The following is a 288,358-nucleotide window of genomic DNA, read 5'->3' on the forward strand; positions in this document are numbered from 1 at the left end:
TATGTGTGCCTATCTACTGTAGAAATTGAATTTATTTAAAGTGCTTGTTCACCTTTTCTCTTCATATTTATACTATTCTTGTTTTCTAGTCCTCACAACAGTGAATGTGATGTAAGGAACTAAGGTTTGTTGTTCAATGGCCTTATGATTATACAAATTGACATATCATTGTTTTACTTATTACTATATTTATAGAATTACAGGTAATGTTTTGGTACTCAGAATTTGGCCATACTGGATTTCTGCCCCCCTTGGCAGGCCTAACTTTTCCTTTGTTAATTTCCCTTGAGAGAAATCGCAACCATCGGTTAATACCTCCTATTTCCCAAGGAGTAAGAGCATATCCTACGCCCTTTGCTCATATCTCCTTTAACCATCACAATAACCTTGCAGGAATGAATTTCCATTTTTGTTGATAGTTGGGAGACTGAGGCTCAGAGGTTATACAGGTCTCCCCTGCTATTTGAAAGTAGGGCATTCCTAAGTCAAAATGACGTAAAAGCCAAGAAGCAATTACCATCGGACACATCTTGCTAACGAACCCACAAAATAAATGGAGATAAAACACAGATGCTCACCACACAGTTCAAAGCTATGGCAGCCTGATGCCCAGATGCTGACTGTAGCTCCCCGGGAAGGAGCTGGGCGGGTCACTTTCTGCTCAGGATGTGCACTGACTTGATAACAGGTCAGCTTTTTCTTTTGTTTTTAATCAAAGCAAAATTTCTCTTTGTATTTCTCCCAGTTAGTGAAAACAGCTACTAGTAGAAATCTTTTGTGAAAGCGAAACTTTCAAAAGCAGGGGATACCTGAGTATCTTGCTGAAGGTTAATACATGACAGACACAACCCAAAGTAGTCAGCTTCAGCTTAGCTGTGTTTCTACCAGCTCCAAAAATTCCTAGAACCATAAATTTGGGGGGAATAAATAAAAGTATTCCTAGAAAGATGCAAAAAAAATTATGTTTGAAATTATTGGTATTGAAAGCGTGAGAGGAAAAGTATTCTACTCGTCAAACTTCTAACCCACAAACAATTAAGAATATGCAAAATCTGATCATTGATGAAAAAATACATGTTACTTGCTATACATGGAAATGAATAGTAGAAGTAAAAGTAAGTACACCGTGTTCAAACCATCAATACAGCTTTGCCCTGACATATGGTTTTATTTATGGTTTGGGAAGATACTAAAAATAACAAGAAAGGACACAAGACTTGTTAAAGCACCATCTTTTAAAAATGTGTAGTGTATAAGGAGGAACATAAGACCAAGTCTTATTTAATGTGGCAAGAATTTTTTCAGACATCCTTTTTTTGCAAATTTCTCATCAAATTCCAATTACATAATTTTTTGCTTGACATAGAATTTCACCACATAGCACATGTGCATTGATTATCCAAATTTTCTGAACACTTTTCAAGAGGCAACAGAGTTTCTGTTCAACAAATATTGGAAATTCCCCAGAAGTCCTGGGATTTTTTGGAAAATCTTAAGACATTCATGTTTCTAATTCTTGAAAACATTCGCAGCTTTAGTGTAATGTGGCTTTTAAAAACAGTGCCTGGTTTTTAAAGGTCATCCTGCATTTAGCCACAAATTGAGCTGTTAAAAAATATTTTTTCAAATAAAAAGGAAAATCCTGTCTAAATATCTGAACCAATGATCAGGTTATCTTTGTTACCATCAACTCTGGGCTTAGCCCTGTGTTAGACCGATCCATGGCAAATTTAAAAAGTGGATTATTTTTGTTGTTGTTGTTTTAATAATTTATTTCCAAAGCTATGGTGCTGCCAATACACAAACAGAAACCTGTAAATTCCTTTGTTAACCAGGTAATTACACTTTTTCCTATCATGACTACTCTTTTTTTTCCTTACAAGTTTAGAGTACTTTTACATGAACAGATCCCCACACTGAAAATTTTCTCTTACTTAATGTAACCTGTAATACATTAGTGCTTCTTTGGCTTTTTCTTTTTTTCTGTCACACATAATACAGTGGGGCCTTGACTTACAAGGGCATTTGCCTGGGTTTCAGGCTCAATCCCCAGTAGGGGGTGTGCAGGAGGCAGACAATTAATGATGTTTCTCTCAGTGTTTCTATGTCTCTATCCCTCTTTCTCTCTCTCTAAAAATCAATAAAAGCATATATATATATATATATATATATATATATATATATATCTACACTAATAAAAGAGAAAAATGGTAATTGGCGTACGGCGATACCTTTTTCATTGGCTAATCAGGGCTATATGCAAATTAACTAACTAAGATTGGCAGTTAACTGCCAACTAAGATTGGCAGTTAACTGCCAACAAGATGGCGGCTAATTTGCATATGTAGGCACAATGCAGGGAGTCGAAAGGGAAAGCAGGAAGAAGCCCCCTGCCACTGACAGTGATCGGAAACCCAGGGGGGAGCTAAGAGCTGGGGGGCAGGGCAAAGGCGGCCCTGGGGCCATCTTTGCCCTGCCCCCCGGCCATGATCGGAGAATCAGGCGCCTTTGCTGCCCTGGCCAGTGATAGCAGGAAGTAGGGGTGGAGCCAGCGATGGGAGCTGGGCACGGTCGAAGCTGGCAGTCCCAGGAGCTAGGGGTCCCTTGCCTGGGCCTAAAGCGAAGCCCACGATCGTGGCGCCCCCCGCTGCCACTGCGGGTCCCCGCTGCCTGGGCCAGATGCCTAGGCCAGAGGCGTTAGGCCTGGGCAGGGGCGGAGCCTGCAACCGCGGGGAGCTGGGGGTCCCCTGCCCAGGCCTGACACCTCTGCCGGAGGCCTCAGGCCTGGTCAAGGGGCCGATCCGGTGATTGGTGATCGGAGGGTGATGAGGGTCAACTCCTCTGGCCGAGGCATCAGGCCTGGGTGGGGGGCAGAGCCGGGGATTGGGGGGATATGATGGTCCCCTTGCCCAGGCCTGAAGCCTGGGTCAGAGGCGTCAGGCTTGGGCGGGGGGTGGAGCAAGCGATCAGAGGGAGATGGGGGTCCCCTGCCCAGGCATGATTCCTGGGCCAGAGGCCTCAGGCCTGGGCGGGGGCCAGAGCCAGTGATCGGGGGGAGATGGGGGTCCCCTGTCCAAGCCTGACACCTCTGGCGGAGGCGTCAGGTCTGGGCAAGGGGCCGATCAGGCGATCGGAGGGTGATGGGGGTCAACGCCTGAGGGCTCCCAGTATGTGAGAGGGGGCAGGCTGGGCTGAGGGACACTCTCCCCCCGCACACACACCCAGTGCACGAATTTCGTGCACCGGGCCCCTAGTATATATATATTTGCATATACACATACACATATGCAGAAAATGTAGCAGACAAATCTCTATTATAATTCTAACTTACATTGAATTATAGATGATAAGAAGCTGGATGTAGTTACATTTAATTCCCAAATTACTTCAGTCTCACTGAAATTTGAATGTAAAGAGGCTCCTCCAAATATTTAAAAATTACCTGCCCACAAAAAGGCAGTCATTAACAAGCTTGGCCAAAATATGTAAAGTTGTCTCAGAATTAATATTTTCTTCAACTAGTTCTCCACTTGTGTCTGTCTTTGAATATACTGAGTAGCTTGGATGATTAGAAATTAATATGCTAGAAAATTATAAAGGTCAATTCAATTCCACTTGCTTCAGCCACATTCACATTAAGTCTTCAAAGGCAATAGCCAACTCACACTCTGGGATTCGGCCAGCAGTTGAGGTTTGCCACCGTTTTAACCAATCTCAGCATTTTACCGTTTATCCTTTAGAATTATTTGCATTCAGTTCAATTGTGTCATTTCTCAGAGCTTCATCTTAAGGTTAGTTTCAATTTTCAGAGGGAGGGGTTTCTAAATTAGGCAGCTGTGTTCAGAATTAATAAATGTACCTGCACATATGAAACATCTAACTCTGAATCAAGTTTTTTGAAGCAGAAAGCAATTCTACACTTCTGTTTGCTGTTCAAATAAATTCACTCATGGTTTCTGCTAACAAAGCAACTAAAAACTATCTTTCTATCTATACTAATTCTTTTTTTAAAATACATGTTTTATTGTTGATAGTATTACAGACATCTCCCATTGCCCCCCCCCCCCCCCCCCCCAGTGTCTGTACGAATTCTGATGCATGGCTTTGTAAAGAGCAACTGACTGCCAAGAGATTCTAGCACAAATGCCAGGCTCCATTTCATTCCATATTGCACAGGGGCAGATGGCTCATTGCAGCAACTAAGGCTTGGGCCCCGGGTTTGCTTTCTAAAGTAGGTGCCTCTCGAGACAGTTTTTATAATTAACAGGAAAGTGTGTGGGCACTGAAATTACTCTACGCGTCATAGCCAAAATAAGCAGTTGGTTGTCTGAAAGAAACATCCGGAGCCCAGAAGAAATAATCTGACTTAAAATTTCAACATTTTTGAAGACGAAGAAACAAATGTAAATTCCCCCCCCCCCCCCCCCCCGTCCAAATTGGCTTTCTTCCTCACAGGATACCCTTCTTATTCTATTCTTCTTGAAGCATTGTTTCTATGGTGTTGTTCCACGTCTGCTCTTGAGTTCTGAAAATTGCCAGCTGCAAATTCTGACACGCCAAGGGCTCGGCTATATTTGCCCAACCAAGAAAAGGTAAAAACAGAATCCTGGAGCCAGTAGATTATAAACATGTTTCTACCCCGTTGGTGTGCTGTTTATAAAAAGAACTCACTTTAAGACTTTAATAAGCCCCCAAAGTTCATTATTTTGCTCTCCCTCCAAGTAGAAAGCACACAGATGTTTTGGCATGTTGGTATTTGAAGTTTGGAATTTTTAGGAGAGGCCATGTGTGGGCAGGGAACTAGCACCCTGGGCACGCCGAGGTTCAGCAGTTTTCTCAAAATAAGGTAAAAGAACAGCCTATGGCGTGAGAGCTTAACGAAGACCCACAGGGGCTGGGATGTTAGTACACTGAACCAAGTACAGGCACTGGACTTCTTCCCAATATTTGAAGACATTAGACAATCCTGCCACTTTTTTTTTTTTTTTCTGGACAAGAGGCTTTATTTGGAAAAAAATCATGCTACACCAACTTAAATTCTTTAAAATGAGATTTCAATATGATGTTGTGTATCAGGGCACTTTGCAACTTTCTGAGTAATATTAAAACACAAAGAAGAAGGGATGCTTTCTGTAACAAGGTGGGTAGGGGGTAATTTTAAAAGAGCACACCTATTAAGAAGAAATCCTAATCGCCAGAATACACGGCCTTGTTTTTACAGTACCAATATGAAAACGTTTAAAGTTGTCAAGGTATGTCAGAAGCTTGCAGACAATCCTGCCACTTTCAAAAATAGGCAGCATACGTTGGTGTATAAAACTCTGAAGTAAAACAACGGCAATATAAAACAGGTAATTAACAAAAGACTAGGGGATTTCATATTAAAGCAGAAGCTTTACGTAAAGTAAGAGTCTGCTACTGTTTAGAGAGTAAGAAATACTGTTATGATTATAAAAAGGACGTTTATCTTCCCTATTCCCATTTCTAACATACTATCCTCTCTTCAATTTCCATCCAATATTAAACACCCCCCTCCCCCCCCCCACACACACACACACTCCAACAGGCTCTAGAACTTCACTGCCCAATACCATAGCCACTAGCCACATGTGGCTATTTAAATAAAAGGAAATTCTTTTTTTATTTTTTTATTTTCCCTTTACTGATATTACAAATGTGTCCTTATCCCAATGTCCTCTTATCCCGCCAATCCTGCGCTCACCCTCACCCCGTTGTCCACATCTATCGCTTATGCTTATCTGCATGCATACAAGTCCTTTGGTTGATCTCTCCCCCTCACCCCCACCCTCCCCTACCTTCCTTCTGAGTTGAGCATCTGATCGATGCTTCTGTCTCTACATCTGTTTTTGTTCATCGGTTTATGTTGCTCATTATAATCCACAAATGAGTGAGAGCATGTGATAATTATTATCTTTCTCTGACTGACTTATTTCACTTAGCATAATGCTCTCCAGCTCCATCCATGCTGTTGCAAATGGTAGGAGTTCCTTCCTTTTTACAGCAGCATAGTATTCCATTGTGTAGATGTGCCAAAGTTTTTTAATCCATTCATCTGCTGAAGGGCACTTAGGCTTATTCCAAATCTTAGCTATTGTAAATTGTGCTGCTATGAACATAGGGATGCATATATCCTAAAAGGAAATTCATTTTTTTCACTCATTGGTCACATTTCAAGTGCTCAAAGCTGTGTGCGACTAGTGGCTACCATAGTGTACAGAATAAAACATGTCCACCATCACAAAGTTCTACTAGTTCTAGAAGATTCAAAATTTTCTGATTTTCAAACATAAAATTTTATGCAAAAAAAACCCAAAACAAACCCAAAACTAGTTTTAGAATGAGACTGCATCATTTTCTCATCATTTTCAATTGTGGAAAGCAGGTGGCCAATTGAGATGAGCAAGATGAGTGAAGCAGCATTTTTTAAAAACTTATGGAAGTCTTGACATCCTAAGCTTCGTGGGGCAGGGACTGTGAGGTCATTCTAAGAACCACCACTACTTAGGGTGGAGTCTGCAACTTTTAACAGGAATTCCTTTTGGAAATTAAAACTTCTCTGATGTGTATGGTGGAGAATGCGGAGAGGTGAGAGGTTTCATTTCCTATTTCATATACTTTTGTAGTTTTTAAGACTGTGTATTTATCATGTTTAAATGCTTTTTTGCAGTGAAAAGCATTCAAGTTGGGAAATGTTTAGGATGTACTATGACTACTTCTCAAAGATGTAGCTTGCCCTCCCACCTCATCCCACCAGAGCCCCATTTTTAATTCCACCTTACTACACGAACATTCAGTAGTATGAACCACTTGTAGGATAGACAAACACATACATTCAAATCTTCAGTTTCTTTATTCCCCATATTAAGTGGAAACACTCCAGGCAGAGAAAACCTGCCTCTCCCATTGAATTCTCAGCCAGCCAAATGATACCTGAATTGCTGCCACTACTAATTATGTGAATTGACTGGGAAGCTGTTTATTAAATAATCCTTTGACTTTAAGAAAATCTCATAACATTTGTTAATCAAAATAGAAAAAAAAAAGCAACTGAAACGGACTAAATTATTTCAAAATTAGTATTTTTATGTTCCAGTAATCTAAGTTAGCGTTGTGCTAATACTTATATAAACAATTCTAATAGGTTAAAAATCTTTCTGGAAATGTGACTAAAAATGTTAATATACTTATTATCAATTGCCCAGAATTGTTCTAATTCCTCTAAATAATTTGGTTTTCTTTGGGCATTAAGATTTTTAGCATGCATAGACCTGGAGAGTATTATGCTAAGTGAAATAAACTAGTCAGAGATAAGTATCACATGATCTCACTCATATGTGTAATCTAATGAACAAAATAAACTGGTAACAAAATAGATCCAGAGACATAGAAGCATGAAACAGACTGATGAATTTTCAGAGGGAAGGTGGGGGTTAAGGAGTGGGTGGGGACCGGGGAACTTATATGGATAGCCCATGGACACAGATAATAGAGTGGTGAAGGCCTGGGAGGGGTAGAGGGGTCATTGGGAAAACAAACAGGACATCAGCAATATTTTCAACAAGAAAGATAAATTTTAAAAAATATTTTTCAAAATCTTATTTTCTGTATTTTCAGTATGTTGAAATAATAAAATCATAGATACATTTCATTTTTTTGTCACAGCAATCTCAGCACTTGGACATATTCCAAATTTAACTTCTATACTTTTTTCTTCTCAGTTGAATATCCAAAAATGTTAACACTGTTGCACTAAACCCAGCCAATGATAAGTATTGTCCTTTCAAAGATTTCTGAATCTTGTGATCCTTATTTGCCCAAATCCTCATAACCAATGGAAATGTCTTTGATGATTGTGAATAGATGCAATAAGTTTTAGAAATCACACAGGATGTAGAGGCTATTATTACACTAAATTAAAACTTTATTGAATAAAGAACACTCTCCAGAACACATGATCCGATGGACTAGGCCTACGTTACATGCAATGAAGTTGAACTTGACAGTAGTTGAACATGGAATGTCAAACAAATTAGTATTTCTCATTGTACAAAACTGTTTCATGTAGATGGCATGCAAGAAGAAAGGTATAATACTCTGCATTTTCACTAATCATCGGTGATGAGTTTCAAAAAGGCATCTGAAGAAACTGGAAGGTTTCTTTAACATATATTTCAAATAAATTAGTGACAGGTGTACTACTGAACTGCCTTCAGTCTCTCGTGCATACCAAATAAAATCTTAGTGCAAACATCAAAGTTGCTGGTCACCCCAAAAGACTGTCAAACTCATTAACAGAATACAAGTTCTGAATTAATGTGCATTAAGTAGGACAAAACCAAAAATACCAGTTCCTGCAAAATTCATTTAGGCACACTTAACAGTCCATTCTAAGCACTTCTTCTAAGCCTCTCACATTAATTACTAAAGCCTGTTTACAGTACTAAAATTCTATCATTCAAGCATCAATGATTACATTTCAGGAAAAAAAAATCATTCATTTCAGCAATAGCATTATTGCTATATTCTAAAAAAAAAAAAAGAAAAAAATAAGGAAAAATAAAAAAGAATCATAGTTAACAAAACCAGTATCCACAATAGGATACATAGGGAAAAACATTTTAGGAAAAAAGTGTGCTTTACTTGCACAGCAGGAATTATAATGTAAACACCATTATTGGCCCACATCACAAAATCCATGAGAAAGGTTCAAATTTGAACACTGTGGGTACATTATTTTCAATTCTGTTTGTGAGTTTCTTCTGTATCTGTTTGTACCAATACATGACAAATAAAACACACTCTTTCACACACATACACGTATACAAGTGATTGTTAAATATTGAGCATGGCTTGCTTCCCTGACTCAATTCAAAAAATGTTAAGTGACATACCAACTGTTTTTAAAAAAATGTTTACAGAACTCATCAAATGAATGTGAATAGTAGTTGAGGAATGATGAAAAAGTGACGGCAATACAATGTGAGTGGATGTAAGAAAGAATGCACATGGAACTTGGCTGAGATTGGCAAATGCATGGGAAGTCTTTTCCTGTGGGCCTTGTCTGAACTTAACGAATACCAATAAAACACATAGCAACACAAGTCCCCTGACACCTGGAGGGTCACGCCTAGAAAGCTTACCTTCAAAGTGCAAATTTTAACAATGGAATGTTTTAGCAGGGATATAAGGACAATCCTCTGTCTTTTTCTTGATAAAAAAAAAAAAAAAAAGAAAGAAGATGTTCAGAAAGTATTTTTTTCCTGGACACAGCTATTTCAGTTTCTTGGTAAAACAAAATGTATTTAGCCAAAATATCACCCACTCTTTCACATACACAGAACTACCCTTAGGGGTCTGGGGGAGAGAAAAAGCCCTTACCTATGTATCACCTAATGCGACTTGTATTAGAACGGAAGTCCTCTGAATCAACTACATTAAATACCAACAACATGTACCTCCCTTACCCCGCCCTCTCCACCCACCTATCCCAAGCACCCCCAATGAACCCAGGTATTCTAACATCTTTGTGTTTCCTAAGCCTCATGACGAAGGCTGTTGAGTACCACCTTCACTGGAACAAAATGAACACCTAAGGTGCACTTTCTACAGCACCTTTTTCTTCTCCACAACTGAGTGGAATCTTGATGCTCGCAAGCCCGGATCTAGATCTCCAGGTCATCGGGCCGAGGTCGGCTGCTAGCGCGGCTGCTGGCTCTGCTGGCAGGCCGCTGGTCCACAATGGCTAGTGGCTGTAGTTCGTGTCCAGCAGCCAGCTTTTTAGAATTCTGGTTGTCATCGGGGAAGTCAAAAGGCTGTGCGTGGGAGTTGGAGATGGTGCTTCCTGCCTGCCCCATCCGATTTTGTTCTGCGCTGTAATTAGCCCAGTTTTGCTCGCTTGCTTGCTTGTTGTAATTGCGACAGGAAGAATTGTTTCTGTCTCCAGTAACCAGCTTGTACCCGGGAGGAGACATGGGCGAGAGGGGAGCAGTTGGCGAGGAGCAACCATTGAAATAAGTGTATTTTGGAGACCCACACTCTTTGGAGGGGCTCAGTGGGCCGGTGTTGGCGTGGTAAGGGTCGCTCTTCCCCTTCACACGATCCTTCACACCCTTGAAGAAGACATAGAAGAGTTCGATGATGTTCAAGGCAAGAGACACCAAGGACACGACCAGCATGAAGATGATGAAGATGGTTTTCTCCGTGGGACGCGAGAGGAAGCAGTCCACCTGATGTGGGCAGGGATCTCTTTTGCAAGTGTAGACGGCGCTCAGGGTGAATCCATAGATGTACCACTGGATCAGCAAGAAGGCCACCTCGAAGACGGACTTGAAGAGGATGCTGATGATGTAGGTGCGCAGCAAGCCCCCCCGCATTTTCACCTTGCCGTGCTCCTCAATGCCGTACTTGAACTTCTTTATTTCGATCTGCTTCAGGTGCATCTCCACATTCATACCATCGGTTTGGGCAACTTTGAGTTCCTCCTCCCTCTTGTTCAGCTTCTCTTCCTTGCGCATCACGTAGAACACGTGAGCCAGGTACAAGAGTGTGGGAACGGACACAAAGATGATCTGCAGGACCCAGAAGCGCACATGAGAGATGGGGAAGGACTTGTCATAGCAGACGTTCTCACAACCAGGCTGCTGGGTGTTACAACGAAAGGCAGACTGCTCGTCACCCCAGGCTGACTCAACCGCTGTTCCCAGCAGCAGGATTCGGAAGATGAACAGCACCGACAGCCACACCTTCCCTCCGGCAGTGGAATAGGCTTGCACCTTGTCAAGGAGTTTGCCTAAGGCACTCCAGTCACCCATGTTGCCTGGGCGCCCTCTGAAAGGAAACAAAAATACAACTGAGTGATCATAGTTTAATATAGTTTCTTTTAGCAAAGTATTGCAAAAGGTCTCAGATCTTTTTAGCAATCTTACAAAAAAAACCCAAAACACCAAAAGTAAAATCTTCCTGCCCCATTTCCCTTGCCACTGCCCCCACCCCTGTAAAAAGGTGTTACCAGTTTCTTGATACAGTAAGACACAGAAGCAACAGAGCCTATGTGCCAATGAAACAGCAATCTTAACCTGGGAAGCTGTAGTAGTTGCTCTTGCTCAACCACTGCCTCTGCACGTGGCTTCTGGAGCTGTCTGTCTGCTAAGTGCCTCTTATTTTATCCCTCGGATAAATGACAGTTCTGGCCTGGTAGGCCTGTATCTGGATGCCTGCCTAAGCAAAATGCTGATGTGTGTTATTCAGAAAGCCTGGAATCGCCTAGCTGGTGTGGCTCAGTGATTGAGCGTTGACCTATAAACCAGGAGATCACAGTCCGATTCCAGGTCAGGACATATATGCCCAGCTTGCAGGCTCAGATCCCCAGTGTGGGGCATGTAGGAAACAGCCATCAATCATTCTCTCATCATGGATGTTTCTATCTCTCTCTCCCTCTCCTTTCCTCTCTGAAATCAATATATATATATATATATATATATATATATATATATATATATAATTTTTTTTTTAAAGCCTGTATCTAAGAATTGAGGTGAGGACACCCATGAACACACATACACATGCAGATACTGACATATGTAACCTGTTTCCAAACCTCAATCTTGTTATATAGCACTTTATTCCTAATTGTATTATGAAATGTTTCTCTTTGGTATTTCAAGTGCAATCTGTGCATTCTATATAGTATGGTCATTTATATTTCTGTTTCATCCTAATCAGTGACTTAATGTGGTTCAGAATTCTTTCTTCTGCCCAAATAAAATATGTTGTACTGAAATACACCATTTTGACACAATGTGTCATTATATGCAGGAACCTACTTTCAAAAACAAAAACTAAATGCCCATTACATTTCAAGTAAAAGTTCAACTTGTCTCCTTTCTAATTGTACCCTGGAAAATAAGAGACCACTTTCAAGTTTACCTCTAGCAAAAACAATTGGTTTTCATTTTTTTATTGCTCTATACTTACTTCAAGTTTCCTTACTGGGTTTTGGGCCACTAAGCCTAAAATTGTCTCCATTATTGGAGATGAGAAAAAGGCCCAAGTCTGTAGACATGGCAGATATCCCAAAAGTTGTTTATTTCACTTTATATGTCTAATTACCAATAACTCATTTAACTGATGAAAAATTGAGGTCTTAAGGGTACAGGAAATATTTAGCTATCAGTAGAGGCAGAAAAAGAGTTATGATCCCATGTTCAAGGCTTTCCAATGCATCACACTGGTTATAAAATTATAGTAAAGCTGGCTTACGGCTAGAAATGTTTCCATGCTTTGATATATACAATCTTGTTGAGGGCCAAAACTTGGGAAGAAATAAGTAACATCACATGTGGCACGCAGAGAGTATATAGTCTAATTTTCAGCAGAGAATAGTAATGGGAGGATTTAGAAAAGGATGAAGTAGTCAAAAGATTATTTAATAATTAAAAACAAGTGAAGCAAAGACTTTCCAGGAGCTTAGTAATAAATTTTAAATAGTGTAACTAAAAGTAGGATTATACAGGCTTTTTAGAATTATGCTCGTTATTTGAATATAGAGTTTTCTCATCTGGTATTGAACCACGAGCCATTTCTCCTTGGAGGAAGTAAATGAAATCCTTCTTCCCCACCATTCAACATTACGTTCCTATTAATGCTTGCACTTCCTGGCTATGGAGCCAGAAAAAAAATGAAATGGAAATCTTTCCCGTAATTTCCTGAATGAAGCGAAGAGATGGCTGTTCCATGAAGTGAAACTAAGCACCAGCCATCTAAATTAACAGATGATGGGTATCTTCGAGGACAGCCTCGAGACTGGTGCCAAAGAATGCTGGGGTAGGCGTGGGAGGTGACTGGGCAGGTCACAGGAATAATGCTCTCCCAGTGGTCATAAAACAGGGAGCATCCCTTCTACTTTTAGGAAGGACCATTTTAGATTCAGTGGTCACAAGTTGGACAGTAAAACTGATGTGTGAAAAGAACAGTCAAACAAGAACAAAGGATTGTAGGGTTGACAAAGAGGGTTAAATCACCTAGGGAAGGCTTGAAGTGTGAGAGAGTAATTTAGCTTTGATGGACAGTTTGAAGGTGAGAGAATGTAAAAGGAAAAAAACGAAAATCCTACAACGTAGCAGAAAATACTACATGGAGAATGAAGAAGAACAGCCCACGAGAGTCAAACAAACAACAGAATTTTTGGAGCTATATCAATAGACAGTTTCTATGTGATGATGTGTAAATTGGCCCTAATTCTGTTTGTAGAGAATTACAATATTTTGCCAGTGTCATCTGCTTTTGCTCAGATATCCCAATTGTGGTGAGGGGTGGAAGTAGGGAACTACAGAAACAGATAGAATGGTAAATTGTTTGCATACATATCACATTTACACAATGATCGTGTCCATGACAAACTTAACATATTTAGACATGTGACCAGGCACATCGAGAAGTTGTCATTTCGGTCAATGTTTGATCATTATTCAAAGTAAAATAGGATTGTATAGATGCTTGTGGCAATTAACTACTACACTTTTTTTTACCGTCTATTCAAAATAAAACTTGACTTTCGTGTGATTTTGAGATGCCACAGCAACACCCCATCCTCCCACAGTACGTGCATTAGGTCATTGGGCAAATCTCTAGGGGGTAGTCCTTCATTAATACACCAACAACTTAATTGCAAAGTTGTCTTTCCTTTAAGCACCCACGCAGTTTTCATTTGCATTAATGAGGTATATACTCTTTCATCTGAATAAGAGGAATTATCCAATCGGACACCTAGGATCCTGTAACATGTAGATGCCTGTCATTACCACTATCACAGAGATCATCAGATTATGTTTAATGTGATGGCTTTATGTCAGTGATTCTCAAGGAGAGGTAACAAAAATAGTAGGAACCTGTTTTGGTAGTTGTTCACTTTGTTGTGAACCAAAAGTTCTGTCAAAGGATTGCCTCCCCCCATTAATATTTTCATTTTTTTTCAAGTTTTAGTTGAAAAATTAATGTACTTTTATGAGGGCACAATTACGTGTCTAGAATCCCTGGCATTGATTTATAGACTATATGCCTCATTCATATTCACCAAGATACAGCTATATTCCTTGTTTGACATGTGGGAACACCTCGGCAGCTAAACGAATACGATGTGAGTTTACGCCTTCTCCTCCAGGTTCCAAAGTTGGAACTTCTTATGTAGATGAAGGTCTAGGTTAAGGAGTTGTGCAAAGTTCTCATTGGGAGTCAGTGCTTGCCAGCAGCTGGACCGGCCTTCCCTTCATGTGCCTTCTTTGTACCATATTAGAGCACACTCCCTGTGTGATCCAGACTACAGGCCAAAAGTCACAGGCACCCAGGGGCGAACTGCCCAAGGACCCGCTGGTCCCTTTACAGTGTGGTGTTTGTACTACATTACAATCACTTGGCAGCATTTGTTAAAAGCATACAGTCCTGGCACTCACCAGTCTGAATGAATCTGATTTTGGGGAGGTGCGAGGGACTGGGAAATCAGTTTTTTGTTTCTTTTCTTTTCTTTTTAATATATACTTATTGATTTCAGAGAGGAAGGGAGAGATAGAAACATCAATGGGGGCGAGAGAGAATCATTGATTGCCTGCCTCCTGCACGCCCTGCACTGGAGGATTGAGCCTGCAACCCGGGCATGTGCCCTGACCAGGAATCGAACCGTGACCTCCTGGCCCATTGGTCGATGCTCAACCACTAAGCCACGCTGGCTGGACTTTTTGTTTCTTTTCTTAAAAAAAATAAACAAATAAACACACTAGGTGATTCTGAAGTAAGGTTTGAGGCTAGGAAACAAATAATGGTTCAAAATATCCAGGAGAGCAGAGGGATAGACAGTGTCTAAGAAGGTTGGGGGGTGGGGTAGGGGCACAGCAGAGGAGCAGGGCCTCTCTGGACACCTGGGAACTGAGCTCACGCACCCTTTCCTGCCCCCACCTCCGAGTCAGTGTCATCACCAACACCTGCTGCTCCCCAAGAGCACAAAGACTCAAATACTTTATTAAAAATGAAATTAAAGCTTCCATTTAAATTACTTTCGACTATCTTGTTTGCCAGAACCTTAAGAACAAATCACTGTGCCAAGGCTGCAGTCCAGTCGCTTCGCCTCACTAATGTCCTAATAATTACTAGAATTAGAAAATATCTTCCTTTCAATTTTAAAGACTTTCCCAAGAAGAGCCAACTGTAGTGAACTGAGAGTGGGGACTTAAACACTTAGGGAGATGAAGGCCATTAATATTTGAAAGAATAAAATCATGAAATCTAAAAATGCATAAGGAAATGTCTATGGAAGTTCCTGGCAAAATCATTTCATGGATTTCTTGGGCGGGGAGGGGGGTGGGGGGGACCCAAAACCAAAAAGTTTTTAATGCACCCAAAACCAAAAAGTTTCAAGCCCCAAAGCTAAAATGCAAACCCCGGTACTTTGCAGTCAATGTCTGAGTGGGCTGGCTCAGTTTTGACCATTCCTCCACAGTTACAACATCCAGATGTTCTTTTGGTAATATTCATACCCACACATAATCACCATTGCCCATTTTCAACCCATCAGCAAATACTACAGATTTATCTTCCCCACCAAAACCCAGACTAGGGCTGTCACCACCACTCCTGCTCTTAGCCTGGTCAACTTGCCAACCTGTTCTCCTCAAACAGTCAATCTTGAAAAAATAAACAAAGGCACGGATCTGCCTCCATCAGCTCTGCCCCATCTGCATGGCTCACTTGAGGTCTCGGCTCTGGTTACACCTCAGCAGCCATCAATCCAGCCCTGTCACTTCCTATTCCCCTTGCCCAGCTTTTTTTTTTCTTAATGGCCTTTAGCTCTACTTGACATGTTACGTATTTACCTGTTCCTTGTTTGTCTCCCTCCATTACTATCTGCTTTTCTCCACTACAATATGAGCTCCATGAGGGAGTTTGTTTCGTCTAGCATATCCAGTGCTTAAAAGAGTAAGAGTAATAGATAAATATCTATTGAATGAGTTAAATGGGGCCTGTATCCAAAACACAACGAAAAAAACCACCAAAACCCCCCAAAAAACAGGTATCACCAGGTTTGTTTGTTTTTATATCCTTGGGATTTTCTTAATTGTATGTGTCCCAAATTTCTTAAGTTTCAAAAAGGGAACTTTCACAGTAAAAAAAAAAAAAAAGTATTGTAAGCATCTCATATTAGGCAGACTATTAAATTTCCAAGTGCCAATTGCTGAAACAGGACTGTCTGTTGAAACGTGTTTCCAATACTTCGTGAGCAGGCAATAGGACTGAGCCAGGGTCCTTGTGACCTGGGATGCCTGCAGAACTGCAACATGTATCCCAGATGTTTATTCAGTTTCGCTGTTGGTTGTTGCAGGTTAAGATCTAAAAATAACAACAAAACCATGTTGTTGTCCCCCACTTCCGTAGTATTCTAAGTCTGGTTGTACCACATGAATTTATTGTCACTGAGAACGCAACTGCAAGAAGAAATAGCCTGTTTATACCTGTGTTGATTTCAAGATGACAAATCTTGGGCAAAGGTTGGGGTCGGAAGAGGAACAAGACCTGATGTCCACCCTTGTGAATAGAATAACATCACTACAGAGTCTCAGTCTATGCAGGAGGCTGCCTAATGTGTCAGGTGCCATGGAACATATTCCCCGTTTGTCAGAAAATACACAACCTTTGCTTCCTTCTATCTGGACAGTGAGCCTAACTTTGCAGTGTATCAAACTCCATGTACTAGTAAACATCTATTCAATGAAAAATCCTGCCTCTGGCTCCCTGATTCTCCTTAAATTTTCTTTGTAACATTTCCACAGGTATTTGTGCATGGCTTTGAACTGCGTAACATTTTTTGTGGGGGGTGAAAAACATACCAACAAGAGCTTCTTTCCTTGGCTCCCACCCCTCTTCACCGCATAGTCGACCTACATGGGCCTCCACAGAACAATGAGGTGGGGGTTCAGGGGTGAGGAACTCCATCCAAAGGGCGGGTGATGGCTGCCAAACAGGGACAATTCAGAACCCTGCAACAGCTCTCACCCAGCTCCCCCATGAACACAAGTTTCTCTCCCACTTCAGGGGTGCTGGACAGGTTAAAGGCCGCGTTCTTCTATTATAGCGTCAGATTTAAAAACACTTTTCTCAGCCCTTGATGTTTTCTCCCGACCCTCACCTCCAAATTTTTACTGAAAAGCCTGATTATTTTATCTTCATATAAACGTACCCCACCAAGACCCTTACAGTGTTTTAAGACCAATCTATTTTCTTCAATGAACACTGAATGAGCTACCTCATGCAAATGAAGCTCTAAATAAGATCTCAGTAGAGTTAAGCTATTACTCTTTAGATGTAAATACAGCTCATTTGTTTTCTAATTTGGCATCTTTTCTTTAACAAAATAACAACTAAGAAATGATTAACATTTTCCTAATGGTAATCAAAATTAACTAGTTTTCAAGGTGCTCTTGCAGTGAGTAGAATGTTGCTATTTTAGCAATCCCTTTATGAGAATTTGCTCTTTATCAATTGATAGGGAGAAAGGCCATGAAGAGTATCTGCCTTCCTTGTGGTTTTGTTTTTTTTTAAATATATTTTTATTGCCTTCAGAAAGGAAGGGAGAAGGAGAGATAGAAACATCAATGAAGAGAATCATTGATCGGCTGCCTCTTGCACACCCCCTACTGGGGATCAAGCCTGCAACAGGGGCCATGTGCCCTTGATCGGAATCAAACCCAGGACCCTTCAGTCCACAGGCCAATGCTCTATCCACTAAGCAAAACCGGCTAGGGCCCTTGTGTTTCTACTTGGGGACATCTCCCCCAAAATCATAAAAAAAGTCCTACCTTACAGAATGTATCTGGCCCACAGAAGCTGGTAAAAAGAACACTATTTTTTATATTATTGTAAATATTTAAGTACTCCATAAAACATATATCTTTTAGAAATTACTTAGAAAGGTAGGGAAGTTCCAATGAAGTGTATGGAACTTCTTTAAAGCTGAAGTCATTTAGCTTAACCTCCCTGGAGGAGAAGCTCTAAAGAATTGTTTCTAACATGACTTATCTATACTGAGTATTGACATAATAACACAAGATAACTGCTGTTCTTTCCAGAGCTGATTGGTAAGTGTGGACAAGCTCCCACAATCTGCTCTAACAGCTGAGAATCTTGAGGGGAAGTCGGAACAACAGGAAAGGTGGAGTAGAAGGTATTAATCACTGGTCACTTTCCTATTATTTCCTCCCCCGCGCCCGCCCGCCTCCCAACACATGTAACATATATAAAGTCCCTGAGGCTCACACCCAGGGACACCTCTGGATAATACAAGTGAAACCGAGGAATGCACTGTTATCCTGAGTTTTCTTTCCATCCTTCTCTATGCAGGAATTGGAAACATTTAAGTAACAAGGCAACTCACTGTCGGTCTCTGAAAACACACCCTTTTAGATCTTTGCGGCTGAGTATCTCTGGAACCCGGTTTCCCAGGGAGAGCCTGGCACGCAGCCAGCACATGGGCAAGGGCGAGGGGCCGAGTGCGTGGAGGTCTGAGCTGATCACCCTTAAACCCCCCTTCCCAACCTCCCGCACACGTAAGGGCATTAGGGAAACCTGGAGTGTTTACACCGGGGGGACAAGAGCAAAGCACTGCCGCTGCATTTTCCAGGTGAGAAATACACCCCGACTTTGGGAACTACACGGCATCTCATGTTGGGGGAACATGCTTCCGAGGTCCAGGATTCAGCACATGCCCGGACAGAAGATGCTTCCTGCCGCTGGAGTCACTTCCCCTCACTTGGGCCTACCACCCAGAGGACTCATTCCTCGTCCCTGAGGTGTTTCCGGTCTTACCCGGCGTCTGTCCCTGGGGATGGAGTTAATTTAATGAGATCTCCGCGTGAGGGCAGGGTTTTATCCTCAATAGTCCTTATACAAAAGATGAGGCTTCCCTAAAAATATACACATTTTTTAAATAATCTCTTTTTTTCACTTGCCCGAGGGGCCACTTTTGACCGGGTTCAAGTTTGCCCCCTTTTCCAGAAGGTGAAATTAAGCATCTCCTCATGACTAACCTGGTGTGGGAGGCAAAGGGAATTGAACCCACCTCCAAATAAAGCCATGCCTGCATTGCCCAGCGTATGGCTCCCTCTCCCCACCCCTTGTCTGCCGGCCAGGGGAGCACAGGGGCGCCTTACGTGAGGGGGGAGGGGGTTGGGAAGGGGAGTTTAAGGATAACTTTGTCAGAGATGCTCCGTGAACGCGTGGACGGCTAACGAGGGCCACAGTGTGGGCGCCCCGCTGCTCGGAACTCGAGGGTTGATTTCCGAAGCCTGTACCCATCAGTGTTTGGACACGTCATTAGCTCTTACCTAATTTAATTATTCCCCCCCCCCGCCCCCCCTCGCTTCCGTGCCCTACCCGACATTCTTGGGAAGCTGAGGACTTCCAGGAGAGTTACAAGTGCAATTTCAGCACGGCCATCCCCAAGGCACTCCGATTTCCTGACCCACGCGTAGACGGTAGGAATTCACAGGAGGAAAAACAAAAACCCAAACCCACGGCGGATGCGGGACAGAGGTTAGCTGGACTCGCTTCGTGACACTGATCACTTGCTCTTCCTTTACAACTTGGCCCGCAGTCCCAGCCCCGATCCCCCCCTCCCCCCCCCCCCCCCCGGCCCGCCACCCTTCCTCTTCGGTGGCGGAACTCGGACCCGCGCTGGGTTTGACGTGTAAGGCAGGATCCGAGGGCGATGGCTCACCCAGCCGCTCCCCATCCCGGGGCTGCGGCCTCCGCTCAGCTTCCATGTCTACGGCTTTTCAGCCTTCTCGGTGCAAGCGGTTCACACGGCGAGGTCACACCGAACCATTTTGGATTGTGGCGTTAGACAACATCCTCGGCGAGCAGGCCAACAGAGTGTGCTGCCCACCAGAGCTTTTAAGAGATCGAACCCCCTTTCATGACACACCAGCACATTCATCTTGGCCGCCCGGCAGCTCCCACTCCAAACTGTTCCCAGGTCTCTGAGGTCTGCCACAGGTTCGCACAGGCGGCGGGCGGGGGGTGGGGTGGGGTGGGGGCTGCTAGCTCCCTCTAAGGCGCTGTTTAAGAAATTTCGATTCATCTTCTTTCTAGGAGAATCTGGTTTTAGGAGACGGTTTTGGAAAAGCACCCTGGAATACACTCTTTTCTGAACATCTGCCCCATCCCTGCACCCCCCCCCCCCCTCGCTTTGTAAGTAACCACCCACCACCCATTCAAAGGATTTCATCTCCTGAACTGCCAACCTGGTTAGGTCCAAAGTGGCTCTCCTGAGGGTCTCAAAGTTTTCCACGGTGGTTGCGAAAACAAAAAGTAACTGTTGCTTTAAAAACCTCAATATTTCAACACTGACTCTGATACCTTTTTGTTTACCGGGGGAAATTCTAGGGAGGGACCACGTGGAAGTCCAGGAACCGCAAGGTCCTAACAAAGCACTTTGTTAAGAAGCTTACTCTGCAAGGCTATAGGAACAGCACTCAAGGTTTCCGTCTGAAAAAGGCAAGGCGTGTAGAATTCCCCAGCGGGCGCGCCGAGCAATTTGCACTTTGATTCCTGCGACATTGTCAGTCAAATCCCCACCCCAGGCCCCCAGCGAATCCCCCCACCTCCACCCCCGTGACAAAGCAGCGAGACTGTTACAGATTGCAGAAAAAGTAAAAGTCTATTCTAAAATGAAGAACCAGTGACCCCGTGAAGCAGTGCTGTCTTCTCATCAGAAAGATCTGAACCTCATTTTACCTGTTGCATTGTTAATAAAGACTTTTTTTCTTTAAACCGCCCAAAAAATAAACACCCAGCGTTCCGTTTAAACTTTCAAACTCCAGAAACACTTTCAAGTTCATCACTGCAATTAGTCTCATGGCAAAGGTACATTTATACAAAGACACTTAAAAACTAGAGAGGAGTTTTACTTGTAGAAAAAGAAACGAGTAGGTAGGAATTTCAAAAAAAAAAACCCACACAAAACAACAAACTTACTCTTTCTCTTAAAAGAAGTGAAGCAGGCACGCCAACTGATGGAACTCCTGAGAGGGCGAAGCGAAATGAAAAGGCAGGTCCAGGCACTCAGACCTGCCTGTGCTTAAAAGTTTTCGAAGTCTGCTGCTGCTGTTCGGCCCTTTCCTCACTCCTTCCCCCTAATGAAAGAAAAGTGCTGCTACCTCGTAAAAGCTTTTTTCTAACTCGGAGCGCAGAGCTTTTAAAAGTTTCAAGCCACTGACTCAAGAGAGGAGGGGCTCGCAGGGAGGAGCGGGGAAGAGGAAGGCGGGGAGAAGGGAGGGAGGGGAGCAGGCCCGGGGGCGGGGGAGGGGGGGGACGGGGGGCGGGGGGAGTAGCCAGGTCCAGTTGATCAAGTTGTAGTTTAAACTTGCTGATGAGAGGTACGAAAGCGTGAGCGACGTGAGTGCTGCTACTTGTTGTTACTCTTTACAGACAGCAATTACTGGTTTTAGTTAGTGCTGGTTTTACCAAAAGTCCGGGGATCATAAAAACTTGTATATTTTATAAGACCACAAGCTTTTCTAAAGTAAAAAAATATATATACATATATGCGTATATGTATATTAAGTAAATAAAAATGATGGAAAAGAATATAGCAGTACAAATTTGTTTCACACTGGCCAAGGTGTGTGACGTTAAAGGTAGGTGTGAGTTATTTGATCATCTAAGTCCTTTTCTCTTATTTTAACTAGGGACGATGAGCAAAGGAAATGGAGGGGTTGGGAGAGAGAAAGGAGAGAGAAAGTGGACAAAGGCGGTGGTGTTCCCACCCCAAAGCCACCTTCCAACCCCTGGACTGCTGTGAATTTTTACTCTTTCCTTGTATGTATAACTTTATACATAATATATTTTGATCTGATATACCTCTATCGGATCTCCAGGGAACTGAAAGTTTAAACTATCTCAGTCCCACTCATGCCAATGCACTAGACACTGAATCTGCTTTGTAGTGAAATGTCAGATCGTTTTGATGAAATCCTGAGGTGATAAGTTGGCATTAAGTGGGTCTCAGAGCCATCAAACTTTGAGACCCTCTCCTCTAGCGCCTGCTGGAGACGGCTCCGCCCAGTGACAGTGGAGCTGAGCAGATCATTTTTAGTCCCTTTCCACCGTTTCCATGTCTCTTCCTGTGTTAGGGTGTCCTGAGTCATGTGGCCTATTTCTTAGAGTGGGCAGCCCCTCTGAGGACTCCCCAGACACCACATCCGAGGGCAGTCTTAGGACAACTCCCCATAAACAGGCTTCGGTGATGCTCCCCAGGATGGGCAGGGAAATCTCTTGGCTATTATTCTTGGAAAGAAAGCAAATTCACCCAGGCTGACTATTCCTTATCCTTTTCTCGCTGATACAAATATCAGAAAAAAGGAGCAGGGCAAATATTTTCTGGGAGATACCTTTCTCTAGATATAATTTCACTGAAATGATTAATAAAACACCTTTAGGAATGTTACAGTTTTACTACATGAGTTTGCTCTCCCCTGTGTTGGCTATACTGTTTTCAAGATTATTTTCTCTTTAAGTTAGGGGAGAAAAAAAGAAGTAGAAATTGTAACCTGACTTTCAAGTTCAGTAACCCATAAGTATCATTTTGGTCTTGTATTTATATAGTTTACTTTCAAATGTTTTGTCCTAACTAAAAATTATTTCATTTGATTCAGAATACAGTTCATGAAAATATGATTTATTCTTTTTATTATAAGAAAACTTGCTTCTCCCTTTCTTTTTTAAAAAAGAACTCTATGCTTCATTTAATTTACATAATTACTTGGTATATTGTTGTAAAATTATTCAAGTACAATTATTACTGAAATTACCAATTTTATTAAAAGGATCTCCTAAAATATGAATTCAGAATTAGTTGCATGAAAGAAAAGTTGCAATTGACTATTATATAGCAGGGTTATTAAAGCAAAAAATTGTGTTTATTTCCAGTTATGTTTCGTTAGGTCTATAAGAGGACTTTGATATCTAAGGATTTCTTTTTAGTCTATTGCTTGTGTGACAAATTGGAAATAAAACCTAAGAACTTCTTTATACCAAATTAAGTTACTCATGGATATCACCTGAAGCATCTCCTCAGCTAAGTCATAGCACGAGCCACTAATTGCATAGTTCTCTTCGCATGTACGGTGTACTTACTGTATCTTACATTTCTAAAATGATTTCCCCACGATCTTTCGTAAAAGATGAAGACATTCAAGTGATTTTCTCTCCTTTTGTAAAAATGGCACCCAAATGTGGCCCAATGAGTAAAAATGCTCAAGAGAAACAGGGTTACTGTGAATGGCTTCCCTGCTGGAACATTAACAGCACAGTTTTCTCTCGTGGATGCTTAGCAGCTTCTCCAAATGCCGAGTAGTAACTCCGATTAGACCTCCTACGCTGGCATCAATGCCATTTCATTACCATCAACACTGACTTCCCCACACTGTATCATCTCCGGTTGGCAAGCCTGTCTGTGCAGAAGAAAGGGATGCAGCCTGATTTGCTAGTCAGGCAGCCCTGCTCCAGGGGGATGAGAGACAGTCACTTACAGTTCGTCATCTGCAGGGTTTCATTATCATGACGCTGGCCAGGCCTTGGACTCTTATTCATGTCGCTGTGTGTCTTGCGGAGTGCGCATTGTTGGCACAGCGGAGCGTACGCTCTATTTCAGAATTGTGAAAAGTATTTCTTAATCTGAGAACCAGCTGCATTTTTGAAGTTTTACCTGTGTTTTCGAATATCAGTTTCTGGAATTATAAGAGATGGATGGATTAAATTTTAAAGACTTTCAATGCCTATCTCACACAAATTCTGGTGAATCACTCTCACTTTGATGAGTAGCATAAATATTCAAAAATATTTGGGGGCTATAGATTGGAGATTATTAAGAAGAATATGGTAATGACTGTGGGCAAAAAAGGGGTGCTATAATAAATCATGAATTTCTAACCGGGCAGGCATATAACTTTAGTAAAAGGTTTATCTTTTCCTTAAGCCCTGTCCATTGTTTCTTGTATCTAGATTAATACACCTCTTTAATCACCCTATCAGACTCCTTCTTCTAAGATGTAATTACCCTCAAAGAGCAAATCATCTGAACTACACTGTAATCCAATCCCCACCTTCCGATCTCCCACCTCCTTGTAATCTTTCTTATGTCTCTTCCTTAATTTCAAATTCGTAAAAGCAACTATAAACTGTTAGGGTGGTTAAGGGACTGGGTGAAAAGGTGAAGGGATTAAGAAGTACAACTTAGTAGTTGGGAAATAGTCACGGGGTTATAAATTACAGCACAGGAAATACCGTCAATAATATTGTAATTAAAAAAAATAAAAGAAATAATTATGCTGTAATACTATGTATGGTGTCAGGTGGGTACTGGAATATCAGGGGAAGCACTTTGTTAAGAATATGATCATCTGACCACTATGCTACACAACTGAAACTAATACGAAACAATATTGAATGTAAATTGTAATTAAAAAAAGAAAAACCTACAAAGAAAACTTTAAAAAAACAAAAACTATTATTCTCTGGAGCATTTGAGATCTTGCTCCCGGGATATGTCATCAATTTGGCTTAGATAAACTTTTGTTAAAATTCTGTATAGATTTGGATGTTTCCTACACCGACATGGTAGAGGAGTGAGTTATAAGAACCTGAACTGGGGTACGAGGAGTAAAAAAGGAGAGGAAGGTAGAATTATCAGAAACTGATGGCAGATTGAGTGAGGAGGACACGGGCGAGAGGTGTGGAAGCTGATTTTGGAGTTTTGATTAGGAAAAAGTTACTAACACCAAAAAGGAAGTCCAGAGGAAGAACTGATTGGCTGAGATTTAACGATTTCAATTTGGAATATTTTGGTCGGAAGAACTGAAATAGCTAGGTAAAGATATCTGACTGGCAACGTAAAAAAAGGACTGTGGGGTTTAGATTAAAATTGTTATAAGATTTCGGATTATGCTCATAGAATTGATATTTGAAACCACAGGTACAGATGAGATTCCTAAGAGAGGCTGAAGCAGTATGCAAAAAACAAAACAAAACAAAAAAAACACCCACAAAACACAAAAAACATACACACACACACACAAAACAGTGCACAGATCGGTGGATTCCCTCATTTAATGCAAGTGAAAAAAAAAGTGAAAAAAAGAGGCAAAGTAGACTCTGGAAAAGGGAAGGGCATTTAAAATGGCTACAGGTGGGCTTGCTGTTTGGACAATATCCACTGGGGACTGTGAGGAGTTTCAACTTTGAAAAAGAGGACAGTTATTCCTTTGAAACAAGAGAGAATGCAGACTACAAAGGAAAACAATTGTTTTGAGGTGGAGAGTATGGACATGGGGAAGCTAGGATTAAAGGCGGCCTCTCAAAGAAGGTGGGGTTATCAGCTGACTGAGATAAGAGCAAACTGAGCAGAGTTGAAAAGTTTGCAGTAGCTCTGGGGGAATCCAAAGGCAATGTAGAACAAATGGATTATCCAAGACTGGGAGGGTCTGACTTTATTGTAATGGAATAAGACTGCATTGTCTTTTGGAGTGCCTTCATTAGCATCAGTATATTCCTTTCTAGGCACCAGATTTCCATTTTCTCTAATATTACACAGTGAGGAAGGAGGAAAAGGTCATTGGGACCTCAATAGTATGCAGGTTTAGAAATACTCCACCCACTCTGGTAAAACCAGACAGAAATGGGTTCTTAACATGACAGCTGATTAACCATATTTCCCTTAGAGCAGTGAAGGTTTCCCATCATATTACTGACTTGTGCTGGAATCCTTTTTCAGTAGGCATATTTCTGGGATCTGACTATTTATTTTATAACTCCAAAGTATTCCTTTAACTCAGCGGTTCTCAACCTGGGGGTCGAACAACCCTTTCACAGGGGTCGCCTAAGACCTTTCGGAAAACACATATATAATTACATATTGTTTTTGTGATTAATCACTATGCTTTAATTATGTTCAATTTGTAGCAATGAAAATACATCCTGCATATCAGATATTTACATTAGGATTCATAACAGTAGCAAAATTACAGTTATGAAGTAGCAACGAAAATAATTTTATGGTTGGGGGTCACCACAACATGAGGAACTGTATTAAAGGGTGGCGGCATTAGGAAGGTTGAGAACCACTGCCTTAACTGAAACTTCTTTCCCATTTATTTAGCATTCTGTCATCCTTGAGAGAGATTTAAGGATCAAAGTTTGTCTCAGCCTAAGTAATATCTGTAGCCCACATCTATTTCCAATTAATCTTACTGTAAGCCTACACACAAAAGAAGTTTTTTTGTCGAGGGAAGAGTTTTTGTTTTGTTTAATGGGAAAGGATTCCAGTCAGTGGATACATATGTCTTTGGCACCACCTTCTGTACAGAGTGAAAATTAACATCATAAGGAAGTAACTGGTAATCCATTTAATACTTTCTCTTAAAAATGTCACCTTTTTATTAAATTTGATTGATTTTTATGATCATCTGTGAATATTTACATTTATTAATTCAGCAAATATTTATTACATCTCAGGAGCCATGCTACTGAGAATTTTTTAGTTGTCCTTTGAAGACAAAATAGTATCAAGTTGTACTTCATTTAGCTTTGGGCTTTGAGTTTTTTAAACTGAATTTTGAAAACGTAAGCCAATAATGGTAAGAAAAATAATGCTAGCTTTTTTTTTTTTTTTTTTTTAAGGAACATGTGCTCTATAATTCCACAGGTGATTTCTATTTTTAAACATCCTATTAATGGTGTGCCCACTTAAAAAAAAATTATCAGGCCCTAACCAGCTTGGCTCAATGGATAGATATTCGGTCTGCGGACTGAAGGGTCCCAGGTTTGATCCAGTCAAGGGCATGTACCTTGGTAGCAGGCACATCCCCAGTAGGGGGTGTGCAGGAGGCAGCTGATTGGTGTTTCTCTCTCATGGATGTTTCTAACTCTCTATCCCTCTCTCTTCCTCTCTGTCAAAATCAATAAAATATATTTTTAAAAAATTATCAGAAGCAAGTATAGAAATTTTTCAGTCAAATGCTCTACCCCTGAGCTATACCCCCAAAGCTAAACATTTTGGATTTGAAACTCTTTATTTTGCACATATAAGGGGAGAGAATAAGGCATTTGTACGAATTGACAGCTGTTGTTTTAACAATTTAAGTCAGCTGAACATCAGCTAAGAAATGAGAAAATATAATATTTTAGGACAAAACAATGAAAATTACTTAAAAATTATTCAGCAAAGTAGTTATCTTGTCAGTATAGTATTTACCATCATTTTGTGTTTGGCAGCGGAAATTTGGAGAACATAGAAAACATTTCATAAGTACATTGATTCCTTTATGTGCAAAAATGTTTGCAAACAATTAAGAACATGAACAAACATAGTTATAAGAACAAATACATAAACACAATTATTTACATGTTTGTTGGATTGATGCCAAAGGAAAAGAAAAGACTTAGCATTGCTTCAGAAGTCAGTAGAGATAAAAATTCCCAAATGAAATATTTATATGCTTGGTTATAGTACCACTAACTAAAGTCGTTAAAATGCCTTTCTGTTGTATGTCTAAGTCTGCTTTGGTGCACAGGGCCGGGTACCTATGGACAGCTATATACAGTACATGTCATTTATGGACACCCCTAAATTTAATAGAGCTTTCATTTAGGATTGCATGAAAACAATTATCTCTATGAAATCATGCATCCTAGTAACTTTATATTCTATATGTATTAAAAATATTACAACTTTCACGGTTGTATGAATGACAAAATTAAAAACCCCATTAGACTTTTAAGAGAGCCTCCAGTTTTCTTACTATTCATTTACTACTGGAAATGAATAGTGCTTTAGTGTCAGGTTGTTGGGATATAAAAACTATGTCTAAAACTGTTGTAGCAGATTTAATATCTTTGGAAGATTTAGTTGTGTTTTAAACCATTGGAAATTCATGTGGTCACCTATATATAACAAAACACTAGAGTCCATGGCCAGCCACGTATAAAGTTAGAACACTATCACCCAATGAAAGGTAGCTTTAAGGACATCCAAAGCCTTTTCAATCCAAAACCATCTCACTATTTGTTCTCTATGGAAGCGAGATTTTCCACCACAGACGTTCCACCTTTGGGTTAAGACAGTGGCTGGCAAACTCATTAGTCAACAGAGCCAAATATCAACAGTACAACGATTGAAATTTCTTTTGAGAGCCAACATTTTTTAAACTTAAACTATATAGGTAAGTACATTGTTATTAACTTAATTAGGGTACTCCTAAGGCTTAGGAAGTGCCACACTCAAGGGACCAAAGAGCCACATGTGGCTCGCGAGCCGCAGTTTGCCGACCACGGGTTAAGACATTGGGGTCTTTAAGAAGGCAAAAATGGAAATGAAAGTATATTCTTGGTAAATGTAAAACAATATTAACAAAATGAGTTTACCATTGTGACTTACAAAAAGAGCTTTAAAAGACTGGAGATATAAATACTTATGGAAATAAACAAAAATAATTCAAGGGGTTTGTGAACTGACCAAAGTTAATTTGGTTGTGCACAATTTTTAGGTGTTTTTTCCCCTGCCTCTATTAATGACCATCACAAAAGACTGAGGTGTATTAAGGCTCTTTCCCCATTACATTAGTACCAGTTTAGAGTAAAACAAGCCTTAGAACCAAGTTTGACTTCACATTTAGATACCGATTCAATAAGCACTTATTAGAAAACAGGCACTAGCCAAGCTGGTGTGGCTTAGTGGTTGAGTGGTGACCCAGGAACCAGGAGGTCATGGTTCAATTCCCGGTCAGGCATGTGCTTGGGTTGCAGGCTCCATCCCCAGTGGGTGGCATGCATGAGGCAGCCGATCGATAATATGTTTCTATCCCTCTACCTTCTCCCTTCTTCTCTCTCTAAAAATCAATAAAAACATATCTAAAAAAAGAGAGAGAGAGAGAAAGCAGGCACTAAACATTTCATACCACATGTTTTGTATTCTCTGTGAAGCCCCAACTCTCTGTTCTCTTTCTGCGCAGAGATTACCATCTTGCATGACAAGTTCTTTTAAAGCAGAAGTGACGATATTCCAGAAACACCATCATATTGTAATAGAAAGACTCAGCCACCAGGTCTCCTCCAAACCAATGATGGGAGACAGGACCATTTTTGGGTCAAGTCACTGGTATTTGAATCTACATATGTTGAGTACCACTAATTTCACCAAGGAGAGCCTTTTCTAACATTCATTCTGCTAATCAGCAAAGCAGTAACCTAACCAGTGAAAATCCATATGGGACATGCAGGATGCTAATTAGCAAATGTCTGGTGTGTTTCAAAGACTTGGATACAGAAGTACTTGTAGTCATCTTTGTGGTGGCCTTTCTGATGTATATTTGCCACCCATCCCTAGACCATGAATTCTTAAGTATTTAGACTCTTTGTGTGACTTCTGCAAACCAACACGCACATTTACAGTATGGTATCTTTGTTAAAATTTTAAAAAGTAAATTATAGACATCATAAAACAAGGTAATTATGCACTGCTTTATATAGCACAATTTAGTGCATAAGAAGCTGAATTAGCTTCTGGATTCCTGGGGTAAGGGTGAAAGTGAAAGTCATGAGTTGAAAGGAGATATCAGAAGACTGGGAGGATAGTAAGAACACATCGGAATTTTTGAACTATTTTACATGTGAATGACCCCCATCTTAGGAAGTTATGTATTTGCCCCTAAAATAAAGCATGAATACTGTAAATGCTTTTAGTTTAAAATTAATGTGCTCTTAATACTTCATAATACTTAATTTACTTCACACATGATTTACTTAATAGCTTGAATCCTACATCATGTGAAGTTCAGATTTCATCATATTCAACGGGCTTTCTGTTATGTTTCACTTTGACCTCCTCCAGCCCACCCTCCACCTCACACTCCTGCGATTTTCCTGGCCTGGATCACTCATGTTGACATAGTGGTAGAAAGGTTGTCAGTACTTGACTTCTGATCTTGCAAACAGCAGAGAGAACTGGTATTTGATATTTTCCTGACAATTCTGTTTTATGAAATCACCAGTCAAAATAGCAGACTTGATATATTTGGAAAGTTCAGTTGACTTTTAAATCTACTAGAGATTCATGTGGTATTGAGTGGGATTCATTCTAGTTACCCATTCTCCCATCAGCGATATTAGTAGTTATTTACATCCTATCTAATAATAGACAAACATGGTAATTGACCGTACCTTCGCTACGCCTCCCATGGGCTAATCAGCATGATATGCAAATTAACTGCCAACAAAGATGGCGGCTAATTTGCATACTGCAGGCAGGGCTGGTCAGCGCCATCCCACCTGCCCTGCCAACATCCGGGCCTGCTCTCTGCGACCCAGGGCGGCGGGCGTCCCGTGTGCGACCCAGCCCGGGGCGGCGGGATGGGACAGCGTGGCTCCTCTGTCACCCCAGCTTCCTCATCACAGCTCCCTTGGGGGCCTAAGCCTTTAGTCGGACATCCCTCGAGGGCTCCCTGGCTGCCAGAAGGATGTCTGACTGCAAGCTCAGGCCTGATCCCCTGGGGAGTAGGCCTAAGTCGACAGGTGGACATCCCCCAAGGGGTCCTGGACTGCAAATGGGCACAAATTTTTGTGCACTGAGCCTCTAGTTCTTACATAAAATACTAATGAATTTTAAATATTAAAATATTATGATCATTATAGGTAATACAGTATTTAAAAAATTTTAAAGCGTTAATAGAGTCAGTGATATAATTCTTGTTTCATGGGTTTCTATGTAAAGAGTTTTAGTAACTTGTGTGGCTTTTTACTAGTATAAAGCAGCTTATTTACCCAGTGGGGAAAAAACTACAGAATTGTGAATCAGACCTCTTCATTACACCCCTCCATAAACAGACAGCATATTGTGTGCTTAGATTAAATTCTAAAATATAGCCAACTTAACAGACATTTAAAATGAATTGACCAGTAAACCAGATAGGACATAAAATCAATCTTTATTTTAGACCTTAATGAGGCAATGAAAACTGCAATTTTGGATTCAGATGCAAGCAACAGTTATAGAAAGCCTATTATTTCTTTAGTATTTCTGTGGTTTTTATGTGCAGGCAATTTTGATGTCAGATTCATTTGCAGGAGATTCCAATATCCTTAAAAATGAAGACATGGCAAAGCCCGATTATAAAATGTGTGGTATACTTTAATAGCTAAATTAACTAATTAACTATTTTAATGGAAACCCCCAGAAAGCTATATAAGTTTGCTATTCATATATCATATGTTACAAGACTTATTACATAAAATTGCCTAATAATTCATCATGAGGCAGAATGAGGCCCATACTGTTTAAAGGTTTTTAATGAACATATTCTTCTTTTCAAGTTGTTAGTTGATCTCCTAATTATATATGTAATCTTATTTGGAAATTATATCAAACCTCCACATTTGAGGCCCTTCATGAATAGAAGGCCCAGGCCAAATGGTTCTTCTGATAAGTGGCCTTTCTATGAACAGATCTGCATTCCAGGCTACAATTGCAGCTCTGCCTTAACCAATGACTGGCTAGTAGTCACCTTTGCTTTGGATAATTCCCTCTCTGTTCCTTGTTTCTCTTATACCAACTTTTGAAGAGTAACACATCTGCAGAGAGAGAACATTTTATAAATGCGTAGTTTGAAGAAAATTTTTGCAAATCAAGTACACCTTTTTAATTCATAGCTTATCAAGAAATGGGAAGTCACATCAACGGCATCCTGTAGCTTTCCTTGAAGACCCTTCCTTCCATTACTTCTCCCACAGTGATTATCCCTATTTAGTCTTTCCTGCTTTTCCCCTCTTTTTAATTAAATGGAATCTTCAAAAATGTACTTTTTTTGTATCTGGCTGTTTTCACTTTCATCCATATTATTGGTTGCAGGCAGTCACAGATCATTCATTATATTACCGGTGTGTAATATATCCTTGTATAAATATACTACACTTTATGTTTCCTGCTATTAACGGACTTTTGGGTAATTTCCATTTTGGGGATTTTACAATTAAAAATTCTCTGAACATTCTAGTACAGACCTTTTGAGTTTTCTGACACTTACTTGTTGATTTGTAGGAGTTCTTTATTCTATGACTCCTTTGTCTGATGAGTATATTGTGAATATTGTTTTTCCCCTCTGGGTTGATTTTCACTTTCTTAATCATTCCTTTTGATAAAGAAATTGGTAGATTTAATACAATCTAAATTATCATTTTAAAATAATTGGCACTTTTTATAATCTTTTAAAGAAATATTTGCCTAATTTAATCAAAATCAAGAAGATATTCTCCCATGCTTCCTTCTAAAAGTTGTATTGTTTCACATTTATAACTGCAATATCCATGAAATTGATTTTGTGTATGGTATAAAGTAGAGGTCAAAAGAAAACCAAATAGAAATTCCAGAACCAAAAAAATATATAATTTAAAAAAAAAAAATCAGTGGGTGCTGAGGTGCAGGGGAGTAAGTAGGTGATGATAAAGGGAGGATAAATGGTGATGGAAGGAAATTTGACATGAGAATGTCAAATTTTGTCAATATAAAAATTCAATTGATTCAGTATCATTTATTAAAAAAACTATCCTTTCCCCATTATACCACAGTGTTATCTTTGTTGTTAATCATGTGACCACATATGTCATGGCCTATTTCTGAACTCTCCCTTCTGTTCTTTTGGTCAGTTTGTTTATCTTTGCACCAATAACATATTCTCTTAATTATGATACTTTTCTGATCCATCTTAATATAGGATAGTATAAGTACTCCAGCTTTGTTTTTCTTCAGATTGCGTTGGCTGTACTTGGACATCCATTTCTATATAATTTTAAAAAAATTATCTTCTCAATTTTCACACACATACAAAGTAGAAAATAAATAAGAAAAAAAAAAAAACCCGTTTGGCTTTTATTATGATGGCATTAGGATGACTCTATAGATTTTGATTATTTTGCTTTGTTTTGAAGAATTTGTTAATTATTATTCTCTGATATGTTAGGTGTTATTTTCTGTTGCTGCTCTCATGATTTGCTTTTTATCTTTGGTTTTTAATATTGTAACTAAAATTTTCATCTTTCATCAAATATGGGAAATTTTGGTCATTATATCTTCAATTAAAAACATGTATTTTTCTATTACATTCTCATTCTCATTGTGTATTGTCAATGACTGCTTTTGTGCTACAATAGCAAAGGTGAGTAGTTGTAGCCAATACAATATGACCCCCAAACTTAATGTTCACTTTCTAACTTTTTATAGAAAAAAAACTGCCAACCCTTACTCTTAAAATATCCTTGAGAGTCTCTAATTTTTTTCTGTCCCACTCTTCACATCCAGATAGGCCTAGTAAATATATCTATGACTAGAGCCCAGATCTCTTCTCAATTTAGCACTTAGAAGTAAGTCTTTATTTTTAAATATATTTTATTGATTTTTTACAGAGAGGAAGGGAGAGGGAGAGAGAATTAGAAACATCGTTGAGAGAGAAACATTGATCAGCTGCCTCTTGCACACCTCCTACTGGGGGTGTGCCTGTAACCAAGGTACATGCCCTTGCCTGGAATCGAACCTGGGACCCTTCAGTCCATAGGCCAAGGCTCTATCCACTGAGCCAAACCGGTCAGGGCAGAAGTAAGTTTTTTTTTTTAAAAGGCTCATGTTTATAGAAAGACATAGGTCTCTAGTGGATTTTGTTCGTCTTTCTCTAAATCACCTCCCACATGATGAATTAGGTGTATAAGCTAGAAAATTATTTCCTTTAAGTTCACAAACATGAAATCAAATTGCAGAACAACCTGTGTTAAAAGGCTACATTTTTACCCAGATACACATAATTTGGCAGGCTATCATTTAGCAAACCAATGTCAGTGGGTGGAAATAGTTTGTTCACTTTACACCTGCTTTCCCTAAATTACCTAACTTTTATATTTACTGAAATTTTCAGGTGCGTAACTGGTTATCATTCTAGTTTTCAAAGCTTTAAGATTGATAGTAAAACATTGCAGAAAGTTAACAGTCATGTATATAAGAAGAAAAATACTGCCACAGCAGGTGCCATTCTAACGTATTATGTGTATAAATTTGCCTGTTATGTTTCTAAGGTGTAAAGTCTAATTCTTAACATTGATTCTTTCTAAAAATCAAAATCTGGATATGTGCAGAAGACTTCAAGCCTAGCTTTATTTGTGCATATATGCTAAGCCCTCCACCCATAGGCACAGATGATGATGGGATGGCAGACTGTGCGGCACAATGAAAAGCATTTTTACCATTAGAATGTTGTTAAGCCCAGCCGGTGTGGCTCAGTGCTTGAGCGTTGACCTATGAACCAGGAGGTCATGGTTCGATACCCAGTCAGGGCACAATCCTGGGTTGCAGACTCAATCTCCAGGGTGGGACGTGCAGGAGGTAGGCAATCAATGATTCTCTATCATCATTGATGTTTCTATCTCTCTCTCCCTCTCCCTTCCTCTCTGAAATCAATGAAAATATATTTAAAAATAAATAAATAAAATATTGTCCAAACAGTATTCACAAAGGCTTTTCCTTAAATCATTGGAACCCCTCTAATGTTTTAGTAGGCTGTGGAATAGTGATGCCAAATTTGCAGAATATGATATTTAATTGGTGAACTTATTTTAAATCTGGATGGCTGGGATCCACCAGAGGCATACTAAATCTGATTCTTGGGGTGGGAACAGTTAGGGACCTTTATTTTTAAAAAGATCCCCTAGCTGTTTCTGAAACACACTGAAGTCCCTCTGGCAATAAGGAAATTGTTTTCATCTGACAATCTGGAAAACTGCGTTCTCATACTGGCTTTCTTGTTACATTGCAGTGTGGCCCTGGGCAAGTCACTTAAGCAAAATAAAACAAACAATATTTCAAAAGTTAAAACAGGGAGGAAGGGCTCCTTATTGAAAGTGTCTGCTTTTCTCTATTTCTTTAGGTTTCTCATCTGTAAAATGAGAATAATAGTATCTACCTCAGAATTAGTGTAAGAATTAAGATCATGCAGATAAAGTGTTTAATATGGTGCCTAGCACATAAGAAAAACTCTGTAAAGGTTGTTAATTGATTATATTTTATCATAATGTTTATTAGTACTGATACCAACATGACATAGAACTGCAATTCAGTATAATATACATACTATTTCCCCGTACAAAATCAAGAAAGAGCTGGCCTTATTTATTTGCTCATTTATCCCTCCATTTATTATAACAGGGTAACCATTGTGTCCTGCCGGGTTCTAGGCACTGCGCTGCACTGAGGATTCAGTGCTGAGTGCTGTGGGTCTCTGAGCTCAAGAAACGTACTCCCCAGTGGAAGATAAGGACAAAACAAACAAATAAACAAAAAACCCAACTGAATATCCCTACAGTTTTCCCTTTGAAGTACAATCACTTCAGTAAGAAAGTAAACTGACGGTGCTATGAGGCACTTCTGGGATCTTGTTCGTCTGTAATGAAACACACAGGGCATTGCTCACAATCAAATACTCAGCAAGGGAGAGAAATAATGGCTCCCTTCCATAATTTGCAGTATCATATTTGCATCATCATAGAATTTATATCCTCCTTTCAAAAGACATTATAGTTGAGCATCAAGCTGCTGTTTTTCTAAAGAAGGCCATGAGCGTGTGGTGAAAAGCCATTTCATCTACTTCCACAAACACGATAATAATTTCCATTCGATAGCTTTATCTCTCTTTTTGAGTCATGTGACATACACATATTAGACAAATTTGCATTTTTGGAAAACTTGTTGCTGTAAGAATATTTTAGATAAAATGAGCTAAAAGAATCCAATTAAGCTCCCCACAGTCTGATGGCATTTGCTAACTTTGACTTTTAGAAGAGGTTTTATAATCTTAGTTGCTATAATTTAAAGACTTAATAAAATTGGTGTTAATAGCCTTTTCAGCATTTAAACTATCCTTCTTTGAGACTTCCAGAATTGCTTCTGATAAATATATCATGAAAGAGTATGGGGAATTGGGCAGCAGGATGGGAAATGGTGAGATGCTCAGAACATGCATAATACCGAAGTTTACTTTATTAGAAATAGCACTAAGGCTGATTTTTAAAAAGTCAGTCAAGAGATAGCATGAGACCGATCATCAGGAGAAAATGATCACATTAATAGATATCCATATGGAGTTCCTTAAGACTATGGGGTCCCAAGGACAGAGCAACAGATCAGTTAGTGAAGGCTTATATGCATGCCAACTTCCGGTCAGGAGAAGGTGTGTGTGTGTGTGTGTGTGTGTGGTTTGGGACTTCAAAGGGGAGGAAGGTAATTCACAGGGAGTTAAAGGAGCAAATGTTTTTGTAAATAAATGTTTGCTGGGCCATCGTTAACAACAGGATACAGAGAGGACTTGGATCAAAGGGACTTGCTAGGTTCTTCCCTGTCTATCACACCGAGTTCATATTAAAGAACACTTATCCATGATGATAGCTCCCTTCCTGGAGCTAGGCCTCTATCTAAATTCTTTTACGCAGGGAAAAGGCCAAAGGCTCTCTCGGAACCTTTTGGTTCTTAAAAAAAAAAAAACGGCTGAAAATAATCAATATCCCTAAAGTCATATTTGGGCAAGGCAAACTCTGCTTCCACTCAACTTGCTTAGGTCAAAAAGGAAATTATTATATCCTAGTTTCAGGATGGAATCTGCTACTAAAATTATGTTATTAGGAATCTGCCTTTAAAAAAAAAATTCTAGCTTCTTTCTTCCCTCTGTGTTAGCTTCATAGGAAGGCCGGCTTTCTGTAGTGGCCACTAGAAAATTGGGCTTATATCATAGCAGGTTAGCAATCCCTAATGAAAGGGAATGACTTTTCCACTGTAATTCTCGGAAAAAACCCAGGACTTAATCTAATTGCCTGAGTTGTCTCTCACTTTCAGGCCCGAAAGGGTCATAGCAGCCAGGAGGGGCCAATGTCCTCCATCCCCACACATGCCCCTTGGAGGCAGGGATGGAGTCGGCTTTACCCAAACCTCCTGAGGTACAGGGCGAGCCTCCAAAGTGATGTGCTGTCACCAAAAGAAGGGGAAATGAAGGACAGTCAGACATAATTAATCAATATTTACTATACAATTTCACCCTTAACAGGCCTGTGAATCAATGTTAAGCAATAATAGATGCAGCCCTGGCCGGTTTGGCTCAGTGGATAGAGCGTCGGCCTTCAGACCAAAGGGTCCCAGGTTCGATTCCAGTCAAGGGCGCATGCCCAGGGTTGCAGGCTTGATCCCCAGTGGGGGGTGTGCAGGAGGCTGCCAGTCAATGGTTCTCTCTCATTATTGATGTTTCTATCTCTCTCTTCCTTCCTCTCTGAAATCAATAAAAAAATATATTTTTTTGAAAAATAATAGATGCAGATATATATTAATGTTTATAATAGCTTTAGTTACAATGCTAAAAAACAGAAAACAAAAAATCTTGACCCATGCTATTGCCCAACAACAGGAGAATTGTGAATTAAGGAATATAAAATGCTTTAGGGATGCATTAAAATTATATATTTGAATGGTTTTTAGTGCTTATGAGGAAAGAACACTTCATAATATAAAGCCATAAAGACAGAATATATAAGGTAATGTATACAGTGTGACCTCACCCCTATAAAAAAAGCACTCAGAAAGAAACAGGAAAATCTATTAAAATAATAATTAGCTCCAAGAACTGTTGGAATGAATTTATTCATAAAACAAATATTTTTGGAATGCTTATTTTTGGGAAGATTTTTTTCTTCTGAATATTATTGTCTCTATAATTTTCATATTTTTGCATGCGTTACAATAAGCAACTGAGAAGTGCACTGCATTTAGGTTGAGATCTTAGTAACCTTACTTAAATCCTTATCATGTTCCAAACTTCATTCTAAGGTGTTTTCAGTTACACTGTCTCATTCAATGTGTCTCTTATGAAATCAGTTATCAGTTCTATTTGCTCCTTGAGAGTATTGTTTCTCTATAGGAGCCATAAGTAAAATCTGTTGAGTGACAGAGTGATTCATTTGTTCATTCATCCAAACATCTATGAATTGTTGAAGGGTTAAAAAATTAACCTTTAAGGGAATTTTCTGAAATTGGAAAGGTAAGAAAGATTTTAAATTACCATGGGACAGTAAATAGGTTTTTGTAGTAATTAGAATATGTTAATTATTCTTTGCTTTAAGTAAATACAGAGCTAAATGAATGTTAGCAATTTTGTCAAAGCCATTGTGTATTAAGAGGTTCTGCTCATGTACAGTAGAATTCAGTTGCAATCATTAAAATAATTTACATAAATGGTCTTTTTGTGAAATTTTGGAATTATTGTATCCTATTATTAATGTTTAAATATTATGAATGTTAAATATACGATCTAAACATTAAATATATTCAGAGTTAGTTTATTTTCTACATTTTCATGTATAGTAATTTTCATTCCATCTGCTGATCAGATGGAGTGAAAGATTATACAATTTTCAGGCCAAAGGATCTTCAGGCAAGTCTGTGGCCCCCTGCAACCTCAGCTCACCCAGAGAACATTCTTTGGGAAAGTCGTGCCTCCAAGTCTCAGATGTGGACAACTTCCACAAGAAAAAGATATAGGCAGAGATTTCCAGGTCAAATTCTGCTAGTAGAGAAGGAAAAACGGCCTTCAGGGCCAGCAGGGGACAGTAATTTTTTAAAAGTGTATTTTTATTGATTTCAGAGAGGAAGGGAAAGGGAGAGAGAGATAGACACACCACTGTTGAGAATCCTTGATCAGCTGCCTCCTGCACGCCCCCTACTGGGGATCGAGCCAGCAATCCAAGCATGTGCCCTTGACTACATCGAACCTGGGACCCTTCAGTCTGCAAGCCCATGCTCTTTCCACAGAGCCAAACCAGCTAGGGTGAGACAATAATTTTTTTAAAAAATATATTTTTATTGATTTCAGAGAGGAAGGGAGAGGGAGAGAGATAGACACATCAATGTTGAGAATCCTTGATCAGCTGCCTCCTGCACACCCCCTACTGGGGATCAAGACCGCAATCCGGGCATGTGCCCTTGACTACATCGAACCTGGGACCCTTCAGTCTGCAAGCCCATGCTCTTTCCACAGAGCCAAACCAGCCAGGGTGAGACAATAATTTTTTTTTAAATATATTTTTATTGATTTCAGAGAGGAAGGGAGAGGGAGAGAAAGATAGAAACATCAATGATGAGAGAGAATCATTGATTGACTGCTTCCTGCATGCCCCCTACTGGGGATTGAGTCCACAACCTGGGCATGTGTCCTCTTGGGAATCAGACTGTGAGCTCATGGTTCATTGGTTGACACTCAACCACTGAGCCACGCCAGCTGGGCTGTCATTTTTTTAAAATATACTTTTATTAATTTCAGAGAGGAAGGGAGAGAGAGAGAGATAGAAACATTATTGCTGAGAATCATTGATCGGCTACCCCCGCCCCCACCTGGGATGGAGCCTGCAACCCAGGTATGCACCTTGACCTGGAATTGGACTGGTGACCTCCTGGTTCATAGGTTAATGCTCAACTACTGAACCATGCCAGCCAGGGTGGAGTCAGTAGTCTTGACTATATAAGGCTGACTGAGCCCGTATACACAGGTATTGATTGGGCGATGGTAAAAAGCCAACAGACACTTGAGAAATTTTCTTTCATTTTTATTATAATTCTCCCCCCTTTTTTTTATTATGACTTAGAATTTTTGTTTTAGATTCATTGAAATAATTGTTTTAGATTTTGTATCATATATCACTCTCACAATTCTCTATGTTAAGAGAATATAATGAGCTCCCCAGAAGCCCATCATGCCCTCTCCTTTTTTCCTTACAGCAACCACAATCTGTTTTTATGATACTAATTTCCTTGCTTTTCTGTATAGTTTTACCAAGTACATTTGCATCTACAAACAGAGAAACACACCTTCCCACCCACTTTTGTATCACAGTGGTCTCTGAATTAGACAAAAGTGCCTGGACCCCATCCCTTTGAGCGATAAGGGAAGAGGAGGGACAGTCACAGGTAGATTGTTTTGTGTATGGTCGCAGTGAAATCAAGCACCTTTGGAGTTGCTGGGGCATTTATAGTTCCTTCCAGGTCATGGATTTATGGTATGAGCTCTTCCTAGACTTGAGATAAAGAGCTGGCCAGTCAACTCCCGGTTGGAAGCCAGAACTACACAGTGGAATAGGCCACTAATTTGGCTTCTGATGGGGTGGCCAATAGTAACTGTGGAAGACTGTTTCTATGGAGGGTCACAAGGCAGGCAGCTTCGTGCTGCCATGCCCTGTGGTAGTTTTGAAAAGGCCAGAGGGGAAGCACTGTACACTTCTTACTCTCCCCACCTAACGCAAAGCAAGATGACAGGTGTTGCCTGTCTAAACCCAGAACTTATTGTGCCCAGAAAACTTAAAAATTATTATATCTGCCATTTAATGAATGCCAAACACCATTAAAATTCTGTTATGTTTCAAAAATATGTTTGCTATTAGAAGTTGAGAGGATAGGGGATCGATAGTCTGTTAGTTCTGCGATTCTCAATATCACCCTCCTATTGATGCCAGGGAACTGGGAATTCTGTTCTCCCGGCTGCATTTGCAATGCTTACCACTAGAGGGCGAGAGCAGACCATGGAGAGCAGCAGCAGGTCGGCTAAGGAACTCCTTAGCCACTTCAGCTCTTCATTGGCAGCTGGAAATAGACTGAGCCTGAAACTGGAGAGCCCAGCTATAATAATAAAAGCATAATATGTTCATTAGACCGGAAGTCCTTCCGAAGCTGGGGCTGCAAGGGAAGCCTGGGGCCCGGTGCCGGCAGCTGGGGGAAGGAAGGCCCACTCTTGCACAAATATCGTGCATCAGGCCTCTAATTGTTAATAAAAACAGATGTCTTGTCACCTAGGAGAGATTATTTCACAATCTCAGTAAAGAGCAGGGTCAAGTTGTGGAAGGTTGAAGTGAGAAAGGCTCACATTTTTATAGTAATTCTAGATTTGAATTTCACCTCCATTGACATTTTAGACCATATGATTCGTTGTTCCTGGTTATGGTGCTGTGCATTGTAAGATATTTAGCAGCATGCCTGGCCTAGAGGAATGACCTACTAGATACCAGTAGCCCTTTTCAGAAAAAATAGTGTATGGAGCCATCCCACCCAGGGATGAACTTTGGCCTTGAGGGTTTTTATCTGGAGTTCTCAGGTGTTGATCTCAATAGAATATTCATCAGCTACCCAGGTATGTTCCCTCTAATGATTGGTGGGCCCCAGAGCAAGGGGGTCATTAGTTATCACAGCTGATCCTGACGTCAGCCATGGGGTCACTCTCTCCTGCGCTGCTGCTTTTCTGGACCTGGAGCTGAAATACAACTGAGGCCTGGATATTATCTCTAGGGCTTAATGCAAGGGTGAGTATGGGGCTTGTACAAGGCTATTGTTCGCCCCCCTTTTTTCCTCCTCTACTGCATGGCTGGGGGGACATACCTGGGGAGGAAAGGTCACGGAAGGGTCCAAACCACATGAAAGGTCAGGGGTTTAAACTGCATGACCAGCGATATGCTCGGGGAAGAGGGTCACCCTGAGGGCGAGGTCCCACCCTACAATTGTCTGCTAGGCACCCAGGGCTTTCTGCGCTGCCCACCTTCAGTACCTGGCCCATTGTTCCTCCTCTGCTCAAACCTAGCTGCCTACTATAGCAGCACCATGCCAAAGGCTTCATAACAGACTCTGAAATTAGAGAAGGGAAAGAGGAGGAAAAACCTGCAGTTTTTATCTTTATCTCCTTTCTTGGACACCAATGAAGAGAAGTAAGACACAAAATTGGGAGATAAACCTGTAGCTTCAGCCCCGCCGGCCTGGCTCAGTGGTTGAGTGGCAACCTTGTTAGGTACATTCCTGCACTCCTTTATGCCCTGCTGGGGGCTCTTGCTCCCCCCAGCCCCCCAGCGATTTTCCTATTATTCTCATTGTAGGTGTCATGATTAACGGCCTTTGGCTTCCAGTGAACCGCCTACACCTGGCCCCGACCTGCACCTGGTCGCCCTGGTTACTCTGACCTTTACAAGAGACCTAAATATCTCACTTTCCCGACTCTGCCCTGATGGTGCCATTTTGGCCTTAGCTTTTCTGCTAGCATATGTAACAATCTATAATAATAAAAGCATAATATGCTAATTAGACTGGACGCCCTTCCGGACAACCTTCTGGACGAAGCCAAGCCTGCAAGGGAAGCCCAGGTCCCAGGCACCGGAGGGAAGCCAGTGCCGGCAGCCAGAGGAAGGAAGGCCTACTCTTACACAAATTGCATGCATCAGGTTTCTAGTAAACTTATAATTCTTTTTTTTTTTTAATATATTTTATTGATTTTTTACAGAGAGGAAGGGAGAGAGATAGAGAGTTAGAAACATCGATGAGAGAGAAACATCGATCAGCTGCCTTCTGCACACCTCCTATTGGGGATGTGCCCGCAACCCAGGTACATGCCCTTGACCGGAATCGAACCCGGGACCTTTCAGTCCGCAGGCCGACGCTCTATCCACTGAGCCAAACCGGTTTTGGCAAATTCTTTATCCCTTTTGGCCTCATGCGTTCCTCCTTCGGCGATCCTAACAGACCTATGAACCAGGAGATCACAGTTCAATTCCTGGTCAGGACACATGCCTGGGTTGCAGGCTTGATCCCCAGTGTGGTGCATGCAGGAGTCAGCTGATCAATTATTCTCACTCAACATTAATGTTTCTCTCTCCCTCTCCCTTCCTCTCTGAAATCAATAAAAATATATTAAAAAAAAACAAAACAAAAAACTGTAGCTTCAACCAAAAGATTAAACTGTCAATCCTAAATGAATGAAGAAAAGAAACTAATATATTTTGAGCATCTCCATGAGTATATAGTCATAATTATATCAAGTATAAAGATAAGAAGCCTTAGGCACAAGAATTCAGTCACGTGGCCAAGGTCACAGCTACCTGTCGAGACAGTTCTGTGTGTGCAACAGGCTTCGCAGGAAACGCTCACTGTGAACACGGGGCTAGACAGGGGTACAGCATCTGAAAATAACAGGGGGGAAAAAAGGAAGAGAGGCAGGCATGATTGAGAACTAGAGATAAGAGAGAACATGAGAACGGAGCAAAAAAGATATGCTGTAAAAGCACTGGGTTGATTATAAATTATTCTCTCCACTGAGATACTTAAATGTACAAGTGTTATATCTCTCAATATATAATGGGAAAAAACTCCCAGGAAAACATTCGTAGTTTAAAATTGTATGCATACACACTGTTAACCTAAACATAAAAAAGCCAAAGTGAGAGGCAACAGCTTTTTTTTTTTTTTGATTAAAAAAAAAAAGCAGCTATTAGCAAGCACTGTTTTAGGCAGAGACCAAAATAGTGTCCAGATTAGGAGGTCAAGGCAAGAGGTATTTCTGAGAAAGGGACGGGAATAATGACGTGACCAGAAGGAAGGACAGTCTATGGGTGTTAATAAGCCAAGAAAGGACTTTCTATAGGTGCCGATAAGCTAACGCAGTGATGCTAATTCTAAAGAATGTCTTACATTTTCAGTCAGGTAGTCATAATGTCTGCTTTCCCGGGAGCTTTGCAAACAGTTTTTGAGATGCAGTGCTGCGTGAGGCCCAGTCTAATGGTATTTTGCCCGGTTTTACTATTACGAAGGTTTGAGGAGTAAATCTTGCAAGGCAGTTCCTCTGGGATGGCAGCTCCAACTCCATTTCAAAGTGGCTCCATTGATTATTGTTTTTATAACACATATGTGGAGATATATATATATATATATATATATATATATATATATATATATATATATCTTTGTTTTACATAGGGCTTACATTATGAAGTAAAATTCAACCAAAAGAAGACCTTGAAAAGAATAGTCATAACACTTCATAACAATGTAAATGCCTTTTAAAAATTTAGCATCTAAAATGCTTTAAGAATGTTCCCAATGAAATATTTACATTTCAAGTCTAATAAAATCCTTTATTTTTCTTAACATAATACATGTTTTTGAATTATTTTGAAATGCTCTCATCCATATGTATAATAATGATAAATAATTGATTTCCTAAAACACATTTTCCCACTGTGGGTTAGCATTGCTAAATTAGACTTGGCTCTGAAATGCAATGGGAGCTATTGCATTTCAGACACTCAGAGGAAATTTTCTGCCCATGCGTGGTGGATAAACATACATTATGCTATTTGCACATATTGTATTTCTTCTCTCTCCCCCTGGGGAAAACAAGGCCTATAAATTATATTTATGCTGTTAGCAATGGAGTCTTTGTGTAGTGAACCTTATAGAGCATCAGGTGTTTTTCTTCTTGGGTTCTTAAACCAAAACTTAATTGTCCCATGTCACATCTGTTCACATCAATCACGTTACATTATTTTCTTTACAATGTGTTCTTTGAGGTGACATGATTGATGTGACTAAATGTGATGGATCAAAAAGTTCTGTCAGGCACTACAGAAATTTCAAAGTCCTGGGCCTACAGGCCAAGGAATCTCTATCTATGTGTAATTTGGCATGGAGTTGAATTGAGAAGGGCAATACAGTTCACCAGATTAAGAATATTTGACAGTGATTTTTGACATACTGCGTTTCGATGATAAAGAAAAACTGTGAGTAATTTGCTAGGGCAGGCTTAAGGTTAGGGAGTCATTGCCCTGTTGTAAATCAGAAGGAATCCATGTGGAAAGGGATTTGCAATTGGAAAACTTGGTTTTGAATACCAGCTCCTCATGTTCCAGTTGCAGGACCTTGGAGAATCACTTTAATTCTCTGAACCACAGTTTCTCATCCTGTATCATCTATCACACAGAGTATTGTGAGAATGACAGGAAAAAATATATCTGACAGAGGGTTATAAATTGCAAAGTATTATAGCAAGACCCCACAGTCTTGTTGAGGGCCTGCACTGAATATGAATCAAATTATTTTAAAAGACACAGAAAGAGTAATGGTTAAATAATTTGTTCTTTATTTTAAAAAAATATATTTCTATTGATTTCAGAGGGGAAGGGAGAGGGAGAGAGAAACATCAATGATGAGAGAGAACCATTGATCAGCTGCCTCCTGCGTGCCCCACACTGGGGATTGAGTCTGCAACCTGAGCATGTGCCCTGACTGGAAATCAAACTGTGACCTCCTAGTTGATAGGTCAACACTCAAACCCTGAGCCATGCTGGCGGGGCAAACAGGAAACATCGATATTGTTAAAGAAGCTGCTCAAGATAGGGAAGGAAGAAAATAAATAATCTGATTTCCCTTCCCTTTCTCTCCTCTAAATTGTTAGCAGTGGCGATAATCATAATTTGCTGCTATAGTCCAAATGTTTCTGTTTCCCCATCAATCCTACGTTGAAATCCAAATGCCCCATGTGGTGGGATTAGGAGGTATGGGGACTCTGAGAGGTTATTAGGTCGGAAGAGTGAAGCCCTTATGAATGAGATGAATGCCTTTATAAAAGAGGTCAGAGAGAGCACCCTTGTCCCTGCTGCTACGTGAGGATGGCAGGAAGTCTGTTACCAGAAGAGGACCCTCATCCCGACCAGGCTGGCACTCTGATCTCCGACTTTCAGCCTCTAGAACTCTGAGGCATAAATTTCTTTTTGTTTATAAGCCACCCAGGGTGTGGTATCTTGCGATAGCAGCCTGAACCGACTAAGACACATGCTAACTAGAAGCCTGGGAAAGGCAGTTTTCAGGGGCCATCCTTCCTGAAACAGAGGAGACTGGCAGAGAAGAGCAAGCAGGGCCAGGGCTGACACAAAACATTTTTCTAAAATTCCTCTCGGGATTTTCAGGTGCACCAGGAGCTCCCCTGGAGAGTTCTTAGGCCTCTGGTTGGCTCTACCGAGATTAAATACCCACTGGCTCTCGGACCCTGGCATCACACTTCACCTGAGGATTCCCCTTCTCTCTCTCTCCTGGGCTGGATTTTCTATTTCCCATGACCTGCATATTTGACTTTCCAGTGTTATTGTTGAAATATACTGTTCAGTAGTTTCCTGAGAAATGGTCCCTATATTTTGAAGCCTTTTATGGTAGAAATATCTAAATATCTTTATTCTATTCTTATGTCTCCTTGATAGTTTTACTATGCATAGAATGCTAGGTAATAATTCTATATCTGCCATGTTACGTGATAAGTAATAGTTTTTCTTAATTGTGAAGGCATTATTCCAATGCCTCTATCTTCCACTGACTATCAAGAAGTTTAAAGCCATTCTTTTTCTCAAGTCTCTCTCTCTCTTTCTGTGTTTTTTTTTATTATTATTTTTTATTTTTTTATTTTGGTCTTTGAAATAGGTAATACATATGTGGTAAAAAATTTAGAAGCAATCAAATGCTGAAAAAATCTTCCTCACATTCATCTCCTTCCACCCCCCAATGGTTTTCCATCCTCAGAGTTGCAAGCACTATTACTAGTTTCTTAGAATGAGACAGCCCAGGGACCTGGGTCTAGGACCCCACTGGATAAGAAAAACCAGAGTTGGTGCCACCCATCTATTCCTGTTTATTTCTTCAGAGAATATATCCCCAGTTACCCCCACAGTGTACCTGGGATCATTTCTATTTCTGAGTATTTAGGCAATTCTGTTAGTTAAATCAGGTTCCCCCACTTGGCTCTTAGCTTCCCCCTTTGCTACTTTAAGATTAATTTTACTCAGGTCTGCTGAGTCATTTCCAGCTTATCTATTTGTTTTCTAGCCTATAAAATTTTATAGCTGTTATCTTTGCATCTAATCTCCCTTTTGTGAGTTCATGTTCTTAAAAATCCTTTATTATCAACTTAGTGTGGTTTCAAGAGGGAACTAAAATAGATGCATGTGTGCAATGTGTCATCTATGACAGGGAGTCCACACAAATTTATCTATTTGAGAATAAAAGTAATTAGACTGAAAAATTCACATGGTCCATGGTGGGAGTATTCAAATAGAAAGTGGCTTGAGCACATACCCTGGATTTTTTCTTACTCCCTACTTTGCCTACAGAATAAAAAGAAAAAGAAGATGGATACTATGATGAAAAATACAAGATGTTAAGAAGATATAGGAATGGGTTTTGCTACTTTACATGAATGGAGAAGGCCTCTCTGGGAGGTCATATTTGATCAGAAACCTGAGAAATGTAGGAGAAGTGGGAAGAGAGTTCCAGATAGACAGATCAGGGCTATAGGACAAGAGGCGGTTAAATGAGTCCATTCAGGTAAATGACATTGTGAGGTTGGGATGGGACTATTGGTGGATTTGAGTGGGGAGGTTTCTTTTTTTAATATATTTTTATTGATTTCAGAGAGGAAGGAAGAGGGAGAAAGAGATAGAAACATCAATGATGAGAGAGAATCATTGGTTAGCTGCCTCCTGCACACCCCCTACTGGGGATCTAGCCCACGACCTGGGCATCCACCTGGAACCCTTCAGTCCTCAGGTCGAAGCTCTATCCATGAAGCCAAACCAGCTAGGGCTGGGGAGGTTTCTTAACGGGATTACTGCCAGGCTGGTCAGTTCCTTCTTGAAGAGGGCTGTGCTTCCCGAGGGCCTATGGACCAAGAAGCAAACAAGCTGAAACCAGCAAATGAACTGCGGGGCTGATTTTTTTCATTGTCTCTGTGGTTGCAAGAGGGATATTGTTTGCATTTGTTGAGACCAGAGAGCAAAGATGCTTTTTCTTCTGATTCAAAAGAAAGGTAATGTCAAAACAAGACAAAGCAAAAACCTGGCTCACCAGAGAAGATAACAAACCAACCAACTGCTGTACCTTCTATCCCTTGCTAGCTTGTCCCTGTTTGAAGGAGCCTAAAGACTGACTGAACAGAGGGAGATCAAACAGGAGCAAAGAGGAAGTGCTAATCACTTGAGAAGATTCAGGAACCAGAAAGAAGAAGAGCAAGGTAAAACCTGATGGCTAAATGGACTAAAAGTGGTAGAAGAAGCAGAATGAATCTTTAAAAAGAAAGCAATGAAACTTCGAGGGATAAAATTTTAGCACAAAATACTTTCCAGAATTAAGATTTTTTTTTTTTAAATCTCATTAGATTAACTGAAAAAAGAGACCCCTTCTGAGAAATCAATTAATCGTTTGCAAAGGTAAATGAAAAAAGCTAAGTCAAAAGAGAAACAAAACAAAACACAAAGAGATCTGGAAATTAGGAGGAAAAGAGAATAGACTTAGAGGATAGTTTCACGAGTCAGAAACTAGTAAAATTGTAGTTTCAGAAAGAGAAAAAAAATAAACAGAGAAGTAACAAACAGAAAATAAACTTTCCTCTGCTGACAAAGACTACAGATTTACAGGGCTCACTGTGTCTCCGACAGGATTCATTTGAAAGAGGATGACATGGTAATATTTCTGCAACGCAAGGATAAAGGAAGCTCTTTCCAGAAAGAAAAAGGAGATTAACAACCAGTATCAGACTTCTCATCTGTAATATCAGAAACAAGCGTGCAGCAAAATAATGACAACAGTCTACTGAGAGGAAACGGTTGTCAGAGAAGAAATCATTCTTCAGACTAGCCCTTTACCCATGGGAGCAAATGAAGGGCATTTTGAGTTTGTAAGGATTCAGAAAGGACGACAATTATATATCCTGTCTAACAAAAGCATTTTAGGAAGAATTCTAGCAAATTATAATTGAATTATAAGAGAGATTTCAAATTAGGAAAAAATATATTACAATAGTGGAATATCAATTAATGGATAAAGGGTTATTTAGAATTCAATAAATCGTGTTAATGGCTGTCCAGAATGGGTTATCCCCATTGTGGATAAAAACAAAACAAAAACAAAAAACAGGACCTTCCTCTCATCCCATATATCAAACCAAACCCAAGATTGATTAAAGATCTAAATGTTAAGACAAAGACAATATAAATATTAGACAAAATTACAGGAGAAAATTTATATAAAATGACTATTAGGACCTTTAAAAGAAAGATACAAAGGAAAAGTAGGCATATTTGTCTACTCATAATTAAAAACATGTTTTATAGCAAATTATATCCCAAATGAGTTCCAAAGGTAAGTGCTTTTGGGGGAAATAGTAGAAATAATTAAAATAGTAACTATCATTTAACAAGCACTTGCCAAGAACCAGGCACCGTTCTAAGTGCTTTACATATATCAAATAATTTAATTCTCACAATAAGTATTTGCAGTAGTCATATTATTAACTCTGTGCTATAGTTGGCATATGGGATAATCTTCCTAATTAAGAATATCTCCAAACTTGTTAAGAAAAAAAACAACAACCAGACAATCCAATAGAAAAAGAAAGCAATGGACACAGACTGAATAGGAAAACAAATGAAAGAACATCCAAATGATAAATAAATACTTCATTCTATTAGTCAAGGAAATGGAAAGTAAAACAATAATGAGATGTCATTTTTATTCATCTAATTGGTAAAACTCTAAAAGAGAGACATCTAGTTTGGTGAGGATATGCATTGTTAATTAGAATACTAATTTCCTAGTTTTTGGAAAGTAAACTTGGAAAACCTATTTAAATTAAAATGCTCATATACTACAAGGAATCTACTTTATAGAAATAAAAGCACAAATGTAGCAGGATATCTGTAAGAGGTATTTACTAAATTAAAGAGAAGGTAAAATCTGGAAACCTTAATAGGATCCATAAAGTTATGGTTAGATAAAACTCTAGTAGTGCCATAATATGAAATTTTGTGATGTTATATAGAGAGTTGACACGATATATTTTTTTCTGAAAGGATGTTCATGAGTGATGCAACATGAAGTGATAAATTAAAATCCCTAGTAATGTATATAATTCATTAAAAAAACTTTATATATATATATATGTGTGTGTGTGTGTGTGTGTGTGTGTGTGTATGTTTTTGTGACATGATAAATAGTCTGAAGGACATATACCTGACTACTAGTAATACAGGACAAAGGAGCAAGGTCATTGATGTTTCTCTCTAGTCATTGATGTTTCTCTCTCTCTCTCCCTCTCCCTTCCTCTCTGAAATCAATAAAAATATATTTTTTAAAAGATTCATATATTATATTAAACACTAGAGGTCTGGTGCATGAACTTCATGCACAGATAGGGTCCCTAGGCCTCACTGGTGATCAGGGCTGATCAGGTTCCCCACCTCCCTGCTTCCCCGCATCCTCCTTCCCTCGCTCCCTCAGCACCCCACCACCGCTGCTGGTCGCCTGCCATGTTCTGCGCCGCTTCCTGGTGGTCAGCACACGTCATAGCGAGCGATCGAACTTCCAGTCTCCCGGTCGAACTCCCGAGGGGACAATTTACATATTAGCTTTTTATTATCTAGGATTATTTAAGATTTTAAATTGATCTTTTGGTAAAACACTTTAAAAATACATTAAATCAGAGAAGGCTGCCTGTGCTTGCAAAAAGACCATAAATTCAACTAGACACACAGTGAGATGTGTCTTTTTTTTCTAATACACTTTATTTTTTAGAAAAGTTTTAGAGTTACAGAAAAATTGAAATAATTGTATAGAGGATTACCAGATATTCCCCAGTTTCCCCTATTATTAACATCTTACTTAAGTGTGGTACATTTATTACATTTAATGAACCAATATTGATACATTACTATATTAACCAAAGTCTATAGAAATACGTAAAGACTTCATTTACATTTTCTTTCTTTTTACCAAATGTCCTTCTATTATTCCAGGGTCTCATTCAGGATACCACATTATATTTAGTTGTCATATTTTCTTAAGCTTTTCTTGGCTGTGACACATTCTCAGACTTGTTTTTGATGGCCCTGGCAGTTTTGAAGAGTATTGGTTAGGTATTTTGTAGAATGTCCCTCAATTATGGTTTTCCTGATATTTTTCTCACTATTAGAATGGCTTTGTGAGTTCTGAGAGGAAGGCTCAGAGGTAAAATGCTGTTTTCATACCATGATATCAAAGATACATGCTGTCAACATGACTTAAACTATTTTTTTAAATTTCTTTATTAAGTTATTCCATATGTGTCCTTATCCCCACATTACCCCCCCCCCACCCCCCTCACTCATGCCCTCACCCCGCTGTTGTCTGTGTCCATTGGTTAGGCCTATATGCTTGCATATAAGTCCTTTGGTTGATCTCTCCCCCTTACCCCCACCCTCCCCTACCTTCCCTCTGAGGTTCGACGGTCTGATCCATGCTTCTCTGTCTCTGGATCTGTTTTTGTTTATCAGTTTATGTTGTTCATTGTATTCCATAAATGAGTGAGATCTATGTGATATGACTTAAACTATTGATGTTGAACTTGGTTACCTGGCTGAGGTAGTGTTTGCCAGGTTTCTCCACTATAAAATTACTCTTTTCTTTCTCTCTTTCCATATGGTAATTTTGGAAGGAAGTCATTGCACTTAGCTCACCTATAAGGAGTGGGAGTTATGCTCCAACAGAAGGGTTGAGTGTCTACATAAATTACAGATGTTGCCGAAACCGGTTTGGCTCAGTGGATAGAGGGTCGGCCTGCGGACTGAAAGGTCCCAGGTTCGATTCCGGTCAAGGGCATGTACCTGGGTTGCGGGCACATCCCCGGTGGGGGATGTGCAGGAGACGGCTGATCGATGTTTCTCTCTCATCGATGTTTCTGACTCTCTATCTCTCTCCCTTCCTCTCTGTAAGAAATCAATACAATATATTAAAAAAATTACAAATGTTCTTCGATTTATGATTGGCATTAAGTCCTGATAAACCCAATCATAAGTTGAAAATATTGTAAGTAACAATATGCTGTAGAGTCTTGGTGTTACCTTCGTGATCATGTGGCTGACTCGGAGCTGAGGCTTGCTGTCCCTGCTCAGTATCACTAGCGAGTATCCTGCCACATATCCCTAACCTGGGAAAATATCAAAATTCTAAATTCTGAATTCTAAATATGGTTTCTACTGAATGTGTATTGCTTTCTCATCATCGTAAACTTGAAAAGTCTTATGTAAAACCATCATAAGTCAAGGACCTTCTGTATTTGGAATTCTTCTGTGTGATAGATGATCTCTTCTCCCTCATTTATTTATTTTACCATTAATTTATATTAGTCCAAACTCATGGGGATTAATTTTATGCTTGGTTGTAGGTCAATACTACTTTAAATTGTGACATATTTAGTCATTGGGAGCTATCTGGGTTTGCTTCCTTGTCCCTTTGACATATCTCCATCACTATAAGGCTTTGTTTTATTTTGAGCACCTCTTTCCTTTCCGACACTACAAGATGGTCCAGGCATGTCATATATAGCCTATGCCAGTCCTAGAATTAGCCATTTATCCAAGGTCCCCTTGTTCCTTTTACTGGAGAATGATCTTGAAGCCAGATTTGAATACTTAGGTATGCTCTGTACTTTGGGGGTTTCATTGTCTTTAGGCCCTCTCCACTGATACAACAAGAAAATACATACGAGTGTCCTAACCCATGTTAGTATTCCTATATGTAACCATCTGTATCTATATTAAGTTAAACCTGAAATCATACTGGTGTCTCCAACTTTAAGTCACATGAATCATTCTAGCCTGCTCTACTTGTTTATCTGGAAACACTCACTCTAACAGTGAGACATCTGGCTCTACCATCTACTCAGTTTATCGATTCCAACATGCCTGGATAGCAGCTTTGGAATTGTTGACCTCTGCTACAGTGGAGCAAAACTGAATTCACTCTAGTGCTTATATATAGTTTCATTTGCTCTAGTCTTACAGATGGCACATACTTCTTAGTTACTATTAGGTCAGCATGTTTTTCCCATATCCTGTACACTTAATTTTTAATTTGTTAATTTTTGTTTCTTTGTTTATTACATTATTTCAGATATGCACTACATGGGGTCAACATTTGGAAAATTTCAATCAAAAGTTAGGTGGTTTCTATATAGTTCTAGTACTTGTCAAAAAAGAGATACTTCCCCATTTGGGGTTACTCTACTTGTTGAAATTGTTATATCACAAAGAGAAAGATAATAAGTCTTCAAGACAGAGGCATCAGCCAAAACCCTTTCATTGTCCCTTTATTCGATCTCATGGGTGACAAGCAATGTCCAGATATCGCCTGCACTCTTCCTGCCCTCTGCTTGAAGGCGGGCTCCTTTAATTTTCCAAATGGTTTGGAGTTCCAGAGATGGGAGTAATGACAAACAGCTTGCTCAACACCTACAGTGGAGCTTCTATCAACAGGACCGGGTTAATATCAGAAGGGGTGAAAGTGTCCCAACCTCTTTTATTACTCTCTTCGAGGAGGAAGTTGTGGGCCCATGGTAAGACCCACTCATAAGCCTCAGGCCTCACCTGGGGCACTGAGGGTGAGTGTCTCCTTATCCTTCATGGAAACGGGAAAAACAAGACTGATGCCTAAGCACAATTGCTTTGAGCTGAGGTTTACACACGGCAAGAAACTCTCTTCTCCAGCAGAGATAGCAGCTTATTTTCTAGGACAGAGCCATGGGTTCTGACAGTTCTTTGAGTAGGAACCGCAGACAAAAATTATAGTCTGTTTATCTCACCTAATTCCCATGAAGAGAGAAAGACATTATTACATGGTGTGGCAGAAATGTCAAGTTTCCCAAATGAGATCTTCCTGGGGGTCTCCCTTAGAATATTCATTTCTTCGCAATAGAAAGATCACTCACAAAACAGCACACAATATGTTGAGTCAACTAAACAGCTTTGCAGATGAACTCATCTACAAATTAAGAAGGTTTTAGGTTTTAAATTCCACTTTTAGGGAGTCCTGTGGAACAGCGGAATAGGATGGTTTGGAAATCAGCCTAGTCTAGGTGATTCTGGGAATCCTTAGAATGTTACTAATGCTCTCACCATTCTCAAAATAGTCCCTTAAGTACTGTTTTTCCATGAGAAAGTCATTTTCTAGACAATTCCCTATAAAAGTGGCAATTTTATTTCAATAGCTACAGAGATGATCGGTAAAGCCTCAGTATAGTTCATCCTCAGAGAACTATCTTTGGAGATGGTGAAGAAAAGGTCACGCCACAGCTATCACGATTGTTACCATGGTGATCACTGGATATGTTTGTCCATAGATTGACCCTTTTGGTGCTTTGCTAGGACCATTTCCACATTTCTGTTACATGCATTGCTCTCTCAAGTGACCGTGAATTTTAACTGATATCTGTGTCCTCAGGTTCACACCCATCAGCTCTATTATGCCTCTAAAGCAACAATGGAGAAATCTGATATAACTTTCTCAGGAAGCAACCCACATTCAACAATAGGATATATCTATTAGTTTTGCCAAATATAGACATACCATTCCCCCCCCCCTCACTTAAGAAAAAAGTGCAGAAAAAAAGTGACTTGCTATTTTTTCTCCAATAGATCACACCAAGATCTGTGTGTGCATTACTCAGTAGTGGTGACAATGGCAGCTCTAGCTGGAAAGCAAAGTGAGTAGATGAATTGGAGTAAATGAAATGCAGTTAAAAGTATATTATGTGTATCACTGAGAGCAGGACTGTTTTGAAATTCACATTAAGAAATTTTATTTCCTTATATATGCTTTGTTATTAATTATGAAATGCCTTTGCATTCCAATATTTTTTGTATTTGGGCAAGTACCAGTAATAAAATGTTTTATAGTTTATAAATTAGTAATAAGCTTTGTTTGAAGGATAGTATAATGCAGAAGTTAAGAAGGCACCTTCTAAACCAGACTGCCTGGTATTGTTCTTTTTAAAAAAATGTATTGTTTTACATTTTTTAAAAAAATATATTTTTATTGATTTTAGAGAGGAAGGGGGAGGGAGATAGAAACATGAATGATGAGAGAGAATTATTGATCAGCTGCCTCCTGCAGGCCCCCCATTGGGGATTTAGCCTGCAACCCGGGCATGCGCTCTTGACTGGAGTCAAACCCAAGACTCTTCAGTCCGCTGATGCTCTATCCACTGAGCCAAACCAGCTAAGGCCAGACTATTTGTTTTTTGTGGAAGACCACCTATTGTTTCCACTAGCTGATAAGCTTAGACAGCGACAGCCCCCCCCCCCCCCCCCCAAGGCTGGGTGCCTTTGAAGCCCTAGCAAAGGTTGGAGCTAGGTGCCACCTCTGTTTGTCCAGACAGTGGTAGCTGAAGCAACTTCCCCATTTATTATTATGTAAATCGTTGCTGATGGGCTAGTCTGCCTGTTGCTGGGGGGTCGCCTGCCTAAGGGCTATGCTATGGGTGTATCTGAGACCAATAAAAAGTTGGCAAGGCCTGAGCACCAGTGGAAATCCTTCCTCCTGAGTTGGACTTACTCGCCCAGCCCCCCAATATTTCCAAATTATCTCGTGTATTTTCTCTGTCATTTGTGTGCGGCTCCGCTTCTAGTTCCTGAACCCTGATCCACGCGGGACGTGGGGAGGAAACACTCAACAGGTTTTGAATACAGTGCCACTATCTACCAGCCGGGTTGTGTGACCTTGAACATTGTATTTATCTTTTTCCTGCCTCTGTGTATTTTTCAGTGTACAGATTTTTCATCTCCTTGGTTAACTTTATTCCTAAGTGTTTTATTGTTTTCGATGCTATTGTGAATGGGATTGTTTTCTTTACACTTTTTCCAGGTGTTTCATTATTAATGCACAGAAACACATTTCTGTATGTTGATTTTGTATCCCACAACTTTACTAAATTCATTTGCTAGTTTTAACAGGGTTCTTTTGGGGAGGGGGGTGGTGGGTGGGCATGGAGTCTTTACGATTTTATCTTAATAAGAACATATAATCTGCAAACAAAGATAACTTACTTCTTCCTTTCCAGTTCGAGTGCCTTCTGTTTTTTTCTGGCCCGGCTGCTCTGGCTAGGATTCCCAGCACGATGTGAATAGGAGAGGTGAGGTGAGCACGAGAGCCCATTGGTACAAGCCAGTGACAGAAGACAGGGCCTGCTCCAGGCCCACAAACAGGGGCGAGGGCGCTGGCTGTCAGCCTGCGTCTGAGTGGGAAAACCCTCACATACAGTCTCCACACTTGAACAGCCCAAATTCTGTTATCTCCTCTCAACATTCTCTTTGTCCTTGAGGGTTTATATCTTTTGTATTTCTTTATCATCATTTTAGTGGAGTTTCTGTACAGGGTAGAAATAAATGCCTATGTTCAAGTTGTCATATCTAACAGGCCAAATAAATTTTACATCATAAATATCCAGTAATAGAGACAGACTCATAGATAAGAGAGCAGGCTGACAGCTGGCAGGGTTGGGGGGCTGAAGGGATTGAGCAAAAAAGAAAAAAAAAAGGAGAAAGAACTCATAGACACAGACAATAGTATGGTGATTGAGGTGGGGAGGGGTGGGTGCTGGAAGAGGAGGAAGGTATAGGGGGATGAAAAAAATAAAGGAGTGAAAAAATTCAATAAGATGCTTCTTCTTGTGTGTTTCTGGATATAACAAAGATATATTGTACAGGTGACCTTGCTTAATAGCAAAATAAGTCTTTTGAAATGGTAAGGGCTTTTAAAATTACTCAGATCTTACGGTTGGTAGTCTAACAGTACTTCTGACATTTTACTAGAATTTTATAATTCACTAGAATATTTTATAATTCACTAGAATATTTTATAATTCACTAGAATATTTTATAATTCACTAGAATGGGCTATGTTAGTAATTTTTTTTATCTGTATTAGGAAAAAATTTACAGAAAAGATTAATCACCAAATTCTATTAAATATATTTCTTTTCCCAGTTCAAAGTGTATTTTAGTGCCTTTCTATCTTCAAAATGCATTATCCTAGTGTTCATGGTTAGTACCAACAGGAAAAGTATCTGGAAAAGAAAAGAATATGATCAGTTTTACTGTCGTGAGACTTAATATCAATAAATTTGAAAACTGCAACTAAAAACATTGAATATCATAAGATATTTAAATCTACATATGAAAACACTGTCCTGAAAAACAGATTTCAAAAGTAACATAGGGATACGGGCAGCTGAAGAATTTAAGTTGCACAATTACAACTTCGCTTAGATAATATAAACATATATGCCAAGATTAAAAGTAAAAGAAAAATCTTTATATGGATATATAATTGATGAACTGAAAGATCTCCTCAGCACAGGTTCTTAGAACTAGAGGGAATCATTCAAAATGATATGTAACATCCTGTCTAATTATTTGTATACATGTCTCCTTTACATGTGACATGTTTCTCCCACCAGACTGTAAGCTATTGAGGACAGCAGTCTTGTCTTACCCATCTTATTGTTCGCTGGGCCTAGCATGTCATGTAGCAAAGTGTCTAGCACATAACATATGTTTGATATACGTTTGATTAGTAGATGGCTAGAGAGAGATTTTGTAGAGATGATCAGTGACTCTAGAAGAGGAAACAGAATACATCTGCTTCCACTCCTTTCCTTTTGAGTTTTAACTTCAGCCTCGTGGTACAGCATGCATGCATTCTATTCTGCTCTCCGCCTGCCACTGAGTGGGTAGCCTGCTGTTTTACAGCTATGCTATAGGGTGAGTAAAGGCCAGTTTAGTGGTGAAATATTAGCAGGCCTGTTGTGCTCGATACATAAGTCACATTCTTCAATTAAACTTTTAATGAAGTAGATATTTTATCTCCAGCTGTCTGACTGCTTTGTTTACCTCTCGGTTACTTCTGACCTTGAGTGAGAAAGAGGAGTGCTATTTATTGGTCTCCCATGTACTCCCAGCTTTTAAAAGGGCATTGTTTATAAAGTGAAAGTACAAATATATGTTCATGAAAATCGAGTAGTGCAGTAGAGCGTATTACAAAAAGCAAGAGCCTCATCGATGCCCCAACTCCATCGCAGTTTCAAGTCCTCAGAAGAAATCATATTCAAATGTTTGTTTTCACTGTCTTGTTCGTTTTCTTAGTAAGTCAGTATATTACAACTATGCCATTATTTACCAATCTATCAACTTTAGATGTAATCCATTGGCTTTCTTTTATAGTGAGTCAGGGCATAGTGTACTTATACTATCCCTGCACTAAGATTTTTTAAGGTCCAGAATTATATATACTAATATTGCAATTATGGTAGAAGAAATTTTCACTTATAGCTGTGTTATGTGTGTGTGTGTATTGCCTAATACATGATTATGCATTGCACATAATAGACATTCAATAAGTACATATTGAGTGAATCTATATAATCTACATTCAAATTTTTCCATTTAAAATATGAATATTTCCCCTATGAATGCTGTTAAAAATTCACAGGAAACATTTTTTAAAATGGCTGACATTAATAGCATATGGCTGTACTATAATTTATTTAACCTTCAGCACATTATGAAATATTTAGAAGGTTTTCCAATTTTTTAAAGTTATAAATAACTTATCTGTAAACATTCTTATAATAAATCCATCAACTGCATCTCTGAACCTTGGAGTAGATTCCTAGAAATAGAATTACTGAGTCAAAAGTTCTTGATAACATATTGCCGATTTCCTTTCCAGGAAGACTTTGCTTATTTGTACTCCTAAAAACACTGTAAAAGAGTAATTATTTCATTAACTATTATTCAACCCTAAATATATTTATGCTCTAAAACTTGGCTAATTTTGTATAGTTAAAATGGTTACCTTGTTTTATTTATTTTTTATTATTTTTTATATTGTTTTATTGATTTCAGAGAAGAAGGGAGAGGGAGAGATAGAAACATCAATGATGAGAGAGAATTATTGATTGGCTGCCTCCTGCACACCCCCTACTGGGGATTGAGCCTGCAGCCTGGGCATGTGCCCAGATGGGGAAGCAAACCGGGGACCTCTTGGTACAATGTTTGGCACTCAACCACTGAGCCACACCAGCTGGACACATATTGCTGTCACCTTGAGGTGAGATGGTTTTTATAAATTAGAAGGTCTGTGGCAATGCTCATTATACTTATACTAGAGGCCCTATGCATGAAATTCGTGCAAGTGGCCTGGCCCTCGCAACCTTGCCTGCCCCGGCCTGCCCTTGCAGCCCTGGCTTCATCTGAAAGGTCATCTGGAAGGATGTCCGGAAGGTCGTTCAGCTGTCCAGTCTAATTAGCATAGTACGCTTTTATTATTATAGATATTTGATGCTTTATGATTATGTTTTAATCTTGTTCTTTCTTTCCTGTGGTTTATCCCATTTACTTTTTTGCTATTTGACTGCTGTGGTGTGTGATATGTGTGTTTTGTGTGATTAAAAAAAATCCCTGTAGTGGCCTATGATGAGGAGAAGTAAGCAGAGAAGATAGCAAGTCTCTTTCATTGGATTACCAACAAAGAAATTAACCGCGGTAGCAATAGCAGCTCATTGACTCAAGCTGTGTCGCTTGCTTGTACCTGCTGGCCCGAAGTTGAGAGAAGGAGAATCTTTCTAATGTGGCTCCAGAAACTAGAGACACAATCGATATTGCCCCAAAATTTGCAACAGGGTAGGATCTGGTGCAGAGTATTGATTGCATAATCTTGATAAATAATGGACCCCCTGCCTGCGGATAAAGTTTTATTCCTCTCTTACAATGTATAATCTTGGTCTCTAATAATCTAGATGACCATGTTTCTGAGAATCAATGACACAAAGACTCTTTAAACCTGTTTCCCAACCGAACACTAATGTACTTGGGCTAATTAAGGAATGCATGAGCTTTGAAATTTATTACTCATGTCAAGCTGGGCACAAACTGATATGGTTTTGTAACTATTCTGGTTTGAGTTTCAGTTAAACTACATAAATACAGCAAGTGTTGAAATTATTTCAAATAATGTTTAGTATATTAAAAAGCACCTTAGCACTTCAAAATTACTGGGTATAAAAGTATAAATAATGCTGTGAAGTAATAAGTTGCATTTTGTTTGGTTTTTATTATTTCTTTCTCATAGGATTGTATGTTTATCTCAAAGAAATACTTTTATTACCAGAGTGGTACCTTTACAGCAGAACTGGCTGACCTTGTTTTTATTCCATTAGTTCAATATTTCTTGGTTTTAAACATGTCTATAAATATGAAATTATATACTGACCACCACAACTAAATAAAAGCAATGTTATGAGTAACCTATGAATTATATAATTTACTGTGTGTTTACCATACCCTAAAATAAATTTTAAAAATAGTTAGTTATAGGTACATGCAAGAGATGGGAAACCAAAGTCAAAGGTGAAAGGCTATGACTTATATATAGAGTCTTGCTAGTTGAATGAGTACAAAAATATTTAGTCAGTCAGTTAGTTGTGGGAGTTAAATTGAATTCTTGCTCAACTGTGTCCATGGATGATCAAGTTTTTACAGATTGACTCTTTCACCTCCAAACCCACACTCCTACTGTGCCTTTCTGTTCTGCAAAGGTTGTGGCACTATCAGTGACAATTTTAGACTCCCTTGCAGCTAGTGTTCTGGACCTATATTAGGTTTTGCAAATTAAATACACTTGCATACTTTGGAAGGTAAATGTTTTATGCCTTTTCTTGGTTGTGTATGAGCTGGCAAACATGGTCATTGAAATGGGACTTTTTCTGGAGCAGCATTCTATACACTTGTCTGGAGCTTCTAAGTGTTTGGAACAATTTCTTTTTTTTTCCTTTTTTTTTTTTAAATATATTTTACTGATATTTTACAGAGAGGAAGGGAGAGAGAGATAGAGAGTTAGAAACATCAATGAGAGAGAAACATCGATCAGCTGCCTCCTGCACATCTCCCACCGGGAATGTGCCCGCAACCCAGGCACATGCCCTTGACCGGAATCGAACCCGGGACCCTTGAGTCCGCAGGCCGACGCTCTATCCACTGAGCCAAACCGGTTTCGGCGAGCAGGGCCTGTTTGGAACAATTTCAATGGAGACAGTGGCCATATTTCAGTGCCCAATAAATAGCTCTGTGAGATTTTATGGGCATTTGTGCTGATCACAGAGACTTCCAACTTAGGCTTTTATCCCTGAATTTGACTATTGCCTTGTGTTCACACATGCTATAGTTCTATGGTGGCTTACAAAAGTAGTAGTTCTACTCCCTTATTAGAATACTAGAGGCCCGATGCACAAAAGCGTGCATGGGTAGGGTCCCTAGGGCTGGCTGACGGTCAGGGCCGATCTGTGGGGTGATTGTGGGGACCCTCGCTGGCATCCGACTTGGCTGGCCTGGCACTGCCTGTTTGCTGGCCCCGCCCCCTGCCGCTGCAGGTCGCCTTCCTCTGCAGGGCGACTGGTGGGGCAATGGGGGGTGGGCAATAAGGGGGGCCCGCTGGCACCTGCCTTGGCTGGCCTGGGGCCTGCGGGCTGGGGCCAGCTCCTGCGTTGGGCGTCTGCCCCCTGGTGGTCAGTGAGCATCATACCGACAGGTGGTTCCACCGGTCATTCTGCTGTTTGGTCGATTTGAATATTAGGTTTTTATTATATAGGATATGTCAGACCTGGGCAAGTTCTGTGAAAATATTCAATTCAAAGTTATAGAAACGAGCAAACATGATAATCATATCCAATAATTTTTAAACATTTCCCCCAAATTCAAGGCCTTTCCTGCCCTTGTAAATGTGCTATCTCATTGCAAATCCATGAGTCCTAAGCATCTTTGCCCACAGCCTAGTTTTTGTTTCTGATTAAAACAAACACATAAAAAACAACAACCATGTTTTAGGCAACTGACACTTCTACTGTGTTCATACAGTATATGTTTAAAACAAAAACCAGCACCTTGGCAAAAGTCTACCATGCACAGAACAGATATAAAGAAAACCAGCAGGTTAAGCCATCATAACAAATGCATCTTATTAGAAACATCAGGTATTGGATAATGGGATAATATCTAATTGACCCAATCAGATTTTTTAAGTTTTTTTTTATTTTTTTTTATTTTTTTTTATTTTTTTTTTTTACCAAGAAACATGCTGCTAGGTCCGGCAATGACATACATTTTTGCCCCTGGAAGTAATAGCATGGGCATCAGAGTCCATTGATCCTGGCCAACATGTGGAGTCTACCAGATGTTGTTGGAGGGGGAGTGAAATGTAAGACTGGATAGGAGACTTTGTTGACATTGAGCCACTTTCCAGGAGCTTGGGATTGCATTGGCTGTTGTAGCTTGGACAGGACTATGATCTGGGGATTTATCCAGACTGAAAACTGGAGGAAGCGTGATTACCCACCGCAGCTTCCCGCACAGTGAGCTTTCCATGAAACGGCTTATGGTGTCACTCGGAACCCAATGGTGCCCTAATGCTGCAGGGTACATCTCTGATCCCCGAAACCCGCCCAATAGGACTCTCTCCGCGGTGGGCCACTTACTTCTCCAGCCTCCTCGCCCTCTCTTTGACAACTAACTCCGGTACCAGAATATGCCGCGCCTTCCCAGGTCCCCATCCTCCGCATGTCCAGATGTCCCCCCCTCCCCCCCTCAACTCTTCTATCGATGAAAAGGTGATTCTGGGTTTCCACAGCACCGGCACGTTCCTCGGGCCTAACTCTCCCCTGCACAGAACGGTCTTCTCTCCTTTCTCTCTGTGTCTGTTAGGTTTGAGGGCGTATTCTTCCTACTTCTCAGGAGGTCCTGCAGAGGTTCTCAACCTTCCTAATGCCGCGACCCTTTAATACAGTTCCTCATGTTGTGGTGACCCCCCCAACCATAAAGTTATTTTTGTTGCTACTTCATAACTGTAATTTTGCTACTGTTATGAATCCTAATGTAAATATCTGATATGCAGGATGTATTTCCATTGTTACAAATTGAACATAATTAAAGCATAGTGATTAATCACAAAAACAACATGTAATTATATATGTGTTTTCCCATGGTCTTAGGCGACCCCTGTGAAAGGGTCGTTTGACCCCCAAAGGGGTCGCGACCCACAGGCTGAGAACCGCTGCCTTAGAGGCTTAGCTGTTAAAGGAAAACAGCACTGCAGCGTTTCAAGACCGCTCTCTCTTCAATGGAAACTTTACGGGCAACTTTCAGTTTCACTCCTGCTGTCTTTCTTTTTTTTTTTTTTTTTTTTTTTCTTTTTTTTTTTTTTTATTGCTTAAAGTATTACAAAGGGTATTACATATGTGTCCATTTTATCACCCCGCCCTAGACAGTCCCCTAGCCTCCCCTATCCCCCAGTGTCTTATGTCCATTGGTTATGCTTATATGCATGCATACAAGTCCTTTAGTTGATCTCTTACCCCCCTACCTCCTGCCCCCCAACCCTCCCCTGCCTTCCTGCTGCAGTTTGACAATCTGTTTGAGGCTGCTCTGCCTCTGTATCTATTATTGTTCAAAAGTTTATAATGGTCTCTATTATCCATGAATGAGTGAGATCATGTGGTATGTTTCCTTCATTGACTGGCTTATTTCACTTAGCATAATGCTCTCCAGTTCCATCCATGACGTTGCAAATGGTAAGAGTTCCTTCCTTTTTACAGCAGCATAGTATTCCATCGTGTAGATGTACCACAGTTTTCTAATCCATTCATCTACTGATGGGCACTTAGGCTGTTTCCAGATCTTAGCTATGGTGAATTGTGCTGCTATGAACATAGGGGTGCATATATCCTTTCTGATTGGTGTTTCTGGTTTCGTGGGATATATTCCTAGAAGTGGGATCACAGGGTCAAATGGGAGTTCCATTTTCAGTTTTTTAAGGAAACTCCATACTGTCTTCCATAGTGGCTGCACCAGTCTGCATTCCCACCAGCAGTGCACAAGTGATCCTTTTTCTCCACATCCTCTCCAGCACTTGTCGTTTGTTGATTTGTTGATGATAGCCAGTCTGACAGGTGTGAGATGATACCTCATTGTTGTTTTGATTTGCATCTCTCGGATGATTAGTGACTTTGAGCATGTTTTCATATGTCTCTTGGCTTTCTGAATGTCCTCTTTTGAAAGGTGTCTATTTAGGTCCTTTGCCCACTTTTTGATTGGATTGTTTATCTTCCTTTTGTTGAGTTGTATGAGTTCCCTATAAATTTTGGAGATTAGGCCCTTATCAGATATGACATTGGCAAATATGTTTTCCCACACAGTGGGTTTTCTTGTTGTTTTGTTGATGGTTTCTTTTGCTGTGCAGAAGCTTTTTATTTTGATGAAGTCCCATTTGTTTATTTTCTCTTTAGTTTCAAGTGCCCTAGGAGCTGTGTCAGTGAAGAAATTGCTTCGGCATATGTCTGAGATTTTGTTGCCTTTGGATTCTTCTAGAATTTTTATGGTTTCCTGTCGTACATTTAAGTCCTTTATCCATTTTGAGTTTATTTTTGTGTATGGTGTAAGTTGGTGGTCTAGTTTCATTTTCTTGCATATATCTGTCCAATTTTCCCAACACCATTTATTGAAGAGACTATCTTGGCTCCATTGTATGTTCTTGCCTCCTTTGTCAAATATTAATTGAGCATATTGGTTCGGGCCGATTTCTGGGCTCTCTATTCTATTCCATTGATCTATATGCCTATTCTTGTGCCAGTACCAGGCAGTTTTGAGAACAGTGGCTTTGTAATACAACTTGATATCTGGTATTGAGATCCCACCTACTTTGTTCTTTTTCAGGATTGCTGCAGCTATTCGGGGTCTTTTTTTATTCCAGATGAATTTTTGGAGAGTTCGTTCTAGATCTCTGAAGTATGCCGTTGGTATTTTAATGGGAAGTGCGTTGAATTTATAGATTGCTTTGGGTAGTATGGACATTTTAATGATGTTGATTCTACCAATCCAGGAACACGGTATGTTCTTCCATCTGTTTATGTCTTCCTCTATATCTTTTTTCAACGTCCTGTAGTTTTCTGAGTAGAGGTCTTTTACCTCTTTAGTTAAGTTGATTCCTAGGTAGCTTAATTTTTTTGGTGCAATGGTAAACGGGATTGCTTTTATAATCTCTCTTTCTGAAAGTTCACTACTGGTGTATAGAAATGCCTCAGATTTCTTGGGGTTAATTTTGTATCCTGCTACATTGCCAAATTCATGTATTAAGTCTAGTAGCTTTTGGATGGAGTCTCTGGGGTTTTGTATGTATAATATCATGTCGTCTGCAAATAAGGACAGTTTTACTTCCTCTTTTCCAATTTGGATGCCTTTTATTTCTTCTTCTTGCCGAATTGCAATGGCTAACACTTCCAGTACTATGTTGAACAGGAGTGGTGAGAGGGGGCATCCCTGTCTTGTTCCTGTTCTTAGGGGAAATGGTGTTAGTTTTTGCCCATTGAGTATGATGTTGGCTGTGGGCCTGTCATATATGGCTTTTATTATGTTAAGGTATGATCCTTCTACTCCCACCTTGCTGAGAGTTTTTATCAAAAATGGGTGTTGAATTTTGTCAAATGCTTTTTCTGCATCAATTGATATGACCATGTGGTTTTTTTCTTTCAATTTGTTTATGTGATGTATCACGTTTATTGATTTGCGGATATTGTACCATCCTTGCATCCCTGGGATAAATCCTACTTGGTCATGGTGTATGATCTTTCTGATGTACTGCTGGATCCGATTTGCTAAGATTTTGTTGAGGATTTTGGCATCTATGTTCATGAGGGATATTGGCCTGTAATTCTCTTTCATTGTGTTGTCTTTACCTGGTTTTGGTATTAGGGTGATGCTGGCTTCATAGAATGAGCTTGGAAGTGTTCCTTCCTCTTGAATTTTTTGTAGTAGTCTGAGGAGGATAGGTTTTAGTTCTTCCTTGAATGTTTGGTAAAACTCGCGACCCACAGGCTGAGAACCGCTGCCTTAGAGGCTTAGCTGTTAAAGGAAAACAGCACTGCAGCGTTTCAAGACCGCTCTCTCTTCAATGGAAACTTTACGGGCAACTTTCAGTTTCACTCCTGCTGTCTTTCTTTTATGGACCCTTTTCCTTCGCACTCTTTCCCCTCCCCCACCTACAATCCCGAAGGTCAGGAAAGCGAGCGCAGCCCGTTCTCGCGGAACTCGGCCGCCGGTCCGCCAGCACTCCCCCCTCCCTCCCGGGGAGCCACGCTGGCGTGCTGACGTCACGCGCAGCGCCGCCGTCCCGCCGTCAGGCCCACCCATCAGCGCCTCCCGCGGTTTTTGTTTTTTGTGGTTATGTACGGGGCACCTTGAGCTCTGTTGGTACCGAAGTCCAGCAGCAACGAGTACCAAAGACGGGGCCTCGCGGACCCCCGCTTCCCCAAAGCCAGGTGACCGGTTTCCCCGAGCGACGCGCGGGCAGCTAAGGGCCCGCCCCAACGCGTTTCGCGGTCTCCCGGGAAACGGCGCAGCGCGCAGGCCGGGCTGGTGGGGGCGCGCGTGCGCAGTGCGCCGCGTTTGCGCGGACCCGGGGTAATGGGCGTTGGATGCCGACAGGATGGCCCATTTCTCCGGCGAGGACCAGGCGACGCTGCAGGTGATGCTGAGGCAGTTGTTCCAGAGCGTGAAGGAGAAAATCACGGGTGCTCCCTCCCTCGAGTGCGCCGAGGAGATCCTCTTACATCTGGAGGAAACTGATGAAAATTTCCACAAGTAAAATTGCTTTTGTTGTCTTTAAGCAAACAAAACAGCTGACCCAGAGAAGTAAAAATGTAGTTGGATTTAAAAAAAAAAAGTGCATTTGGTTATTGTTAAAATAGCACCCCAGTTGGAGGTTCATACTTTCATTTACCCAAATACCGAAATTATTTATTCTTTCCTTATTTTCCAAAGCATCTGCTTGCTGTGTTTTTACTGCCGCACCAACATATCCTGATTCTCCATTATTTTCCTCCTCGGCAACACAGTAATTAATGATAAATTATTCCTGTTCTTTTAGGAGTAAGTCTATCATTTCAGAGTATTCCTGTCACTATAACAAAAAAACATTGAGTTCCAAAGATTCTCCTTCCTTTGCTGATCTGGTGTCTCAGTGGCGGCACCAATGACCCATTCGGAGGTCTGCAGGAATACTGAAGTGAGGTTGTTAATTTCCTATATTCCTATGAAATAGCTTAAGTTTCTGTAAAGGGATGAAGCCCATACGCAGAGATCTGTTGTGCGGGTGAGGGATGTAAGTGTAGTAGGAGAAGTACGAGTGCGTTGGGTCGGGAAGGAGTAGGGGTAGGAAGTTTCGTGGGAGAGCTACCATTTCAGGTGAATCTTGTAGGATATTGCTTCTTTATTTTTATTTTTTTAAAAATATACTTTATTGATTTTTTTTTACAGAGAGGAAGGGAGAGGGATAGAGAGTTAGAAACATCGATCAGGTGTCTCCTGCACACCCCCTACTGGGGATGTGCCCGCAACCAGGGTACGGCCGGAATCGAACCTGGGACCCTTGAGTCCGCAGGCCGGCGCTCTGTCCACTGAGCCAAGCCGGTTAGGGCAGGATAGTGCTTCTTCAGAGACCTGTGTTTTTCTTTTGATTTGAATCATATAATTTAAATTAAGCCATGGAATCGTATACCGCTGGTGTCTCACTTTATCAGCGGTAGTGGTGTTTTTACTTCAGTGTTTTGCATTTTATTTTGATCTTACAGAGATGACATTTTAATTGTTTCTTGGGTGTCCTGAAGTTGTCCTTCTTTGAAACTCCTACTCATTTCATATATATGGGCATCAGGGAGCCTGGAGCCCTTTATTTAATATTTTGTGCAACAGTGTGTGTTTGCTTGCAATTTTATGGGGGAAGCATATACGTTTTCACCAGATTCTCAAAGGAGTTTTTAAAAGTGTGGAAAGAGTTTTCGTTAATGTAGAGTTTCTAATTTCATTAGTGTTTCTGGTTATACATGTGGTGGTTTTTTGTATTTCCATGATTTTCTTGTTTATTTCTTCATCAAATTCACTACTAATAGCTGTTATTGGTTGTTAATTTCTGCTCTTTGTATTTTTTCTTTGAGAGAAACTTTTAAAACTTTTGTAATCAATGCTTAGCTCATTAATTTGCAGCTTTCTTTTTTTTTTTTTTTTTAAGTATAAGCATTTAAGGCTACACAATTGCCTATAAGTATTGCTTTAGCTGTGTCAATTTTAAGATGCCTTTTTTTTTTTAAGCTAAAGATGGATCATTGTGGTTCTTTTCAGCAGGCTAACAACTGTTATAATAGTGTAATTTACTCTTCTTCAGCAAGATTAAATTAGATAATTGCCTGCTGATTAACTTGCATAGTTAATGTTTACTATTTACTGAAGATATTTACTTGAGGCCTACCCAAATTAATTTAGACACACTCAAAGTAAAAGTAAGATTTATAATCCTAACAGTAGTTGAGTAGTTTGTAGTGTTAAAAGTATAGATGGTAAAATTCATGTGTTACCTGCACTAACCTGAGATCTGTGCATTAGGAGGAAGGAATCTCTATGTAGGAGAGGAAAGGGGCAGGAGATACTTGTCTTTGGTATTTTCATAGACTCTTACAGTCTCAGAGTTGGAAGAGATTCTAAAGGTCGATTAATTCAGGTGCTCATACTTTCATTTGTCTCTTTTTTCACCGACTTAACTCTCTTTGAACATTAGATGTTCTTGAGTCACTTAGCAATGTATTGCTTCCCAAAATGTTTCATGCTTCAGAATATCTGTTCTCCCATCTCCACTATCAGAACATTGCTTGCTTTCTTTTTTTTTAAAAAATATATTTTATTGATTTTTTACAGAGAGGAAGGGAAAGGGATAGAGAGCCAGAAACATCGATGAGAGAGAAACATCGATCAGCTGCCTCACGCACACCCTCTACTGGGGATGTGCCTGCAACCAAGGTACGTGCCCTTGACCGGAATCGAACCCGGGACCCTTGAGTCTGCAGGCCAACGCTCTATCCACTGAGCCAAACCAGTTAGGGCAGAACATTGCTTTCTTAAAACCACCTGCTGTTGTCATGGTATTAGCAAGAAAAATAATCTTTATTAAACAGACCTACAGGGGAAGCTGGTGTCTCTAGGCTTTTGGCATTTTTGTAAGAAAATGATTGCTAAGATAATTGAGTCCTGCCCAGGCAGTGGTTGAACCAGAGGTCATGGTTTGATTCCTGGTCAGGGCACATGCCCCGTTTAGAGCTAGATTTTCTGTAGGGGGGCATGCAGGAAGCAGCCCATCAATGATTCTCTCTCATCGTTGACATTTTTATCTGTCTCTCCCCCCTCTCCCTCCCTCTCTGGGGGGGGGGGGGGAAAGAAACGAATTGAGTCTGTAAGTGATGGAATTTCAGGCAGTGTAATAAAGTGGGAGAAACGTCGTCATTTGGAGAGAAACCACAGGAGAGCCCTATCTGGCGATTTGCCCAGAGGACAGTTGCCCTAAACTATCTCTGCTTTCCGTAGCCTCTTCCATTTTTCTACTGTAAACTCTTCGCAGTTTCTAAAAAGTCCAAGTTTGCCCCCTTTCTCTGAAAGTGGCAGCAAGGCCTGTGGGTGGGGAGAGAGGAAGGGAAGCGGACATTGCTTTCATTATGTGTGCATGTGTTGTGTAAATTTTTATGCTTGGACTGGCTCCCTATAAAACAGACAGCCCTGGTTTTAATCAGTTGAAGGCTGTTTGAAAAAATACGGATGAATCAAAATATCCTGGGGTCTGGCAGAGGAGGAGTGGCAGAGGCTGGGCCTTGGTGTTTTTGAAAAGCTCTCTAGGTCAGGGGCCCTCAAACTTTTTAAACGGGGCCAGTTCACTGTCCCTCAGACCGTTGGAGGGCCGGACTATAGTTTAAAAAAAAAACTATGAACAAATTCCTATGCACACGGCACATATCTTATTTTGAAGTAAAAAAACAAATGTTTTCGGGGGCCGCATTTGGCCTGCGGGCCATAGTTTGAGGACCCCTGCAGGTGATTCCCATATGCAGCCATGAAATACTTGCATTTCACTGATTATTGTATTACAGCCGTCCCCCCTTATCCGAGGGGGATACATTTCAAGACCCCCAGTGGGTTCCTGAAACCTAAGATAGTACCAAACCCTACCTATACACTATGTTTTTTCCTATTCATACAAACCTTTTCGCTTAAAGGAAGCATTTTACAGCTTCTCTTTGGCATATCCAAATTGCCCGCATCACTATTCTTGTGCTTTGGAACCATTGTGAAGTAAAACAAGGTTTATTTGAACCCAAGCAGTGCGATTCCTCTACAGCTAATCCGATAACTGAGATGGCTGAGTCATGAGCAGGGAGCCTGTACAGTGTGGACATGCTGGACAAAGGGATGATTCATGTCTAGAGAGGGATGGAGCAGGAGGGCAAGCAATTCATCATGCCCCAGTTTAAAGCTTATTGGTTCTTATTTATTTCTTGTTTACTTATGGAATTTTTTATTTAATGTTTTTATACAACAGTTGACCGTGGGTATTGAAATGGCGGAAAGAGAAACCTCAGATAAGGGAGAACTACTGTGTAGTTTTACTTAACAACAACAACAACAACAAAATACTTAACCAAGCCTAATGATTGTAACCCTGTACCTGATATTTTTGGTTTGATATGGAAGGAACACAATTATATTCGTTGAATTGGGTTTATTCTTTGTTTTGTAGAAGAACCTACCAGTGAATTTAAATTAGTGAACTCTAGTGTGTTTAAGTTAAATTTAAATTATCTTTGTCATTTGATAGACCACAAAACTCTAACCTTTTAAAATCATGATATCAATTATAATCATTGCTCTTTATTTTCAGTAAACATGTTTCATAAAATAATTATCCACTTTTGGAATTCTTAACCTCTTACGTTTGCTGTATTGTCTGTTTGCAAACTGAATGTGTTAGCATGAACCTAACAATATGAAGGAAATATATTAGAGCGTCTGAGATAATTCTCTCTGTAAACAGAAAAGAGCTGATAGGTGGAATTTGGGTCAGTTACCACTTTCAAAATGTACACAAACCTCTTCAAATGATTGGAGCTTAACCTTTTCCTATTTATTCCCTCACAATTGCTCTTACTCTAGCTTGGTTTTCCTCATCAGTTTGAATAATTGTAAAAATCCTTAACAACTGCTTTCCCTCTCCTTTAATGTGCATTACACATTAAAGATGGGAGCATTCCAAAGGTGTGTAAAGACTCCTAACCCACTAAGGGTGGGATAGGTCCCAAAATTTGCTTTCCCCTGACCTCCCACTGTGTTGTTCAATGATTTGGGAGAGTAATTTAATTCTACTTTAAAGTAAGAAATCTGAATATGTCACAAATCTTTCTGTGCTAACATTTTTTCTGGATGTGGTTACTGAGTTTGTGATATTTCCTGCACTTATTTTTAAAATATTTGTTTCAGCTATGAATTTGTGAAATACCTCAGACAGCATATATGCAACACTTTGGGGTCTATGATTGAAGAAGAAATGGAAAAATGGACATCTGATCAGAATCAGGGTGAGGAATCTGGCTATGACACAGTTGTGCAGCATGTTACTAAAAGAACTCAGGAATCTAAAGAGTGAGTATGCCTACAATAATATCTTAATGTAAGTTTTCTCTCAGCAGGGCTCCCTGCAGGCACTCCTAACCAATGCCCCTCCCCCCAGCCTGTTTCCCTCATAGCAGCCAGAAGATTCCTTGAAACAGTGAATCAGATGGTGCCACTCTTCCTCATAACACTTTTCAAAGGGCTCTCATCTCGTTCAGAGTCAAATCCAGTGTCTTCTGTAGCCTCCAAGGCCCACCGTGAGCCTTCTGCTCCCTCTCCTACCTCATTTCTCATCACATCTCCATTGACATTGCTCTAGCGACACTGGCCTTGTTCTTACTCAAACAAGGGAAGGGATTTGTATTTGCCCTTTTCCTAATTGTGTGACGTACTCCTTCACTTTTCTTTAATACACTTTATTTTTTAGAGTTGCTTTAGGTTCATAGCAAAATTGAGCAGAAGGTACATATTTCTTTCCCCTATACCCCCAGCTCTTATACATGCATAGACTTTCCCCATGAGAGTGGTACGTTTGTTTTAATTGAGAACCTACATTGATGTATCATTATTACTCATAGTTTGTAGATTGCATTAGCATTTTCTCTTGGTATTGTGCATTCTATGGGGTTTGGACAAATTTATAATCTACACTAATAAAAGAGAAAAATGGTAATTGGCGTACGGCGATACCTTTTTCATTGGCTAATCAGGGCTATATGCAAATTAACTGCCAACTAAGATTGGCAGTTAACTGCCAACAAGATGGTGGCTAATTTGCATATGTAAGCACAATGCAGGGAGGCGAAAGGGAAAGCAGGAAGAAGCCCCCTGCCACTGACAGTGATCGGAAACCCAGGGGGGAGCTAAGAGCTGGGGGGCAGGGCAAAGGCGGCCCCAGGCATGATCGGAGAATCAGGCACCTTTGCCGCCCTGGCCAGTGATAGCAGGAAGTAGGGGTGGAGCCAGCGATGGGAGCTGGGCACGGTCGAAGCTGGCAGTCCCAGGAGCTAGGGGTCCCTTGCCTGGGCCCAAAGCGAAGCCCACAATCGCGGTGCCCCCCGCTGCAGCTGCAGGTCCCCGCTGCCCGGGCCGGACGCCTAGGCCAGAGGCGTTAGGCCTGGGCAGGGGCGGAGCCTGCAACCGCGGGGAGCTGGGGGTCCCCTGCCCAGGCCTGACACCTCTGCCGGAGGCCTCAGGCCTGGTCAAGGGGCCGATCCGGTGATTGGTGATCGGAGGGTGATGAGGGTCAACTCCTCTGGCTGAGGCATCAGGCCTGGGTGGGGGGCGGAGCCGGGGATTGGGGGGATATGATGGTCCCCTTGCCCAGGCCTGAAGCCTGGGTCAGAGGCGTCAGGCTTGGGCGGGGGGTGGAGCCAGCGATCAGAGGGAGATGGGGGTCCCCTGCCCAGGCATGATTCCTGGGCCAGAGGCCTCAGGCCTGGGCGGGGGCCAGAGCCAGTGATCGGGGGGAGATGGGGGTCCCCTGTCCAAGCCTGACACCTCTGGCAGAGGCGTCAGGCCTGGGCAAGGGGCCGATCAGGCGATCGGAGGGTGATGGGGGTCAACGCCTGAGGGCTCCCAGTATGTGAGAGGGGGCAGGCTGGGCTGAGGGACACTCCCCCCCCCCCCCACACCCAGTGCACGAATTTCGTGCACCGGGCCCCTAGTGATATATATTTACCATGATAGCATCTTACAGAGTAATTTCACTGCTCTAAAAATCCTCTGTACTCCACCTAATACCCCCTCCTCCTCCCAACCTCCGGCACCCACTGGTCCTTTTACACTCTACATACTTTGGCCTTTTCCACAATTTCAGATAGTTGAAACCATACAGTATGGGGCCTTTCAGTTTGGCTTCTTTCACTTAATAATATGCATTTAAGTTTCTGTGTCTTTTCATGGTTTGATAACTCATTTCTTTTTAGCACTGAGTAATATTCCATTGTCTGGATGTACTAGTGTGACATGTGACACATGTCATGCTGGGGATTAAAAATATATACATACATAATGTGTATTTTATTAATTTGTTTATAAGTACATATTATGTAAGTCACATATCTATATATATAAAAGCCCAGGCGACTGGCCAACTGGCCAACTGTTCGACCGTTTGACCAATAGCTATGACATGCACTGACCACCAGGGGGCAGATACTCAATGCAGGAGTTGCCAATCTGCGGTGACTTGTCAGCTGTGGTTCTCGGGTGATGCACCCGGAACCAGAGAGGAGGGAGCTTGATTCCGGGTGCGTCATCTGAGAACTTCCCTCTCACAATGCAGGATCCCTCGGGGGATGTCCGAGAGCCAGTTTCAGCCTGATCCCCGCAGGCCAGGCTGAGGGACCCCACTGGTGCACCGATTGGCTGGAACGACAGTCACTATGATGCACACTGACCACCAGGGGCAGACGCTCAACCCAGGGGCTGCCCCCTGGTGCTCAGTGTGCACCCACCGCCAACCCCCTGTGGCCGGCGGCCAGCCAGCCTCCGTGGCCTTCCCTCCCTCTGGTCCTTCCCCTCGGCTAAGGCTCTGGGCACTGGTGAACCTGGGTCCCGGAAGCCTGTAGGAGGCGAGTGACCCTGATACAGATTGAGACAGAGTAGCTGCTTGGAGGGGGCAGAAGCGGCAAGCCAGCAACTACAAAGAGGTAAAAGTAAGCAGCACCGCCATCTTACCTCTGCCACCGCACCGCTCGCCCTTCTGTCCCCGTCAACCACTTCTAGCTTGGCCCCGCCTTTCCGGGCTCCCAACTGCTAATTGGCTAGTGCTCCTATGGCAGTGTGCCACCATTGGCCAAAGTCAGCTACCTATCATGACTGGGGTGGAGCCCCGAGAAAGTGTGCGGCTGAGGTAGGAGAGACGACCTGTCTGTCAGCAACTCCGCCCTGGGAGAGTGAGGTGGCCTGAGTGCGGGCAGCGAAGTAGAGCTGTATTTCCACCGCAGAGCATAGCTGGTGTTCAGGCCGTCTTGGGGTGCTCTGTCTGTGGTCTTTGCTTGCCACTACCTCAGCACATCTACACAAGTAGATCAGGGCCTGCTGGTCAACCTCCTATGGTTCACTCCCCCCCCCCCCCCCACAAATTTTTGCACCGGGCCTCTAGTTGTTCAATAAAAGGACTAAACACATAAGAATGTATCTTAAATTATATTTAGAAATTACATATATATATATAATAACATATAATTTATATCATTTAAACTATATTTTAAAACCTTTAAACTTGAAAATCTCAGTCTGCTATTTCTCTCCAAATCCCCCAGCATGGTTTTATTGCTTTTATGAGAGAGAGAGAGAGAATACCTTACCTGTCCTTCCTTTGATTATGTATTTACAATGACCTATTAACCAGAAATATAAAAAAGGGAAGTTTCTGTGCTTATTTTCCTAATTTATTACCATTATTATTGTGATAATAAATATTTGTATTGTGCTTTATATTTGTAAAGAATTTTGAGATACATATTCTCAATTATTTCTTGCTATAGCCATGTGAAATAGCTAGGCTAGATTGTGTTTTTCTTAATCTCATTAGTACTCGAGGAAAAAGACTTACTTATGATGACAGAGCTGGTAGGTAGTCAGGATTCTAATTCAGGTTTTCTGACTCCAAATTTAGTACTTTACTCACTATGTTTATTTAAATACTAGAGGCCTGGTGCATGGATTTGTGCACTGGTGGGGTTCCTTCAGTTTGCAGGCCAACGCTCTGTCCACTGAGCCAAATCAGCTAGGGTAGGAATCCCTTTTCTAACATCCCTGACAGTGGGTTTTCTAACCTCTACTGAAAAGAGCCACTGACAGCTTAATTCTTGTTTAGGTCTAAATTGTGGTTACAGGTGCTTATAAATAGAAAGAATAGGCATGGGATAAGGAAGGAAAGAAAATAGAAGGGAGATAGAGAAAGAGAGAAATAAAACATAAAAGTGTAGAATAGGCTGTGTTTTGGTAGTGTGATATTAACAAATGAGTTGCTAATTACTGGAATTCATTTTGCCTTAGATTTCTGTCCAAGTAACCAGATGAAAAACTTCAAAATACTTGTTTATGGGTCCCTATTAACTTTTATTACTGTCATGTAAATTCTGTTGTACCAGTAGTTCTTTAAGGAAAACTGACTTAGATTTTTTTCTCTTTAGAATTGTGTTCTTAAAGGGATATTACAGAAAAAATAGTCAACTAGTTTAATTTAGTTGAATGTTTTCATTTTTGCTAATAATCTTTTTCTTACTGACACTGCTTTGAATTTAAGATACAAAGAAATGATGCATTCCCTGAAGAACAGCATGATGGTAGTGGTGGAATCTATGATTGACAAGTTTGAAGAAGATGAGATGCGCAGTCGAGAGAGGCAGAGAAAAATCCAGAAGGAGAAAAGCAGTAGTTACTGCACAGACAATTGCTCTGACAGTGACTCCTCATCCAATCAGGTGTGTGGTTTAGTTTTGCATTTATGTCTTGAGAAGGTGTTTAATAAACACGAGCTTCAGTGCATGCTTTATTAGCCAGGTTATTTTTCCGCTTTCTAGTTTTAGGATGCAGAAGAAAAAGAAACAATAAAGTAACCTAATAGTAAAGATTTAGTTCATGAAATAACATCTTCTGGCATTACTTGTTCACTGAGTGATTACACTCTATCTGAGGCATGGAGAAAGGCTAAGGAAAAGTACAGGAAAGAAAAGGACCAGGAGTTCAAGCAGCATCGTGGCTATGCCTCGGGCACTATTAGTGCCTTCTTGTTTATGTTGTTTTATCTTTCAGTATTACTCATCTCACATTTCTGAGTACAAAACATTTTGGCTTTATGTCTTCTGAGTCTTATTATGTTCTACACATTGCAGTTGCTCAGCAAATAATAATAGTTTTCATTTGCACGAAGTTGCACTGTTCTGGGACATTCAGCTCCCATTTAAATGCCCTGGGAAACAAAAATTCTCTATTTGCTGCCAAATCAAACTAGATCATCCTTTCTCTTGTTCTGAATGCCTTTTTTTTTTTTCGTTTTGCTTGGAAGTATATTTAAAAATCATTTATAGAAGTACTTCTGAAAGTCTACTAAATAAATGACTGTTCCATCAATTGTGTTACAGAGTTACAAATTTTTTCAAGGAAAATTACAATTGATTTTAGACCAGTTGGATCCAGGGCAACCCAAAGAGGTATGTTTGAAGGATAACTGTCAAGTTCATCTGTATGTGTGTGTATATATGATTAGAATCGGAAACAGCTGGGCTGTTTCTTTTTGAAGACTGCCTTTATTGTTATGATAATACTAGACAATACTAGACTGATCAGCCTGCTAAACTTCTCAGTCTGGAAATGAAAGGTCAGAGGAAGGGACGCTCTCCTGAGAGTAGTCATGGCTTGGAAGAGGAAATTTTTATTCGTAGCTTTCATTTTGAAGAGATGAAGTTATGAGCAGTTTTTCCCCTAACAGTTCCTTCACTGTTGCTTTGTATATGATATTTTAGAAAAAAACTCATTTAATATTCTCTCTACTTCTGAAAAATGTGAGCAACTTTGACAAATATTCATTTATTAGAAAAAGGATTTTAAAAGCAATTCTATTGAATTGTATCTGTTTATATTTTAAAAGTTTGTATAAATTACTGTTTATGAAGTATTATTTCATTTGAAAGTCAGGCTGAACTAGAAAATATGATAGGATTTTGAAGTGCCTAAGACTCTTGTGTATTTCTTGCCATTTGGTCTCCACGAATGAATAGTTACAATTTACTCCCACTGGTTTTCTAAAAAGTCACAGAATAATCTTTTTCCTCTCAGCATTTTGCATTCTGATTTATTTTTTAGGTTCTCAGTAAATACTATGTATCAAAAGATATTGAAATGGGATTTGAGTTTTATATGATAATAATCTTATTGTGTTTAGTTTAAGTGATTATTTGAAAATCTATACTTGTTCAGAAACCTTATTCTACTTTTGGAAGTAGGAAATTCCCCCTCCCTCCCTCCCTCCCTCCCTCCCTCCCTCCCTTCCTCCCTTCCTTTTTAATCCTCACCTGAGGAGTGAGGATAATTTTCCCAATGACTTTTAGAGAGTGCAAGGGAGGGAGAGAGAGAGAGATCAATGTGAGAGAGACATACTAACTGGTTGCCTCCTGCTCCTGCCCTGACCGGGTCTGGGGATGGAGCCTGCAACCGAGGTACATGCCCTTGACCAGGAATCAACCCTAGGACCCTTTTGTCCCTGGGATGACACTAACTACTGAGAAAAACTGGTCTGGGGAAATACTTTTTATTCGTTATTTTTATTGATTTTAGAGAGAGAAGAAGAGAGAGGGAGGGAGGGTGGATGGGGGGGGGAGAGAGAGAGAGAGAGAGAGAGAGAGAGAGAGAGAGAGAGAGAGATGAAAGAGATGAAAGAGAGACATTGATGTGCTGCCTCTTTTACGTGCTCGGTCTTGGGTTGGAACCTGAAAACTGAGCTGGAACCTGAACCTGCGTATATGCCTTGACCAGGAATTGAACCTGTGACCCCTGGATGCTTGGCACGACTCTCCAACCAACTGAGCCACACTGGCCAGGGTGCAAGTAGCAATTTCTTAATGATATTTTAAAAGTTAGCTGAAAAAGAGAAATGTTTTTGGAAACTCTTCATAGTCCTCCCTAAACCATATCACAAATAAAGTTGTATTGAGGACTTCTTCTTTCTAAAACACATGTGTATTCTGTCTTTTTTGCCTAAAACCTGACTCCCTGATTCAGAGTGCCTGGTTTCCTGAGGTCTCAGCTCTTGTCTCTGATTTATCACTTTTTTTAAAAAAATAAATCTCTAGGCATTGGTTTTTTCAGCTGGGAAACAGCCAGGTTTTGAGGGACAGGCTGCAATCAGTGTGTTATACTCACTACTTGGAGAGTGAGTGGGGAAGAAGCTTTGCCACCTTTCATAATTGGAGTAGAGCTATTATTCTCCACTGCTGTCCCTTGGGTCACACTCTTTGAGTGAATTCTGATTGGATTTTGAGAAAAATGATTAAGAAGTAAGCTTTCTGTGAAAATACAGAAATTCAATTTTGCATCATGCTGCTGAATGACTTTTTTTTCTACCTCAGTGGTTAGAAGGTCAGAAAATCTGGTGTAGCAGCAAAAACAAGTATAGATTGTTTTGGGAGAATTTCATATTTCCTGGAATGGGAATGTTTCACCATGAAAGCTTTCAAACTATAGGACCAGCCACTCCCATGGGGCAGCCTGTGGGACCAGCCACTGGAAAACCTTACCCTGGTGATCCAGTTCTGTCATCACCCTTCCTCCTCTCCCACTTGGGAGACTCCTGGTCACAGGTCTAACACAGTTGGTGTTTTTATTTTCGCTTTACATACAATAACCCATCTCTTTCTTGGTTTAAAAACATGTAGTTTTAAAAATGAGTTCTTAAGAATGTATAATAATAAAAGAGTAATATGCTAATTAGACCGGATGTCCTTCCGGACAACCTTCCGGGTGAAGCCGGAGCTGCGAGGACGACTGGGTCCCAAGGGCCAGAGGGAAACCGTTGCTGGCAGCCGGGGGAAGGAAGACCTACTCTTGCATGAATTTTGTGCATCAGGTCTCTAGTCCTATATAATAAAAGGCTAATATGCAAATTGTCCCCTTGACTGGGAGTTTGACCAGGGGGTGGGGCCGGCCCACCAACTGCCTGTGGCCCCTCCCCCCAGCTGGCTCGATCTTCCTAATGGGGGCAGGCCGGCAAGACCCCACCTGTGCACCAATTCGTGCACCTGGCCTCTAGTTTTATAAAAGGACATCTGATTCTTTTCAGTAGCCTCTTTAAAACAATCATCCAGACATTGCCTTTCAATATTTGTTAAACATTTGGAGAATTGTTCTTATTCTAGCAGCTGAGTATTAATAAAACTCTTAAAAAATTACAGGTCAGATACGAAGCCTTGCATATGCTGTGTTCAGCTCCGCCATCTGATGTGCTGAACTGTGAGAACTGGACCACTCTCTGTGAGAAACTGACAGCGTCTCTCTCAGACCCGGATCCTGTGTTTAGTGTAAGGAAACGCCCGTAGAAATATTAAAAATAATTTATTTTCCCTGCCAGATGCAAATGGAATATGATCATTTTCTTTAACAGTAGTTCAAATGCTCATGAAATTTCAGTTCCAGCTTTTGAATTGTTAAAGAGTTTTTAAAGGAATTAACTTACTATTTCATGATTAGATTCAAAGTATGGTCAATATCACCCTACATTGACAAATTATAGTAAACTGTTTTACCTGGTCCATTTTGTTTTATCTTGTAAAGGGATATCCAAGTATGTATCACTGTTTTGAATTAAGAAAATGCTTTTAAAAGAATTTTAAAGTGTTTTTGAAAGAATTTTTTGTTTATTAAAATGATTATTTAGAATTTATTCCAAAGGATTCATAAGAATACTTAGGCATTTAAGTGTTATTTAGAGATTGCTTAACTGCTTAAAAAGAGAAGTTAGAAAAGTATAAAGCTAAGAGTTAGAAGATAATTGAGGTGAATCAGAATGCAAATACAGAAAAGTCCCCAAATTCTATGAAGTCCATAGAGATAAGTGATTGTAAAAATGATTTGTAAGTTCTCAAGAATACTTAGTGTGTGATTAAAAATAAGATGATATTAAAAAGTGCAGTAATTCTTGGCTATATTTAGTATTTGAATTAAATAAAAATCCTGACTATATCCTAGCATCACATTTGAATACAAATTGGGTCTTTTTAGAGAGTCTTTTTCTTCATAATTGTTATGTCAGTGAAGGAAAATTTGGCTTTAAAATAGATACAGCATGTTTTTACAGAATTTTTGAGGCATTAGTGCCAAGTTAAATATTTTTAACTGTTTAATCAATATGTGTTGAATACTTACAGTGTACATCATTTTAGTTTAAGTGCTGGGAACACACTGTGTCTGACTTCATGGAACTTACATTCTCGTAGAGAAGACAGTAAACAAGCAGTTACAAGAAATATCTCAGTACATTTGAGCCAGGTTGTGGGCTCAATTCCCAGTAGAGGGTGTTCAGGAGGCAGCCAGTCAATGATTCTCACTCATTATTGATGTTTCTCTCTCTCTCTCTCTCTCTCTCTCTCTCTCTCTCTCTCTCTTTCTCTCTTTCTCTCTCTCTCTCTCTCTCTCTCTCTCTCTCCTTTCCTCTCTGAAATCAATAAAAAAGCCAGTCAATGATTCTCACTCATCATTAATGTTTCTATCTCTTTCTCTCTCCCTCCCTCTCTGATATCAATAAAAATACATTTAAAAAAATCACTCTTCCATCAATGAAGATATAATTATATTTGTAAACAGAAGTAGGTTGTAAACAATTGGTTTGTTATTTTTATAAGGGGGAGAAAGGTGTTTAATTACTTAATACCTGGATACAGTTTAACCTTACTAACACCAGAAGATGATGCAGACTTCTGTAAGACAAAAACAAAAACAAACACAAAAAACTCCAAACTCAATGATCCAGGAACTTCAACAGGGAAAAAGATATTTTAGAGTCACCTTTAATATTTCAAGACTCTCTAATAGGAAATACAATTGTAAATTTTCCTGTGTTTTTCTTTTACTTAACAAGGATAGGTTTCCTATAATTATTTAAAAAATTATATGACCATTTTATAAACACAGTAAGGATCCTAATGGGTCAGTACAAGTGGTTTTATTTGGCCGTTATAGATCACTAGAGGCCCGATGCACGAAATTTGTGCAAGAGTAGGCCTTCCTTCCGCTGGCTGCCAGCACCGCTTCCCTCTGGCACCCAAGACCCGGGCTTCCCTTGCAGCCCCGGCTTCACCTGGACGGTTGTCTGGTCTAATTAGCATATTATGCTTTTATTATTATAGATTACTCAGTAAGAGTCAGTGTCAAGAGGTAAGTTAATAAAATTGGAAGAAGTTGTTAAAGAGGGGAAATGGTAGTAGAATAAATCATTTCGGAGTACAAAACAAAGCATGGTATTTTTTTCATTTGGAATTTATGCTTGATCCTAATTCATTTTTGAGTTTGATTCCATTCATTTCCTGCTCTAAAGGAATCTTAAGGTGTAACTGACTGAAGTGTATAGAATTTGAAGTGTGACAGATACCCATCAATAGCTTCAACTATAAAAATAGACTTCCCAAAGAATTTAATATCCTGTGTTTAGCAGGAATCTTTTGGAATTATTAGAAAATATTTTACTAAGTTGGGTAACCATTTTCTGTAAGCATATTATGCTAATATTTAATATAGGTAAGGTGATTATTTTTTTCCCCAGAGTAGAACGTTTGAGGCAATTTTATGTTTTTATTTAGTTGGAAGTTAAATTCCACTAACAGTGTTAATCAGATCTTAATATTAAAGTTGGTATAATTGAAATGGTAGTAATGCTATCATTTTTAAGTACCTACTAGTGCCAGGTACTGTTCTAACTATACCTATTATCTCATTTAATTAATTTACCTTGTGCTATTTTCTACTTTAAGTTTTAATAATACAAAGTTCTGAAAATATATTAATACATAATACTTTTTCTTGGGAATAGGCAATATTATTAGAGTCCTACATATGTCAGCAATCAAATAAAAGGCAACAAAATGTTGGATTCGGAAACAGGTTTTTTTTTTTTTGTTTCTTTGACAACATTACATTGTACCTTCCTCTGTCAAACCTCACCAATCAGCCCATGACTGTATCTACTATTACCAGATTTTGCCACAATATCCTGCTGCTTTAGATTTACTGTTAGTTTAGTCAGTTTTACTTCTTACTGACCAACACAAGAATGTATCTTTTTTTATAGGTACATTCCTATACAAGTTTCTGCATGATTTATTTTCTAAGTTTTTTACTGTGTGAAAAATGATTCATCTCTAATTTAGTTCTGTAAGAATTTTGGATGCAGATCTTTTGTTTTATTTCCATAGGACCGGATTTTAAAATTCTATGCACAGACATTTACACTTTCACCATTCCATATGACCAAGGAAATTTATACAAGCTTAGGTATGTTTGTTACATCGTTTAAAAATTGTTTTTTTTCTTTCATTTGTATTTAAGAAAAATGGATCAGAACTAACTTTTCTTTTCAGAAAGCACTGTAGTTCAATGGTATACTAGTCATATATATATTTTTTACTTTTTCTTTTCAGCTAAATATTTGGAGTTATACTTTCTTTCTAGAGAAAATCATATTCCTACCGTTTCAACTGGCATAGATGTAACTAATCCTAATGTGATCCGCTTACTTAGAAAGGTATTCATTTGCTATACTATGCTTTTTTAAAAATTTAAATAGTTCTATATTTAAGAATTCTAATTTCTTGAGAACTGGTTTTACACTGCTTTATAGGTTCGTCTTCTAAATGAATATCAGAAAGAGGCTCCATCTTTCTGGATTCGTCACCCTAAGAAGTAAGTCCTCTAGTTTATGCCCACATAAAATATAGAAGTGTTACTGTCTCACATACATTTCAAAGAGAAAGAATAGAGAATGTCTTAATTTATTTATGTAATTGGGAACGAATTCATAAAGTTTTATTTTTTAGCTTTTTATTTTTTAAAAAATATATTTTTTATTGTTGATAGTGTTACAGATATCTCCCATTCTCCCTCTTTACCCCCTCCTCCCAGCCCCTACAGTCCCCCCAGGTCTTCACTATCCTATTGCCCATGTCCATAGGTTATACGTATAAGTATATAAGTTCTTTGGTTTATCTCTTCTCTTTTCCCCAACCCCACATTGAGGTATGTCAGTCTGCTCCATGGCTTTTCATGTTTTGTACTTAGCTTTGTGAATGGCTCTATGCAGGTATTATTTTCCATCATTTTACACAAGATAAAAAGAGGTGTTGTGGTTTTTGGTTCTTTCATTATTGGTCTCTGCTACTTTGGATAAGTTCCTTATGTGTTCTTTAAATTTTTCCTTTTAATTTAAACATTTTTAATATGGCTATAAGAGCAACTGTGAGTCTTGAAAAGTTAAATTTGGAGAGACAGTATTGAAATAGAAAGAATATAAGTTTCTAAAGCAAAAAAGCCACTTATTGAAATATAAAAAAAAAAGTTGTTTCTAAAGGTTACTTAACACTATCGTTTCATAAATATAAAGTGTATCACCAGTTTTTATATATATACTAGAGTCCCGGTGCACGAATTCATACATGGGTGGGGTCCCTCGACCTGGCCAGCGATCCGGGCCAATTGGGGGTGCCAGCCAGTGCAGAAGGTTGGCCGGCTGTGGGAGGTTGGCTATGGGAGCACACTGACCACCAGAAGGCAGCTCCTGTGTTGAGCGTCTGCCCCATGGTGGTCAGTGCACATCATAGCAACTGGTCGACTGGTTGTTGGGTCATTTGATAGTTCAGTTGTTCAGTCGCTTAGGCTTTTATATATATAGATGTGTAAGTGTATGTATATATATATAGTAACATTTGTTTTTTCTTTCCCAATCTTTAAGGTACATGGAAGAAATTGTGGAGAGTACTTTGTCCTTATTATCAGTTAAACGTGATCAAAGTCATCTTGCCTCACAAAAGATTTTGCATCCCATCTACTTTCTTGTATTGGTTGATGCCAGGGCTGTTTGGTTCAAAAAGTGGATGGTGAGAAATAAATGAAATAAGTTTTTATACCTTTCAGTGCATAGCTATATTTCAAAGAATAGGTAATGTTTGATGTTTGTTGTGTACTAAAAGTTATAATTGTGTTTATATGTGTTAACTTATTTACTTTTTATAACAATATATGAGATAAGTAGTATTATTATTCCATTTACAGATGCAGCAACTGAGATATAGAGAAGTTAAATGACTTGTTCAAGCTTTTTATCTAGTAAAGATTGTTTATCTTGTAAGCAACAGAACTAGAATAGTTTTGTTTTTTAAAAATATATTTTTATTGATTTCAGAGAGAGGAAGGGACAGGGAGATAGAAACATCGATGAGAGAGACCTCAATTGGCTGCCTCCTGCATGCCCATACTGGAGCCTGTAACCTGGGCATATGCCCTCATCTGGAATCAATCAGGTGACTTCCTGGTGCGTGGAATGACGCTCAACCAACTGAGCCACACAGGCCAGACCAGAATAAGGTTTTGAATTCATTTGAACTTATTAAGCTGAATGACCTATCCAAATCTGGTCATCTTTAGTATAAAAACATCAGATTTTTAAAGCATGTATGGTAGAACATAAAGATTCACTGCATTTTTCTCTGACTTAGGCGATATGCCTGAAAACATTCCATGATTTGCCTCTTGCTAAACCTGTAGTTGGGAAATGTGTTTAAAGCCTGAATGATGGTGATTTCCTATGGAGCTTACCATTGTCCTTGAACTGAAACTAATATTAAGAGTAAAGAGGTCCTTCTATTGTTACCTCTCTCATCTGCTGTTGAATAAGAGTGGTCTGTGTCTGGCAGTAGTAGCAGCAGTGTGGGCTTATGTTCTCAGATATTTTTTTCCCCTTTCAACCTGTCTACTGAACATTGTATATTTGTGGGGAAGGGAAGGGCTGGCCCCAGGACTTGCCGTGCAAAACAGCAACATGTTCATTTATTACTCAGCAAAATAGTTTACTTGTAGGTCAACATATTTCTCTTACTAAACCTGAAAAGGATAAATGGTTTTGAAAATGTTTTCAGCTATGAGGTTAAAGCACACAGGCTTTGCTTAATCCTCAATTAACTAAACCCCCATTTAATTAAACTCTATTCTCCAGAATTCTGATAGATTTTACTTATTAGTATTATTTACTAATTTTTATTCTCAAGTAAAATGAGGAGACCACATTGAACACTAATGATATCTAATATAATTTAGGGAAGTAATATTTATGTGTATTTTCCCCTTGCTTTGTACAATGCAAATAAAGCATGTTGTAATCACATCCACATTTAGCTCTAAGGAGAGAATGAAAGATCTTTTGGCACTTTGAATCTTTTAAAAAATATGATTGGCAGAGCATGATTAAGATACTGTCCCTTCAGAGCATTTCAACATTGTCAAATTTCTGCATATGTAGATAGTATGGTATCTTCTATAGTGTAAGAGTTGTGATTTTCAACCCCCTATGCACAGTTCTGTATTTTTCCCTTAGGCTGTGTCACACACTGGTAGTCAGATTTGTTTTTTGGTGGTGGTGATTTTAAAAGCTTATTATGGCCTGGTGAGTGTTGCTCAGTGGTTGAGCATTGACCTATGAACTGGGAGGTCATGGTTCAATTCCCGGTCTCAGGGCACAGGCCTGGGTTGTGGGCTTGATTCCCAGTAGAGGGGCATGCAGGAGGCAGCTGATCAATGATTATTTCTCATCATTGATGTTTTTATCTCTCCCTCTCCCTTCATCTCTCCAAAATTAATAAAAACATATTTAATATAGCTTAGTATGGAGACTGGTCACAATTGAGGGATAGAAAGTTTTTCTACTGGTCTGTCAGTAAACCCATAGTTTTTGATATAATTTGGATTCTTGTCATTGCTGTGCTCATAATCTATTATACATAGAAAAAACTGTTTGGCACTGATTATAATAATTTGAAACTAAGTTATTATGTAATATATGATATTATTGGAAATTATGTAAGAAAAATACATTTTGAATGGTATAGCTTGAATATTAAATTAAATGCCATTTTTTTCTCTCCTAATTTTAGCATGGATATTGTAGCAGAACTGTCGTACTAAGACTTCTTGAAAAGAAATATAAATCTCTGGTATGTCTATATTGCTGTTTTTATGTTGAGACATAATATCACAAAAAATATATGATGTAATAACTTAAATGTGCAAAGTTGAGAGATAATCAGTATTGAATAATGAAGGAGTCCCCCTTTTATGTGACTTTTAAACTACCATTGCGTGAAACATAAAAGAATAAAAGTAGAGACTTAAAATACAGTCAAGATAACAATTAGGAAGTACATACCTGCATAGTAGTTTGGTTGCTAAACAAGCTAGTTTGAGATATTTTGAAAGTATTATGTAATTTAATTCATATCAGGTACTTATGAAGGAGTGAGTTCTATAAAGTATATCCGTGGTTTTGACTAAAAGTTGAATGAAAAACCTCAGAATGATATATGCTTTTACATTTGCAAAAATTGATCTAAGTTACACCAAATATAAACCGATACTATAAAATTATTTTAGCAAAAATGTTTAATATTTATTGCTGTTTAGTAGAAATATATGTAAGGGCAGTGAAATAAATTGAAAAGAAGTCAGTAATTCAGGTAATTGTGACAAACATAAAAAATTTATTAAAATATTTAATAAATTATGCTAATGTGACTTTGATATGATAAATACGGTTTATGTGGTTAGAATCTTGAGTTTAGAAGTCAGGTGAAGGGAAAGATTCATGGAATTGTGAGTTTTTGGGTGAAGGCAGTAGAGCATAAAATGAAAGAAAGAGAACAGTAATTGTTTTGTGTTTGAGAATCGAAAGAATTGAGCTTCAGAAATGAGAAGAGGGATATTGAATAAAAGGAATGGAATTTATTTGTAGAGGTAATAGGTACTTCAAAATCTTTAGACAAACTGAATTGAAATAAAGTCTTTCCACATCTCATTTCTTTCCCATTCCCACTTTAAGTGAAAATTTGTTGTTACCATATGATCATAGACTGATCTTGTTAGAATAGAGAAAGGAGAAAAAACAAAGAACGGAATGATTATTTTACCCCTATGGTTTGGCATACAAGTAACTCACTGTTGCTAACACAGAGGCGCTGATGGGGAGTATTTCAAATATGTTTTTTATATATTAAGTTTTAAATCTGTTTGTCGCTTGCAAAGTTAATTATGCCATCACCAATTTTTAGCCTGCAAATAGTTTATTATAAACAAATTTACTATTTTATCGACTTGGTCAAATATTTTATTTCCTATACATAATGGGTCAAACTTGCATGAGATTTCAACTTAAACTTTATTTCTCCTAAAAAACTTTACTAAATTTATAAAATATAAAAGTATTTTGTATATATATATATATATATTAAAGAGAACTTGGCCCAACTTTTGTAAAAAACATTGGGAAAAATGGATGCAAGATCTGTTTGTTCCCATTTTCCTTTCAGAATTGATCAGATTTTGTGCATCTACAGTGGAAACTTTGGACCACTCCATGTATTTGTCTGTTGTTCTATAAGAGTTCCTGTCATAAGGACTTTAGTCATAGCAGCCTATTTAGCCTGGTTACCTGCTACAGCCTTTATTTTGGCTTCTCTTCAGTGCTTCCTGCTAACATTTTCTGCAACAATAGAATGTCTGCATTGTCTAATAGGGGAGCCACTAGCTAGGGAAACTGAGAAACTGAGTTTTTAATTTTCTTTCATTTTATAACTATTATCTGGTTTGTGGCTACTCTGTGCGATCCTGTTTGTTATAGTTACGACATTTTCAGTTGGTAGCATTAGACAACAAATAATTTATGTTTATGTGCGGTCATTCTTAAAAAATATATTTTTATTGATTTTAGAGAGGAAGGGAGAGGGAGCGAGAGATAGAAACATCAATGGTGAGAGAGAATCATTGATCTGCTGCCTCCTGCTCGCCCCACACTGGGGATTAAGCCTGCAATCAGGCATGTGCCCTGACCGGAATCCAAAGGTGACCTCCTGGTTCATAGGTCCATGCTCAACCACTGATCATGCTGGCCGGGCTGTGTTGTCATTTTTTAAAGGAGATATCTGAGGAAATTGAGGGCTTTATTTCCATTGCAAAGTCATGAAATATTTGAAAAGCATTTGGCTATCAGCATAAACATTTAACCTTTTATTTTTGACAACTTGAATCTTTGTCCACCCACCCTTAAGTGAACGACTTCTGAAATGGCTTTATTTAGTGCATTTCCTATTTTTCTTGTCCTCTCAAAGTCATTAAAAAATATTGACAACTAGGTTATTTAAATTCTCTTTGTTTTTCCTATCATAGTATATTTTCCTGCCATAGTACACACACTCTCCTTTTGTCTTGGTATATATTGATTGTGCAGTAGAATGAGTATCAAATTAGATCCTGAATTTTACAACAAATTTCTATCTTCCTGAGGTTTAGGAAAATAATTCTTTATATTTTTAACTGGACTCTGTAGATTAGTTTTAAATTTACTGACTCTAGATCTGCTTTCTGCTCCTGTAATTTAAAGGGGATAATATATGATGTGATTGTTTCTCTGCTGAGATTTTACCTTTTCCTGTGATTGTTACCTTTTCTCAACTAAAATGTGGCACATTTAAGAAGTGAGGAAAGGAGTAGTAGGAACAGAAGTGGGTGTAAGTGGGTTGTAAGGTAAAACTGGGTAGAGATGGGTGCAAGGAGATGGGTTTCTGAAGATTTGAATGGAAATGAACTAAAGAGTCTTTGAGAGATTATTTTGGAGATAGTGTTTCAAGTTCACAGTTAAGGAAGCTGATTATTCTTTTGTGTCCTTATTCTTTAGGACTTCTGTTAAGTGTTATTTATTTTTCCATAATGGCACTGGTCACTCTAAGCCATATTTGTTGTTATTGCTTTTTACCAAAGTATGACTAAGAAGTAGGCTTGCAGGAGCAAGTTTATCTAGAAAGAGGGAGTTCTATCAGGAGAAGATTTCAGCTTTGACTTACAGAAACTCATGACAAACATAAACAGGTCACTGAATTTTGGGGGCAATAGTGTGTGCTTATAAATTTATCTCGGATTCTGACCAAGCGGAAGCTAGAAAGGGGTGATACGGTCATTGATATGACAATCATTGACTGCCCTCTTTCATGAATTGACAAGCCAGGGAATGTCCTCATAAAATTTTTGTAGGAGTTCAAGGCAGTTTGACCAGTTGCCTTTGCACTATATTTTTGCTGTTAGCTGGTAGTCTCAGAGTCGGCTTGCATTGATTGATTGGATTGGACTATGCCTCCTGTTCACTATGGGATACTCAGTAGATGCAGGACAAACCAGAATAAAACAGGAGTTAAGACTGTACAAATAGCAAAGCAAAACAAGCCAAGAATAAGCAGGTTAGTAGCACAAATTTTTACCCAATGGTGCCTCTCCAGAACAAAAAGTTACTTTGTACAAATTTCATTACAAATCGTAGGATAACAAATTTTGCAGTGAATGCCCATGAAGCAAGTTGGAGCTCAGGTTATTGTTGACACAGACTCTCATCATGGCAGATCTGAAGGGCTTTGAGAGTTTGGGACTCAAGGGGGCTCAGTGAACCACTCTTTGAAGTTCTCACTGAATGTTGCCAAGTCAGAGTCTTCAAGGTAATTTTAATGGAAGTTCCAGTATTAAGACCATTGTTCAATCTGAAACAGTGCATAAAGCTGAATGTATTGCTTACTTAAGTTAGGCAAAGCAGATTCTTCATCAGATAGGGTTTGGGGAAAAGCTTGGAACTCAGGGAGTGATGGGCTTTTGGAGAGGAGAATGAGTTCAGCCAATTGTAGAAGAGATCTCAGGTGAGATTGTTGCGCACTGACTGGCTTTTACAAATGTGTTTCCTGGAGTGTGTCTGTTATTGGCTGATTTTCAGAAGTAAGGGGCTAACACTAATTGCTCGGCTTTCAGAAGTACATTCATTGAGATCTTTTGACTTATATTGATTTACAAAATTTTAAACTTGGTCTGCTGGATACCTGTTACCATGGTTATATTGTTTCATCATGGATTTATTAAGTAGATTGAAGTAGATTGATTAAGTAGATTCTATAAAACAAATTACACTTTTTCTGAGGATGGTGGGAAATTTTTTATTCTTAATGAATAGGTATTATCCTGGAAAAGTGAGGGGGGTGCTTTTGGTAGTGGTGGGAAAATATTTCAGGGCAATGTGGTAGCATGTTTAAAGGCTTAGGATTTGGAAAACACATAGTATGTATGGAAACTGCATATATTTTCTATAACTGGACATACATTGCTAAGAGAAATGTGAATTGGTATTAGGAAAATTTCTTGAAAATCAGTTCTCTGAAAGCTAATATTAAGTGGGTAAAGGTGTTTTAAATGTTCTTGGATGCTTTAAGTTGGGTATGTATCAACTAACTTCAGTTTATTTCACACATGCATAGGGCAGAGCATAATTCCATAAAAATAGAAAAGACATTATTAACGGAAATCTTCAACTCCTTCCCTTTTGCAAATGACAGTGTTGAGTTTAATGTAAACGTCAGGTTTGAGTGTGTTTCAAATCTAATTGACTGTTTTGATTGGTGAAATTTCCCAGTGAATTTGCTTTTGATGAATTAGTTATTTGGTTGTTGAATTGGCTTTTGGTGACTGATTTTTGCACAGGTAGATGTACTTCTGTATTTGTGCAAGCATGTGATTAGGACAGGGGGATATCTGGAGGATAAGAGGTATAAGACTATCAGATCATGAAGAGTTTTTGTATAATGTCAACTTTAGGATATTGGCATTTATTCTGAAGCTGTGGTGAGCCACTGGTAGGTTTTTAAGTACTGAAGTAACATCATAGTAAGGCCTTGGAATATTTGGAAAATGGGTTTAAGGTGCTAAGTGGAGGTAGGGGAGAAGTGTTGAAGCAAAAAGATTAAGAAGAGTCTTCTCAGTAATCCAAGCAAAAAATGATAAAAACATGAGTTAGGGCTCTTAACGGAGTGAATTGGGATGGATGGATGGACTCTGGAGAACCATATTTAGAATGCAGGATTTAAAGAACTTGGTTTTTTGAATGGGGGCTGAGTGAAGACTTAATTGAGTGACTAATGTCATTCATGGAGATAAGTAACAAAGTAAGAGAAAAATAGGGGAGTTGGAAAGATTTTAGATTTGCTCATACCTAATTTGAAATTCAGATTTTTAGGAGACAGTTTTATATTATTGATCTGAATCTCTAAAGTTTGATTTAGAGGAGATAGATAAATATGGGAAGGGATCCCCATGACCACCCCCAGATTTGATGATTTTCTGGGAAGACTCATAGGACTCAGCATATAGACATAATCCCAGCTATGATTTATAACCAAAAGAGGATACAAAGCAAAATTGGCATAGGGAAAAGGCTCATTTGGTGAAGCCTGGAGGATACCAAGCATAAGCTTCCATGTCCTTTTCCCAGTACCAAATTGTGACAGCTCATATGAAATGTTGTCTACCAAAGAAACTCGTTAAAGACTTCTGCCCATTTTTTAAAACTGGGGTTGGTTACGTTGGCACCCTCTGCCTAGCACATACCAGGACTTGTAGGCTGCACATTTCTATAATTAATAAGCTATTATTTTATTAGGTAACTGCAGCAGTTCAGCAATGTGTTCAGTACTTTGAGTTATGTGAGACTTTGAAAACCAATGAGATTGTGGGACAGTCAAAGCATTGTGGTAAGTATAGTTTTCTTTGTTCTGTACTTTAAAAAATGGTACAGTTTAAAATAGCTTGGTAGTAACTCTTATTGTTTTTTTCTATCACTTTTGCTAATGTAAAATATTTTCACAAATTTAAAATATATAGTATAATGATGTTTTTTTATAACCTGTCTACATTTGAAATTAATGTATCATCATGCTGTTTCTTACCAAAGGCAGTTCTTCAATTTATACTAGAGTTTATGTCCTAATATGTTATACTGCAATAATATACTGCTCATTTTTTCTCTAGTGTATCAGTCATTTAATTGTCACTTACACATTTTAGTAGGAAGAACATTTTATAAAATATTGTTTTATTATTAGACAACTCACCCCACCCTGTGATTCTTCTCTGATTATCCCCAGACTGAGCTATTATAGCCTAGATAATTTATAATCTGGCCCTAATTTCTCTATCTAAATTTTAGCTCTAATTAGTGATTAAAATGACTCTTTTACAGTCAGATTCTTTTTTATTTTATTTTATTTTGTTAATCCTCACCAGAGGATATTTTTCCATTGGTTTGTAGGGAGAGTGGAAGAGAAACATTGATGTGAGAAAAACACATTGATTGGTTGCCTCCTGCATGAACCCTGACCAGAGCCCAGGCCAAGAAGGAGCCTGCAAGCAAGGTACATTCCCTTCACCAGAATTGAAACTGGGGCCCTTTGGTCCGCAGGCTGACGCTCCACCCACTGAGCCAAACCGGCTAGGGGCACAGTCAGATTCTTCTGCATATCAGTGCTTATGTAGCTTTGCTATTCCTACTCCTACTGCCCCTATCCACATCCTTTACATGAATATATATCTTATTTATTGTGAAAGAATAAACTTTATTTTAAAATTTTCACAAAAGATTATCTTCCTAATTTGTATTTTTATTGCTCTTTTGCTTACATCACACAACCTGCCATGTGAATTAGGTATTTCTCATTCTGTTGTTTTATTTTGTCAGTTCTCTAAGTATTAAAGAGTAAGTTCTTTGATTATATGAAGATACCTTTTTTTTTAATCCCTGGATAAATTCTTCATCTAACTCAAGCAAGAAAAATGGTTAAACACCAATAATTAATGGGCTTCAAAAGCCAGTGTTTCATAGCGGAGGAGAAAATACAGAAGCCAGAGTTTATTATGCAAGAGGAAGAAAAAGATAAAAAAGAAAAGGGTAGATAAGTTTATGTAAATATCTCATTTATAAATTTAGAGATTTTTCTAATTTCTTGATATTAAAAGTTTTTATCCAGTGCTTTACTCCGCCCCCCCATCCCCACCCCCACCCCCACCACCATTCTACCAGCCCTTAGTGGCTTTTCTTTCCTTTTCCTCAGGGTGCTTCACTGCTTTCTTCTGCCATTTCTTTCAAAATTTTTGCTCTTTATTTTCTTTCAGAGTTTCCTGCCTCCAGTTTCCCAACTTCAGCTCAGTCCAAGCTTCCATCTTCTCTGGTCCTTAGGAAATTGAGCAGAGAGCATTTGTGTTGTAAATTGCATATATTTTTCTAAGCACAGCTGCTCTCTTCCTGTTACTTGGGATCCTCTTAGACGTTCTTTCTTCGTTGTTTCATGATAGCTATTGCAAGCCTTCACCAGTCTCGTCAAGCCCTGTGCCTTGCCCCTGCCCTCTTTTCTCTCAAGAGAAGACCTTGCATCCTACTTCACTAAGAAAAATGGAACGTTGCAAATATGAATTCCCCACGTACCCTGCTTGTATGCATACAAACACATGTTTGTATGCCCTTATCAATATCTCCTTTCTCTGGGCTACAATGGAGGGTATCCTTCCGTTCCAGATTGGTCTCCGTCTGTCCTTGACTTTGTTCCTGTTCTTGGCTTTTGGTTTAAAACCGGGACATTGCTTTCCTTGTTACCGTGTCTCCCTGTGCATTGGCTCCCTCCCCTGCATCCTCTGGACCTCCTTGTAGGTCTTTCACATAAAAGACCGAGCCCGTTCACATGTACCTTATCTCTGCTTCCCTTCAGAGAAAACTCTTCATTCTTTATATACCCAGGCCACATTTCTTTACCTCTTATTCACCTTTTTTTCCCTTACTCACTTTTTAGCCACAAAAATGAGGCTTCTATTTCTGCCACCCCACGACCTTCCCATCATCAATTCCCCCTCTTACCTGTCCTCATTTTACAACATTGGTCTCTTGATCCTTTCCCTTCTCTTCCTGGTACCATTCTTTTTTGGATTTTCTCATTCTTACCCAACAAATTCTTAGTCACTTGAAAGGCTCTTTTCTTTCCTTTATGTGTTAGTACTCACAAAAGTTTTGCCCTTTGTTCTTTTCTCACCTTAGTCTACCTGTTCTCTCTTAGGGGAGCCATTCACTCTCGTGGCTTCAAATATTATATATTTATATTGTAACTACCTGGATGCTCCATTGGCTTCCAATATTAAAATATTGAGGACTGAAATAACTTTTTTTCTCTTTTTAGACCTGTTTTTATTCTCCCCTTTTAGAATTACTTAAGTAGAAGACAAATTCACCACGTACACAGATATTTGAGTTAGGACCTTGAACCTTTTTTTTATTCTTTAATAGTTCACATACAGTCCGCTCTAAGGCATATTGATTTTCTTTTCTTAAACATTTATTTTTATCTACCTGCTCTTCTCCATTCTTCTTGCTGATGCTTTTATTCATGATTTTTTGGGGATGAATCTTATTTCAAGCCTTGACCTTCTTCCATTTACCTTTTATGTTGCCATCAGAGTCAGTTTTTCACATGCATATTTGATACTTTTCTGCTTAAAACCCTTTCATATCATCCCAGTTGCCTCTCAATAAGGCCTCTGTTGCTTCTGCAGTTAAATCTTCTGTGCTTTGCCCTGATACCTGCTATCCTCTTGTCTTTCCCTCTTGTCCTTATTCTCTGGCTATTCCAGACTACTTGCTGTACTCTGAATTGGAAGCCCAGTTTAATGCTTCTTAATGGTTTTTGACACCGGCAAATAGTTCAAGATCTTGTATAAAACAGGTACTCAGTAGATCTTGAGTGTATGGTGAATGAATAATAAATGTATTAGAGGGTTTCTGTATTTCAGAGACTCATTTCATTTGCTAACAAGGTTATAATAGGAACTTCTGTAGAATTGACTATTAATTGGTAGAATTAAACACTAACTGACGTTTTCTATTGATTTCTTCCCTCCTTTAACTTATTCTTGAAGTCTTTCTTGATGATATAAGTCTGACAAACTTAGGCTTTTTTTCTTTCTTTGTTTTAGAATGAACGCTCTGTGTATAGTTAAGTTTTATAGGAATGCTTTTCTCCAGAGAGTTAGGTGTCAGGGGATCTTAAGAAACAGCAAGAAAATGATTTTTACAACCAAAGGACTTGTATGCATGCAGATAAGCATAACTGATGAATACAGACAGTAGGGGGGAGGGCATTTGCTGGGGGGCGGGGAGCGGCCAGGGCGAGGTCAATGGGGGAATATGTAATACTTTCAACAATAAAGAATTTAAATGAAGAAAGAAAAGAAAGTGATTTTTTAAAATTTATACCAAGTGTCTACATTATAGACTGCAAACTTGTTTAATGTTTAGAAGGGAATGATGACAGGTACTATAAAACATAATGTCATTAAAATAAATGTAATTGTTTGCTTCTCTCTTAAGGGAACAAACAGAAAACTTTCTACTACTCAGGGCAAGAATTACAATATATTTATTTCATCCACTCATTGTGCCTTTTGGGAAGATTATTGATCTATACACAAGGCAGAAAGCTGTTTCCCATAAAGCTGAGGAATAGAAAAGGTATGTACAATCAGGATAAATGAGTATGCCCATATATGGTAAGATTAATGTACTGTGGATCATTAGAACTTGGAGAAGGCATATGGTCTCTTCTATGGTACTTAGCAGCATACCTTTTACATTTCTGTTCTTTTCCAGTATGTACTTTTTCTTTCATGTGTAGGGTTTTTTTTGTTTGTTTTGCTTTTTTCTATTCATCCTTTCATACTTACCTTATTTCTTCCTGTCTTTCAAAATCCTACACATACTAAGTGCGCTACCCAGTTCTGGATTTAGAACTAGAAGATGAATTTAGAAGTAATCTATATTATCATTTTAAGTTCTGGTTCCCTAGAAACTGGTAGTGATCTTTTGGGCTAATCACTTAACTGTAGTTTCATTTTCTTTATTGGGAATAATTGAATAATGATGTCCATGTGGCTGGGCTCACAGAATTTTTGTGATAACAAGCGTGAGGTTTGAGAGCACTGTTTTATAAACTGCAAAGCCTTGCATCATTTGATATTTTACTATGTTATTGTTTCCTCAGTTCCCATTTTTAACGTTTTCCCCATCAAACTTCAGCACATGCTATTCATTATCTTCTTTACCTCCCTTAAAACTTTAAGTCTATACTAGAAATCTACACTAATAAAAGAGAAACATGGTAATTGGCGTATGACCGCTACCCTTTTCATTGGCTAATCAGCGAGATATGCAAATTAACTGTCAGCCAAGATGGCGGCCGGCAGCCAGGCAGCTTGAAACTAACATGAGGCTTGCTTGCCTCAGTGACGGAGGATCATTGGAGGAAACCAACGTTCCCTGCCTGCGGCTGCAGGCCTCTGAGCGGGCAGTTTAAGAAACATTGTAACAAATACCGCCAGACTTCAGCCAGCAGATTCGCAACATTGTAAGCAAAGGCCAGAAACCTACTTTCAGCTGCGGAGGCAGGCCTAAGAGCTGGAGCCAAGCCTCAAGGTAAAGCTGGCCCAGAATAAAAAGAAAAAAAGGAGTGGTTGGGAACTTCAGTCACTCCCAGCCTGAAAACAGCCCTCAGCCCCTCACCCAGACTGGCCAGGCACCCCAGTGGGGACCCCCACCCTGATCCAGGACACCCTTCAGGGCAAACCAGCCAGCCCCACCCATGCACCAGGCCTCTACCCTATATAGTAAAAGGGTAATATGCCTCCTGGCACCGGGATCAGCGTGACAGGGGCAGCGGCCAAACCCCCTGATCGCCCTGCGGCTCTGTGTGTGACAGGGGGCGGGCCCCAACCCCCTGAGCAGCCCTGCTCTGTGCCTGATAGGGGGGAGCTCCTCAAACCGCCCCCTCCCCCACAGGCTCTGCTCTGTGTGTGACGGGGTAGAGCCATAACCTCCCCATTGGCCCTGCCCTGAGTGTAAGAGTGGCAGCGCCCCAACCCCCTGATCGGCCCTGCTCTGTTGGTGATAGAGGTCGACGCCCCTACCCCCGCTCCACGGGCCCTGCTCTGTGTGTGACGGGGTAGAGCCATAACCTCCCCATCGGCCCTGCCCTGAGTGTGAGAGTGGCGGCGCCCCAACCCCCTGATCAGCCCTGCTCTGTGGTGCCCCAACCCCCTGATTGGCCCTGCTCTGTGCGTGACGGGGTGGCGCTGCAACCTCCCTATCGACCCTGCCTTGAGTGTGACAGGGGATGGTGCCCCAACCCCCCAATTGGCCCTACCCTGAGCGTGACTGAGGGTGGCATCACAACCTCCCAATCTGCCCTGCTCTGTGCATGACGGGGCGGCGTCCCAACTCCCCAATCGGCCCTGCTCTGAGCCCGACCAGGGGCTGCACCTAGGGATGGGGCCTGCCCTCTGCCACCCAGGAGCAGGCCTAAGCCAGCAGGTCGTTATCTCCCGAGGGGTCCCAGACTGCGAGAGGGCACAGGCCGGGCTGAGGGACCCCCCTCCCCCCCGAGTGCACAAATTTTTGTGCACCGGGCCTCTAGTATAGTATAAAGATCAGCAAACTTTTTCTGTAACATGCCAGATAGTAAATTGCCGCAGTCTTTCCGCTGCAAGGGTTCAGGAATCTGGAGAAGGGCTGCATATGAATGAATAAACTAGACAAGAAATATAAATTTGGAAGGCATTTTGGGGGAGCCAGGGGAGGCTTAGCTCTAGTGACTGAGCTCTCTGAATCTCCGGACCCATATCCTTTTTATTTACTGGAAAACACATTGGCCCTTTAGGAATGCAAACAGGCATATCACAGGTAAAATTTGGTAAATAGGAAAAGATGATCAGGTTGGGGGAAATGCCTAATAGCAGCAGATAAACAGGAAAAGATAGGGAAATGCCGTCGGCTGTTCCAGCAGCAGGTAACAATATGCAGATTTTCAGCCCTGCTGAATATGTCCATTCAACCTTTTGAGGACTTCTCGCATTAATTATGACCCGCTGGACTTAGCCTCCAGCAGTAAATATTTTAGGTTTTGTGGGCCACATATTGTCTGTGTTGTGTAATCTGTGTGCGTGTGCGTGTGCGTGTGTGTATACTATACACATAGCTGGCTCAAGATTGCTACCCTTAGAAAGACCTCCTTCAAGGTTGGACCTTGGCTGGCAACTGGGAACTTGGATATCTCACTATTCCCAGAACTGGTTCACTGTTTGTGTACACAGTGTGGTTTATGCCGAATATTTGCCTTCCTTCTGGGTGTCTGGAGTCCTGGTATGGACTAGGCAGAGGATGCTAGGTGATTAACTCCCAATAAACACCTTGGGCACTGAGTCTCTAATAAGCTTCCCTGGTGGACAGCATTTTATGTGTGTGGTCACACTTGTTGCTGGAAGAATTGAGTGTACTCTGTGGATTTCACTGAGAGAGGACCCTTCGACCCTTGTACCTGGTTTCTTCCAGACTCACCTTATGCACGTTTTCTCTTTTGATTTTGCTTTGTATCCTTTTGTTGTAAAAAATCATAGCTAGGAATACAGCTATATTTTGAATCTTGTGACTCCCCCTAGTAAATCATTTAATCTGGCCATGGTTTTGGGGACATCTGACACATTTTACATATCTTTAAAAGTTAAAAAAAAAACACACTTCTAGCTTGTAAGAAAATTAGACCATAGTGGTTAGAGTTTGCTAATCTTGTTAGTGTATCTTCATTTTGAACACATTTTTGTACTGTTTCCTTGTTTTACTTACCTAAATCTTTTTAGGCTGATTGTGAGCTCCTTGAAAAAACAATTTTACATATTGCTCTTTTATCTTCTGTGGTAGTATAATTCTAGGCATACTGGGCACTCAGTAGAGAACTGACTTTGAAGAGAAGAGACACCATTTAATAGGATATTGTTAAATTATAAAAATAGAAAGATTAATATATACTTGTGATGTTATTACAGATATTTAACTGAAGTTTATGTCTATCATCTGTTATTTATTTAGCACTTTATTGACTTTTAACATCTACATTTTGGCCTATCAGGTATCATAGGTCTTCTATAAACTCAGTTTTGAGAAATCTATTTTACTGTATTAGCATAGGTCAACATTTACTTTTAAGTTTCACCAGAATTTTTTTAGATGAAGATTCTATAGCAGTGGTTGGTAAACTATAGCAATTGGGCCAAAACTGGTACATCGTTTTATATGGCTTGTGAGCCAAGAATGGTTTCTATGTTCTTAAGTTATTACAAAAAGTAAACAGAATATTTTGTGACATGAGAAAATTATGTAAATACCAAATGTGGTATGCATAAAGTCTTATTGGAAAATGGCCACAATTGTTCACTTACATATTGTCAAGATCAGAATTATTTATGAGAGATACTATTTGACCACGAAGTCTAAAATAGTTACTATCTGTTTTAAAAAATGTTTTCTGACCTCCATTCTACAGTGTTATTTAGATAAGTTAGCTGGACCAACACATTGAGCTGAATTCTATTGCTCCTAATTGAATAAAATAAAACAGTCCTGATCAGATTGGTAGATCTTCCTCTGGTACGTTTATATTAACTGATTTGTCCAACATAAATAGCAAGACTTCACTGTCACTAAAGAAACTACTGCATTACTTGCCGTCTTTTAATTTACTATGTTTAATTTGTTCTTCTGGAGTCTTCTTTCTTGGATTATAGCCCCCTTCTCCCTGATTATACCACAGGCTCTGTGAAAACTCAGAATAGGAAGCTCAGTTAAATTTTTTTAAGTTGTAAGTCTGTGCTACAAAATAATTATTTTCTGTTTCTTTTTGAAGATTCAGTATCCCTTACAGATCTTCTGGTTCTGTTCATCCAACTTATCTATTACTCACCAAGTTGTCCAAAGATGACATCAGCTGCACATTTAGGTAACTGTGCTTCTATTTTAAAATATTAAAATATTTTAAATATTTACATCTAAGAAATATGTAAATATTCTATTGTCTAGATATTTTGAGTGATTGGCCTACTTCAGTTGAGAAGTTTCCTAAGATGCAGTATTATTCATAAGTTACATTGGTCCTGGAAGTAAACCATGAAATTTAAATTTTTTCATTGATGTTTTAAGATGTTTCTAATCTACTGCCTTTTTATGTAAAATCAGTTTTACTGGGAATTTTAATGTTGTTTATTAAGATTAAGATGTTCTTAAGAAATGCTATTAAGGGACGATTCATTGATAGGCACTGATACATATATGTATATTTTATTTATTTAAATTTTTTATTCTTTATATATTCCTAGATGTTTTGATTATCTTGCTTGTTTTAGCTCACACCCAAAACTTCAGGATCTTTTCTTCTTACTAGAGAATAAAACCAAACAACCCCAACATCACACCTTTATGTTTTTTAGTAAAATGGCTGATAGTGTTTAATATTTAAAAACCATTTTAAATGTTAACATTTAAAAAATAACATGATTTTTCCTTTTAATATCAATGAAAGTTTCCAGTACTTTATCTGAACACCCTCATAATCCATAGGCTCATAGTGTCCTAAACCTGGAAGTTACTCTAGAAATTCTGGCACAGATTCTGAGAGGAACTCAACTGAATCATAGAAAAAAATGGTTTGGACCATATATAATTGATAGATGTAGTATATATGTGCAGTTATAATAGCTTGTTAGTCCTAACAATGGTTCTCAGACTTCATTCTGCCTTTACAGCATTTACATCTATAAAGTACTAGGCTAGGTTGCCCTGCTCTATGCTCCTACAACATACTGTGCTTCCTTTATGATAAAAATTTTCTTCTTTGTTATAACAGTTTTTACTGTCTTGGTGTACCATTTAGTTGGCTTTTACAAAATATTTTTATTTCTTTTTAGAGAGCAAGGAAGAAAGGGGTGGGGGGGGGGAGAGAGAGAGAGAGAGAGAGAGAGAGAGAGAGAGAGAGAGAAATCAATGATGAGAGAGAATCATTGATGGGCTGCCTCCTGCAGGCCTGGGAATCAAGTTGTAATCTGGGCATGTACCCTAACTGGGAATTGAACCTGTGACTTCTTGGTGCATGGGACGACACCCCACCAACTGAGCCACACTGGCCAGGGCATAGTGAACTGTTTTTAATCTTATTTACTCCTGTCTACAATGTTTAGCATAGTGTCTGGCATACAGTAGACACTCAAAAATAATAGATAATTGGATGGATGAATGATGGCCATATGCTCATCAATAATCACTCTCATTGCAAACAGTGTTTCTCATCTGGAGATGGTTGGAAAAAATTACTTCCCTTTCCTTTTACATTTTCTTTTTGTTAAGTATTAACTTGAAGTCTTAGTGTGTTCATGGAGTATTGAATATTATAACAAATTTAGAACATTGGTATTATTTTAATACTAGATGCCCAGTGCACGACATTTGTGCACTGTGGGGGATGGAGTCCCTCAGCCCGGCCTGCACCCTCTCACAGTCCAGGACCCTTTGGGAGATGTCTGCCTGCCCGTTAGGCCCACTCCCCACGGTCCTTAGCGCTGCTGTGGAGGCGGGAGAGGCTCTCTCCACCGCTGCTGCGCTCACCAAATGTGAGCCTAGCTTCTGGTTGAGCGGCGCTCCCCCTGTGGGAGTGCACTGACCACCGGGGGGCAGCTCCTGCGTTGAGCATCTGCCCCCTGGTGGTCAGTGCGCATCATAGCGACTGGTCGTTTCACCATTTGGTCAATTTGCGTATTAGGGTTTTATTATATAGGATTGTATCTTTCTAGGACAATTGTGAACTGCTAACTTTGGTTCCTTAGTTTCTTCATGTAAAACACTATTTTTGTACTAGATTAGGTCAAATAATAAGAAAATTCTTTAGTTTATGAAACTAAAAATATCATTTAAGGACCATTTCTCATGTTACATTCATGTGTACTGTATTTTAAAAGAAAAATTTAAAAAATGCTCACTCATTTCACTGGTTTTATGGTACCACAAGAATATAGTAGTCTACAGGAAAGTTTCTCCTCTCTGCACCCTTCTTTTTGGCCATTATTTTACCTTAATAACTAATTTTCTACCAGAATCAACTCCTGAATACATGTAATATTATCCTATCTAATAATAGAGAAACATGGTAATTAACCATAACTTCGCTACCCTTCCCATTGGCTAATCAGCGAGATATGCAAATTAACTGCCAGCCAAGATGGCGGGTGGCAGCCAGGAAGCTGAAGCGAACATGAACATGAGGCTTGCTTACTCCAGTGATGGAGGAAGTCAGTGTTCCCCACCTGCGGCAGCTCAGCTCTGAGCTCCGGATGAAACAATGTTGCAATTATAGAACCTAAACAAACCCCAGAAACCTGCTGTCAGCCAGCTCGGCCTCAGAGCTTAGCGCGGCCAGTGATGGCAACAGAGTTTCAATTATAGAATCTAAACAAACCCAGGTACCTGCTTTCAGCTGGCAATGACCTCAGAGCTGGAGCCTGCTCTCAGCTCCAGTGACAGCTATAGAAGGTAAATTAATCCCAGAATAAAAAAAAAAACGAAAAGAAAAAAGGAGAGGCTGGGAGCTTCAGTCTCCCACCAGCCTGAAAACAGCCCTCAGCCCCTCACCCAGACTGGCCAGGCACCCCAGTAGGGACCCCCACCCTGAAGGGGGTGTGACCAGCTGCAAACAACCATCATCCCCTCATCCAGGCTGGCCAGGTACCCAAGCAGGACCCCCACCCTGATCCGGGACACCCTTCAGGGCAAACCAGCCGGCCCCCACCCGTGCACCAGGCCTCTGTCCTATATAGTAAATGGGTAATATGGAAACTGACCCTAACAACAGAAGGACTGGGAATGACTGATCACTATGACACACACTGACCACCAGGGGGCAGACGCTCAATGCAGAAGCTGCCCTCTGGTGGTCAAGGCGCTCTCATATGGGAGGAGCTCTGCTCAGCCACAAGCCAGGCTGATGGCTGCCAGTACAGTGGTGGTGGTGGGAGCCTCTCCTGCCTCTTCAGCAGCGCTAAGGATGTCCAACTGCAGTTTAGGCCTGCTCCCCTCTGGCAAGTGGACATCCCCTGAGGGCTGCCGGGCTGCCAGAGGGATGTCTGATTACCATTTTAGGCCCAATCCCCTGGGGAGTGGGCCTAAGCCAGCAGGTGGTCATCCCCTGAGGGGTCCCAGACTGCGAGAGGGCACAGGCTGGGCTGAGGGACCCCCATCCCTCCCGAGTGCACAAATTTTTATGCACCGGGCCTCTAGCATATAATAATAAAAGAGAAAGTATTTTCCAGGAGGAGAAAAGCTCTAAATTTGCTTCTAACCCCATCCTTGCTGTCAAGCAATGATTTAATGTCAAACAGTGAGTGATCTTATATTGTTGTCTTTTGGCATTCATATTTTGTAATTTACTCACTTTTTATTAACTTGAAGATACGTTAAGCTAGATGATATCTCCTTAAGTTTTAGGTTACAATTTGGTATTACATCATCCTTTGGGCATTGTATTGTGTGATTTTTTTCAAACTGTTTAATCTTGATGTTGAACTTTTTTTGGAATGGTAATAGCTAATCCATAACTAAAAGATATATTAAGCATTTAATGTCAAAAGGTTTAATTTAAAAAAATACTTCTTCCATTACAGAGAATTACTCTCCTGCAGCAATGGTGACTGAAGTTCTACAGATACTCTGTGACCAAAAAGAATGTGCAATTGAATGCTTATGTAACAAACCTGTGGTTGAGGCACTTCTTCAGCCTATTCATAATTTAATGAAAGGAACTAAGGTTGGTATTATTTACTAAAGAGAAAAAGTCTCTTAGTTGGGTATTAGTGACTATTCAATGGGGTTTTATTTCTAAATTTGATATATTTAAAAATTATTTTATTATACCATTTTTCCACATATGAATGTACTTTATGCCAAGAGATTTTTATTTATTGTTAAATTATAGTTTATGTAGTCAATTGATTTATTAGACAATATGGGAGAAAAATACATATAACATCTTAAATTTTTTTTTTTCTAGTTAGGCTTAGAGCTGATGGTTGTAAGGACAAAGATAAGTTGTTCTATTAAAAAGCTATTTGTGTTTTAAATCTAATCTTGTGAATGTTTTATTATTTGTTTTAATGGCAATTTTATGGCCTTTGGAAATGTGATTGTTTTCTGAAGAGCCAGCTCTGTTTTATATGAAGAACTAATGTCACTTGAGGAAAAAAGCTTATAAACATCCTGGTTCCTAACATTTGTATGTCTCTCTACAATTTGTATAGTATATTTCTTCACATTATGTAATGTAATCCTCACAACTGAGGCTCAAAGGAGGAGTGACTTGTTAAAGGTCATATTTAACAGGTGGCAGAACTGGTACCACTACTAGTACTGTTGTCTGTAATATATTCCTCCTCTTCTGTGACTTCAGCTTCTGGGGAATGACTCAAAGTTTATCAATGAGCTTATCAATAAGTTAAAAGTTGCCTGGCTAGTGTGGCTCAGTGGTTGAGCATTGACCCATGAACAAGAGATCACCACTTTGATTCCTGATCAGGGCATATACCTGGGTTGTGGGCTTAATCCCCAGTAGGGGGTGTGCAGGAGGCAACTGATTGATGTTTCTCTCTCATTGATGTTTCTGTCTCTCCTCCCTTCTCTATAAAAATCAATAAAAAACATATTCAAAGAAGAAGAAGAGACACCATAGAGTGTATGCTGTCTTTCTCTAAAAAACAAAATAAAAAACAAACAAAAAAAAGAAAAAATAAATTAAGCTAAATGTTTTTGTCTTTCCATGTCTGTGTTATGTAGTGTTTTTATTGGTTTCATCTCTCTCAATGGACTGGGCAATTGCTCACCCATCCATGTATTCATTATTCATTGCTTATTCAGAAAACATTAAGCATTTATGTGAATGCGGTGCAAAGTATGGAATTCTGGGAAATTAAGAGGATATAATGATAAATTATTTTGATGGTCTTACAGTCAACTTCCAGAAAACAAAATAGAGAAGAAACAAATAGAATACCTAATACAGCTTAATTTAATAAAATGCCATAATATAAATAATGTTGTAAATATAAACCATATACCAGATCTGAGAAATGTGTTCTTGAATCTTAAACCATAGAAATTGTTTGTGTCTTTAACATCTTTAATTTCTTATTTTCTTTTGACATCGATTGGTTGCCTCTGAAAACTGTGTTTTTATGAGAGAAGGAAAGTATTTTAGGCAGAGAAGTCGCTCAAAAAAAGATATCTAGTATGAAATACACTAACAGAGTGGTCGGCAAACTGTGGCTTGCAAGCCACATGCGGCTCTTTGGCCCCTTGAGTGTGGCCACTAAGTTTCAGTCGCGCTGTACGTGCGCGCCTGCACATGGTATTTTGTGGAAGAGCCACACTCAAGGGGCTGCAGTTTGCCGACCACTGGACTAACATAATGTCTGATATAATTAGGAATTCTTCAAGTGAATATACCCGACTCATTAGTTAAGGTAAGCCACTGAATTTATTGGAATTGGAATATATTAGTTGCAATGTATATTCAGGTTTACTATAGAGAATATGAATGTTGGCATCCATGCAGGTACAGGTGAATAAGTAGGTCCCAGAAAGAGTAGGAACTTTAGTAGACTTCAGCACGTTGATGGGTTCTAGCATGAACATGACTCTCTAGTTTTCAGTATTTTCTTTGCACTAATTTGCTATACGCTGGAAAATATTTTTTAGTACATTCATTTAAAATAAAAAATGAGGAAATATGATTGGTCCAGCCTATGTTTTCTCATTAGGGGACATCATTGGCTATTGGCCAGCCCATGAATTGGCTGTCCTTAGACCTACAACTTATGACTACAACTTAGGAAAGGATGCTATCCCCTAAAAAGGATGGTAGTGTGTTAAAGACTCTGTATAATAAAATTAGATTGGATATACAGGTAAACCTTATTTTATTCTGCTTAGATTTATTGCACTTTACAGATGTTACGTTTTTTACAAATTGGAGGCAAGACCCTCCACCAGCCAAAAGATTATACCCCTTTATTGCCATGTCTGGGACTGAACCTAAATGTCTCCAAGGTATGCCTGTACAGGACACTAGTGAATGGGAAATAAAGGGCAAAGTGGAAATAGAGAAGCTACTGCATTTGTCCACAAGAATCTATATATATAAAGAGCCAGGGTCTGTCACATCCAAAACGACTGAAGGTTCGACCTAACACCCAGGCTGCATGAGCAACAGGCTCTGGTGGGTGGGGACTTGTGGTGGCGGGGCCAGGGGAAGTGGGGCCAGCACTCTCACTCACTCACAACCGCACACGCACAGACACATGCAGCGCCCACCAGCTCACACCTTTTTCTCCCTTTCTTTCCCTCCCTCCCAGCTCGCTCTTGGAGCCTCTCTCAGAATGAGGCCCCAGGACAGGCAGAGGGTGGAGCTGCCCCCACTGGCCCTGCCCCTTCCCAGCTGGGAAAGAGGAAGAGGGAAAGAGGGAGGCAGGGAGGCCTGGAGGACTGCTGAGAAAAACAGAGAAAGACAGAGACTGGGAGAGACTGGGATGGAGCGATGGAAACAAAATAGCAATATTAAAATATTTCCTCTAATTAATTCCCTTTTAATGTGCACAAATTTTGTGCACCAGGCCACTAGTTACATATAAAATTGTCATAGCAGCAGTTCTCTCAATTGTCTTAATAAACAATAACTGATTTGCATAAAAAGTCTGTATGAATTTTCCTCATCAGCTATGCTGGTAAGAGACTCTAATCTAATGTTACTTTTAATTCAGACATATTATTTCACAGCCAAACAATCATAACTTTCTTTTTGTTGTGGCAGTATAACTTTATTAGATTACACTCCTGCCCTTGAATTTTAGTCTGGGATATGCCAGCATGTCATCAAATATGTGCCTGTTCTTTTCAATGTACAGGCTGCTCCACATTGCTCTGAAGCAGCTTTAATTTGCATAGCGGATATTTTGGCAAGAATTGCGTCTGTAGAAGAAGGGCTCACCTTACTTCTTTATGGAGAAAATATGAACTCTTCTGAAGAAAAAAGGTATGTGTCTGTGTTTCAAATAATTTGTGGAATTAGTAGCATATTTTGTAAATCTGATTCAAAATTTCCAAGATGCCATGCTATATGTTAATGAAAATATAGATAACTATTTTAGGTACAGTTAGTTTCCTGACCAGCCACTAACAACATATTAGATCATCAGAAAGTTGAAGGAGTAACCAGGATTATGGACTATGCAGAGGAAAGAAGAGAATTCTGGGAATAGATGACAATAACTAACTATCTACTGGGCTCAGAGAGATTTGGAAAGATATCACAGCCATTAAGCAAAAAACATGACCAGCATAGCCGATTACTCATGACAGATTAAACCACACACTTTTCCTGTTAAATTTTCCCTCAGTTCTATTGAAAATGTTCTCCTTATTAGACATCTGCGCATGGGTAGGAACAAGAATATTGATATGTCAGAGAAAAGGTTAGAGGAGAACTAAAAGCAAGCCAAGCAGATGAGGAATTTGTGACAAAGCTAGCCTTTGGTAGTGTTTTATAAATGCATGGTTTATAATCTTGGAATCACCTTTAGGTATCATCTGTTAGTTCTACAGGTGCTCATAAAATAGCCCAGTTTTTGAAAAAACTTCTTGATGAAGATATTTCTATTTTTTCTGGATCGGAAATGTTGCCCATGGTGAAAGGAGCTTTTATTTCCACATGTTGCCAAATATATGGTACATGTGAAGGCTTGCAAGTGTTAATTCCTTATGGTCTGCATGAATCTATAGCAAATGCATGGAAGAAGGTCAGTATTTTCAAGTTTTTTTCCCTCCCTGCAAATCTTTATTTTAAATAGAATTATTCTAGTGTCATATTGCAGTTAAAATAGTATTTGATGGGGGCAAATGGGACTTCTTTAGCATCACAATTCTCTGGAGGGCGTAATGCTTTTTAATTTGGCACAGGATGACTTTTGTATCTCCTCTCCCTAGAACACAATTCTAGGACCTAACGGTACTACAGAGTCTTTTCTTCTGGCAAGAGAAGCTGAGATAAATTATCTTTGCATAGACTGACATTCTTCTTTGGAAGTTATTTCTGTGCAGTTTTTACAGATGCTGGATTTTTGTTATGGACACTGTAGATTATAGTGTAGCAATAGTCAAATATAATATATATCAATAGACTGTCTTTTTTTCCCTACATTCATATGCTTTATTTAGGAAGTACTTTAAAAATTTATCTTAATTAATGAAGTATTACAGATGTCCCATCCCCACCCAACCCCCATTAACCTCCTCCATCCCACTCCCGCACCCTCCCCAGCCCTTCACTGCACTATTGTCTGTGTCCATGGGTTATACGTATATACATATAAGGAAATACTTTAAATAATATTCAATTAAAACCCAAATTTAACTTTTGAAGGTAATTTTAAAAAAAGTGTAGCATGAGGAATGTAATGCTATCAGTGAAAAAAACAAGTGCAAATTTAATGTTATGTTTTAGACAAATTTGGTATCAGAAAGAATTCCTACTCCAGTAGAAGGTTCAGATTCTGTCTCTTCGGTAAGCCAGGAGTCCCAAAACATGTAAGTATACTTGATTAAATAAATTAAAAACATATTTGCTGAAATATTTTTAAAAATAATAATGTAACAGACTACTGTAGCAAAACCATTTTATGGCAAGGTAAGTTATATATAGGACCAAGGAAAATTATACCTGGAAGTTTAGAGATTAGATTTATAACTTTAAAAAAACCTAGCAATATTTATTATACTTGCTTCATTCTGTATTTACATTTTGGGTTAGGAAACTTGATATGTGGAGTTGTTTCCAGAAAATTTGGAGAATTTCCAAATACTAACATTGGAAACCTAACTAGGGAGTTCAGTAGAAGGAATTTGAATTTTTTTTAATATATTTTATTGATTTTTTACAGAGAGGAAGAGAGAGAGATAGAGAGTTAGAAACATCGATGAGAGAGAAACATTGATCAGCTGCCTCCTGCATATCCCCCACTGGGGATGTGCCCACAACCCAGGTACATGCCCTTGACCAGAATCGAACCCGGGACCTTTCAGTCTGCAAGCCTGATGCTCTATCCACTGAGCCAAACCAGTTTCGGCAGGAATTTGAATTTTTGAATGCCAATGAAGTCCATGTATATTTAAATAATGATTTTTCAAAATATGTGAGAATGTGTTTTAATAAGACTTTGGAAGGGGAAATAATTTACATCAGTATTTATACTCATTTTAAATTTAGAAGTCTATGTTTCTTCATAGATATCAATAAGACATGGAGTCAGATTAATGGGGGAAATTATCTATCTATCTATCTATCTATCTATCTATCTATCTATGTAAGAGAACATTTATTGGGTAAATTACCGAGGTAGAAGAAGTAATTCCTAGAATAAATGGGCTTAGGAAATGAGTTATGGAGGTAAAGGAAGGGCCCTTGGAGCTTGGGAGTGAGGAGAGTAATGGTAACATGCCTGCGAAAGGAATGACGGGCAGAGAGAAGGAAAAAGGAAAGGCCACGGACTACTCCCGGGAGGAAGAGTGCACTGGTCCTCCATCCTAAGGGCTTTAAGGGGGAGACTTTCAGGGAGTCCCAGGGGAAGATCTTAACAGAAGATTCAGTAATTTTCCAGCTGTGTCCTCTCAGGGTTGTGGTCTCCACTGATTGATAATGGCACCGGGGCAGCAGGTCAGCTGGTCCTGACGTCAGCCATGACTGGTTTGTTACTTATCTTGGCCTGGAGTTTCTTGGCTGCAAACTTCTGTTGGTGTCTTAATGGGCTTTGCTGTGCACAGGTAAATGGACCACTTCAGTCCAACAGCAAAAGCTGATCGTCCCTGGGTGATCCTGGATGAGCCCCAAAAATGAGACAGGAGTGTGAGCTGTTGGGTTCATTGTCTCAAGAAGTTGACAGATGAATCGAAATACATTATTATTTTTTTTAATTAAGATGTGGTGACATATGTTCCTGGATTCTCTCCTTGAGTGCTGGCAGAGTCTAAACAGATCATAATTAGAGAAGAATCTTGATTCTCTGAAGAGAAACCCAAAACCTAACATTTGTTTTGGGTAGGTCAAAGCAAACCAACCAGTCAATCAAAAAACCTTTTGCATCTTTTAAACAGTGTAATAGTTAAAAAAACAATTATAGCTAGTTTTTAGAGAATTAACTTTATATGATATAGTTTTCATAAACTTAAACCAACTGGCATTTTTTTCTTTGGTGAAGGAGTGAGGGAAAAAACATTTCTGCAAATCATTTTTGAGGTAAATTTTAGATCTGTAATTTTGGAAGTCTTTTCATTTTTATCTCTGTGCATTCATTTTGTACTCATTCATTCAGCTATTTATTGGACTAATTTTTTTTTGCTGAGTTCTGAGGATAACTATATACTTTAGAGAGCTTATTTAGTAGTGTAGAATACAAATAAATAAATACAACATAGCAATATGGTGTGTTCAATTTATATGATAAGGCTCATGCAAGGTACACTGGGAGTGAACTATTTTAATCTCTACAGTTTCTTTCCAGACAATTAGGAATATCCAGTAGGTAATATGTTGTCTCTTAATTCTGGTATTTGAAAATGAAATTCTCGTATCCCCTTCTGTATTTCCAGATTTCTAGCTTTCATTCTCCTATTAAAAGTATGTCTTGTGACTGTTTCAGGTTTTTTCTCTGGAGAATGTTACTAGCTTTCCTTTTAGAACTGTTCTGAGAGAAAAAAAAGTCATTCTTTGAAAGTATAATAAAAGCTTATGAAAATAAATATAATATGCCTGGTATGCTTTAGAAAATTAGAAAACAGATACTCTATAATGAAAAGGAAGTAAATTTCAAAATAATGGAGAGGTTGGGCTCAGGAAATCCAGGCACAGCAGAATTATAATAGGAAGGCAATTTAAGCATTTGTAAGAGAATCTATCATAGATATAATAAAAATGCGGACACGTGCAGTGAATATTTGATTCATTCAGTGAAGGAAAATTATTGGGATAGAAGATGTAAGAAATAACAGAATTATTGCCCTAGTTGGTTTGGCTCAGCGGCTAGAACGTTGGCCCACAGACCGAAGGGTTGTGGGTTCAATTCCAGTGAAGGACACATACCTTGGTTGCAGGCTTGATTCCTGGCCCTGGTCAGTTGGTGTTTGGGAGGCAACCAATTGATGTGTCTCTCTCACACTGATGTTTCTATCTCTCCTCTCCTCTCCTCCCCTCCCCCCTCTTCCCCTCCCCGCCCCTCTCTCAACCCCCTTCCACTTTCTCTAAAAATCAATGCAAAGATATCCTATTGCCTGACTGACGTGACTCATACCATGCACTGAAAGGTTGTTGGATCGATTTCCAGTGAGGACACATGCCTGGGTTGCGGACTTGACCCTAGGATGTTTTGCTCTCACATTGATGTTTCTTTCTCTCTCACTCTCCCTTCCTCTCTCTCTAAAAATAAATAAAAGTAAAAAGAGTTCACTATTGAGGAAACTATGCTTTTTGTCATATTTTAAAAAATATTGAATACTTTGCAACCAATGTGTACTCTGTAAATTTAATTATCAGCAGTATTAAGCTAAAGTATTTTCTGTTCCATTTGAGTATAATAAAGAACCTCATACCTTTTCTTCACCTGTTTCAGTATGGCTTGGGAAGAGAATTTGTTAGATGGTTTACTAAATTTTGCTGCTACCCCTAAAGGACTACTACTTCTTCAAAGAACAGGTGCCATCAGTGAATGTGTGACATTTATGTTCAACCGATATGCAAAAAAATTACAGGTACGAATTACCATCTGCCACAGTCAAAAGGAATTTTTGTTGCTTTAAAAGCCATTAAGAATATTATCCTGTTTTCTGTGCTTGAAGAGGTTATTAAACCTGAGTTTAAAAACCATACAGCACTGTAATGTTTAACTTGATTTTGTTTTTTAGGAAAGCATTAGACAGTTGATGTTGGTATCTATGGCTGTATTTACAGGATGGCAAACAAGCCTATGCAATTGAAAAATTCAGTTAATTATCCAGGTGTTTTGTAAAGGTGCTATCAAACATCTGGATGTACTAAAACTGGATGGAACCTCAGGAGAAAAACCTGTTGGGGTTAAATGTATGTGTCCGTGGCAATGTAGGCATCACATTTGAAAAGAAACACATATTTGAAGAGGGATTTTATTATTGCTACTGTTAAATAAAATTTATAATATAATACAGCCTTTTCTCAGGTAGAGGTCATAGAGGTATATTCAGTTTTTGCTGTCACGGTGAATATCCCTAGACCTCTGAGCTTTTTAGGATCATAGGTAGTATGCCTTTATTCTCTGTCTCTGGCAGCTGTTGTTTTTTGATGTGATTAGGTTGCCTGCTTATAAATATCACTAGAGGCCCGGTGCATGGATTTGTGTGTGGATTTGTGTGGGGATCGGGCCTAAACCGGTATTCAGACATTCCCTGAGGGATGTAGCAGTGCTCCAAGCAGCAGGTGGCTAGGGAGGAGCTCAAGCTGGGGCCAGGTGCCATGCTGCTTGTGCTCATCCCGGCCTGCTGAACCTGCTGCTGCCACTCGGTAGCGCTGCTGCGGAATGAAGAGAGGCTCCCGCCGCCTCAGCTGCTCTCACCAGCTGTGAGCCTGGCTTTTGGCTGAGTGGCACTCCCCCTATGGGAGCGCACTGTCCACCAGGGGGCAGCTCCTGCATTGAGCGTCTTCCCCCGGTGGCCAGTGCATGTAATAGCGACTGGTCGACCGGTCGTTCCGGTCGTTCTGGTTGTTTGGTTGTACCGTCGCTTAGGCTTATACATATATAGACTAGAGGCCTGGTGCACAAAAATTTGTGCACTCGGTGGGAAGGGGGGGTCCCTCAGCCCGGCCTATGCCCTCTCGCAGTCTGGGACCCCTCGGGAGATAACGACCTGCTGGCTTAGGCCTGCTCCCAGGTGGCAGAGGGCAGGCCCAATCCCTAGGTGCAGCCCCTGGTCGGGCTCAGAGCAGTGCCGATTGGGGAGTTGGGGCGCCGCCCCCTGTCATGCACAGAGCAGGGCGGATGGGGAGGTTGCAATGCCACTCTCAGTCACGCTCAGGGTAGGGCCGATTGGGGGGTTGGGGTACCGTCCCCTGTCACACTCAAGGCAGGGTCGATGGGGAGGTTGCGGCACCACCCCCTGTCACGCACAGAGCAGGGCCCATCAGGGGGGTTGGGGCTCTGTACCCTGTCATGCACAGAGTAGGGCCCATCAGGGGGTTGGGGAGCTCCCCCCGTCACGCACAGAGCAGGGCCGATCAGGGGGTTGAGGAGCTCCCCCCTGTCACTCACAGAGTAGGGCCGATAGGGGAGTTGGGGCACCGCCCCCTGTCACACACAGAGCAGGGCGGATCAGGGGCTTGGGGCGCCGCACCCTGTCACACTCAGGGCAGGACCGATGGGGAGGTTATGGCTCTACCCTCTCACACACAGAGCAGGGCCCGTGGGAGCAGGGGGGTTTAGGGCACTGCACCCTGTCACACACAGAGCAGGGCTGATCAGGGGGTTGGGGTGCGGCACCCTGTCACACACAGAGCTGCAGGGCAATCGGGGTTGGGGAGCTCCCCCCTATCAGGCACTGAGCAGGGCTGATCAGGGGGTTGGGGCGCCTTCCCCTGTCACGAACAGAGCAGGGCCAATAGGGAGGTTGTGGCCCTGCCCCCTGTCACACACAGAGCCGCAGGGCGATCAGGGGGTTTGGGCGCTGCCCCATGTCACGCTGATCCTGGTGCCGGGAGGCCTCGCAGCTCCGCTGATCCCGGTGCTGGGAGGCATATTACCCTTTTACTATATAGGACAGAGGCCTGGTGCACGTGTGGGGGCCGGCTGATTTGCCCTGAAGGGTGTCCTAGATCAGGGTGGGGTCCCCACTGGGGTGCCTGGCCAGCCTGGATGAGGGGATGATGGCTGTTTGCAGCTGATCACACACCCTTCAGAGTGGGGGTCCCCACTGGGGTGCCTGGCCAGTCTGGGTGAGGGGCTGAGGGCTGTTTTCAGGCTGGCGGGTGACTGAAGCTCCCAACTGCTCCTTTTTTTCTTTTTATTCTGGGCCAGCTTTAGCTCTGGCTCCAGCTCTGAGGCCTCTGCTGCTAAAGCAGGTATCTGGTTTGTTTGGGTTCTATAATCGAAACACTGTATCAACTCCAGCTCTGAGATCCCGGCTAGCTGAAAGCTGGTTTCTGGGGTTTTGTTTAGCTTCTATATTTGTAACTATATTTCAAACTGAAAGCTCAGAGGCCGGCAGCGGCATGCGGGGAACGTTGGAGTCCTCCGTCACTGAAGCAAGCAAGCCTCATGTCAGCTTCAAGCTACCTGGCTGCCGGCCGCCATCTTGGCTGGCAGTTAATTTGCATATCACCCTGATTAGCCAAAGGGAAGGGTATCGGATGTACAGCTAATTACCATGTTTCTCTTTTATTAGATAGGATTGTATTTGTTCTTCCTTAGCTGTCATTGTAATTTCCTGCTTTTATTATTTTTATTTTATTTTATTTTTTTAAAAATATATTTTATTGTTTTTTTTCAGAGAGGAAGGGAGAGAGATAGAGAGCTAGAAACATCGATGAGAGAGAAACATCGATCAGCTGCCTCCTGCACATCTACTGGGGATGTGCCCGCAACCCAGGTACATGCCCTTGACCGGAATCGAACCTGGGACCTTTCAGTCCGCAGGCCGACGCTCTATCCACTGAGCCAAACCGGTTTCGGCCCTGCTTTTATTTAAGCCTATAAAAAACAAATAGTTAATTTTTTAGGATTGCTTTTGCCAATGTAGATTAAGTAGTTCCTGAGGGCGGGGCCAGAACATCTCTTTATAAATAAAACATATGAACATCTGTTTATTATACTAGGTTGGTATGTGCAGATGTGTTTTTATTTGTTTAAATGGACCTCAAGTATGGAGAATTTTGTTGTTTACATGTTTCATTTCATTGCATAATGTCCCCATCTGTCCATGCAAGATTTCTCTCTTGATTAAATTTATTCTCCTATCAGTCCTGTTTACTCTGCATATATCCCCCTACTCCAGGCTTCATACCAGTGTGCTATGTGTAATATTTTTGAATGTGCATACTTCTTGTATAATATTGTCTTAGTCTATTCAGGCTGCTATTACAAAATACTACATTCTGGGTGACTTATAAGTAGCAGGTTTATTGCTCACAGTTCCAGAGGCTGGAAGTCCGAGATCTGGATGCTAGCATGGTCAGGTGAAGGCCCTCACATGGCAGGAGCTAGGGAGCTCTCAGCAATCTTTTTTTATAAGAGCACTAATCCCATTCATAAGGACACTCCTTCTTCATGACCTAATCATCTCCTAAAGGCCCCACTTACTGCTATTACCTTTTGGAGGGTTAGGATTTTAACATGAATTTTTTGGGGACGTATATTCAGACTATATCAAATATAGTTTACATAAATGAAATTGTGTTGTTTTAATTTGAGTTTATCTGATGGTGAATTTGAATCTCTTTCAGTACTAGTTGACCATTTGAGTTTTCATTTTTCTTTTTACATTTTTGAAAATATTCAGGCCGTTCAAATACATTTTTTAGTATCATTCAGATGCATGAAACCATGCAAACCACTTTTACTCTTGTGATAATACACCTATGACTAGATACCATTTTTCACATTCACAAATTTTAAGACAACCTTGTGTTCCTTTGTACCACACTGGTGGTTATAATAGAAGTCATTGTTTCCCAGATCTCAGAAACTTATCATCTTAGAAGTTATTACAGTACTCAAATGGTGCTCTATGCTATTCACAACACTTTTTGAAAATGTAGATCCTGACTTACCTAGTAAGAAAACCATTAGGCCATTTCCTTAATTGTGCTGAAGAGAAAGTGGAGACCCAGGCTGGTTAAATATTCTGCTTATGCTCTAGTGACTGACAGAAGTAATACTAGAACTCAGATTTGTATTTAACAGTGTCCACGAAATCTGAGTCTTGTTAACAAAGCATCTCTAACTTTTCTGTGGTTTTCTTCTGCTCCTTCCTTTCAGTACTTCGTCTGAATCTGGGAAGCCCCAAGGCTTCTCATGTTTGGATCAGCAGGATCAGTGGGGGTGATTGAGTAAGGTGTGTTTGCAGTTGTTATGGAGTAAGGCAAGTGGGAAAAGGATAGACATTTATCTTACTTCTATGTTATCTAATTGCAGAACTATTGGATGGCAAATTAAGGAAAAGAGAGATATGAGTAATAAAAATAGAAAAAGGAAGGCAAATGATAAAGACACAAATAGCAGAAAATTGAAGAAATTAACCTAACTTCCATGGTCCTTCAGGTTTTTTGCCCCTAAAACTAACTGTACAGCTTATATTTTAAAAATTTTATTGAAATAGATTTTTTAAATGAAATGTTGAAAAAATATAAATTCCTAAGTGGTTACCTCTGTTTAGAAGTCAAACATTTTATAAGCCAATCTGATCTTAGCCAAAGTCTGAGAAGGAAGAACATTATATAATGTCTTTGTTAATTCCTTATTCTGATTTCTGCTAAGAGAGATACTCATTTTTGTATTTTACCATGAATACATGTACAATATTCTCTGGGTGAAATAAATTGTTTAAGGTTTTCTACAATACTCTTTAGAAATCTGTACATTAATGCTGAACATTTTTTGCTGGAGAGTATTTTATATGTAAAACTAGAGGCCTGGTGCACGGATTTGGGCACTGGTGGGATCCCTTGGCCTGGCCTGCAGGGATCGGGCCGGTTCGGCCCGGTGTACGGATTTGTGCACCAGTGGGGTCCGTCAGCTGGGCCAGTGGGCATTGGGCTGAAACTGGCTCTCTGACATCTCCTGAGGAGTCTTGGATTGCGAGACCCCTCCCTCAGGCCCAGCCCCCAAGACCTGGATGCCCACTGGCTCCCTCCTCCCCTCCTCTCTGAGTCTGAGTGCGGGTGAAGCAGATTTGGGGCCAGCAGTACCCCAGCAACAACCTAACCCCCACCTGATTCCGCAAGGAATCGGGCTCCCTCCACTACTGGTCGGAGTGTTTGTCCCTTGGTGGTCATTGCTCGTCATAGCTACCTAGCGAACTGTCCAACAGTCGATGGTCACTTAGGCATCCTATCTAATAAAAGAGAAACATGGTAATTAGCGTACAACCACTACCCTTCCCATTGGCTAATCAGGGCGATATGCAAATTAACTGCCAGCCAAGATGGTGGCCAGCAGCCAGGCAGCTGGAAGCGAACATGAGGCTTGCTTGCTTCAGTGACGGAGGACTCCAACGTTCCCCGCCTGCCGCTGCCGGCCTCTGAGCTGCAACTCTAAGCAACTATGTTACAAATATAGAAGCTAAACGAAACCCCAGAAACCTGCTTTAGTCCCGGGCTTCAGCCAGCAGGATCGCAACATTGTTTCAAATACAGAAGGTAAACAAAGGCCAGAAACCTGCTTTCAGCAGCGGAGGCCTAAGAGCTGGAGCTAAGCCTGAGAGCTAAAGCTGGCCCAGAATAAAAAAAAAAAAAAGAAAAAAAGGAGCGGGTGGGAGCTTTAGTCACCCACCAGCCTGAAAACCCCCTCAGCCCCTCACCCAGACTGGCCAGGCACCCCAGTGGGGACCCCCACTCTGAAGGGTGTGTGATCAGCTGCAAACAGCCATCATCCCCTCATCCAGGCTGGCCAGGCACCCCAGTGGGGACCCCACCCTGATCTAGGACACCCTTCAGGGCAAATCAGCCGGCCCCCACACGTGCACCAGGCCTCTGTCCTATATAGTAAAAGGGTAATATGCCTCCCAGCACCGGGATCAGCGGAGCTGCGAGGCCTCCCGGCACCAGGATCAGCGTGACATGGGGCAGCGCCCAAACCCCCTGATCGCCCTGCGGCTCTGTGTGTGACAGGGGGCAGGGCCACAACCTCCCTATTGGCCCTGCTCTGTTCGTGACAGGGGAAGGCGCCCCAGCCCCCTGATCAGCCCTGCTCTGTGCCTGATAGGGGGGGAGCTCCCCAACCCCCTGATTGCCCTGCGGCTCTGTGTGTGACAGGGTGCAGCGCCCCAACCCCGCCCCCTTCATGGGCCCTGCTCTGTGTGTGAGAGGGTAGAGCCATAACCTCCCCATCGGCCCTGCCCTGATTGTGACAGTGGCGGCGCCCCAACCCCCTGATCGGCCCTGCTCTGTGGGTGATAGAGGGCGACGCCCCAACCGCCCCCCACAGGCCCTGCTCTGTGTGTGACAGGGTAGAGCCATAATCTCCCCATTGGCCCTGCCCTGAGTGTGACAGGGTGCGGCGCCCCAAGCCCCTGATCCGCCCTGCTCTGCGTGTGACAGGGGGGAACTCCCCAACCCCCTGATGGGCCCTGCTCTGTGCGTGACAGGGGGGAGCTCCCCAACCCCCTGATTGACCCTACTCTGTGCGTGACGGGGGGAACTCCCCAAACCCCTGATCGAACCTGCTCTGTTCTTGACAGGGTACGGAGCCCCAACCCCCCTGATGGGCCCTGCTCTGTGAGTGACAGGGGCCAGCGCCCCAACCCCCTGAGCAACCCTGCTCTGTGCGTGACAGGGGGTGGCGCCAAAACCTCCCCATCGACCCTGCCTTGAGTGTGACAGTGGGCGGTGCCCCAACCCCCCAATCGGCCCTACCCTGAGCGTGACTGAGGGTGGCATCACAACCTCCCAACCCGCCCTGCTCTGTGCATGACAGGGGCGGTGCCCCAACTCCCCAATCAGCCCTGCTCTGAGCCCGCCTAGGGGCTGCACCTAGGGATTGGGCCTGCCCTCTGCCACCCGGGAGCAGGCCTAAGCCAGCAGGTCGTTATCTCCCGAGGAGTCCCATACTGTGAGAGGGCACAGGCCTGGCTGAGGGACCCCGCTTTCCCCCCGAGTGCACAAATTTTTGTGCACCGGGCCTCTAGTATATATATATATATATATATATGTGTGTGTGTGTGTGTGTGTGTATATAGGTATATATATATATCTATATCTATATATCTATATATATGTACATATATATATAGATATATAGATATAGATATAGATAGATAGATATAGATAGATAGATATATATAATTCCCTTCCTTAAAAAAAATCATATTGCCTTTAAAAGTTATTATAACTTTTTGCCCTAGCTGGCTTGGCTCAATGGATAGAGCGTCAGCCTGTGGACTGAAGGTTCCTAGCTTCAATTCCGGCCAAGGGCACATGCCTGGGTTGCAGGCTCGATCCCCAGTAGTGGGGTGTATAGGAGGCAGCCAATCAGTGATTCTCTATCATCATTGATGTTTCTCTCCTTCTCCCTTCCTGTCTGAAATCAATAAATATATATTTTTAAAAAAAGTAATTATAATTTTTAAGAAGATACCATTTTACTTTTTAAAGTTGTTTGATTACTTAAAAGCCCAGTTAAAAAACTGGCAGTCAATACAGTTTTATTGATGAAATTTATCCTTGAAGAACTAATCTAACAAATTAAGTAATAACATAATAGAATTTGGAGTTGGAAGTAATCTTACTTTACATCTTGTCAAAGTCCCTTATGTTATATATGAAGAGAGTTAGACCTAGAGAGAGAAGTGACTTGTTCAAGGTCAAAAAGCTACTTAGTTACATGGCTGGGACAAGAACCTAGATCTGAAATTAAGTTGTCAAAAATATTACATTAGTATTAACTTGATTATGATAGTTTCTGAGTTTGTTTTTGCCATTCTTATCTTTACTTAAATAATCTCTGGGTTTTGTTTGTTATTTTCTGGTATTTTAATATAAAAAATTAGTAACTCTACATGTAAGTAAATATTAGCATGCTATGTTTTCCTGCCTCTCATGGTTGTTCCTTATTTATCCTGTTTAGATTAGCAGGCATAAAAAGTTTGACTATGGAGTTTTGGTTACCCAAGTGGCATCAACAGCAGCAGGTACAATAGCACTACAAAGTTCAGGTACGTTTTTTCTTTTAATCCTATATAATAAAGAGCTAATATACTAATTAGACCAGACAGTGGAATGACCTTCCGGAACGACCTTCCGGAACGACCAGTGGGCAGGAGGCAGGGCTGCAAGGGCGCAAGGCAGCCAGGGCTGCGACCCAGCCGGGCTGTGAGGGCCGAGCCCCTTGCATGAATTTCATGCATCAGGCCTCTAGTTAGAATTATAATCATTTAAATATAATGAGTAAGCCAATGGAAAATTTAATTGGCATCGTCAAGTATCAGCATACTACTCTAAAGTTATTTTTTCCACATTATGCCTTAGGTCAAAAAAAGTTACAGGGTTTCTTTTTTTTAAAAATTTAAATTCTTTATTGTTTAAAGTATTACACGAGTTTCCCTTTTCCACCATTGACCTCTCCCTGGCCACCCCGACCCCCAGCACATGCCCTCACCCCTCTCCTGTCTGTGTTCATTGGTTATGCTCATATGCATGCATACAAATCCTTTGGTTGATCTCTTACCCCTTCACCCCCCGCCTTCCCTCATAGGTTGGACAGTCTGTTCAATGCTTCTGTGTCTCTGGTTCTATTTTTGTTCATCAGTTTATGTTGTTTATTATATTCCACAAATGAGTGCAATCATGTGATATTTATCTTTCTTTCACTGGCTTATTTCACTGAGCATAATGCTCTCCATTTCCATCCATGCTGTTGCAAATGGTAAGAATTCCTTCTTTTTTATAGCAGCGTAGTATTCCTTTGTATAGATGTATCACAGTTTTCTAATCCACTCGTCAGCTGATGGGCATTTAGGCTGTTTCAAAATCTTAGCTATTGTAAATTGTGCTGCTATGAACATAGGGGTGCATATATCCTCTCTGATTGGTGTTTCTGTTTTCTTGGGATATATTCCTAGAAGTGGGATTACTGGGTCAAATGGAAGTCCCATTTTTAACTTTTTGAGGAAACTGCATACTGTTTTCCACAGTGGCTGTACCAGTCTGCATTCCCACCAGCAGTGCAAGAGGGTTCCTTTTTCTCCACATCCTCTCCAGCACTTGTCATTTGTTGATTTGTTGAGGATGGCTATTCTGAAGCTGTGAGACGGTACCTTATTGTTGGTTTGATTTGCATCTCTCAGATGATTAGTGATTTTTAGCATGTTTTCATATGTCTCTTAGCTTCTGTACGTCCTCTTTCGAAAAGTGTCTATTTAGGTCCTTTGCGCATTTTTTGATTGGATTATTTATCTTCCTTTTGTTAAGTTGTATGAGTTCCCTATAAATTTTGGAGATTAAACCCTTATCAGAGATAACATTGGCAAATATGTTCTCCAATGCAGTGGGCTTTCTTATTGTTTTGTTAATGGCTTCTTTTGCTGTGCAGAAGCTTTTTATTTTGATGTAGTCCCATTTGTTTATTTTCTCCTTAGTTTCCATTGTCCTATGAGCTGTATCGGTAAAGATATTGCTACGCCATATGTCTGATATTTTGCTGTCTGTGGATTTCTCTAAGATTTTTATAGTTTCCCATCTTATGTTTATTCTTTATCCATTTTGAGTTTATTTTTGTGTATGGTGTAAGTTGGTGGTCTAGTTTCATTTTTTTGTATGTATCTGTCCAATTTTCCCAACATCATTTATTGAAGAGACTGTCTTGACTCCATTGTATGCTTTTTCCTCCTTTGTCAAATATTAATTGAGTCTAATGACTTGGATTGATTTCTGGGTTCTCTGTTCTTATCCATTGGTCTATATGTCTGTTATTGTGCCAGTACCAGGTAGTTTTGAGAACAGTGGCTTTGTAATATAGTTTGATATCTGGTATTGTGATCCCTCCAACATTGTTCTTCTTTCTCAAGATTGCTGCAGCTATTCAGGGTCTTTTTTTATTCCAGATAAATTTTTGGAGAATTTGTTCTAGGTCTTTGAAGTATGCCATTGCTATTTTAATGGGGATTGCATTGAATCTATAGATTCCTTTGGGTAGTATGAACGTTTTAATGATGTTGATTCTACCAATCCATGAACAAGGTTTAGGAAAAGGAAATCCTACTGGGATTTTCTCTTCCTGTGAAATATATACAAAATTGTTCTCTTTCCTCAGAACAATGGCATGTCATAAACTAAACTGAAAAATACTTGATGCTTTAAGAAGTTGCCCTCATTTTCTGTCAGCTGCCGGCCAGGGCCCCCCTTCCCCTGCTGTCAGCTCCTGGCCGGGGCCTCCCTTCCCTGGCTTCCAGCTGCAGGCTGGGGCCTTCCTTTCTTCTGCACCTCCCCCTGGTGGTCAACGCACATCATAGCAAGCAATTGGTCTCTTGGTCGAACTCCCGCGGGGACAGTTTGCATAGTAGGCTTTTATATATATAGATATCATTTCCTCGCTCCCCTTTTCCTCTTCCTTTCTTGAAAGCTTCCTTGTCACCACTTAACTTTCACCACTGTCTTTGCAGTTTGTAGTTGGCAGGTATTATCCACTATGGATTGGATTTCTAAAAAGTTCAAATATTGAGAATTTAAGATACTGTATCTTAAAATTATCTGAACCCTGAACTGGAGACAAGATGTAATCTCTACTAGAGATACTGTGATTATATTTTTCAAGGCTTAGAGTTGGATCATAACATCAGTGATCACTGTTGATTCTCTTATTAAATAAAAATATTTTTCTATAGCATATTTTAAATGTTTTTTGACTGAACTATTTTGAACTTCTTTCAGTATGAAACATGTTTCATGGTAAAAGTTGTACTAAGCTGAATCACTTACTCTTCTATGTAGAATAAAATCCAATTTATTCAGTCCTCAGGGCACATTAATGAAAGCATTTGAAGACTAGATTTATCTCAGATTTCTTTGTTGGTTAAGTCATTAAACTTCTGAGCCTCATAGTATCAAACTTTTCATGAGAGGGTTAAATGTAATTTTTCACAGGACAAAGGAAGGAAGACCAACAGCTTGAGTTCCTAAGATGTCCTAGGTACTATATTAGGAACCCTATAGCTACCCCATTTATACTTCATGGCAACCCTTGGAGTTTTCTAAAGTCATGCACTGATAAGCTGTCAGCTTTGTAATTTAACTGTGATATTCTCAATTTCAGAGCCTATATTTTTTCTTTTATACCTAGGGGACACTTTCTCCTCGAATGCCATTCCTATAAAATTTCTGACTTGATGATTTGATGTTCTGTTTTACATATTTCCATATGATTCAGGTCAATAGAAAAATTATCTTTCAGAATTTAAACATTATAGTTTTATGTTAATGAGGTATAAAGGTATATTAACAATAGAAAATATAATATCTACCAAGGTTATGTATTTCTAGAGGTTATGTATCTTTTGTCAACGTGAACCAATCTAGTTAGAGGGTTAATTGTATCTTTCCTCCATAATCCAAAGAAATAGCATACTATAAATATGATGTAAAACAATTCTTTTTAGGGTTCATTAACGCACTTATAACTGAGTTATGGACCAATCTGGAATGTGGAAAAGATGATGTTAGAGTAACCCATCCCAGAGCCACTCCAGTGGATCCTATTGACCAAAGCTGTCAAAAGGTAAGAGATGATTTGATTTATCTAATAATGCACAGATTTTAAGTGTATCTCCCAGAATTAATTTATCCAGACTTTGTTTTATTCAATTGCAGTCAGCAGCCTTTCCTAATTTTTTTTCTTTTTTTTCATTTCTAAATTGAAAAAAAAAAATCACAGTGGATTTTGTAAATGGTAGAAATACTACCATTCTCTGTGAATTATTTTGGGAAGGATTTTTTTCATAATGTTTTTATTATACATTTTCTTTTTTAATAAAGAGTAATAAACACCAGAGCATGTTACAAAACAAGAAAATACACAAAAACCCCTGACGCAAAAACCAACTGATCAAAATAAGACAGTTTTTTGCTCTTAAACTCAAATCTAATAGAAAATTGCCAGTGCCCTAGCTGGTTTGGCTCAGTGGATAAAGCGTTGGCCTGTGGACCAAAGGATCCCAAGTTTGATTCTGGTCAAGGGCATGTACCTCGGTTGCAGGCTTCTCCCCAGCCTGGGCCCTGGTTGGGGCTTGTGCAGGAGGCAACCGATTGATGTGTTTCTCTCACATTGATGTTTCTTTCTGTCTTTCCCTCTCTCTTCCACTCTTTCTAAAAATCAATGGAAAACTATTCTCGGGTGAAGATTAAAAAAAAGAAAAGAAAATTGTTAAGATTATTTGAAGAAGGGGTAGGCAGAGAGAAGATGCTATCATTTAGAATAATGTGGCAAAAATACCTCAAACTCTTAAGCATCTCCACAGTGTGCTATTATAATTCAACTAGAGGCCTGATGCACAAAATCTGTGCAAGAGTAGGCCTTCCTTTTCCCAGCTGCCAGCACCGGCTTCCCTCTGGCACCCAGGACCCGGGCTTCCCTCTGGCTGCCTACAGGCACCTGGGACCTGGGCTTCCCTCTGGCCGCCTGCAGGCACCGGGGACCTGGGCTTCCCTTGCAGCCCTGGCTTTTTCCGGAAGGACGGAAGGACATCCGGAAGGATGTTCGGTCTAATTAGCATATTACACTTTTATTATTATGGATGGCTTTTACATATCTAACATGTTCTCATAGTTTTACTAAAATGAAATGATGATTCCTGACTTTGACTTTGTGATAGCCTGAGAAATTTTCATTCAAATGGTATCATAAAATTATCAAAATTAAAACAAAAAAAATTCTGCTTTCTGTAGTGGTGGACTAGTCCCCTCCAGTAGAAAACACAACTCAGGAAAAATAACTTAAAAATAAGTTGATTTTTTTGGAATGGCAATAAACAGACAAGAAATGGAGGGGAGTCAATACAGATGAAGAGAATCGTACTGCTTGAGATTCTAGATTTAACAGATATATTTGTCCAAGGACAGGGATCAGTTTGTGCTCCACTGAAGGTTGGGCAGATATTAAAGAGCAATAATGGAATAGTATGATCAGCTTTATGTTATGAATTCAACTAAGATAAAATTGGCACACTTCTTAAAAATATGCTTACCAAAATGGACCTAATACAAAACAGAAAATCTAAATTGCTACATATTAGTTAAAGAAATTGAATTTGTTATGAAAAACCTCTGGGAACTCCCATTTGACCCAGTGATCCCACTACTAGGAATATATCCCAAGAAGCCAGAAATGCCAATCAGAAAGGATATATGCACCCCTATGTTCATAGCAGCACAATTCACCATAGCTAAGATCTGGAAACAGCCTTAGTGCCCATCAGCAGATGAGTGGATTAAAAAAACTGTGGTACATCTACACAATGGAATACTATGCTGCGGTAAAAAAAGAAGGGACTCTTGCCTTTTGCAACAGCGTGAATGGAACTGGAGAGCATTATGCTAAGTGAAATAAGCCAGTCAGGGAAAGATAAATACCACATGATCTCACTCATTTGTGTATTATAGAGAACAACATAGACTGATGAAAAGAAACAGATCCAAAGACTGAGAAACAGGGATCAGGCTATCAATCCCCAGAAGGAAAGTAGGGGAGGGCGGGGGTAAGGGGAAGAGATCAACTGAAGGACTTGTATACATGTATATAAGCCAAACCAATGGACATGGACAACAGGGGGATGGGAGCATGAGTGTGCGGGGCGGAGGGGGGGGGAGTTTGGGGGTTAATGGGGGGGATGAGGACACATTTGTAATACCTTAACTAATAATAAAAAAAACAAAAAAACAAAAAACAAACAAACAAAAAAACCTCTGGCTAAGAAAACCAGATAGTTTCACCAGTAAATTCTATGAAATTTTATAGGAGATATAGTACACACATATTCTTTCAGAAAACAAAGGTAGAGAAATCAGTTTCTAACTTGTGTTATGAGGCCAGCATAACCCCGACCTGGAAATGAGACAAATGTTACCAAAAAAGAAAAGTACAGACTAATATTTCTGATGAATATCAACTTAAAAATACTTAACAAAAGATTATCAAATTATATCTAGCAATATCTAAAATGATCATTTATTATGATCAAGTGGTGTTTATCCCAGCCATTCAAAGTTCGGTTAGCATTCTAAAATGAAACTCTAATTCACCATATTAACAGAATAAAGAGAAATCTCATCCAATGATTTCAATAGAAGTGGAAACAGCATTTGAGAAAATTTAATACCCATTTATAAAACTCATCAGACTTAATCCTCAATCTGATAATGCTATCTTTGAAAAACATAAATCTTTAACTTTTCATGGTAAAATATTGTACCTAAAATTTGTTTACTCAATTTGTCTGATTCTTAAATTTTCTGAGTTTAGTAAAAAATTTAAAAAATGACAAGCAGGAAATTTAATAGTTACAAATTAGTACAGTTGATACAATACAAACTAACATGAAAGTATTGGCAAAATATAGGGCTTCTAGAGATGGATAGAGTTAATTGGAAAGTCTTCTAGAAAAAAAGGATGTGAAAGCTCATGAAGTGCAATAATGGGAGGGTAGGAGGAGCATGTTCTTGGATAAGAAAAGTTTGTTTACATGGCAGTCACTTGAAAAAGACCACAGGGTCCTAGCTGGTTTGGCTCAGTGGAAAGAGTGTCCGCCTACAAACTAAAGGTTCCCGGGTTTGATTCCAGTTGCGGGCTCTATCCCCAGTGGGGGATGAGCAGGAGGCAGCCAATCAATGATTCTCTCTCACCATTGATGTTTCTATCTCCCTCTCCCTTCCTCTCTGAAATCAATAAAAATATAAAAGAAAAAGACCACAGGCAGATTCGATTGACTGAAGTGGTGACTTCATGCTGAGGAATAATGGGCTTTTGAGACTGAGAGAAGAGAGGGTCAATTAGTAAAGTGCCTTGAAAGTCATGGAAGGGAGTTTAGATTTGATGTTTAGTGATGGGCAACCACTGCATGCTTTTGCACAGGGGATCCAAAGAATGAAACGTGCCTGAGAAAAAAATGTTCAGGTTGTCTTGAATAAGGCAAAATGAGACTGGGAGCTTAAAAACTTCATGGAGAGATTAACTTGGGAAGATTGCACCAGAAAATGAGCTGATTTTGATAGGAAAAGCCATGGCTTTAAAAAATTAATTACAATTAGGGTAGTTGGATTTCCAGTGAATGTAGTTAAAGGATAAAGATGGCTTTGTGACCTAAGCGAAGAATATATAGAATTTATTTTCTTGCTCCAGAGACTCTAAGTAGTATTTTCTTACACATCAGATATACCAAATGCAAAGAATGAGAAATATGGATCATTTAATATTTTTTTCCTCAGAACCACACTTTTTAAGAGATACATGATATTTTAAAGTATTTTCCAACTCTCAAGGTTGTTCTATTACAATTGTTCTTATGCATTATCAACACAGATTATTGTTAATGTTAACTATTTTGTTCTTATCATATATGTATGTATTTCACACTTATGTGGATTAATTTGGTTTATTTAAAAAATTCTTGCAGTCATACTGCTATAAAACTTTACACTAATGATTCTGTGGATGTGGTTGAAAAAAAAATTAGCCATTTAAATGACTTTTCCTTCTCTCCCCTCTTCTCCCAGTCTTTTCTAGGGCTGGTGACCTTGTTATCTTATCCTGCTATTTATGAGCTGGTAGGCAATCAAGATCTTCCTAATAAAGCAGAATATTCTCTTCGTGAAGTTCCCACATGTATTATTGTAAGTAATTTTTTTTTAACTTTTCCCTTTTATTTATTTATTTATTTATTTATTTATTTTTTCAGTTGATCAGCAGCCTTGCCAGGATCTCTAGCCACAATCTCCAGCCAAGTTCTGTCTAGGATCTCCAGCCAAGTTCTTTTTTTTTTTTTTTTAATTAAATCTTTATTGTTCAGATTATTACATTTGTTCCTCTTTTCCCCCCCATAACTCCTCTCCTCCCAGTTCCCGCCCCACCCTCTGCCCTCACTCCCCACCCACTGTCCTCATCCATAGGTGCACGATTTTGTCCAGTCTCTTCCCGCATCTCCCACACCCCTTTCCCCCACAAGAATAGTCAGTCCATTCCCTTTCTATGTCCCTGATTCTATTATGATCACCAGATTATTTATTCACTTGATTCTTAGATTCACTTGTTGATAGATGCATGTTTGTTGTTCATAATTTGTATCTTTACCTTTTTCTTCTTCTTCCTCTTCTTAAAGGATACCTTTCAGCATTTCATATAATACTGGTTTGTTGGTGATGAACTCCTTTAGCTTTTCCTTATCTGTGAAGCTCTTTATCTGACCTTCAGTTCTGAATGATAGCTTTGCTGGATAAAGTAATCTTGGTTGTAGGTTCTTGGTATTCATCACTTTGAATATTTCTTGCCACTCCCTTCTGGCCTGCAAAGTTTCTGTTGAGAAATCAGCTGACAGTCGTATGGGTACTCCCTTGTAGGTAACTGACTTTCTTTCTCTTGCTGCTTTTAAGATTTTCACTTTGTCTTTTGCTCTTGGCATTTTAATTATGATGTGTCTTGGTGTGGTCCTCTTTGGATTCCTTTTGTTTGGGGTTCTCTGCGCTTCTTGGACCTGTAAGTCTATTTCTTTCACCAGGTGGGGGAAGTTTTCTGTCATTATTTCTTCAAATAGGTTTTCAATATCTTGCTCTCTCTCATCTTCTGGCACCCCTATAATTCTGATGTTGGTACGCTTGAAGCTGTCCAGAGGCTCCTTACACTATCTTCGTATTTTCGGATTCTTTTTTCATTTTGCTTTTCTGTTTGGATGTTTTTTGCTTCTTCGCATTTCAAATCTTTACCTTGATTCTTGCGCTCCTCTGGTCTGATGTTGGGAGTCTGTATAGTATTCGTTATTTCAGTCCATGTATGCGTAATTTCTAGTTGGTTCTTTATCACAACATCGAGGGTCTCATTGGATTTCTTGAGGATCTCACTACATTTATCGGCGGCTTCTAGACAGTTCTTAAGAGACCTTAAAAGTGTGGTTCTGAACTCAATATCCTCCATTGACAGTTTTGTCCTGTTTCTTTGTCTCCGCATTTTTTATGCTTTCTTGGTGCACCCCCTAGTGGTCTTTGTGCGCAGTCTTGTTTTAGTTAAGCCTTGATTGTTGTCGGCAATACCGGGGGTGATTTGACCTCCAGGCTAACTGGCTATGAGAGTCAGCTGTGTCTGCAGTGGGAGAGCTTCTGTGCAGGATCTCTAGGGCGGTGCTAATCTAGAGTTTGCCTGAGGCTATCCGGCAAATGGCTCTGCCCAGGGCTTGGGCGGGGCGGGTCCCCGGGGATCTACAGGGCAGGCCGGAGTGAGCAGTTATGGCTGCTCTCAGTTCCATCCCTAGGGGCTCTGACTCACAGAGTCCCAGCAACCGCTGCAAACCTCGGAGAGAAAGCTGCCTTCGAGTTCCAACCGTGGCCAGACAGTCCTGCTTCTACCGTTTGATTCTGGATCCCTAGAGACTCGCCCGGAGCTGGAGCTCAGAGTCTGAAACTCCCTCCCGATTGAAAACAACAACCGCGCCCTCCGCCGCCAGCCCGCTCCGCGCGCACTCCGCACCTGAGTATTTCACTTCAGCACTGCGCCTCCTCTGAGTCTGGGTATGATATTCTCTTTCCTCCTAGTTGTAGAATTTCCACTCAGCCAGCCTTCCTGTGGTTCTGGATGATGTCCGTTCCGTCTTTTAGTTGTTTTTTGAAGTGGTTGTTCAAGGCAGCAATCTCCGGTGTTAACCTATGCCGCCATCTTGGTTTCTCCTCATCTACTTCTTAATAAGGATTTAACAGTAGTGCCAGAAGACATATCCCTATTTTTGGTATAGATAATTTGTTTGTAAATTACGGACATTAACAGAGCTGGTGAGGGGTCCTGTAAAGAACTAAGGGTCTCTGTTCAGTCGCCAGATGTTGGGGTCCAGGGGTTCCCAAAGGTGTGGACGGAGTCGGCGAAGAAGGAATGACAAGGAGGCAGTGTTCAGGTGATCATCATAGCCAGGTTCTGTCAGCCAAGTTCTGTCAACTTTTCCCTTTTATAGATGATATTTTGGAGATTTGTAGTGAAAAAGCAATTTGACAGAAAAAAAAAATGACACAGAAAAAAAGGAACACTATTTAATGGCATTTAAAGATTGATTTACTTCCTCATGGAATATCAGTTTCTGAATTATCTGTCAATGGAATCTTTGATCCAGGCCACCTAACAGTTACAACACCTATCAGAGTGAATACAATGTTAACACTCCCCAAGCAAAGAGATTTGGCACAAATAACGTGTGTACGAATGATTTTTAGATGACTTATCATGTTATTAATCACACCAGTGCTGCTCTCTTATTGGGCTGGGATAATTAGGAATAAGCAGTATTCGAGGAGTGCAATATGTTTTCTCCTTATATTTTAATGAACTACATATTAACTACCCCATGAGGGCAGTATATACATATTTATTTAATTTGAGATTTATTTAATAATCTTGCTCCTAGATGGGCTTGTGTTAATCATCCAGAGATATTTAGTTCCTCATCTTTGGGTAAGTTTTTGGATTAACACACATAAATATGTATATATTCATTAGTAAAGAATTATTTGGTTAATACTGAAATTCCATTATTCATCTTTACTTTTTTATTTTTCTGGTCACTTGTCCTGTGTGGTGGTGTTTTTTTACACAGTTTTGTTCTTATAAATACTTTTAATTCTTGTTAACTCTAAACATTTTAATTTTTTTAAACTTTCTCTACTTTGGGAAATTTTTGATAATTTATATGAATAAAATATAAAAATAGGTACTTCTTTCATTCAACTTTTATTTTATATTCTCTGTTCCTTGAAGTGTGTCAATTTTGACTTGTGCTTACTTGCGTCATTGTGTTTATAAAATAGTTTTATAATTAGCCATTTATGTGCCCGTCTTTCCTTGAACTTAATTTACCACCTTGCGGCATTTGGCACAGTTGATCCAGTCCTTATTGTCACTCTCCTCTATGATTGTGGTACTGCTTCTGGTTCCCTTCAGACTTCTCTGGTCTCTCCTGCGTGGTCTCCTTTCGTGGACTTCTCTTCCCCTCTGTCTTGTGTTCTCCATTGTGGCTTTATTGGAAGGCATTACGTGGTGTAGCTGTTACAGGTTTGTTTTCTGAAGCCAGACTGCTTGGACTAGATTTCTGGTTCTGCCCCTAAAAGCTCTGTGACCTTGGACAAGTTAGACCTTAGTTTTTTCCTGTTAAAAGTGAGCAATAACATTCCTATTTGAGGGTTCTTGTGACAATTACATGAATTAAGTGAAACATAAAATGTTAAATCACTGCCTGGCAGGTAACTGCTAAATAATTGTTTGCTGTAATTATCATTAGTAAGCTCTTCTTCTCCAGATGGCATTCTCAATGGGAGAGGACATGGGACTACCTGTTACTATCTCCCCTTGTATTAATTTCCTAGAGATTTCATAACAAATTACCACAAACCAGGTGGCTTAGAATAGCAGAAATGTCTTCTCTCACAGTCTGGATGCCACAAATCCGAAAGCAAGAGGTCAGCAGGTCCATTCCCTCCAAAGGCTCCAGGGCAGACGCCTTCCTTGCCTCTTCCAGCTTCTGGGTGCTGCAGCATTTTGTGGCTTGTTGCTGCATAGCTCTCCTCTCTGCTTCTGTTTTCACAAGGCCTTCTCCTCCGCTGCCTTAAATCTCTCCTTGTCTTTCTTGTATAACCCAGGATGGTCCTAATTTAATTTACTTACCTCAGCAAAGACCCTTCTTCCAAACAGGGTAACAATCATAGGTTTTGGGAATGAGGACATAGACATATCTTTTTGGGGGGTGGGAACAATATCAGGATTTAACTCACTAACCCTCCAAACAGAAGAGGGGCATTTTCCTCCACCGCTCTGCTGTACACTGAATATTTAATTCTTGTGTTGAAACCCAATTCCCCAGGTGATGCTGTTTGGAGGTGGGGCCTTTAGGAGGTGATTAGTGCTTTATAAAAAGAGACCCCAGAGGAATCCCTTGCCCCTTCTTTTTTTTTCTTCTTCCATAATTACAATTTTATTTGCTAAAACTGAGGTCCCTTCATGCACAATCATGCTCACTTCTGCGTTAGGCCCTTGCCCCTTCTTCCATGTTAAAACATAACTGTCTATGAACCAGAAAGTAGGCCCTCATCAGACACAGAATCTTCTGGCACCTGGGTCTTTGACTTCCCTGCCTCCAGAACTGTGAGAAATAAGATTTCTATTGTTTATAAGGTACCTGGTCTGTGGGATTCTGTTATAACAGCCAGAGTGGGCAGAGAAACTCCCCGCTTTGAATAATTCCAAAGAAGCACCTTCCTTAACAGACCAAGTTTGTTTATGGATGTTCAGGGACTAACCAGTCACAAGCCACTCCTAATAGTGCAGGTGCAGGGATATTGGCATTATGATTGACCACTCTCACCCTTCACTTGGCCCTTTCTTTCTTTCTTTTTTTTTTTTTAAACATATTTTATTGATTTTTTACAGAGAGGAAGGGAGAGGGATAGAGAGTTAGAAACATTGATGAGAGAGAAACATCGATCAGCTGCCTCCTGCACACCGCTTACTGGGAATATGCCCGCAACCAAGGTACATGCCCTTGACCGAATCGAACCTGGGCCCCTTCACTCCGCAGGCCAGTGCTCTATCCACTGAGCCAACTTGGCCCTTTCTTAAGTGAAAAGGGTCAGATAGTACACACATGGTCATTGAGACAAGTGTACACAGAGTAGGCACTCAAATGTATTATTTATATAGAAGAGATATTCCTTTTTGTTTTTCTAGTCTTGGTCTCATTTCAGCCTAAGGCTTATTGAATATATTCTCAAGCTGGATAATATCCTTTAAAGAAGACAGTTTCAGACTATTTTTGTGAATCCCAAGCCTTTCTTGTACTCGCTTGTTGCTGGGAAGCTGCTGGTGGAGGAGGCTGCCTCCCTGACACGTGCTGCTGTGCTTAGAAACTGAAGTTCTCCATGAGGCAGGCTTCCCGCGAGTTGTGTTCTGTTTCCGAAGTGGTGATCCATCAATGCAACCCCCTTTGAAGAAGAAATTATTTACTGTAGCATTTGTTTTCTGAAAATGCATTGTCACTGATAGATGGCTGTAATCTATTCTTCCATTAGCTTGTTGGTAATACATTCTATATTTCTTTATTCTTAGAGTATCTAGTACTTAGATTCAAAGCTAGAACTTTGGAGTCACTAGGTATCATTGACTCTCAAATAGTCTGAATTTAGTAATCAGATGACTGTTCCAGTTTCAGTCACTTGGACCAGTACCCTATGAATAAAGAGAAATCTATAATAATCCTTTCAGAAACCGCTATGCACAGGACTAATTGGCAGTCTCCCTCCTCTCAGACAAAAGAAAGCTAGTGATACATGATCAATTCCAGATCACTCTGTGAAGATTTACTATGGAAAAAAGTGATAGTAGATCATTTCTTAAATTTTATAATATTAAGCACTAAAAGTGTGTACCTATTTGAACAAATACTGTGTAAAGAACTACATAGCATACAAGTTTCTCCATGTGTCTACTGCAGTGATTACTTACTTGGTAGTATCCAGGTGCCTGGGCAAAGTCAAGGAGATCTCTGCGGCTTTGTCACCAGAGCTACATCAGGGCTGTCCGAGTGGGGAAATTAGTAAAGAGAGGGAGAAAGCAGTGGGGCAGGAAATGAGAATATAAATATGAAGCTGGGAATATGAATGAATTGTATTCTGTCACAATGTTTGAAACAAGGAATGTCCAGCTAAAGCAGCAGACAATATTGACAGATTATTTTAAGATCTCAATCTTTTTTATTCTTGACTAGAGGCCTGGTACACGAAATTCGTGCATTTGGGTGTGTGTGTGGGGGGCGTCCTTCAGCCCAGCCTGTGCCTTCTCACAGTCCGGGAGCCCTGCGATTGATTGCCCCGCAGAGGGAAGCCCCACCCACCGCCCCTGGCCAGGTAGCGTTGGCCTCCCTCTTTGGGGCGATCGTGGAGCCCCCCAGCCAGTGGCCTGGGCCTCCCTCTGCGGAGTGATTGTGGGACGATGGCAAGGCCCCCCGACCAATCACATCGCACTCACCTTGGCGGCGGCAGTCAGTGCTGGGTCACCACGGCGCCCGTGACCCAGGAGGGACCGAGAGGTCAGCAGTTCAGCCCGCTTGCCAGTCCCTGCCCACCCTAGCCTGCTGCGTGCAGCCTGGCGTTCGGTCTTCTGTTTGGTCATTTTGGACGTTACGGACCCTGGCTCTTTATATATTAGGATTATTAGGCATTTATTTAATATCTGATGATTGTAAGTTCTTGTGCTAATATTATTTGCACATTTTTTACAAGATATCTGTAGAATGGTAAATGCATTCCTAAGTGTTAGGTATAAACTTTTACTAGGTAAGTTTACGTACAATCTGGTTTTTACTATGTTTTGATCAGTATTTTTAAAATGTGATTTTGAACTATTATATCCTCCTAACAAACTCATTCCCTGGCCTATTGTTTACTTAATAACATTTGTTCTATCACCCACATAGACATCAGTATATATTATGCGACTTTACTCCCTAGCAAAACCTTCCTTCTTTGCCCTATTGGTCACAGAATTATCTTGATTTTAAACACACTGGAGGGAAGCAAGTTTTTTGGTGAGGAAAATGAGCAATTTGAGAAACAAGTGTTTATCTATGAATAAATTTCTTAGGCCTGAACCCAAAGATATATACAAAAGGAGGGCATTATAGAAAGAAAGGCTTTTATAGAGTGCTCAAAATTGTGTGGTAGGCTGAAATTGTCAGTGTTTGGGACAACTGGTGGCACGTAGTCATCAGGTTTTCCCTACATGTGCATCAGTGATGTTTATGCCTGGCTACCCATTGCAACAACTTGGAGAGCTTTTAAAAGAATTTTAATGCCAGAATCATACCCCAGCTGATAATAACTTAGTTGTTCTAGGATAGAGCCTGGATATACTATCTATCTATCTATCTATCTATCTATCTATCTATCTATCTATCTATCATCTATCTATCATCTGTCATCTATCTATCATCTGGTTCCCTAGGTGATTCCAATGTTTAAACAGTGTTGGAAACCACTGATTTACATAGACAGAGATTATACATTAACAAAATCTCAAATAGTTATTAGATAAAACTATTCAAATCATGCTTTGCATTTGAAGATTTCATATTTGTTTTTCAAAGTAATTTACATTTTTAGCAGTTTAATCAGTATTTAACTGGCTTCATAAGCTAGAATCTATAATAGTAAAAGTGTAATATGCTAATTAGACTGGACGTCTGAATGACCTTCCGGACAAAGCTGGGCCTACGAGGGAAGCCCGGGTCCCAGGTACCAGAGGGAAGCCGGTGCTGGCAGCCGGGGGAAGGAAGGCCTACTCTTGCACAAATTTCATGCATCGGACCTCTAGTGGAATATAAATTAGTATTTCTTCACTTTGGTTAAACATTAGATAATTTATTTCAGGAACTTTCACAAAGCTTAATGTCCAGATTATACCCAAGCCAGTTAATTCAGAATCTTTAGGAATGAGACTTGGGTATTTTTTTTTAACAGCTCCCTAGGTGATTAAAATGTAAAGCCAAATTTGAGAACCACAAATTTAAATAAATATTTGTTGATTTGATTTTCTTAAAATGGTTTCAGTCAAGCACAGTCTCACTCAAAGGCTTTCTTTTTCAGGATATTATTGATAGACTTATCATTTTGAATTCTGAAGCTAAGATCCGCTCTTTATTCAACTATGAGCAATCACACATCTTTGGCCTAAGGTAAGGTGCTAAATTTTACTTGAGAAATATTTCAGTGTTGTAAAAGCATGCAAAAAACATGTTCTATATACTTTCAAAAATATTTAAAATAAACTACTTTAAAGCATACCTAAAGGTAATTTATCTTCCTGTAATATTACACATGAAGTAGATTATAGCCGTTAGGTTTTTATATTAAGGCCATTGTCCACGTTTAGGTTCTATATACAGTGTCTTCCACTTTTGTTAGGTTTACTAGAGACATTTTGAAGACTATTCCGTTTACTCAGGAGTCAACTGGGGCTTCCTGGGTTGGTCTTAGACTGGACTCCTGCCATAACATAGTCTTGAAAGAGGCTCAGAAAAACCTGGTTTAACTTGAGGCCCACATTCTGCTCTTTTATGTTAATCATATTATTTAATTTCAGTGTCCCAAGTTTTAAATCTTTCTGGTTGAGTGTATGTTTCTTTCTTTTTTTTTTTAAATTAAATCTTTATTGTTCAGATTATTACATTTGTTCCTCTTTTTCCCCTCCCATAACTCCCCTCCTCCCAATTCCCGCCCCACCCTCCGCCCTTACTCCCCACCCACTGTCCTCATCCATAGGTGCACGATTTTTGTCCAGTCTCTTCCCGCATCTCCCACACCCCTTTCCCCCCCAAGAATAGTCAGTTCATTCCCTTTCTATGTCCCTGATTCTATTATAAACAACAGTTCATTCTGTTCATCAGATTATTTATTCACTTGATTCTTAGATTCACTTGTTGATAGATGCATATTTGTTGTTCATAATTTGTATCTTTACCTTTTTCTTCCTCTTCTTAAAGGATACCTTTCAGCATTTCATATAATACTGGTTTGGTGGTGATGAACTCCTTTAGCTTTTCCTTATCTGTGAAGCTCTTTATCTGACCTTCAATTCTGAACGATAGCTTTGCTGGATAAAGTAATCTTGGTTGTAGGTTCTTGGTATTCATCACTGAATATTTCTTGCCACTCCCTTCTGGCCTGCAAAGTTTCTGTTGAGAAATCAGCTGACAGTCGTATGGGTATTCCCTTGTAGGTAACTGAGTTTCTTTCTCTTGCTGTTTTTAAGATTCTCTCTTTATCTTTTGCTCTTGGCATTTTAATTATGATGTGTCTTGGTGTGGTCCTCTTTGGATTCCTTTTGTTTGGGGTTCTCTGTGCTTCTTGGACCTGTAAGTCCATTTCTTTCACCAGGTGGGGGAAGTTTTCTGTCATTATTTCTTCAAATAGGTTTTCAATATCTTGCTCTCTCTCCTCTTCTGGCACCCCTCTAATTCTGATGTTGGTACGCTTGAAGCTGTCCCAGAGGCTCCTTACACTATCCTCGCATTTTTGGATTCTTTTTTCATTTTGCTTTTCCGGTTGGGTGTTTTTTGCTTCCTCGCATTTCAAATCATTGACTTGATTCTTGCACTCCTCTGGTCTGCTGTCGGGAGTCTGTATATTATCCTTTATTTCAGTCCGTGTATGCTTAATTTCTAGTTGGTTCCCCAATATAAGATCGAGGGTCTCATTAGTTTTCTTGTAGATCTCATTAAGTTTATCGGCGGCTTCTAAACAGTTCTTGAGAGACCTTAAAAGTGTGGTTCTGAACTCTATATCTTCCATTGACAATTTTGTCCTGTTTCTTTGTCTCCGCATTTTGTTATGCTTTCTTGGTGCACCCCCTAGTGGTCTTTGTTCGCAGTCTTATAGTTAAATCTTGATTGTTGTAGCTAATTCCAGGGAGGGTTTGACCTCCAGGCCAAGTGGCTATGAGAATCAGCTGTGTCAGCAGTGAGAGAACTTCTGTCCTCTAGGGAGGTGCTAATCTGGCGTTTGCCTGAGGCTATCCGGCAAATGCCTCTGTGCAGGGCTTGGGCGGGGCAGGTCGCACAGGATCAACAGGGTGGGCCGGAGAGAGCAGTTATGGCAGCTCTCAGTCCTGTCCCCAGGGGCTCTGCCTCTCTGAGTCCCAGCAACGGCTGCAAACCTCGGAGAGAAAGCTGCACTCGCTCTGACCGAAGCCAGACAGTCCTGCTTCTCCCATTTGAGTCTGGGTCCCTAAAGACTCGCCTGTATCTGGGGCTCAGAGTCTGCGACTCCCTGAAAACACCAACCGCGCCCTCCGCCGCCAGCCCGCCCCGCGCACTCCGCACCTCAGAATTTGACTTCAGCACTGCGCCTCCTCTGAGTGTCCGTATGCGTTTCTCTTTCCTCCTAGTTGTAGGACTTCCACTCAGCCAGCGTTCCTGTGGTTCTGGGTGATGTCCCTTCCGTTTTTTGGTTTCACTTTTGAAGTAGTTGTTCAAAGCAGCAAACTCCGGCGTTAACCTATGCCGCCATCTTGGTTCTCCCCGAGTGTATGTTTCTTAAGATGTTATTTAGCATGTTCAAATGGCTGGGGTGAGAGGGGGAGTAGAAGTGTTTGTTTGGACTATAGAGACGCATACATTCTTACTCTTTTGATCATATTTAGACATATAACTTGCTTCCTTATCTACTAATTACTACCTTGAAAAGCAGCTGAATTAAAGAAATTTTCCTAGGTTTGTGATTTTTTTCTTCTTTCTACTAGCAAAATAAATTTTTTGGGCATGAGAGAGTAGGTCAGGGAGAATGCTCTATCTAGGAAATAAAGCAATTTTCTAAAATGAGAATTCTCTGATAGTAGTATATATTATAGATCTTGTAATGAAACATATATATTATAGATCTTGTTCTGAAACTTTTCATTAATAGCTGTGCTTCATTAAATCATTCATTAATAGTTCAAAAAAGATAGAAAAAAAGCTGCAGCTGTTATAATTCATTGGATCATGTGCACTTTATCTCTAAATTAATTTCACATTAAATTTTAACTTTCTGTGTAGGACATCAGATATATCATATAGCAACCTGTGATGAGGAATATTAGGAAAAATCCATTCAGTAGAACCTCCTTTTGCATAACAAGTACGTGCCTGAGTTTTGTAATGATAGAACATAGATTTTGGCCTCTTGTTATTGATATATTGAATGAATTTCTTCCCTTTCCTGCATTTTTTGATAGAATAGTATTTTTATTATTCTTCTGGCAAAAACTCTAACAATAGGATATTAAGTCATGTACAAAGCAATCCAAGAAGTAAAATGCTCCTGGGAATAAAATACATTAATTTTCATAGTGTGTGCTTTCTCATAATATCCAAATGGAGTCAATCTATCCTACACTAAAAAGTTTGCCTTTCCATTGTTGATACATATACTAGTAGTTGAGTCATGCATTATAGTATTAACGAGGACTGTGGAGTCAGACTGCCTGCTGCCGTTATCAGGTTCAAGTGCCACAATCTCTGATTTGAAATTCTGAAGTTCAGAAAAAGTTTTAAGAAACTAAATTTTTTTATAATGTATTTTTCTATTTGCACCTAATCTTACCTAAAATGATGTAAACTTTTATAGTTTTTATTTAACCTGACAGATTTAAATATAAACATTTTTTTCCAAAGAAATATTAATGTGCTTGATTATGAGGTATTGATCCAGAGTCCACATGTACTATATTTTGTCGCTGAATGCTAAAAGTTCTAAATTCTTTGTCCTAAGGTTTAAAGATAAGAAATTATCGACCTTTACATCATGACTTTGCAATTTTTAAATCACTTAGGGGTAAGGAGTTGGAAAGAGGGGGAGGGGAAAGATAAATAAATTATACTGTGTGTTGTATTTCAAAATCTAGCTTTGCAGTGATGTAAAATGCCCATTTCCAGACTAGATTGGGAGGTGCCCTTTGCGTCTGAGGCAGAACAATGTCTATATCTTCCTGTTGATATCAGGGCCTCAGGCTCAACTGCAGAACTCTTGGCATCATGGCTCACTTAGGGCACGGCGGGCTCTCCTCCAGTCAGCAGTGACAGGGGACCTATCGAGGGCTCACAAACATGGTTGTGTGAGCTGGTGCACCTCATATCCGGACCAATTGATAACAGAACAATTTAGCCCAGGACTGTTCTTTTGCTTATAACTAGATTATGCTAGTTATGCTTGTTGGTGCATTTTCAAAGATACATTGATGTCTGCTGGGAAGCATCAACAATTTATGCAGCTGTCTGTGGTGCTACAGTGATAAATTGGATGTTTGTAAATTATTTGAGGTTATACAATGAAACATCTTAGGAGCATTTTTGCAGTGCATAAGAAGCTCTTAATTAGTATATACTAGTAGGGTCAGCTTAAGTTAATATTAATATTATATTCTTAATATGTATATATTATCTTTTAAGAGCAGTGAGCAATTTGAGTCTTAATGTTTAGCACAAAATCCTGTAACCTTGGCACATCCAGAAGATGCTGTAATGAATTGAGCTATCCAGCCAGGGATAAAGTTAATCTATCGTTTTTATTAATCCTCACGGGAGGGTATTTCTTCTGTTGATTTTAGAGAGGGGGAAGGAAGAGGGTAAGGGGAGGGATGACAGAGAAACATTGATGTGAGAGAGCCACATCAATCGATTGCCTCCCGCGTGAACCCCAACTGGGGTAGGGAACTTACAGTCCAGGTACATGGCCTTGACCAGAATTGATTTGGAACCCTTCAGTTCTTGGGCCGATGCTCTAACCACTGAGCAGTGCTGCCCAGGACAAAGTTAATCTATTTTTAATTGTATCCTGAGAAAGACACACACTCACATACACACAAATACTTCTGAAATTTGTCTGTGTAACTGTTGATATCTTTACGTAAATGTAGTTTAAATTATTTTTAATACTTTATCTCTGTCCATAAAAGAACAAAAATATACCATTAAAATTTTATCTACTTTATCCATGAATTTGGATTGACCTCAGATAATTGTTTACTTTCTTTGGAATACTTCTTGATATGAACAGCTTGCTTTATGTGAGAAGTAAGGAGCAGAATCTTTTTTCATAACTTGGGGAAATTTGGTTTGGGACTAATAAAAATTGAACTTCATAATTTATTGCTTATAAGCCTCAGTAATATGTAAATTTTGAGACATTTTTTTCTAGATTAGTGTATATAAAATAATCTATTCACTTTGTAAACCTAGCCTTAATATTATGGTTAGGCTAAAGAAACAAAATTACCTTATAGTTACTTTTCTTTTCATGTTTACACTAGCTGCTAGCTTATACAAATATGCTGGTATAATTAATGAGTCATTAAGATCTGTTTATTATACAATTGCATAATTTAATGTTAAATGGCATTAGTTGTTATCAGGTCTTACAAGAATCTTTATGCATAATCTAATATCAAAGTATGCATTCTTTTAATAGTATTCTGAATTTGTTCATTTGTTTAATACATATGTATACTTCTTTTGGGTATAGTGATATATCTTTCCCCATTACCTACCTTAGTATAACACTTAATTTTTAAATGAAATATTGAAAACGTAAATCTTGCATAAAATATAAACATACAGCTTAACAATTTGCTGTAAAATAAATGTCCACTTAATCCCAACCAAGTAAATAAAGAGAGCTAGCACTATGCATTTGTTTGATCATGACTCCCTCCCTTGTCCCCAATGATAGCCACAATTTTGACTTTTGTGGTATTTACATTATATTTTTTATTTACTTTATATTTTTACCACCTAGTTATGTATTCCTGAACAATATATTTTATTTTTGTTTTTTACTTTATATTATTTGTACCATTGACTATATATCCTGTCATATTTGACCTTTTCTCTGTTGCCTTTTGTTTTCTAAGATTAATGTTGCATACATTTTAATGGATTTATTTTTATTGCTGTATAATATTTCATGGTATAAATATACTGTGTTTTGCTTATGTATTATGCTGTTAATGGACATTTGGGTTATGTCCAGTTTTCCAGTTTTTAAAAATATCTTGGCTACTTTTAGTCCTTTTCTCTCCACATAAATTTTAGGAACAGCTTCTCACACAAACTAGCCCACTGGGATTTTAATTATCATTGGATTGAATTTATAGAACAATAGTGAATGAATTGACATCTTTATAATACTGAGCTTTCCAATCTGTAAACATGGCAAACGTCTCCATTTAAATTGTGTTCTTTAATTACTGTCATTAAAATGTCCTTCTTTCCATAGAGGTCTTTTGTAGCCATATGTTACATTCCCCAGTATGTGGCAGCATCACCCACTGGTTAAGAGCATGGATTCTGAAACCACATTGCCAGAGTGATGTTAGGCAAGATTCTGAACCTCTCCATCCCTCTACTTCCTCATATAGGAAATGGAGTGTAACTCTACCTTTCCCACAGAGTTATTGTGAGACTAAATATGTTATATATCTCCCCAATTTAGAATATGGTAGGTACCTCATATTTTGCATCTTTAAGAGATGCTCAGAGCCCTCGAGCTTCTCCGCCAACTCTTGGAATAGGTGGCCCACGTCCTTGAGAGCTACCTTGTCAAGTTGGCAATAGAAGCCCAAAGAGAGGCAAGTGTGGGAGGCCTGCAGATGCAGGTTGGCCAGGTAGTTGACCGCAGCCTCTACCTCGGTGGAATAATTCTGATGCATTTGGGAGCGCATGGTTGTTCAGCAATAAGGAGTTAAAGTGTGTTGGCTGATCTAGGAGGTGGTTCTGAAGGTGGTGACTGGATAAGATGCCGGAGGGTGGTTGGAGGCTGGAAGAAGGGGCATCTCTGGGTCTGTTCTGTCCAAATACTGTTGAAGCAGGAGACAAATCCGGGACCACGGAGGACACTATCTTCATTTATTTTATTATTCTCTCTTAAAGAGTTATTTTAGGTTATCAGTGGAGGAATTTTGTTGATCTCTATAAAAACCCTACATTTTTAAGTTATTATATAATGTGCATTTAAATTCATAACTGAATTGGAAAATAATGTATATCTTTATAATATTTAATATTCTCATCCTGGTAGGTGCTGTCTTTCTATTGAATTTTTTTCCATTCTCCAATGATGAATTGTAGCTCTCTTCATATAGGTTCTGTGTATTTCTAATTATCTTTTATCTTTTTTGCTATTTTAATATATTTCTCCATGGTCATATTTTAGTTAGTTATTACTGATATAAATAAGTTATTTTTTTGTTACTGGTCACCCTACATAATTCTTGTTCATATATGTAATTAGGGAAGGATCTGTTTCCAAACTCGCAGATTGTTGGAATTACTTCCTCATGGCTTTAGGACTAAGGGTCTCGTGTTCTTGCTGCCCAGTGGTAAGAAGTCCTTGTCGGTTGTCAGTTGAAGGCTGCCTCAACTCCTAGGAGCCACCTGTTGTCCTTGCCGTGTTGTTTTCTTAACACAGCTGCTTGCTTCTTCAAAGCCAGCAGAAGGTGTGATCACATCATCCTGTCACCTTAACATACTGTGACCAGAGGGAAGTCACAAGTCCTGCCTATACTCAGGAGAAGGGAACCTCACAAGGGCATGAGTACCAGGACTGTGAGGATTCCACCACAGAGCCATTCTTTTAATTAACAGATCATCTACTGACAGTACCTGGTGTTAAACCACTATGTTATCTAAATTTTTACTATCGCCTTTTGTTAGTTTTAAACTGGTTTCTGTCCCACCCAGAGTGAACCTAGTAAAATGCAAATCAGATCACCTCAATCCTATACTCATTTCATAGAATAAAGCCATACTCCACTGTTTCTCATGCCATCAAAGAAAAGCTTCAGTGGCCTCACAGAGTCCCGGGTGATCTGGACCCCTAACATTACTTTGGCCTCACCTCCTCATACTTCTTTGTTATTTATTCCCCTTCAGCTACATGGCCCCCCTTACTGTTCTTCACACCTGCCAGGTGTGCTCTCCCCTTAGGTCCTTTGCTCAGGCTGCTTGCTGTGCCTGGAATCCTTTTTCCCCACATCACTTCCTGGTTTGCTTCCTCATTCCCTTTAGGTCTTCACTGAAGTGTCACCTTGGTGAGGACTTTCCTAACCATCCTATTTAAAACTGCATGCAGGTATTCATCCACATACCCCCTTGTTGGAAGTTTATATTCACGTTTCCAGCTTTTGTTTTAGCTTTAACTTTTTATTTTGTTCATTATCTGTGCCCCTCCTCTAGTATTTTGCATTCCATACAGACTTGGATTTTTGTGCATGTGTGTTCAGTGATGTACTTAAAACAGTGGTAGTTACTTAGTAGGTATTTAGCCAATATTTCTTAAAATTAAATAAATTTAATTTTATGTCATGGACGAAGTAGTTTCCAAATAAAAAGTTTTATCATTCTGTAGTAATGAGTATCATTATCTCCTTTCAGAAAGCATGCCTTTCTATTTTTTTCTTCTCCCATCTTCTTTGCATTGGCTTAAACTTTTAGAACGCACTGTTAAATAATAATGGACGACTTTGCCTTCTTCATGACCTTAGTGGGAATGCTTTTCCTGTTTATGCTTTTAGCTCTTGCCTTGAGATAGATTTGTTTTGTAAATCAAATGAAAGAAGTAACCTTTCTTTAATTTACTTAGCATTTTTTGGAGGACAGGGACCAGAGAGTGGATGCTGAATCTTAAATCAAGTAGCTTTTAAGCATCTGGTCAGATGACTGTGTGGTTCTTTTCTATTACATATTGATGCCATGAATTACATTAGGAAACGTTTTCATATTAGACTACCCTTTCCTTCCTGGAATGAACTGTACTTGGTCGCAGTATGCTATTCTTTTAATTTACTGCTGGATCAATTTGCTAAGCTTTACATTATTCCCAATACTTGTAAGATCTTAAAAGCCTTACATCATTTGTTCACGTTTCGATTTACTCCTTCTGTAATGAAGAAAATTCAACTCAGATATTTATTTGCTTTCTGAATTTCTCCCAGTTCATCTTGAATCATCTCATTGTCCTTCTAGATCAAACATGTCAAACTCATGGCCCGTGGGCCGCATGCCTCATTTATTTGGCCCGTGTTAGCCTTTGAGTTTGACATGCTTGTTCTAGAGCAGTCATGGCGAACCTATGACACGCGTATCAGAGGTGACACGCAAACTCATTTTTTGGTTGATTTTTCTTTGTTAAATGGCATTTAAATATATAAAATATATATCAAAAATATAATTCTTTGTTTTACTCTGGTTGCAAATATCAAAAAATTTCTATATGTGACACAGCACCAGAGTTAAGTTAGGGTTTTTCAAAATGCTGACACGCCGAGCTCAAAAGGTTCGCCATCACGGGTCTAGAGCCTATAGAAGCCTTCTTTCAAATCATAAACTAGAGGACATTGAGGGTCATTTTCATTACGTGTTCACTGAATTAGTAGCCTCAAGAAAAGAGAAAGGGCCTAGCTGGCATGGCTCAGTGGTTGAGTACGACCCATGAACCAGGAGGTCATGGTTTGATTCCAAGTATCAGGGCACATGCCTGGGTTGTGGGCTCAATCCCCAGTAGGGGGCGTGCAGGAGGCAGCCAGTCAATGACTCTCTCATCACTGATGTTTCTCTCCCTCTCTCACTCTCCATTCCTCTTTCTTTAATAAAGAAAAACATATTTTTTTAAAAAAGGAAAACAGTAAGGTCACTAGGTTCTCCCTAAACCTTCTTGTTGAAGAGAAGTTAGGGTGTTATGTTATCAGTTAGCTGACATTTTTCTATATACACAAGTTTTGTGTGTGTGTGTGTGTTTGTCCCTTTATGAGCTGTCCCCGCTGACCTTACCATGGAGGAAGTCAATTTTATTTATTAATAATTGGTCTCTATAGCCAATAACCAGTAATTAATAATTGGTTTGTCTGTAACTACTGGTTCTGCCTTGTTCCTTCTACTACTAAGAACTATAGTAGAACTGCGGATCTGCCTGCGGCTGTGCTGTATTTCCACTGGGTTAGGCTTTCCGTCTGAGCATCCTCCTGGGATTGATTAGTTTCAGGTTCTGTTTTCTTGGCAAGAGTATTTCATGGATCTTCTTGTATGGCAATAGGAGCCACATGACTTCTGTTTACCCCTCTTTTATTTAATGTTAAGATAGAGCAGTGTATTTAGGTGTTCTCAGATTGACCTGAAAATTATAAAGTTATCCATTGACATTTCACCTAATAAACAGTCCCGGGATTGTAGCAAAATGATTCTGTTATTTCTTTGATAACTAATTGTGGGGAAAGAAGTGATGGCAATTTGCTGTTTTTATGAATTTGCTGATGTTCACTAATTAACTTTTAAATTAACTAGCAGTTGAGAAAAAAAAAACTTACTATATCTAGGTTTAAATTTTTTTAAAAACTTGAGTAGAAGTTACCCATGGTTTTTAAATAATATTTTCATAAGAAAAACTTTTGAAGTCAATTGCTATTCAAATTAATTAAAATATATCTGAAATAACTATTTGATCTTTCTTAAAATTTGTAATTTTATGAGTAGATATTCAAGACACCAAGAAAGTCTAAATCTTTAGGGTATATTTTATAAAATCTACTTTTTATTATTTCTTTTTACATAGGTTATTAAGTGTGGTATGCTGTAATCTAGACACCCTCCTTCTGTTAGAGGCTCAGTATCAAGTGTCTGAAATCTTACTAAATGCTCAAGAAGAAAATATCTCAGAGGTCTCTGAGAGCCACAGGTAAAATAAAAGGAAATAAAGTCTGTTATGATATGATAATAACAGTTTTCTTTGCAGATGCTCTGTTTTGAGAGTGACTTTCTGTATAGTATGTTTAATGTTTCTGGACTATCTGAATTCAACAGATTTAAATAACAGTAATAAAGCAATTAAAACATAAATGTCACGTCACAGTTAGAAAGATTGGGATAGATATTCTTGGAGGTGGCTTGCAGAGTACTACTTTCTGAGTTTTTATTTAACTTATTTTTTTTTGTATATTAGTTAAGTGCTAACTTTTTTTGTTGTTGCAAATCTTTTATTTTTTTATTTTTATTGTCTGAAGTTTTACATATGTCTCCTTTTCCCCCAATTGCCCCCCCATCCCCAGCGATTCCCACCCCAGGCAAGCCTCCATCGCCCCAGTGTCTGTGTCCATTGGTTATGCTAATATGCATACATACAAGTCCTTTGGTTGCTCTCTAACCCCCCACGAGTGCTAACTTTTTTAATGGCTTCATGAAGTTTTTCACTTTTAAATTCAGTTTGCATGTAGAAGATGACCCATTAAACAAGACATTTTATTTTGTGCCCCTTGTAGAGGAACTCTTTTCTCCATTCTCTTAGTTATGTTAGTTCATAGTCAATAAATTCTGATTATTGCAAAATGAGGTTATGACCATATCTTGATATTTTTTGTTGTTGTTAATCCTCACCCAAGGATATTTTTCCATTGAGTTTTAGAGAGTGGAAGGGAGGGGGAGAGAAACATTGATGTGAGAGAGACACATTTATTGGTTGCCTCCTGCACACACCCTGACCAGAGCCAGGGATTGAGCCTGTATCCAAGGTATGTGCCCAAGGAATCGAACCTGGGACCCTTAGTCTGTGGGCTGACTCTCTATCCACTGAGCCAAACTGGCTAGAGCCTTGGTATATTTTTCTATTAATATATCACACTTGGCATTACCTCAATTTGGCTGACATTTATTGGATGCACATTCAATAGTTGGCATTATTTTTGGTTCTATAATTTTCAAAAAAGTGTGTCTCCATTTTAGGTAGGTCTTAGAAAATTATAGCAGAGCAGGCACATTCCTGGATACTCTAGTTGACACAGAAGGATAGTATTGACAGCTTCAGGAAGTGTGGAGGCTGACTAAAAGCAACATTCAGACTTTCAATTTAAGGCCCTGGGTCTAGAACTTAAGGAAACGTTGACTAAAAATGTGATAAAATCATTGTGAAAATAACATTTTAATCCCATTTCTTTAAATGCAGTAATATTTGTCAAGGAAATATTCTTTTATTAATCTCATTCTTTTCCTGATAGCAGTTAGATCTCCCTCAATTCCTTGCTTTCTAGCAAAGACAGCTAGAAGATAAAGAGTGAGTTTAGCTTTCTTTAAGGGATGCATTGATCATCTTAGAGATATATTCAAACAAGCACAAGGATACTTACTCTGGAATTGTCATAAAAGCATACAAAATTTTCTAAATGTCCATCCATAGCAGGGAGTTTAAATGTTTGGGGTACATTTGGACTGTTGTATACTATGCAGATACTAGAACAGAGCAGCTATATATGTTTTGATAAAGAATTATCTCTAAGATAAAGTTAAGTGAGAAAGGAGAGGCACCAACATTGCATATAGTGGTATCATTTGAGTAAATATAAAGAAACCTTTGGATATATACATAAACAGACATTTGTTTTTATACAGACCCTCCAAGGACAAAAAAGAAACTTGTAAGAATTGTTAGCTTTGTAGAGGTTGGAGGAGAATCTGAGAGATTGGAAGAAAACATACTTCTCAGTGTATATCTTTTATAGTTTTTGAATTTGCATGTTTTAGCTACTTACTAGCTCTTATAAATAGAGAGAAACATTTTGGTGGATGCTTTTAAGAGTCAAAAATACCAATTCAATATCATTCCCCAGAACCTGACAAAAATAGCTAAATGCATATAAAACTAAAAGAAAATCTATTGTCATCAATTTGGAGAAATATTCCAGACTTAGTTTATTTTGCTAGATAGAGTGAAATGGAACCAAAACAAAGCAATACTTAGACCTCTAGTTTAAATATGGTAGTGTAAGTTAATATTTCCCCTTTCTCATATTAGAAGTAACCTCGAGGATTGAGTGAGAGTGGAGGGATAGCATATCATCAAAATTTTTAGCCACAAATGAGTTTTGAAGGTCAGCCAAAGGCAGTCAAAATAGGGCAAATACTACTAAGGCAGCTGAAGAACTTGAGAAAGGATATCATGGCTGCCATTAATGTGAAAAACAGCAAACTATGATTCTCAGGGGGAAAAAAGGAAAAAGAAAAAAGAAAGTGAATATATAGGGTGGGTCAAAAGTAGTTTTTCAGTTCATATGGAAAATAATACAGAAATAAATAATAATACAAATAAAAGCTGTGTTTTGTGTACTCACAAGTATAAACCCACTTTTGCCCATCTGTATTTCTAAGTAAAAACAACAGTCTGTTTTCCAGACTTTTCTATAGAATTTTATCTGCCCTTTTTCTTTACATTCTAGTGACTTGATTTTAAAACTAAATTATATTCCATTAGATAACAAAATTGCTATGTTGATTTTTCAGGGATTTTATAATCGATGGCTTATCAGTAGAGAGAAATCATGTTCTTGTTAGAATAAACCTTATTGGTGGGCCAATGGAACGAATTTTGCCTCCGAGGATACTACAGAAGGTGAGTGGGTAAGAGGAAGGGCAAATGTTTTCCTGACATATTTTGAAGCAACATAGCCAACTCAGATGGCACTAAACAGCAACTATCAAATGTCTATACCACAGAGTTGAACTCTTATTACTAGAAAAACTTTAGGATGAAAGCAAATACTTTAAAACAAAAGTACTATTTTTTTTTTAAATATATTTTATTGATTTTTCACAGAGAGGAAGGAGAGAGATAGAGAGTTAGAAACATCGATGAGAGAGAAACATCGATCAGCTGCCTCCTGCACATCTTCCACTGGGGATGTGCCCGCAACCCAGGTACATGCCCTTGACCGGAATCGAACCCAGGACCTTTCAGTCCGCAGGCCGACGCTCTATCCACTGAGCCAAACCGGTTTTGGCAAAAGTACTATTTTTCATGGCAGGGTTAAGAGTACTAGTTTGTGTTGCTGAGTAGGGTATTATGTTATTTAAAAGTTGTCATCTTCCTTTTGTGTTTTTGAATTTTTTAGTTTTGATTTCTTTCCCTTTCATGACACTTAATTTTTGTTAGATGTCTATATTCTTTTGTATTTAATTGGCAGTATTGTGTACCTCTCTATAAATAATAATAGTTTGGTTTTCTCGAAGTTTTTTTTTAATTTTTATTTATTTATTTGAGAGAGGGAGGGGAAAAAGGGGAGGGAAAGAAAGAGGAAGGGAGGAAGGGATCAATTTTTGTTGTTCCACTTATTTATGCAATCATTGGTTGATTATTATATGTGCCCTGAACAGAAATTGAATTTACAACCTTGGCATATTGGGATGACACGAACCATCTGAGCTATCTGGCTAGGGCAAGGGTTGGATTTTTATTGTTATTGTTATTAAGTACATTTTACTTTGACTCTCACTCTGGGACACATGAGGTAGGAACAATTGACAGTACAAAAGAAACAGTTTTTTGAGCAATATAGGAAATGCAGGTTTCTTTTGAAGACCATAATTTTCCTTTCATGACAGAAATACTAAAGCCATCATTCTACTTGCTAGAACCAGTTACCATATATTTGTCTTTATTGCTTATTTAATGTTGTTTCTAAGATATTTCATTTTAGTCATTATTCAGTAGAGCATTGAATTATAATGTCAAATAGCTTTTGACTAGTTGGACCACAACTCTAAAATTTTTATGAAACAAAGCCAATTTCTATGAATAGTATTTCAGAAGGCCTTAAAATTCAATGCTATATTAAACTGTTTTCGAAAGTAATCTGTCTTGCTTCATTTTAGGGTGATGACCCATATCCTTGGCCAATGTTTTCATCATATCCTTTACCAAACTGCTATCTGTCAGAAGGTATAAGAAATACTGATCAAAAGCAAGGTAAAATATTTGCTATCAAATGCCATGTTATTTTAGTGCTTTTGTTACAATTTCAAAAAAGAAAATATTGGAAAGGGAGATTAAAACTATTTTCATTCTGTTTGTGAATGTGGATATAGATACCTATTTCTTTGTACATTTTCACTTTTCCAAGTTTCTTATGAAATTAACATTAATATGATGCCAAATTTTATCAGAACATTTTTTTGGTTTAAAAAAGTAACTAATGATTTTTTATTAATTTATTCTATTTATATAGAACTTTATTCAACAGAGTAATATTTTTAGTATATGTGTGCTCAAGACTTGAAATATAAGTATATAAATTGTATAAATGTAATAAAATAAAAACTCAGATAACCACTTTAGAGTAGTTCATGAAATTTTAGAGACTATATTCAAGTAATCAGGTAATTGGATGGTAATATAGTGTGATGGGAGTTAAATAGACAATAAGAAAATTATGTTTAAAGCAAGGAATAAAGTATAAATATGTTTTTTGGTTTATAGAAGATAATTTTTGACAGAAAAAAATGACAGGTTAGAAGGAGCAAATTCGAAGAACTAGGAGTAGGTCAAGGATGAGATTTGTAATGTGAGGGTAAGAGTCACCAGAGGTAAGATGAGGCAGGGAGGCTAAGCTCAGACATGAGGCCAGTGTAGCTCAAGTTCAGGTGCTTAGACTTTTTCATAAGAACAATGAAAATTCAGACAGTTTTTAGACTAGAGAATTATAAGGAAAAATATAAACATATACAAACAAACTTCATTAATTTGAGAAGTTTAAGCTTAAATCAACATGAATTCCTTTATAATACCATCAAACTAACATTGAAAAGAAATAATATAAGATTGATTTCACATAGGATAGATTCTATGGAGTGATTCTTGAAAAATAGGATTTTTTTCTTCTTGTGAGACTTTATATGCCATTTACCTTTCCCTACATTTATTTGCTTTAAAAGAATCAATAGAAGCTATCAATCAGTATACATCATTTGTATTTCTATCCAGTGTTTGAGATATACATTATATATTTCACAATTGCATAGAAACAAAAATTCTATTTTTTCCTATTTACTTAGAGGTTAGGGAAAGAACATGAGGGAGCTTTTAAAGTTTTTAATATTTGTCTTTATAGCTCACTTTACAAATTTTGTCCTTGTGTTTTCCTCTTGTGTGACCTAATCTATTGCTTTCAGATATGTGGGAGTGATATTAAGTATTTTTCAAGAAGAGACTCTTGAGAGAGTATCATTTGGACTCTTTTCCTACTTGGCTCATATCTTTCCATGAACACAAACTGTTCTCAATGTTACTCTCGTTTTCAATCTTGCTTTTAGATTTTTAGTAAGTCCTTATATTTTGTCATCTTGTTTTAGGTTTCATCAGTCATTCTTCCACTCATTCCTTTTATTTGACATGTTTTAGGAGTGTTGATTATCAGGTGCTTCCCTAGACGTTGGAGATAGATGATGTGTGGTCCACTTGGTCCATTCTCAGTGCCTCAACTCCTCTCCTGATCTCTTTTCCTTATTGTGATATAACATTGTGATCTCTGCTAAGTTTCTCTTGGGAACAAATACTTACTTTTTTATCAGTTTTATTAACAATAAATTCATGATTAGTTTTATTGAGTGACTACTACATTCGATAATTTTTTTCCAAAACAGTTTGGTAAAAAAAAAAAGAAAAATTGACTTATTTTAAATTGAACAAGTCAGACAGAAATAAAAAAGCAAAGTAAATGGACACTTACCTAGAATAGGAAAAACTATGTCATCAATCCCTGGAAATCAGTGGTGAGAGGAGTATAATTTTACTCCCTGCTCTACTCTTGTACGTGATTTAGAAAAGGGAGTAATTACAACTTCTCTGTTGGGTGTAGAATAGAGCTGCTGAATGGTTAACCTCAGGGGCCCAGGGTGCTGCCAGGCACCATGCCGTGTGCCCAGGTCCATTTACTCGCCTCGTCTCCTGGAGAACTATTTCACGTCTGTCATCAAACCTTGTTCACCTCTTCCCCATCCGTGCTGTCGGATGATAACTTCGTTTGCTATTTTACTGATGAAAAAGAAACAGTCAAAAAATGTTTTCATGTGCTCCTGATACATAGGAACTCAGCGGCATCTGTGCCCCTTTTGGTTTTTATTACTATTCATATACTCCTTATGTTATTTGCAGAAGCCAGTTTCTCCCTTTGTGCACTGCATTCCTTTCCCTTTCTTATAAAAAATACTGCATCTATCAGTTCTCTCTCTTTTATTATTATTATTATTATTATTATTATTATTATTATTATTATATTTTAGAGAGCCAGGGAGAGTCTTCACTGTAGCTTCTTCATAAGCCAACAAGAATGGGGTTAATTCTTCCATGTTTCAAATACCTTATTTTGAACCCATTTCCCCCCTCACTATAATCCCATTTCTGTCCCTTTACTGCAAAGTTCTTTGCAGAAATGGTCTAATCTTGGTATTCCAGCTACTCTCTTTCCATTCTGTCTTGAAGCCACTTGAAAGCTAATCAGAATCTCAGCCCATCACTCCACCATAATAAAATCTCCCGGTCAGACCTCAGTCTTTGTCCTACTAGACCTAGCGTTGTGACTGAGCATTTCTGGTGCCTCCCTCTTTTTAGAAACACTGTATTCCCTTGGCTTTCAGGAACATACATTATGTAATTTTCCTCCTGCATTTTTGCACATCCTGTTTCCTCCTTTGTTGGATCGTTCACCCCTCGCCAACCTCTAAACTTTGGCGTACTCCAGGCCTCATTTCTCAGTTGTCTTTTTTTCAAGCTGTACTTTATTCTTGGGAGGATCGCCTCTAGTCATATGACTAAAATATTGTCCACCATGCTGATTGCTCTCAGATTTGTATTTCTAACCTCCATCTCTACCCTGAGCCTTGTACTCATATCTCACTGTCTACTTGATACCTCTGCTAGGTATCAGCATCTCAAACTGAAGTCTGGGATAAATTTCTGATACTCCCTCCGATATATTCCTTTGGTGTGCTTGCTCATTTCAGAATGGCACCCTTGTGTTCCAGGTTCTTTAGGCAATAAACCGGAAGGCATTCTTCGACTCTTCTCTGTCTTCAGACCTTACATCTAATGTGTCAGCATTTGCTCTTGACTTGACTCATCTGAAATGAACCACTTTCACCCATCCGCTACCAGTCATCTCTCCCTTGTAGTAACCTGCTACGTGTTCAGTGTGTTCTCAACACAGCAGCCAGTGTAATGCTGTTGAAATGTGGTTTGGATCATATTGCTCCTCAAATTGAAACCCTCTAATGGCCTCCCTGTAGCCTATAATGGTCAACATATTTGTGACTTTCTCTCTGTCATATGCTCTGTTTTATGTTAATTAGAAGCCTCTTTAATTCCATGTTTCCCCAATGTATTGGACAATAACTTCTATTGCCTTTCTGCTTGTCCTTAAAACACATTTGCATGAGACAATTTTTTTTCTCAATTTCACAGCAGTACCTAATAATTCCTCATAATAATACTGGTCCTGCATCTGCTGTGATTATTGTTAAGGAGGAGAAAAATGATCTAGGCCAGGGTTGGGCAACCCCTGGCACGCGTGCCAAACATGGCACACCAGTAACTTTTGCTGGCACGCTAAACCCTCTCTTATAATCTTCTTTTTACAATTTTTTTCTTAATATCGACTTTTTAATTTTTCAGATAAATTCAGTGCAGGTGCATCTTAGATAAATAAATAATTTTACATAACAAGTTATCTTAAAGACCATAGACATGGATTGAGAAGAGAGGGGAAGAGCAATTTCTATGCCCCTGCCTTAACTCTCCCTGCCTTCCTAGATCCGACCAGTGTTTTGGTTTCATCCACATACGCTTGTGAATCTTTGTTCTTAGTGATGAATTTTGTTAAGTCTCATAATAGGAGTAGCCTGACGGATGAAAGTAGTAGCTCGTGCATATCTCTGAAGGTCACAAAATATAAACCTGATATAAAATCTCTGTCATCAGTGATGCAGCAGCAAAAGTCCCACTAATAATATCAAACGGAGTCATAAAGTGTTCTGTCGGACTGCCAGTGTACATGTATACATTAAAAAATAAGTGTATTTTTCATCATCACATACTGTGTTTTTGTCGCTCGAATGAATTTCATTATTTCTTCAAGGTTCTTCACATAGGTATACCTTAAGAGATACCAAGTAGGCATAACATGTTCTCAAAAAATTAGGTTTGCCACGCAGAAGAATTTTGAGTCAGATTTTGCTGGTTTTGGCACGCACTCACAAAAAGGTTGCCCACCCTTGATCTAGGCCTTAGTGGACAACCCAGGAGGCACCTCAGGAAGAGATATAACATTTTGAATCAAATATTAATAGAATATATGTCATTCTGATGTTGCTGATGTGTCACTGATCCTGTACTCATAGTAGGATGGCAGAAAATGAGAGGAATCAGAATCATGTCTGGCTTTTCATTGTACCTAAGAGAATACAGTGGTGATGTCTGTATGAACTAAATGAGGAAAGTGGAGCCAAATGCATTTATAACAGGTATAAAACTAATTTGAAAATAATGTCTCTGGTTAAATACAGTGCGTAAATTAAACATTGTGTACTTTAAAAAATTATGGTTAAGCTGGTAGTATTTTAAGACACAAATTGCTGTTTTAAAGGCACGTATTCATATACATTTCATTTTGCTTTTTTATTTGGAAGTTAATGACTCACTGATTCTATTAGATGTTATTTGTGTTGTCATTTGCAATATAATTTCATTTTTGTGGGGAAAAAAATCACTCCAGTTGTATGCATATGGTGACATCTTTCTCATTTGTCTCCCAGCTCCTGGGTTTTCCCTCCTTCCTACAGTTAGCATCTCCGCGTCTGTTAAATTGCTTCTTGTTAGCTCATCGGCATCAGTGTTAGCTTTAGATGATTTATCTTCATCTGTAAATAAGAATCTTTTTTTTTTTTTAAAATATATTTTATTGATTTTTTACAGAGAGGAAGAGAGAGAGGTAGAGAGTTAGAAACATCGATGAGAGAGAAACATCGATCAGCTGCCTCCTGCACATCCCCCACTGGGGAAGTGCCCACAACCCAGGTACATGCCCTTGACCGGAATCAAACCCGGGACCTTTCAGTCCGCAAGCCGATGCTCTATCCACTGAGCCAAACCGGTTTCGGCTGTAAATGAGAATCTTGAGGTATCATCTGGTTCAGTTATTTTTCTTTGTGTACATTTAAGGGTCACCACATTAAAACATAAAATCCCTTTGAAAGCTACTGATTAATATTTTGTATGTACATTTGCACATATATGTGTACATATGTATAACTACACACATGCATATATATATGTGCCTATAATGTAACAAGGGGGCATATGAAAATCATCCTACACGTATGAAAAATTTATTTTTTTATATGTTAGAAATAACTTGTCAGAGTACCATCTCTCTGTTACGTGAAAGTTTAGATACATAAGAGGAAATGTATTAGTGCAGTAACATTGTCACCTGTGCAGAAGATAAGAAAGGCAAGGTGAATGGAGAAAGGAGGGTTGTACAATGGTTTAAGCAAGTATTGGTGGCATGTCGGCATGTGTTAAAGTGAACTATTGAAGATTGGTTCATAACGATTGTTTCCTCTTTGACACAGGAAGAGTGTGAGATGGGTAGCCGTCTGTTTTGTTTCGTTTTCGTGTTCCTAGGCTAAACTTAGCTCTCCTAGGAGTTGTTACACCCCTAACTGGCCAGTCTGCTCCACTGCATTCCACTTGGGTGTGTTCGGGTGGGGATTTCTTTCTCCCAGGAGGAAGGGAAATCCAGGCTTCCATCCTGAGAAGTAAAAACGGCTCGAGGGATTGGATAGCATGCTCTGGTTATTGGTGACTTATCTCAATAATAGACATTTGCTCCTTTTACTTCCCTTTCTGCCATCCTACATTCATTTTATTTATTACCTTTATAATGTGTACACAGGCTGAATTATAAAATAATCTGTAATCTAGTTTACCCTGTATCCTATATAATTCACTGCAGATGTCCTTCGATATCTGCGGGGAAGTGGTTCCATGACCCCCAGGATACCAAAATGTGCAGATGCTCTAGTCTGCCCTCATATCTGTGAGTTCCACATATGTGGAGACAGAGTGCCAACGTACTGTCTTTATCAAGAAATCATTTGGATTTATATTTACTCGGCTGAGGCTTTAAAGTGGAGAGTAATTTATGTTGTGTGTGTCATAGCCGGTGTGTTTCTATTACTCTTAACAGGCCCGACAGAATAGCAGAAGCATAGCACTGGCTCACAGTCATTGGAGGTCAGGCTACTTGGTGTTGATTGCCTCTCTTTGATCTTAGAAATTCAAATGGCTACTCACTGAAAGCCTCAAACATATTAGTAACTCCTAATGCAAGTGAACTCCGGGATGTTGCTAAGAACCCCTTAGGAGTCACTCTTTACCCATACATTCCTCCAGAGGCCCTTCTTGAAAGTTTACCTCCTTAGGGATTTCTAAGAAGTAAACAGAGTGACAGCTAATGTGAGCCACGTATATAAACAAACATATTACTTCCCCATTATTTCATTTCCCTTGCCATTTACATCTCATGTGCTTTCTGTAATTATCCTACATATTCTGTTCAACCATGTGGGTCTTAATTTGTACTTTTTAAAAACAGCTTTATTGAGACATAATTAACATACCATACACATCACCAATTGAAAGTGCAATTTTATATATTCACAGACATGTGCAGCCATCACCACAGACAATATTAAAACATTTTATCACCTCAAAAAGAAACCCAGTACCCTCTTTTCTGTCCTTTCCTCACCCAGCCCTGAGCAACCACTAATCTACATTCTGTCTCGAGAGATTTTTCTCTTCTGGGCTTTCGTAGGAATGGAATGATATAGTATGTGGTACTTTGTGACTGGCTTAACTTCCTTGGCATAATGTTTTTAAGGTTCATCCATGTTGTAGCATGCATAAGTACTTGCCTTTTTAGGGTCAGATAATATTCTGTTGTACAGCTGTAATATAATTTATTTACACATTGGTCTGCTGATGGACACTTGGATTGTTTTCACTTTTTGGCTATTATAAGTAGTGCTGCTATAAACAGTCCTGTACAAGTTTCTGCATGTTTTCATTGATCTAGAGTATATGTCTAGAAGTGGAATAAATGAATAATATGGTAATTCTGTGTTTAATAATTTGAGTATAACGTTAATGTTTGTTTAGCGAAATCTTAAGGTCCTCACTGTTTACTAAATCAAATACTCAGTAATGTGTCATGTTGTATAAAAACAAGAATACTCAGGAATTATGGTTATACGTCAATCAATTTTATGAGCTTTGAATATATCAATAATCCATTTTTATGAGTTTTTAATAAATGTAAATAACAATTGATAGTATAAGATGTGATTACAGAAAGATGTTTTCCTTTGAAAGCCATATATAGTCTGTGTTTTTAAAATAGAATTTGTTTCTTTACATGCTTAATATTAATACTTATTTTTCAATGTATCTAGCATGTCTTATAATAATAATACATGCTATATTTCTTATTAGACAACGATCTTGGCAAAATTTTATTACACTTCAAGATGTCTGATAAACAAACTGAGTGGATAGAAAACTGCCGAAGACAATTTTGCAAAATGATGAAGGCCAAACCTGATATAATCAGTGGAGGTGGTAAGTGCACTAATTTATTTATTTTTTTTGTATGAAAATTATATTAACAGAAGCTGTGTTTCCTGAAGATTAGTGCTGGCATGTCTAGAATACATAATACTAATTCCAGAAGTCCATTGATTTCTGAAAACTTGTGACCCTGGAGAACTAAAATTAAAATCTGAGGTTACTAAGCTTTCTTAGAAAACTGTCTAAGAGGTCTTGGTAGGCAAAACTTAAGCACTGTTTTATCTTTGCCCATGTAACAGTTTGCTTGGTTTTACTCACTTTCACCAGCACATAGCATACTGCTTTGGATAGTAATATCCTAGAGTTTGTTTTTAAAGTTAAGAAGTGTTTCATGACATAAATTAATTTTCTTGAGTTATGGATAATGGAATTTCAGTGCATTGAAGAGCTTCACTGCCCTACAATCCTGTGTGCTGCCTACCCTGGCAAGCTTAGTTTTGGTTCGATCGCCTTGAACAGATACCATCTGTTGCAAAATATATAAAACAAATAATATACACTGGTTTTGAAAGAGACGTGAGCTATTCATTGATCTTGGACTTGGAGTTCACATAATTTTTTTGTGTATGCGTGAATAATTACGATAAGATATTGTAGTCTGATTAGTGATAATTTTCTTTCTGTATTGAAATCATTTAGCATTCTGAAGTAATCCTTAGAGGATCTAAAGATAACAGATGATTCTTTTCCAGTTTTACATTCATAGGTTCTCAGTGAAGCTATTTTATATCAGAAGCATTGTTAAGAATATTAAAATGCTGTGTGTTTTGAATTGGACCCCCTAAAGGGTATAACTAAAGATGTTCAGATGACTTTTATGTACCAGTCTGTTATTTAGAGATGCATTATCATGTATTATTCTTGTTCTTTAATATTCTAATTATTCTCTTGTTTATTACAGCTTTAGTAGAATTACTTGAAAAATTTGTGCTTCATCTCTCTGAAAGCCCATCGGAATGCTATTTCCCCTCCGTAGTATATTCAGGTACATATTAAACATTTTGAATTTTGAAAAGTATTTAGTGTGCAAATAGATATTTCATAGAGACGTGTAATTAGATAACAGATATGCACAAGTTTTCTCATCCTAAAAATCTTTCATATACATTCCAGATATCTTTTTTTTAATATATATTTTATTGATTTTTTTACAGAGAGGAAGGGAGAGAGATAGAGAGTTAGAAACATCGACGAGAGAGAAACATCGATCAGCTGCCTTCTGCACATCTCCCACTGGGGATGTGCCTGCAACCCAGGTACATGCCCTTGACCGGAATCGAACCTGGGACTTTTCAGTCCACAGGCCGATGCTGTAGCCACTGAGCCAAACCGGTTTTGGCATTCCAGATATCTTTTAATCTCTTCTGTGTAAATGTCTGAGTTTCCTTGTAACTTTCTAACTTAATATATATATATATATATATATATATATATATATATATATATGTGTGTGTGTGTGTGTATATTGATTTCAGTGAGGAAGGGAGAGGGAGAAGGAGATGGAAACATCAATGATGAGAGAATCATTGATTGGCTGCCTCATGCATGCCCCCTATGGGTATTGAACCCAAAACCCTGGCATGTGCCCTGAACAGAAATCGAACTGTGACCTCATTCATAGGTAGACATTCAACCTCTGAGCCACACCCGCTGGGCTCTAACTCCTTTCTGAGCCCTTTTAATTTGTCTACCTTTTAAAAACTGTTTTTCCTTAAGACGATATCATCCACTCTGCTCATTTAATACACTGTCTCCTCGCCCCCCATGATCTCATCTGTTCATACTGTTTTACATACGTCACATTCTGATGATTTGTAAATGTATATCTTCCACTTAGAGACCTGCTATAAGCTTTATTTTCATATTTCCAACTGCTTGATAGGTAAACGTCACCTGGATGTGCTACAGAAACCCTCGATTCTAAATGTCCAGTAGGGACCTTGCCTCATCGTGCCTTTTTGATATACATCCTCTTCTCACCTTGCCTATTTTGGTTGGTATTACAGTCATCTGCTGTCCATCTAAGCCAGAAACCAAGGAATGATGAACTCTCTTACATCCATATTTTCCTCCCAATTACCAAACCATTTTAAATCTGTGTTCTTAATCTATCTCAAATTTATCTACACACACACACACACACACACACACGTGTGTATATATATTTTAAATCTTTATTCTTGAAAGTATTACATAGGTGCTCCTTTTCCCCCCCTTCAACCTCTTCCAGCCTGCTCCCATCCTCCCCCGCCCCCCTCAGGCCCTCACCACCCCATCTACTTATATTGATTTCTACTCTTTTATTTTATGTTAGTTTAGGCCACCATTACTTTTGTTTAGGGTATTACAACAGCCTCTTTACCTGGGGTCTCTAATTGGAGTCTGATTTTTTTTTCAAAGGTATTCTTTATGCTGCTTCAGAGTGATATTTGAAGCCCAGATCTGATCCACTCATCCTCTCCCCCATAGAAGCTTATACCACTTACACCACTGCACAAATTATAAGGCTCTTACCATGATACCTGAGGCCTCAAATTAGACTTGCCATTTGTTCCTCTCTAGTATCATCTCTTTCTCACATTTGTTTTTCAGGAACACTAAACTGTTAGCAGCACCGCCAACTTCCTCTTCCCTCACTACACACACACATTCATTTATTCAACAAGTAGATACTGTCCTTTGCTATGTGATAGAACTTCTCTAAGCATTCAGACACAGCATTGAACAAAAGAGAAACAAATCTTGCCCTAATAGAATTGACCTTCTGGTAGGAAGACAGATGATAAATAAGTAAAAGATTCAGTATGTCAAATGGTATGGTGATAGATGAGAATTTTTCAGCAGGACAGGGAGGTGGGGCATGCTAGTTGAGGGTGAGGATTACAATATTAAATAGTGTTCAGACCAGCAGAAGTCGGTACAAGATATATGGGTATTTTCAGGGAAAGAGAATTTCAGCAAGTGACACCAAAGAGGACTAGTATGGCTAAAAAGAAGTAAGAGGGAAGAATTGTTTGTGTGGAAGTCATAGAGGAGAGATTTTGAAAATTATTGCAGGGTCTTAAACATAGGATTGACATGCTCTGATTTACGTTGTTAAAAGATCACTGTGGTTGCTATATTGAGAAAAGAATGAAGTAGGCATAATCATTGCATTTAAAATCAGAACATTGAGGTAAATAGGAAAGAAAACAGAAATTGTGAAGAGAATTTTGAAGAAAAGCATTTGTGAAAAGAATTATAACTTTATAAGTGAACCTAATAATGTACGTGAAAAGAATACAGGGAATAATGGTCAAGTCTATGAGTAAGAGAGGAAATCAGTAAGCAGTGGTAATCATGGAGATTTGCATGGCCAAGAGTGGGGATCTCTAGTCTGCAGCATAATAATCTCCAGTTTCTATAACTTTCCTTGACATATTGTTCTCTTGGATTATATTTTCTGTATTATCTATAATTAACATTATGTTGTATGTGTTATCCAAATAGTCAACCTGATTGCTCAGTATACATGTATTTACTGCCCTTTGTTGTACTTCTAAATTATGAGGAGACCTCATGTGTAGTCTTTTTTTAATGTAGCATGTAGGCAGATAAACCCTGAATGTGAATTTAAATTTCTTTAAAGGCTCCAGTTGAATAATCATCCACTGGAATTTTAGAGTACAGCAAAAAGAAAGTGGCTTCCTATGGGTTAACTATTGAGTATTTATTATGATACTAGAGGCCCGGTGCACAAAAATTTGTGCACTCTGGGGGGAGGGGGGTCCCTCAGCCCGGCCTGTGCCCTCTCGCAGTCTGGGACCCCTCGGGAGATAACGACCTGCTGGCTTAGGCCTGCTCCCGAGTGGCAGAGGGCAGGCCCAATCCCTAGGTGCAGCCTCTGGTCGGGCTCAGAGCAGGGCCTATTGGGGAGTTGGGGCGCCGCCCCGTCATGCACAGAGCAGGGCAGATTGGGAGGTTGTGATGCCACCCTCAGTCACGCTCAGGGTAGGGCCAATTGGGGGGTTGGGGCACCGTCCCCTGTCACACTCAAGGCAGGGTCGATGGGGAGGTTACGGCGCCACCCCGTCATGCACAGAGCAGGGCCAATCGGGGTTGGGGCGCTGCCCCGTCACACACAGATCAGGGCCCATCAGGGGGTTGGGGCACCACCCTCTATCACCCACAGAGCAGGGCCGATCAGGGGGTTGGGGCGCTGCCACTCTCACACTCAGGGCAGGGCCGATGGGGAGGTTATGGCTCTACCCCGTCACACACAAAGCAGGGCCCGTGGTGGGGGGGTTGGGGAGCTCCCCCCTATCAGGCACAGAGCAGGGCTGCTCAGGGGGTTGGGGCCCCACCCCCTGTCACACAGAGCCGCAGGGCGATCAGGGGGTTTGGGCGCTGCCCCCTGTCACGCTGATCCCGGTGCTGGGAGGCATATTACCCTTTTACTATATAGGGTAGAGGCCTGGTGCATGGGTGGGGCCAGCTGGTTTGCACTGAAGGGTGTCCTGGATCAGGGTGGGGGTCCCCACTGGGGTGCCTCGCCAGTCTGGGTGAGGGACTGAGGGCTGTTTTCAGGCTGGGAGTGACTGAAGTTCCCAACCGCTCCTTTTTTTCTTTTTTTTTCTTTTTTATTCTGGGCCAGCTTTACCTTGAGGCTTGGCTCCAGCTCTTAGGCCTCTGCGGCTAAAAGTAGGTCTCTGGCCTTTGCTTACAATGTTGCGAGTCTGCTGGCTGAAGTCTGGCGGTATTTGTTACAATGTTTCTTAAACTGCCCGCTCAGAGGCCTGCAGCCGCAGGTGGGGAACGTTGGTTTCCTCCAACAATCCTCTGTCACTGAGGCAAGCAAGCCTCCTGTTAGTTTCAAGCTGCCTGGCTGCCGGCCGCCATCTTGGCTGATAGTTAATTTGCATATCTCGCTGATTAGCCAATGAAAAGGGTAGCGGTTGTACGCCAATTACCATGTTTCTCTTTTATTAGTGTAGATCATAATTTTGATGGTAGTATTGTTTTCTTCCCATGGCCTTAGCTATCCTCATCCTTTATCATTTGTTTTTTGGCTGGTGGAACAATGGTTTGCTATTATGAAATTTCACTTTATTTACTTTAACTATACAAAAACTGTTCTGATATAAGGATATTTCAAGGCAAATGCTGAATAGATATATTCAATGCTTTTTCGTGTTTCTGGAAATGAGAAATTGATTGTCTTTTTAAAAATGACAGTTTGCTAAACCCTAAGGTAGCCGAAATTAGAATAACACAGTCATCCATCTGTTGTTAGCTCCCTCAGGATTTCAATCTATTATAAAATTTGCAAATCTGAAAAAATCAAATTAGTTTGGCTGTTTATCCCCTTGAAGAAAGAGGAAAGAACAAACAGAGAAAGTTCTGCACATTTGCAGATTGTAAATCCATACTGGTTTCTTTCCAAATCTTAACAGACAATAACATTTTGTTGGCCCAGTTCTCTGTAACAAGTTGGGGAATTTCTACTACTATAATTGCTTCTTTGAGATGATAAATTAAGTAGTCCTTTTAAGGTAGTAAATATTTTAATGTTTTCTCTTTGTGTTGTTAATCAAAAGACTGAAAAAATATTTAAAAAGTTGCAATTCTAGCCCTAGCTGGTTTGGCTCAGTGGATTAAGTGTCAGCTAGCAGACCCAAGGGTCCCAGGTTCGATTCCGGTCAAGGGCACATACCTGGGTTGCGGGCTTGGTCTAACGTGCAGGAGGCATCCAATCAATGATTCCCTCTGATCACTGATGTTTCTATCTCTCCCTTCCTCTCTGAAATAAATAAAAATATTTTAAAAAGTTGCAATTCTGTCTTTTGACTACTAAAATATTTTTAAACTTAATATATACAGTTAAACACCTTTATACTTTCTTTGGGTATTCAACAAATATGCTCTTTTCTGCCGAAACCGGTTTGGCTCAGTGGATAGAGCGTCGGCCTGCGGACTGAAAGGTCCCAGGTTCGATTCCGGTCAAGGGCATGTACCTGGGTTGCGGGCACATCCCCCGTGGGGGGTGTGCAGGAGGCAGCTGATCGATGTTTCTCTCTCATCGATGTTTCTAACTCTCTATCTCTCTCCCTTTCTCTCTGTAAAAAAATCAATAAAATATATTTTTTAAAAAAATATGCTCTTTTCTATTACATTTATGGAGCATGTTTGTATGTTCTAATATTGCAAGGAGGTATCTATATCTATCTATCGATAAAATAGAGAAATATGCTAATTAACCGGGATGCTGTAACGGTTCGACCAGACAGGAAGAGGTTGTGCACGCGTCGGTGGGGGAGGGCCTGATCAGCAGCGGCCATGGCTGCTTCAAGGGCCAGAGAGGGAGTGGGCAGTGCGGCATGATTTCCAATCGTGTGCTGGGCTCCTAGTATAATATAAATATCCCTCACCTCAAGGAAGGAAGACAGAACATGCATCTAAAGTGATGAATTAAGTAAATGGCAGCAGATGGTAAGATAGAAAATGAAGAAATGAGGGAAAACTGATCATTTTTAGCTGGCTACTTTGTTTCAGGCAATCTGCTGGGGCCTTTAAGTATCTTATTTGCATTGGGTTATTATCAAATTAAGGGTTTTGTTGTGAGTGCCATAGTGTTTAGTGGAAAGGATGATCATTGTTGACTATACTGGGAGATAAGAGGAGGAAGTGATAATAGAGCAGGACAGATGGCACTAGTACTGCTATTACAGATGAAAGAGATAGGAGAGGAGAAGGCTTATGGGTAATTGCAAAATTAAAGACATGGAAAGAGAAGTGCTTTTTACCAAAAAACACTGACTATGCTAGTTAGGAGACAGACTCTTATAGTAGCTTTGTCACCAGGAATTAGATTTTAAGTCATTACGAATTGAATAGAATGGATAGATAAAGCCACATGTTGAAAAAGAAGCAACAGAATCTTCAGACTTGCTTTGGGGAAAGAAGGACATAGGAGGAAGAATACTGACCGGTTAATATCTTTGAGTGATTGAGAGTCCTCTCACTTTATAACCGATACAGCAGGGCTTCAGGAAAGTCAGTAAACAGTCAAGCAGTCACTGCTTCTTCAACCATGAATTCATCTTTGAGAAGGTCTTTACTTTTCTGAAAATTTACTGTTTTCCATGCCATTAGCCAAGTGCCAGGCAGAATAGATTTGATGTCTTCTACCACTGCTCTTTGTTCTGTCTCTGAAAACCACAAAATAGAACAGAATGCATGGCCAGAGTGAGTGATATCAGTGAATATTAAGTAAAATTTTTTCAACTCATTTTGTTCTGAGACTATTAAATTTATAATTAAAATGACTGGTTATTTCAAATAATTGCTTGAATATTAATGCTGAGATTGAATTACACATTGCTAAGAAACTAGGGTAAGTAGGGCGCTTTAGGTGTCATTGTTTGGTTGAATTTTTTCAACAACTTATTTTATTAAGCTTTTTATAGACTCCAGGGATTAGGGAGTCATATTATCCATTTGTTAGTTGATTTCAATATACAGAATATATTTTTAAGTCCAAATCTATTTCCATATCCACCTTGCTTCTAGATTGATATATAAAATACCACTTATTTTGTTGTTCAGTGAATGCTTGTTCATTTATTTATTCATTCATCTACTCATTCATCCATTCAGCAGTAGTATTATTACAAGCACACAGATCTGTATATTAATGAAGATAAATATTTTTATGCTTAATAATCCAATTTTATATGTATTAGAATTCTGTTATCTAATTTAACTTAAAACTGTTCTGGCAATAGTTTATAGAAATGAATATTATCGTATCACATTATCATAGTTGATAGCAGGTAGGAATATACCATGACTATAAGAATAATAAACTTGGCATGTTTATCTTAATTGAAATTATTTAAATTTTGCAAAATCAGCCAATGTCACCAACACTATAGCACTAAAGTTTTATATATTTAAACTTGGGGAATTAAAATATAATTAATCATAGAATATAGGCTCACCAGGAATGGATTCAGGTACTGAAACAAAAAGAACTTCCTGATGATTACCCAATGAACTTCACCTGAATTTCTCCTTCCTCTGTCTCTCCCTCTCCTTGTATGTTGCATTTATTCCCCATTGCTAGAGACCCATGGCACCTCATAGCCCTGTAATTAATAAGGAGAGAAATCCTTACTTCAGTCCAGTTTGAAAAAATCTGAAGAGAAGACACTGAGTAGTCTCCTTTGCTTAACCTGTTGCTACAAGTGAAAAACGGTTATCATTCTCCCCTAGACATAGAAGGTACATCTGTTAGGTACATATGCACCCCTATGTTCATAGCAGCACAGTTTATAATAGCTAAGATTTGGAAACAGCCTAAGTGCCCATCAGCAGATGAGTGGATTAAAAAACAGTGGTACATCTACACAATGGAATACTACGCTGCTATAAAAAAGAAGGAACTTTTACTATTTGCAACAGCGTGGATGGACCAGGAGAGCATTATGCTAAGTGAAATAAGCCAGACAGAGAAAGATAAATATTACATGATCTCACTCATATGTGGGATATAATGAACAACATAAATAAAAATATGTTGTTGATAAAAAAAAAATAGATCCAGAGACTAAGAAACACTGATCAGACCATCCAACCTCAGAGAGGTGGCGGGGGAGTGGGGTGGAGGGTAAGAGATCAACCAAAGGACTTGTATGCATGCATAACCAATGGCCACGGACACTGAGGCAGTGGGGGCTTGTCCTGGAGGGTGGGAGTGGCATGCGAGGGGAGGGTGTCAATGGGGGGGGGGGGTGGAAGGAGACATATGTAATACTTTAGACAATAAAAAAAAAATGGAAATAAAACACTTTAGATCTGTGAGGAATTCCTGGGCATGAGACTTTCTTTGTTAAAACCATGAAAGTCCTAGGTTAACTAGGTTAACCTTAACTCTAAGAGTGCTAAAAGATGAATTATTGCTGGTCCAAAGAGTAGATGTTTGATAACAGTGATGCTTGATTTGTTCTTCCCTATCTCTATAGATCTCAAGTCTATCCATATTTTAGAGTTCAATTTAAATCCCTTGCCTTCCTAATCTCTCCCTCTTATGAATTCACATAACATTTTATCGGTACCATTCTTATTCCTCTTAGCACTTTAAAAAATTAGAGCTATCTATATACAAATTTTATCTCTGACACTACATGGAAAGTTCCTTTAGAACACGATGTATTATTTATCTTTTATCCTCCATAGCTTCTAGCCTGGTGTGCTACACCTACTTTTATCAGAAAGGTCTATTACAAGGAATGAATGAGTCCATGAGTTAAGTAGATTATATTGATAGTATGCGATGCACCAATATGTAATGGGAGGGAAAGAAAATTCGTGATATGAGATTCGGAAAACGTAGCCTTTGGGCCTCTCTACCAGTAGATAATATGTGATTATGGACAATTCTCTTAATCCTGTATATTTGTGTATATGCACACTACCATTTCTTCAGCCAAAAACTGAAAGTTTCAACTAGACTTTCAGTGCTATCTAGTGATGCTTTTCAGTGTCCTCCAGTGTTCTCAAGGACTAATCTAAACTTTCAACTTCTCTTATAGTTCTCCATCTGAACAACCCCTCCTTCACATTTTAAAATGTCTTTGTACTTATATTAATATGTAAATCTTTCCAGGTGCTTTTTCTTCTTTTTTAATTGAATTTATTGGGGTGACATTAATAAAATTATTTAGGTTTCAGGGATACAGTTCTATAATACAACATCTGTATATTGTATTGTGTGTTCACCACCCCAAGTCAAGTCTCCTTTTATCACCATTTATCCCCGTTTTACCCTCTTCTACCCCCACCCTCCTTTTTCTCTGATAATCACCATACTGTTGTCTATGAGTTTTGTTTGTTTGTTTTTGCTTAATCCCTTTACCTTTTTCACCCAGTTTCCCTCCCCCCTCCCCTCTGACAGTCTATTCTCTGTATATATGAATCGGTTTCTATTTTGTTTGTTAGTTTATTTTGTTAATTATATTCCACATATAAGTGAAATCATATGGTATTTGTCTTTCTCTGACTGGCTTATTTCACCTAACTATCATCATAAATCAGCAAACAAGAAGCGTTGGTGAGAATGTGGAGAAAAGAGAGCCCCTTCTTCACTTTTGGTAGAAGATCACAATTCCTACTTGACAGAGAATTCGCCTGCAGGAAGAAACTTGTTCACTCCACCTCCTACATTGTTGTGCATTATAACTAGAATACTGATTTTTCCTTCCTGACACTCATACTTAAGTCTTTAAGAAGTAAATGGATATATGTACATGTATATGTATATACATATACACACGCATATATATATACACATGTATACATATATATACACATGTGTATATATATATTAATAATTCAAAACATTATATATACTTTGCTTAAGGAAAGTGCAATACTCTAGACTGTTTTGGGGTTAATAGCTTTTGTGTTTTGAGAACCAAGTGAAAATAGATGATTCAAAACTATGATTAGTTGTTTTGTATTTAATATGCTTTTAAAAATGCTTTTATAGGAGAAAGATTATTTGTAAAAATTTTCCTGTTAATTCCTTTGAAAATATAATTAACAGTTCTTAAAAGAACAAATTCACCAGTGTTTTCAAAATTCACAGTAAAATATGTAAAAATATTGCTTTCATCAATTTTCAATTAAAATATTATGCAGACTTTTATACATTTTTATAACCCAATTTTCTGTTGTTTTTAGCTACTGATGCAAATGTGAAGAGCGAAAGTCTTTCATTGGTGCAGCAGCTTGGCATTAAAATGACTGTCAGGTGGGTGAGTGGGAAGAGATCAGCCAAAGAACTTGTACGCCTATAGGCATAACTCATGGACACAGACACTAGGGAGGTGAAGGCCTGGGGTTGGGGGCAGGGGTGGGCTATGAAGGGTCAATGTGAGAAAAAAGGGGACATCTGTAATACTTTTAACAATAAAGATTTTTTTAAAAGTGACTGTCAGGTATATTATAGGGAAATATACCTCCCTTGTGTATATCTAGAATTTTTTTATCAACCTGATATGTGCTTAATAGTATTTAATTTAACAACCAACTGTTTGGTATAATTTATTTTATTTTGGCATATTTTAAATGAAGAATTTATCATTCAGAAAATAATTTTATTTTTAGGATATTGACACATGATTAAATTACCTTTATAGGTAAATCAGTTATGACTCATTATTATTTCAGAGTTTAATTTCAGTGTATTTAAGCTTCTATGACTATCTGGTTTTTCCCCAGAAGTAACTGTAAAAATCAGAATTATACCATTTCACAATTATACCATTCCTAAAATATGATTAGTTTGGATTATTAAGCTATGGTGATGAGTACAAAAGTATTTTAAGGATAGATGCAGAAGTTAAAATGAATAAACTAATTAGAGTAGTTTGAAGTTTTGTACGCAAATTGTAATTTTCAAAGGAGATGGACAAGCTAAACAGCAGTCTGGGAGTTAAGGGCTGAGTCCTGGACCACCTTCACCCTCATTCTTGCTTTTAAATGGGGATCTTGATAGTCTCATTCAGAAGGATCAGAATCACAATCAATTTTTAGAAAGATCCATGTGAAAGATGTTAAAAAGACTGGGTGTTTTTTATAAATTCATAGCCCTAGAATGAAAACGACGGTACTAATACTAGCTCACCCACCTTTATTACATAGGGCATATAACACATTCAGTTTTGCAACCTTGTTTTTATTTTAAATACCCTATTTCTGTTGTGAAATGGAATCCATAGATAATATAAGTCACATATTTTTAAAATTTATTATAATGTCTTATTGGTAAGAAATAAATGGAAAATGATCTATAATGAAGTTTTTGTATAAAACTACAGCATAAGACATAGCTGGCACTCATCGTCGTGACTGGCAGCTACAAATAGAGACTTTATTTTGGTGCTTCAAATACTGCAAGGGAGTTGCCACTGGCAAAATGACTTTCCAAAATGGTGAACAATGCTTAGAAAGGCATCAAATAAAGTACAATCTTTCCCTGATTTGCACATGGTTGCATTCAGAATATGTAAAAAATATAGGAAAACATTTTATATAAAACAATTAGTTTCAGATCATTATAAGTATCTTTTTAATCCATGCAAAATAACAGGCGGGGCATTTGCACGTTGTTATCATGCTGTCCCATGTCTAACCTCCTGGCCCGCACTGATTACCATTGGTGCCCCAGTCACTATGACAATAAAAAATGCCCCCATAAGTTTCCAACGTGGCCCCCTGAGAAGTGCCACTCCCATTTAGAATCCTTGGAACAGATGAACTCAAGAATTGCTTCTTAGATTTAACATTCGACTGTCAACATTCTGTGTTTTAGATTAAGTTCAGGTAAAAATACTTATATTCTACTTGTAGGTCTATGGTATGTATGTTTTCTCTCATTATTGTTTTTTTTCCTTTAAAGTTATCAGTATTTACCAGATGAATACTGCTAATCCAAATACATCATAATTATTGCTAACATATATAGTCATTTTTCCCCCTAAGTAGCTATGCCAAAAGTAGAAATTTGAAAACTTAAAACCTTGAGCTTTTAAGAGAACTCCACTTTGATAGATTTCTATAAACGAATTTACAATACAGGGCCTGACCTTAATCCTTTTTTATGTTTTGTGGATTTTTAATGTAGATATGGCAAGTTCCTCAACCTGTTAAAAGATAGTGCAGAAAGTGATCTTACGTGGGTGTTAAAGCACTGTGAGAGATTCCTGACACAGCAGCAAGCTCATGTAAAATCTTCTCTTCATATCCTTTTTGAGTGGATTCACAGTTCAACTTTATTCATAAACTTTTCATAAGTTTTTGATGGGATATCTTTTATAGTAAAATAATACTTTAACCTATATTAGAGATTTATTTGTTCTGATATATCTTCTTAGCATTTTATTCTGTACTTTAGATATACATTTTATTAAATTGAATAGTGATTAAGTTCATTCTTACTCATTGAGTCTGCAACTGAATAATTGAAGTTAATGGAATATATTTTCAGACATATATAAGAAAGTTTTAAAATTAGATTGCAATCTAGAAAATTAATATTCTAGATTTAGTAAATCTAGAATAAGAATAAAATCCACTTATGATTTTATTTGAATTGGTTATATTTCAGAAATAGGATTTGACTCGAAGAAAAATATATGCAAACTACTTGCATTACTGAATCTAAAAATGTGTGGATTTTAAAAATACTTGATGGTGCTAGTAATTCAGCAGACAACCTGAACTAGAGAAAGGGTAGTACTCTGTGTTCATCACTTCAAGAAGTGTATTTCTACAAAGCAGATCGTTTTTCTTCCAGTTGCCAGTGCCATTGGCCTCCACGGGACATTAAAGAAGAGTACATTATAATAGTTTGTGTGATTTTTATTAATAAAATTTAATTTTGCATCAGTATCTTATAAATTGACTAAAGACAAAATGAGGAGTGAGTATCATTAATATATCTTTCCTTATAGAGATCCTGGAAATGAGTATTTATGGAGTTGTTATGTTTCATTTTGTAACATAAACTACTATAACAGTTCCTTAACTGTGCTTTGTAATCTGCCTGCAGGGGAGTTATGCTGGCCATGACTGGTTTGTATCTTCTTTGTTCATGATAATGTTGGGGGACAAAGAGAAAACATTCCAATTTCTTCAGCAGTTCTCCAGGCTTCTGACCTCTGCTTTCCTTTGGTTGCCAAGACTGCAAGTTTCTGTAAGACTTTTTAGCCTGTTTTTAAAGAAGCATTTTAAATTTTAAGGCAAATCCTGTTTAAATTAATTGGGATCTTATTTTCTTTGTAGAGAACTCTGTATTAATTTATATTCATTTTTTTGTGTGAATGCTTTTGACTGATTCTCTTTGAAGATACAGATTTGACATTTTCTCAAATATTTGGTGTCTTACCTACTGGTATCTGAATAAGTGATTAATGGTAATAGATGCATTGTTAAATATTAAACTTGTCAGTAAATTATAGAATTTTATATATAAAAAGAAAACTACTGGATGAATATTTTTTATTTTGTGAGAAAGAATTTCTTAGCGAAATTACAACATAAGATATTAAGTTGAAGTTCATTTTTTCTATAGGAATACCTAATCCCAAATAATAATTATAACAAAAGTAACATTCATATATGCCTTCTTTGCTAGTAAAAACATGAAAGGGAGAACAAATTAAAGGAAGTATTTCATATTCATATAAACACAAAACTCCATTGATGAAAAATCAGGCTAAAGTAATACTTCAATGAGCTAGTGTTGTTCAACAGGAAGGTCAAGGGATGGTAATACACACACACACACACACACACACACACACACACAGTTCTCTGTTACGCCTCACAAAATAATAATTATTCAACACAGGATGTTTAGACTTAAAAATTCTAATAGAATTTAAAAACACATTTATATATATATTTTAACTTTTTTGTACAATTCCTGTGCTTTTGGTGTGGTACCACTATCCTTAACGATGTCTTGTGTCCTTTCAGCCAGACAGCCAGCCAGTCTGTTTTATCCTCTCCAGAAAATAACATTTTAGACTTCTGCTCAGGTTACATGAGGTCAGATGCTCAAAGGTTCATCTAGGCCTTCTCATTTTATCTCCTTCCTCTTTATCCCCACTTCCAGAGATTCCTGGCCATCCCTCTTTGAGGCTTTGAGGATTCTTCAGGGTAAATTGGGTTGGTTCTCAGCTTTCTCTACTGTTAACTTAGGATTCAGCTTTTTCAGGCCTGCAGTCTAGTTTCTGCTTTCCAGTTTCCAAAGTTGTATTGCTTTTGTCCCCTATACATTTAGATTTAAATTTTACAGCAAATTGTAAGTCATGGCACACTTGTAACCCATTTGCAGGTCATTAGCAATAGTAAGTCATGTGACCAATCCTTTGTAGGAAAGAAAACCAGCATTAAAGCACCTTCCCTGTTTACATGTAACTGTAAATTGTATTTATATTTGAAGATTCCATGTTCTCATGTGTCACGGCCCAGGCAGAACTAGATTTTTCTTAGTGTCAGGAATAAAATGACTTATCAGAGCTACCTATACTGGAAGAAAAAAAAAACACTAAGAAACTGCTTACTGTGTTTCTTTTTTGTTTTTAAGCACATACCTTCTATATTTAATCACTAAAGTAAAATACTGAGTGTTAACTATTTTATAAAGTCCTTGTTTCATATTATGCCACTTTCTAGTATATTCCAAGCCAAAAGTTTTACCGATAATTTTTTCATGATTGTAGCATAGTGTGTATATCAGTTTATACATTGCTTAGATGATATAGTAAATGCTATTGTTATCCTATATATGTTCTGCTTAACCTGATGTTCTGGATTTTATTTTGAGTTACCTTTAATAAAAGTTACCATCCTTCTAGAGCATTGTGACTAAGCAAAATATATCAAAATACTAAGTGTATAACAAACATAATTTATAATTTGATGATTCAGAATACTCTTTGTAGTATCCATGTGGCTCAGAGCTGTCATTGATCTGGGTTTATGAACACCATTTACTATAAATTAGAGTTATAAAATGGAAATTAATAAAACAATTAATAAAATTAGTATAAGTTATTGTGATTGTGCGCAATTATTAGAATATTTTCTTGTCATTCAGGCAGTAATTTGTTGTGAAGCTACTCTATGCAAGGTTTGGTGCTAGAAGCTTGTTTCGGTTACCCAAAAGTATGGCATAATTTCTTCCAATAAGTATAATGTATAAAAGTAGAAGAACTCTTGCCTTATCTTTGGGAATCCATTACATAATAATGTCTTATTTTCTTTGAGAATGTAATTAATCTATTGCCACCATCTCTTAACAGACCAACTTTAAATATGTTGTTTTTCAATACAACATAGATAATGTATAAGAATTATTTCTTATATATATAATTCTTATACTACTATTATACATATATTCAGAAAAGTATTATCTAAGTTTGTATTGAAAATTAAAATGTTATGTATGTTTAAGTTGACTTTTGCTTTTATATATGTTTGTTATATTCATTAATTTTACTCTATAAGTACTCATTAGTGAAACACATTGTGCAGTTCATATTATTTTTATTTACTCAATAGAAAGGTTACTTTCTGGTCTTAGACATTAATATACAAGAAGTCCATTTAATATGCTATGTATGTCTTGTCATCAGTATAGAGATTAATGTTCTGTGTGTGTGTGTGTGTGTGTGTGTGTGTACTGTGAGGTATATTCCTGAGAGCCTATCATAAAGTATATTTTCATATAAAATATCTTTTCCTACAAATATATATTTCTGCATGTGAAATGGTAAATCATTTATGATGATGAATGATAAAACTAGAAAACCACTAATAAATTATTTGACTTATGTAATTTTTTTATGTGAGCTTGGTTTGTTTTAATTTAATAGTATTAACATTGTTTTATTAAAAAGGTTTAAAAGTAAGAGTTGCCTGGTAAAGGCAAGAACATAAAATGCTTTTCTGAAACTTTCTAAATTATATATTCTTCAGATCTAATTTGAGTATCAATTTTTATTATAAGTCTATAGGGTATAATTGCTGGTCTAAGAATTTTTCTTGACATAAACTTATATCTTCAAGGCTATCTTTGTTTTTAAAAGAAGCTATTGTGGTTAAATGTTGGATTTATCCTAACTCATTAAAACATTATGAACGTTCATGATAATAAATTGTATCTAATAGCTAAATTTAAAAAATAAACAACTTTATGAAGATATTGCTGTAAAATACAAGTTTGTAAATATTTGTGTTTATATATCTACACATATATAGTATATGAGCATATAAATAAATATAAATATACTTATAATTATAAATATGTGTATAAAATATATTTATAAAATACTTGCTCTGACAACTTTGATGTAAATGCATTATGTATTTTTTGTCCCAGTTTTAGAGATGAATTTCTTATGGAGTACCCAATTTCAGTTATTAGTAACACAAGTTTGTATTAACTTAGAAAAAGGGGATTAGGCAAATACCTCTAAGAGCTGACAAACAAAAACTTATTAACATTATGGAATCATTGGCCAAAGCCAAGAAGAGTAAGTATATTGAAACATCCTAGGTATTAAAAAAGTAAAGCATTTATTACTCCTGAACTCACTCATTTATTCTTTCATACAACACTCACCCTCAAAATTCCACAAAGGATTGAAGTTGCTAAAATTCTAAATTGTCAACTTCATTCCTGTGTCTCAGAAAGTATATCATACTGTCTTCATTGAAATTTATGCTTTCTACAGAGTTTAACATTCTGACTTTTAAATTTATGTAACTATAATATTTGCATAATTTGTTATGCCACTACATTAATTTTGAAGTAGCAATTCAGAGGAAAAGATTTAGAAGTTTGATTATTTTAAATTAGCTGCATACTCATTAATTCTCAATTTCTCTCTTTTATGCAGAGGTACCTGCCTGTTGACATGATAGAATCCGGCATCCATCCCATTCATTTCTGCAGCACTCACTATATTGAAATGCTGCTGAAGACAGAGGTGCCACTGGTGTTTTCAGCTTTTCACATGTCTGGTTCTGCACCATCACAGGTAATTCGTAAGGGAGTAGCACTGCTTCAGTTCCCGGATTTCAGTGTCTTTAAAGAAAATTACATTCTCATCAGATATAGGAAATACACTTAAATTAATAAAACTATTTTTGTAAGTATTTATGCCTTTGCATTTAAGTTCCTAAACTGGCTTCTTCTCCTTGGACCTATTATAACAGATAGATTTACTATATAGGAGGTACCAGCCATTCACAGAATTCGAGTTCAAGTTCAGCTATTCAAAGGTATAGACATTCTGAAAGTCTATGACATGCAGGCTTTTTAATGGAAACAGTATCTTCATCAGAAGGTTAGTTTATGGATTAAGTAACTAAGGGCAGTAATTGGTATCAGCACTGAGTCTCTGTTATGTGAGATATTGCGTCTTATCTAACAAGAAAGCCTAGAGCTGTGTGTCTGCTGTTGGGATCAGAGAGGCTTTAATGACTTTTCTAGGGCCTGGCATTGTACATGTGGTCACATGACAGTAGCCGCAGGTGTTTTATGGTTAAGAATATCTTGATCTTGGAGCTTATTTGGCCTGTTTATGTGACATATTGGATAGATTTCTTAATAGTAAACCATCCTCCATTCCCTTGTATTTGTCCTACTGGAAACACATTCCTCTTAATTAGATAGTACTTTTCTTAAAATGACATGTTCTTTTACACTTACTTTGAAGAGCCCTTCTGTCATTTTTTTACATTTACTTTTATCGGGTTACTAGTCCTGCTTAGTTTTCAATTTCCTGAAATTAACGAGAAGTCTAAATCTAGCAAGGAAATTGCATGTAGTGGAAAGCGATACTCTTCCTCAGCCCGTTCTAGCTCTTAACTGTGTCTGTACCTAAAACATTTCTGAGAATTTTGAATCACAAAGTGTTCAATTCTGGTTGAAAATAGTTACTTAAATATTTACTATAAGCTCAATAATCCATTCTTTCAATTCTTCTAAAAATCCCAGTCAGGGAGTAACAGGTTCTTGAGAATTTATTTTTGCCATGCTTATCTGGATTAATACAATGCATATTGTCTAATACCTCCAATTATTTACTGGTTCCTAACATATATCCTGTAATTTAAAAATAAACTACCAAAGGCTGTGGGGAAAATTTACAATACCTCAGGGCCCACTGTATCAATTTGGTATCTATCATTTTGGCATCTGCTTATCAATTTGACTGCTTACATGTAACAAGCAGATTTATCTAATACAAACTACAGCATTATTTCTCAGCAGTAATATTATGTTTAACTTATCTAATTTAAAAATGCCTTTTTAATGGTTCCCTTTGTGAGCCACTTCAATAATTTTATGGTTAAAGTGTGTCATTGTTTTATTGAAGTATCTGACATTTTATTGCTAATATAGAACATGAAACTACTTTTAAGTAACTAAGTGGGTGTATGTGGTTAAGTAATTTCTTGGGTATTAATTTTGTATTTAAAAGCTTATTCATTTTGATCTAACTAGAAACAGTGCTTTTTGAAGTTGTTAATTTATAGACAACTAATGGGTTGGGATTGCTTTATTAATGAGAGATTTGTGGGTAGGTTGCTAAATAAAATAACAGCTCTGTAGAGTAAAAATCTCAACTAGAATAAAAAAAATAAATATAGTTAGAATTATATATTTATTGATGAGTTTCTTTTAAAATTAACTGAGGTTGGAAAGGAAATAAAAATTAAAATATATATTCTTTCCTTTTAAATGAACAGAAAATCACATGTTCCAATTAACTTTTGACCAGTTTTACTTTTGTTAAAAAACTGTCCTCATTGAATTTTTTTAACTTTCCTGGCTGAAGTAGAACATATCTTTAATGACTTATCTCTTGTAATTCCTTTGGAACATCACTTGGCATATCACTGACGATTGCACTGTGCTGTGTCAGCAAGTGGGCTAACACAGAATCCTCAGGGTACACTCTAGGAAACCTCTCCATTTTTCTCTTTTGCGGGATCTCTGGCACTGCCACCACCATGGAAGAAGAATTATAGAAAACTATTTTATAATTCATATTTTGTGACAGTGCTTTTTAAAAATGTAAAATTATACAAATGAAAAGCAGAATGTCAAGACTGGGAATGCGAGAAGAGTACTGAAATATTCAGGGGAGGAATGAAGAAGACCTGAACTAGAGCAATAGTAATAAGGATGAAGAGGGAGGGACTGATTTGAAAAACATTTCGAAGAGAAAATTAATTGGAGTAAGAGTAAAAATCCCAGGTTTCTAGCTTAGCAAACTGAATGGAAAAAAGGCAGTACCAGCTGACATAAAAAAAAAAAAATAGCTTGAGTTTCAGTTCTTGGGAGAAAAAGTTGAGTTCAGGTTTGCATGTGTGTAATTCAACATGGCAATCCAGAAGTTGTCCAGAAATAGACGGGCTGTCTAAATCTGCAGCTTGAGGATCAAGGTCAGGGTTGAGGACATACATTTGGGAGCCATGAGCACAAAGGTGGTAATTAGAAAAGAAATGTAGGATAGCCTCCACAAAAGAGCACAAGAGGAGATGCTGGGAAACCAAGATGGCGGCATAGGTTAACGCCGGAGATTGCTGCCTCGAACAACCACTTCAAAAAACAACTAAAAGACGGAACGGACATCATCCAGAACCACAGGAAGGCTGGCTGAGTGGAAATTATACAACTAGGAGGAAAGAGAATATCATACCCAGACTCAGAGGAGGCACAGTGCTGAAGTGAAATACTAAGGTGCGGAGTGCACGTGGAGTGGGCTGGAGGCGGAGGGCGCGGTTGTTGTTTTCAATCGGGAGGGAGTTTCAGACTCTGAGCTCCAGATCCAGGGGAGTCTCTAGGGACCCAGAATCAAACGGGAGAAGCGGGACTGTCTGGCTTCGGTCGGAACTCGAAGGCAGCTTTCTCTCTGAGGTTTGTAGCGGTTGCTAGGACTCTGTGAGTCAGAGCCCCTAGGGACGGAACTGAGAGCAGCCATAACTGCTTGCTCTGCCCGCCCTGTAGATCCCCGGGGACCCGCCCCGCCCAAGCCCTGCGCAGAGACATTTGCTGGATAGCCTCAGGCAAACGCTAGATTAGCACCGCCCTAGAGATCCTGCACAGAAGCTCTCCCACTGCAGACACAGCTGACTCTCATAGCCAGTTATCCTGGAGATCAAATCACCCCCACTATTGCCGACAACAATCAAGGCTTAACTACCACAAGACTGCGCACAAAGACCACTAGGGGGTGCACCAAGAAAGCATAAAAAATGCGGAGACAAAGAAACAGGACAAAACTGTCAATGGAGGATATTGAGTTCAGAACCACACTTTTAAGGTCTCTTAAGAACTGTCTAGAAGCCGCCGATAAATGTAGTGAGATCCTCAAGAAATCTAATGAGACCCTCGATGTTATGATAAAGAACCAACTAGAAATTAAGCATACACGGACTGAAATAATGAATACTATACAGACTCCCAACATCAGACCAGAGGAGCGCAAGAATCAAGGCAAAGATTTGAAATGCGAAGAAGCAAAAAACACCCAACCAGAAAAGCAAAATGAAAAAAGAATCCGAAAATACGAAGATAGTGTAAGGAGTCTCTGGGACAGCTTCAAGCATACCAACATCAGAATTATAGGGGTGCCAGAATATGAGAGAGAGCAAGATATTGAAAACCTATTTGAAGAAATAATGACAGAAAACTTCCCCCACCTGGTGAAAGAAATAGATTTACAGGTCCAGGAAGCGCAGAGAACCCCAAACAAAAGGAACCCAAAGAGGACCACACCAAGACACATCATAATTAACATGCCAAGAGCAAAAGACAAAGAGAGAATCTTAAAAACAGCAAGAGAAAGAAACTCAGTTACCTACAAGGGAATACCCATACGACTGTCAGCTGATTTCTCAACAGAAACTTTGCAGGCCAGAAGGGAATGGCAAGAAATATTCAAAGTGATGAATGCCAAGAACCTACAACCAAGATTACTTTATCCAGCAAAGCTATCATTCAGAAAGGAAGGTCAGATAAAGAGCTTCACAGATAAGGAAAAGCTAAAGGAGTTCATCACCACCAAACCAGTATTATATGAAATGCTGAAAGGTATCCTTTAAGAAGAGGAAGAAGAAGAAAAAGGTAAAGATACTAATTATGAACAACAAATATGCATCTATCAACAAGTGAGTCTAAGAATCAAGTGAATAAATAATCTGATGAACAGAATGAACTGGTGATTATAATAGAATCAGGGACATAGAAAGGGAATGGACTGACTATTCTTGTGGGGGAAAGGGGTGTGGGAGATGCAGGAAGAGACTGGACAAATATTGTGCACTTATGGAGGTCAGTGGGTGGGGAGTGAGGGCGGAGGATGGGGCGGGAACTGGGAGGAGGGGAGTTGTGGGGGGAAAAAAGAGGAACAAATGTAATCTGAACAATAAAGATTTAATATATTAAAAAAAAAAAAAAGACTGGGCATGCCCCCTGCTCAGAGTCATACTTAAAAATGTGTTCCAGGCTTTGCCTCTTCTCATGTGGGAATGCTGCTACTTGAAACGATACCTTCTCGCTCCCTATGCCCCATCTTTACTTGTCAGGTTCTTATCCTTGAATGTCTGCCCAAAATGGTGTATTTCTGTCCATAAAGGGTGCATTTCTATACATATTGTGATGTGATTTTTCTTCCTTATGAACCTAAAAAGCTATTTAAATGTTTCAAAGTGTAATTAGGTGTAAAGAACATTGGTTTACTATAATACAATGCTTGAATGTATGTAAATGCCAGAAAATTGCAATGGCATTAGAAACTATACAATAAAGAATTAATTATAGATTCTGGGGTGACTTTCTTTTAACCAATTTGGGTAAAGGAAGATGGATACATACCTCTGTACATATATTTTAACTTCAGATCTATTTGTTGGAACATATAAAGTTGGTAGGTTTAAAGGTTAGACGGAGTTAGTAATTAGCAGTTTCACACCATTCAACCTGTACAAGAGTAAGGCCAACTAGAAAGAAGATGGACAAAACTTGTGACCTTTTTTATTGTTGTCTCCTCGCTAAGCTATCCCTGAAACTTAAAACTGAATGAGACCTGTTTTCTCTGGCTACAGGAATTATTGTATTAATTTCCACTCTTCAGTTGTTTCTCCTTCCTTCATCCAGAGACTCTCATTTTTATTAACAAAGCCTAGACATAAGTTGATTGGTCTTAATAACTATAGCAAAGAACACAGAGAGAACCCTGGCAACAGTGCTTCAAATGAATTGAAAGTATCTCTTCTAATCAAAGAATCATTGAAAGCTTTAACCTAGGTAGTCAGGTGGGAGCAGGAGGTATTTTTCTTCCCAGTCCAGTAGAGCCACATTATGTGGGTATTTGGTGGACAATGAAAGTTGGTAATGAGCTCTGCATGCCAACTTATCCTCCTGGCCGAGGTCGGGGAGAAGAATCCTATTAATGTCAAGTGGACAGTGAAGTTGGGATCAAATAAAATTAACTATAATCTGCCTATTGACAAATATTAGATATTTATAGACATATTCTAATTCAATACTGAGTTGACTCATAAGCTCAATGAAAAGAATTTGGAGCCTAATAGAAGGGAACTTAATATTTGTAAAGGAAAATTTTATACCTGAGAACAGAATTACAATAAAAAACAGAAGGAAATACTTGATCATATATAGTTGTCATTATCAATAACAAAATAGAAAATATGACCAGAAGATGAGATGAAAAGATATGCCCATAATGGCTGAAATTTAATGGCTGACATGAGTAGTAATATATGGAAAACAAAAATTCAGTGACACCATCTGGTATGGGCTGAATTGTATCCCCCTAAATTCATATGTTGAAGTTTTAACCCCCAGTACCTCAGCATGTGACTATTTAGAGATAAGGTCTTTAAAAGTGGTAATTACATTATAATGAGGTCATTAGGGTACACCCTTATCCAGATAAGTGGTGTCCTTAAAGGAATAGCAGATTTGGACACAGACGTGTACAGAGGGAAGACTGTATGAGTATGAAAAGAAGCTGCCATCTATAAACCAAAGAGATTGGCCTGAAGAAACCAACCCTGCCAGCACCTTGATTCTGGACTTCTCCAGAGTTGTAAGGAGATAACTTTGTGTTGTGTAAGTCACCCAGTCTCTGGTACTTTGTCATGGCAGCCCTAGCAAACTGTTATAACATGTAAGGGCAGTTAAAAACAGAATCAGTGTACCAACATTTGAATCAGAGGTATAAAACACATTTTAGAAACTATTTTTAAGGGGACAAAGTGATAGAGCAAAAGAAAATTTGTCTCTCTGTATCTTTCATATCTACAATAAATTGAGATAAGCCACCCTATCTGTTCCCATTTCTTCCTCCCTTCTCCCTAAGACATAAAACTATAGGAGAAGATAGGTTCAATAAAGGAAATCTTTCCTCAGTGGTAATTCGTTGATCATTATGAAAACTAAAATATTGTAAAGTAATTAATTGTCTTAATTTCCCAAGGCTGCAGTATCAAAGTATTATAGACTGGGCTGCTTAGAACAGCAGAAATGTACTGTCTCAGAGATTTGGAGACTGGAAGTCAAAGTCCAAGTGTTGGCAAGGCTATGTTCCCTCTGCACATACCAGGGGGAGAACTGTTAGGTGCTTCCTGCCTAGCTCCTAATAGCCTTAGATGTTTCTTGGCTTCTAGATACATCAACCATTTGTCTTCTAGTGTGACATTTTCTATGTGTGGCTTCCCAGCATCTTCCCTCTGTGCATGTCTCTGTCCAAATTTCCCTTTTTTATATGGATGCCAGTCACATTGGAATAGGGTTTACCCTGTGACCTCATTTTATCTTGATTACTTCTTTAAGACCCAGTTTCCAAATAATGTCACATTCATAGGCACTGGGGTTAGGACTTTGACTTACTTTTTAAGGGAATACACAATTCCATCCATAACATTAATGTACCGAAATGTTAGCAATGTTGATCTCTGTGTGATTATCTTTCCTTAAACTTTTCTGTTTGTCCACAACAGACATGTATCTCTTTTATCTCAGAACAAATGTTATTCGAAAAGTAAGAGAAATGATTTTTTTAGGAAGACTCATTTTTTAGTTATCCCCTTCATTAGCTTTCAGTTTTTATGTTATATAATTCTGTTTGGTTTAAATTGTTTTCTGATTCAGCAAGAGTCCATTTGCATTAATGTACCATTTGGCAATCTGTTATCTGCATAATTATACATCTGTGATTATAGGTAGGGTAGGAAAAAATTCCACCTCTGAATTAAAATAGTCTCTTGGCATTTGTTATCTGTAGAGAGCAGACTGGTGTTACGGATAAGAGGAGGACAGATGAGTAAAGAGGGCGTTTAGCAATGGGCATTTGTACAGTGTGAACACCATCAGTTGCCCCCAAGTCCCGAGTCCCAAGGCCATAGAAGTTTTCTCATGCATTAAGCTAATAGGCGAAGCATACTTGTAGGCTTATGTGCAGAATGTCTTTCTATTTTGATTAAATGCTGAGCTCTTCATTGGTTTTATGTGAGTTATTGGTTATTGCTTTTTGAAAGTCAAATATGGTCATATAAACTAAAGAACTGATTTTTTTTCCAGATTTGTCTGCAATGGATAACTCAGTGTTTTTGGAATTATTTAGATTGGATAGAAATCTGCCATTATATTGCTACTTGTATTTTCCTTGGTCCTGACTATCAAGTGTATATCTGTATAGCTATCTTCAAACATCTGCAACAAGACATTCTGCAGCACACTCAGACTCAAGATCTGCAGGTCTTCCTAAAAGTAAGTATCTTTCTATCTAAAGGGAAAATAGTTAAGAATTAATACTAGCTAATTTTTATGGGGTGCTTAATGTCATATACTTTTCTAGACTCACATATAACCCTAAAAACAACCTTTTGAGGTAGGTACTCTTATCATCCCCATTTTAGAGATGAGGAAACTGAGGAACCGAATTAAGTAAATTGCCCCAAATTGTACAGGTGGTGATGGACCTGGGATGTGAAGTTAAGCTGTCTGGATCCAAAATTTTGCTTTTAACTAGTGTGCTATGCCAAAAGGCGTGTTGGTTTTATATTTCTGTATCTTTCTTAGTCAATTAAAGTTCAAGTTTCTTTGTTAATACAGAGGTTTAATACTTTTTAAAAAACATTTGATATATTTTCTTATACCTTCATATTCTATATGTTCTAAACTTCCAGCTATTTTTTATAAAAGGTTTTATAACAGTTTTAAAAAAGTCATTTCCCCGTATAAGTTAATATTTTAAAACAAGACCTAGTTGCTTACTTTCTCATTCACAATAATGTGACTTTTGAAGCTCTGGGCTTTAGGAAATACATGATATATAAATGTGGGCAATTTTTGATGGTAGTCCAACTCTATTTGTTTTAAGTTAAAATCTTCCCTTGAATTTAAAGTATGTTTCCCTTCATCTATTACTTTTATCATCCCACAGGCACACATTGACATACATACACCAAAACCAATATTTATCATTTGCTAGTTTTTCTCTAGGTCAGTGAATAATGTCTATGTAAATTAATTTTATTTTTATTCTTTACCATTGCATATTTGACTGAGCTCTTTTCCATTTAGTGATGATTTTCTGTAAATAAATGTCATTGATCATTTGATTGCCAAACTATCAAGTATTTTATTTAATAAGTACTGAATTAAAAAAGGTCTCAAATGATCATATATCACTAGAATTATGATCTAAGAAACATTCTTAATGAGAAAGGATACCAAGACAATGGTTGTACATATAGGAGGAAAACTAAGGTAGAAAATGAAAAAAGGACCTGCAAGAGGTAATTGGAGTACAGGGGTGGTTAAACAAAAGGGAATTATGTTGAGGACCAAATGTGAATTTCTTTTTAGTAAGGAGTGTTTTCATCAGCTACATAGTCAGTTATAGGGGCTTCAGAGTGTGAAAATTTCCCAAACTCATATTTGTGTATTCCCTAATTTTCTATCCTCTTAGCCTACTTTAATTTTTCTTCCAGTGTTTGTAACTAGCTGAAATTATTTTATATATATTTTTATCAGTCTTCCCCAGTAAAATGAGTAAGCTCCACAAGAACTTTGATTTTGTCTATATTGTTTACTAATGTATTTTCAATGCCTGGAACAGTACCTAATACATAGTGGGTGCTCAATAAATACTTGTTGATAGAATAAACAAAAATATAAAATATAAAGGGAAAGATGAATGAACTTAGTTTTATTCACATTGAATATCAAACATTACTAAATTCTTCAAATGATTGTCACTTACCTTCCGTCCTGCCACAAATGTGTCTTTATATTTTATCATCTCTAAATCTGATTAATGGTGGTGACTATTGCAGTTTTATCTCTTTCTTGACTGTTGCCGGGAAAATTTAATAGAGTTTGCAAATGTTGACCTCATTATAACGTGTCCCAAAACTCTGTTGTTCTCTGCACATAGTGCTATCAATTTAAAACTAAAGAATTTTTAAATGAGAGGAGAAAATTATCTTTACTAAATCATATTTAAATTACTGAAATTTTAATTGAATTGGTTTAAATCCAAATTAAGGACATGCTGGCAAAGGATTAATTGTTAGTACTTGTCCTGGAACAAACCTTATTTCTTACTCCTGCTGTTTGCAGTCATCTAAGGGATTAGAAGAAATGCCTGTCGGATACTGACTTGACTTTTTTTTTTTTCAGCAGGTAGGTCTCAGCTTCACTGATCTCTTTGATGGGCAGTTACTTTTCTTATGAGATAGATTCCAGTGTAGTTTATTTAAATATGCATTTACTACCCCTTTCACTACTCTATTAAGTCCTGCCTTCTTGTTTGCAAAGTACATAAACTTATGTACACCATTTTTCACTTACTGACATATTAACCAATAATGAAATTTTGATTAATGAAGTGATTTTTTTATATATCTCTTGGAAGATCCCTTAAGTCAGGAATAGCTATATTATTCAAAAATTCCTCCTTTCACTATAGTCATAAGGATTAAATCTTGGAAATTATGCTTTATACTTTCTGATCTAAAATCTCAGCCTAGTACTAAGGGAGAAAAAAAAAAACCTTAACAATTCTCCATTAGTATTTGTCATAGCCAGGCTAATATTCTTTTAAATTACATGTTATTTTCTGACTCTGCATATTTAGTAATAATTGCTTCTGAGAGGAAAGAAGCTGAAGTAGAATAGGAGACTTTTACTTTTTATATATACTATATTTGTATGTATTTACATGGGTTTTTTATTTTTAAAGAATGGGCTCAGCTCTAACCAATTTGGCTCAGTGGACAGAGTGTCGGCCTGTGGACTTGAGGGTCCCAGTTTCGATTCCAGTCAAGAGCATGTACCTTGGTTGCGGGCACATACCCAGTAGGGAGTGTGCAGGAGGCAGCTGGTTTGATGTTTCTCTCTCATCGATGTTTCTAACTCTCTATCCCTCGCCCTTCCTCTCTGTAAAAAATCAATAAAATATATTAAAAAATAAAAAATAAAAAAAGAATGGGCTCATACTTTTTTTGTAAAATTTTTTATATTAATCTTTATTGTTGAAAGTATTACAGATGTCTCTCTCTTCCCCTCCCCCCCATTGACCTCCTCCACACCTCACCCAACCTCCCAATACTTCTTTTATAATAAACTACTTTTTAAAAGGAAATGGAATCCTATATAATAAAGAGCTAATATGCTAATTAGACTGAGCAGCCAAACAACCTTCCAGATGTCCTTCTGGACGACCTTCCAGATGAAGCTGGGGCTGCGAGGGCTGGCCAGGGCTGCGAGGGCCGAGCCCCTTGCACGAGTTTCGTGCATTGGGCCTCTAGTCATTATATAATATAGATGTTTCTCTCTCTCCCTCTCCCTTCCTCTCTGAAATTAATAAAACATATATTAAAGAAAAAAAAAACGTAGTCCTTGGACATGGGGTCCTGAACATTTTCATCTGTGACAGATGATGGTTTAGAAATTCTGGAGTCCAGACAAAAATATCATCCAACAAAATAAATGTTCTCAAATATCTCAGCCAGTATGAATATCTAAAGTTTGTGTTGTTGTTGTTAATGCAGTGCCCCTCTCTCTCTGTCTCTCTCTCACACACATGCACACACAGAAGGCACACATACAGACTGGCCTTATTGCGTTCCTCTAAGCATGCCAAGAGGCTGGCAGTGATCTTGATTTTAGTTTGTGAATTCAACTTGGGGACAAACGTCACTGAAATGCCAGGCCAAGAAAAGATTGCCTTCCAGTGAATATTAGACTGTGAAGGCTCAAAATTCTTAATTAAAATGGTTCAAGTAAATCTTGCATATTCTGGCAAATCAATTTAAAATTATGAAAAAATCAGATTAGTTTCATCCCAATCAGTTAGTTGTCAAGCGGGATTTTGTTTGTGTGTTGCTATTGCAGCTGTAGCTCCAGGACATGTTGGCAGGCTAAGAAATGGAGATCAGACTGAGAAAAACAAATGGAGTGCTAAGCTTTCAGAGACAAAAGTGTACATAATATTACAAATAATTCACTATCTGAGGGGATATGTAAAACATGTTCAGTGTCATGTAAACTGGTTTATAGATGTTTTCTGCACCATCCTTATATCACTTGAAGTCACCTGAATTAAAATTCTGGCTCTGTTGCTAACTGTAACCTGGGGCATGTTGCTTTACTTTTCTATGCTTCATTCTCTTCACCTGTATAATTGAATGTGAAATAATACCTATTACATAAGGTTTTTGAGGAATGAAATGAGGTGATCCCTGTTAAAGTACTTTTAAACATTATCTGGCACATTACAGGTTTTTTTAAAAAAAATATATTGTATTGATTTTTTACAGAGAGGAAGGGAGAGGGATAGAGAGTTAGAAACATCGATGAGAGAGAAACATTGATCAGCTACTTCCTGCACACCTACTGGGGATGTGCCCACAACCAAGGTACATGCCCTTGACCAGAATCGAACCTGGGACCTTTCAGTCTGCAGGCCGACGCTCTATCCACTGAGCCAAACTGGTTAGGGCACATTACAGGTTCTTAAAAATAACTTATTTGAGTTTCTACATTCCTGTTCCATGCTGTTCCCATCCCTCTCTTGTTCTCGTTTAAGAAAGAGATGTGTAGCGAATACAGCAAAAGAAACTGGGTTTTCTACTGAGTTAAAATCTAGACTATATACTTCTGTTCCCATTTTCCCCCTTTAGCTCCAAGAGGTCTTAGTATAACATAACATATAGTAATACTTGGCGTTTACATAACTTTCAGCTCTACCTCCAGAACATTCATTTACACTGCATCTGATCAAGATATGTTTCTTAATGTACCCAGCCAAAATTGAATCATCTCGCTAGTCATCTGACTTTCAGCTGAATCAAAAATCTTTAAGAGCCACATACTCTATTCTAAATGTTTAAGAACCTTATATTCTATCCAAAACCACACTATTTAAACTTCCCTGATCCTAAGAGTCACTAGGGTGCTTATCTAAGCTCAGATATCAAGACACTCCCAGACCTTTTAAAACAGAATTTTCATGACAGAGGCCTCAGTTGTCAGATATCAGTACAGATTCTCAAGTAGCTTGAAACTTTTAGACGATGTAAAAATGTCAACTTTGGGGCTTGAATCCAGAATGCCAAAATCAGGATTCAAAAGTTTTTGAAATATGATATCCAGGTATTGTTTTTGAAATACGTTTTTACTGATTTCAGAGAGGAATGGAGAGGAAGAGAGAGAAACATCAATGATGAGAGAGAATCATTGATCGGCTGCCTCCCTCATGCCCCCCACTGGTGATCGAGCCCATAACTTTGGCATGTGGCCTTGGCTGGAATCGAACCCGGGACCCTTCAGTCTGCAGCTGATGTTCTAGCGCTAGCCCATGAACCAACCAGCTAGGGCCATAACCAGGCATTTTTAATTTTACCAAGCATCCTAGGAGTGACCCACCAGAAGAAACATACCTTGTAGGTTGTTTGTGTTTCTACTCCTTTGATCTGGTAAGGTTATTTTTCATACTATAGGTCAGACACAGCATACAAAGGGTCATGTCTACCAAAGGTAAAGAGCAGAGCTGTGTTCACAAAACCCCTTCTCTTATGTGACTGTTATTATGTAATTTGTTGCTTCTTATGTGAAATTTGACATTATTGCAAACTCTTTGTTAAATGATCTCAGTGTAGAGTCAATTCTACACCTTTTGTGGTAAACTTTTATGTCACTTCCTGGTGATTAAAAAAATCAACTCTTTATTTCTATTTAACCCACTCAAAGTGACTTACCTTACTTTTTTCCTTTATACTTTTTCCTTTTTATTGGGTGACATTGGTTAATAAGATTATATAGGTTTCAAGTATATATTTCTATTATACATGATCTGTATATTGCATTGTATGCCCACCACTCAAAGTCAAATCATTTTCCATCACCATGTATTTGGCTCCCTTTACTCTTTTCTACACCTCCTCCCTTCCCTCTGGTAACCTCCACACTGTGTCCAGGAGTTTCAGTTTTATATTCCACTTATCAGTGATATATGGTTCTTAGCTTTTTTCTGACTGACTTAATTGGCTTAGCATAAAATTCTGAAGGTCCATCTATGTTGTCACAAATGGCAGTATTTCATCTTTTCTTATGGCTGAATAGTATTCCATAGTATGTATGCACCACATCTTCTTTATCCATTCATCCGTCGAAGGACACATTGGTTAAGTGATCCCAGTGTAAATTTCATGTCTTGGCCACTTTGAATAGTTCCGCAATGAACATAGGGGTGCGTATATCTTTGTGGATAAATGTTTTCAAGTTTTTCTGATAGATGGTTGGGTCAATGGTAGCTCTATTCTTAAGTTTTTGAGGAGGCTCCTTATTGTTTTCCATAGTGGCTGTACCAGTTTACATTCCCATCAGCAGTGAATGAGAGTTCTTTTCTCTACAACCACTTGAATGGCTATTACTTGACTTGTTGATAATAGCCATTCTGGCAGTTGTGAGGTGTTATCTCATTGTAGTTTTGATTAGCATTTCCCTAATAGTGAAGCCGAGCATCTTCCCATGTATTTCTTGGCCATTTGTATGTCTTCTTAAGAAGATTTCATGGAGAAACCAAGATGGTGGCATAGGTAAACACCGGAGTTAGCTGCCTCGAACAACCACTTCAAAAATACAACTAAAAGATGGAACGGACATCACCCAGAACCACAGGAAGGCTGGCTGAAGGGAAATTCTTCAACTAGAAGGAAAGAGAACAGCATACGAGGCTCAGAGGAGGCGCAGTGCGGAAAATACAAAGGTGCGGAGGTACGTGCAGAGCAGGCTGGCGGCTGAGGGCGCGGTTGTCGTTTTAAATCAGGAGGGAGTCTCAGATTCTGAGCTCCACTTCTGGGCGAGTCTCTAGGGACCCAGACTCAAACGGGAGAAGCGGGGCTGTCTAGCGTCGGTCGGAACGCGAGGGTAGCTTTCTCTCCGAGGTTTGCAGTGGTTGCTGGGACTCTGAGAGGCAGAGCCTCTGGGGACAGGACTGAGAGCAGCCATAACTGCTCCCTCCGCCCGCCCTGTTTAATCCCGTGCGACCCGCCCCGCCCAAGCCCTGCGCAGAGCCATTTGCCGGATAGCCTCAGGCAAAGGCTAGATTAGCACCGCCCTAGAGATCCTGCACAGAAGCTCTCCCACTGCAGACACAGCTGACTCTCATAGCCAGTTAGCCTGGAGGTCAAATCACCCCCGGTATTGCCGACAACAATCAAGGCTTAACTAAAACAAGACTGCGCACAAAGACCACTAGGGGGTGCACCAAGAAAGCATAAAAAATGCGGAGACAAAGAAACAGGACAAGACTGTCAATGGAGGATATTGAGTTCAGAGCCACACTTTTAAGGTCTCTCAAGAACTGTCTAGAAGCCGCCGATAAAGTTAATGAGATCCTCAAGAAATCTAATGAGACCCTCGATGTTGTGATAAAGTACCAACTAGAAATTAAGCATACACTGACTGAAATAAAGAATATTATACAGACACCCAACAGCAGACCAGAGGAGCGCAAGAATCAAGGCAAAGATTCGAAACGTGAAGAAGCAAAAAACACCCAACTGGAAAAGCAAAATGAAAAAAGAATCTGAAAATACGAAGATAGTGTAAGGAGTCTCTGGGACAGCTTCAAGCGTACCAACATCAGAATTATAGGGGTGCCAGAATATGAGAGAGAGCAAGATATTGAAAACCTATTTGAAGAAATAATGACAGAAAACTTCCCCACCCGGTGAAAGAAATAGACTTCCAAGTCCAGGAAGCCCAGAGAACCCCAAACAAAAGGAATCCAAAGAGGACCACACCAAGACACATCATAATTAACATGCCAAGAGCAAAAGACAAAGAGAGAATCTTAAGAGCAGCAAGAGAAAGAAACTCAGTTACCTACAAGGGAATACCCATACGACTGTCAGCTGATTTCTCAACAGAAACTTTGCAGGCCAGAAGGGAATGGCAAGAAATATTCAAAGTGATGAATGCCAAGAACCTACAACCAAGATTATTTTATCCAGCAAAGCTATCATTCAGAAAGGAAGGTCAGATAAAGAGCTTCACAGATAAGGAAAAGCTAAAGGAGTTCATCACCACCAAACCAGTATTATATGAAATGCTGAAAGGTATCCTTTAAGAAGAGGAAGAAGAAGAAAAAGGTAAAGATACTAATTATGAACAACAAATATGCATCTATCAACAAGTGAGTCTAAGAATCAAGTGAATAAATAATCTGATGAACAGAATGAACTGGTGATTATAATAGAATCAGGGACATAGAAAGGGAATGGACTATTCTTGTGGGGGAAAGGGGTGTGGGAGATGCGGGAAGAGACTGGACAAAAATTGTGCACCTATGGATGAGGACAGTGTGGGGGTAAGGGCAGAGGGTGGGGTGGGAACTGGGTGGAGGGGAGCTATGGGGGGAAAAAAAGAGGAACAAATGTAATAATCTGAACAATAAAGATTTAATAAAAAAATAAATAAAAAGATTTCATTATCTCTTAGGAAGATTTCATTATCTAAGAGTTTGTTTTATTTTTTGTTAGCTGTAGAGCATATTTTGGTTTGAAAACAGACAACCTTGTTTTATAGGTACATGATTTCTTGCTGTCATATACATACACAGCCTACTAAATGAAAAACAGTACACATTTACTAACAACATGAAATTCCTTGTTTGTAGCTGAAAAAAGTGACACATCAACTATTTAAAGTTTATAAACTTAGAATTGTGTGTCTATCTGAACTAATGAACTGCTCCTTTACATTTTTTGACAGGAAGAAGCACTGCATGGGTTTCGAGTGAGTGATTACTTTGAATACATGGAAATTTTGGAACAAAACTACCGACCAGTGTTGCTGAGAGACATGCGGAACATTAGAGTGCAAAGCACATAGAGATCATAAAACACACAACTTAATTTTATGTTTTGTTTATTTTAAAAGGAAATGAAGGGACACTATTGTTGCCTATCTGCATTCATAACAACATATGCTTTGTGGAATATACATATTGTAAATCAATACTGAGTTTATTAATGTAATAATGTATTCAAGTAGGCATTTGCTCAATTTTTGATATGAAATGAATTCATTTTTATAAGATTGCTTTTTTTGTATGGTTGTTATAGAGTCAGATCTAGCTAACCTAAGGCCCTTCATGTTTCATAGTTATTTCCTACCTAGATCTCCTGTTTCACCAGATGTTTAAAATATCTTTTTAACGAGTTTGGGAAAAAACAGCAATATTGTAAATGATTTCTTTACTAGCCAGAAAGAGTCCATAGAGTCAAGGAAAAGACAGTTGTTTTCTTTATTATTTTTTTTGAATTTTTTCTGCACATTTAAGGAAAATAGACAAAACCACAGCTGCTTATTTGACATGTGGAGGAACAAATGATATTTATCATGGCAAGTTGTAGGAAAAATGTCATCCCCAGACATAATTGTTTTTCTGGGAATTGCTTTTGATACCTATATCAATTTATAATTCTCCATGTGAAATGTAGTCTCTACATGGTTCATTTAAAAGATAGATTAGTTATTTCATACTGATAAGCATTTCACTCTTATTAGTTATGCATTTTCCTTGGTGATAGATTTGATTTGTACTGAATTGAAAACATTAAGAAGAATAGATTTCTAAATTATTTTAAATTACCAACAATATGTTTTATTTAAATAGAAGTCTCTGCTTCAATGAGATTAATATAATATGTTAGGGTCTATTTTCTTATAACTGCCACATTTAATATATGAAAGATAATACATAAAAATATTAAATTGTTAATTTTTCAGTCAGCAATTTCAACAAGTTTTTAAGTCAACCATTAAAACCATTCTGAAGCTCCTCCCCCGCCCCCCTTTTCAACCCAAAATGGCTCCCCCAAAAACTCATTTTCCTTTTAGGATGTTGAAACATCTGGTACTATACAGTTTTCAATTTTGTGGTTTTTAAGCTATTGCAATATCAACCTTCCAAAATCAGGTCTTATGTTGTAAATGCCAACAGTAGCATTTCAGTAATGGTTTTCCTAAAGGGCATTGAAAAAGTAGAGGAAAGAAAATTGAGCAAGTTAATTTGACATATTGCTCACTTTATCTCTGGATGATATAAGTAAGAGAGTCCTAGGTGACCCAAAACACCAAGCTTACTAGTAGTGTACTTCAAACTTAATTTTGAAAAGCTCTTCCACAGAACCTGTAATACATGTTTATGGTTTCATTCTTTTCCATTCTGTTCCTGAGTATTGTTATTAGTCCTAAGAAAGTTACAGCTTTATTTCTTTTTAAAAATTTCTTACATGGTAATTAGAAATGTTAGTGCAGAAGAAACTGTAACTTAATTTTGTAATATCCATTGGTGATTTTGACTGGAAAGTGAAGTAAGATCTAGATAATAACACTTACAGTTTGGAAAAGTGACTTCAGCTGGAGCCAGAAAGCTATGATTTTCATTTGATAAATATCTTATGGACAGTGACATAAACAATGAGCAATTTGGTGAATAAATGCCAACAGTAGCTATTAACATGTTAGCTATTGTATTGCTAACACTGAATTATTTTTGCACCTATCTTTATTTTAAGAATACTCTTTAGAATAGAAATAAATACAGTCCTCTCTTGCCTCTCAGTTTTGTTTTCAATTATTTATAAGTCTGTAGGACAAATTTATTTTTAATTTGTGAAGGGACCTCGTACATTGTACAGAATTGTAATAAACTATTTTTATTATACAATGTATACAAATTTATGAAAATTTAAGTGCACATATATAAAACTTTGATTATCTGTTTTCAAAATTTAATCTTTAGCCCTAACTGGTTTGGCTCAGTGGATTGAGCGTCGGACTGCGGACTGAAAGGTCCCAGGTTCGATTCCAGTCAAGGGCATGTACCTTGGTTACGGGCACATCCCCAGTAGGGAGTGTGCAGGAGGCAGCTGAATCGATGTTTCTCTTTCATTGATGTTTCTGACTCTCTATCCCTCTCTCTCTCCCTCTCTGTAAAAAATCAATGAAATACATATTTTTTTAAATGTAATCTTTATAGTTATGTCTTCTCATGCCAAAGAATATGGGAAGGTAGAGTAAGTCTCATAAATTCATGTTAACTTCCCAACAGAATTCTACTTGAATTTATGATTATTAAATTATGGGGTGCTCTAATTTGCTCTTCTAGACATTCAATCAATTATACCTATTTGCCATTGTGTGGCTAGTTGGTGTTTGCATCGCCTGGAACCTTTAAATTCAATCCTCTTTCAACTCTATTATTGATTTATTCATTTAGTCACTCAATATGCCTTAATTAAATTCCTACTGTGGGTCAGGCACTTGGTTACCTATGGTTCTAATCTTTTCCCTCATTCAGATTTTTGTGGGAGTAACAGATTATATTTTCTACTCATGTTTTCCTTGCTAGTTAAATATAACAGAAAAGAAATAAAAGTCCTGAACAATCCAATGTTAGACATATTTTTGTAGTTTGCCCAATTTTTCTTTGTTTTCTTTCTGTTTTAATAGGTTAATTTTTCATATTCTAGATTTAGTGATGTAGACCAGATTGATGTACCATGAGTTATCAGTGCATTTTTAAATTGTTTTCTATTTTCAAGTGATAAATTAATATTTACTTTTATGTGACATAGAATTTTACTAATGTTCTTTGTAACAAAATTGACATCTACTTTTCTTTGGCAGGATAGTAAGAGAGTTATTACTTAAGTCGGTGCCAATATATTTACTTATCAGATGAGTTTAAACAGGGTCAAGGTCGTTAGCTTCATATAAACCTAAATTTACAGCACTAGCAACATTTTAGCCTTTAAAATCAGTTAATTTCTTTGGCATGTTTCCCACCCCATAATCTTCTATTGGCAATAGGCCATCATGAAATGCTAAGCACCGTGGAAATAATTGGACTGTCGTGTTTGCTAATAGAGTACATTTGAGATACATTGGGGGAGACAGTTATTAAAATGTTGGCTGTTCAAGTTTGATCATCTAATCTAGTATTTAAATGTTGAACTGCTGTTATCAGGATATGTACCTGCTATTTTTTATTGAATAGCACATTTTTATTTAACCTTTTATAAAAATGCTAAAGTTCACTTCTTATAGAGCACCTCTAAAATACAATCTTTTCTTTTACAACATCAAATATAATTAACTATAGTTTTATTGGAAATCACCAGAAAATGGAAAACAAAATGCTTCATACTGTGTCCATAACTGCCTACATTTTTCTTTTAGTTGCCCTCAAAGCAAAATTTTCAAATTAATATTTTGTTTAATGTCATGAAATTATTTTGACCTAAAAAATGTATTCATTAGAATGGATGATGGGTATGGCAGAGATTGGTAATGTTCACTGGTCAGTTTCCTCTTCCTGGGCTAAGTATACTGCAGAGCGTTTGATCAGCTTAACCAGTGTTAATGAGCAAACCACAGCATAAATAGCAGGTGTGCTTTCTCTATGAGTTTTCTTTTCTCTTTCCTGGTGCCCCTGGAGCCTGGATGCTTGAATTTGCGAAGAGCAAAATCTCTTGCCAACCCACATTGGATTGTGAGCTGAGGAAGAAATCAATCTTGCATTAAGTGATTGAAATAATAAGGTGGTTAATTTTGTATACAGCATTGAATACCCTATTTGCTTTGAGTTTCCCCATTCCTGTCCCTCTTTTTAATTTTGATGTGTGCCGATGGGTATGTTCTTAATTTCATGGTGTTTTATTAGATTTCATATTGAGAATCTAAGTATATTGTCTAGTAATTACAATTAAGAAAGTTTCTTTGTATCCTTCATTGATATCTTTACCAACTAGCAAAGAGTTCTGTGGACATAATAGATACCATTTTGCTATCGGTGGAAGTGGGGTGTTCCCTGGTGGAAGTGGGGGATCCCTTTTCCCACTGAATATTAAGGGATTGGGTCTTCATAATATCTTGAGAAAAAGAATTTTCTAAGGTTCATATGGGAGGATGAGTGATCTTTATTTGCATGGAATTACATCCCTGCATTTCTGAAGTTCCATTTCCCTTAAACCAGTCCCGGAAGTGGTGCAGCTAGGGGCTTAGCAGAGCTAGAAGCAAAGCCAGTGCCCAGAGTTTCCGTTCCATGGTGGAGCTGGGTCCAGCACAGCATCAGGCTAGTTCTAATCCATCAGTCCATTGTGTGAAGTCCACATGGCTGTGGGCCATGTGGGTGAATACAGGAGCGTTAAGAGTCCTGCAGCCTGGAGTGAGAACCAAGAGGGAGAACTCCTTTGTTTAGGCGCTTATGTATCTCAGATCTTCCTGGTTTGCAGTGGTCCTGTTCCCAGGTGTAACTGACAGGAAAATACCTTCCCTATGTCACCCAATCTTGCCTATAATATTTGCCTTCCCTTTGCTCCTTCCCTGATCATTAATAACCCAGGTTGTTTACAACAATATCAATTAACTAGCAGATATGTGTACTGTCGAGGAAGTCTTGTTTCTGTAGATGAAGGCTAGGACATCTAAAGAGAGCCATTAGGGTAGCTATCTCATCAGCGAACTTAAATTTGATGGCAGTTATGTATTTTAAACATTATCCTATATGATAATTTTTAGCAAATGTAACCTAATTCTACTTTCTTCATTTTGTTACTTAGAATCATTTGTATGTTGAAAAAACATTCCCAAGTTCGATTGTCTTCAATGAATGTAAAACCACTGCTTACTGGAAAATTGTGAAAAGGCACTGGAGTGTGTAAATAGAAGGGTTTTTCAGTTGGGCTCAGGATTAGCAGGAAGATTAAAATATGCAAGCAGATAAGATAAGGTTAGATTAAGTTCCTGATTATTTTGCTAAGGATGTAGAAAGTTATCAGGAGCGAGGAGGCCATATTGAACGGGAATAGATGCAGCATATTTAGTGTAGGTTCTTGGCCCCTAAGTCAGTAATTAGGGAAGCTTATCTGCCAGTGAATCTGCAAAGTGTGATATAAGATTAAAATAAGCTCTATTTCTCTTGTTCCCATTATTTTATGTTTGAGCTTATATCCATACTCAGGAAGAGCTTGCTCAAACTCTTCATGTTCCTCTGGTTGAAAAAAATGTTTACAAACTTTGGTCCTACCGGTTCTTGACCCACACTTCACATTGAGTCTATATCCCCTCCTGGGGAAGAAAGCTGAACTGGGCCTCAGGCATACATGAGAAGTGTCTCAGTTTTGGGCTCACCAGGATAGCAGAAAAACCAATTCTCCCTAAAGAGTTAAATGAAAACAAACAAAAAACAAGTCCTGACTGGTACTCAGTGAGCATCAGCCCTCCTGGGTTGCCACTCAACCCCTGGCCCCCGTTGGATGTGTCTCTCTCACATCGATGTTTCTCTCTCCCTCCCTCCCACTCTTTCTGAAAAAGCAATAGAAAATATATCCTTAAGTGAGAATTAAAGAAATACACAAAAACAGAAAGGAATTAGAAGTGACAGATCTAGCTGATTACATACAACATGCCTAATATCATTATTGAAAAGACAGAATAATTCCAAGGAAAATATTCTGTATATTGTATAGTGATCTATTGTATTCAAAGTATCTGTATGCGCAACCCCTCTGATGTGCAAAACATCATACAACATGTATCTCATAATAAAAGGACAATTAAAACATTCAGCAACTTTAGAATAAGAATCTATTCAAGATAGCTAGAATGGCTGAAACCGGTTTGGCTCGGTGGATAGAGCGTCAGCCTGCGGACTGAAGAGTCCCGGGTTCGATTCCGGTCAAGGGCATGTACCTGGATTGTGGGCACTTCCCCAGTGGGGGATGTGCAGGAGGCAGCTGATCGGTGTTTCTCTCTCATCGATGTTTCTGGCTCTCTATCTCTCTCCCTTTCTCTCTGTAAAAAATCAATAAAATATATTTAAAAAAAAAAGATAGCTAGAATGAACACTGCTAAACTTTTCTAATGAAAAATTAGAAAATTATTATTTCAAGCTATAATTCTTAAGGAATATTAAGTAATTGAGTTTATGAGACCTTAATGAGAGCAAAGCTAAAATAAAGCCCTATTCAGAATCTTCCTGACTGTATAAAACAACCATAGAGAGTAGATGAAAGGATGTAACTTTGAAAGGCCACCATTGGTACTATTTTTACTCTGTGAGAGGGTCTTGACAATAGGATTAATGCTGTTTTAAAATGCTGTGTGTCTACAGCATTGGCCCTGGATAAAGCTGTTGCTCAGGACGTTTACCGTACCTCTTCTCCATCACCTTCCCGCATCTTTATTTGCATTCATTCTCCTTAGGGGACCAACTGCTTTGATCCTTTCTGATCTCCTTCGAAGACATCCTGTTCTCTATTCCTCAGGCTGGAGCTTTACCTAACTTTAATGTCTTCAAATTATATCATGTCACATACTGCAGTGAAGAATACTTCCTCTCCCCCTCATCTCCCTCCCTCCCTCCCTCCCTCCCTCCCTCCCTCCCTCCCTTGTCCTTGGCTGGAATCGAACCCCAGGCCCTTCAATCCCCAGACCAATGCTCTACCCACTGAGGCAAACCAATTTGCACTCTTCTCTCTTTTTTTTTAGGGCCTAAAGTAGAGGGTTTCAATCACCTTTTTTCTGGTAGATTCAACTCAGACCACTTGTTGAGGTTGAAGCACTCACATTTGCCTCTTGTTGATCACTGAGAGAGAAAGAATTCTACAGGGCCCTGTAGTTCAATTGTGAAATCCCTACATGAGGAGAGAGAAAAGGAGAATCTGTCATTCTTTTCCATGTTTCTAATATTCAGAAATAGTCCCCGGAGAAAATTGGGGAGAAGAGACAGGGAATAAGGTTATGTGTATGTGTGCCTAGCTCCTGATAAGCCTTCTCAAACTCCGGAAGAATAACAGGATAACTCCCCATGGACTAAAAGGCATCTCTGGTCAGCCTCAGTCTTGAAGAATGTCTTGGCTTAATAGTCCTTTTCCAGAGATCTGGTTGCCTAACTGAGTGAAGAAGTTGCACCATGTGTATGTTTTCCATCCCATTCCTCTGACCTCATCCTCTTAGATTTCTCCGCTAAGCCAATTTAACAGTTGTATCTCAGACTCAGGCTCAAAAACCAGGTTCATCTATTTGCTTTCACATAACCCCTCCATTGAAAATTGAACACAATTCAGGAAGGAAGACTTGCAACATAAATGGCACCTGTGAATGCTCTGGAAATTAATCCGTTAATACACATCATTCTTTTTTGAGGTTGTTTTATCTTCCTTCTAAAGAACTCAGAAACTCAATGGCAGCTTGAAACAGAGCCCAATTTAGTCCTGTCATTAGACCAAGAGGGTTCTATCCTCCCTGGTCCTCTGTCAGATTTTAAATGGATGTGGTTTTATTCCCCTTCTCATCTAATACTGGAACATATCCACCTACACAAAGATCTCACTTTTAAATGATGTTCTTGTATTTCAAGAGATCTTTTACAGGGGAAAAATAATAGCTCCCCTCTAGACAAAGCTCATGGCTGGAAAGTGAGTCTATCTCCAAAGATTCAACGAATTCCTACAAAGTGTTGGGCCCAAATTCTTGGTGGCTAGAGGAGGAGGTGGGGTTCTGAAGGGGGACATGACTTGCTCAGAGTCACATAGCTAGGTTAGCTTGTCACCTGTGTGCTTTCTTTCTTCTCATAGCTATTGGGTACTTTCCCTCAAAGTGAGACCCAGACTCTGGTTGGAACAAGAATTCCTGTCCTATGCTCCTCTGAGATATAGCACCCAAGACAATGAAAATGTTCAGCTGTTGCCATTGTCCGGTGTAAATCTCTATAGTCAATTATTTCCCTTGGGAGAGAGTGACTCACTGGACCATGGCTGAAAACCCCACATGGTCCAAACCTTGGTGATATGTTTGGTTTATTCTCTCAATGGATCTCTTCTCTGTAGCCACACACACCCTCTGTCCATTCCTTGTGCTGTTTACAGGACCTCTCATCACAGGGTCTGTGCTTTTATGTATTCCCCACATTCAATCGTCCTAGCCCACCATACCAGCCACTGTTCACCCGCCTAATCCTCTCTCATTCTTTAGGTCTTATTTTAAATGTCCCCAAGGCAACCACCACCAACCATTGACTTCTCAGACTATCAGAAATATAGCTACCTGGACCATTCATTCATCACACTGATCACATTTGTGATTATTTCATTGAGAGTCTCTCCCACTTCTCCATAAACTTCATGAAAATGGGAACGGAGCTAATCATTCTCTTCATCGCCATAGAAGTAGTCATGTGTTGACGAACTAGCCAATGTGGCCTTCAGGCTCTGGGGTGGAGGAGAAAAAGCAGAAAATTTATTTTCATTATAAGACAACATGAAGTAAAAATTCTACATCTTTGTGTTTTATGTATATTATGGTAGCATATATACATATATATAATCTATAAGTATATCATATGTACTATATATACACATATATATACACATACATATATATCCTATAATATATAGTACATATGATACACATATAGATTATATATATGTATGTGTATATATGTATATGTGTGTGTGTGTGTGTGTATATATATGTGTGTGTGTATATATATATATATATATATATATATATATGTATATATATATATATATGGGGTTTTTTTGCCAAGACTTCAGAACAGTGGATACTAATGAGCTCCACACAACATGTCATCTCAGTTTCTCATGTGTCATTTGACCTTATACTACAATAAATTGTTACTACTTAATAAATACCCTGATTCAATAATTATTTTTTCTAGTCTTCAAAGGGAGACTTTTACATAGCTTTGTTACATAACTTTGTTCAGAATTGGACTGCCTTTTCTGTTACTCAAGTAGAAGCGTGGGCTGGAGAAACTTCTAGCTTCATGGCTCTAGGGCTCCCTCTTCTGTGCATGTTCAGAAGAGTCAAAAATATGACCTTTCTGAGATGTGTTTCCTTCCCATTTTTATCTGTACCATTCCTTTTCTTAGCCACTTTGTCCTTGTCTTGCTCAATTTAGATTCAGTGTAAAATATTCTCTTTGGTAGGGTTTTGTCCTGAAAGAGAGCTTTGGTTGGCTACTTTCAAAGTTCCTATGGCCCATATTGCCCCAGCAACACCTGACTGTTGTGTTCCTTGCTCTTACCCATGAGCTCTCACAGGTATCTCAGATCCGCCTACTGAAGGGTGAATGAATGCCTGCTGGCAGTTCAATTTCTGGACTTCTCCAAGTTCTTTTGCTTTACCTTTGCTTCTGTTGGGCACACTGATACCACATGAGTTGTTTTATTTTGGAGTTTGTGGTGTTAACATGCCGTTTAGTTGTAGCTTTGTTTGGATTTTTTTTTTTTTTCTATTTTACTTTAAATTTTTCAGGGGAGGTGGGCTTGGGAGTTTATCCAACCGGTCAGCTCACTGTAGCTACAGTTTTAATTTAAAAAAAGCATTTATGGAACTTCGTAGGCCATTATTTCTTTTGTAAGTTGGTAAATTATATTTTTAAGAAATATATCAATTTTGCCCTGACTCAGTGGATAGACCGTTGGCCTGTGGACCAATGGGTCCCAGGTTCGATTCCAGTCAACGGCACCTGCCTGGGTTGCGGGCTCAGTCCAATGTGCAGGAGGAAGGCAAGCAATGATTCCCTCTCATCATTGATGTTTCTATCTCTTTCTTCCTCTTCCTTCCTCTTTAAAATCAATAAAAATATATTAAAAAAAGAAAGTAATATATCCATTTTATTAAGTATTTAACTATATTGGCATAAAGTTAGTATTTTTTCTTGTTTCTATAGTTATGTCTTCTTTTGCATTCAAATACTATTTGTGTCTTCTTTCCTCTTTTTTCATGAGGTTTTACCAGAAGTTGTCTAGTATGTTACTCTTTCCAAAGAACTGAATTTTGACTTTGTTGATTATCCCCATTGTGTCTTTACTTTTTATTTTTAAAAAATTGCTTTTATTATTTCCTCCTTTTTATTATTTCTTTCCTTCTTTTTTATTTAAATTTATTCTATTTTTATTTTATTAAGTTCTAAGTAAAGAACTTAATTTATTAATTTTAAGAATATCTTATGAATATCTTAAAATGAAGTGGCTAAAATTTTTCCTTGCAACTCTGCTGTCACTGCATCTTTAAATATTTGGTATGTTCGTATTTCGCTATCACTTACCTTTATGGATTTGTATTTATTTATTTTTTAATTTTTTGTTTGTTTGTTTTTGTTAATCCTGACCTGAGGATATTTTTCAATTGATTTTTTAGAGAGAGGGGGAAAGACAGTGAGAAAGAAATGTCTATGTGAGAGAGACACATCAATTGGTTGCCTCCCGCAAGTGCCCGACTGGGGTTGGGGATCGAGCCCCCAACCGAGGTAAACGCCTCTGATGGGATTGAACTGCTACTCTTCAGTCCACAGGCTGCTGCTCTATCCACTGAACCAAACCAGTTAGGCTACTTCTATGGATTTTAAAGTTTACATTTATGATAGTTTGATTACTTAGTTCTTTAAAAGTGTTTATAATCTTTAAAGTATATGAAGATTTAAAAAATTTAGCTTTTTGTTATTAACTTTCATTTCACTTGTCATTAAGAAATATAATCTGCACCAGTGTTTGTGCATACTAGGTGTACCAGGTAATGCGGATTTTTTTCAATAGATGGAGTTACCAATATGTTGATACATATGCGATTTGATATGTATGTTATTTTTTTTGTATTGACAGCAAGCTTCAAAACTTCATATACCAAATTTGCTGAAGATATTAACATCATAGATATTTTTACGCTTAAAAATGTTGAATTTCGTGCCAAAAAAAAGAGCATTTGCAGGAAGTTTTAATACATTATTTTGAAGAAACGTGCTGCTGAAAGTTATCATATACTTCGGGAAGCTTATGGTGAACATGCTCCATATCAAGATACTTGTGAACGAGGGTTTAAACGCTTTAAAAGTGATGATTTATAAGTGAAAGACAAAGAACGTCCAGGTCAATTTGAACCACGCTTTGATTTTAAGATGACCAGAATGGGCTAGAAGACACGGCAAAGTCATTTTGCTCCATGATAATGCATCATCACACACTTCAAAACCAGTTAAAGACACGTGAAAAGATCTTGCCTGGGGAGTATTAACCCACCCGCTGTATTCACCAGACCTTGCTCCTTCAGATTACCACTTGTTCCGATCGATGGCACACACACTTTCTGGGCAGCACTTCAAAATGTATGAAGAAATGGAAAGGCTCTCTGAATGGTTTGCCTCAAAACAAGAAAAGTTCTATTGGGACAGTATCCACAAATTACCTGATGGACATTACTTTGAATAAAGCACTTTTGATGTTTCTCTTCAAATTATTGTTTTCTTTGATTACAAAATCCGCATTAACTGGTAGACCTAAAATTATGCTTGTTAGTAGTTTTTAAATGTATTTTTAATTTCCTTATAGATCTTCGATAACATAGCAGTGATTTAGACCTATATTGAAATCACCTAGATTTGTTACTTTCTTTCTAAATTCAATTTTGCTTTGTATATCTTTTTAAAAAATATATTTTTATTGATTTCAGAGATGAAGGGAGAGAGAGAGAGAGATAGAAACATCAATGATGAGAGAACCACTGATCAGCCACCTCCTGCACGCCCCACACTGGGAATCAAGCCCCAATGCGGGCATGTGCCCTGACAGGGAATCTAACCTTGACCTCCTGGTTCATAGGCCGACATGCAACCACTGAGCCATGCTCACTGAGCTTTGCTTTGTCTATCTTGGGGGCATTTTATTTTATTTTATGCTTGTATGTCTGGAATAATTTCATCTCTTCTTGGTGAATTAAATATTTTACTGTTATTTAGAGACTCCAGTGAAGTTTTTAGACTTAAAGTGTTTTATCTGATGTCAGCAGAACAACATCATTTGGTTTGATATACACTTTTCCATTCCTTAACTTTCAAGCTTTGCATATTCTATGTTTTAACTGTATGTTTTGTGAAGAGCATGTAGCCAGATTTTTAAAATACAGTTTGACAACAGAGCTTTTCAACTTTAAATCAATGTAAATTTATAATTATTATATATTTGCAATTTTCAAATCTCATATTTTAATTTGTCTTCCTGTTTGTTTTTCTACTTTCTCACCTATTTCAAAATTAATACTTATATTTCATTTAACAAAACAGTAACTTTAACATTTTCCAAATGTGTCTAGTTCTCACTTATCTTTTCCCAAATACTCATGGATTTATATTAAGTAAGATTTTTCCTTGGGGCTCTATCTCAGCCTTGCGGGTAGTGGTTTTTCTTTCTTTTTGGCATTCTTATATTACTTAGAATTTTCTTTGCTTTCTACTAGCTACTCCTTTGCTACCCTAATCCCCTATTATAATAACAATTCTTTATCTTGCTCTATTCAAATTACTAAGTGGTGGATCACAAATAATTTAATCCATAACAGGATGAAGTAAATTTAATGTGAGATGCAAGTGAATCTGAATGGTACAAGAGGTGGGTCTAAGTGAATAATGTCAGTGTTCCACTCAGAGTTCCTCGTATTTGGTGGGTTTTCTTTTCCAACAGCAAGTGCCCACAGCTCTTTTTCAGAGGACTGCTGTTAGATACTGGAGGCCATTGGCTGTGGAGAGCCAGAAGAGCTACAAATTGTGTCTTCACTCTCTCTTCTTCACCATAAACATTAGATTATTAAGCTTCTGCTACCTTTTTTCAAGTCAGGAGAACTCTGAGGTGTGGTAACATTTTCTCTCCCCCACCCCAATGTTGACATTATTATAGTTGTTCCCTCTCCCCTCTCCCATTCTTCACCAGATTGTTGTCTGTGTCCATGGGTCATGCATATATGCATATATGGTCTTTGGCTAATCTCTTCTAGTCCCCCTCCGCTCCCCATAACCCTGCACTCTGAGATCTGTCAGTCTGTTCCTTGTATCCATGCCTCTAGTCCTATTTTGTGAGGTGTGGTAACTTTTATTTTTTATTTTATTTTTTATATATTTTTATTGATTTCAGAGAGGGAGAGAGAGATAGAAACATCAATGATGAGAGAGAATTGTTGATTGGCTGCCTCCTGCACACTCTCTCCTGGGGATGGAGCCTGCAACCCAGGCAAGTGCCCTGACCAGGAATTGAACCATGACCTCCTGGTTCATAGGTTGGTGCTCACTTAAATGTGGTAACTTTTAAGTGATCAGACTGAAGCTATCTATAATCTACACTTGGCCTGATACCACACCCTTGTTACTTCTCCAGCTTTTTTTTTTTTTTTTTTTTTTGCCAGCTTCTTCTAGGAATCATTTTCACGGGAATCCTCATCTCACGTTCTGCTTCTGAGGAAGTTGATTTAGTCCATCTGTTCTACTACCACTGAGCCACACCAGCCAGACTGAAGTGGTGTGTTTTAAATGTTTGGATTTTAGTTATGATGTAGAAGTTGTACTTCTAAACTTTTGTTTGTTTTTATTTCTACTGAAGATCATATTCTGACACCCTGTCCTCCCCTCAACCCCGACCAATCCAACAAAAGAGCCATATTTTTCACCAACATACTGAACACCAGAGACAACCAATGACTCTCGTAAGCAAAACGATTGCTTTCTGGACTTGTCTCCAGCTCTGGAAATAATTTCCAAAATGTATCTGACTGGCATTACGTGAACTCATATAAGGGCCCACTCTCTTCATGGCCTTCCGCTGAGCACTCACTTCCTCTGGTTGGCAAGATGGACCTTATTCTGCTTCTGTTACAGCCTCTAGAGCAAATGTTGAGGGAACTGAGATGGTGATACTTTACAGAGCTGGCTGGCAGATGTGTAATCAAGAGAAGGTCCAAATGGCCATGAGCAATTCCTTCTTAAGAAGAAATTATTTTTTTTTAATTGCTTAAAGTATTACAAAGGGTATTACATATGTGTCCATTTTATCACCCCGCCCTAGACAGTCCCCTAGCCTCCCCTATCCCCCAGTGTCTTATGTCCATTGGTTATGCTTATATGCATGCATACAAGTCCTTTAGTTGATCTCTTACCCTCCTACCTCCTGCCCCCCAACCCTCCCCGGCCTTCCCGCTGCAGTTTGACAATCTGTTTGAGGCAGCTCTGCCTCTGTATCTATTATTGTTCAAAAGTTTATAATGGTCTCTATTATCCATGAATGAGTGAGATCATGTGGTATTTTTCCTTCATTGACTGGCTTATTTCACTTAGCATAATGCTCTCCAGTTCCATCCATGACGTTGCAAATGGTAAGAGTTCCTTCCTTTTTAGAGCAGCATAGTATTCCATTGTGTAGATGTACCACAGTTTTCTAATCCATTCATCTACTAATGGGCACTTAGGCTGTTTCCAGATCTTAGCTATGGTGAATTGTGCTGCTATGAACATAGGGGTGCATATATCCTTTCTGATTGGTGTTTCTGGTTTCTTGGGATATATTCCTAGAAGTGGGATCACAGGGTCAAATGGGAGTTCCATTTTCAGTTTTTGAAGGAAACTCCATACTGTCTTCCATAGTGGCTGCACCAGTCTGCATTCCCACCAGCAGTGCACAAGTGTTCCTTTTTCTCCACATCCTCTCCAGCACTTGTCGTTTGTTGATTTGTTGATGATAGCCAGTCTGACAGGTGTGAGATGGTACCTCATTGTTGTTTTGATTTGCATCTCTTGGATGATTAGTGACTTTGAGCATGTTTTCATATGTCTCTTGGCTTTCTGAATGTCCTCTTTTGAAAGGTGTCTATTTAGGTCCTTTGCCCATTTTTTGATTGGATTATTTATCTTCCTTTTGTTAAGTTGTATGAGTTCCCTATAAATTTTGGAGATTAGGCCCTTATCAGATATGACATTGGCAAATATGTTTTCCCACACAGTGGGTTTTCTCGTTGTTTTGTTGATGGTTTCTTTTGCTGTGCAGAAGCTTTTTATTTTGATGTAGTCCCATTTGTTCATTTTCTCTTTAGTTTCAAGTGCCCTAGGAGCTGTATCAGTGAAGAAATTTCTTCGGCATATGTCTGAGATTTTGTTGCTTTTGGATTCTTCTAGAATTTTTATGGTTTCCTGTCATACATTTAAGTCCTTTATCCATTTTGAGTTTATTTTTGTGTATGGTGTAAGTTGGTGGTCTAGTTTCATTTTCTTGCATATATCTGTCCAATTTTCCCAACACCATTTATTGAAGAGACTATCTTGGCTCCATTGTATGTTCTTGCCTCCTTTGTCAAATATTAATTGAGCATATTGGTTCGGGCCTATTTCTGGGCTCTTTATTCTATTCCATTGATCTATATGCCTATTCTTGTGCCAGTACCAGGCAGTTTTGAGAACGGTGGCTTTGTAATACAACTTGATATCTGGTATTGAGATCCCACCTACTTTGTTCTTTTTCAGGATTGCTGCAGCTATTCAGGGTCTTTTTTTATTCCAGATGAATTTTTAGAGAGTTCGTTCTAGATCTCTGAAGTATGCCGTTGGTATTTTAATGGGAAGTGCGTTGAATTTATAGATTGCTTTGGGTAGTATGGACATTTTAATGATGTTGATTCTACCAATCCATGAACACGGTATGTTCTTCCATCTGTTTATGTCTTCCTCTATATCTTTTTTCAACGTCCTGTAGTTTTCTGAGTAGAGGTCTTTTACCTCTTTAGTTAAGTTTATTCCTAGGTAGCTTAATATTTTTGGTGCAATGGTAAACGGGATTGCTTTTATAATCTCTCTTTCTGAAAGTTCACTATTGGTGTATAGAAATGCCTCAGATTTCTTGGGGTTAATTTTGTATCCTGCTACATTGCCAAATTCATGTATTAAGTCTAGTAGCTTTTTGATGGAGTCTCTAGGGTTTTGTATGTATAATATCATGTCGTCTGCAAATAAGGACAGTTTTACTTCCTCTTTTCCAATTTGGATGCCTTTTATTTCTTCTTCTTGCCGAATTACAATGGCTAACACTTCCAGTACTATGTTGAACAAGAGTGGTGTGAGGGGGCATCCCTGTCTTGTTCCTGTTCTTAGGGGAAATGGTGTTAGTTTTTGTCCACTGAGTATGATGTTGGCTGTGGGCCTGTCATATATGGCTTTTATTATGTTGAGGTATGATCCTTCTACTCCCACCTTGCTGAGAGTTTTTATCAAAAATGGGTGTTGAATTTTGTCAAATGCTTTTTCTGCATCAATTGATATGACCATGTGGTTTTTTTCTTTCAATTTGTTTATGTGATGTATCACGTTTATTGATTTGCGGATATTGTACCATCCTTGCATCCCTGGGATAAATCCTACTTGGTCATGGTGTATGATCTTTCTGATGTACTGCTGGATCCGATTTGCTAAGATTTTGTTGAGGATTTTGGCATCTATGTTCATGAGGGATATTGGCCTGTAATTCTCTTTCATTGTGTTGTCTTTACCTGGTTTTGGTATTAGGGTGATGCTGGCTTCATAGAATGAGCTTGGAAGTGTTCCTTCCTCTTGAATTTTTTGTAGTAGTCTGAGGAGGATAGGTTTTAGTTCTTCCTTGAATGTTTGGTAAAACTCCCCTGTGAAGCCGTCTGGTCCTGGGCTTTTGTTTGCTGGAAGCTTTTTGATGACTGCTTCAATTTCTTCCATAGTTATTGGCCTGTTGAGATTTTTAGATTCTTCCTGATTGAGTTTTGGAATGTTGTATTTTTCTAGGAATTTGTCCATTTCCTCCAGGTTGTCTAGTTTGTTGGAGTAGAGCTGTCCATAGTATTTTTTAATGATCATTTGTATTTCTGTGGGGTCTGTTGTTACTTCGCCTCTATAGTTTCTGATTTTGTTTATTTGGGTCCTCTCTCTTTGCTTCTTGGTGAGTCTGGCTAGAGGTTTGTCAATCTTGTTTATCCTTTCAAAGAACCAGCTCTTGGTTTAATTGATTTTCTGTATCGTTTTTTTGGTCTCTATGTCATTTATTTCTGCTCTAATCTTTATTATCTCCTTCCTTCTGCTCACTCTGGGGTTTTCTTGTTGCTCTCTTTCTAATTCTTTGAGTTGTAGAGTTAGATGATTTACTACCATTTTTTCTTGTTTTTTGAAATAGGCCTGTAGAGCTATAAACTTCCCTCTCAGGACTGCTTTCATTGTGTCCCATAGGTTTTGGATTGTTGTGTTTTCATTGTCATTAGTTTCCAGGATGTTTTTAATTTCTTCTTTGATCTCATTGGTAACCCAATCAATATTTAATAGCATGCTATTCAGCTTCCAGGTGTCTGAGTATTTTGGGTTGTTTTATTGTAGTTTATTTCTAATATTATGCCATCGTGGTCTGCGAAGATGCTTTTTATGATTTCAATCTTCTTGAATTTGGGGATACTTTGCTTGTGACCCAATATATGGTCTATTTTTGAATATGTCTTATGAGCATTTGAGTAGAATGTATATTCCCTGGCTTTGGGGTGGAGTGTTCTGAGATGTCTATTAAGTCCATCTGATCTAGTGAGTCATTTAGGATTGCTCTATCTTTGCTGATTGTTTGTCTAGAGGGCTTATCCAGTGCTGTCAGTGGTGTATTAAAGTCCCCTACTATGATTGTATTGTTGTCGATCTCTCCTTTGATATCTTCCAGGAGTTTTTTTATGAATTTGGGTGCTCCTGCATTGGGTGCATATATGTTTACCAGGGTTATATCTTCTTGTTGTATTGATCCCTTTAGTATTATGAAGTGGCCTTCCTTATCTCTTGTATGGCCTTCACTTTGAGGTCTATTTTGTCCGATATAAGTATTGCTACCCCAGCTTTCTTTTCTTTTCCATTTGCCTGAAAGATATTTTTCCATCCTTTCACTTTCAGTCTGTGTGAGTCCCTTCTAATGAGGTGGGTTTCTTGTAAACAGCAGATGTATGGGTCATGTTTTTTTATCCATTCAGCCACTCGATGTCTTTTGTTTGGAGCATTTAGTCCGTTTACGTTTAAAGTTATTATTGAAAGGTACTTGTTTGTAGCCATTTCTTTTTTTGTGTGGCTGTTTTCTTTCTGAGCTTTTTATTTCTTATTTTTATACCAGTCCCTTTAGCATTCCTTGCATTGCTGGCTTGGTGGTGATAAACTCCCTTAGCCTTTTTTTGTCTGTGAAGCCTCTTATTTCCCCTTCAAGTTTGAATGATAGCCTTGCTGGATAGAGTATTCTTGGATTCAGTCCTTTGCTTTGCATCACTTTGTAAATTTCAGTCCATTCTTTTCTGGCCTGATGTGTTTCTGTTGAGAAATCATTTGACAATCTAATGGGAGAGCCCTTGTATGTAACTTTCCGTCTCTCTCTTGCAGCCTGTAAGATTCTCTCTTTGTCCTGAACATTTGCCATGGTAATTATGATGTGTCTTGGTGTAGGTCTTTTCGGGTTCACCTTGTTTGGGACTCTCTGGGCTTGTGTGACTTTTTTCTTCCCCACCTCAGGGAAGTTTTCTGATATTATTTCTTCTAATAGGTTTTCTAATCCTTGTTCATCCTTCTGTTGTTCTGGTACTCCTATTATTCGTATGTTGTTTCGTTTCATGTTGTCCCAAAGCTCCCTTAGGCTCTCCTCCTGTCTTTTAATTTTTTTCTCCAATTGCAGTACATTTTGGGTGTGTTTTGCTTCCTTGTCTTCTAATTCACTAATTGGGTCCTCCGCTTCTCCTAGTCTCCTGTTGATACTTTCAATGGAGTTTTTCATTGCAGCTATATCACTCTTCATTTCTTCTTGGGTCTTACTTAAGTTGTTGATTTTTTCATCTGTTTCTTCTAGCTTCTTCCATATGTTATTGATTTTTTCATCTGTTTCTTCTTGCTTCTTGCAGAGGTTGTCGATTTTTTCCTCCATCCGATTTATGCACTCTAGGACCCTTATTCTGAATTCTTTTTCTGTCATGTTGCATGCCTCTGTATTACTTAGCTGCTTTTCTGGAGAGTCCTCCTTCTCTTTCCTTTGGGGGTTTCTTTGTCTACCCATGTTTGATCTCACTGACATATCTAGACGTTGAGTCGTTCAGTGGTTGCTCCCTTGGTGGCAGTGACTCCTTGGTCTGTGGTTGCTCTTCGGGCGGTTGCGGTAGCAGCTGCTCTTCAGTTGGCAGCAGCTCCTCTGGTGGGTGCTGTTCACAGCTGTGGTGGCTCTTCTGGCTGGTGGGGCGAGGTTTCACGTACAGCTGCTGTTCCTCAGCAGAGGGTGTGGTGCTCAGGAGGTTGCTGTTGCTTGGACCTGCTGCGTTGATTTAAAGGCACAAAATACAACACAACAAGGAACCACGTACCAGACACTATACACAAATATATTCACGATATTAATAACCCCAAATAAAGGTGACCCCCCGAATTAAGAGAATTAGGGGACAAGGAAGAAGAAAGAGAAAAAGATAAAAGAGAAAAAAGAAAAGTAGGGACCAAAAAAAAGGAGTGCAAAAATGAAATTTGGAAAAAGGAGGGGGGAAAATAAAAGCGAGAAAAGAAAAGAAAACAACAACAACAAAAAAGAGCGAAAAGAGAGAATGAAGTGGAAGAGGGGAAGAGACTTTTTATATGAGGAGAATACTCCTATAGAACAGCCATTAATCCCAACAAATTCCAACAACAGCTCCCTGGAGATGAATGCAAACTAGAAACAACCAATAATATAACGATGAAAATAGAATGGAGAACACTAATCCCAAAATAAAATAAAGAGAAAATAAAATGGCACTTTAAAAAATGGTAAAATGGTAGCAGTAATAATACTGGTTAAAAATAAGAAGGTAGCAATTAAAAGGGTAAAATAAGGTGATGGAAAAAGAAGAAAAAAAAAGAAAAGAAAAAAAAAGAAGAAAAAAAAGAAAAAGAAATTGGTTTCTTAGTTAAAAGGTGAAAAAAAAAATTGCAGTAGTGAAGGTCCCTCGGTTCTTCTATTCTTCAGTGTGGCTCGCCTTAGACCTGCCAGGTATTCAGGAGAGTGTTGAGTTTCCCTGCAATACACTGTTCCTCTGTGATGTAAACCACAGTCCTTATTTTAAAGCAGACCGCTTTTGTTTCTCAGACTGCCTTATTTTGTGTTTAGCAAAGACTCAGTTTGTGGGTCAGCCTCTGGGTGGCAGTGTTTTGGGGTTGGCCTCTGAGGCTATAGGGCCTCTCTGTCCAGTGGAAGTTCACTGCCCAGAGCTGGCTGTGTAATAGTTACCAGCGCTGTGTTGTTGCTGGGATTGAAAATCCCTCTATAGGCCAGACCCTGTTAACTCCCAGGGACTGATCAGGTTATTTTAATCCTTGATCTCCTACAGGGTGGAATCTGGGTGTGGCTGTGCTCCTTGCCTGGGGGCTGGGAGAAGGAGTCTCACTCTCCGGAGAGAATGGCTGTCCCAGTCCTGGGCTCAGGAGTGTCTCAGCACTCAATTCGCTGCCACCTCTCCCGGCTCCCCCTCTCTCCTCAGTCTCTCCCCAGATTCCACTCCTCCGCACACTCTCCCTCTCTTCAGCACAGGTGAGTGTCTGTATCCGAAATGTCCCATGAACAGGATTCAGTGAAAACAAACAAACAAACGCCGGCCGCGGAAACGGGAAAGGCTTGGTTTCTGTAAGCTTCTTCTCTTACCGGGACTGCATGGTCTGGTCAGCTCTTCAGGCTGCCCCCTTTAGGCTCAGTCCTCTGTGATCACAGAACCCAGCTCTCAATTCCCCCAGCGGCGCCAGGAATCCTGCGGTTCTCCTTTCCCCTGTCAGGGGCTGTGCCTGTCCCAAGGGACGCGGTCTCCCTCTGACTGTCTGGGCTCAGAGGTCTGGCAAACTTTCCTGCCCAAATCCCTGGTTTTTTTACCTTTCCAGGGGAGTTCTGCTCTTCCCGGCTGCAAATCGTCTCACCAGATGAGCAATTTCGCCAATTCGGTGTGGGTGTTACTAGTTTCAGCTGCTCACTCCATTTGCTCCGGGACACGACCTGGGACGCGTCTGCCTATATCGCCGCCATCTTCCACTCTAGAAGAAATTATTTTCATTCTCCTCTTCTATTCAGCAGAAACCTTTCCAGCAGGTAGGAATCTTTGATTTTTTTTTCTCCTTTTTAAGGTAATGGTTGGGCAACTCTAAATAGCCCCAAAGTCATTGAGCAGTAATAAGTGGTAGTTAATAGTTTCAAGACTCATGGGGCTATAAAAATGGCAGCAATCTCAAACCAGCTGTCAGCTTTGTGCTATATTGGTAGTACTGGGCCCACACACTTAGTGGCCCAAACTTTTATGGGAAATAGATACCAAAAAAATACAAGAAACTTTTATTGCACATATTTGCTCTCCTCATGCTGTGGATATTTAAACAAACTCAAATATTAATTGGAGCAACAAGAACAATCTCATGCAGTTTTGCACTGAGAACAGTGTGTGTGTTTCATTTGATTTTCTATTCAGAATGAATGCAGACTCCTTTCATCTGGTGTTCCACCCATTAGTAATCATAGTAGAAATAAAAGGTTAATCAACTTCTACTGAGAATGGAAATTATATGTGAGAAAAAGACTGTATAGTTAATAGTAATCCAAAGACCAAGACACGTTCTTTAACTTACTCTTCCCCCGCTCAATATCACTTGCATTTTTCATATATACTTTATACTTAGTTGAGCACTTCCTCTCTGGGTATTTTTATTTTTTAAGATGACATTTTTGGTATTTTGGTATATATCCACTATCTTGCACTGTACCCAGTATCTAAACACATTGTAGAGTTTTAATAAATGTCAAATATATAAATAAGGAAATGTTTAGCTATGCCATGTTCTATAATATTTAGACTTTATAAAAACAAGTATTCCTGGTTCTTTTGTTTAATGATGGCATGCAATTGGCACCAATTTTTAGAAGTGCATAATGAAATAGTTAAGGGTGAAATGTCATGGTGAATATATTTTTTAATTTTTAGCAAAAATGACGTAAATATGGCAAAGTGTAAATAATTGTTAAATCTAAGTTATGGGTATACGGATATTTCGTATATGCCTCTCTACTTTTCTGCATGTTTGTAATCAAAATTAAAAGACAGAAGGAAAGGGGAGAAGAAAGGAAAAACATTAGCATTGCGTAATAGAAAAAGCAAATAAATATAGACCCATGAAACCAAGATAGGGGTCATAACTTCTACTATATAAGAAATTATTGGAAAGCCATGTAATTCCTCTAAATTTAGTTTTCTCATTTTAAAAATGAGAATAATCTACAATAAAATATTACTATATATCCACCTGATGGTTAAAATTTAAAAGGACAATATGAACAGTGGCAAGAATCTGGAGGATATGAAACATATGTTGTTGCTGGTAGGAGTATAAATTGAATAACCACTTAAAAAATGTTTTGCATCTTCTATGCATATGTGTAACGTATGGCTAAGTAATGTTACTCTCAGTTACAATAAAAGACAAATGAGTACATATGTCAACAAATAGATATGTACTAAATTTTCTAACTTTTATTAAAAATAACACAAAACTGCAAACAACATCAATAGGAGAAAGGATAAATATTCCATTGGTATATTTATGCAATGGAATCTGTGCCACATTGCAAAATTGCCAACTCTGGTACATGTTATAACATGAATGAAATTTATAGATGTTATACTGACCCATAGTAGTCACACACAAAGGCATATTTATTTTATGATTCTAGCTGTATCAAGTACAATAACGGGCAGAACTGACATATGATAATAGATGAAGAATAGTGGAAAGCTTATGGGATTCTGGAAATGTTTTATATCTTTACCTTATGTGCTGTGATTTACTCAGGCCCATATATATGTAAAAAAATTATGCTGTACACTTAAGACAAGAGTTCTTTATGCACTTTCCTCTATCTCTGCTATCCTTCAATTAAATAGAGTAAATAAAATTAAATATTAAGATCTAAATCCCAGGAACGAGGAGCAAGTAAGATAATATGAACTTGTTTACTAAATTATACAACACTATACAAATTTCACATGTTATCATTTTCTAAGCTAAGATCTAATGTTTTTACTAAGAGCAAGGTCTAATTTTAAGTTCTGACCATTAATATTTGCATTAAGTTTGACCCATATTTTCCTTAAATCCAATCCATTTTGGACTAAGCCTTGCCACAACCTAGTTCTTAAGTTAGCATTTTCACTATTCTATTGGTAGTGGAAAAATATATTTCTATTTATTTGTCATTGACAAACATGCATGCAAAGTTAGTTCCATGCCTAATATGTGCCAAACACTTTGCTGGGCACTGGTGATATAAACTTAAATAAGATATGATCTCTTCTCTTTACATCTTCACATTTTAGTCAAAAACTCAATTGTAATACAATTATTTGAGTACCAAAGATCCTATATTTTTTTTTAAATGAAAGAAGTCAAAATGATTATTATACATCAAAAGCAAAACACATTTACCAAATATAATTCTCATTTGCATATGAACCGAAGAACTAAATGCATTTATCTTTTTTTGTTTCTATTAAGTTTCTAAAAGTTAAATGTACTTTAGGTTGAATATGTTTTTAAATAGGTTAAAATTATAAACTTCCAATTATTTAAAAATATATTAAACATTATAATCATGTAAAGGTACTTTTGAAACTGCAAATTACTATGCAGATGATTATTTACAATATTAACACCTTAGAAATGTGTAAGTTGTGTCTTATTTTGTAAATAATTATTTAAAATTTCTGTCTCTGTGATGTATTTTCTCCTATTTAATCTTTCATTTCCTCAGTAGTAATCACACAGAGAATAAAATATACTTTTATGCCTTTAATATTCTCAGACATATTAGCTTGTTTCTTAAGGTTTGAAGCTTGACTTTTAAATAGGGGATTTTAGTGTTCAGACCTTCAGATGTTACTCATTGAAAATACTTGAATATTTTTAATGAGTACCATCTTGAATATAAATACTCAGCTCCCAACATTCCCATCTTTCCAAGCACTAAGTACAAATTGGTTTTTCAAGAAGTGTGCAAATGATGCACAAAACGCTGAACAGCATGTGATCATTTAAACGAAACATTTGAAAACAGTGAAATCAGTCAGGCAGAGTCCCCATTCTGAAAGGTAACATATCTTTCTAAAAACCCAGTTATCCTGCACTCATCTCCCAAGGTTTCATTTCATCAGGAAAAAAAAAAAAATGTTAGTTGACTTTATAAACATGCTGGAAAGCACTCATCCAACTCATGAAAAATTCAGCATAAAGATTTAGGCAAACATAGCAAAATCACTTATTAGGGAAAAATGCATAGTCTGATAGATGACCATGATTATAAAATAAATTATTCATTTCTCTTTACAAAGCAATCACCCAGTGAAGACTCACTCATTATTCACAGGTTGTCAGGGAATAGGGGATGAGGAGTGAAGATGTAGTGTGAGTGAGCAGCCCTGATCTGTCAGGTGCAGAGAAATACGGGAATACCTACACACTGAATGCAATGTAAGAAGTCCAGTTGAAGCCAGACTAACCAAAGTATGGGGCCGTAAACTCCCAAAGGGATCACTCACTGTCAAATTAGCGTGTCAGTACTGTAGAGACAAACTAAATCAATGTGGAGTCTTCAGAAGCTATTTTCTTCCAGACACTAAAACATGGATGTATTAGAGATGTCAAGACAACTCTATTTTCAAAATCCTTAAGAACATGAGTAGGTTCCATGTGAAATATTTGTCAGAGACTAAACGTTGAATTGATCAACATTCCATCTATCAGGTTATATTATATTTCATACTCTATATTAGAAAATCCTAAATGCTACATCTGAATCAGTTGATACAGCATACAACTTGCTAAGCAATGTATTGATTTCAGTGGGTGATTTGTGGAAAATCATGTGATAGTTATATCTATTCCAATTGTGCAAGAAAAAATTTTTTCACTTGATCCAATTACACACCTCTTTCATTCATTCCAATCAGTCAATATTTATAGTCTGCGCTGTTCAGTTGTATTTGAAGTTGCTTTTGAGCATGAGTTGTCAGATGGCCTGTCCTCCTATCTCTACAAATAGTTAGGGAGGGTAATAAGATAGATGTCACTTCTCTTAACACAGGCATTTTGCCTTCTAGCTAGAAAATAATGTCTTCACCTCTCATCACCCATGATTCAATCCTAGTTTCTCTTAGGGTTTGTCTCTACCACAGCATTATTATGTGGCTTCTGGTTAAGACACTGCAATATGCCAGTTTATTCTGCAAGCAGAGCTCAACTCAACTCTTACCACACGTTTGAAATTGGGTCATAGTTGCAAGTAAGTGTGCATCCCTCACACATAATCCACATTCCAAGAGGTTCCACTGCTGCAGAGATCTAATAACAGATCCAGTAGGAAATTTATAAAAAATAGATTTGGAAATATAGTCCCATCTCAATAAAAAATGAATTCCCTTTGGGGGAAACTGTGGAATATGACTGCTCAAGTTATGCATAAGATTAAAATAGCAAACCACTACAGAATAATATTCAGTTGTAAGGAAATTGAAATTTCAGTTCAATTCCGCCCCCCCCCCCCCCCCCGATAAAACCCTAAAGACGCAAACTGACAAGTCCAAATCTGCCCTAGAATTATAGAATTAGAGGAGCAGAGCCGTGGGCATCAGCCGTGGCCTGACCTATCTCCCACCTTGGTATTTGATCACAGTAAAAAGGCCAGGTGAAAACTGGGTGTATAGTAAGTTCACCAAAGAATCCATTTATTACAAATGAATGCTTACAATTACAAAGGCAAAGGAAAATGTACTGAAGATGTTGGATTTGAACTTTTTCTGCTTATCTTTCACTTCCTGCTTTGTGTTGCCTTTTGAATACTTTGATGTACAATTAATGGCTTTTTTCTTATTAATGATTATTTCGGATGTGGTTGGCCTTTAAAAAGTTTTAAACCCTTAAAATGACTTCCATGAGGTGCATTTATTTACACTCTTTGCATTTAAAATTTCCAAGACTAGACGTGGATTAACATTTAGGAATTGAACAGTGACTGCAGGGAAGCCTATGGAGTAACACTGAAGTCAGCAGAGAAAGAGCTGCTGGAGACTGGAAAGCAATACCAGCGCTGAATAATTCTGAAGGAATACTGAGCAGGAACTAAGGTTTGAGAATGAGTGGCCTAAAGCACATGCAAACAAGCAAACCAGCCTTTTGCATACTGCTCACACTTAGTTAACTCAATAGTTCACAGAGGCTTTCTCCATTTTGGCAGTATTTTATTACTTGATCTCATTTTATTACTTGATCTGTTCTACCGTTTCTCTCTGGAAGGTTCCTATCTCTGGGCTCTCTTAAAGATCCTACTAGAGGGTATGAGTTTTCATATCATTGAAAATTTTCAGTTTTTTAACCCCTCTTCCCTTCCTTTCACTCTTCCTTTAGTAATTAGTATGGCCTAGGCCAGTGATGGTGAACCTTTTGAGCTCGGTGTGTCAGCATTTTGAAAAACCCTAACTTAACTCTGGTCCCGTGTCACATATAGAAAGTTTTTGATATTTGCAACCATAGTAAAACAAAGATTTATATTTTTGATATTTATTTTATATATTTAAATGCCATTTAACAAAGAAAAATCAGCCAAAAAAATGAGTTCGCGTGTCACCTCTGACATGCATGTCATAGATTCGCCATCACTGTCCTAGCTCATAGAATTTGATACATAACCAGTATAGCACTTGTTGTGTAGTTATGCATACACCCTGATACAGTGCCTCAAGGCCAGTTCCTAATGATCTATTGTTGTGTAACAAATCACACCAAATTTATTTACCTCAAACAAGGGTCACAATCCTTATGGACCAAGAATTTGGGGAAGGCATGGCTGCATGGTGTTGGCTGAGAGTCTCTTTATTAGTATGCTCAGACCGCCATAGTAAGGTCATGGTGCCAGCAGGTTGTTTGTTGTGATGCTCCTCTTCCTGGCTTGCAGACAGCTGACTTCTCACTGTGTCCTCACCTGGCTTTAACTCTCTGTGCATGTGAAGAGAGAGTGATCTCTGTGTCTCTTCTGGTGTCTCTTTCTCTTCTTACCAGGAGGCAAGTCCTATTGGATGAGGGCTCCACATTATGAACCCATTTAACCTGAATGACTTTCTTAAAAGACTGGTCTCCAAATATAATCACTGTGGAGATCAGGGTTTCAACATATGACTTTGGGGGCACACAATTCAATCTGTAAAAGTGTTTTTATGTGGTTTTAGTCAATCAGCGAGTAGAGCTGAACCACAGTAGTGAAAAATGAAACAAGCACTAGTGACAAAACAGGAACCCCAACTGGACACCTCACCATTCTCTTTAGAGTGGCCTGTTTCTTGATAAGGATGTGGCATAAGATTTTTCCTTTCCATTCTGTAGCATACCTATAGTGCCTCTATTTTAACTATAGGAAGAGAGGATATTTTGCAAAATTTCTCCTCGCTGGGAAACAAAAAATTAAAAGCAAGACTCCAGGCTTTGGATCAATCACTGGTTCCATCTGGTGTATGTTCTCTTTGATGGCCTCATTTAAAACTTCAAGAGATTTTGCATGGATTTAAAATTCTCATTACAATCCTTGCCAAAGCATCTTAAATGGAAAGCAATCTTAACGTTAAAAATTTAGAAATTGCTGAAGGAGACATACAACTGAAAACTGAGATAAAAATGAGTCAGAGAAAAAAAAATTCTAGCACATTTGTGGGAGACTGAAAATAAAAGTAACACTATCTTCATTATGATTTTTAAAGTTCTTTTTAAATATGGTTACATTAATTTTTTGTAGATTAGGTCCCATCCTAATTTACAGGGAGATGTGAAATATAGCCGATAGAGATTTCCCCTAACTTTGACACTTTCTTTACCTTTAGAATGAATCCCAAGTGAACTAGGTTTTATAAGTTAATGTTTCTTCTGCTCTTCAAGCAATATTGATCTCCTACAAATCCATTTATTTCTCTCCTCCTAGGAAAAATGGACATCATTCTGTAGTGAATTCTAAATAGCCATTTTTTAGTGGACAAAAAAGTACATTATTTTTTTCCCCAAGAAGCACTACATTTTATCATTGAATTAACCTTGACCTACCTTAGAACTCCTCAGTGGCTACTGATTTTTAAGCCTTCTCCATAACATCTTATTCTTTCTAGGTGTTAGAGATATTCTGGTAACTTAACTATTTTATCTGGTAACATAACTATTTTATGTGGCCTGGCATAACATTCCTCCCTCCCCCAAATTTTAATGTCCACCCAATTCCCATTTGTATAATTTTTCTTGCACATTTTCCTACCTGGATTTCTAATTTTCATTACCTTCTCTATAGTAAAAAGAACCATATAATATTCTTTAAAAATAAAATAGGAGAGAATAAGTAGCAGAAAAGCGTGCAGAGCCATCTTATTGATAGATTGGCAATATCTTTATAATTATTTCTATCATAAGTCTTAAAGTGATAGCATACAATGTGTTCAACAGAAGATATATGTTTTTAAGTTTTCTTGGGAATTTCAAACACAGTATGCTAAAGTGAGGTGTAAGGCATATTGCTGTACATTCATAAAGCCAACAATTTGGAAACAATTTCAAAATCAGATAAAGACACTACAAAGAAAGAAAATTACAGGCCAATATTCCTCATGAATACATATGCTAGAATCATCTACACTAATAAAAGAGAAACATGCAAATTAACCATCACTCCGCCACTCCACTATACCCACCAGCCAATCAGCGTGACTATGCAAATTAGCCCAACAAAGATGGAGGTTAATTTGCATATACAGGCATGGAATGAATACTGAAGATGACTGAAGATGGCGGCAGCCACAGAGCTGGAGTGAGCAGGAGGCTTGGGTTGCTTCTGGCTACAGAGAAAGCCAAGCTTCCCACTGGCCCTGGACTCTGCTCAAGGAGTGGCTGGGGGCCTGGGCTCCGCTCAAGGAACTGGAAAAAAAAAAAAAAGGAAGGTCTGCGAGGAGCTGGAGTGGAGAAGCCAAGCCTTGCTGCTGCGGCTGGATCAAGGGCCTGGGTCTCAGGTGCTGGAGGAAACCGGTGCTGGTAGCCAGGGGAAGGAAGGCCTATTGTGCGAATCTTTGTGCAACGGGCCACTAGTCCACAAAATATTAGCAAACTGGATCCAGCAATACTTTAAAAAGATCATACACCAAATGGGATTTATTCCAGGGATGCAAGGCTGGTGCAATATTTTCAAATAAATAAATGTGATGCATCACATAAACAAAACAAAGGATAGAAATAACATGATCATATCAATAGACACAGAAAAGGTATTTGACAAAATACAGCACCCATTTATGATAAAAACTCTCAGCAAAGTGGGAATGGAGGGATCATAACTCAACATAATAAAGGCCATACATGACAAACCTACAGCCAACATCATACTCAATGAGAATAACTAATAGTGTTTTCCTTAAGATCAGGAACAAGACAGGGATGTCCACTTTCACCACTCTTTTTAAAAAATATATGTTTTTATTGATTTTAGAGAGAGAGAGAGGAAGAGATAGAAAGAGACAGAGAGAGAGAGAGAGAGAGAGAGAGAGAGAGAGAGAGAAACATTGAGTGGTTGCCTCCTACACACACTGTACTGGGGATTGAGCCTGCAACCCAGGCATGTGCCCTGAACAGGAATCAAACCAACGACCTTTTGGTGCATGGGAATAAGCAGTAGGAAAGCAACTGAGCCACACCACTCTTATTCAACTTTGTACTGGAAGTCCTAGCCACAGCAATCAGACAAGAAGAAATAAAAGGCCTCCAAATTGGAAAGGAGAAATTAAAACTGTCACTATTTGCAGATGACATGCTATTATACATAGAAACCCTAAAAACTCCACCAAAAACTGCTAGATTTAATAAATAAATTTGGCAAAGTAGGATACAAAATGAAGATCCAGGAATTGATGGCATATTTATACACCATTAATGAACTCTCAGAAAGAGAAACTAAAAAAAATCCCATTTATCATTGAAAAAACAAAAACAAAAAACCCAAACAAACAGGGAATAACATTGACCAAGGAAGTAAAATACCTTTTTTTAGAAAACTATAGAACATTGAAAAAGGAAATAGAGGAACATACAAACAAGTGGAAGCATATACTGTGTTCATGGATTGGAAGTATTAACATCACTAAAATGTCCATACTAAGAAAAGCAATCTACAAATTCAACACGACCTATTAAAATACCAATTATAATATTTCACAGATCTAGAGAAAATATTCCAAAAATGTATATGGAACCAAAAAGACCTTGAATACCCTCAGCAATCTTGAGAAAGAACAACAAAGTTGGAGGGATCACAATACCAAATATAAAACTATAATACAAAGTCATCATAATCAAAACAGCCTGGTACTGGCATAAGAACAAACATATAGGCCAATGGAACTAAACAGAAACCTCAGAAATCTACCCATGCCAGTATAATAAATTAATATTTGGCAAAGGAGTCAAGAGCATACAATGGAGTAAAGATAGTCTCTTCAATAATTGGTATTGGGAAAATTGGACAGGTACATGCAAAAAAAAAAAAAAATGAAACTAGACCACCAACTTACACCATACACAAGAATAAACTCAAAATTGATAAAAGACTTGAATGTAAGTTGTGAAACCATAAAAATCCTAGAAGAAAACATAGGCAGTAAAATCTCAGACATCTCACGTAGCAGTATTTTCACCAATATATCTCCTGGGGCAAGTGAAACAAAGGAGAAAAATAAACAAATTGGACTACTTCAAACTAAAGAGCTTCTGCACAGCAAAAGAAACCACCAACAAAATGAAAAGGGAATTCACTGTATGGGAGAACATATTCATCAATGACACATCTGATGAGGGGTTAATTTGCAAAATATACAAAGAACTCATACAACTCAACACCAGAAAGAAAATCCAACGAAAAAAAATGGGCAAAGGATCTGTATAGATACTTCTCCAAAGAGGACATACAGATGGCCAATAGACTTATGAAAAACTGCTTAATGTCACTAATTATCAGAGAGATGCAAATTAAAACTACAATGAGATATCACCTCACACCTGCCAGAATGGCTAGCATCAGCCTATCAACAAACAACAAGTGCTGGTGAGGATGTGGAGAAAAGGGAACCCTAGAACACTGCTGTTGGGACTGCAGATTGGTGCAACCATTATGGAAAGCAGTATGGAGTTTCTCAAAAAATGAAAAATAAAACTGCCATTTGATCCAAGTGATTCCACTTGTGGGACTATATCCTAAGAATCTTGAAACACCAATCAGAAAGATTATATGCACCCCTATGTTTATAGCAGCATTATTTACCGTAGCTAAGATCTGGAAACAGCTCAAGTACCCATCAGTAGATGAGTGGATAAAAAAGCCCTGGTAGGCTGGCCAGTGGCTCAATGATTGAGAGTCAAGCCATGAACCAAGAGGTCATGATTCGATTTCCAGTCAGGGCACATGCCTGGGTTGCGGGCTGGATCCCCACTGGCAGCCGTGCAAGAGGCAGTTGATCAAAGATTTTCTCTCATCATGGATGTTTCTATCCTTCTCTCCCTCTCCCTTCCTCTTTCTGAAATCAATAAAAACATATTTTCTTAAAAAAGCAAAAAAAAAAAAAGTGGTAGTATATTTACACAGTGGAATATTATTGGCTGTAGAAAAGTAGGAGCTCTTATCTTTTCCAACAGCATGGATGGATCTGGAGATTATTATGCTAAGTGAAAGAAGCCAGTTAGACAAGACAAATATCACGTGATCTCACTTATATGTGGACTCTAATGAACAAAATAAACTGACAAACAAAATAGATCCAGTGTCATGGATGCATGGAACAGAATGACAGATCTCAGAAGGAAGGGGGGTGAGAGTGACAGAAGAGATTAGACAATAGTATGGGAGGCCTAGGGTAGAGCCAGGGTTGGGTGGAGTAGGGCAAGAGAGGAAAGCAGGGAACATAAAAAACAACCACAACCTGATTTTAACTTTTTTTTTTTTAAGTAATGTTTTTATTTGCTGTATAAATGAAAGGTAAAACAGACCAAAAAAATGGTCTCAATTTGTAGTGGAAATGAGAGAAAGGGAAGGTTTCACATTTAGTGAATAACCTCTTTAGGTCAGGCTCTTTCACACAAATCATCTCATGGAGTCTCACAACAATATTCTAATTATTGTATGTATATGTAATTGCTTGTAACATACTTAGGAGGAAATGAAGTCTAGATCAAGTAATAAACAGAAGGCTGCACTGCTAACAAAAGGTCACGTAGGGATGTGAACCAACTCTGTGTGACACCAACTCTTGATGGTTATGACACTAAGACTGTGGAGCCTGGAGAAGACAAAGAAACAAAACCACTCATAGGGTAGTTTTGAGCACATTAAGAAGTCATTTACAGAAAGAATATTCAGCCATCTTCAAATCTATCTATTCCAGCATTTGATAAAAGCTTAGCAAATTTTACTTAATTGGTCATGATGTGGATCATGTACAAAGTGATGGTAAAACCTATGACTTTGAACTTAACCAGGTATATTTTTCATTATTTCATGGATGACTGCATTAAAATAGCTGAAGGATCATTAAACACACAGGATTGATTACTGAGGCAGCTTGCTGAACTGTTTTCGTTAGCACTCAGAATGAGAGAAAATGATCATCTTTTCCAAGTTAATAGTTCAGAGAGCTTCTTCAACACAGCTCCTCTGATAGCTCTACCTTAATGAATTACCTTAACAACTGAATCTTCTATCATGTGCTTTCTTAAACTCTTGATGTACTATAATGCTTTGTATAGTAATTTATATCTGGTCACTTCAAGTTCTATAAATGTGTTTGCAGCATTATGTATAGTATTGTTCAGTGAACTGGTTAATAGGATTCTTCAGGACAGTGATCAACTCTTTAAAGTGTTTGTATTGAGGTGTATGTAGGGGAGGGATTAATGGGAGAGAAGGGCAGGGAGGTCAACATTTTAGCAAAAAGATAAAGAAATAAATAGGACTGAGACAACTTAGTAAGAGGAAAGCCAAATAAAATCATATCATGAGTCAAGAGGAGAGTCTATAATGAGAGAAGAATCAAATACCACAGAGAAGTTGAGCAGGATGAGATTCACAGAGAAAAGGACATTATTGATGGTAATTTTATTAGAGTGATGAGAGAATAAGGTAGACTATAGAGGATTAATGAATGAGTTGGGGATGAGAAAGTGGAGGGAAAAAGGGTAATTTAGGTTTTATTTACATGTACTATCAATCCACATATTAAATGTAAGAAAAGCCTATTATAAGATAAAAAATCAAAAGTTATAGTATTTATTTCCCACAGCCACTAGATTGTCATGCTAAATTCTGCTAATTCTACCTCCTAAGCATGTGCTTAATTGATCTCTCATTTCTTGCCTCTTTTCATTGCTGTGGTTCAGACCCTCATTTTTTCTTGCCTAGCCTGCTTCAAAGGATTCATTTTGTGGTTTCTTGACTCTGCATATGTCTCCCTCAAACCTTCACACATGTTTTATTTTATTTTATCCAAACTATACAACTAAACTTTTTCAACTCCCTTGCTTAAAACCATGTCTACAAGGTAAAACCAAACTTTGTTAAAAGGCTTCCCATGATCTGCCTCCCTTTGCTACCACTCAATACTTTACTGTTTAAATTTCAGCAAAACCAAGCTACTGCACTTTCTTAAATACTCAGTCCTCATCTTTCTGCCTTTGTGTATCTTCAGTGTCTCCTTGTCTGTTTCCACCCTCCCCTTGAAAACATTGCTTTTTCTTATCTCTACTTATTTCTCTAGACTCAGATTGAGTGTTTTATAAGCTAAAATGCATTGCCTCTAACTATTGGGATTAGCTAGGTGGTCTACATATATCTGTAGTATCCCATGAATACCTCTATCCTCCGGGAGCTGAATGCAGTGGGAGGCAAGTGCCCAGTCACGCTGATTAGTCTCATCACCCCAAGTCAAGTCTCCTTCCTCACCATTTACCTCCTTTTACTGTCTCCGACCTACCTCCATCCCCCTTCCCCTTTGGTAATCACCATATGAGGCTGTTTTTTGTTTGTTTTGTTTTTTTGTTTAATCCCTTAACCTATTTTACCCAGCCCCCTACCGCTCCCCTCCGACAGCTGTCAGCCTGTTCTCTGTATCTGTGAATCTGTTTCTATTTTGTTTGTTAGTTTATTTTTCCACATATGAGTGAAATCATATGGTATTTGTCTTTCTCTGCTTATTTCACTTAACACTCTCCGTTGTCCATCCATGGTGTTACAAATGGTAAGATTTCCTTATTTTTTTTTTTTTTACAACTGGGTAGTATTCCATTGTGTTACTTAAAATTCCATTTGATTTACTTAAATTGTTTTTAAAAAGTATAAACTTAGATATAGTCTGTAAAATTATTACTAGAGTTTTCTAACTCAAGATTATATTTTTCGTTTAAATTTTAACCTATAAAATGTAACTAGAGTGACCAATTGAAATGACTATACTAATAATTTGACCTTGAAAAAGAACACTTTTGTTTCTGCTGGGAAAAAAACTTTATACTTTTCTAGATCCAAACTTCTGGTTAGTTCCTAATTTCTTAATGGCAAGGTTAAACTAAAATAAAACACTGGAATTCCAAATGCTTTGCTATCCTTTTGTTTAATATTAGAAATAAAAATATAATAAAGGTCAGATAACATTAACAAAATCCTGATCTATAATTCAAAGTCTCATTTAATTTATTGCTGGAGATTCTATCTAATTCTTTAGCATATGCTAACTTAATACTGTCAATAAATTATAACATTATTTGAACACCTTTAAAGATTAATTTATTTTACGGAATTTCATTTCCAACATGATTTATATCACAACTGTAGTTCTCTTGGTTTTAATTCCAAAAGCATCAATAAAAGGAAAAATGATTTCCCACTTTTCTAAGCTTCTTAATACATCAAACACAGTATTTCTTTGAATGGTTCAACACCATGGCCTCATACTTTTTCTGACTGCACAATAGAAAAGAGAGACATTTGTGATAAATGTGGCCAAATGACTTCTCTGAGTTACTCTGTGTACCTAATCTTACACTTTTTGGAAAGGAATAAGTAGTTAGGGAATCCTGATTTATTTTCAAAATAAAAGCATAGGAAATGATTGCAATTAATGCTTGAGCATACACAAAGTTCAAATGGTAAAATATTTTTCCCTGAAGTCAAGAGTTATAGTACCAAAGAGCTTGAGAATATACACAGGAAAAATAACTACAGTAAGACTGTTGACATTAGCCAAATAAAAAATAGCCATTCAACTTAGATTGAGAAGATGTGCCATACTGAGCAAAAAAAAGAATAAAAGCCATTCACAGAGAGAGAACCCTAAAAGGTAATAATCTTTTAATTATAGTTAAGGTAAATTTTGATTCATAATAAATAATTTTATCCTATAGGCATAAATTAACAAGATATATGATCCACCTTCTTAGAAAAGAAAAAAAAATCTAAATGTGTATGCATTGCTCTTCTTTTTTTTAAAACAGCCTTTGATATTTAGTTATTTTTAGCTGTGATCTTTCTTGCACCAAAAGGGAAGAACTCTTTCATTATAAATGTTAAATACTAAGACGCCTTTGAAGGAGTTTTAATCTTCAGGAAATTATTTCTTAAGTGGGCTCTTCCCATGGTAGAAGTGTTAGCAGTGGGGGAGAGAGCAGAAAAAATAAAGGAGAAGGAGATTAGGTTCTAGATAACTTTCTTAGGAACAAAAATCCAAGTATCTCTTGATAGCAAACTTTGTAGCTGCTAGGAAATCAGGCCAAGACACTCAATATAAAATTTCAGACTCAATAAACCGCACACAGTTCATACTAAATTCCCCTAATTGTCAATGAATAGTACACTCCCTCATAGAAAACCAAAAAGGTCATGTTAAATTACACAGGCCCATGCTGTTCCACAAATCCGTGTACCTTGCATCTCTGACTTGTGTGTTGGCCCTGCAATTTTCTGAACTTCACTCAGCTTTACCACCCACTGGTTATTCGACTCTAATCAATGGAAGCAAATATCCACATAGCTTGACCTTCATCCAACCTCACGAAGGTTAGAAGGGCAAGAGAATTCAAAGAGGAAATAAAGTAGTAACTACTAGTGTGCCTTGTAAATCACAGAAATAGATTTAATGTTTTTTTGGTCTTCTTTTAATAGGGGAAGGGAGTGAATGAGGATTACATAAAGCAATTGACTTTTAAGTTTGAAAAAATGTATACTATAGCCCTGGAAAATGTCCATAAATTCAGTTTTTCATGACTTGTATATATTAAGACTAGATGTTTGTTTGTTTTTAAAATATATTCTATTAATTTTTTTACAGAGAGGAAGGGAGAGGGATAGAGAGTTAGAACTATCAATGAGAGAGAAACATCAATCAGCTGCCTCCTGCACACCCACTACTGGGGATGTGCCCACAACCAAGGTACATGCCCTTGACCGGAATCGAACCTGGGACCCTTCAGTTCACAGGCCGACGCTTTATCCACTGAGCCAAGCTGGTCAGGGCTAAGACTAGATGTTAACACGTTACCATAGTAGCAAGGCTTCTTTTTAAAAAGGATGGGAGGAATCATTTTCTATCATTTTAGCGCTAGGAAAAACAGCACAATGGAAATGACGATGGATCCTTTTCTTTTAACCTTTTAAATCCCACCACTAGATCAGTTTTCTAATCTAGAACACCCAAAAAGATTGCATGGAGGCATGTCTAGCTTGGTTCCTCTTGGTCATCACAATCCTGGAAATACTCACACAGCTGTCACCCTCCCAAGGAAAGGAGTGTTTGGCCTCAGACAGAGGGAAGGAAAGAAACAGGAAAACGGAAAGGTAGCAGAGGAGTCTGTGGGTAAGAGGCAAAGTTTGCCCTTGATAACTCATTTCCCCTTCAGCTCCTCGCCTTCGTTCTCACCTCACCCCATAGCACTCTTTGTTTTTAGTTTTATTTATATCATTATTTATTTATATTTTAATGGAATTAATTGGGGCGACGTTGGTTTACAAAACCATACCGGTCTGTAGTATATGACTCAAAAAAACACCATCTGCACGCTGCCTCATGTACCCATGGCAACAAAGTCTCTTTCTCTCTCTATTCCACCTGCGCCCCCACCATTTGCCCACCTCCCCCTCAACCCCACCTCCTTTTTCTTTGGCTATCTCCATACTTGGCTGTGTCTAGGTACTATGTACATAGTTTTTTGGCGAATTCCTTCATCTTCTTTCATCCGGTCTCCCCTCTCCCCACACCAGCTGTCAGTCTGTTCCATGAATCCATGCCTCTGCTTCCATTTTGTTCCTCAGTTTATTTTGTTCATTAGATTCCACACATAAGTGAGATCATATGGTTTTTGTTTTCCTCTGCCTGCTTATTTCACTTAGCACAATCATCTCCAGGTCCAGCCATGCTGTAGCAAAAGGTAACATTTTATGCCGATAGTATTCCATTGTGTAAATGTAGCCCAGTTGTTTTTATCCACTCATCTACTGATGGACACTTGGCTGCTTTCAGATCTTGGCTATTGTAAATAACGCTGCAGTGAACATAGGGGTGCATATAGTCTTTCAAAGTAGTGTTTCAGGATTCTTAGGATATATTCTCAGAAGTGGGATTACTAGACTCTTTAGTCTTCTCTTCTTTCATCAAAAACTGATTTGCAAAGGGGCTCACAAATCAGCCTCTTTAACTTTGAGGTGAGTTAAAGTTAATACTGTTTTCAAATTACATTTGCATAGTTAAGCCTAATCTATAATTGTGGGATAAAAGAGTTGCCTTCTGTTAAAGGATTTTTAGGCATCGACAGGGAGGAAGTTTATTATTTGGGATATTGTGTAGCATTTTGAAATCAAATAGTTCCAAAAGAAAAGTAATTTCAGTTCTACTTTGGTTTACCTTAAACTTTCATAAAAGCATATAAAACTGTCTGCTTTGATGCAATTGCCTTTTATAATATCAATTAAGGATTTTAAAGAACAATAACAAGTAAAAATAAAATCAAACAAAGGTCCAGGATATGAAAACTGCTGTTAGAAGAGGCTATTTTAGCATCTCTGAAAAGTCTCTATGCTTGTGTATTACAAAATTTTATCCACATTCTTTTGGTAAGAGAAGGATGAGGAAAGAGAATGTTGATTTTCCTGAGTCTGCTCTATGCCAGACATGCTCCTAGACACTTACACAAAACTTATTTTATAACTCTAATAATTTCTTCTTTTTCCTTTTCTTTTCTTTTCTTTTCTTTTTTTTCTTCCCTTCCCTTCCCTTCCCTTCCCTTCCCTTCCCTTCCTTTCCCTTCCCTTCCCTTCCCTTCCCTTCCCTTCCCTTCCCTTCTTCCCTTCCCTTCCCTTCCCTTTCTTTGCTTTCTTTTCCCTTTCCCTTCCCCTTCCCCTTCCCCTTCCCCTTCCCCTTCCCCTTCCCCTTTCCCTTTCCCTTTCTTTCCTTCCTTCCTTTCTTCTTTTTTTCTTCTTGCTGCAAAAAGCCTTATTGTTTTATTTGGTCCAATGCATGGGTGAGGGTTTCAGGGTGGTTAAAAGAATGGCTAGTAGTTTTGGGAAGAGGCTCAGGTAAAAGCCAGACACCAGGGGATGCAGAGGGGCCCCTCAAAGGCCTCTGGGCTCCAAAGGCTCCCAGTCGTGCTTGAGGGTGAGCCTTTCCAAGAGATACTCGCCCAGCCCAGCCTGGGGGCCGGCAGCCTGCGGAGGTGAGTCAGGTGTCGCCCATCTTCTTGATGAGATTCACCTCCTCTCCCAGGAAGTGGTTCTGCAGGAAGTCCCAGAGCTGAGGGCCTGCAGGGGCGGAACCCAGGGCCGGCAGCTCCACAAGGGCCTGGTTCAGGGTCCTCTCCAAGGCCAGGGCGGCCTCCGTGGCGTCCTGAGTTTTGCCCACTCCTCTTGGGGAGGCTTTAGCTCGTCCTGGAAGAGAATGCGGCCACTGCGCTGGTTTTGCATCTTTAAGATGTTCAACGCCCTCCCACTTCTTTGTCAACTCATGGAATCAGTGGTCCACGCCCTCCAGAGCTACACTGTCAAGGTCAAAATAGAAGCCCAGAGAGAGGTAGGTGTGGGAGGCCCGCAGATGCAGGCTGGCCAGGCGGTTGACCGCAGACTCCCCCTCAGTGGAATAATTTTGACAAATTTGGAGCTCAGAATTTGGAGGTAGAAAAGAAACCAGTGTGTTGGTTGGTTCCGGAAGTGGTTCTGAAGGTGGTGACTGGATAAGACGCAGGAGAGTGGCCGGAGGCTGGAAGAAGGGGCGTCCCTGGGCCTGTTCTGTCCAAACACTGTTGAAGCAAGAGACAGATCCGGGACCGCCGAGGGCACTGCCTAATTCTTTTTAAAAAATATATTTTTAAAAATTTTGGAAACCAAGGTTTTTTAAAATACATTTTTTTATGGTTATCAGAAATTCTGAAGCGAAAGTCTTATAGACTGCATACATTTTGGAGCCTTTTAAAGCCATTTATGTCCTTATGTCATTGAGTCTTCCAATAGAGAAACGTATTTGTTATGAAATGCTTTAAGAACATGTGTGATTTTTTGCAACCCTTTTAATTAATTACTTTCAGTTTGTAAAACATTGAATTTAAGACAAATAGCATATTGAGAGGAAAGCTATATTTTCTTTTTTCAAAATATTTGTGATTTCATTAGTACTTTTGAAATCTGGTTCTTAGAATAATATATTACATTTGCCCACTGTAAGGGACTGTGTACTTCGTGTTGATTTAAGTAACTCCAGAGAAGCAGTTGTCAACCTTTTGGACCTCACAGACCACCAGTGGTCTGCAGACCACCGGTTGGCGACCGCTGCTCCAAAGAGCGACTTTACACAAAAGAAACAAAAGCTTGTAGCCATACGACCAGTGATTATCAATTGGTATGTCACAGAATTTTTAAAACATGCAATACCTGACTCTTTAGTCAGGGACACTTACCTCTTTTCCCTGAGATTGTCAGATAAAAAAATTATAACAGCCAACACAACAATAGCCATTGGTTGTGAATGAATCAAAATTATACCTATTTTCAGATCAGAAAAAATTTTTTGTGTGTGTGTGCCATGGAATTTTAGTCATTAGTTTATGTGTACCACGAGATGAAAAAGATTGCAGATCGCTGCCGTGGACTAAAAGCAAAGGCAGTAGGGCCTGAAAACGCCAGCGGTGTTATGTGGAGAATGATGTAATGCTAAACGTGCTCCGCATCCGTAGGGGAGGGTCGAAGATGCCAGGTAGTTGTCAGACCCTGGGAAAGTGAATCAGCATGTTTTAGAGTAGATTGTGAAAAGCATTCTATCTGCTAACTTACCAGGGCTTTTCACTCCAGGGTCACACAGAAATGTGGTCAATAGCTTATTTATAGCTGGCAAGAATATACATTTGGCTAACATATGTTTATTGATATACAGGCAAAAATTATATACTCAAAATGGTAGGCTCTTCAAGTTCTCTTAAGCTTTCAGTCTTATCCCAAAGAATGTATGCGTTATATTTATTTTGAATGACTGTGAAGTGGACCCTAAATTGATTAATATCCAAACTTTTTCAAAACTTTGGCGAGATATTCTCTTGAAAATGAGATGACAGCCGTGACCATCATTTGTAAAGCAGATCAGAAAGCTTTTGCAATGCAATGAAGGTCAAAGACAGAAAGCTCACTTTTCATGGACTACTCCTTTAACCACATTTCTCTCAAGCAGTGTCTATTAAAATGCAGCCTACCTACTTCTTCCATGCCAGATATTAATTATTTTGACAAGCAATAGGGAAATGTCAAGAATATGTGAACTGATGAAAACAAAAGCAATGCAGTTTCCAAGGATGCACCTGACAGCTCTTAGGGGATCTGGAGAAATGAGAGCAGAGTTACAGAGAAGATTTCAAGTGTTTTCCTAATAAACTCAGGCAATTGAAAGTTGTAAAAAGTCATCAGATTTATACGAAACTTGGATTCACCCTAAATGCATAGTAACTTTCTTTGATAACTTTTTTTAAAACTGAATTTATATTAGAATGATTTGATTTGATACAGGGTGGGGCAAAAGGAGGTTTACAGTTGTGAGCACATGAGTTTATTCTTGTATTATCATTTATTAATTATTCTATTATTTTCCACATGAATAGCTATAAGCTTACTTTTGCCCCACCCTGTGTTATAGTAAGGTAGACTTAGTATGGATTTATATAATGAAGCGGTTTCTTTTTTATTGTGGTAGAATTGACAAATATTATGTTATTTTTCAGGCTAACACCTAGTGATTTGACATTTATATACATTTCAAAATGATCACCACAGTAAATCTAGTTATCTATCATTTACTTCTATACAAAGTTGATACAGTATTATTGTCTATATTACTTATGCTGTATGACTTGTTTATCTTATAACGGGAAGTGTGTTCCTCTTGAGGATAAAGTCTGTGTTTGTGTTCCTTATATTGTGTTTCCAGCATCATTGCAGGCCAGCACCAGAGCATAGTGGCCTTTCCATAGGTACTTATTTAGGGAGCACATAGTTCAAGAGGAACTAGAAAGGGAGTGGTGGTGGACAATAAGAGAGAAAGGAGGACAATTAGAAGGAAAATCTTGGTGTCACAGAAACCCAGAGGAGCAATTCAAGAAAGGACCAGCCAACAGTGTTTCCTGCTGCAAAGGGGTCACACAAGATAGAAGCTGCAAAACTAAGCGTGTGCTATTCTTCTTCTATACAGACACCCGACTGCTTGTTATTTCATTCATATTTACATTTAATTAAGTGCTAGTAGTATAATGAATGTCAGGCTATGTTTTCGGTAGATGGATTTCTTTTTCCTCAATTACAAATTTCCTTTAAAGCTCTCCAAAGTACACATTCATCAGAACCAACAGAAGTACTTTAAATGAGAGTGTCAAGAAGCAAAATGCTGTTTTGTTGGGTGTAGGTTAAATCACATAATAATAATAACCTATGCAGATGCAAATGTAATCTGTGGCTTCAGGATTGAAAACAACAGTCTTTCATCTCATGTTATGTTTTAACATGTTACAACCTGTGAATTCACATATTTCATAGAAAGGTAGCTATGCGCTTTTAAGAGCAAGAACAAAACTGAAAAAAATAATCCTTGAAAATGTTAACTCAGTGTGAACTCACCTAAGATTTTTTGAAGTGAAATAAGGAAGCTAATTGTGCAGGACAGTGGTTCCCTCATTCGTTCAGCAAACAGTTCACTGAGCACCTGCTGTGTGCTAAGTACGGTTCTAGGTCAGGGGGTATAGCAGTAAAAGAAGCGGATGTGCTCACAGCCTTTTAGGTCTTGCAATTCTAGGTGATATTAAAAGTATATGGTTAAGAATAGTTAATTAATTGAAATGGTAATACATACTCTGGAGATTAAATAGAGGATACTTTTGAAGGAATATAAAGAGGGCACCTTGTTGTATAAAATATGACAAGATTTAATATGTGCCCTCATAGTACCAAAATATATATTTCAATAGTCTTACGGGAATATAACTACCCCAAGTAAGTGCTATTTATTGAAGAACTAATAGAAGTTAGCTTGATGAATTGAGAGTGGAGAGGATTGGAGAAATCTTCTTGAATGGATAGGACAGCATATGCTCCCTAGGGTAGGAAGGGGTCATCACATTGGGAAAACTGGAAGCAAAAGGAACATTAGAGAGAAGATGTTTATCTGGAACATTAGAGGGGATAAAAGAAATGTGGCCCATTGAGAGACTGGAGAGATGGTACGGAGAGCCTTGGGATTATATTAAAGATGGGGTCTTCATCCTTTTATGAAAACCAATGAAATATCATAAATAGGTGAGTGACATGAACAAATCCTTTGAAGAATTTCTCTTTATTTAGAGCATTTTAAAAATGAACACAAAACTAAAAAATATATAAATAAAGCAGCTATTATATTTAGGATATTGTCTTTTGTGATTAGGAATCCTCATATGAAGAATAGAAATAATGATAACTTTCTTTTAGGATTCTTGGAAACATTGAATAAAGTGCTTTACATGGTTTCCAGTATATTATAGGCTCTTAAATGTTATTTTCCTTCTTAATCCTAGATAAGGAAAATCATCTGTCCATTTACTGGTTTCTTATCTAACCATAAGTTAATGCTCACTGACTGGCATTGCTAGGAGGAAAAGCAGAGGCTTTTCAAGAACACGATTTTCCATTCTCAGAGCATCCTTGAGTCACCATTTAATGAGGGAAGCCTGATTTTATCACAGTGATATCCTTGATGGGCACTGGCCTTCAAACATCCAGACTGGTACCCTGATTGGCTAGGTCCAAATCTGGGAGACCCACCATGAGACAGAACTGCCTTGGGAAATTTGCATTTGGCTTGGAGTTAATTCGAATTATCTGGAAATTCCTCAGGAAATCACATATTAAATTCCTCTAAGTACCCTACTTCACTGGGGAACTGCTTGAACCACACCAGACTTCATAATGGAAATTTCCAGCATTTGTATGCCCTGGAATCGTTGGTTGCTTCAAAACAGCATGGCTAAAGCAACTTATAGCAATTTATAATTTTGACGTTTTGAGTGAATTTTTTTAAAAAGAAAATTCTCTGGTATTAAGTGTATGCCACACATTAAAATCCAGGGTTTGTTTGTTTTTTGGACGGAAAATGAACTTAAAGGGTGATATAGTCTAATGTACCCAGTAATAACTGCGCTTGAGAGTGAGTGAAGCCTGCTCAGACTCCCTGTTAGCTCTGATGATAGTTGGGAGCAACGGCATACAGAATCCATTGTCTTAATTTCCGAATAATCCTTTTGACAAAATGTCTAAATAACAAACACCAAAAGTAGTTCTTTTTGAGAAAAATAAAGCAACAAGAAGCAGCAGCTATGAATGTTAATGGTTATATTGTTTCAAAACACAAATCTTTCTGAGAAAATAGTAGTAGGAAAATACTCCAGCTTCAGTAGACATTTCTGTTGGAAATTAATCAAACATGGTTATTAGAGCTCATATTCAAAGGATAAGTATTTCAGGAAAAGTGCCCCATTCATAATTCTCCAGAGTTGTGATATGTGAGCTGTTGATATTTGTGTTAGACTTATTAGTTTGTTCTAAAAGATGTATCATGTGAGCCTTGGTACTGATCTTAAAATTTGAGTTAATTGAAATGAACCCAGTGGAGATTACAAAGTTTTCTCACGCTATGGGGTTTTTATACTTCATTGGGAAATTTGGAAAGTAGTTGAAAGAAACTGGCTAGTAAAGAAAAAGGGCATGCTCCTAGAGAGATAACTAAGAAAGGTAACCAACTAAAAGGACACACATTTTTACATTGGTGGAATAATAAAGCAAAAAAGCAACCAAACTAGAAGGCAGAAAGTTACAAATTCACTGATTCTTGACTCACTGTCTGACGAGAATTATAAAAAGTCAGACATCATTTGCCAACGACAATGATAACTGTCTTTTCAAATGTTTTGAGTGCTCCAAGAACTATCAAAGGATTACTACTACTGCTTACTACTGCTATTATTTCTCATCCTGGCTAGTCAGTGTACATACATGTATATTAAACTGTATGCTTACACACAAGAAAACATTTGACAGTGTCTACAGGCAATGGTGAATAACCATGCCTATATCTGATTCTTTTTTTTTAATTTAATTTTATTTATTTATTTATTTATTTTTTAAAATATATTTTATTGATTTTTTTTTTTTACAGAGAGGAAGGGAGAGATAGAGAGTTAGAAACATCGTTGGGAGAGAAACATCCATCAGCCGCCTCCTGCACATCTCCTACTGGGGATGTGCCCGCAACCCAGGTACATGCCCTTGACCGGAATCGAACCTGGGACCTTTCAGTCCTCAGGCCGACGCTCTATCCACTGAGCCAAACCGGTTTCGGCAGTATATCTGATTCTTAAGATGTATTCAGGTTTTTCTATTGATACTCAATTTGACAATAATCAAATTTGGTACTATTATCTATATATATAAAAGCCTAAGCAACCATTCGACTGGTAGCTATGATGTGCACTGACCACCAGGGGGCAGACGCTCAACATACAGGCATGCAAACATGGAACAGACTGATGAATCTCAGAGGAAAGGAGGGCAGGGGAGGGCGGGAAGAGATTGACCAAAGATCTTATATGCATAATAGAGGCCCAGTGCACGAATTCATGCACCAGTGGGGTCCCTCAGCCTGGCCTGCTGGGATCAGGCCAAAAACGGCAGTCCAAAATCCCCAGAGGGGTTCCAATTGCAAGAGGGTGCAGGCAAGGCCAAGAGACCCCACCAGTGCACGAATCCGTGCACCAGGCCTCTAGTTAATTTACAAAAGGCATAAAAATACTAAAAACAGGAAATAGTAATGCTCATATGTTTATTTTGTGATAGTTTAAAAGAATGAGCATTGCTTCTGCCCTGGAGGACCTTAAAGTTTAGAGGAATAGAAAGGCTAAGAAATAATGATGATGGTATGTGAGGAAGGTATATACGTAATAAAGACAAATAAACAGTAAAGTGCTTACACCTCTGTGAAATATTCGGAATATAAGTTATAGTTTGCTCAGATAATTGGGAGTAGTTTAGTGGGTTGAAATTATGGTCTCTGCCTGCCTCTCAAAACACCTGCTTTTCCCCCTGTAATCTCATCATCCCAGTGGTTCAACCCAAAGGCCTATAGGCCTCCTACTCCTGAAAATCCTCCTTCTTTATTCCTTTATTTTTCACTCATGTTAACTCAGTACACCTACTGAATCTCCCCTATTTTTATCATGTTTTAATAAAATTCGTTGCCACTGCTTAATTGAGTCCATCAAAATCTCAGGTCAGAGCTACAGCAATAGCTTCTAAAATGGTATTTTACCAGAGGCTGTTTGATTGCACTCTAGCATATCTTTTGCCTTCCAGTCATTCCATACACTCTCTTATCTGTTTCTGAACAATCATCATTCATGCATTGCTTGCATGCCTGCTCTTTCCTCTAAGCAAAATATCCTTTCCATCCTCCTGCATATAATGGCCTGACTTCCTACGGAGTCTTCAGGACTCAGACCAGTAGTCACGCAGTCAGTGGAATCTATTGACTCTTCCTTCCAGCTCATCAATTCTTTGTCTGTGTTTCCTTAGCACTCAACACTTACTCTAACATTTGTCACATTTCACTTTAATTATCTGGTTACCTGATTTACTTTCTATGCAGATTAAACACTCTCTCAAGAAAGAATCACGATTGTATTTTATATTTATTCTAGGTTTTAGCATAGTACCGTGTCTAGGAATAAAAGAAATGCTTTATGAATAATTATCTAAATTTGCATGTATCCGTATACTAGTAACATTCAAAATGACTAATGTGGATTTACTAAGATTACAATGTTATATGAAATTAGCAGTTAGAATGTTATTAATGCACAGAAGTCTGATATTAAAATAAAGTTAGAAATAGTAGGGGAACAAAACTGTCCTTTCATTGGAAGGGTGCTGCCAAAGGCAGAAAAGTTTTAAATGTCTATTACCTGCTTTATTATAGTAATTGAATTAGAATATCTGCTTAAAAAAAACATAATTTAATAACTTGGCTTTACCAGAATCCTCAACAAATGTAGGATTGATGTTAAAGTGCAAGGATATATGTTTTCCAGGCTTTAGTTCATGAAGATTGGGATATTGGGAATTTTGATTTTTCAAAATAGGGTGCTGAATGTCTGCTGAAGTCGAGATATCTCAGAGCTTTTGGATGAATGTTGAGGATCAGAACATATCAACAACTCGCATGTATAACAGAGGATCAGAGATCTCTTAGGACAAAAAGGGCAGCCATGCCCTAGCTGGTTTGGCTCAGTGGATAGAGCATTGGCCTGCAGACTGAAGGGTCCTGAGTTCGATTTTGATCAAGGGCACACGCTTGGGTTGCAAGCTCGATCCCCAGCAGAGGGCATGCAGGAGGCAGCCGATCAATGATTCTCTCTTACTGATGTTTCTAACTCTCTCTCCCTCTCCCTTCCTCTCTGAAGTCAATAAATATATATTTAAGAAAAGGACAGCCATGACTTATTTCCCTTGATGAGATAACACCACAGATCTGATTATTAAATCAAACTTATGAGAGTCAAAGATTTTACCTTATATCAGCTTTACTAATAACTGCAAGGATGCAAGCAATCTCAAGGAATAGTGAAGCCTGGTAAGGTCTGACAAAGCCAATGCCACTCCCCAGGTCCTTTTTTGTTAAACGCTCTGGTAATGATTTAACATATGGCCTTTCAAAGTGATCTGTGTTACTAAATCACATACACAAATGGTACTGTTCCAATCATGACACGTCTCTATTTTATACATAATTATAATTACATAGCTTACATGTTATTTCTCTTGATTCATAGACTCTAGTTTTATTTTTTTTAAATCATTAGTTGTTTAATTTGTTTTTTCATAGGCAATCCTAGACAGAACAGGTGCATGGTGCTACAAGCATTCTATCCATAAAGCCTTTCTAGGAAATAGCACTAGTGTACTTGCCTGGAAGCCTATCATTAGCATACTTAACAAAGGAATCTGCAAGTTCACTACCTTCTTCTTTTTTGGGGTTGCTGCTCCACTCCCATGTAGGGAAAGTATAGAATGCAAGCCTAGTGAGTCTTCCCACCTGATACTGTTTCCTTCAATTTTCCCCTACTTGCCCATGGTTAGGGGTGTTTATGGTCTTCTGACCAGAGAATAAAATTCCTCCCTTGCTTGTGGGAATGGGGTTGAGGTTCTTGGGGTACCATTGAAATGAGAATTTTTAGATGTCCCATGGGAGAATGTGGGAAAGGGCTTTATTTACAGGAAGTTACATTCTTCGGGTTCCGATGCCCCATGCCCCTTGAGCCAGTCCTGCAAAAGGTACAGCTGGGGTTCCAGTAAAGCCCAAAGCAAGGCCATTGTCCAGAGCTTCTATTCCATGTTGCAGCGGGTGTGGTTCAACACCCAAGGCAATTTAAGTCCATTAGTCCATTGTGGAGTCCCACATGGCCGCGAGCCACATGGACACAGGGGAATGCAGCTCCCTGAACAAGAGTCCCAGAAATAAACCCATGTCTATATAGTCTATTAATATTTGACAAAGAAGGAAAGAGCATACAATGGGGCAAAGAGTCTTGTCAATAAATAATGTTGATATTGGGAAAACTGAACAGAAACATGCAAAAAAAAAAAAATAAAACCAGACTACAGTTTTACACTATATATAAAAATTAATTCAAATGTGTTAAAGACTTGATTGTAAAGCCTGAAACCATAAGACTGCTAGGAGAAACATTGGCAGTAAGCTCCTTACATGGTCTTGGAAAAATTGTGGGGGCTATGACTCTAAAAGCAAAGTCAACCAAAACAAGTGGGACTACATCAAACTAAATAGCTTCTGCAAAGTGAATAAACAGGCAACCTAAGGAAGGGGAGAAGATATTTGAGCATTATAAATTTGTCAAGAGGTTAGTATCCAAAATATATAAGGAATACATACAACTCCATAACAAAAAATCAACTAAAAAATGGGCAGAGGATCTGAATAGACCTTTTTTTTTTTTTTTCTGGGAAGAACTACATATGGCCAACAGGCACATAAAAAGACACTTAACATCACTAATCATCAGGGAAATGCAAATCAAAACCATAATGAGATATCATCTCACACCTGTCATAATACTACTAGCAAAAAGATAAAAATAAGTACTGTGAGGGTGTGGAGAAAAGGGAGCATTTGTACACTGCTGGTAGGAATGTAAATTGATTCAGCCATTATGAACAACAGTATGAAGGTTACTTAAAAATTAAAAAACTACCATATGATCCAGCAGTTTTATTTCTGGGTATTTATTCAAGGAAAATAAAAAACACTAATTAAAAAATATATATGCACCCCATGTTCACTGCTGCATTATTTGCAATTGATAATATATGGAAACAATCCAAGTGTCCATTGGTGGATGAATGGATTAAAAAAATGTTTATATATAAACATAGCTATGAATGAAATCTTTTTAAAAATATATTTTATTGCCCTAACCTGTTTGGCTCAGTGGATAGAGCGTCAGCCTGTGGACTTAAAGGTCCCAGGTTCGATTCTGGTCAAAGGCATATACCTTGGTTAGAGGCACATCCCCAGCGGGGAGTGTGCAGGAGGCAGCTGATCAATGTTTCTCTCTCATCGATGTTTCTAACTCTCTATCCCTCTCCCTCCCTCAAAAAATATATTTTATTGATTATTTTACAGAGAAGAAGGGAGAGGGATAGAGAGTTAGAAACATCGATCAGCTGCCTCCTGCACACTCCCCACTGGGGATGTGCCTGCAACCAAGGTACATGCCCTTGACCGGAATCGAACCCGGGACCCTTCAGTCCGCAGGCCGATGCTCTATCCACCGAGCTAAACCGGTTAGGGCTGAATGAAATCTTGACATTTGTGAAGACATAGGGGAAACTTGAGAGTATCATACTGAGTAAAATAAGTCAGATATAGAAAGAAAAATATTGTATGATTTCACTTATATGTGGAATCTTAAAAGAAAAACTAACAGCCCGCCAATTTTCTCAGTGGATAGAGCATCAGCCTGCAGACCAATGGGTCCCAGGTTTGATTCTAGTCAAGGGCATGTACCTTGTTTGCAGGCTCCTCCCCCACCCGGACTGGGACTGCTCCTCAGGGCTTGTGAAGGAGGCAATCAATGGTTATGTTTCTCTCACATCAATGTTTCTCTCTGTCTTTCCCTCTCTCTTCCATTCTCCCTAAAAATCAATGGAAAAATAAAAAATATCCTCTGGTGAGGATTAATGACGACAACAAAAAGCAAAACAACACAAAACCAGACTCATAGATACAGTGAACAGATTTGCGGTTGCCAGAGAGGAGGTGTGTGTGTGTGTAGGGGGAGGGGTAGTGAGAAGGTGGAAGAAGTTCATACAAACTTCCAGTTATAAATAACTCATTGATATGTAATCATGGGGAAAATAGGCAAAAATATTGTGCAAGCTTTGTGTAGTGACAGATAGTAAGGGAACCTATTGTGATTATTTCACAATGTATACAAATGTCAAATCATTATGTTGCACACTTTGAAAATAATATAATAACATTGCATGTCACTTATACTTCAATATATATAAATATTTTTAAAGTGAGCTCATATTATAAGTAAGGCAAACTTCTTAAAAACCTTAAAGTACAAATTAAAGAAGTCTATTAATGATAGAATACCAATAAAATTTCCAGATACCATGCCCTCTTAAGAAGTCATTGTTAGGCATTAAATCAGGTGTTTAAGTCAAGGGACTACTAGAGTTAGAGTTAACAAAAAGGAAAGAAAAATCTATGGTTATGATTCAAAAGAAATATGGGGCATGGTTGAAGATTTCTCACGTCTCTCCTGAAAGCTAATAAAGCAGCTGATATATTTAGCAATTTTCAGAAACCTTAAGGGTGTAAAGTGCCAAATGCAACCAGAAATCTTATTTTCAGAATAATATATATTTCTTTTAAGATTTCATTAAAATTAGGAGAGTAAGGGTGAATTGTATTATAAAGACTGTGAATTTGAAAGCAGGCATTGTCATCTGGAGTTTGGGGTCAGCATCTCAATTTCTCATCTGATTTGTGTTGTCTTCTCAGATGCAGCAAGACTGTGAGGTTAGCTGGGGCTATGCCATGCATCACTCTGCTTTATTGAGGATGCTGGTTCGGGGGAAGCTGAGAGCTACTTTAACTCTTTTGGGCAAAGTCGATCCACTGGTTTCACATCACGTTATCGCCTTTCAAAGCCGAATGATGAATTTGCAAGTGAATATAGGAAAGTTAAGAGAAAACAGAATAATTCTCCATTACATTTTATTCTCTTATGTCTTCCTCTGTCCACTAACCTATTTCAGGAAATATTAAGCGTCATACTTATTGTAACTGATGGCTGGAACTATTTTGCTGACTTTCAGAAGTAAACTACTTCCATTTCCACTTTATAATAATTTCTATTCACAGATAAAATTTTAAGTTTAGAAATATTTTGAAGGTATGACTTTAACATTAACAAACATACCTAGTATAAGACGAAAATACTTTATGTAAATTACAGACCAAAATGACCATGTTGTACTTTGCAAGAGGCTCCTGTTTTAAATGTAGATTCTGTATTATTCCCTATTGATACATGAAGCCTAACAGATTGTACTTGTTCTTAGGAACAGACAAGTATGATATTTGTTTTTTCTCTTCCATTTTAAAGGAGATAAAGGAAGTATTTTTATATTATTTCCCCTTTTGTTATATAAAGTTTTCCTGCTTTAAACTACCCAATTCAGCATAGCTCGCTGAAAAGCTTTGAGTTCCTTGTACCACCACAGTTTTCCTCTGGTTTCATTATTCAGCTATCATGTAAATAGTGTGTGGATCTACATGGAGTCTATCTCTCTTTCCATTTTTTGCCTCCAAATCACATTAATGTTAAAGAGCAGGTGGTGTCTGTTATGTATGTCTCCCAGGTTCACTGAAATTCCTGGATAACATAGTTAAGCCCGAGCCCACTGTCCAGCAGAAACAAAACATTTTACAGCTGTGATCCAAAAAGTAAAAGCTTGCCCAGCTGGCATGGGTCAGTGGATGAGCATTGACCTATGAACGAGAAGGTCACAGTTTGTTTCCCCGTCACATGCCCAGGTTGAGGGCTTGATCCCCAGTGTGGGGCATGCAGGAGGCAGCCAATCAATGATTCTCATCATTGATGTTTCTATCTCTCCCTCTCCCTTTCTCTCTGAAATCAATAAAAAATATATAATATATATATTTTTAAAAAGTAAGAAGCTTCCAAAAGATTTTATATGTTTCCAAAGGACAGTAAGGAACCAAGTTTTCTCCCTCCAGCTGCATCTTCCCCGAGTCTCACCATCATATTGATGCCATTGTAATAACCTATTATTTAACAGGGAAGGAGGAAAGGGAAGGCTAATTAATATAGGCAGACCATTTATACAGCTTGGTCAGAAAGCTGCCTTTAGCATTCTCCAAGTCTGTTCCCGCTGATCGCTGCGGGGAAAGACTGGACAAAGGCAATGTAGACACATGCCCAGTAAGATCTGAGTGATGCGGGAAGGTGCTTGCCCATCTATCCCACCTGGGAACAAATCAATGTCCAGTATGGGGAACATAAAATCCCACGGAAGAGAAATCTTTCAAAGAAGAGTGCACGGATTTGTGCAAAGATATTTCAAATACCTTTTCTGGGGAAAGGCGACTTCTTAAAGGAATGAAAGGGAGATATGACAAAAAGTGAATAGGGAGGGATGTGAAAGTGACATGTAGAAAGTAAGCGCTTGCAGACACGGGGAAAGATACAGAGAAGTCCCTAAACAACTCTGAACGTAGAGCATGAGAACTGACCAAGACCAGGGCGCCACATCACAGACACAATTGTAAGTGAAGTGGGAGGGCATCCTAGATGCTAACGACTGTGGGTGAGCCGGACAGGCCATTCATAGGAGGAGGAGCAAGGAGAGCGCCTAGGAGTCGGCTTTTAGTGCCAGTCTGTCTCTGTACCCTTCCGAACAGTGTGACATGCATACTAAACATATTTTTCCAGAGCTTACTATCATTTAAACAATCTAGTTAGGCCCAGCTGGCATGGCTCAGTGGTTGAGTTTTGACCTATGAATCAGGAGGTCACGGTTTGATTCCCAGTCAGGGCACATGACCGGGTTGCAGGCTCAATCCCCAGTGTGGGGCATACAGAAGGCAGCCAGTTGATGATTCTCTCTCGTCATTGATGTTTCTATCTCTCTCCCACTTCCTTTCTCTCTGAAATTAATAAAAATATATTTAAAAAATAAAAATCAATTACAACTATACATAAGCCCTGGCCAGTGTTGCTCAGTGGTTGGAGTATAATATGCTAATTAGACCAGACAGCTGAACAACCTTCCGGATGAAGCTGTGGCTGTGAGGGCCAAGCCCCTTGCACGAATTTCGTGCATCGGGCCTCTAGTATATATATATTTAGAAAATACAAAACCAGTAAATACTAGTATAAGAATCCACACTCCTAATAAAACTGATTGTTACTATTTTGTTGTATTTCTTTCTAGTATGTTTCTATGTTTTTTTATCTTAAATAGTTGTGATCATAATATACAGATACATACATGTGCATATACATGTAATTTTCTATTTATCTTTTTCACTTAATAATTATACAAAAACTTATTCCCATGTTAGTATTACATAAAATTGTTAATTCTAGGTTTCTCCTATTCAGAGAAAGGCAATCTGAAAAGTCTTTATGTTAAACATGTTAAACATGTGGTTAATCCTGTGAATACAAATACAGGTCAAAGAAAGAAACACAAAATTAATGACATTCTAAGTGTGTAGCATCTGGGTGGAAAAATGGTTTTGAGTCATGGGGTTTTCTTGGTATCCCTCCAGACATTCAATTTAGACAATTTTTTCAGTCACTGTCATTAGCAGTCCTGACAACACACTATACATATTTCTATTGTATCATAGTAATGACAGAAACAATAATTTCTATTTGACAGGAAATTGAGCAATGTGATGTAAAAGAACAACTGAGTTGCCTCTTACCATGTTCCTGGTAACTAGAAGCCAAGGTCCTGGTGCTCCTTGCATGCAAGCTAAGTACATGAGCGACAAGGTAGATTAAATATTCTTCTCTTCCTGAGAATGATCAGGGTGTGGTGTTCTGATCTCCATTCCAAGGATGAAATGGTCCTCTCCCTCTCGCACTATAGTTGTGAAGAAGTAGAATTCTTAACTTGACTGTTGATTACCATGTGCTCTGAAAGGGTTTTTCAACCCAGGCTAGTGCCTACACTTCTGAATCAGGTATTATGGCAAGGTCCGGCATGGTCGTCTGAGTATGCCAGTGCAATTAGAAGGGCATTGGATTTTGGAAGCTACGTGTAAAATACTCTGGTGCTACAGAGGGAAGTCTTCATTTTCTAAGTAAACTAACTGCAATAACTATCAAACTACAGCTGGTCAGCAAGCCAGCCATCTGTAAAAAAGAATACGATTGACGCACAAAAGCCTTGTTATACATTCTGTCAAGATATGGAAATTTTGAACAGACTGAGCTGTTTTTGAACCCAGGAAAGGCAAAAGACAACATTAAGTATGTCACCGCATGACTGCATCTTTGCAAAGGAATTCAAACAGTTGGGAGATGAAAGAATGAGTAGGATGGGTAATATGTTCATCTTGAAATTGGAAGAAGTAGGTGGACTGAGATAGCACATTCACAAGCGAGCGATGGCAGTGCAGCAGATGCCTTATGCAACTCCGCTATCCCACTGCATCTGAATTCTGTGAAGTCTTCTGGGGTCTCTTAATTGTCTGTAAACTCTCACTAGTGGGCCATGGAACTGAATTTGTGAATATTGTTCAACTTTACTATAAACAAGGAAATAGCATAATCAGTCTGTTTCTTTACCTTAAAACAGTGTTCGAATTTAAAGCTCTTGAGCTCTACTACTTATAGAAACCGGAGTTCTAATGTCCCTGCAGAATCTCCCTACGTCGAGAGCCAGAATTTTTTGGGTGCTTAAAAGAATTCTGAATTCCCTAAAAAGCATGATGAATCTCACTAACCGAAGCTCCTTCAGAGGAGAGAGAATGAATATAGAATGAGAAAAATCTGCTTGTGAATCTTAGCTGAACTGCATTTAGATATTGTGCCAAATGCAATCCTTAACCTCTGTTTTCCATTTCTGCTATTTTTTTTTAAATTTATAAAGTGAAAATAATATGGCTTTTACAAGATCTTAAAAGACTGAAATGCAGTATGTGTAGAATATCAGTCTAGTGCCTGCACCCTGGAGGAGGCCAATAATTGTTTCCCTTGTCTTTTTTCTTTTAAAAAATATTTATTGTTGAAAGTATTACATAGGTCCTCCTTTTCCTCCCATTAACCTCTTCCCGCCCGCTCCTGTGCCCCCCTCCCCGCCCCCCCAGACCCTCAGCACCCCATTGTCTGTCCATGGGCTGTGCATATATGCATGCAAGTTCATTGGTTGATCTCTTCCCACCCACCCTCCCCTGCCTTCCCTCTGAGATTCAACAGTCCGCTCATGCTTCTATGTATGTCTCTGGGACTATTTTTGATCATTAGTTATTTGGTTCATTAAATTCCACATATGAGTAAGATAATGTGATACTTCTCTTTCTCTGACTGGCTTATTTCACTCAGCATAATCTTGTTTCCCTTGTCTTTTGAAGCTAAGTCAAAAAAGCTAAAATTTTCTAACACCCAATGGTCATTCTTTTAACTGTCCTGGTTATTTCCCCAAAGGAAATCCTGAAAGCATGAGGAGAACGGATGACCATTCAAAGAAAGATGCTGGCAGAAAGAATTTTATTGTTGATAAAGCATTTAGAATGAAAAGATAGATGTAGGAAGTATGTAAAACTCAGACTGGAGAACTACCACAAAAGCAAAGGCATCTGCGCCTGCTCCCAAGTGGGGAGCAGCTTTCCCTAGAAGGATTTTCAAGATTTTGTATGAATGTGAGGCTAGTATATTTTCACATGTGGGAAGGACTAGCATAACAAAACCTTCTTTCTGCCTATCTTACATGATCTGTTGTAAATCGATAATTGAAAAATGCCTTGAGGAATAATAACACTAAATAAATACATAATTATTATTTAGAGCTATTTATTTCACTTGAGTAAAAAATTGTTGGCAGCTTCATTATGTCAAGCCTAAAGCAAGCCTATAACATATTCTGTGGTTTTTGAAATAATTTGTTGGATTGTGCTGTGCATGAGCAAGTGACTGATGGCTGAAAACATTGTTGAATGGGAATATTCAGTGAAAACACCATTTCCCGCTTTAAGCCATACATACAGAGTATGTATGCAAATGGAGTGGTATGAAGGGAGACCTCGCTTGAGAGCAGTGCATAGGAAACACACTTATACGGTGGACACCACAGAGTCAGTATGATGCCACATTCGTCAGAGAAAGTTGATTCCTTCTGAGGCTGCATTGCTAGAAGCAGAACATTCTGGCCCTGTGGGGTGTTTGTACCAATGATATACTGCCTGGAAGATTGTGCCCAATTCAGGTCACCACATTTTAGGAGAGACTGACAGTTTTTGGGCTTCAGGTAAAAAGTAATTAAAGTTTCTGAGAATAGTACCTAGGAGAAATAATTGTTTTATTCAGTAGTTTAAGGTTTTGGAAAATGAAGGCTATTTAAGCTGTGTTGTTGCAGACAAGATAACTTTGACAAAAGAGAAAACATTATAAAAGAAAACTAGCTGAAAATAAGGTAGATCTTCTTAATAACTAGAATTTTCCAATATTTAGATGACCTGAATTAGAAATATTTCAAAGAAGTTTCTCCATTGGGAAGGTTGATAAACTAGATATCATTTTTTTATCGCATTTTATAGCCCTAATCCTAAAAGGCATTATTGATATTTTCAAATATTCTGATAAAAAATTTTTATGTAATCTAGGTAGTTGAAGTTAGCTGGGTTTGTAATTTTAAAAATCATATAGTTTTTACTGATTTCAGAGAGGAAGGGAGAGGGAACAAGAGATAGAAACATTAATGATGAGAGAGAATCATTGATCTGCTGCCTCCTGCATGCCCCACACTGGAGGTCAAACCTGCAACCCAGGCATGTGCCCTGACCAGGAATCAAACTGTGACCTCCTGGTTCCTAGGTCTATGCTCTACCCCTGAGCCATACCGGATGGTTTGTGAGTTTTAAATTCTAAATTATTATTTAGATGCAGTCTTAATTTGCATACATTGCAACCAAATTTAATTTTTCATAAGTTTTTCTTTGGGGGAAGATAACTATTTTTTTAAAAATTGATCAGTCACTTATAATTAAAAACACCTCGATGCTTAGGCAAATAAAATATGAGTAACTGTACACTTTGACTTGTGCTTTACCTTGATTACTTACAATACTGCCATTTCCACTCTTCAGTCTCTATCTCTAAGCCCAGAACTTCAGTCTATGTCAAAGAGACAAACTCCCAAACCAAATAAATGCAAAAAATGAATAGACAAATACGCAAATGCGCACGCACACACAAGCAAGCACATCCAACACAGGAATCCTGTTTTTGACACTTTCTAAAGTTTCCAGAGTCATATAAACTTATAGTAATTCTATTTTGTATGTATTTTTGAAGATTTCCATTCCCAGTCATTTTGTACTGTTGTTTATCTCCGGGGTACAAGACTAAGCTGGGGAGAGTTAGAGCCAGAAACTGTTGTTTTTCATTATATGCTTTTATTTTCCTTTTCAATTTTTACCGTATGCAAGTGTAACTTGGATATAAATATTTAAAAGGATTTTAAAGTAAATAAGGTGATATCAAGTCAGCCAGGGAGAACCACAGGATGTAGTGGAATGAAGAGACTAAAGAAGCTGTTTAAAGATTTAGATGAGAGGCAGTGGCATCAATTAATGCCCAAATATGGACTCTCTGTTTCCTGTTAATATGGCAGCCACTCCTTAAGAGTGTGTAGTTAGTAGCAAGATCAAATTGATTCCATGTAGTTGTCTAGAAAGCATGGAGCCATATCACCTGTTGACTTCTGCTATATTGAACTGTTAAATACTCCTGTAACCTCTCTCACTCTTTAGTTCCTATGAACCCATTATTTATTGTCATCAAGTTTTCAAGTCCACACTGACCTTTCATTACTCCATAAAATTAACCCTTTACTCTTTTCACTTGCTTTTTTCCCATGGTCAGACATTTCAAATATTGTCAAGCCAGTAGCCTAAAATTCTAGTTAGCTTGATCTCTGTCCTACCCCTGTGTCAATCAGGATTCTTAGCTGTAGAAAACAAACAGAAGTTAATTCCAGTTGATTTATACAGGTGAACCATGTATTTAAAGTGTATTGAGTAGCTCTCTAAATTGTCTGGAAGCCTTGAAAAACAAACTCAACCATGGAAGAAAACCAAGGTGGATTGTGAAGCCAGGTCTACAGCTAAGATCATCTTTCAGACATGGCTTGAGAAGTGCCATTATCACCACTGCCGTCAACAGCTGCTGTTGCTGGCACTTAGTTCTGCTGCTTCTAGAAATAAGGTGTTTCTAGTGCTGATCCTGAAAGAAGTTGTCCATTCTCCCCACTTGTCTCTTTGCCTTACTCCAGAATCAAAGGTGTGGACAAAAGTGTGTGCAGGGATAAGCCCTAGTTCTGTGCTCTTGCTCCAGCTGCCAGATGTAGCTTAAGGGAGTGTCTTGTCTTTCTAGCTTTTAATGTCACACATCAAAATTTATACAGTGGGACATCCACAAACATAGGATAGGGTTCCCGTGCGGGGCTACCAAAAGTAATTAAAATAAATTAAAATAAATAATATAACAAATTCAACAGTATATTTTGCCATTCAATAACTTGATAAACCTACTCTGTGCTTTTACTTCTGTAAATCTATACTGCGTATCTGCACTTTCTCACTGCCGGTTCACTACCTGGAAACACAGCTTTTATCCTTATCACTCTTCTAAAGTTTCCATATGAAAGGTCACCTAGTTATAAAATCAAATAGCTTCTTCTCATTTCTCACTCTTTTCTACTATATTATCATTTTTTATGAAAATTTATTCTTTGGCTTGTGTGTAATTGTTCTGTGCTAACCTTTTGACATTTCCTTCCTAACTCTCCTTTCCTATTACTTCTGAATATATAATCTCCAAGAATCTACTCTCAGGTTTCCTCTTCTATATTATTATGATTATGATTTCTTTTTCTCTTCCATGTTATTTATTGCCATAATTTCAGCTATCATTTATATTCAGACAACTGTCAAATATACATATATCTCCTCAAAATCTCCCCCTTGAATACCATACTCCAAATTAATAAAAGTTTGATATGTATGTTACATAGATTTTATCCGACTACCTCACATTGATCATGCCCACAATCAAACTTGTCTTAACAACATCTCCATGTTTTTTGCTGTGTTAATGGGGGCCTCATATATATTTTTTTTACATTTGACTAGACATGGCATTTTAGAATTAATTTTCCTTTCTCTGTCTCAGAAACCGAGTCTAAGAAATTGCCAAGAAAAGTTTATTCTACCTCTGTAGTTTCTCTTACATCCATCTCCTCCTTTCTGCAAACACTATCAGTGACCGCACCCACATCCTCATGTCCAACAGTTTGGACAGGTGCAGTAACTTCCTCACTGGCCTTCCCGTGTCTCCTGCCTTTAGCCTTCCCAGTCGGTTTTGCTCACTGCTGCAAGAGAACGTTTCTTAAATCCCATCTTATTATATTACTCTCTGATTTCATAATCTTCTTAATTTCCACTTCCATTCTTTCTTGAAATTCAAGGCTCCTGTCATCTGAATCCAAGTGACTGTTTCACTTCTTCTTGGGCCATGGCATACTGCTCAGCAGCTGCCATTCTCAGAGCCCGCACTGATCTACCATGGCACTTTGTCCTTGCTCTTAATGTTTTTTTTTCCATTAGTAGTAACCTTTCTCCCATTTCTACCTATAAAATCTATTTAATTATCAGCCCGGCTGGCGTGGCTCAGTGGTTGAGCATTGACCTATGAATCAAGAGGTCATGGTTCGATTCCTGGTCAGGGCACATGCCCGGGTTGTGAGCTCGATCCCCAGTATGGGACGTGCAGGAGGCAGCCATCAATGACTCTCTCTTATCATTGATGTTTCTATGTCTCTCCCTCTCCCTTCCTCTCTGAAATAAATTAAAAAAACAAACAACAACAGAAAATAAAACACCCCTATTTAATTATCAGGACACAGTCCTGAATAAAATTTAAGCTTAATTTTTGTGTGTGTATAAATTTTAATAGCATTTTATTCTTTTCTTAGCAGTTTGCATTGTATTCTGTACATATTTTATTCATTCTAGTGGATTTTAAATTTCATGAAAGCAGATGGCTCCTTGTTCCCCAGGATCTAGCTCAGAGCTTTAAAGACAATAGGTGCTCAATAAAGGTTTATTGTATTGGCCGGAACCCAGAAATGCAAACTCAGGATCCTCATCTATTCAGAGGCAAAATTGAAAGAATAAAAACAACTTTATACTTTTTATTTATTTTAACCCATTGTTTCTTTGCACTATTACAGTTTGAAAATATTCATTATGCAGATTGTCCATCATTTGAGTCATAATCATAGAAGCAATAAACAATAGGTAGTATTCTTGTCAAGTGCACTGAAATTTATGATTTGACATTTAGGTGTATTAGAATATTTAGGCAATATTTATTAGACATTAAGGTCAATTTAACAGCTTGATTTTCAAAATGTCTAAAAGTCACTAGTATTTGGGAACCTAGAAAATTACACAAACAGGTGATTAGCAAACTAGCTTGGGGATTTAAGAGTGTATCTATTTAGAGGTTAATCATCTCTGTTTTTAAATATATTTTTATTGATTGCAGAGAGGAAGGGAGAGAGGGATAGAAACATCAGTGATGAGAGAGAATCATTGATTGGCTGCCTCCTGCATGTCCCCCATGGGGATCCAGCCCACAACCCACGCATGTACCCTGACTGGGAATTGAACTCTGACTTCCTGATTCATAGGTCAATGCTCAACCACTGAGCCACATGCTGGTTGGGCTATCTCCGTCAAATAACTCATCTGCTATGTCTCTCTTTTGGCTTTTCTTTACACATATAAGAAATAGAAATATATTTTAAATATATACTACACATTGGAAGGACAAGTTAAAGTAGATTATGCTTTATTTGTAATGTTAAATTGCTCAGAAAGGGTGTGAGCAAAAGGTTTGCCTGTGATCTGTTTTCTTTAGGGGATGCAATTTAGAGGTTCAAGCACGAACTGGAGCAGACTGCTAGAGTTAGAATGGCACCTCCATTTCTCACTAGCTGTGTGACTTTAGACACACTATTTAATGTGCGTCTCATCAGTTCCCTCATCTGTAAAATAGGAATAATAACAGCAACCAACATGTAGGGCTATATAAGGAATAACTGAGTATTTAGAAAGCGTATGAAGTGTTTGCTATTATTGAATGTATGCTTTCTCCCTTAAATAGCTACTGTTGGCTTAAATATTAAATGCATTCATTGTTTTTATTAGTTCAGTGACATTTATTTCAGCTTTTGATCTGAGTTTGTTTTCTTGCTCTTAAGTTTTATGAGACACACAAGAATCAATAGGGATTATTTCAACTGAATTTAGAGCTTATCTAAGAGAACTTCAAGGGTTACGCGACCAAACAAAACAAGAAAAGAGGATTTAAAAGAAGAAATGAGATTTAAAAGTTTAAGAGATTAAATGGTTGGTTAAAGGCACCCAGCATGTACTTTAGATAAAAGCTGGAAGGCAGTAGTGCTACTCTGCTAGTCAATGACTCCTGACCCCATTAGCAGTAAATGCTTAATCTTAAGCTTATGGTTCTTATTAATAATGCAAAATGGAGAGTTTTTGTTTTTTTGTGTGTGTGTGTGTGTGATTTCCTCACAGGAGTAATGATAACTTGAAATGCAGATAAATGGTGATGATATAAGAGAAATGCAGAAAATAATATATTAGAATTCTTTATATATGTCAAATATAAGTAATTTTTACCATGCAAATCAATGTTGATAGCAGATAAGAGGAGTTAAAATTCAGTTGTTTTCCAGTTGTGAAACATAAAGTCTAGAAACTTTTAGGGGAGGACCATAGAGAAATATGAAGAATATTAAAAACACATGAGAAATTATTATGGTTCAACATCTTAATTTGCATTTGATCATTATTGATTTCATAAGATTAAAGATTTCAGAAAATATGACTTTCCTGAGTTAAAAAATTTAAGCCTGAAGGTAAATCTTTAGTAACCATAGGAGTTTATGGTATATATAATCAATATCTATATTTGTATCTATATTATATCTATATATCTACCATTATCTATAGCAGTCATTTTTAACCTTTTTCATCTCATGTGACACATAAATTAACTACTAAAATTTTGCAGGACACCAAAAACTGTATTATATTTTTTTGATAATCTGACAAAAAAAATAGGTATAGTTTTGCTACATTCACATCAGATGGTTATTGTTGTGTTGGCTGTTGTCATTTTTTATCTGACAATCTAAGGGGAGAGAGGTCAGTGCCCCTGATGAAATAGTCGGGTATTCCATGTTTAAAAAATTTTGTGGTATACCAGTGTGCCTCTTGTGGTACAACCGTCAAAAGTTGCTGATCTATATCATCATCTTACCTACATATTTAATACTACTTCATGTTATTGCTGATCTTTACTTTTCATTGTATTTATTTTCTCATCTATTTGTTATATTGTTATACTATAATTATGAAAGTATCTTCAATCATTTAAAAAATAAAGTAGAATATAAAAAAGGGATAAATGAAGCCCCAGTAATCATTTGCCTTATTGCTTTCTGCTGCTGAATCTCATTAGCAGCCATGTCAGGTCCTACAAATACAATTAGATTATGGAGAGATTTTAGTTTCTAGTATTAATGGGAAATCACTGATAGGTAAACTTTTCTTTTTGTGAGAAAAAGAGGGTTTTTATTTTTTGAAATTGTATTTCATTCCTTAACAGGGAAAGAAATGAAATACAATTAAAATCCTAGTCTGCTTTTGTTTATTTTAAATCATCTCATATTTTATTATTGGTATTTATCACAAGATTCATAGATTTTTTTACTTTTTTGTTTGTTTGTTAATCCTCACCTGAGGATATTTTTCTCAGAGAATAGAAGGGAGGGAGGAGGAGAGGGAGAGAGAGAGAGAGAGAGAGAGAGAGAGAGAGAGAGAGAGAGAACAGACAGACATTGGTGTGAAAAAGACACATAGACTGATTGCCTCCAGCACATGCCCAGAACCCAGGTATGTGCCCTTGACTGGGAATGGAACCTGAGACCCTTCCTTGTCCAGGCCGATGTGCTAACCATTGAGCTACTGCCTAGGGCAATTAATTTTTTACTTATTAGTGAGGGACTGAGAAGACTATTAGATAGTAATGAATGATTAAGAGCTTTTTTCTTTTCATATAAATCAAATACAATTTTATTCTCTATCTTAGTATCGTAATTTTCATTATCTCTCCCACATTGAAATGCTTCATTTAGGTCCTTGGATTTTATTTCTAATGTCATGCCATAGAGACATAAAGTGTGCCAAACTCATGATTACCTTAGCAGGGTTGTTAAATCAATACTTTTAATTTTTTCATATAGGTTAGCCTTTCTTTTATAACGAAAAGTCACGGTAGCTTTTGAGTTTTTAAAACTGTAGGTGTTCTTCTGGCACATCCTATGCTAAGCAATTCTGTATGGTCAGAAAAACCTATAGACTGCATGCAGTCTTTTATTTCCGCACAGATTCTGGTTCCACCTTTTATTTTTTTATTTTTTTTTCTAGTTCTACTTTAATCACTAAAATCTACAGCATTCCAAGACATTAATTAAAAAATAGATTCAGAATTAAATTCATTAAAATTAAACCATTATAGAAGACACATATCTGCCAAAATGTTGTGAGCCCAGATGAAGGCTTTCATCTTTATAATTCTGTGCCACTATATCTCAGGGGACTGTATTGCAGTGGCTTTAATATTCCTATTTGCTGTCAACATTTTCAATGAAAAAGTACGTACTACATATTTTCGAAAACCTTAATATGTACATGTTGTGCAAGGTACCTTAGTGTGTGAAATTTATAGGTGAGTGATATCAGTATTTTAAATAAAAATGCCTTAGAGTTCATTCCCTTTAAAATTCAAATGTAGCGGATTGAAATGCCAGAGGGTGTTGCATTACCTTCGAACAGACTGAAAGGAATGGGAGCTCTGCAAAGGAAGCCGTTTAAGCTAGAATTCTTAAGGGCAATAGAGGAAAGAAATGTTGCCTTTTCAGTAGGCTTGGTCATGATAACTATCTGTGATGTACTGTGCTTATCTGGGGGGTTGTCTTCTCAGTTACCTGCTTATCGAGAACAGTAAATAAAAGGAAGAGATAAACCTGGGATGTGCCAGAATCTCATTTTTCTCAATCAGGCCATAGTTTATAGTGAATCAAACACATTAACTGCTTTCCAGTCAGCAGTATACATCATAGTCTAATTTAAAAAAAAAAGACTCTCTGTTCATAGCCCTTTAATCTTTTTTTTTTTTTTAATATATTTTTATTGATACCAGAGAGGAAGGGAGAGGGAGAGAGAGATAGGAACATCAATGATGAGAGAGAATCATTAATCCACTGCTTCCTGCATGACCCCACCGGGGACCAAGCCCACAACCTGGGCATGTGCCCTGATCAGGAATCAAACTGTGACCTCCTGGTTCATAGGTCGACGCTCAACCACTGTGCCACACTGGCCAGGGTCATAACCCTTTAATCTTGAAAAAGGTTTGAAGAGAAAAGATGGTTTTAAAATGATCTATATTAAAGCAGAAGATATTTTAATAGCAACATGTCAATGAAAATGACAGATGATGGTGGAAAAGCTAAGGGTTTTTTTCCTTTATGTTGGCAATTGGATTTTAAGATTCATCTGCATATCTACTTAGTAAATCCTACATAATAAAACCCTAATACGCTAATCCACTGAACCTCAGAACAACCACTGGCCACCAGGGGGCAGACGCTCAACATAGCTGCCCCTGGTGGTCAGTGCACTCCCACAGGGAGAGCTCAGCTCAGCCAGAAGCCGGGCTCACGGCTGGTGAGTGCAGCAGCATTGGCGGAGGCTCGCCCGCCTCTGCAGCAGGTGGGTGAGTGAGTGGTCCCCAACTGTGAGAGCATCGGACTGTGAGAGGGTGCAGACTGGGCTGAGGCCCCCCCCCCCCCCCACACACACACACCCTGAGTGCACAAATTTCATGCACCAGGCCTCTAGTCTAGAATAAGACCATAGAATCATGCTCTCTGAAGTGCTATTGCTTTGGTTTTGACATAATGATACTCTAGAGCAGCGGTCGCCAACTGGTATTCTGAATTTCCTTTTTCCAAAATAACATAGTAGAGAGTCATAGGCATAAGACCATAGAGTATAGCTGTAGCTTCGTGCATCACAATATTATTTGGGTACATGGCCTAAAGCCATATGGCCCTGAAAATTGCTTTGTTTTGGTGGTGTTGTTTTGGTGGACTGAAGGGTGATCTGAATCCCACACTGGACAAAAGGAAATTCTAACATCAACCAACAACAAAAATGAATACCATCTCTTTTCTTGAAGCCTGGAGAAAGATTGGCAATTTTATCTGAAAAGAGTTTATCTTTCAGTAAATCTGTATGACAGTTTAATCCAATTGTTTTCAAAGTGTGTTTTCTAAATTAACATCACTTGGAGAATTGATAAAAATGCAAATCATCAGGCCTCATCCCAGATTTACTAAGTCAAAAGCTTGGGGATGAGATTCAGATCTACATTTTAGCCAGCCCTTCAGGTAGTTGTAAAAAATGATAAAATTTGAGAGTACCAGTTTAGACTACTGATTTGGCTAGCAAATGTTGCCTTAAAGCAAGGGTCCTCAAACTACGGCCTGCGGGCCACATGCAAATACAAATATTGTAGTTGTTCCCGTTTTGTTTTTTTTTTACTTCAAAATAAGATATGTGCAGTGTGCATAGGAATTTGTTCATAGTTTTTTTTTAAAACTGTAGTCCGGCCCTCCAACGGTCTGAGGGACAGTGAACTGGCCCCCTGTTTAAAACGTTTGAGGACCCCTGCAAGGCTTCAATCAAGTGAACCCTTGCATATTTTTTTGGTACATTTAATGATTTTGTTTATTTGCTTTTAAAAATCATCAGTGACATTTTGAAAAATAGTGTTGTTGCTACTGAGACCTTTTACTTGGTACAGATTTCATATTAATTTGCTCAAAATAATGCACCGTTATAAGAAATTTTAGAAGCAAATCATTGTTTTCTTTTTAAAGCTTATATTCATTTAAGATGAGCGATGTGAATTAGACTGTGATTAAGTACTTAAGGAAATTAACAGATTTTATAATCATTTTAGGACTATTATTTTTCTTCTAAAGCTAATGCAATCTCTCTATTAATCATATATTAATATATTCATTATATTTACAAAGTAGAAAAATTTTTCTATGTACTTATGTTGTCAGGTCAACAAGAAAATTAAAGGATGCCAAAGGAATGTAATGAACTATATTAATGACTGATGCTTCGAATAGTTAATGTATCCTACTTTGAAAAACAATGCTTACCTCTGACATACCATATAGAATACAATGATTCATATATCAAATACATATCACATATGTGATTATTATACAATTTCTACTAAAGAGATGTGGTGGGATGGGATGGGATATAGTATTAGGTAAGGAAGGCCTTACCAAAAAGGGGTATTTGAAAAAATATCTGAAGGAGTAAGTAGAAATGAGGCATGTGGATAATTGGAGGGAGAACAATCTGGGCAGAGGGAACAGCAAGGGCAAAGACTGAGCAGGAGCATGGCTGTCCTGTTTCAAAACTGTCAAGGAAGCTAGTGTGTCTGAAGCACAGTGAGCAAGGGGGATAGTAGCAAAAGACAGAGAAACAATATTGATGGCTTTTCCACTAGTTTAGGCCAGAGGTGGTAATGCCTGGACCATGGCAGGCGTGGAGGTCATGAGAAGTGTGCAGATTAAGGGGTGTTTTAAATGAAAATCTAGTAGGATTAGTTAATAGATTGATTTGAGCTGTGAAAGAAAAAAAATGATTCTGAGCTTTTGTTCTGACCAATCAGATGATTGGAGTTGCTACTACAGTGAAGTAGAAGAATGTTAGGAGAAGCAAATTTTGGGGAGAATACTGGGAATTTGGTTTTGGACATCTAAAATTTGAGATTCCTATTAGATATTCAAACAGATAATTGTACCTAGAGGTCTAGGGTTCAAGGTAGAGGTATCTAATGAAGTTATACATTTAAAAAATTAATTTATAGGTGGAACTTAAAAATGCAATGCTAGCCCCAGCTGGTTTGGCTCAGTGGATAGTGTCAGCCTATGGACTGAAGGGTCCCAGGTTCGATTCCAGTCAAGGGCACATACCCGGGTTGTGGGCTTGATCCCAGGTGGGGGCCATGCACAAGGCAGCCAATCAATGATTCTCTCATCATTGATGTTTCTATCTCTCCCTCTCCCTTCCTCTCTGAAATCAATAAAAATATATTTTAAAAATGCAATGCTAGATTAGGTAGGGAGTGCATTTATAGGCTTGAGTTCATACATATTCCAGTGCTTAGATGTTAGGGAGATAAAGAAGGGCCAGTAGAGAAGACTGAAGTGTGGCTACCGACATCAGTTATATCAAATTTTGCTGATAAATCAAGTAATAAGAGGACTGAAAATTGATTAGTGAATTCAGCAGCATGAGTGGTGACATTGTGAAAAATGCTGTCGGTAGAGTGGTAAGGTGAAAGCTTGATTGGGGTAAGTTCAAGAGAGAATTGAAGAAGGCAGCAAAGATGGTTAAATATTTTAAGAAGTTTTGCTGTAAACGTGCGCAGAGATAAAGGGCTGTAGTTAGATAAGAATATGGGGGTCAAGCATTTTTTTTTTTTGCTTGTGTTTTGTTTTTGTTTTAAGATGATAAACGTAATGTTTGTGAATAAGAAAAAATGTAGTTGAAAAAGAAATGTTGGGGAAAATGGGGAAAGTTGCCAAAGCGATGAGATGGCATTCCTCTGGCAAAAGGGATGTGATCGAGTGCGTAGTAGGTTGGCTTTAGGATAGGAGCAAAAATGTTTCTTGTAATGAGAAGTGAGTATAAGCAGAGACATGCAGCTCTTGGATCAATAAGGAATGGTTAATGCTTAGGTAGGCCCTTCTTGTTGCTTGTGTGTTTTGGTAAAATTGGAAGCAAGGTATGACCTGAAGTGAGGATTAACGAAGAGGTATGAGAGGTTTGAGAAGAGAAAATAGGAGTAGTAATAGATTCATTATTGCACTAGGGCTCACCTGAGGTTTGTGGTCATAAATTTAAGGGTGACATGGCTGCATGGAGTAGACAGTGAGCTGATCTTGACCAGAGTTGAGATTTAACTTGGTACAATAAAAGCCTTTAAAGTTTATACAAGGGATTTTAAGGAAGAAGCATGGGATCTAATCTGGATAATGAATGCAATGGGAGTGATGGAAGCTTGTATAATCAATTTATTGTAGGTCACAGAGGGTATTTTAAAAAGTAATTGGAGGAGAAACTAAGATGGCGGCACAGGGAAACACAGAAATTGCTGCCTCCTACAACAACTTCAAAACGCAATAAAAAGACAAAACGGACATCATCCAAAACTTGCAGGAAGGCTGGCGGAGTGGAAATTCTACAACTAGAAGGAAAGAGAAAAGCACATTGAGGGTCAGGAGCTGCGGAAGTAAAGTGCAAAGGTACGGAGGCTCCAGAGTGCGCGGAAGGGGGCTGTTACCTGAGGACGCGGCTGTCTTTTTGAATCGGGAGGGAGTCACAGGCTCCCAACTGCTCTGAACTCCGGTTCCGGGAAGTCTCTGGGGACCCAGGACTCATACGGGGAGAAACTGGACTGTCTGGCAGCGGACAGAACTCAGAACTCGAGGGCGGCTTTCCCTCAGAGGTGCTTGCAGCAATTGGATTGTCGGGACACTGAGATGTGCGAGGCCCCTTAGGGCAGGGCTGAGAATCTGCCATAGTTCCTTGCTCCGCCCTTTGATTCCCTGAGACCCCGCCCCACCCAGGCTGCGGCAGAGGCTTTTGCATATGAATGCCCTGGCCCTTTGCAACCTGAAAATTACCTAACAAATTGCAGCTGGGCCACAGACCCAGAACTTCCAAGAGAAGGCCCAAGGCCCCACAGCAGCTTGCATTGCTTCACAGCTGGGCCTCATCAGGGCACCTCCAAACTCCAAAAAAGGAAGGGGAATCTGCAGTTCTCTCCATAGCTCCTGCTGGGTAACCTCCAAGAGCCAGTGTACCTAGTGGTCAGAGGGGGACCATTCGGATAACAACTCCTCAGATCCATAAGGGACACACCCAGGGGGCAGACTCAGTGAGCACCAAAGCCCCACTGAAGCAAGTCTTGCCCCAGAAGGGTGTCTTCAGCACAGAAGTTCTCCCATGGCAGACACAGCCGATTCTCACTGCCAATTGGCCTGGAGGTCAATTCCTCCCAGTGATACTTACAACAATCAAGGCATAACTACAACAAGACTGTGCACAAAGCCCACAAGGGGGTGCACCAAGAGTGTCCACCTCAGGTAACGGGGGAGGCTGAGCCACTGGGCCCTACAGGACACCTAGCACACAAAACCACTCTACCAACACAGGGAAGCATAAAAAATGTGGAGACAAAGAAACAGGTCACAAATGACAGAAATGGAGGAAAGCAAATGACTGGATATAGAGTTCAAAACCACGTTTGTAAGGTTTTTCAAGAATTTTATGGAAACCGCCGATAAATTTAGTGAGACCCTCAAGAAATCTAGTGAGACCCTCGAGGATATGAAAAAGGACCAACTAGAAATTAAACATACACTGACTGAAATAGAGAATAATATACAGAGATCCAACAGCAGACAAGAGGATCCCAAGAATCAAGTCAAAGATTTGAAATACAAAGAAACAAAAAAATACCCAACTGAAAAAGAAAAAAGAAAAAAGATTCCAAAAATATGAAGATAGTATAAGGAGCCTCTGGGACAACTTCAAGCGTACCAACATCAGAATTATAGGGATACTAGAAGAAGAGGGGGGACAAGATATTGAAAACCTATTTGAAGAAATAATGACAGAAAACTTCCCCTACCTGGTGAAAGAAATAGACTTACAAGTCCAGGAAGCACAGAGAACCCTAAACAAAAGGAACCCAAAGAGGACCACACCAAGACACATCATAATTAAAATGCCAAGAGCAAAAGACAAAGAGAGAATCTTAAAAGCAGCAAGAGAAAGACAGTCAGTTACCTACAAGGGAATACCCATATGACTGTCAGCTGATTTCTCAACAGAAACCATGCAGTCCAGAAGAGAGTGGCAAGAAATATTCAAAGTGATGAATAGCAAGAACCTACAACCAAGATTACTTTATCCAGCAAAGCTATCATTCAGAATAGAAGGTCAGATAAAGAGCTTCACAGATAAGATAAAGCTAAAGGAGTTCATCACCACCAAACCAGCATTATATGAAATGCTGAAAGGTATTCTTTAAGAAGAGGAAGAAAAAAAAGGAACTCTTACCATTTCCACAGCATGGATGGAACTGGAGAGCGGATAAATACCACATGATCTCACTCATTTGTGGAATATAATAAACAACATAAACTGATGAACAAGGACTGATCCAGAGACGGAGAGGCATTGATTGGACTGTCGGGCCTTGGAGAGAAGGTAGGGGAGGGTGGGGGTAAGGGGGAAAGGTCAACCAAAGGACTTATATGCAAGCATATAGGCCTAACCAATGGACACGGACAATGGGGGGGAGGGGGTGTTAAGAGCATGAGGGGGGGTAGGGGGTAACGTGGGGATAAGGACACATATGTAATATCTTAATCAATAAAAAATATATTAAAAAATGTAATTGGAATTGTAGTATTAAAGAGTCTTAGAAACAGAAAGTGGGAAGCTTGATTGAAGGTAAGATTAAGGAAGGGACATAGATATTATTAACGACAATGTCTGCATTATAACCTGGGAGTAGGATGAACTATAACATTTGTGTTTGTTTTTCTTGATGTTGTTTATTTGTATCACAAATTATAATACTGGGCTCCAAACAGATTTTACCTTAAAAATTGTTATATTTTTTACCAGGAAGAAAAATACTAATTTTAAGTAACACACAATGAATTGGAACATTTACTCTGTCCTAGAGCCATTTCAAGAATTAACTCAAGAACTAATTTTCAAATAATCCTGTACTTCTGTTGTCTTGCCAGCTGTTTGTGCTCAGAAAGTAAATGAAATGCCAAAGGTGTTTACATAATGAAATCTGAATTGCTGAGTTCTAATTCCTAAGAGTCAAGTGGTATTAATTCTAAATAAGACTATTAAATTCTTTTTCTGGAATCATATCCAAGGTTGGATCCTTTTTTGTTCCTGACATGCATTACTGCTTTAAATCAAAGTAGTTATTTTTAGAAATTATACCTAAGTTACCATCTTTTGATGTTTTGCCACTCACCATTCCATCACACCAAGATTAGAACCATTATTAAGAAATAAATATTTCTTTTCACAAAAATCTGAATAAGTATAACTCTTAAAATATTATATAGTTTCATTTAATAGTTACTTATGTAAAGTTGTTTAATATTCATTTTCCAGATGGACAAATTAAACTTGTGAGTTTAGGATACTTAATAGCCAGAGCCAGAGAGGACATTAAAATCTTCTGAGCCTTGATTTAGTAATATGATATTCAAAGTAGGGTCCATCCACTGATTTCCTCCAAGAGACATTTTGAATGGATTCAGGCTACAAAGGAGTTTGGACTAACTTGTTAGTTAAATTTTATGCCTCTTTTTCTTTCTATCTAGTAAAATAATTAGATGATCTTGGAACTCAGTCTGAACAATAATTCAAACAAGACAATTACTCAGCTTAGGTATGTAGTTAATATCCTGGGTGATATAATTTTTGTAGGCTAAGGATGTCAAACGTGAAAATCAAGAGCTATATCCTACCAACTTTGTCCCTAGCAGAGATAATTTATCTGTCGCATTTCTCTTTCCTGCTGGACTTAGCTGCCGAGTCTGTCTTAAGACAGCATTAGAGATAGCCAGTCTTAGTTGATGAACATTGACACACAAGAAGAAAACTGTTTCCCATCAGGCTTTGGGAATTACACATGTGAAAGAAATAATAGCCCCAGAATACTTGCCTTATACCAGTAACCAAAGGGTAGTATGAGTACTAAAAGAATCGTGGCTCAATGAACACCAATCTATTTTTAAGTTAGACAGGAAGTATTGCCATTTATTAGGCATGAAATAAGGGAAAAGCACAGGACATACCTGGTAGTGTTAAATAAAATGAATATACCATCTACTTTTTTCTAAAGGATGTCAAGTGGGTAAGATTTTGGATAGATATTAAACAATTATAGCACAACTATAAGTTGTGATCATTTCTATAAAGAACTATCGCATGCTATGAGAGTAAAATAAAGACACTTGATTTATGTCGGTGGAGTAAGAGAAGGTCTCAATGTAGAAGTGACATTAAAATTGGGAACTTTAGGGTGAACGGGTATTGACCAGAGCAAGACAACAGTGCCTGTGTGCTTATATGTCCATGGGGGTAAATGAGGAACCGCAGAAAGAAACAAAGTTGGCAAGTTTAAGGAACAGGAGAAAGCCCAGCGTGAGGAGCAACTCCAAGTAAAACAAAAGCCTATGCAAGAATATTATGGTCCATTTATGAAGGAAACTAAAAATGTGACATGATTTTGAATCTTTGATGGAGTAAAGTAAAAGATGCTCCATTTGATGTTTATGTTGCTTAAATAATATAGGTGGAAGGTAGACTGTAGTCCTTTGAGTGATGTCAAGTGAGTAAGTAGAGATGGCTTACAGAAACAACTCCTCTGAAAATCTTGTCTCTGCAGATGATTTAGCTAGAAATTTTGTACTATAAGCAACTAGAAAACTGTTAGTAAGCTTATCTAAAAATGAGGAGTTATGTAAGAACTGTATGGCCTCTAAAGACTTGAATTCATATCAGGAATAGACTGGAATCAGGAACTGGAGCTCGACATAGATTCAACAAATCATTCTGTATCTTTCTTGTACCTCTACATTGACTCTCAATCTATCTCTGTTGCGCTTTTTTGTTTTTTTTGTGTGTGTGTTTTTTTTTTAAATATATTTTATTGAATTTTTTACAGAGAGGAAGGGAGAGGGATAGAGAGTTAGAAATATTGATGAGAGAGAAGCATCGATCAGCTGCCTCCTGCATGCCCCCCACTGGGGATGTGCCCGCAACCAAGGTACATGCCCTTGACCAGAATCGAACCCGGGACTGTTCAGTCCCCAGGCCAATGCTCTATCCACTGAGCCAAACCAGCTAGGGCATTGTTTTGTTTTTTAATGAACACTCTTTAAGTGAGACTACATCTCAACCCAGAAAACATATATTGTTGTTTTTTGAATATAAAGTCACACATTTAAAATGCATAATTACACAAGAGTAAAATTTACATTTAAAATGTTCACATAGAACTAAAATTCAGAACTTCAAAAGCTTATCAGCAATGACTAATTGGTTGATTTTTATTAGGGTGGCATTGATTAATAAAATTACATAGATTTCAGGTGTACAATTCTATGATACATCATCTGTGCTTCCCACCCAAAGCCAAATCTCCTTCTGTCACCATATACTTGACTCCCTTAACCCTTCACTACCACACCACCACCACCCTTGCCCTCTGGCAACCACCATACTGTTGTCTGTGTCTATGAGTTTTGTTTCTCTTGTTTGTTCATTTGTTGTTTTAAGTTTTATATCCCACATATGAGTAAAATCATATGATTCTTGACTTTTTCTGTCTGACTTATTTTGTTTAGCATGACATTCTCAAGATGCATTCATGTTGTCACCAATGGCAGTATTGCATCTTTTGTTATGGCTGAGTAGTATTTCGTTGTACATATGTGACACAGCAACCCCTATTTTGAGTATGTACCCCCCCCAAATTTGGAAACATTTATTTGTAAAGATAAATGTATCTTTATGTTTATTGCAGCATTATTCACAGTGGCCAAGATTAGGAAACATTCATAGTGTCCTCTGATAGATGATTGAATAAAGGAGATTGGTTTATATTTAAATATGTTCAAGCCGAAACCGGTTTGGCTCAGTGGATAGAGCGTCGGCCTGCGGACTGAAAGGTCCCGGGTTCGATTCCGGTCAAGGGCATGTACCTGGGTTGCGGGCACATCCCCAGTGGGAGATGTGCAGGAGGCAGCTGATCGATGGTTCTCTCTCATTGATGTTTCTAACTCTCTGTCTCTCTCCCTTCCTCTCTGTAAAAAATCAATAAAATATATTTAAAAAAAAAATATGTTCAAATGTGGAAGCATACATTAAAACAGGTTCAAGGTAATTATTGAAATCACAAGCTCAAGAGTTAGTTTTCATAGTCAAATTTAACAATTTTATTGAGTGAAATGTTTTCATTTATCTTATTATTTTTCTTTACCAAAGACATCTAGCACTCAACATATATACCTAGAATGAGAAGGTTGATATCAGCTATGGTTCCTCTAATGGCTTGGGAGTCTCAATATGTATCTCTAGTAAGCTCATCTTTTGTCTTTATGATGATTATTCCAAGCTTATCAACTGTTTTCAAAATCTGACATTCCTTCCTGAACTCATAAAATAGAAATCTTTAGATGTACGTGTTCCCTTTTTTTTTTTTTTTTTTTTTAACACCAAACTCAAACCTGCCTACAAAAAGAAAAGAGTGAAAAGGTACTGTAACTGAAGGGAATGTGGCAAACAGGAAAAAAAAATTTTAATCCCCACCCAAGGATATTTTTCCTTTTTTCTTTTTTTTCGTGGAAGAAAAAGGGAAAGAGACAAATGCTGATGTGAGAAAAACACATTGATTGGTTGCCTTCTGCCTGTACCCCAACCCGGGTCTGGGCTGGGGAGGAGCCTGTAACTGAGGTATGTGTCCTTGACCAGAATCGAACCAGAGACCCTTCGATCCTCAGACTGACACCCTAACTGAGCCAAACCGACTAGGGCTAATAGGAAATCTTTAAAAATTATATTGGAGAAACTAGAACATGTTGAATTTTCTAATTTATATGAGTAGAGACAGTAAAAAGTAAAAGAGAGGATGGTGCAGAAGTGAAAAGAATAATTGATGAAGATAGTCCTGCAGAAGGTAGGAGAGAATAATACACATTGGCACTTGTGAAAAGCTCAGTCTTGGCTAGGGGAATGGACATTAACTTCTTTGTGTCAGCGGAAGAAAGATAATAAGGGTTCAAATGTTACATAACCCATATTTTGGTTCTTCAGAGGTAGAGATGACATTTGGTAAGTTCTATTAAAAGTGATTATTCAAGGTTATCTCCTTCATATTAACAATATAAAACTTTGATATTTTAACTGACAATACAATCTAATTACATTTCAGGGGGAAAATACAGGTCCTATCTGAAGCAATTCCTGCAGCCTACTTCCATGTAGCCATGCATTAAGTCAAGAATTCAAGTCAACACTTAACTTTATACAATTAAAATTTATCTTTTGTAATAATACTTTACTAAGAATATCCAAATGCTCTCACACAGTTTATTTCAAACAACAAATAGAATTCTTGCACCTTTGTTTTTTATTCTTGCAAATTCAATTAGGACTTACCTCCCCCAATTGTTACTGATAAGTAACTCATTTGTTCTATTCACTCTTCCTAATAAGAGTTTCAGAACTCAGGTTTAAATTTAAATCTTATAGTTTTCCTAAGCCAGTTATTCCTTTTCTTTTGTCTTGTGATGTTTCAGTGTTATTGTACCTGGGCCATCACTGATGCTTTTAAGGAGCTAGGCTATTAGTAAAGTAATTTTCAACAATAACCAATTATTAGCTTATAAACTTATCTTATTGAACTGATGTCTTATTACTAGCATCAGATATTAGATTGAAATTAAATATAATAAATAACATGTTGAATAGTAGAACCATGCTAACAAATTGTAATTGGGGATTTGTTTAAGATATAACTTCAAAGTCTAAGGTGTGCTTTGAAAAACTAATGAATTGCTTGCTTATAATGGTTTCAAAATAATCTGTCACAGTAATGTGATCAAAGAAGCTTTTGTACTTGTGCAATAATTTATGTCACCTTGAGTCATTGGAGAGAGGACATTGAAACGTTGCTCATTTTATAATCTTTGTTTTTCAATCTGACTAGCAGAGGTCTACTTAATATTCTTTTACAGTATATAGAACAAAAGCTTACTTAGTCGGTATACTTTCAGTTCAGAGCCTCCTTTTGATTTAGTACTAAAAGGTTATTCTGCATACAGATTAGGATGTACAATACACAGTTTTAGCTTATCTCTGGACTTAATTCTTATAATGGCTCCATATTCTAGTACTTAGCGAAGTGCAGGACTCTCACTGCTGCTCTATCACCTCCTATTGATTCCTGATTGATTCATGTTGATGGACCTGTATCATGGAGAGTTCATGCAAGCATGATCTGTATCTTGTTGTTTTTTTTTTCCCCTTTATTGGTTAAGGTATTACATATGTGTCCTTATCCCCCCATTGTCCCCTCTCACCCCCCACTCATGCCCTCACCCCCCTGGTATCTGTGTCCATTGGTTATATATCTTGTTTTTCTTCCTTTATTTTCTTAAAAGGATGGGAAATGTCAATTTTTGAAGATAGAATAGAAAGAAAAGCAAGTTATTTAGTAACTACATGGAGAAAAATTGTTTTAATCAGCACATTGAACCAGGAATTTTTGTTTAACAAATGTTTAAAAATATCTTGAAAAGGCAAATAATTGTTTATAGTAATTGTTGTTTATAGTAAGTTGTAGAGTAAAATCTTCATTTAAAAATATTTCTTAACCTTTATAGTTTAAGACTGAACCTGTTGAAATATTCTAAAATACAAGATATTGTGCAGAGCCAGCTCAGCCAAGGGTTACAAGCCTGAGTGAAGGATGAAGAAATGACAGATAGAATAAGCTGGGTCTAGTGGATCTTCCTGTGCCTGGCTGAGGCCACAGAGAGAGATCCAGAGGCAAGCTGAGCCTTTATTTTATGGCCAGAGGTAAACAAGGTAGTGGTCACCATAGTTACAATGTTCTTGTGAGTTTCACTTGTTTTGGCAGCACTTGCACCTCCCACAGCCCATTAGCTACCTAGGAAGGATCTAGAGAGCATCATAAGGTCAAGCCTAATTATGCTAAGAGGGCTGTGCCCTCTAAGCTAAGATTTGTTTGTGGCTTTGCCAACAGGTCAGTCCGAGGCTTAACCCTATAGCCACGCCCTACAAGATATTTAATTTAATTTTGAGATTGATTGAGTTCTAATCAAGATATACAGAATGTGCCCTGGCTGTTTTTGCTAAGTGGTTAGAGCATCAGCCCATAGATCGAAGGGTTGTGGGTTCGATTCTCAGCCAAGGGCACGTACCTTGGTTGCAGGTTCCCCAGCCCCAGCAGTGGCACGAGTGGGAGGCAACGATGTGTCTCTCTCATGTCCGTTTCTCTCTCTCTCTCCCTCTCCTCCCTTTTCCTTCCACGCTCTCTGGAAATCAATAGAAAAAATATCCTCAGGTGAGCATTGAAAAAAAAAAAGACATTACAGATGTTCTTTCAGGAAAGTAGCAACATTCATATCTAGTTGATTTAATGACTAAATGAACCCTGAACTTTCTTTAATACATTTATGCTTTTCTTTTTGAGGATTCAAAATTAAAACAGACACACACAAACTTACAGGACCCACTAAGCATTAATGATTAAAATAGGGCTTATTTATATATTAATATATTTATGGGTAAACTACAGGTAATTTAAAAAAAGAATGAATTCTTGTTAATTTATCACAGAAATATGTATATATCCCTTAAAAATATTCACTTGCTTCTCTAATATTAGAGTGCAGCATAGTGTATTATTCTTGAAAATACTTATTGGAAAGGGAAATCCATGTAGTTGCATATAACGGTCACGGCTTTAGTTTCCACAGAGTGCACTAAAGTGTAGCCAAGACTTAGTTAACAAAATAAAACCACATAGTCACATTCACTGATTTATTACCGTTATTTCTGACTTGGAATATCTCTCCCTCAATATGCTGTTTTATGTCCTGTGATTCAGAGTGCACTTTTATAGCATGTTGCAGTGCTTCAGAATGGAGACAGCCCCAATTCTTAACATTGTCATAAATCAGAGAGCCTGTGGCTGTGGCAATAAGTAGTCCTTCCTTACCCATGGTGGATATGTTCCAAAACTCCCAGTCTAGAAACTATGGATCGTACTGAGCCCTATACACACACTGTTTTTGTTTTTTTCTATAAAAAAATACCTATGATGAAGTTTAATTTATAAATCAGGCATAGTAAGGGTTTAACAACAATCCTATATAATAAAGAGCTAATATGCTAATTAGACCGAACAGCAGAATGACAGTCCAGATGACCTTCCGGAGGAAGCTGGGGCTGTGAGGGCTGAGCCCCTTGCACGAATTTTGTGCATCGAGCCTCTAGTAACTAATAAAATAGAACAATTATAAGAACATACTGTAGTAAAAGTTACATGAATGTGATCTCTCACTCTCAAAATATCTGGAACTTTTCATTTAATGTTTTCCAACTGTTGTTGACCGTGGGTAACTGAAACCACAGAAAACAAAACTGCAGATGAGAGGGGACCACTGTAGGTTACCTCACTCTGTAGTCTTCAAGACTTTTCCCCCTGTTATCATTGATGATGGGATGATGGATGTTGTTACAATTCTGTTCTGGAAGGCGTATTTATAAAGGTGGCTTTAAGTCATTTTCTTTCTTTTTTTTTAGAAATAAGTATAGTTGGCCCTTTATTTTTTTGAAATATATTTTTATTGATTTCAGAGAAGAAGGGAGAGGGAGAGAGAGATAGAAACATCAATGATGAGAGAAAATGATTGATCAGCTCCCTCCTGCATGCCTTCCACTGGGGATCAAGCCCGCAACCTGGGTATGTGCCCTGACCAGGAATCGAACCGTGACCTCCTGGTTCATAGGTTGATGCTCAAGCACTGAACCATGCCAGCGGGGCCTGTATGTCGTTTTCTTAAATAAAAGAGAGGGAATTTGCCTTTTGGACTGTTTGCACTTTAGTCTTAGATAATTATTAGTAATTATTTCTCTCATCTGTCTTTTTAGTTCCATTCTCCCTCATACCCTCACATAATTTCCCACACCACATGTTCCCTCACCTTCCATTTCTTTATAAAGAGCGCCATGCTCTAAACTAGCTTTAATCATTTTTCTTAAAGGCAGAGTGACAATAACTTATGATGTATCCACTTCCATGAGTATTGCATTTTAGTAAGAACATGAATATCATAATTCTAATGGTGACATATGAGGCATTTTGGCAGGCAGCCAAAGGGATGATTTTGACCATGAGCTTCTCATTGCCTTCATCCTACACCAGGTCAGAGACTGTGTAAATGATTAAGGCTATCTTGCTGCAATCTATTTCAAGAGAAGACTATTCTAGTGTTATAGGTATTTCTGTTACCTTTCTCACTCTGCAATATTATATGTATCTCCTCTGTCTACATTTCCTCTATTAATCTAGTAGACATTCATAGTTACTATATACAGACTGTATAGGAGCTTATGATATATCATCATTTATCATTTCAATATCCCAAATGATTGGTATTAAAATCTTATTTTATAGTTAAGGAAACTGAGGCAGATAATTATGATAGCCGAAGGTTACAGTGAAAATGACAAAGCTAGGATTCAGAAACAACTTGGTCTATCTCTACAGCCCATTTATAATATACGCATTGAGCATATTTTGTTGACATTTATTTGTACTCATTCTTTTTGTCCCACGATTCAATGATTAGACTTTGTCACAACTCAATGTAATTTCTCCCTTGTTTCTTTCATGAGAAGAGTGTGACTGGTATGCCCATATTGGTGCTTGAACACAATAACAGAGTGACCATATCTTTATATACAGGAAGGTTGGCCTATGTCAGCAAAACACACAGGTAACTAGAAAACAGAATATTACAAAATTTTGCAGCTGGCATTAATGTAAAGATAAGCAAGAAATATTCTTTTTAAATAAAATGTATTTATAGAATATTAGTATGCAGTAAAATTTTTAAATAGTGAAACTACTATGTATGAAATTGGGTATACTTGACATTATAAATTTGTGCAAACCATAAAATATACAACACTAAGAGTGACCCCTAATGTAAACTATGGTCTTTGGGTGATGATAATGTGTCATTGCAGGTTCATCAATGATAACAAATGTAACATTCAGGTGGACGATGTTGATAATGGATAAGAATGAGGGTAAATGGGAAATCTCTGGACCTTCCTCTCAATTTTGCTGTGAACTTAAAATTGCTCCAAAAAATAGTCTAGTAAAAATTAAGTAAGTAAATAAATATTAAAATTAACAATAAAAATATTAACTAACTGCATTATTTCATTGTAAAAAATCAAGAACATTTTAAAAAATGAAGAAAATGGAAAGAATAACAGCTAGCTTAATTTATTGCATGAATTTGAATGGCTTAGATAATTAAATTATCTTGGTAACCCTGTAAGAAGGTATCATTATTATCTCTTTTCACAGATGATGAAATTAAGGTCATTAATGCGTTCTAATACACACAAGAATACACAGCTGAGAGGTGGAAGAGCCAGGATTTAAACCCAAGCCTACTTGACTGCAATGTCGAATCATTCATGCATTGCCATGTATTCATGTCATGTATTTATATTAGAACATGGGGAAAGGACTGTTGACAGTAGGAGGGATGGAGATAGCAGATTAGTTTCATGTTTTGGTACTTGTGTGAATATTGAAAATTTTATATAGATCATGTATTTCTTGTATAATTAAGAAAGAAGGAAACAATGAATTCATAGAAAAAATCTTGTCAAGGATAGGATTTTTTTCTAAATTTATTAAAGTCACCTTCTGCTCATCACATATTTAAGATCAAAACAAAAACAAAACTAATTCATCAAAGGGAATTATAATTCACCTTGCTTTTAAATCAAAATCTTAAGAGTTTTTGTCTTCCTTTCTTTTCCTCTATTCTCTTCTCCTTTCTCTTCCATTCCTTCCTTCCCTCTTTCCTTTCCTTTCTTCCTTCCTTCCTTCCTTCCTTCCTTCCTTCTTTCCTTCCTTCCTTCCTTCCTTCCTTCCTTCTTGATTTCATTCTTTCCCTCTTTTAATCCACTAAATATCTTTTAAAATCCAAGATTTTCCCTGAAAACAAAAAATATTTAGGGTATGGGGTTGGTTGTGCTATGCCATGTTGCTTACTGCTGACCTAAAAATCTATAATAATAAAAGCTAATTAGACCAGTAGTCCTTCTGGATGAAACCGGCTGCGAGAGGAGCCCGGTTCCCTGGTGCCCGAGGGAAGCCGGTGCCAGCAGTGGGGGAAGGAAGGCCTACTCTTGCACGAATTTCGTGCACTGGGCCGCTAGTAAGTTAATAAGCCTAATGGTGATTAAGTACAACCCAGGAGAACAAGAAGCAGTCTAGGGCTTGTAGTTTTTCATTGATCCATAGGGAGAACAGCTCAGGTCAAATGTGATGTTTCTATCACAATGAAAACAACCTGAACATTCTGGAGTGCATGCTAATGGAAGGGAATATTGAAAGACCTGTCTGTCACCTTCTTTTAGTGAAGCAGTAACAACAATGAAGCAGGGCATAGAGGCCTTACACCTTTCAGGAAAGATAAACAGAGCCAAACACCATTCTTGAAGATGTGAATGGAAAGAAAAATATAGTACAGGCTCTACACTCGTTCTTACTTAAAAAACATTCTATTCAGCGAAGCTATTGAAGACTTTGTTACTTACCTTTACAGATTTGAGATACAATAGCTATAGCTCTCTGATTGAACAGGCTCTTGCTTTAGGAATGATTTGGGAAAAATTGGGCTCTCCCATGAACAATTAAAGGTACTTTAAAATATTACCATTCTTTAAGGTCTGTGTTATGAAGGAGCATAAAATAAATACCAAATTGTGCACATTACTGACTTCAGCAATGTTAGGCTAAACATTTTTGCCATAGATGGGATGGAATTTTAATCTAATTCTTTTTTTTTTGTACAATGATTTGGAATCCAATATACCTATAAGAATTACTTTCCAAATTTTATTTGTGCAGATATACTGAGTTAAAATATATATGAGTGTATTTTGAGAAAATACCCAGCTGATTCTGATATCTACCTGTGATTTGTTACACACACACACACACATATTTTTATATATATAAACACATTGTATATAGTGTATTATATATACATACATTTATAATGTATATATACCACATAAAATATATATCTATCTATATATACATATTCTATATCATCTATCTATATCCTTTCTAGAATATAAATATCATAGGGTAGAATAATGTCTTATTTATTGCTGTATATTTGTCAGTGAATAATTCATTGGAGAGGCAGTGCAGTGTTAGTGATCCGGTGATCAGATTCTTCATGGTTAGGGAAACAGGTCCTAAGTATTACGTCAGTAGATGGTGGTGTGAGACCTGAGACCCTGGGAATAAAGCAAGGGGTACTGAGAAGGCCAAAGGAGGGTTCATAAGGTCAAATTTTCTTCCTGTGCTGTCAGATAGCCAGGTAGCTATTCTTGTTAATGCTGGTGGTACAAGTAGAAGAGGGGGCTGCCGTAACTGAGGTGTGGAGGAGTGAGTGAGATGTTGAAATTAACTCTCTATCAGTATTTCTTCCTGTTCTCTTTTTCTAGAGTTGGTTTTATTGCTGGCCTTCTAGGTCCTCCTAGTTCTTTTTTTTTTTTTCCTCTTTCCCTTAATTTTGCAAGGCACTTGAGTCCTGAGCTCATGCTGCAGATTTATCATGGTTAAAATTCCCCAGAGTAGTAAGAATTGTTTAAGAATTGTTTCAGTCATGTATGCTATTATATATATATATATATGAAAATAAGTTTTTATTGACTATCTGGTTTGTTTACTAATGTATTTTAAGCACTTAAAAGAGCGCTTGATACATAGTACCTTTAATTGTTCATGGGAGAGCCCAATAAATATATTGTTTAAGGATTGAAATTATACATATCTTTATATTGATTTCAGAGAGGAAGGGAGAAGGAGAGAGGGAGAGAGAGAGAGAGAGAGAGAGAGAGAGAGAGAGAGAGAGAGACATCAGTGATGGCTGCCTCTTGCATGCCCTCTGGGGATTGAACCTGAAACCCAGGGATGTGCCCTGATCGGGGATGGAACCGGGACCTCCTGGTTCTCTGAACCTTGCAGGCTGAGTGGCAAGGTGTCTTTTAAGTAGTAATAAATCACGTTAAAATTGGTGGATCTGGGATTCAAACCCTGATTCTGTGTCATTCCAGAGCTTGTGTATGCTTCCTGCTTAGTTACTGTAGCTCCGCAGAAGCCAATGGGCTTCTCTAGTGTTGTCAGATAGCCAGTGTAGAATCACCATTACCCTTCTTTTAGATTATTCTACTAGACCAGGGGTGGGCAAACTTTTTGACTCGAGGGCCACAGTGGGTTCTTAAACTGGACCAGAGGGCCAGAACAAAAGCATGGATGGAGTGTTTGTGTGAACTAATATAAATTCAAAGTAAACATCATTACATAAAAGGGTACGGTCTTTTTGTTTTTTAGTTTTATTCATTTCAAACGGGCCGGATCCGGCCTGTGGGCCGTAGTTTGCCCACGGCTGTACTAGACCCACCCTTATTCAGTGGTCCTAATCGGGGTGTACATTAGAATCAGCTGGAGGGCTTTGAAAATGCCAATATCTACTCCTGTTCTCAAAGGTAACAAGTCAGTCTTTTGTGGTGGGATGAGGTCTCACTATTTTAGGGTCCTGTCTGGTGATTGCACTGTGTAACCTATCTTGAGATGAGAGAGTCTTATATGGCTGGCAGATGAGGAATTGACTTTCGACTTTGGACAGGGGAGGAAAAAGGAGGGTTCATAAGGTCAAATTTTCTTATGCAACAGCTTCTCTTTCCCTTTGATTTCCAAGAACGGCCTGAAAATATGTTAAGCTAGGGCCTCAAATAAATCAAGCAAGTTTGGGGTCTGCTGACCTAATCCATCTTCAAAGGAAGGCCTTTTGTATCTAATTATAATAATAAAGCCCCATTTCCTGCATCAAAGCGCCTTATAATCACCTAGGCTTGACATTTAGATTTCAGCCTTTACCTTCTGATGCCCCAGGGGAAATGGCTTTCTGCAAAACCATTTCTGAAAACTTACAAATAGGTGTGGCTGGCCAGTGTTTCTATGCATGCATATTAGCATAACCAATGGACACAGGCACTGGGGCGGTGGGGGCTTACCCAGGGTGGGAATGGCTGGGGGGTGGGGGGGGGGAGGTCAATCTGGGGAAAAGGAGACATATGTAAAACTTTAGACAATGAAAAAAAAAGTGAACTACTTTTTCTGTGAAATGGCTATATCCAAAGCCTCTCAAACTTCCCGTCAGAGTAGATGTGTTTCTGCAGCTATTGAAAATAGGCATAGGGAGATGATTTAAGGCAGGAAGTAGAAAATAAATTGTTCAATTAAAACGATAGTGGGAATTTTGGGGGAGAAAGTGATGACCTGAGCTAGAATTTAGCCAGGAACAGTTAATGCTCCTACCCATATAGAGAAGAATGAGAAATGCATAATTCTCCAGCCTATTCCTACTCCACCCCTTGTGTCAGAATGTATTACATTTATGTTTTGGTTGCTGTGTGTACAATTCAGATGGGAGAGAAATTTATTATCAGATTTATAGAAAAAGACATGTGGGTAGTTTGTACCACATAATTCAAAAGCTGTAGAAGCTGGCAAAAATCCCCAAACAGAAATTTCTCCCTGTCCCAGAGAGTTTAAGTGGTGTACAATATGTGAACCGATAGCCATCATTCAGGCATCATGTGTTGGGGCATCCACCAGGCACAAAAAATATTATATTCAGGATTCATAGGAAACCACATGCATGGTTTTATCATTTCACTATCAAAGAAGTAAAAGTTTAATAGAAAATCATTATGGCAAGCATAATCAATATTTGATCACCAAAGTGTCTTTCTTTTCTTCCATTCTAACATTGTTATTTGCTTCACAACAATTTAACTAATTTTTTAACTTATACTATAAAATTGACTTGTTTGGATTCGTGTAATGGCCACTGTCACAACATGGAACAGTTCTATGGCCCCCCAAACTTCCTCATGTATCCTTTCATAGTCATGTGCTTCCATCAAACCCCCGATAACCACTCATCTGTTCTCCATCATTGGGGTTTTGCCTCTTCAAGAATGGCATATAAATGGACTTTCAAAATATGTAATATTTTGAGACTGTTTTGTTTCAAGGTTTTGGAAATTATAAATATAGCTGCGATAAACATTTATGTACTCAGGGGTGGCATTGCTGAGTCATCTGGTAAGTATGAGTGTACTTCGTAAGAAATCATGGCTGTACCACTCTGCAATCCCACCAGCAAGGTACAAGAGCTCCAGTGTCTCTGCATCCTTGCCAGAGCTTGGTATTAAGTGCTTATTTATTTTGGTCATTGTAACAGTGTGTAGTGATATTCTATCATTGCTTTAGTTTTTATTTCCTTGTTGGCTAATGATACTGAAGATCTTTTCATGTGCTTGTTTACCATCCTTACATCCTCTTTAGTGAGGGGTCTGTTCAAGTTTTGTTTTTTGAATACACAAGTATTTTATTTTTATTATTTAAAATATATTTTTATTGATTTCAGAGAGGAAGGAAGAGGGAGAGATAGAATCGTCAATGATGAGAGAGAATCACTGATGGGCTGCCTGCAACCCGGGCATGTGCCCTTGACTGGAATCAAACCCGGGACCTTTCAGTCTGTAGGCTGATGCTCTATCCACTGAGCCAAATTGGCTAGATCTCTGATCAAGTTTTTAATATGATTTTTGTTTTGTTTTAAATCCTCACCCGAGGATATTTTTTCCATTGGTCTCTAGAGAGACACATCGCCAAATTGGCAAATTAGTTTGTTTTTTAACCTTTGAGCTTGAGAGTTTCTTTATGTAGCTATATGTCCTCTGTTGGTTATGTTGATTATATATACAAATACAAAAAAATATTAAGAGCCTGTTCCTGTTTACTTGCTTAAAAAGGCATTGAGAACAGTTTTGAAGGGGCTTAAATCAATAACATGCAGTTTAGTCATATGTAGTTCAGTACTATATTGTCAGTGATCCATTACCTATTATGTAATGGAGAGGAGAGAAATGAATACAGACTAATTTCAGCAAAAAATTTATAGAATATTTTGTGCTCACAAATGCACAATATGATATCAAATAATAAAGGTGTATTTATAAATATGTTTTATTCTCAAGGACTATGCCCATTGCACTCAAAATGCTTGAAATACGTTGGCAAAAAGGGCATCAATGCATAAAAAACAAATTCTGCAATGCTACTTTATGTTAAGGTTGGCTCCTAGTTTTAAATGTGTATGAAATGGGTGATACAGACAGTACATGCTATGGGTTATGAAGTGAGGGACCCTATTTCACTGTGGTAGGAGCTGTGAGCCTGTGGAATGGGAATATGTGGATGAGAGAGAAAGACGGACTTGGTCTTTACTTCCACAGTGGGATGAAAGCCCGGGAGAGGTTCCACACACGCTCCAATTACTGAAGTCCAGACTTTGCCTTCTGCCGCTTTGTCAGTGTATGTGCCGGGACCAATTTGTTATGAACTGAGTGGGACTCTTTATTTTATTATCCAGCATATCCAAAGTATTGAATTCTTAGTACATGAGCCATGTTTATCTTAATATCAGACAAAAATCAATAAAGCTGCACATTTGCACCACATTAACAACTCTTTTTATTATGTTGCTAGGCTCAATGAATTTCATTACAGTACCAATGAGTTATAAAACCTCTAAGGAAAAATACTTTTCATAGAGTAATTAGTGACTTTAATACCATATTTGTAGGATAGAGGACTATTAGGCTAATTATACTGGAAGAAAGTTATTAATAGTCATCAAGTTTGTTTATTCTCCATATAAATTTCAACATTAATTAAAAATATAGTAACAACAATAACAACACTATAGGTATTTAGAGTATTCTGTCAAAAACCCACTATATCCCTTGTTTACTTAAATAAGAAATACTAAGTGGTCTCATTATTATTAAAAAAATGAAAAGAATATATGGCACTACCAAGTTATACTCTGTCCCTTTATTCTCTTTGTATTTCCTGGGCTCACCTTGGGGAGGAGAGGTAGAGTGAGAGGGTCTCAAGCAAATTCGGAAACCCAGAAGTCAGAAAAGGTTTACATGTTTGACTGCATACACATTAAGCAATTTAAAAAGGAAGAACAACAAAGGACAGCACAATCAAAATTAAAAAGCTACTTATAAAAATATTGACAAATACTTAGGGAAAATTAATGTGTCTAAAATGCAAAAGCTATTTCTTTGAACACATCAATAAAATTGATAAAACTGTAGCCAGGCTAACTAAGAAAAAAAGAGGAAATCACAAATTAATAACAGTAGAAATGAAAGAGGGATCATCACTATTCATCGGATGGACTCAAAAAGGATAATAAAGAAATAATATGTCTATAAATTGACTATTTAGATGAAATGGACCAATTTCTTGGACACAAACTATGGAAGGAGAAATAATCAAAATAAGCTGATGTTGATTAAGGGAATTGAATGAATAGTTATTATTTGCTGTATTAGTAGGAGTTCTTTAGAGAAAATGAACCTTATTTTAAGGAATTGACTCATGTGATTTTGGAGGCTGAGAAGCCCAAGATCTTCAGCCCATCAGCTGGAGAGCCAATGGCATAGTTTCAGTGCATGCCCAAATCCCTGAGAACCAGGAAAAGCAGTAAGTTCCAGGGTGAAAGCTAACAGGCTTCAGACCCATGAAGAATGGTGTGGGAAACCACCCATTGTCTTCACTGTCAGAGAAGTGTAACAAGGATCCTGGAATGCTGGTGAACTTTGAGTCCTGGCAAGGGCCAGAGCTATGCACCAATTGATTAGTCCAGACAATGGGAGCTCAAGCTATTTCCTGACCAAATAGTCTCAGAGTAAATCTTTCTAATATTTACTGACCTTTAAGATAGTCTGTCTGTTACCACAATTACCTGACTAAGAGCTAAATGTGTATCCAAAATTGAATAAAAGGTTGGCAAGGCCTGGGCACCAGTGGAAGTTCTTTCTCTTGCATTGGGCTTGCCCGCCTGGCCCCCAATATTTCCAAATTATTATTTCTTGTCTCATCTCTTTTATTTGCGTGTGATCCCTTCTCCAGATCCCAAACCCTGAACCACACTGACGTGGGTTTTCACAGAGCGGATGTTTCAGTTTCAGTCTGAAGGGAGGAAAAGACAGATGTCCCAACTCAAGGCAATCAGACCATAGGAATTCCCTCCTACTTGTAGGAGAGAGTCAACCAAGCCTTCAACTGATTGCACCACATTAGAGAAGGCAATGGGATTTACTCAGTCTACTGATTCAAATGTTACTCTCATCCAAAAGCACCATTATACAGGCATCCAGAATAACGTTTGACAAAATGTCTGGGTATTCCATGACCCAGTCAAGTTGACACATAAAATTAAACAATTATATCTTCTAACACAGAAAGAACCAAATCCAGATGGCTTCATTGGTGAATTCTAATCAATGAAGAAATGATAGCAATTCTTTAAAATATCTTCAAGGAAATAGAAATGAAGTGAGCATTTCTTTATACAAAAAATAGTTATAGACATTACAAGAAAGGAAAACTACATATCAATATCTCTCAGGCACATGGTTGCAAAAATCTTCAGCAGAATATTAACAATTCAGATCCAGCAATGTATAAAAAGAACTTTACACTAACCAAATGGTATTTATTTCAGATATGAGAGGTTGGTTCAACATTCAAAAATCAATTAATGTTACCATTCATAACAATAAGGTAAAGAAGAAAGTTTTCCCCCCAAAACTCCCCTCCTCCCAGTTCCCGCCCCATGCTGGGGTTGGACCCTGGCAACCCTCCACCCTCACTCCCCACCCACTGTCCTCATCCATAGATGCACGATTTTTGTCCAGTCTCTTCCCGCATCTCCCACACCCCTTCCCCGCCCCCCCAAGAATAGTCAGTCCATTCCCTTTCTATGTCCCTGATTCTATTATGATCACCAGATTATTTATTCACTTGATTCTTAGATTCACTTGTTGATAGATGCATGTTTGTTGTTCATAATTTGTATCTTTACCTTTTTCTTCTTCTTCCTCTTCTTAAAGGATACCTTTCAGCATTTCATATAATACTGGTTTGTTGGTGATGAACTCCTTTAGCTTTTCCTTATCTGTGAAGCTCTTTATCTGACCTTCAGTTCTGAATGATAGCTTTGCTGGATAAAGTAATCTTGGTTGTAGGTTCTTGGTATTCATCACTTTGAATATTTCTTGCCATTCCCTTCTGGCCTGCAAAGTTTCTGTTAAGAAATCAGCTGACAGTCGTATGGGTACTCCCTTGTAGGTAACTGAGATTCTTTCTCTTGCTGCTCTTAAGATTCTCTCTTTGTCTTTTGCTCTTGGCATTTTAATTATGATGTGTCTTGGTGTGGTCCTCTTTGCATTCCTTTTGTTTGGGGTTCTCTGCGCTTCCTGGACCTGTAAGTCTATTTTTTTCACCAGGTGGGGGAAGTTTTCTGTCATTATTTCTTCAAATAGGTTTTCAATATCTTGCTCTCTCTCATCTTCTGGCACCCCTATAATTCTGATGTTGGTACGCTTGAAGCTGTCCCAGAGGCTCCTTACACTATCTTCGTATTTTCGGATTCTTTTTTCATTTTGCTTTTCCAGTTGGGTGTTTTTTGCTTCTTCGCATTTCGAATCTTTGACTTGATTCTTGCGCTCCTCTGGTCTGCTGTTGGGTGTCTGTATAATAGTCTTTATTTCAGTCAGTGTATGCTTAATTTCTGGTTGGTTCTTTATCACAACATCGAGGGTCTCATTAGATTTCTTCTAGATCTCATTAAGTTTATTGGCAGTTTCTAGAAACTTATTGAAAGACCTTAAAAGTGTGGTTTTGAGCTCTGTATCCTCCATTTCTGTCATTTTTCTTTGTCTCCGCATTTTTTATGCTTTCTTGGTGCACCCCCTTGTGGTCTTTGTACGCAGACTTGTTGTAGTTAAGCCTTGGTTGTTGTAGGTAATACTGGCGGGGATTTGACCTCCAGGCCAACTGGCTATGAGAATCAGCTGTGTCTGCAGTGGGAGAACTTCTGTGCTGGATCTCTAGGGCGGTGCTAATCTAGCCTTTGCCTGAGGCTATCCAGCAATGCCTCTGTGCAGGGCTTGGGTGGGGCGGGTCCCTGGGGATCTACAGGGTGGGCAGAGCAAGCAGTTATGGCTGCTCTCAGTTCCGTCCCTAGGTGCTCTGCCTCACCGAGTCCCAGCAACCGCTGCAAACCTCGGAGAGAAAGCTGCTTTCGAGTTCCGACCGAAGCCAGACAGTCCCGCTTCTCCCGTTTGAGTCTGGGTCCCTAGAGACTCACCCGGATCTGGAGCTCAGAGTCTGAAGCTCCCTCCCGATTGAAAACAACAACCGCGCCCTCCGCCGCCAGCCCGCTCCGCGCGCACTCCGCACCTGAGTATTTCACTTCAGCACTGCGCCTCCTCTGAGTCTGGGTATGATATTTTCTTTCCTCCTAGTTGTAGAATTTCCACTCAGCCAGCCTTCCTGTGGTTCTGGATGATGTCCATTCCGTCTTTTAGGTGTAATTTGAATTGGTTGTTCGAGGCAGCAATCTCTGGCGTTAACCTATGCCGCCATCTTGGTTTCTCAATAATGCAATTTTAAAAAGGAAATAAAAAGTTGGGAAAGAATAAAACCATCTTTGTTCACAGATGACATGACTGACTATGTAGAAAATCCCAAAGAATCAATAGCAGATAGCTCTATTAGAAATAAGTAGTTATAGCAAAGTTTAAGGATACAAGGTTAATATATGTAAGCCAATAGCTCTCCTGTATATCATCAATGAAAATTGGAATTCGTAAGTAAGAAAACAATAAAATTTTCATTATCAGTAAAAAAGAAAGAAAGGAAAACTTAGGTCTAAATCTTATAAAAATATGTTCAGGATTTATGAGGAAAACTACAAAGCTCTGATGAATAAGATTAAAGAATCTCTCTCTATATAAATGGAGAAATATGTCATGTTCAAGTTCCTAGCTTGGTCTATAGATTCAACACAATCTAAGTGCAAATCCTAGCAAGATTTTTTTTTTGTGTGTGGATATTTGCAAACTTATTCTAAAGTTTACATAGAAAGGCAAAAAGACCCAGAATAGTGAACACAATTCTGAAGAACAACAAAGATGAAAGACTGTGGTTACCTTTAAGTTTTAATATAAAACGGTAGTAACTAACACAGTGTAGTATTTGCCAAATATGAGACAAATATGTCAGTGAAACAGAATTGAAAGCCCAGAAATATACCCATACAAATATAGTAAAATAATGTTTTGGAAAACGGTAAAGCAAGTCAATAAAGAAATGATGTTTGTCAGTAAATGGTGCCAGAACAATTAGTTATCCATATGCAAAAATATATAAATGTAGAAACAAACTTTCACATTTCATAAAAATAAACTTGAAATTTATCATAGACCTAAATGTAAAATGCAAAATTGTAAAAGCCCTGAGTGATAACAGAAAAAAATTCTAAGTAACTTTGAGTTTGGCAATGAGTTTTTAGGTACAACAACAAAAGCACAAAAGTTAAATTGGACTTTATTAAAATTAATAACTTTTCCCCTTATTTTTATAACAGTATTTCTATGAATACTTATGGTGGATGATTTTTAGATGTATAGATAGGTTATCAATGGATATAAAGATAGGTTTACCTGGTTCTTTAAAATTCTTTTATATAATTGCTTTCTCTTGTCAGTTATTCCTGTTCAATGCTTAATTATAATGGAGATAGTAAGAATCCTTTTTGTTTCTTTCTTTTGTTAGCAGGAATGCTATTGTTTCACATAATGTCAATAATGGCTTGTGTGTTTGTTTGTGTGGCTTTGTGTGTGTCTGTTAAGGAAGTTGAATCATTTTCTTTTATTGAATGCTTTTAACATAAAAGGATTTTGAATGTTGTCAAGTGTCTTATAAGATATGAAGAGCTATTCATGTGCTTTTTCTCCTTAGATCTATTACCATGATGGATTCACTTAATGACTTGCTTAATATTGATTCACGCTTGTGTTCCTGGAATAAATCCCTTTTATGGTCTTTATATATTACATTTTAACGTGCTATTGGATTTACTTTGCTAATATTATAGATTTCTGCCTAATACCCATGAGAAATATTTATCAGTAATGTCCTTTTTATCTGATATTGTCATGTTTTTGTGCTAACACTACATTATATTTGTCTCATAAAAATAATTTGCAAATTTTTCTTTCTTTTCTCTTCTCTGGAACAGCTTAAGTAACAATGAAATTATCCAGTTCACAATTCTGGCATAATGACTTTTGTCTTCCATTTTCTATTCCTCTCTGTGTGGACTACTGGTTCTTTTCAAATCTATCTTATTATTTATATCCATTTTCCCCAAATTATCAATTTCACTTAGATTTTTAGATTTTTGTAATGTTTCTAGAATATATATATTTTTTCTAGTCTCACAATTTTTTCTTGGTACTAAGTGATTAGCACTTTTTTAAGTGTCAAGTGAAAGATTCTGTGACATCGTGTTCTTCCTATTTCTGAGCAAGATATTCTCTTGCAGAATGGGAGTTTTGAATCAATCCTTCCTTTAAACCAAGTGGAATACATCCTCTCTAGTTTTTCTTGCTGCTATAGGTTTCTCCTACTTTGTAGAGAAGGAGAATTAGATTATATTTCTAATTTAATATTTTAGCACATGTGTTCAAAAGTGGTATTGAAGTCAGTGATGGAAGATATGTGTACTAAGACATTCCCAAGTAAAATAAGTTCACTCTGTACTATACAAACTTTAAACTTAAGCTAACTCACCAAAGGTGGCCAGGTTTGTTGATGACAGTACATTTTTTCTTTGTCATTGTGCAGGGCTAAGTTAGTATAAATAGTCAGTGAATATCAATTCCTTCTAAACATTGAGGCAACTACTGAAAAATGATGCTACCATTTTTAAAACTGAATTTGCTGTTTAAATGTCTGATTCATTCATATACTTCTCAGTTAATTAATTTATTATTTATTATAATTAAACCAGGCCTGAAAAAATAGGACATATGCAAAATAGTTCAAATCATCATATGTAAATATAACTCTTATGAAAGAATTCATTTTTTCCTCCAATATATGAGACTACATAAAGCTATAAAGTTATGAATATTAACAAGATTCAGATGGCACATGCATTTTCTATTGAACATTTATGTTAAGCTATAGAAAAACAAAAAACTTTATATTCTGTAAATAATTTTTTTTTGGTAATTCTCAAACACAGTTTTTCTTTGTCTTAAAGGAACTTATTTTTGCATAGACCTAGAGAATTTTAGGTCCAGAGGGACCTTAGAAACCACATGTCTTTATAAATTTATCATGCTAAACTAAAACAAGGAGGGGAGTTTAGAGAGGAAGGCATGTATTTTGATTCAAAGCCCTGGGAACTCTCAAAAGCACAAACATTACATGCCTCATGTTAAAATAATCTTTGATGATGATGTCTTCATTTGTGGTCCTGATGGGTCCAGGGATGGGCTGCAGGATATGTATGAGCCCCTTGATAAGGTAGGAAAGCATGTATGGCTCCATATGCATCTCTGTAGACATTTGAGTTTTTTCTGGGAATGGCTTTCTCTAGCTTCCTAAAAATGGTCTGTGATACCGTTGTATATTAATAAAAGATTCCATAATATATAGTAAAAGTGGTAAAAATTTATCATAATATGGAGGGGGGAGACTTAAGTAAAATAAAAGTAAAATCAGAAGACTCAGTATTCTAAAGTTATATATTTTTATATGAAAAATAAAGAGAAACATCATACATACATTACATACTGCACAGGAACCAATAAACTTCTTTAGCCGATATTTTTGTATCCTAAGCTTAGTGTTTGGTCATGTATCTAAAAAATTATCTGAATAAATATGAAGTGAATGAAACATATTTATATGTCTTCTTTATTAAGTTATGAATCCTATCACCAAAGGAGAAGGAGAGAGAGAGAGAGAGAGAGAGAGAGAGAGAGAGAGAGAGAGAGAGAGAGAGAGAGAGAGGGGGAAGAGAGAAGAAAAGAGAAAGGTTTACTATTTCTTAATATTATTTAACTTTTGGTCTCTATGAAAACCTTAGGGATTAAGAGAAAACAGCAAACAACTGACAAAAGCAACACAAAGCAGTGCATACTTAACTTCTGGGCCTAAGGTTCATAATGTACTATTCTCAGTAGGTTTCACACCAACAAGAATTTAATCTTAGTCCAACAATGTAAACAAGAATTTTATATAGTCTCTTGAGTTATCATATTCCATAATTCATATTGTGATATTCTGTGAATAGTAATGCATGCTAATGCACAGGCATCAGTCAGTATGTGCCCTCCATTGAAAATCACTTGTTCTTAATATTCCTGCCAGTCAGTTTGCACTTAGTTATCCAACTGTTTGCAATGCCTTGTTTCCTTGTGTGCATTCACATAAAACTCTACTCTTCCACAGTCCAATTCATAATCTATTAAAGATGATCAGGCAAATTTGGCTTGTCTACCTTACCCAGGTGAATATCATAATATGTTTTTTTACAAGATACTTCTTAATAACATCGACCTTAATCTATGTACTCCAAAAGTCAACATCCATTGGAAATTTAAATAAATTTCATAATGTAAAGAAGCATAAACACAAACAGTCTTCAGAATGATAGCATTTTGCTCTAGAGGACATGGGAAGTATTCATCCAGTTGCCATTTACAATGCCTTCTTTCCTATTCCTTCCTTCATAATTGACATAACTACCTATGCTTTCAGTATACATTTTATATCAATGAACACATTAATTATAACAATTTCAGAACTTACTACTGTGTATATGTTTAACATGGCAATGAGAGCTAATATATTTTAAGGGATTCCATTGTGATTAGTGACTTATGTAAATGGCCTCATTACTTCTTTCCTCTGAGGTAGGTACTGTTATTTCCATTTCACTCATTATTTCTGTCAGAGTGGAAGACGAGGCTCAGAGACTGACACTCAGTAGCAATAGTGAGAGGCCAGATGCATTCTCACCGTGGAAATAGCAGGTCACCTGGAGGAGAACTACAACATTGGTATTAACATACAGGACAGAGTGCTTATCTGTGACTAATTCCCTAAACTGAGCCTGTTGGCAAAATTCGTGCAATAGCAGTATGCACAAAATTCCAGTAATGGGATCTATTTTGCATTGTGCTTAATTTCTTCTGTTTATTCTCTATTCTAGCAAAGATCAGCAAGTGGCAAATAGGTTAAAAGCATCTTTATTTGAAAAAGTCCTATAAAGCATGTTTCTACAAGTTTCATGCTCTTAAAATTAGTAATGAATCAATTAGTCCATAGTACTGATTTAATTTTTCCTCTATCTTTTTGATGTTGACCACTATATTGGAGACTGATGTCAGAAGGTCAAAGTTAGTAACTTTCTGTTTATAAAAATGTGAATACCACACACTATAATGTATGATTTTGTAAAATGATTTTATGTACTGATTAATAAGATTGGCTGAACCAAACACTATATACTGCTCCATGGGCAGAGGGTTCACCTATAATATTTAGATCCCTTTAGTTACCTTACAAATGCAAATTATAGGAGTCAGTCAGAAAGGCAAATTAAGTGACTTGAATTTATTATTATTCTTGAGGGAAAAGAGTGTTAGACCAGGTAGTGACTGACTGAGAAACACAGAAGATTCATAGTTTGAAAGTGTATGATTTTTACATTGGGTTTTAGTAATGTACAGGAATGTACTATTTTCTACTTTTGAGTAAGAAGGTAACAAACCTTTAAAAAGTATTGTATAATGGCTTAAATAATACTTACGTGTTCATAAGTATTATTTAACCCATTTGAGCCAATGGCTACAGCTTCAGATAAACACTAGCTTGTCCTAAGGGTCTGTAAATGTGTCCCCATTTCTATTTGCTTCTGAATACTGAAGACAAACTTTAATGGATATATTTTTATGTGTGGCTAATTAGTATGAGGCTAAAGAACAGCGCTGTGCTGCTTGCTGTATATATTAGTGCCTTTGCCACTTTTCCTAGCATTAATAAGCATTTTAATATTTTATAAGGCAAGCTCTAAATTATGAAAAATAAATCTGAACATTATTAATACCCAATGGGACAGCATTAAAAAAGGGGGACAGCATGAATTACTGTATAACTGAGTACTTAGCTCAAGAAATTGTCATTTCTTACTGATGTTGGAGACCTCAGTGAGGCTTAAGAGAGGGTTTGGGTTTTCTAGAAATAACTGGTAAGTCATGAATGTATTTGAACATGTTGAAAAGGATAAAAACTCATGCCCAATTCAGTGCACTGGTGTATCAAAGAGAAGCAGTTGCAAAAGCTGTCTGAAATCATAGGGTGCTTTAATACATCACATGTCAGGATTTTCTTTGAGCCTTAAAAGTCTGTATCACTATTTTCAATCATATCTTGACAGGTGCTGGAAGGAGGGCAATACATAGACAGGAAAACACTTCAACATAC

General features: G+C 38.3%; 2 protein-coding genes and 1 pseudogene across 3 annotated transcripts; 1 reads left to right on the forward strand and 2 right to left on the reverse strand.

Moving 5' to 3' along the window:
- Positions 1-7,921: 7,921 nt before the first annotated feature.
- Positions 7,922-21,242, reverse strand: GJA1 (gap junction protein alpha 1). Its single transcript, XM_081094227.1, has 2 exons — positions 21,037-21,242; positions 7,922-10,848 (listed from the first exon to the last, which is right to left on the reverse strand). The coding sequence occupies exon 2, from the start codon at positions 10,830-10,832 to the stop codon at positions 9,684-9,686; it is 1,149 nt and encodes a 382-aa protein (XP_080950353.1). The 5' UTR covers positions 10,833-10,848; positions 21,037-21,242; the 3' UTR covers positions 7,922-9,683.
- Positions 21,243-66,271: 45,029 nt separating this feature from the next.
- TBC1D32 (TBC1 domain family member 32) lies at positions 66,272-193,529 on the forward strand. Its single transcript, XM_081094753.1, is given in 34 exon segments — positions 66,272-66,462; positions 71,173-71,334; positions 75,563-75,740; positions 76,401-76,469; positions 79,206-79,331; positions 82,218-82,296; positions 82,443-82,546; positions 82,643-82,704; positions 83,750-83,894; positions 85,944-86,003; positions 91,526-91,616; positions 95,273-95,413; positions 99,633-99,725; positions 103,432-103,574; positions 106,723-106,850; positions 107,412-107,613; positions 108,318-108,400; positions 111,475-111,613; positions 119,668-119,755; positions 123,194-123,312; positions 127,302-127,418; positions 135,408-135,496; positions 145,902-146,024; positions 148,616-148,724; positions 149,984-150,077; positions 157,659-157,784; positions 158,695-158,778; positions 168,516-168,585; positions 170,461-170,560; positions 171,359-171,373; positions 171,376-171,531; positions 175,247-175,387; positions 182,968-183,156; positions 191,674-193,529. Coding segments are annotated over 34 exon segments (3,900 nt in total). The 5' UTR covers positions 66,272-66,307; the 3' UTR covers positions 191,794-193,529.
- A 36,948-nt stretch (positions 193,530-230,477) lies between these two features.
- LOC308520872 (ferritin light chain-like) lies at positions 230,478-235,628 on the reverse strand (annotated as a pseudogene). Its single transcript has 2 exons — positions 235,548-235,628; positions 230,478-231,117 (listed from the first exon to the last, which is right to left on the reverse strand). The product of its transcript is annotated as a ferritin light chain-like (transcript).
- Between the last annotated feature and the right edge of the window lie 52,730 nt (positions 235,629-288,358).

The sequence above is a fragment of the Myotis nattereri genome (genome assembly GCF_964212035.1).
Source record: "Myotis nattereri genome assembly, chromosome: 6".
NCBI lineage: Eukaryota > Metazoa > Chordata > Mammalia > Chiroptera > Vespertilionidae > Myotis > Myotis nattereri.

Coding starts and splice junctions, on each gene's coding strand:
- GJA1 (XM_081094227.1), bottom strand. CDS start 10,832: ATGGGTGACTGGAGTGCCTTAGGCAAACTCCTTGACAAGGTGCAAGCC.